Genomic DNA, 235,127 nt, shown 5'->3' on the forward strand with positions numbered 1-235,127 from the left:
TTTTAAAAAAATTCTCACCAAACTCTTCATGAGGTATAACGTTATCACCTGAATAGCAGCAAAGTAGAAAACAACTTAATTTTACAGCAATGTACTCTTCCAGTTGAAATCCACACACCCCCTGTAGAAGATATGACCTTAATCTTCCACACAGTGTGAATTACAATGGCTTTAATGAATGAGTGATTCCATTTGAAATTCACACTCCCTGTTTGAGAGATTAAGGTCATGTCTTTCATAGGGTGCGTATGGATTTCACCTGGAATAGTCAATAAATATCAAAGAGATTAGACTGACAAGAGTTCAAAGTTCGCCCATCTGCGTGTCGCTTGTGAAGGGCAAAATAGTGCGGCTCCTGATTATTGCGCCATGCATGTACCTGCAAAATCTGGATTTATAGTGCATGCGTTGTGTGTAATACCTTGTGCCAATAGTCCATACTATAGTAGGAATTCCAATTGAATGAACGCAGCTTTCAATAGTGTGATTTTTTTGTGTACACTGCACGATGTACGCAGTGCATATACGCCAGTGCAATTGTGTGTGAGTAACGCGGATGTGAATCCAACCCGATGATGCCAATGCACTCGTGATTGGTTAACATTGTATCCAAGGTCGTTAGTTCGCGTTGTAGTTTGAAATACGCGATATAGGGCCTATGATCGCGGTTTGATCGAGTACAGCTGTTGAAATCTGCGTTCATTCAATTGGAATTCCTACTATGCGCAGACATTTGTAACACTCACAATTAAAGACACAAAGTATCATTCAATTTTAGTCTTTTGCAGAAAGTGGAATTACCACAGAGCATTACAAACACTGGACTTGGGAGTCTCATCTGTTTATGTACAAAAGTTTGTTTTGTGTATTCCTGTTTGTAACAGCTTTAACAATGGGCTATACCATCATGTCCATTCCACATTCTCCCTGTGACGGATTTAGCTAAACTCTTACACAGAGGGAGTATGGTTTCAAATAGATTAGGCAACTGGGTAATTTCAATTTGAAATACTCACTCCAGTCATGGGTGATACAGGTTAATATACAGGGAGTGTATTGGGTAATTTAACTCTAGCCTGTTCCATTTGAAAAACATACTGCCTCAAATGGAAGATTTTTTCCACAGGGGCACAAAATGCTGCTAATGCAGTGGGCACCTTTCATTTTGTGACAACCTGGTGAAATAGTGTTCACAGTATCTAGATAAATATTTATCATTGTGAAATTGTAAGAAATTGACATTACCTTTGTATATTCAGATCAGCACTAAATAGGTGGAAATTATTGGGCTTTTATTACTACACCTACAAAAGTTGACATTTTTGTGCAACAGTTGACATAATAAGTTTGTGTGTATAGGACAAAGCAAAAGAACACTACAGGCCATATATCCATTGTTTTCAATTTGATAGCTGCATTATCACCATGCAAGACCCACTTTAGGGAACATTGATATTAGTAATGAGGTCCGCCAATATGGGGATAATTACAGCATAGGTCATATGGAAAATCAGCCATTACCAGCCTCAATTTTGTTACATAATATCACAGATTTACACTCCACTGATGACAGATCAAAATCAACAAAAAAGTTGCATTTTCAAGTTATTTTAAGCTTATTGGAAACATTTCAGTTATGTAAATAAAAAATTGCTTTTGAAGTTTATCAGTCCTCTTGAACATTATTCCTGTATGAAATTGATGACGATAAAACAGAAAATAAACATAAAGTCTTACACGTCTCTTAAGATTTGTAATCCAGGGGATACCAAAAGAGTTTAGAACCAACGAGTACCAACTCACAATTGCTCCATTTGTAACACTATGGTAAATCCACCATATTGGCTTGTCACCCATGGAGGGCAAATAGTGTACATCAGGCATGTGCCCAAAATTGAATGATAATTTGTGTCTTTACACTTTGCGTTACAAAGTTTGCAAATGCAGCTCTTTGTGTGTGTTACACATACAACACAAACCACCACCTATTTGGAATCAAAGTTTGCCAGACACATAGCAAAATAATCTGAGGTACTCTATTTTGCGCTCCATGAGTGACACCGCATACATATCTGAGTTGGTACTCTTTAGCTCTACCTCTTTGGCAGATACCAAAAGATATCCTACCATTAGATTGTATCAATAAACATCAGACACTACAGAAATTATTACTTTGTATATACTGTAATAAAAACCTTTGTGCAAGTAATCTTATAGTTCAAAGGAAGTGAAATCAACATGTTGGTGCATGTGACACACATACTACATGTGATACCGTAGATGTGACACACATGTGCCATGCATGTGACACACATGCATACCAAATGTGCAGATTATATTACATGTAACATTGTGCATGTGACATACATACATGTGACCAACATGCATGCATTTCACATCTGACAAATGTATACCAATTCATGTCTCTAAGCGTCAGTTAAAACGCACTGCCTCAAACCTTAGCTATGGCTATGAATTGTGCCAGATATATGGAAACATTGTAAATGTGACTTACAAAACTATAACCAGGGTGGGGAAATATTCACTGGTTTAGGGGTGGTTTTAACATTTGATGAAAATATGTTTGGATTTTACTAGAGATTGGTTTAGGGTCTTGTACAAAAGAATCAGAGGTTAAAGGTCAATATATTCCCTTGCACAAAGGTTTTTATTTTCATATTTGGCAACTTTTAGGAATGGCAAGTTTTTTTTAATAGATTTCAGTTATTATTTCTTTTCATGACTATGGATTATTATTTCAAAATGGTAAGCTCACACAAAAACATAATGTGTTTAACATATCTAGAACATAATGTAGCAGCAATACTGTTGATCACAAGTCATAATTACTTGTGGGACATATACATACATGTTGTATGTAATTTACGAAATATTGGAATGAACAAACACTCTTTGATAATGATAATTGGTTAATCCTGTGAGTACTACCGTCTGATTGGTTATAATAAGACAATTATGATTTGTGAGCCAATCAGCATCATGGTAAGAACATTGAGCTGAAATATACAGAAGCTGTATTTTAATTGGTCACTCAGATGAAAGTATCAGATGAAAGTATCACATTCTAATATCTTGGCTACGGGACTGTCTCTAAAAATTATGATTTGGCGCTAGTTGATATTGCGATTTCTGATTGATATTTATCAGCAATCACTTTTCTGATCAAGCCAAGTTATGTTGACCCAACAAATGTCATACAAAACAATTGTTGTGACTACTTGGGATGATATGACCATTGGCAATACTGACATTCTTACAATGCCCCTGATTGGATAATTATATGATATAATCATCTGAGCAACCAATCAAAATTATCTATATATAATCATGAATACATCATATTGCATCATACCTACATCACTGAATGACCTTTGACCCACCTGGTTACCATGACACATGAGCCTTCAACATATTTTTTTCACATATAGCTTATTTAGTACTGTTTGCCGTCTACTGGCAAATGCCTATACATAATGGACTATTCCACTTGAAATCCATACACCCCCAGGCCTTAATCTCAAAGATCATGTCTTGGGGGTGTATGGATTTCAACTGGTTTAGCCCAATTTTGGTACATGATGAATAATTATTGCAATAATAAAACTTGAAGGTTGGAAGTTGCTTGTGTTAGAATCCTTCCACAGCTAGGCATGATTGATCCTCTTAACATATGAATGTAAAGAGGTAATCAATGATCCAAATAAGTTCAGTGATATGCCTAAACAGTGACTTTTTTCAAACTATGGTGACCAATATTACAAAAAAGGTGAAGTACATGTACATACCAAATATTAATATGGTAAACTATATACCAATTATGGAAATCTGCATGTAACTTCAACTTCATACCAAATTTGCAGTACTTGTATAATTACATGCCAAATATGGTAATCTGTATTCCCAATTCATGATTGATATTCCAATTTCATTAAATATTCAGTAATAAATTCACACTCTATGACTTCAAGGTTTGACTTCATCATTCTGAATGAATTAACACCTGAGCTGTTTATCAAAATTTTGTTCACTTGATTCAGGGTGGTCAAACCTACAATATAAAAATGTGTTTCACACTGATTAACACACACACTTTTTGACCACCCTCTATCATCTCAACATTCAGCACCTTCAACATTGTGTCCACACATAGTCACATAATTATACTCTTTGATTTAAAAGAAATGAGTCTTCCAGTTAAAGCCAAAATATACAATATTTGTCAAATTTTAATTTTGTCATTCTTTGAAAAATAAAATAATTCCCTACAAAACTTGCCTGAATATATTATAGTGTGTGTACCTTCCTCAAGTCAGTGACGTCAGTGCAAAATTCAGTGGTTGTAGTATTAAATTGCACATGTCAAATAAAAAAACTGGCGTACAGACACACACGTTTAAATGCGGTGTGCGAAACAACAATCTGCAAGTGCTGATGTCACCGACTCAAGAAAGGCAAATGGACTATAGATGTAAGTTGAAACATGTGTAATAACAAATATGCAACCAAAAAAATCAGGTTTGAAATAAACATAAAAATATTTTTAAAGATTGTATATTATGGCTTTAAAAACAAGCAGGGATTGCCCATTACACCATGTTTGGCTCTGTGAAGATACATGTATGGAAACTATCGTTAATTGCATATTAAAAGAGTTTAAGAAAGGAATTGAAGTCGCCCAGCCCATTTTCTTAGTTGCTATGCTTGTGGTTGCCTACACTGTTTATCACAATTCCTCTGCACTTTCTTGCTGATGTGTACTGCATTGATGAATACAGAAGATGGATCCTGATTTGGCTAATTGGATCACAATATCATGATATACCGGCACCTCATTTGTTGAACAAGCTGTGTAGCACCACATGACTCTGGCAGGATGTGGTTTCTTTTCACCCGATAAAAAGGTATGCATGAGTGCGAATGAACCTTACTGAAAATAACAGTAAAACAGCCCAAAAACCCTGGTGACTTTTCGCTCATTTTGTGAGAGCCACAGAATTAGAGGAGAACCGGGACTTGACCGCTATCTTGTTACAGACATGGAGCAAAAATTGGGGGTATTCGGTTTTCCTCTTAAAAATGGAATACGCATTATACATCAACCTTATTAACATCGTAAATTCAATCTTTCGCAAAATCACCAAATTGTTTACACAAATTAATGAAATATCAGTACAAAAATGAGGTAACATTTACTTCAAGCCTTATTTCATCATATATTGGGTTATTCAGTTATAATCCATAGACCCCCTGTCATAGACATGACCTTCATCTACCACACAGCGAGTGTGAATTTCAAATGGGGTTACCTGAATGGGTGATGCCATTTGAAACTACACTCCCCTGTGTGAGATTAAGAGCATGGCTTTCCTAGGGGGCGTGTGTATTTCAACAGGAATAGCCTGTTATCACCATACTATAACACACTATATACCCTCATCAAAACGTAAATCTAAATAATGTGATTTTATAAGTGAGAGTGAGGTATGCTTTAGTGAAAGAACTGATTATGTACAGATCATGAAATCACACATTTTCATTTATACCATGCAGTATAAAATTGACCAATAATAATGGGCTATTCCATTTAAAATCCACACTACCCCTGTGAAAGATTTTTGAAATATCTTCCATAGTGGTAGTAAATGAATTTCAAAAGGAAAGTACACACTATGCAGCTCTATTTGAATTGCATACACCCTCTAAGACAGAGTCAACCAGAATCTTCCACAGATGGAGGACAAGTTTCAATTAGATTTGGTTATGTGCTAATTCCATTTGAAATTTACTTCCACTATTAAAGGGATTTCCAAAATCTTCCACAGAGGGAGTGTAGACTTTAAGCAGAGTAACCCAATGCACAACCTTTACAAGAACGTCATCAAAAGTACGTAGGTAGCAAAATACTGCCCGAATAAATGGGGTTTGTATAAATAATTATTACGCGAGGTATGGAATTGACATTTTCAGCCCAAGAAAGACTATTCTCATTTTAAAGGCATAGCTCCTTAACCTCCAACTACCACCCACAGAGTTCATAACTTGACCCCAAGATCTGAGTATGAGTTTTTGTACCCAAAACATGTGACGGTCAATCTATTATGTACAAACATATTGGGGTAAAGAACTGTGTCTTCACATATGAGTTTGTTTGTCATCCTAAAGCCTCTGCTCTGACATATTTGTAGAATCAAATTTTAAAATCACTTGATATTGTGTATATAATTTTCTAAATTCAGCAAACTGCAAAAGACATTTTTAGGATTGTAGCTGGATTTGCTCCAACTAATTTTTCCAAATAACAAAAACATGAACAATGCAGGCAAATATGTAGGAACTATTTTGTGACAATCTTCTGATTAATACCTATGGGATGAAATCAAAACTCAACCAACGGTTCCATCTGGCTCAGTTCGGTTGTCATAGTTTAAAACAATAGCAACTAGACGGAACTGCCGGTTGAGTTTTGATTTCACCCCTATGTGTACTGAATTTCACCTTTGAAAAATGATTGTGATTCTCATGTGGTTTAATTACCACAAAAGAAATAGTTTCATACTTACATTAGACAATATTTAATACAAAAGTCATACATTTTTGGTTTAAATAAATGTAAGCTTAATTTTGCACAGACTATGCAATCATAATGGGCTATTCCAGATGAAATCCATACACCCCTTATGGAAGACATGACCTTAATCTCCGACACAGGGGGTGTAGATTTCAAATGGTATCACTCATTCAAGTAACCCCATTTGGGATTTCACACTCCCTGTTTAGAAGATTAAGGTCATGTCTTCCATATCGGGGGTGTATGGATTTTAACTGGAATAGCCCAATAGGGAAGTCCCCAAGTTCCATTTCCTAGATGTGCATATACTTGGAATGCTGCAATCACATACTAGCCCTGCTTTGGGATGTGTTGGCAGTTTGGCAACAACTCAAGCCCAACCCACTATGCAAACACTGGTGGTGTTCCTTTGTCTTGGAAAAAGCATTTTAACTCTTACATTACAAGCTTTAAACTTAACACCACACCATGCTCCTCATATCACCACCTACCGCATACAAGTACATAAAGCAAATTAATTCCCTAGAAAGTAAAAAGTGTTTCTAGACTATGCTACTTTCTTTTGTTACATTATCTGCTTACACTGCTAACAACTACAAACATTTATTTCAGCATACTGGTATTGAGACTACCATGCGGACAGTCAAGTCACACATTGAGTCTTAGGTTATCATTAATACATACACACACTATCTGGTAAAGAGATTAATATGAGAGTAGCGAGCAAAGCAGCATGGATTCTCAAAGCAGCAGATGATAGGGCATGAAGGTAGACTGCCCTCAAGCAATATTTCTCTATTATTTATTCATAGGGCATAGGGTAAAGGTAGGGAAATTTGAAAGCAGAATCTAAACATGTGATATTGTTACTGGTCTATGGACATGTGGCTATCAGATGACTTCCATGTGACTATCACATGATATGAATATGCAAAATTTACCTTTTTTTCTTTAATTTCTTTTTTTTTTAATTTTCGAAATCGGAAAATCTTGTTTCTCCAGATTTTTTAATTCTGACATAATACGCTGAACTGTCTGGTAAAAATGTGGACACTTGGCAGATGTGAATATGAACATGTTGTCCATCTGACAAGCACCCAATTGCCACACGACTATGACTATCACATGGTTATTATCACACTCTTGTGTCAAATATGTCCATATACTCATGTGACTATCACATGACCATCATGCAATTGTCATGTGACTATTAATTTTGTTCTCAGTGAAATATGAAGAATCATTTATAGACAAATATTTCTGAATATTTCAATATCTATTACTGAACCACATTGAGTAAATCATGATAAAATCACCTAAAATGGGGAACATTGGACACCACTCTTTTGATAAATCCAATTTCAGACCCAGTATCATGAAGTATTAGTGAAGCAGTAGCAGACTGTGCAAATAGTTGATGATGAAAGCTTGATGTGGCTGTGATTAGTAGAAGCATGGATGCAGTGTTAAGCTTATGCTAATTATCAAACTTAGTCTTATAAGCTGGTGATTGTGCCACCAATATGTAACATTCTTTTTAAGCAGCATTATGGTCATTATTATTGTTTACAACCATTTATTCTGTCAAAGAATTAGACGAGGTGTACGCTACATCCAGTGTGTAAATTTCGGCAAGAAAGCAACTCCACAGGACAGACTGCTTCTAAAATTAAACAGTCCTGCCTGAAAGTAACATGTTTATATTGATGTCTAACTTAGGTTTTGATCCATCAGTGCTTAAAATGTCAGTATGTATACACTCACTTAAATTTGAGCTGACCCCTTACACGGCCATCACAAAAGGAAGTTCTACCCGCAAAATGCACAAATTGTGAATGTGTACACTTTAATTACAGATTTTTGCAAATGCACTATAGTGCATTGCTAGAAAAGCGTGAACAACTTTGTTTGTGCATGTGTTTCCAGGAAGAACATCATTTTGTAGCAAGATAATGGAACTGAGTTAAAAGTCAACAACGAAGTAATCAAAATCAAACTACACTGTGTTTCACCTCAAGTTTGGAAGTGACATTTGTGCCTCTACCATGGTTGCACTGCAAATGTGTCAACATACTGCCTTTGTATGCATGTGTACACGCTCTGCGGGATTAAGCTGGTGCACACTATTCATGACCGGCAAAATATACACCTATGTGACTATCAAAACTGAGGTGAAACAACTTTTTCCTTGACACACAATTGATCTAATGATTGTCTTACAATTTGTGGTAAAATAAAGTTAGTGAAATGATACATACAGTTGTTTTGTAAATTCACAATAAATTACATCAGCCATACATTAATGTCAGAGTTGTCACAGTACAGAGTTGTATAGATACAGTTGAAGTTGTTGTATACAGATAAACACCGGTATTTTGATGGCACCTTTTATTATTATATTAATTTCCATCATTATATTTCCGCTATATTCTTGAAAAAAGAGGGCTGAAAAAGCAGACTATAACACAACAAGTTCAGGCAAGATGAAAAGGACTGCTCCATTTGAAATCCATACTCCCTCTGTAGAAGATTTTGGAATTCTAACCAAATTCAACCGTTTAGATTATTCTAGATCCAACCATTTTCATCCATAAAAAGTTGAAAAGATGTGAAAGCCTGATTTTGGACTTCCAAACAAAACCCTCTAGTTTTAGGCCAACTTGTGCAAATTGACCAATTTCAATAATTTTCAGCTGAAATCCAGCTGGATGGACCATTAAGTTCGAACTGAGATTGAGATGGCAGTAAAATCTTCCACAGAGGGTGTGTGAAATTTACATGGATTAGCCCAATGGCAAACTACTCAAGAATATTGCTGTTTATTTCTGAATGCAGACCATAAAATGAAAGAAACATATCCAAATTTGGAAGCGTTTAGGCGATCTGTGTCTCACCTTTGTAGAACGTCATTTCACATCTTAATTAGGCTGTGTAACAAGGCCTGTCAATCAAAATTATACCAAATATGGAAAGAGTCATTGCGCAATATGAACAAATTGTAATGACCCACTGTGTCATGAGTTTTGGCGAGATCCGGCCATGTTCATCTCAAATACATAATATTTTATATAACTTTATGATAAGACATTTAATAGCTCCTACATGTATATCTATTGCAGTTGTTTTTTTATATCAAGGCAAGAAGATTGATTTCAAATTAAATTATGGCAAGATAAAGAAATAAATTTACTGCTCAGGATTGTTATTTCATCATATCATTGTACTACATACAGATGAATCGCAGATATCTATAAACAGGTCCTTTACTATAATGCCTATAGAGAGCGATGTTACCAACTTTGGATGGATGATGAATGTGTGATGCACATATGATGCACAGGAAGAAAAACACCTGTGCCATTTTGGTTTTAATCCATTTACAAAGACACTCACAAATTCAGCCTCTTATCCAATTCAAACTGTTTGATACTGTAAAACAAATAATTTCTATGGCAACACGTTGTCAAGTAATAAAGCAAGCTAAAAGTCTGCATTGATATAATAATAAACATGTCTCTTTTGGACATGCATCCTCATGGACTTACTTTAGTTGTGAAAGTAAATGTTTTACAGTATTGCTAGAAATAAACATTAAATTTAACAATGTTGATAACTCATCAATGCAGCGAGCAGAATCTGGGTCAAAAATCAAGTTACCTCCACACACGGAATAAAGCAATTCCTATCGTTGTAACTTCCGGGGTAACTTGATCGTTGATCAAGATTCTTCTTTCTGCCTCATCAATATGCAATACTAAAGTATTGATATGTAGTCAATACATCAAAATATTTGATACCTTCCATTTCCTTGCGTTTATTTGGAGCTAAACATGTATAGCTCACAAATAATTACTTAACCCCATGAGAACTACGGCCTATTGGTCAAAAAGAAGTTTTCATTATCAATTGGACCAATCAGCAACATTGTTAAATAGTTTCACTATGCAAAACAAATTGGGGTGAATTATTTGCAAAGCTCAATTTTGATTGGAAATTAAAATGAAGATATCATGTAATTGACCAATCAGAGGCAATGTTAGATCGGCAGGTAGTGCTCAGGGGTTAAGAGGTACTATTATCTATTCCAGCTCCAATAACACTTCAATAATTTCCCTGGACCTTTGATGTATTTGCATTTTACTTTGACAAATCAATGGGCTATTCCAGTTGAAATCCACACTACCCCTGTTAAAGATTTTGGAAATATATTCCACATCGGGAGTATGTTTTTTAAATGTAATTGGTCCAAGTTAATCATTCTGAAACCAATACTCCCCCTGCATTATGTTATGGCTTTACCTATATATTCCACAACTGGAGTGAGTATTTCAAATGGAAGGTACCTAATTGTCTATTCTATTTGAAACTCTTACCCCCACTGTGGAAGACTTAAGCTATATCTTCCAGAGGTAGTGTGCATTATAAATGGAATAGCCCAATATTACCATACATAGAATTGCTTGTTGATATTTAACATAATCATTCACCAACTCATACATTAGAACTACAAAAATATCTACTACTAATAAAATTTGTTTAAAAGAGTTGTAAAATAAAGCCTAAAGCAGCAGCAGCAAGAATTAAGCAGCATTGGCAAGATAAAAGAGGGAAAATTTCAGGATAAATTGGCAGCAAAAGCGTGGTTATTTCAAGATTCAATTTCAAGATTAATCTTGTGCAGCAACATATACTATATGGTATGGCTTTCAAGCCATAATGTCTCGCCTCTAAGAAATATTACTTCAATATATTGTTTTATTGCTTTAAACTACAGATTATTTCACATTGATTACTGAACATTCATTATTTTGGTAGCCTGTAATGACTAGAGATTCATTAACCATGAGAACTACCTGCCGATTGACCAAAAAGAAGTTTTCATTATCAATTGGCCCAATCAGCAACATTGTTAGAATAATTTCACCACACAAAAAAATTGGGGTGAATTATTTGCAAAGCTCCATTTTGATTGGTGATTAAAGTGAAACTATCATGTAATTGCATGACCAATCAGAGGCAATGTTAGATTGGCAGGTAGTGCTCAGGGGGTTAATGTGACTCAACAGACTCGGATACATCTATTCTTTTCCCATTCTATCGGTCCTACATCTGGGCTATTTCTAGGATATTTTGGTCCTCACTTGACACTAAATGACCTTTGACTTGGACATTATATGACCTAAGCCATATTGCCTAGAGAAAAACTCATCTTTTGTTGGTAACTTGGCACTGGATGACCTTTGACCTTGCATTGCAACTGGATAATTATTGCATCAAAGAAATAGCATCAACTTTGATTTTACAGAATGAAAACAAGAAATGGCGCAGACAAAACGCCATCTATCTGTACGACTACAGGTATAAAAATAACATTTGGAGTCTCTTACCTAACTAGGTCAGGCGAGACAAACATATATTTGTAACATAACATAAAAAACAATATATCAGCCATGATATATATATATATACTAACTAACATGGCAAAGTAAAATAATGTACAAGGTGGCTGCAATGCTTGTACATCTACAGCATTCACAATGCAGTCAAGCGCGTATACAACTAGTGCGCTGTGCTTATGATATTAAATTACACTACTTTACTTCTAAAACTATGTCAAATTGACTATATGTACATGCATTTCCTTAAAACATACTGAGCTCTGCTTGCATTACAAAGTCCTACTTTGCCCTGACACAGTCAGGAGATACGCAAACTTTATATAATGCCCGTTTTGTGCGCAAAACGCCCTCGTCTCGCTCTCTCTCCCCGTCTGCACTCAAATTATTCACTTAACATATCAACTATTTATATTGTTATTTTTTTAAACATTTAAAATCCCTGCCGTAAGTATTTTTAAAATATTTCTATAACATCATCAACTTCTTCGTCAACCAACACATACAATACATGCACTCACACACACCAAATTGAAGCCAATGGTTAAATTAGTCATTTAATTTTTTGGCTTTTTATAATATGATTTACCGCCTCTTTCGTTTGTTACTTCGGACATATCATATAGTGTCACTATTTTCTACACACATGGTGTAAAAATGTCTCCTTTGTCCAACAGCCTCATTGTGATACACAAATGAGGGCGCCCTTGTGACCAATGAGGGCGCTGTGTCTATCACATGATAGTTATATCCATCATTTCTGCGTACAAGGCAGGAAGACTTTGGCATAAGTCTGGCCATCGCGTGCTGCATCCCATCACGTAATCACGATGCATTGCACCGATACGTCTCAAGATCTGTACTTTCCCGAACAGCGTGCTAATGAGTGGTACCGCACTGGGCTGGTGGTTACCTTCTATCTGTACACGCAGTGCATCTAGGAGTTGATTCTGAAGCTCACCGACTGCAGTTGGATTACTCAAACCGGGAACATATGAAAGAGAAAAAAAAAATAATAGAACAAAATTGTAAGTTACTATTCGCATGAGAACAAAATGGAATCATACAATAATGTAATTGGCAGGGTCCATTGTGAAATTCTCCTTCGGAAGGTCAAAAGGTTATGAGCACTGTACATTTTACACAACTTTTTCCAGCTTTTAGAATAAAATTGTGAGAAAGCAGTGGTCTTGGAAATTGTAAGACCCACAAAAAGTAAAGTTTTATAGTGAAATGGATCCCTGTTTCCAAAGTAAGAAGGTAGTATCTGTAATTCACATTATAGGTAAATCTTGTAAGCCTTTGTGTTTGGCCCTCTGATGTCGTCACACCAGTGTATGACATCGTTAATGCCCATTTTAGTGCATTGAAATACACAGTAATCATGTTTGCTATAAAAACAATGTAAACATTGGCTACATTGTCAGGTGCCCAGGGTCAGGTGATGACATCAGGATTCCAATGGTGGAGATGCCACTCAGTTCCACTCAAAAAACCAGAAACTGGTGAGAAAAACCTGAAAAAGCATGTGAATGCAGGCCAAAATGCCCAAAAATGGGCTGGAAATAAATAAAAACATGGGAATTTGGACTCACAAAAAACCTGAATTCAGGCTAAAACTTCAGGCTAAAGTTGCATCTCTGCAATTGCAAAGGTTTATGGGATTTCCAGGCTCCATTGAGTCCTGTGGACATGCACTCGGGAATCACAATTCTCAAGCACCCCAATCCTCAAGAATTCTATGACCATCAGAACAGGACTACAGTACTATGGCTCAAGTGTACAGAATGGTGTCCTTGTATAATAGCTGGTTGGTAGGCACACATGTAGAATAGCCTTCACCCTGACATTAAATGAGACCAAGGATAACAATTAACTACTATTTATTGCATTCTCTTTCAGAAGGTCAGAAGTTCATGACTGTTCAATAACACCAATTGATGAAATTCTTATCAAGGTTATTGTTACTGGTTATTAATGTTCATTAAATTTTGAGTAAACATCCAACTGATGTGACCAAATCTACTCCTCCGTAGCTAAAATTTTAATAATGTGGAAATGTTAGATTTTCATTAAATTGTAAACCCTACGATATCGATGGATCAATCCAACAAATCCGACAACACAAAAAAGAGACTGCAAGCACCAGCATCCAACATGATCCGATTGCACATTGATCCAAACAGACATACAAACTATTACATTGGCTGGGCAATGTTCACACTCGTGCTTGTCCTCCTCCGCACCTGAGGGGTGGGTGGTTCAAAACCACAGTGGAGAAAACAACTTTTCTCTTCATCTTCTTTCTTCATTCCTTCTTTCCTTCCCCTTACACAAAAGGCAACAAAGCAGTTCAAAGAACAATCTAACAGATCGATAAACCCTTTGAGTGTAATGTTTTGTCCTCTTCTTGAGAATGCATTTTATAAAATTTTCAACCCTATGGGTCCCACAATGTTGGCTAGTTATAATTCATGGTTACGAAAAACCTAAAAGTAAAAACCTCACACAAATTTCCTGCTATATTCTATTTCTCTTGAGATTTTGCTTCACTAGCATTTGGCTATTCAAGATGAAATACATACACTCACTATATTAGACACAATCTTAATCTTCTACACAGGAGTGTGAATTTCAAATGGGGTTACCTAAATGGGAGACTCCATTTGAAATCTATACCCACTGTGTGGGAGATCAAAGTCATGTCTTTGTCTTTCATGGGGGTGTATGGATTTCAACTGGAATTACCCATTAGAGTAATATAAAGTCATTAGGGAAACCAATTTGAATTCTAATTATCAGAAAAGCTGAAGCGTTGATTTCAATTTTTAATTAATATAAAAGCTGGTAGAAGTGTGACCGTGTCTATTTATGTGAATATATCAAGCTAAATTCTGCTGTTTTTTGAAGGTACTTAATTTACACATGGTAATATTACATCAATTGCAATGATCAAGCTTTTTCCCCAGATCCCCCTCCCCTCTCCCTGTTTTATGGTATATAGGTATAATTATGTGCTCAGATTTTGGGATGCATTTTCAGCAATTTTGGTATATTAATGCCAATATTTGATCTGTTTCAGCTGAAACAAAACATGCGGGATATTTTTTACATTAACGCAATAATGCATTGGCTATTTAGGGCCTATAGAGGGGGTATACCATGATCCCCTACACCCTACATGTGTATGTCATACAAGGTAAAGGTAAAGAGGCAAATCTGTGTTCACAGGCCAAAGTGCCCATTTCTCTTTCAAAGCGATTGAAATGTTGATGCGGGGGCGGGGAGGGGGATCGCTACACCTCCTCCATATAGCGAGTCTGTTACCTTTCCAGCATTAAATAAAGCTGGTATGCCCATTTGTACACCTGGGTGGGGATATTCAATAGGGGTGAAAAATCTTGCCTAAGTACCATGGAACTCGACAGGTCCTCGAGCTACCTCACAATTATAAGTTGAAGTCTTAGACCGGTGCGCCACCCTATGTCATTAAAAGCTAGTATACAGTATAAACCCCACAATGTCACATCCTACCTGCAAACAACCCCACAATGTCAGTTTTAAACCTACTTGCAAAATTCCCACAATGTTTACATACAAAAATTCCCGTAATGTAGCGAATACGAGTAGAGGTGCGTATGAATTACATTTTGGCAATTCTTTCATCAAAAGATTTCTATAAAAATTATGTATATTGATGGGCTGTATCCTTTTCTTTTGTATAGGTATTGAGAAAGTCAGATTTCAGAGTGTATAACCACATCTGAAGGACAAATGCAATGTACTCACAACATCCAGAGTGTACATATCTGATCCTGGAGTGGTTACAAAATCATCAATACCATCACTAGAATCCTATATATCAATCTCACTCCCAGTGCCACAGTTTCTTAACCCCAATATGCATACACACTAATAGACTGACCTTAAAATGAATAAGGTACCAAAACTCATTCTCACAAACAGAATGTCACTGTATCAGATTACACTGATCAATACATGTTATTGAGCTTAGCCATAGAGAGTAGGCATTTTTGGAATCCTATTGGATTTCTTCGATCACCAATTGATCCGTCAACCTTCGGTATTTGAAAACATCATTCTCAAGAGTAAACACTTCAGACCCCTCTCAAAATATGTCTGTTTATAGCTCTTTGTTAATTTAAGTTGCCATGGTTTTCATTAAATCTCTTCCTGAATTTCACCTTGAAAATGATGCAACCTATCTGTCAAAGTTCATTAATCCCCACTGAACGTTTGATATGTACGGTGTCCAAATATGAACCATGCCAAAAGAAGGAGGCTATCTTCTTGATTTTGGCTTATTCAAATCTTAAGGAGGTTTGCCAGGAAGAACAAAAAACAAAATGGTTCCAAAATTTAGTTCTGCAGACTTGCCAACCTATACCGAAGTCAGAAAGAGGGACATTGAGGCCAAAACCTTGTACATGTACACAAACCAGGTAGCAACAAATTCAAAGACTTGAGGTGTGCAGTACTTTCAGAATTCAGGGAAGGTTTTGCATGTCTAAATTTATCACTTTATAGACTAAAGAGAATGCTATAGCAAAATTTTTAAGTGAAATTTGCATAATTTTCTGCTGTTCTTACATTTAAATTTGCCATCACTGAAATTTTCAGAAAGCAGGACTGTCCCTCTTTTTCACTTTGGAAAACCCCAAATGAGGGACAGTCCCTCAAAATGAGGGACAGTTGGCAGGTCTGGTTCTGGCCAATACAAATATTTTCAAATTTTCTTTTAACTAGCTTTCAAATTTTAACCATTGAAATATGAATCTGAATAGAGTTGTACAGAAGAATGGAAATACAACAAAATTGTTCTATAAATATAAGAAAAGCTCAATATTGTTGCATAATAGATATTCATCTTTACATACAATACAATACATTAAAAACTCAGTTGTCTGCTGTTACCATGGTTACCTGTTCGCTTTATAAAATTATTTTTGCACCAAATTTAATTTTGTATGTTGAAACCTTCTCATAGTTAGTGAAAATAACAAGTTTTGAAATAACTTCCTTTTTAATATTTTTAACCACAATTTTAGTCTTACACTGCCATTCCTATATTTTCCTATTATCTGATTTTGCTCAGATTAAAATTTGTCTTAAAAATATATCCTTTTGACATTTTTGTTCTCTGTCAGCGTTTTCTTATTATTTTCCCTCATATTTTGACAAGAATTGTTTGTTATTGTCGTTGACGGGAAGACGTAAACCACGATGTGTCCTTGAGTGATTCAGCACGCAATTAAACATTCAGCGTTCTTTACTACTCACAACTGCTTGGCAATTTCTTACACTTGGTGTTTCACACTAGACTTAATATCTTAAGGGTTAATATAATCTTTTAAGGCAGGTGTTCCCACTGACCTATTGTGGTTGGCTCTTGAACAGCTCCAAAATGTACATTAAATAAAGCAAAATCACAGAGCAAAACAAGGTGCATATTTTGGTCCTCACACACACATGTGTGGCACATGTTAGGCCCTCCATGACCCGCTATAGAAAAATTATTAAATTTGTGTACATCTTGGAACATTTAACTATGCTTGTTACTCTGCGACTAAATCATGCTAATACACAAGCGTACAACGCTACTCTTCGCGTCCATGTTAGCGAGGTTATCTGCGCACAACAGCTTACTACGCACAGCCACGCAAAGAGTATGTTCCACGATGTACACGAATTAAATAATTTTTCTATAGCATATATAATTGAGAACCCCAACATACCCTGTTTTTAGGCATTTCTTGACTACTTGCACTGACTGAACTTACATGAAGTATTAACACCATACTTAAAAGGTTTACATTCCCAAGGATCATATCATAATTTCAGCATAAAATTTTGTAATTGTAATCAGGGCATTAGCCAGGATTTGAAAGTAGGGCTTCCAACCCAGTCTGGGATTCTGGAAGAGCGCCACCAACGGCCAAAATCCGGCTATTCACCAAACCAGGAAGTAAACAAGCTTAAACAAAATGTCGTCCATCGAAGGTCGTACTTGCGAAAACACACCAACAGAAAAATGGTACATTTGTTGCATCAGAAAATGCCAGAGTATAACCCTTAAGATGTTTTGTCCATGTGAACATGGCTTTAGTACTACCATGAAAATCTACTGAATATTTTATTTCCACGTTAAATTTACTTCTCTCATCTTCTTTTTTTTTAATACTTCTCCCAGTAGATCAGATTATTTTAACTTCTCTCTCTCTCTCTCCCTCCGTTATCTATTTTAGGACCATCCAAGATTACAGCCCCACAAGCATAATCCATTCATTTACACTAGGATCCACAACATGCTCATCTATCAGGGCACAGTTCTTTAACCCCAATACATTTGTACATTCATTGAATGACCTTTGAAAATGTTTGGTACAAAAACTCATACTCTGCAACTTGAGGTCAAATTTTGCACTATGATTGTTTAATTGGGGTTATTGAACTATGCCACTGGGATGAGGCCATTGTGGTCCATAGTGTTACACCCCCTAATACTGTTATATAAGTGGTAACCTTTGTTTATGTAATTTTTTACGCTTTGCCAATGTGAACTACACCTTGCTTGCTATTAAATGTGCGTTTTCAGTTTTCTTACATGGACCTACAGGTATCAGAGAATGTATTCGCACATTTTTATTTTCATGGTAACTGTTAAGCGCAAAATGCATAAAAATTAAAGTTCTGCGAAATGTAGTAGATTACAATAAGCATTTTACACTGTTATATCAATTTTGTACAAATGTCTTATATTCCAAGTTTTAAATTTATATTTAATTTTAATATCTTTTAAACAATTAAATTTTAATATTCATGAATATGATTACACAAGTAAGTACAAATGTTAGCTACATCCTACATGCACTATTGTAGATAGAAAGCATTTTAGAAAATAAAGAACGCCACAATTCAATCACAAAATCAAATGCAAAATAAAATGATGATGATGATGATGATGATGCACAGAGCAGTATCATTATGCCCAGTCTTAGTTCTGCAGTTCAAGAAACATATTCCATTTTTTTTAAATGATGGAGATAAGCATAACCAGAGGGTGGCAGGGGGACTGACTGCCTCCATCAAAAAAAATAGTTTTGGAAAATAATTATTTTGGCTGGAATTGGGATAGAAATGGTGAACATTTGTTTTATCTGTGATTTTATGCGGCTATATTTTGTTGTTTTCATATGTGCATACTGTTATTGCAAATAGTTTGCTTCAACTGAGAACAATTTCTCATTTTTACATGGAAAATTTAATTCCAATATTTCACAAATTCAGCAACTCTTTCAATTGATTCCTTTCCATGCATATTTTTCTTCCAAAGCAAATGCCTTGCTTTCTATTCTCAAAATATTGGTAGCACTGATGTTTTTCACATTTTACATCAAATTAAATACAGATTGATATGAATGTTGAAAATTTAATTAAAAAATGTATATGTGATGTGATCAAGCAAAATCAGTCGGAAGTCGGAAATATTGATTTTGAGATACAGCCAAACAAGGGAAGTACTTCCTTTTGTCTAATATTGTTTTGGAAACTCTGTAACTGCTCACATCTTTTTAACTGGTTGTCCAAATTCAGTAGGGTTTTCTTCAAAATGTAGCTTTGCAAATGCCATTTACAATCCTATAAGAAACTGAAAATTGAATATGTCCGACTTCAGACTGATTTTGCTTGATCACACCACATATATTCATTGCTTAAATTTGGTAGTTCTTACAATTTATTTAATTTTGAAGGGGAGAAAATGAAATCAATGTAGAAAATAAATGTTTACTGACAAAAGGGAGAAGAGGTATTTTTTGCCAAATTTATGATTCCTGCAGTACAAATTTGTAATTTGGCTATTTTAATGTTTCATGTTTTCTATTACAATTAGGTCCACACACTAAATATATAATTTCATGTATTTTTAATTTTACACAAGTTTGGAAGAATGCGATGAAACTTGTGAAATTATGTTGCACAAAAATTGATACTCTTGTTATTCAATTACACTTTATTATTAGAAGCCATGAGTAGAAATGATTGACAAAAATAGTAAGAGAGAAGCAGGCAAGGAAGAGGAAGCATGAGAAGAGTGAAATAAGAGGAAAAGGAGGAGAAGGGATGGAGAATGAGAATGAGAAAAATAGACACACGGAAAAGGAAAGGTGAGAGAGATGGAAACAGAGAGAGATGGGATGGAGTGATAGAGGAAGAGATGGACAGAGAGACACTAGGATCCACAATATGCTCATCTATCAGGGCACATTTCTTTAACCCCAATACAGTTGCACATTCACTGAATGACCTTTGCAAATTTGGGTACACAAACTCATACTCTGCAACTTGAGGTCAAATTCTGCTGATTGTTTAATTGAGGTTATTGAACTATGGCATTAGCATGAGGATATTGTGGTCCATAGTGAGAGAGAGATGGAGAAAGCAATAATAAATACACAACTGGTTTATTCTTCCCTGGTTTATTTCATCTTTCCTGTCGCTTTTTATATAACATCCCACCACGTTACGTTATAATCCGTTTGATCTGCGGTTGCTCAGTTACCGACTCTACGTACGAAATCAAATTTGATTTAAGGAGGGAACGTTTGATGCTTCACGCATAGCTAATGCGAGGAGTGAGCGAACGAGTCGTCAGGGTGAGTGGCTAAGAGGATAATGACCTAGCTAGTATCGCATACGCACTTTTTTACGCATGCACGGTATTATTCCAGCGTGGCTTCCTCAGTGGTTTGTAAAATTAATAGGTGGATTTGCAGTGAATGTTTTTGTTACCTATTCATAACATTACATGTACCCACAGCCATGTTCATTTAGTGGTTTAACCCCATGGGTACTATTGCATTTCTTACATTGCCCCTGATTGGTGAATTAAGTAATTTAATCAACTGAAATAACCAATCAAAATAGAGCTTTTAGATCTCTTAGCAATTTTAAGCTTAATCCCCATAAGCTCTACTGACTATTCTTACCATATTTCTGCTTGGCTCAATACATGATATATATAGCTCTTTTTATAACCAATTACAATAGTTCTTACAGGCCAGGCCATTAATAGTCCTGGGCTAAGTGCCTAGAGTTAAAGATTCAATCATTATTACCATCAGGTTGGGAAAATTTTTTGTTCTCTAAAGCTGATATTAATGTAAAAGTGTGTTGTGGATTTTGTAATATATGCTTCACATCACTTCGCCTCACTTGAAATAAAACAGCCAAAAGTGTTTCAAAGAAGTACAGATAGGGGATGTGCCATTCCCTTATATTAATGCTCCACAAGCTAGACATAGCCTTCAACATTAAAAGTCAATTTTCTCAAAATATCAAGACCTATCTTAAGAACCACTGAACCAATACTAGACTTGTTTGTACTCTTTTGGATGCATTTTTAATGCTGATTCCACATATAGTCATAAGAATTTACAATTCTGAAATTTTTAATTTGAACAGAAATGAAACTAATAATACTACTACTATACTACTACTAATAATAACAATAATAATAATGATAATAATAATAATAATAATAATAGTACTTGATATATAATGATATATAAATCAAATCAAATCTAATCTAATTTAATTAATAGAAATATAATTACTAGAAATTAAATTAATAGAAATAAAGTTTAACACAGTGCAACAAGTTAAACTCAATTTACCTGCTAAGAAATGGGCCAATCCATCATTATTGTTTACGGGTCAGATGTCAATCATTGTCATGCAGATAAATTTGTATTGTTTGGCTGCCGGGAACCAATGGGAACAACGAGGCGTGATTAGGTAGTGATTTATTCACTGTTGGTTTTGTATTGGACACTTGAAAATCTTCCCACCCACGCGCCCTGTGTGGACATGTGAGAAGGAAGTAAAATATAATTATGTGTGACAGTAATGAGATAATGACCTGTATAAATACAGATATATTTTATCTACTACATGGTAGTGTGTATAGCTAATTAAAGCATTTAACTGTCTGTAAAAAAAAAAAAAAAATCAAGAATTATGGTCCCTGTAGATAAGGAGGGAGGAATAAAGAGTTGGCGCCGATCATTAAAATTACATGTGACTTGCAATTAATTTCCCTTTCTCAGATCTTCAAAGATACAATGTACACTGTTTAATTAGATCATGTGTTCAATATGTTGCCACATAAAATTTATATAATTGTTCTGTATCAACCTTTTTTATTTTGATAGTTCAAGAGGGAAAGTAAGTCGTCAAAACTATATATATGTACAGGAATTGACAATCGTATTGTTACATACAGGCACAGGTGTCATCAAAAACAGTAAAGTAGTCTTATAAGGTCAAAGACTTCACACAGTAAGCAAAAGAAAATAATGCTGGGTTTTGAATTATCTTTTCTGTATTTATTTATTATGATATATGTATATGTCATAGAATGCTAACATTAAGACTTGATCCTTTGTAACTTCAGGTAGACCACCTGTTGAAGAGTCTCAGGAATTCCACTTGGGAGCGTGGGATCTGTATGCACCAGTACCGTAATTTATTGTTGAGTTTCCAGCCATGATATTTGATGAATGTTCCACGGGTTCGGGGTCAAACGCTCAGAATTTAGCCTCGGGTGGCGGCCACCCGAGTGCAAGTTTGGATCACATTTGGTTTAGCCATGATATTTGATTTAATGATCCACGGGTTCGGGGTCAAACGCTCAGAATTTAGCCTCGGTGGCGGCCACCAGAGTGCAAGTTTGGATCACATTTGATTTTGCTAAACGAGATTTTCTGCGCCTTTGGTCGTTGTTTCGCTAGAGTCTTGGGTTGGGTAAAATCGATTAGAGAATCTCCTATTATATATTTGGCTAAATACGACTGAGAATTTGTTTGTTTGTTTGTTTGTTTATTTGTTGTAGGTACTGGTGCGGGTCTTAAACAAAAGTCAATAAATGGTTGTCGTGTCTGATTGCCAACATGCATGCAAATTTTGCGTCCGAGTGTTTTTCAATTTCTCTGTCTTAGGGTAATTAAATGAAATTAAAATAGACCCTAAATACCATCATAATATTTTTTCATGTACTTTGTTATGGGTCTTGCAAAGCAAACAAAACAACCTAAATAATTTTTTGAAACTTGAAAATTAGACAACTCCCAAGTCCATCAAATTAAACATTATCGTGCACCAAGTTCATCTTACCCAGCCTGGTGGTGTGTGGTAAATCTACCATGATCAAGTAAATGGGATTTCCTAGGGTCCCACCCAGTATTGTGTGTATTCAGTTGGGAGTATTATGTCTTAAACAATGTGACTTTGTATGAAAAACCACACAAAAATGTCTACCAATCTCTAACCAAACAGGTCCTTATGTAATGGAATTCGATAGCTGCCTCATGCTGATTTAATTGTTGTATCACTACAATGTCAAGTCTTGGGGTAGTGGTTCTTGTGACTTTTCTGAAGCGACTCGGTCAGCTTACAGATAATATCAAAAACCACGGACTTGCCAGTAAATTATCTTGACACATTTGTTTAGGATTCTATGTTGTATCATAGTTCACAATCTGACAGCAGGCAGCTACGGTATGTAACTTTCTTGGTTTGATACAGCAAGGTGTTTTCACAGGGAAACAATTTTTAAATTTTTAAGTAAAATGTTAACAAAAATGGTACAAAACAGTACTAAAATCTGCATGAATGAAGTTAATTTTCACACAGCCGCATGCAGACACAAAAATGTTAAGACTAACGTATAAAATTAACAAAGGAGGCAAAAATTTAAACTTTTTGTGACTGTCGCAAAATAATACACGGCTTAAAAATGGTGATGACTTTGAACTCTGGTGTTCAGTCAGACTCCAGTCTGTTTTTATGTTTGTTCATTCAAGTGTAAGAAAGCATATATTCTGTTGCTATGTGGCATGGTGTATTAACACTAATTGTTAACAATTTTGTGTGGGGGTGTGTTGCTGCAGTGCAGGCATGATATTAGACATTCAGGTAACAAAAAATAGGCAACTATGGAAAAATCAGCCTAAAATCAAGCAAAGGCAGCAAAAAAACAGGTTGAAAGTAAATATAAATACATACGTTTGGACTACAAAAGTAGGATTTCAAATTTAAACATGAAAATAATCATGTCCGGTATTGGAAAAATTGCTTGAAATATGGTTTCATATAAGATCTGTCCTAGTGTTGTAGTATGTGACAGAACCTCCCTGGCAATAATCAATTGCACCCCTCGCCCTGATGAGATCAAATTTGAGCCATGCATACCCCATGCATTATTCGAGGGCATCCGATCAGAGGAACTGTGCCATTTCTAGCCTGCCCATATCATTATTATCATTGTTTCCAATCATTTGGCTACAAAATACCGGGACAAAATATTAACACATTGGCAATCTGTCCATATTATTATAATTACTATTATTTTTTTTTTCTAAATGTCCGGCTATTCATTTATTTCTGTGGAATACCCCCACCCAATTATCCTCTATACCTGACATTGCTAATACACAGGGCGGTATAGTAAGTCTGTAACCTCCTTTATTTCTGTGGAATACCCCCAATTATTCAGGAATATGTTTGTCTCTACTTCTGTTTTCCCCACTAAATACGCAGGCAGTGAATCGTCACTTTGATTTACAGGACAGCAGAAATGACCCAGTTGATGGTGACATCCAAAAAACGATACAGAAGAATAAAAGCACACTATAAACATGTTGATAGTCGAAGTGGGGGTACACCTCAGGTATTGATCTTGGCATCAATTACCACTTCGAATGAAAAATAGGATATGAATTTGATGACACTTGAGATAATAAAAGATTTGCCAAAAGCAGTACAACCTTGCTGAGAATGGGAGGAATTAGCATAGAGTGTGCAAGCTGTACCCTGGGGGGTCATATGGCCTTGTCCTCATCCTATATTTAGAGTTATCATAGTATTATGTGGGTGTGCGCACATGTGGGTGTGCATTCAAACATACAACCCCCTCTTCTAAATATATGCCACAAATTTACTTCTTACAACCAGCGACCAGTGGTAAGGTAAAAGTCCCTAAGTGGAAAACAACATAATTAAGTGGAAAAAGGTCCCTGGTTAGATGGGAAAAGCATGAACTGTCATCCCCCCTGGATGTCCAATATTAAATTGTCCCCAGTTGGCATATGTTGCTTACATGTGTGTTTGTGGGGGTGGGGTGGGCGTGTATTAGGAATTCCTAGCATAGTAGGGTTTGCAGGTTGTACCCTGGCCATGTTTTCTCATCTATACCACACTAAGTGTGTCCTCAAACCCTGGAAGGTAAAGAAGGAAGGAATAAAAGAGTGAAAACAAACAAAGAAGTTGTTTGCTCTGGGTGGGATTCGAACTCCAAGCACTAGGTTGGCGACACTTAGTCACAGGACTTTCGCTGGCCGGGCCAACCAAATTTTGGTATAAGGATGGGTCCTTTTCAAAATGTTCTCATTTTTTTGGAAAATAGCCCAATTTTGCCTCACAGTAGCCAAATTGTTTGAAATTGCCCCATAATTTGAGAAAATGTTGTAAACACTATGGGTCCAAATTTCTTGCAGAATTGGTATATTAATCGGTCCACTTTCAAATTCTCAGCGGCACATCCCCACATAAACCAAACCCAAGTAGGCCTACCCCCACCCCCGACCTGGTGTCTATCCCAGTTTGATAATATGTGCAATATGGGCTGCAAATAACACAAAATGCATTTAGGGGATATAAAACAAAATATCAGCAAGCCTCAAAATCTGGACCAGGAGCCACACATTTGGAAACAGCAGCTCCTAGTCCTGTGATTATCTAGTGAACCAGGAGCCATTTTCAAAGAGCTAAGAGTCATTTAAATTTCAATTATACGCATTAAATACTGCTTTAACTACCAGGCTCTATTTGGAAAAAAAAAATGTAGAGCCTGGTTCATATGATTTTGTTGTGAGCCAGGAGCCAAAATGTTATGACCATTGGGTAAATGGCTCCTGGGTGCCTGGTTATTTTGAAGCTTGAATGTCAATATCAGTGAGATGTATCCAAGCTTTAATAATATTTAAACTAAAATCTCAATGTCAACAGTCCTCCATATTTGATACTTTCCCCACTCATTGCAATCATGAAGGTCCATGACACACACCACAACGTACTTATTATTCTCAGAATTTTTTATCAGGGATAAAATTAGATGAAACTACGAACCGATCACTGCTCCATGATGACAAATTAGATGGACAATAAATTTGAGTTACATTGATTGTGTTGCCATGGAAACCCCACAACCATGCATGTATCCACAATGCACTTTGTTGAGGGTCAATAACCGACAAATTCTTGGCTTTTTCCTCCCTACAGAAGACAATGCCTTCCCATGATGCATTGGTGAAAATGCCCTAAATCATGTCCTATGTGTCATTGGCCCCTGAACATGCTTAAAGCAAAACCTCCTATGTATAAACTGGTTGCTTTATGGGGAGGTCATTTGTCCATAGAATATCAACAGGGAAACATCTCAAACCTCATATATAATTTGGTTCACCAATAAGTTCGGTAGTGACGTATGTGTGTATTTCGCACGCCGCAGTATCGAATTGCGCGCGTAAAGTTAAACGCCCTGCGTGTACATGCACGCATACAGGGGCGGTTTGTAGGCACTCTTGCGGCGCAACCGCGAAATTAAGATTCTGAAATCCGAATGCTACTGACGAGGAAACCAAATGGACTATCAATCTATCATTGAATATTTGCCTCCATTTGGCAAAATAACAGACTACTAGTATATGTGCTGCTTATTAAGACTCTGAAATGATGCATGCTGGGAAGGCCTTGACACTCTGCTGAGGCATTTCCTGTACTTATATTGATCCTCTGAAGCACAATATTTTGGCTGCATGAAATTTTTGCGATTTCAAAAGAACCATAATTTTTGTGGCATGTAATCTTCGCAAAATTGATTCATAATCTATATGATGCCTATGGGGGAAAGAATTATTTGCGAGGATGGAATTTTCGTTGATCCCTGTCACCCACGAATCTCTAATAATTCAACTATTTTTACAGACGATATTAGCGGTGGTTTACTCATACACAACATATCATGTAATATACTTTGTTTTCTTAATATCAGTCTGTGTTGCGGTTTTTGTAGGCTCTCTGTCATTTCATTAATCTCTGTATTGTGGTTTTGTATATTTTTTTCCTTCGTGACAAACTTGCTTAAGTGCAGACTTAACAATATTGAAAGGAAATTTATTATAAAGATGTTATTTTGGTAATATTTTGTATTGAATGAGTATTTAGATTTAATGGTAGATCGTAAAATTAATGAAATTTGCTGTGCCACTGAACTTTTGAGTGTATTTTCTTTTATTGTTTTACAAAGGTTCACTCACACCACAGAAATAAAGAAGGAGATTGCAGATTCTTCTCTATACCACCATGTGTATTGGCAATAATTGGGGGTATTCCACAGAAATAAAGAAGGAGAATGTAGACTCCCTATTAGGGTGCATCATCCGCCCCTTGTTGTCAAATTTTTGTCTGTCCCCAGTCTAAAAAGTTTCCATTTGGGTAGAAAACATCACCAGTAAAATTTTAGGCATTGGCAATGTCAACTATGGGGGTATTCCACAGATATAAAGAAGGAGAATGCAAATTCTCTATACCATCTTGTGCACTGGCAATGTCAGCTATAGGGTAAAATTTGGTGTTTGGGCCTTGGGCTAGCCTAAGATGTGGGGTCCCCTGGGTATCCAGATCCATGTGTTAGTGTTACACCCCCAACCACCCCACCTAATCCGCCGTAAATTTTTGAACAGTGGTGTGAATCGAGACCTGTGGCCCCCGACTTTTGAAACCTGCAAATGCTACTGTTCCCCCTCCCCCTTGAGCAATGGGGTCAGGTGACTGAAAAAGTGTATCATCGCAACACTGTACCAACAACACCCAACAACACTGGCTTCGGTTGTGGTTAAATCCCCAGATAAATAGACGAAAACAGCTTCATGCCACCTCTACTGATGTTTTTTCATCTACATCATAAAATGGTGAAATAACAGCTTTCCTGGGCAACAACAGATGAATAACAGCTTTGGAGTTGTGACTATGTCCAAGCGTCAATTTAATTAACATTTTCTTCTTCTATTCCCTAAGAGACAGTGGGATTGAGACAAAGTCGTTGACTGGAAATTGATGCATTAGTTAAAGAAATAGCAATGAATAACTGGCCTTTCATGGTTTAAGGATGTGATCATACATGGGTCCTATTCGCTGTCGAAGTGACGTAATAATCGGATTAACTACCAGAGCAATGGATGAATACAATTTTTGAATAGATCGCCCTGCACTACAAGCAGATTGCACTAAACACCTGTGTATGTCACCAAACATAGATTGAATACAAAACCGCTCTTTTCAAAGATATTAATCTTACAGGTGCAGTGATTAGCATTTCTTTGACATCTATGGTTCAATGTATAGGTACGCCGTGAACAATGTAGTGCAGGCGATCTATTCAAAATTGTATTCATCCATTGCTATGGTAGTTAATCCGATTAATTACGTTACTTCGACAATGAATACATGATGGGATCAATTAAGAAAGCCCTATACCCACAATTCATTTTTTATATCTACATTGTTAATTTATGCCAGTGTTGTAACTTACACTGAAACGGGATCACAAATAAATCATTACGTTTGGCATTATGAATGCTATCGCTTGAAAATGCTAAGTAACAGAAACTCAGTTCCTGAACCTGAGTTTCGAAATCGCTATTTTTCCCACACATCTCTTCCATACTTGTTCCATTAACCGACCAGGGTGCTTAACAAAGTCATTTTCAGCGGGCACTTATTTTTTACATTGTTTACATAATTGCATGTATGTAAAAAATGCCCTAAAATATTCATCATCATCAGTGTGCCATACGTTTCAGACCATGATCCAGATTTGCATGGGCACTTAGTAATATCACAGTTTACTTCTTGTAAAGTCACTGGACGGGTGCTCGGGCATGGATGGTTAATGGAACGAATATGATAATTCTGTTTGTTCACTTCCCATATAAACCTGATCTTCTTTTGTCATTACTTCCACTTACCCCTCGCTGTTATAAGCGATCCGCCGTAGAGCGCCACCTCAGTCTCCAACATACACAACTGGTTGAATTCCTGAGCTGCTGAGTACATGGACTGGAATAGCTCTCCACCGAGTACTTGCATCAGTTGTTGCCATAGCAACGAGTTACCTTGTGGACTTGGCATCGCCATGGCGTTCTGTACGCCGTTTGTCTGGTGATTCACGGGTAGGAGAAGCGCTGATATCCGTAGCACAAACAACTCAAAGAATGATCCTTTGAGTAATAGTAGTTGGTCATCCTGTGTGGTAAAGAAAGTTTGAAAACTGACTACTTGTCCTAAGGATCGCTAGTCCAAAAATAAGGTTCGCTTGTTCGAAAAAACGGATTGCTGGTCAGAAAAATAAAAGTGTTCATTAGTCAGAAACAGGGGTCGCATTTAAGGAGTCTGCACGTCCAGGGACTCCTTATTTTTTTATTTTGGCCATTTTGGACTCCTTAAATCACAAGTTGAAAAGTGACCAAAGGGTCCGATAAAAACTGTATGGACTCCTTAATTTTACGATGCACGGAGGCGTAAATCAGTAGCCTATATAAGAATAGTCGATAAAAAATAAAAGATCAGTAAATCTTCCAAATCGCCATAGGCCAACGACACTAATAATTTCACTGGATTATTTGACCAGTTCTAAAGTTTAGAATTTCGGACAAATGGACTCTTTAAATTCTCATTGGACCCCTTAAATTGGACCCTTTGATTGTTTGTGCTCATGCTACTCCTGGTCAGAAAGTTAGGGTTATGGTTAGGGTCAGGTTTAGGTTTTGGTTTAGGGTTAGGTTTAGGGACTAGCAAACTTCTGGACTAGTAAACATTAAACCTTGGGACTAGTGGACCTCAGGACAAGTGCTGTAGAAAGTTTTAAAAAGTCAACTTTAAGAGCCAAAACAAGACGCTAAGAGTTAACATTTTCAGGATCACTAAACCAAAGACTTAATAATAGCAATAGGTGAAAACAATTTTTGATAATACCGTGCTGCACTAGTACATTCACGAGGTACCTCTGCATTGAACCATATCCTGCTGATCACTTGCACCGTAAGATTAGTATCTTTGAAAAGAGCGGTATTGTATTCAATACTATGATTGCAGACATACACAGGTGATGAGTGCAACCTGCTTATAGTACAGCGTGATATATTCAAAATTGTTTTCACCTATTGCTATGGTAGTTAATCGATTTATTAAGTCACTTTGCCAGCAAATAACCAAACTATATCTATTTATAGAGAGAAAGAGAGAGAGAGAGAGAGAGAGAGAGAGAGTTTCATAGAATTTGTCATGAATTAACCATGAAACAACTGTCTGATCAATAATAACATACCTGAGAAAGATTACGAAAGCCTGGTATGGCTTTAGCGAACTCCACCTGGCCACTTACTGCCTGGTCAAGCAACTCTGCTAACTGAAGCCACTGACGTCTGCCTACAGTTTCAACATCCTCCCCACCTGGGTACTCCTACAGTGATCAATAAATCAATAATTAATCAATTAGCGATCAATTCATTGGTAATTTACAATAACAACTTTTAATTCACAAACAAATCATGACTTAAGTTGACTCTAAAATCTTAACAATCCTACATTGATCAACAAATCAATAATTAATCACTTTCAATAATCTCCATCCTGATCTAAGGTAAAGCAAGTAAAGGAGCCGAACCTGTATTTTACAGGACGGAGTGCCCAACTCTTTCGGTAGCAATTAGGCCAGTCTCCACTGTGAAATATTGCCAAACCTCATCCACAGCAAGACTGTTATCTTCCCAGTTTTTAAGAATGCCGGTACCCATTTATACACCTGGGTGGAGATCTACTCCCCTAAAAAATTGCGGTTTATTCTGTATTTATTAAGATTAGGTTGCCGTCAAATCATGATAGTATTGTATTGACCCTAAAACATCAACTTCTCCATTCCTACACTGATTTGGTTCCCCAAAATTTGGCATGTGTAAGAGGGGGACCAAGGATTTTTTGGCAGACTGGGGGAAATTTTTGTCAGACCAAGAAGGGGGTGGGGGTAGGGCAAGTAATTGTTGGTACACCATTTGGAAATGTTGCACCCCTAGACTCATTTTATTGCACAGCTCCTAAAATCTCAGTCTACAGCAATTCAAATTGCTAACTGCTCAAGATACGAAGTTTTCAGTAGGCCCGTACCTTCATCTACCAAACAGGGGGTGTAGATTTCAAATGGAGTCATCCATTCAGGTAGCCTCATTTAAAATTCACACCCCTGAATGGAAGATTAAGGTAATGTCTTCCATAGGGATGTATGGATTTCAACTGGAATATTCCAATAGTGCATTTAAGTGTTAAAAAGGAAATTCCTTCCTTGCCCTCTCTTTGGGTGTTGCCACTGCTGCTGGTTGAGCCCCCAAATTTAAGTATCATTTTCATTATCCAATATACACTTATATTACTACCGAACTTGAGGTGAACTGAAGTTCAGTAAAACGTTTTAAATAATGGGATTTGGGTATAAATATTGAAATAACCCTCAATTTCTTAAACCACAGAACTTACATAACCACTTCAATGGTGAATGGAAAATGGAAACCACTGCTATGGCAAAATTGTAACTGTAAATATTCAAATTTTGATACATTTTGCAAGTATTTGTATGCATGCAATTAAGAAAATTCACCATTTTTGAGAAAATTACATGCCGCAAATATAATTGCACTTTTCAAAGCACACAAAATTTGTGCTGCAAATATTTTGTGCTTTACAGTTTTTTAGATTAGAGAAGATATCTTACATGTCTTCCCACAATGCATTTCTTCCATTTCAATTTTCTGTAGTGATTTGCTATCTAGTGCAACATGAGTCGATAGTCACAAAAAGTACCTCAAAAATTCAAAAGAACAGAGTACAACCAGATCTTGCAAAATATGTTTATTTCTTGACTATCAACCCATATTAAGCCAATCTATTCTCAAAATGAAAACAAAGGGACCCTGTACAAAGTAATAGGAGTGTCATAATGATGTAATGAGGTGATGTCTCATGTTGCAATGGATTATGGGATGGGTACGGCATATTCTCTAATTTTGGATCACTATCATTGTCAGAGGGTACCCACTGGTAATCAAACTTTATGGCAACACCATTTGTAGCAAACAGGTGATTTCTATAGCAAGTCAAACACGAATGCCCCTATTATTGTATATGGGACCACGCACCACTGAATCCATTTTACTCAAATAAAAACAAATTTCAACTTCCCTGGCAAAAAAAACCATATTTGTCAGTATTATTTTTCAAAAAAATTTGCTACAACATAATATTTTAATTCTATTTCCTTCATTAAAGCTTAATGACATGAAATTAACTAAATTGTCACCACATAGCAGTTTTCTCCTTTTTAATGACTACAAGATATTTGATTCCTAAAATAAAGTGCATTATCCGAAATATTCTTATCCACATAATTTCATTTCTGGCTTTCACATGATGGATGATCAAACTGAATGCTAATTGTCATTGCCAAAGCACAAATTCAAGCAAACCCATGATGCATTGCAGGAAACTGTACTTAGTCACAGATTGCCTTGAACCATGCAATTATATATACATTATGTGACCATCCCTGGGTGGTGTGTATGGGGGAAGGGGCACTCAGTATAAATGACATGGGTATGTGTAGTAAACATGGGTAGCATTTTCAGCCTTTTGGTATATCAATGACCCCCTTTTCTAGGCAAATTTTGGTATACGGATGGGTCCTTTTTTCAAAATTTTCTCACCTTTTTTGGAAAATAGCCCAATTTTGCTAACATTTTTGAAATTTGGAGGAAAATTTTACAAACATATATCATAAGCTTTAAAATTATATATCACTAGACTTCATACAAGATCCAGAAGCAGAGTAATTATGGACTACAGCTAAACTTTGCACTTCGTCCCCCTCCCCAGCTACACAACTGCACAGAATCAATTACAACTCAAAACTACTACCTGAAACCTCATATCAAAATAACTTTGATATAATTACTGGCAAAATAACAGACTATGTGCTAGTTTATGAAGCCTCTGAAATGCATGATGGGAAGGGATGTATCGCTGCGGTGTGCCATAGCCATAGTAATAGGCTATTCCAATTGAAACCCATACACTTCCTATGGGAGACATTACCTTAATCTTCCACACAGGGGGTGTAGATTTCAAAAGGAGTCACCCATTTAGGTAACCCCGCTTGAAACTCACCCCCCTGGTGTGGGAGATTCGGGGGGGGGGGGGAGATTTTGGTCATGTCTTCCATGGGGAGTATGGATTATAACTGTAATAGCCCAATAAATCCAGGTATGCATTGCAGGTAAGCCTGTAAGCTATGTGTCTCTTCATTTGAGCTAAAAATATGTACTTCTAAAAGAAAACAAGAATTCATAACTGGTAAAAAAACACACAAATTCTTGATTTCCAATGTCGAGGCAAGGGACGTTCAATATTTACACGGGGGGCTCAAGTTTGGTTTGGGGAGGAAGGTGCCTCTGAGAATCAGAAAGTGGACACATCACTCTGTCAATTTTCAACTTGATATTTATACCCATCGATATACAAAAGTCCAAATTTTTGGCCAAATTTTAGCACAATTATTCAGAGAATATCTTCTCATCTTCTCTGAATTACCAGAGCTTTTACAATTTTCCCCGAATATTGGCTATAGTGAGGTAAAATTGGGTTATTTTTCAAAAAGACCCATCCATGCATATAAATCACAATTGGCCTAGAAAAGGGGGTAATTGATACCAAATGGCTGAAAATGTGCCCCATCCCATACAGTCATTTGTACTGAGTACCCCTCCCTGCAAATTAGCAAAACAATCCCTAGCTATGGATATGCATATAAGTGATACACTGAGTTTATGTAAGATATAAATGATTGACAGTCATATAACACTTTTCCGACTGCATGACAGAATTGATTAATACATCCATTTATTAGATCCTGTTTTGTGATTTTAGTAGCATTTTATTATTATTTGCAAAAATAATACAGACCACGTCAAAATTATGGCTACCCATCAGGATGAACTTGTTTACTTCCAGTTGCAACATTGAATCCTTACACCCAAACTTAAATTGTACCATTTTATGTTACACTGATCCACATTTTGTGACACTTTGTACTCGCAGATCAACAACAGACAATGCTATGGACTGATATTGAAGTATAATGAAGTCAGACCCGGAGGCAAGCGTACCAGCAGATCCTCAGTGATTTTCAGGGTTTTTGACCCACCTTATTTCAAGCACTGGTTTTACCTTTAGACACTGCAAATTGATGGGTGACAATAATTTTTTGATACACCCTGTATAATATACAGAATTGCATTATCATAGCCGATCACACACATCACCAAGAATTAATATCCATTAGAAACAGGTAAAAGGAAAATAATTAACAGGAATACAAAATATTACTAAATGGAATTATGTAATGGAAAAGTATCATTTCAAAATTAATTATAATTACAACTTGCAAAAGCAGGACATGGTCATGCCATCATATGCAATAGCCATCTCCAGGCCTAGAAAAAAAATTGCATTTTGCCAAATTTCCCACAAAAATAGCAATATTTCCAAAATGTCCATCCAAATGACAAAATTTAATTTTCCTGGAGTGGAAGTTATTTCCACATTTTTTTCAGACATGTCCATCGCACTTTGAATACAACTGACATCAGAATCCTCTGTGAAAAGGGAAGATAAACAAACAAACAAACACAATAAATGAAACTTTTGGGCATCCTGAATGCCGTTGCAAATGTAACCAAAAAAAAAACCCATCACGTCAGTGCGCATTCTCTATGCCAAAGCAAGTGTGGCAGCATTGCATGAGGCAGTTGGAAGAATAAAGGCGTTGAATATGCACAATGGCGTTGGATATGCGCAGTTGCGCACTGGCATGATGACGTATTCACAGTTTAATTTACAAAGGCATTCCTTAACAAGTGATATCGGCATTACAAAATCCCAATGCATTGTGGGATGGTTTGGTACAGCTAAACTCTAACCTTTCAGGAAATTTGTCATTTTTTTCACTTATAAAACATTGTTTTAAAAATATTTAAAAAAAACATTGAGCTAACATATTTTTGTGTTTTTTATGTTTTAGTAAAACATTTCAAACAATATATTTGTTAAGCACAAAAAAAAGCAATTTTCCAGACAAGTCAAAGTTCAGCTGTGTCAAAATTTGCCAAAATCCTCCCATAATGCAATAGGAATGGAATACCAATATCGCTTATTACCCAAATGGTCTATGGTCATCACCTACCTTCGACTGCTTTGCATTCCCTTTTTTGATAAACAATTCATACCATTCCATACATAAACACAACAGATCCTCAATGACCGCCCTGCCCAGAGATTTTTAATGAATAGCTAGCTGTTGGATAAGAACAGGATTGGTGGCCTTTCCATGGTCAGAGGAATTAGAGGGGGTGATAAATTAAAATGGCCTACTAAAGTAGACTACACCTACCTGAGCGTAAGTAAAATCCCTGAGATATGGTGCATTATTTGGCATGTACATGCAGGTCATACGAAATGCGTACGACACGGTGCTAACCAATTCGTACATCTCCGCTTGCTTCACTTGTAACGAATTTCCCATCGTCGGGGCGTGCATGGGTGGCATGTGATCGTATGACTGGTGACCGTTTATGGGTGGGGGCGGTAGCATTGGAATGTCATCATTGTCGCTGGCTCCGTATTCTGAGTCTGTGCTTTTCTTTCGCGACACTCCCATGCCTGGTCCCCCTGGTGATTTAACCTTGCCTCTTTGCGGTACTCTACCATATCGCACTGCTGTTGAGAGATTACATCATCATAAATGAAAACATTTTGAATTCACATGATCCATAACTTATTTCCCTTCTATCGCTTTTTGAAATAAATTTTAAAATATTTACAAAATGTAAAAATGGAGAAAGGTATGTATAGATACATTTGTTTTACTATATTATGTGGATCAATTTATAGCATCACACATTGCGTTCAGTCACAATGGTTCATTACATAAAAAAGAGGCTGTTTTAAAAGTTGCACCTGAGTCCTGAGTCCATAGCAGTTTTCCTTAACAAACACATGAATAGGCCTAGCCTACTGTATTTTTTAAGAATTGACACTTATGGACTCAGATACATCTTTAAAAATGGCCTTTTTTACATAATGAACCATTTTGACCAAAATCAATGATGTGTGATGCTATAAGGCTACACATACCATTCTGACACTTTTACATTTCGTAAAAATTTTTTGATTTATTTCAAAAAGTGTTTGGGGGAACTTGTTATGGATTCTATACTTGCGTATGGCTAATTGTTCTTGAAGTAACAATGCTTTGATAAATTCAGGCCGCACCCTCTGTCTTTTGGTTACAGGTTGTTTATCCTAAGGGTAGCCCTCCTATCCTAAGGGTCATTACACTGAAAAACCAACAAGGATTTTTATGAACCCTAATACTAACCCTAACCCTAACTCTCACCCTAACCTATAACATAGCCCCTAACACTAAACCTAATACTAACCCTCACCTAACCCCATCCTAATACTAATGTAAGCCTAATCCTAACCCTAATAATCCTAACCCTAACATGCCCTAAACCCATAACTTCAACCATCTTTGTACCAATGACCCATCAGGCAATATATATTGACTGGCTGTTCCCCTGTCTTTCACCCCCTGCTCTGTTATTGGATGACAGTCAGTGTGACTACTGTCAAGTGCAAAATTAATGTAATATTCTGAAATTGTTCAATTTTAAATGTCCAATTTAACATTTAGATGATTTGATGCAGAATCCAGAACTAAGGGTGAGTTTTTTAATTTGGTTTGTTTTTTTGTTCTAGCATACCCTCATATTATATTTGATTATACCCGGGAAAATATCTACTCTTTGTTTTAAAAGAATGAATATGCCCAAAACAATTGATCAATTTCTAATTGTTGACTAGGGCTTGGCCTCACATGAAAGGAACAAAACCAAAATCCGGCCTAATGTATTATCCTACCCCCAGAAACCTACCAAAAACCACATCTTTTGATCATTTACGATTTATTAGATTTGTTGCAAGCTTTACAAAACCGCGCTAAAATATTATTGATTGATTATAATATTCTTAAATATTATACCTTAAAACTTTAAAAGGTTTCTTTTCAAATAGGAGAAACTTAAACTTTAATTCACATAATGAGAAATGTCAATTGAATTTATCATTTTAAACTTAACGAACAAAATAATTCATGCAAAGAACACTGACACTATCTGGTAGTCTCTAGAAACACCCTAAGATAACTAATGACTAAAAGAAACATTGAGAAAATTATTAAATTAAATAAAACTAACCAAAAACACTAACGGATTAATTTACACATATATCAAACCAATCAAGTCCACAAACAGAGGGTAGAACGACCAAATAATTAAAACCAATACTTTTCACTAAAAATAAAATATAAATAAAACCGACGATTAGTTGAAGACAAAATTGTGACAATCTCCGGGGTTGGCCGGCCGTTTGGTTGATCGGCCATGAGTGTTATGGACGCTAGAGTATTGAACTCACATGCAGCCCAAGGACATGAGGGAGTCTTATTCTACGATTGTCGTTACTTGTTTGCAGTTTAATACTTGAAATATACGCAACGTATCTGGCTGTCCTTTCCTTTCTCTCAAACAGACAAAACTGAAAAGCTCAGATCCATTGGGATTGTAGTATTATAGTGAAGACATTGTGAATCAAAATTGAAAAATTGGAGGTTGAGAAAGAGAAATTCCAAGGCTCGATTTGTTTGATTCTGCATTGCTCTACAATATATATTCCTAGATAAGGTGTGAAACCTAGTGAACATACAACAAAATCATCTATCTGGCTGCATTATATTCCAGTTGAAATCCATACACCCTCTATGGAAGACATGACCTTAATTTTCCACATAGGGTGTGTGAATTTCAAATGGGGTTACCTAAAATGGGTAACTCCATTTGAAATCTACACCGTGTGTATGAACTCAAGGTTGTGTCTTCCATAAGGGCTGTATTAATTTCAACTGGAATAACCAAATTTGCTTTAACAACTGATAAGACAAAAAAATACTTTGTCTCCAAGCTGCCGCGCATGTTCGTCTTTCTTAGTGCGTCCATGTCAGCTGAAACGGCAAATTCATTTTCTTTCTTTCCTTTTTAAAAAAAAATTTTGCCATAAAATTATGAAATTCTGAGACAAATTTGGAAGAATAGTTACTTGATTACTCGCATTGTTTAGGTATAAAACAATTTTGTACTTCCATTGTGTTAATCAACCACAATTTTATGCTGTGTACTTTTGAACACTCAAAAATGGCATCTTAATTCAGAATGAAGTTTTTGTGGTTTTTTTTTTTCAAAGCCTCCTCTATAGGCTTTAAAATGCAGTTATATTGTTCAATCTGCCCTAGTTTATTTAATCTTTGATTTTTTTAGATACAAAAACATATTGGTAAAATACATACAGGTAAAATCGGACAATGCAAAGAATAGATTGTAAATATTACAAGCCTTTCTGTGATTTTTGAACATATTTAACCATTACATTTTCAGAGTGCAGAAATTAATCAAATATATTTGTCTTTTTTCGGTGATTAATTTGTTAAGTAGGTAATGGGGCTATGCATCCTGCACAGTTAACATTAATGGGGAACAATAACATTGTCTTAATTTTGTCTTCAACTCATATGTAACCATAAAACTGGACATAGTCATCAACTTCTAATTTCTTTCATGCATTCTAAGAATTATTTAACAAAATCATGCCCTTAACGACAAGCAGTGACTGTGCTTATATTGCCCTGTCAGATATCTTTCCCCCATAAAATTTACCATTTTTGCTGCAATTATGCGGAAATTAAAATAACAGCGAAGTCCAACTTATACCTACCACATTCTCCGAGGAATTATTTTCTAATGGGGTGTGCCATCCAAGATTCGAAACCCTACACAATTTCTAAGGGTAATTTTGTACAAAAAAAATTGTTGAATTTTGCTCTTTTGGGGCGATTTTTTCAAAACATGGACTGGGGATTTTCTGATATAAAATTGGATTGATTGAGCCATATATTTATTGGTCAAGCTATTGAGTTTAGTATTTTAAAACTCATAGCGAGACCAATAAATACTGGGCATAAAGCATCCAATTTTATCATTATTATGTTTTGGATCCAATATTTTCACACACGTACACTGGGACTCATCAAAACATAATACTGTGAAAAATTGACCTATTTAGGTAGCACATCATCGTATAATACAACATGCATGCCCCCCCTTTTTTTCCCGTTTCCAACCACATCATTTTCATACCCCCTTGTCTGGATCAAAATTAACAATTTAACATGCTATATATTTATGTTCCCTTTTTTCAATCAAAACTACTATGTTCATATACCATGCACATGCAAAACCAAAAACAAATTGATCTTGACTATGTCCAGCTTTACGGGGTGTTCTAAATAAACGCAACGAAAAATACGCTGGTACCCTGCACCTCGGCATTTTGTCAATTAACTGCTCTGATGATCCAAACAGCTCAGGTATGGCCTGTTTCAAAATGCAGTTTTGCTCCCTGAGCTGTGTAAAATCCAAGTACAAAACAATGGCAGCACCATAATTGGTGTTGTCTTTTTGTGGGGGGGGGGAGGAATATATGGGCTTTTTTGTCCCAAAGTAGAATTTGCCATATTGGTATATGAGTAGAAGTTGATAGGGTAGGGGAAAGCAGTACTGCAACCAGAGAAGCTTCACATCATGGGCGTGACCACCTAGTACACCTTATGATGTGAAGCAACTCTGGTAGCCATCCTGGAGTGGTTTACTCCACACACCATGTGGTACTTGTCACTAGCTAGCTCATCCACATGATATGGTTTAATTTGAAGGGGGGTAGAACAGAATGGGCTATTCCAGTTGGAATCCACCCTCTATGGAAGACATGACTTGAATCTTCTACACAGGGAGCGTGAATTTCAAATGGAGTTACCTGGATGAGTAATTACATTTGAAATCTACACCCCTCTGTGGGAGATTAAGCTTGTGTCTTCAATAGCAGGTATACGGATTTCAACCAGAATAGCTCATTTTGTGCAATGATTGACAGGTTCAAAAAAATCCAATTTTTGAAGCAGCTCCCCCATGCCCACTTTCTCGCTTCGTATCTGTTGTTTAAATGAACAGCCAAGGTGCAGGAACCGTCGCAAACGTAAATTAGAAAACGTAAAAGACGAGGGTTATACGTTACTGACCAGAATTACCTTCTCGGGACATCCCCACAGCAATACATTTCTTGAAGCGACAATGTTGACAACGATTACGATTCATACGACCAATATTACAATGCCCGTTGCCATGACGACATGTGTATTCTTTATCTCTTTTACTACTTCTTCTGAAGAACCCCTGTAAAAGTTGAAAACAGAAAACAGAGATGTGCCGTTATGAAATTACTCTAACCCTAACCGTGCCCATGTTTTTTGCTGTCAGAAGGGAAACAAGAAACGGAAAAGGAGGGAAGATGAACAAAGAAGTCACTTTGTAAGTTTGTATCCCCGGGATTCGAACCTCAGACCCCTCGCATGCCACACAGAAGATCACCAGCCTCTAGCCACAGGGGTTATGCTGGCCCGGCTAGCGATTCAATGAGTATATGACTTAGTCAGGAAGAAGTCAAAAAGACACATTTTCTGGCAAAATCAAAATAGTTTTACTGGCAAGAATTCCATCTGTTCATATTGAATCCAATAACTCCTAAATAGACCCACTCCCCATATAAGGAAGACCGGAGAATTACGTTAAAATTTGACATATAAAATTCAAATGACACAGGTCATAATCTGATGTTGACATGACCTTTACCCATGATCCTTGACCCACGACCCTTACCTTGCATCCTTCACATGCTAGTACACCATAATGAAAGCCTGATGATTTATCGCCGCAAACTTGGCAACATCCGTTCTGCGGCGATTGCATTGTGCCTTGTTGTGTTGATGACGGTTTCTGTACGCACTCACTACTTGCTGCCAAGGCGCTGGTAGGCGTCGATCATCTTCTGCACGTAATAAAAACAGAAACAAAACAAAAAATATTTAATATTTTAGAAAACTTTTCAGCTTGTACAGTATTATAATAGCCCACTTAAAGTATTAGTATTACTGGTAAAGCAATGTAGCCCAAAGCATTTTCACAGTATGTTGAGAATTGGACTTCTTTTGCAGTCATTTTTAGTTCATGGTCTATTTGTCCCTTTGCAGTGTTTTTTAAAACCATTTCTTGTTTTTGTTGATAATTCTGTGAGTTCAGTTTTCCCATTAAATATCCAAAGTGATTGAAAAAAATAATGTGAGCCAAGAAAATATTTGACTTCCACAACTAGTAGACATGCACTAGGACTAGGAGCAATCATGATGAGTCGAAATGGTCTCATGCCAATGTCAAAGTTCCATAACCTCTACATAACAACATTAGCTCAAAAGTTATCCTCAAGTTGTGAGTTTGAGGTTGTTGTACCCAACATATTCAGAGGTCATTTTATGAGTGTGTAACCATATTGGGGGTCAGGAACTGTCTCCTGGCAGGTGAGGCTGTTCTAGATCTTGGTGAATGCATCTTCCATTACAATAATGCAAACAGGAAGGATAATATGAATCTATTTGTTTTACGATGGACACAGAAATACAGTGGTATATTTCATCATACACTCCCAGGCACAATTTATTAAATATCTCATATCCACAGGGTGCACAGAAAGTACACAATAATATGGATTACTTTTTCACTGCAACGTTAATAACATTGTTTACCCCCCTGAGCACTACCTGCCGATCTAACATTGCCTCTGATTGGTCAATCACATGATATCTTCATTTTAATCACCAATCAGAATGGAGCTTTGCAAATAATTCACCCCATTTTTTTTTTGCATGGTGAAATTATTCTAACAATGTTGCTGATTGGTCCAATTGATAATGAAAACTTCTTTTTGACCAATCGGCAGGTAGTTCTCATGGAGTTAAAGGATATTATAATAAAGTCAAGCATTTTGCTGTGTTTTTCTGTTCCAACTGTGGTTTGGAGTTTTTCACTGTGATTTTTTTTTTCTTTTCATTTTTCCACTCTAAATTGAGGTCCCGGATTGAGGTATTCCAGTTGAAATCCATACACCCCTATGGAAGACATGACCTTAATCTCTCACACAGGGGGTGTAGATTTCAAATGGAGTCACCCATTCAGGTAGTGAGAGTGTATTGCGAGGACAGCTCAAAGGGCTGGACTGAGCAACAGAGCCTGAAAGTATACCATTCATGTAAACCCAATTGAAATTCACACTCCCAGTGTGGTAGATTATTAAAAGACATCATGTCTTCCATAGGGGGTGTATGGATTTCAACTGGAATAGCCCCATAATTAGCTTTGTTCAGCATCTCTACATTTTCTACTGCCGAAAAATGCTATTTTTATATTTGTTGATTGTGGTGAAAACAATAGGCTAAATATTTTCTACAGAAAAACTCTTAACATTTCAAGCAATGTACGATATCTGAATTGTGAGGTGCATCTCAGACTCACATAAATGCAGTCAAATCAGTGTCAATTTGTGCCCACATTTGGCATAATAAAGTCTTGCTGTCTGTACAAAAAGACAGCAAATTTGAAATCTACATCAATTTGTGCCTATATTTGGCATAAAACTCGGGAGTAGAAGGATAACGAGGGACCAAGATACATGCAGGGGGTGTACTCAGCACAAATGACCATCCTGGGGATGGGGCATGTTACAAAAAAATAATTTCCTTAAGTCATCTGGTATATTTATGGGATTTTCAAAATTTTCAGAACTTTTTTGACCATTTCTGAAGATTTAGTAAAACCTGTGCCAATTTGATGGAATATTGGGCTTCAGATCAATAGATCAAACAAATTTTCTTGGGAAATTAGAAAATCAGTATAGTCGTATGTCCACTTCTTGGAGCTAGATATACCTACCAGCCAACCCTAAACCAAACTTGAGTACCCCCCCCCCCCGTGCAATTCGACCAATTAACTTCCGAGTAACTTAAAATCTACCCGAACAAAACACATTTTCAAATGACAACACAATCAATTTGTGTCCGACTTTGGAAATATACACTCCAATAAAAAGGAAGTAAGTTTTGGATTGGCATCAATTTTGCGGCGGGCGGATCTTTATCCTAGATGTAAAACCCTATTAGTTACACCTGTAAACATTCTATAGTAGATTGAGGACATGCGATATGCTTGACATGTTTACACTCAATGTGGCATTCACACTATCACTATTCAACTTGAGATTCCAGATCTAACATGACTGTAAACCTGGGCTGTAAACGGAAGAAATCTAGGGTTTAGCCATAACCTAGTCTTGTCTATTAGTTAGCTTAGGGCTATGGAATAATTATGTTCCCACTATCACTATTCAACTTGAGATTACAGATTTCAGATCTAACATGACTATAAACCTGGGCTGTAAATGGAAGAAATCTAGGGTTTAGCCATTTGAAGTTTTGTCTATCATTAGTTAGCTTAGGGGTTGTGGAATAATTATGTACCTCCAAGCTCCCCCTCCCGAGTTAATCTTTAGAAATGGTATGTATGAAGTTGTTTCCCCCATCTTTCAGCATCAGTGGCGAGCGACAGGGGGGGCACATGCCCATTCAGCATCGATTCTGTGCCCTCCTAGCCTGCATTTGAGCACAGAATCTTTTGAAAGACCGATATTCAACTTCATTTGAAAAAAAAATTAATGAGTGATAGGTCCTATTTGTGCAAATTTTCATGCGCTCCCTACGCTCTTGTTTCAAGAATTGGGGAGCGGTGCCTTTAATGTATCCTTGGCCCTGGACGCCATGCACAACCCCTAGCTACGCCACTGTTCAGCATGTCAAGAAATCCTTGCCCCTCATCCCAATATAATACTTAAAATCAGTGACCAGGATAATTGGCATATATTAGAATATTTACGCAAAACTAATAGGTGAAACTGGACCCTATAGCCAGCCCCCCTATTTTGCCCTATCCCCTTAAACTGGGACTCTTAACCCACCCCCCCCCCACTCCCCTTCTGATTCAATACCCCAAATTGGACTGGAAGTTTGTAAATATTTCTAAAGAGAAAGTCTAGATTTTGGCATCCTCTGACAATTTTACTCAACCTGCCTATCCTAAAACAAGAGCAGCTAAAGCAAAGCTTAACTATGGTCCAAATCTGCCCGTGTGAACATTGCTGTTATTTCCTTTGCGTATCTATTCAATGATATTATCCTATCTATTAGATCGGCATGATACATCTGTCTGCGTTAATAAGATTTCATCGCTTTCAGAGAGTCCACTTAAACAGTTGCATCAGCTGGTTGACATTTTATTACAACTTTTTTTTTTCAATTGCTTTAATCTCATTTCGCTTAAATTTGATATTTTAAGTGGATTTGCTTGGTACAGTTATAACGGTCCAATCCTTGCATTTAGGTTTTAAAAAAAATCCATATATGAAAATAGGTGTCGAAATAATGTGAGCACGGGAGCTGATAGCCCACAAAAATGGGCTGAGACCTGCAAAGCTGACATTCTGTGGGCTCTGAATCCACCATATTGAGATTGTCAGACTGGACAAAAAAACAATAACTAATTATAGCTATTGGTCATTTTGGCAAAAGACTGATTTATGCAGGCATCAAAGTGAGTCTCTTCACCTTGGTTCACTCTTCAGGCAAAGATTCACCTTCTGTCCAAAAATATTCACTACAAGAAGCAAAATTATTAGGTCAGGATTCACCTGATCAGTTGGTGTTCTATGTAAAAATATATCAATCTATATAAGGACAAAGATTAGTCAAAGATTCACTTTGCGATTATTTGTTTGGTTGAAGATTCACAGTATCTGAAAATGCATTTTGTCAAGATTCACCCAATGGTCTTGTCCAGTTAGATATTAGACACATTTTGTCCAATGAAATGGTGAAGGCTTGAGGAGGGTAGGGCGAAGGTGTGTGTGTGTGTGGGGGGGGGGGGGGGGGGTGAATTAATTGATTTATACAATTATATTAGTACATAAAACAGGCACCTAAGGTAATGTACCCCTTACACCCCCCTGTATTCAATACACTGTTTCCCCCTCCACATGAAAAAGGGTAAAGTGGCATAGTCTGCTTTCTACATCATTGGATACTTCAGATCCAGTCATTTTTTTAAAACTAGAAACATTATGAGAATAATAGTGTGCCCTTTGCCAATTTTAAACTGTTTCACTTGTTTTTAATTTGCAACTTTAAGCTCATCAGATCCAGTCAAATCTTTTTGTCAACTAGAAATATTATGGGAAAATTGTATGCACTTTGCCAATTTTAAACTGTTTCACTTGTTGTTAATTTGCCATTTTAAGCTTCCTTACACATACAATGACTTTTCTCAATCATTGGATACTTCAGATCCAGTTAAATCTTTTTTTTTTTTTTTAACTAGAAATATTATGGGAATAATTGTGTGCACTTTGCCCATTTTTTTTTTAATTTGCAATTTTAAGCTTCCTTACAATGACTTCTGATACACAAAAGGAATATATTTGAATTTTTTATTTCTGCTGTATCCACTTGGAAAGTGAACAGCACTCAAAATTACATGTAGCACAAATATATCCACTTTTACCAAATCCAAATCTACTTGGACATATTTATCTCCATTTATCAGATGGCAAATGATACTTTAATATGAATTTTATCTCTCATCTTGATGATAATTTCTGGATAAAAGTCATTAAAAATCCATGATAACTGGAGTCCTTGTCAATATTTGATTGCATGCAAATTGGTTGCCATGACAACCAGATAATATGCTTCAATGCTTTCTTGGTTCTATAATACTAACCAAATTTGTTTTAAATATGTTAATTTCAACTTCTTAACTAAAAAAATATTATTTTTAAATTGCAATTTGAATTTAGGGCATAAAGATGCAGAAAACCAAAGATTATTTTTTTCATTAAAAAAGTGTAAATTTTTGAAATTTAAGTAGCATAGAAATTGATAAAAACTAAAAATGAATAATTGTAGAGTGTCCATCCATTTTGTTAATAGGGGTTATGCCTAGGTTGGCCATGGTAGTGATAAGATGCCTAGTATGCACTTAATGAAATTGATTGCGATAAGAAGAGTAGCTTGCCTTCTCTAAACCCCTACCCTACTTATTGTCCGTTTCAATCAAGTTCGGATACTACTTGTCATAATTGCTCTGATCTTGTCATTCAATGAGCATCAGTCTTGCTTGTTGTCAGTGTTGGAAATGAGCCAGAAATTGCAAGGGCCATTGGGGCCCTGAGGCTTAAATCGACAGGCCCTCATCAATTTGTATGGGCCCAAACTCATCATCATCATCATCATCATCATCATCATCATCATCATCATCATCATCATCATCATCATCATCATCATCAGCATTATCATCATCATCATCATCATCATAATCATTGTCATCATATTCAATATCATCATCATTACTACCATCATTATTGTCAATGTTGTCGTCATACTTATCATCATAATCATCACCATCATCAAACTTGCAAAAAATATCTTTGAACACTCATACAATTGCACAAAATATGAAATAATGATTGAATTGAATTTAATTTCCAATATTGTTTTTACATTTAACATAATGATAATCATTCATAAAACATTTATAACATTATAACCGAATATTCTGATGAAGATGTTGCGACACACATCGTAAATTCAAATCAAAGCTTAGTTGAATTCCAAATTTTTGTGCTGAAAATTATTTTCAACTCTTTTAGATAACAAATATTATGACATGAATTAATTATATCATTCTTCCACTTTAAATAACAGTTCATGTGTTCACCTACTTTCATCCATTTGCAGAAAACACTTGGACTTGTAAAAGTGGAAATTTTTGCACTACAATTATTTTCACGCTTTTCGAGCTCCAAGCAGCTACCGCGAAAATAAAATTGTGCAAATTTGTTGTTTTAAGATGTGAAGGTCTACATGTATGTAAGATTGAAACTCAAAATCACAAATTTAAAAAATAAGCTAAGTAAGTGAAATCATTTAGCGCGAAAAATTACACACACAAAAATTACCAATTTCTCCAGTATTTTATTCTATTTTACCTACATTTATCCCCACCAATTAACAACCACATTATAGACTCTTTTACAATTCAAGAACCTCTCTTAAGTACCAAATTATGCATATTATTAAAATGATTCCACCGGAGGCTATCAACTACTTAGCAAGGGTGCACATAAAGTATTTGCTTGGTAAAATATTATACAAAATAAACTTTATTCATGAGCTATTAATTGTGGTAATTATTTCAAATCACTTTGACTTCACTTGCACAAAATTTGCAACTGAATGTGATAATATAAATGTCAACTTCAGATTAAATTACCTTACAACTGATTCAAAGATGCACTAGCATTTAATATATTGATTTAAAAAGTTGCTATAAAAATATCAAAAACACTCTCACTTTTTTTTTTCATTGCTGTATAAATATATAATTAATGGCAAGTCAAGCAAAACCTATCAAATGAATTTCTAAGTATAAACTTCTAGAAACACCAATATTTTTGCATCTATATTTTGTCAAATTTGGTATATTTTTGGGTCAGTTTCACTTTCCCAAGGTCACAGCCACACATCCCCACCCAATCGCAAATGAAGCCCCCCTCCCCTGAATCATCAATCAGCAAGCTGTCTGCCCAGGCTGTCTGTACCTTAGTCCGTGTATGATACCATCTTGTACAAGATATCCAAATGCTAAAATTTTCATGAACCATATATCCCCTGCTTTGTTGTAATATAGGCCTACTGTAAATTGCAATATTTTCACGGCAACAATTTTTCGCAATATGAAAAGAACCATCATTTTGGGCAAAATTGATACATTTTGATATATTTTTTATATGCCTATAAGCAAAAGAAATATTTGCGAGCATGAAAATTTCATATTCCATGTCACTTGCGAAATTCGCACAATTTTCATGCACGCATACATTTCCCGTTTTGCAGTATTTTTTGAATTTCAATTACTGAAGCTCCTCATCATCCACTCATATAATTACCATCCTTGTAAATTAAAGTCACTCGGCAGAACACATGGTGATTAAAGAGATACTTTTCAAATGGACAAACAATAATCATAATCTTAAGGTCTTTGACTCTGGTGCAAAAGTTCCACGGTTCAATTCCTGGTGGAGGCAAGCAAAAATTGCATCCACCCTCTCCATTACTGCATTTGAATTATGGGGGAGATGTAGTGGATGACAAAGACCTTGCAGTCAGTTCCGATAATAGTGTCTGGCTGTTTCCCTACCCAAGAGTCCCCAATGGAAATGAGCTTCAAATGAGCTTTCCTTGGCAGAATGCCCAAACAACCGACAACAAAAAACATGATCATTGGCGTTAAGGGCTCATATTGAAATACCCTACCACGTTTTCACACAGAAAGAAGGCAGGATTCACCTCGCTAAGCGCGCGCCTCAGGAAAGCTCGGTCATAAAACGGATGGATTATATGCATCAGTGATACATCCTGCCCAGGATTTTAACAAAAGAAGGCTAGCACAGGAAAGCTGCAGGATGGCACACACCTTCCTGTGTAAGGGAATTTCAATATGAGCCCTAACAATATTTGTACACATTGGCTTCTCTGCACTGGGGGACTCCTCGGTTCAAGGAGGTCTGTAAACGTTTGCAAAACCATGTATAATGAAATATGTGAGATATAAATTATAATATTCCTAATACTAGGTAAAATTTCATATTTAAACATACACACACACAAAATGGTGGAAAACATCCTCCGTATGTCGATTGAGTACGGATTCGGACATTTGCATATGGTGTCCACGTTTTGAGGCAATTACCCAATCCTGCTGAGCTTGGTGATGGCGCATCTCTGTTCACACCAAGTCAAATGAGAACATTTTTCAGCCCATCTTTCCAAAATTTTGAGAAATACAATGAGGCAGTATACGCCCACCCCCTAGATGGGCAATTTCACTTCAAATATGGGGGTGGGCTTATAACCGGGGAGGGGCTAGTAGTTGAATTTAAAAATAAGAAAAATCTTCCCCATTTGTATATGCCCAATGTATCAGTAATTTCTATCATCTTTGTCAATTTTTTTAAATTTTACGTATGGAATGTTAATTTTAATTGACTTTTAAATATTTGTTCTTAAATGAGAAAGAAAAGCATTGATATGATTTAAGAACTAAGCCAAAATGACTACTGGGCTTATACCCGAAAGTGCACCCTTGTTCCCTAATGGTTTGAAAAACAGGGGTGGGCTTGTAGTCGAAGGTGGGCTTATACCGAGTGGTTACGGTAAATGCATAGTAGTAGTAAGCATTGGTAATTGGTCATTTTGTTTTAATTATTCACAGTGAATTGATAGTGATCGTAATTAGATACTTTATTGGCGGGGTTATTTGAGTACAATGATACTGTTGATAATGAAATGATATATTAATTGCAAGAAACAAAGACAATTGTAGTCCCTAGCTATATGAAAGTTCATGAATAAGCAATGACAACGAGCGATGAAAGTAAGAAACAATGGTGATACTAAGTACTGCATGCTTTTTACTGATCTTTAAGAACACAATTATTTTTTAATTATTTTCTATTACCTTAATAATTTATATCCTTTATTTAGCAATATATTTGCTTGTATTTCTTACTTGATTGATTGTTTGCTTGCTTTGTTATTTACTTACTTTACTCACATTACATATTTTTAAAATAGTTATAAAGCTTAATTTATGGGAACAGCACATTAGTCCTAAAGGATCACTAGTCTGAAAAGGGTTTAAGTTAATGCTAGGGGGTTTTAGGTTAGGATTAGGGTTAGGGATAAGGTTAGGATGAGGGTTAGTATTAGGGTTAGTGTCAAGAATATAGTTGGGCTATAGGGTTAGAGTAAGAGTTAGCTTAGGGGTCAGGGCTTAGGTTAGGATCAGGGTTGTAGCTAGGATAGTTTTAGTGGTGGGGCATTTATAGCATATTTGCCAAAATGGACCGAATTCTTGACAAATCCAATAAAATTATGCAATTTTGGCCTCTGAGTAGTGGACTCCAGTGCTAAAGTTGCAACTGAGTGGTGGGTTCCAAAACTGAGTGGTGGGCTCTGCCCATCACCCACCACCGCCTACTGTAGCTTAACATCCCTGGTTAGGATAGGGCTTAACGGTTAAGGTTAGGGTTAAGGTAAGGATTAGGGTTTACAACTAATAGTTACCAGTTATTCGGACTAATAACCTTTCTGACTATCAACTTGCATACCAAATTTGTTACTTTTTAATTTTGTTTTCTGTATTTTAGCAGTATTAATTTTCATGATTTTAACCATTGTAAAAACTTTTGCAGTCATTTCTTTTATTCTTAGTTTTAAACAGATACCCAATTAAGACTATTGGTCAAAATATTTTCGTTGGCTTTTAAATTCACGGTTCTGGAATTAAACATGAAATGTGTAGAAAAATAGTGCAAATTTTTTTCTATACATCGATACAAAGCAGCGATATCAACACAAATCTACATCGAGTTTTCCTGCAAGGTTCCCTTGCATTTAGCACAATACCGTTTTAATAAAGACACACATCTCCACTCCTCTTTCTTCAAGAATAGCCTTTTAAAACAAAGAGTTAGTGCACAAAGGATCTATCTGTAGCTGCCTTAGGTCCCATTCCAGACAAATATGTAACTAATTTTTTGAAATTAAAAAAATATCTTGTTTTGCCAAATGAAACATTATAGCTGAACATAATCCTTTAATAAATTCTAACTGGCATATCAATGTAAAATTTTTCCCAAGCTGCATTATTAGTCAAAATGTGGAATGCACTGTCTTCTATACATTTACTTTATACTATCTATACTACAAATTTAAAGGGCCTTTTGGACTTCTAAAAATATTACACATGGCAGCTATTGCATAGGGCCTTCTTGTCACAACCCTAACAGATCACCCTATTGGCATTACACATGGCAGCTATTGCATAGGGCCTTCTTGCAACAACCCTACAGATCACCCTATTGGCAATTTTTTTACGCTCTTCACTACTTCAGTTGAATCCATTTTTCTATCCACATTCAGGCATGCACTTACCAATCAAAACACCAGCCATTATTAGTACCGTACTGACGCGAGTATAGTCCCACCTTCGAGTAAAGTCCCACCCCAAATTTTCGAAAAATTTCAGAAATTAAAAAAAAAAAAAAAAAAAAATATTTTTTTTTGGTAAGTTATTTATTTTTTCGGCTTTGAGTGTCCCAGGACCTAGACCTAAATGCTAGGATCATTCATGGTTGACCTAAAAAAAAAAAAAAAAAAAAAAAAATTTCCAAGATATTTTGTATTTTGTTTTAATATGAAAATTGATACTTGGTATTCATGTCATAATCTATTAATGATTTCAAAATGCATTCAAATTCAATGCATTTTGAAATCATTAATAGACTATGACATGAATACAAAGTATCAATTTTCATATTAAAATACAAAATATCTTGAATTTTTTTTTTTTTTTTTTTTTTTTTTAGGTCAACCATGAATGATCCTAGCATTTAGGTCTAGGTCTAGGGACACTATTAAACTCGAAAAAAAAAAAAAACTTTAATTTTTTTTTTTTTTTTTTTTTTTTTTTTTTTTTTTTGAAATTCGTGTATAATCCCCCCCCCCCAATTTTGACAAATGTTCACCCAAAAACGGGGTGGGACTATACTCGCGTCAGTACGGTAATTGCATTGTATACTTATACCCCTTGGATGTAAATGATAATTTTGATGAAATATGTAATAGAATTGGCAATTTTAGCTTAAAAAATCCAACAACAAATGGGCGGTGGGTTCGGGTACCTGGGGTTGGTAGAATGATAAAATGTTTTGGGAGAAAAGTGGGGGATAAGGCTATGAATCACAAAATACCCATTTAATAAGCATGAAGTGTAAATCTCTATAAGCTTAAAATATATCTTCATTACATATTTTCATGTTGTTATTTTTGTCATTTGTACATTCTTTTTTCCATACTATATGTACCCGGAACATTTTTTGTGTGTAAAGATTGTGTCATGATTATGAAACTTTCAGACATTACCTGGGCTGGCTTTTTTTGCCAAATCAATGTCAAGTATAACGCATCTCTATGCATAAAATATATTTTCATGTGTTGTTACTTTCACATCTTGAAGGTCTACTCACAAAATTAGAAAAAATAAACCCTAGCAAAATAACATCATAGTATAATGTTATATCTACCTTAACCCCATGAGAACCTGCCGATTGGCCCAAAAGAAGTTTTCATTATCTGATTCGACCAATCAGCAACATTGTTAGAATAATTTCATCACACAAAAAAATTGCGGTAAATTATTTGCAAAGCTCCATTCTGATTGGTGAGTAAAGTGAAGAAACCATGTAATTGACCAATCAGAGGCAATGTTAGATCAGCAGGTAGTGCTCAGGGGGTTAACCTTGTCCTGATTAATGAGCTATTCCGGTAATTAATCCCCCCTGCATAACTGTCAAGTGACTATAGTCATGTTCAGACGTCATGAACCTTGGAACGGTTAGAACTTCCTACTGTAGAAAGTCACTCTTATACTATAGAGTTGTAGCCACATTGAAGTTTAGAAACTCCTGAGCTGGGCCCAGTGGCATGTGTAATGGGGAAGGGGGGAGGGTAAAAACAACTGACTGAACCTTCAGGAGTTCTGATCCTCCTAGTTTCCCTTAGAGTTTTAAACCTCTTCTCTCTATTCCAGAAAAAAAAAGAACACATTTTTTGGAATAAAAAAAATATTAGCCTGTTTTGCAAAATGAAACATAGCTAAATCCTAATCTTTTAGTTAGTTCTAATTGGCAATAAAAGTCAAATTTTAATATTTTTGCAATTTGAGGGAAAATGGGCCAAAAACATAAAATTTTCTTACAATTGTAGCCACAAAATTCTAAGACTTGGCACAAGTCTACACACTCAAAATCATTAATATCCTAAGAGATAGCCATAGAGCTTTATATAACATAACTCTATGGAGAAAATGTTAATATTTTTTGGTATTTTTGCTAACTGGTTTTGAAAAAGTCTGAAAATGTGTTTTCAAAAAATTAGAATGCATAACTTGAAATAAGCTCATTAATATTCATAAATATGCAAAAAACATGACACAAAACTATACAGCACATCAGGCCACCATACCCTACCACCATACCAAGTTTGAAGTTGATCGGTTATTGTGTTAGGGCTGCACAGTGGATTAATGAATTTGCTTCCGCCCGGACAGCCAAACATCCAGGCAGGCAAACAGGCAGACAAACAGGCAGGCAACCATCTGGGTGATAACATATGCCCCACATATGTGTGGGGGCAAAAAAATAAGAAAGCATAACTTGAAATTAGTCTTTGTACAAGTCTTTGGGCTTGATTGTCACAGCATACGAAAACTGCCCTAAACACGCATGTTTTTGGCCCTTATTTTCCCAAATTCCCCAACTATTAAAATCTGACTTTTATTGCCAGTTAGAACTAAAGGATTAGGACTTAGCTAGGTTTCAGATGGCAAAACAGCATAATATTTTTTTTAATCCAAAAAAATTGTTAGTGCTGTATTTTTCTGGAATAGGGAGTAGGTGTGTCCACATGTCATGAGCAAAAACTACTGACTGGACCATCAAGAGTTCTGATCCTGTTCTTCCCGTGTGGACACTTAATATGTAGTCTTTGTCAAAGACTAACTCGCGATAGTGGGGGACTCACAATCAATGGGGGGTGAGTGGCGAAGCCACGATGAGCCATGAGTGCAAGCCGCTTCAGCCTATTCATGATTTTGAGTGTGTAGACTTGTGCCAAGTCTTATAACAGGGAAGAAATGCATTGTGGTATAAGAAATTTTTGGCGGATAAAATTGTGAGCTTTTAATTAAATAAATTGAAGTATTTTTATAATAAATCAATAATTTTTAGGAGAGTAAAATGACAAAAATATAACACTAATATTCATACAAATTGCAACACGCAAGCTTGCACCAACATTTTCCTCCATAGGAAAACGTAATATTTTACAATGTGTATTAATATTGTCATAAAATATGTACATTCATCACATAAAATATTAGGTGGAATTATTAGAAAAATTGAAAAGAAATATGGCACAATGATATTCACACAGACCACAATTCTAATACTCTGAAATCAAAATTAGCCCATACTGCAAAGTAGAAATTTTCATGACACATTTATTTTCACAATTTTCACATTCCAATCGACTACTATAAAAATAACAACACACGAATATATTCCTTTTGTGCATCTAAGTCAATGTACGGAAATTTAGAATCACACATTTAGAAACTTGTAAGCGAAACGGTTCAAAATTGACGAAGCATGAAAAAATAACCGCGCAAAAAATTTCTCTTCTAGGCAGTAACTCCCTGATTCAGTAGGACCCGTAGGAAACATACATATCCCGAGCCCCAAACATCCCTACAAAGGGACAGCGCATATAAAACAGAATAGCCCATAGCAAGTGCAATCTCGTTCAGTTCTACCGTTCACTCACCCCGTTTCTTGTTACCTCAGGGCGAATTGTTCCACGTTCATGTTCCACGCCAACTAGATATATCAGAATTTCAATTACGACTCAGTACGCACACACGTATCCCACATTAATTTGTCATGGTATTTTACCTAATGCATGATTTACATATCAAAACATGCTGAGCGCATCAACGGGCATCCCTGTCCTTCAGTTGACGCCAGTATCTGAGTTACAACATTCCTCGTAATTAATCATATGCTAAACGAAAATGTCATTAGCTGTAATGATTTCTTGATCGGTGCCATCGTTTTGAATTTTACAAAATCCATTTTGAATTTGAGAAGAGTGTGATGAGAAAGGACAGGTTGATTGCATCTACTGGGCGGTTTCCAATTTGGTATATTGGGTCATGGATCTGGGGCAATGCAATTGATGACCAAAGAAAGGTTTGGGAATCCAGAAGACTATGTTTTAAGGATCTCACTTTTGCTGGTTTGTTGTTTACCAATTTCACAGCTCAATTTTTTGCTGCAAGAATCAATCATAAATTCAAGTTGTTTATCAAAGAACACACACTATGGACCTCAATGGCCTCATCCCAATGCCATAGTTCAATAATCTCAATTAAACAATTATAGAACAAAATGTGACCTCAAGTTGCGGAGTATGAGTTTGTGTACCCAAATTTTCAAAGGTCATTCAATGAATGTGCAACTGTATTGGGGGTTAAAGAAATGTGCCCTGATAGATGAGCATGTTGTGGATCCTAGTGGCATACTCTATTTAAATATTGAACACAAAAACTGAACATTTTCATTCAGAAACTGAACAAAAAGCGTGCAAAAATATGTCATTATTTCTATTCCTCCTCTAGTAGCCAACACAACTTGATTTCCACGTACACACTGGTTGAGCTCAATTCCACTTAGATCAACTGTATTCAAATAGATTGTTCATTTTCTTTGCACATTTTTGTCTTCATGTTAGGACAGATAATGTTTCAGCTGATCTTGTCACATTAGATCTATGGAATAATCAAATTAGTTTCCATTTTTTAACATTCACAGTTCCTACTTTGTTTTATCATAAAGTTCTGCTTTCTGTGAGCAAATGATTGAGAGGGCCCTAGGTACGATCAAGCACCTGGATCAAGCTTTTATTTTGATACCTAATTCTGATCCAAAACTAGAGCGCTAATCTCCTTAGAAAAATAAACAGTAAACATGCCATTGGGATATGAGGCTTCTCTCAAAAGGAGATCTATGGGGGTGTAATTGAACATTCTGAGATTTAAAAATTGCAGTTGGGGTAATACATAAGTTTCCAGAGGATGTTGAGGAGCGAATCAACATTGAGTACGGTACATTTCATGTGTGTTACAAACATGCCTATCCTGAGGATATTTCGACGAGCTTTATGTTAAGGTGAGTGATCACTACCGCTCACCTCAACAATCAAACCCTGCCATGAAGCTGATCCTTCCCAGAACATCTTGGCATTTGCAGTGATAATTTGCTCTCCCAAATACAAAAAAATATGAAATCATGAGAAATGTTGTCATCTTTGAGGGAAATTTGGCACATCTTGGCAGGAAATTAATATTTATTTTCAGACCGAGTGTGACATAAATGTACCATCAAAACCAGAGGGTTTATTTTTACATTAGGTCATTATTACTTAGAGGAATTGGACTATTCTATGGAAGACATGACCATATTCTTCAGGGCAGAGAATTGGGCAATTTCATTTGGAATCTACACCCCCTGTGTGAGAGATTAAGGTCATGTCTTTTATAGGGGGGATATGATTTTCAACTAGAATAGCCCATTTTCATTTGGGAATGAGATTACACTATGTAGGCTAAATACTATAGCTGGAATACATACAACATCAATGCCAGAAGTCTAATTTCCTCATTTACAAGTCATTGCACTCATATCATATTTCCTGACCTTTGCTATTGGGAATGAGTTTCCTGTACATGAGCTAAGTATTGATAGATGGGGTACATCATCAATACCAGAGGACTCATTTCCTTACTACACTTATATCATTTCCTGGTCTTTGCCATTAGGATTGAGACACCTGCAGGTATATATTGATAGATCATGATACAATCATCTTGCAATACACTTTAATCAATAATTAATTGTAATTAAGTTAACACACACTCCCGTTATTTCAATTTCCGCTAATTAGAGCACTGAGACCGATAACAGGTGTAATAGTAAGCAGATCTCCATAACACCATCAGCCCCATTCAACTTAAAGTTGAACATCTAATCAATTACATTTCTAATTGTTCCCCCTTCCCCCACTTTTTTTTTATACAGTTACACATTATTTCAATTATTAAGCTAAGACATGTGCTTCATGACCAGATTCCTGTTGCTGCTGCGCTGAAGGTACACTGCTGCCCAGCTTCTTCAATTGGTACTCTAGCATTGGTACTCTAGAGTACCTGTGTGGGTGACTCTAGAGTACACACATCAGAATCAAACAGACAGACACTGGTAGTGGTACTGGACTGACCACTGTAGCCATGGGCGACTTGGGGCATCAATTCTGGAGGACTGGCGGACAAGGCCCCCACACTTTTAGGCCAAATGTACCCCATCCCCCGCCCACTTTTTAAAACGAATTGAGGATTGATACCGCTGGATGGGATGTGCGTGGTGATCACTGATCGTCATCTGGGTTTTTTGGTCCACTTGGACCACCATCTGAGGGAATTCCAAACTTAAGGTGGAAACAACAGAATGGGTGGATTGAGTTCAATTTCCCCATAGCTGGCTGCTTATAAAATGTTGGAAGCCAACCAGGAAACTAAACATAATCCCAATACAAATGGGACTTATGATAAGGTTTTATATAGTCACCCACACCAGGGGCATAATATAACATGTAAGTCATACATACATTTAAAATTCTACTATATTTGGCCACACTTACCAAATTTTTGGTAAATTTTAAGATATTTCCCACTCCCCAAAATTCACTTTTCCCCTACTCAAGCCAATGAATATACATAATTTCTCAACATATGCACTCAAAACCATACAGCACAATTTGGTGGCCTGATGTGCTGTATAGTTTTGAGTGCATATTTTGCCAATATTTTCATTAATCCGCTCTACAGCTTAAACACAATAACCGTTTAAACTTGGTATGGTGACAGTATATGGTGGCCTGATGTGCTGTATAGTTTTGTGTCATGTTTTTTGCATTAATGAATATGTATTTGCCAACAACTCAAAATCTGGGCATCAAATATATCCAAACTGAAAAACAAGCCCATATGTTGGGACTTTTTGATACGTTATCAAACCCCTTGAATTGGTGCCATTCCAAAAGTTGCAGAAAACCACAGATATTCTCATGTTGAGAATGTATATTCATTGGCTTGAGTAGGGGAAAAGTGAATTTTGGGGAGTGGGAAATATCTTAAAATTTACCAAAAATTTGGTAAGTGTGACCAAATATAGTAGAATTTTAAATATCACCATACCAAGTTTGAAGTTGATAGGTTATTGAGTTAGAGCTGCACAATGGATTAATGGTTTTGCTTCCACCTAGACAAACAACTGGACAGCCAAACAACCAAACAAAGAACCATCTAGGTGATAAGCCCCACATATGTGTGGGGGCCAAAAACGAATCATGATCTGATCCACTCAGACCAAAGTTGGAAATTTTGAAAGTTGAGTTTTTATAATCGGAGACTGAATTAAAAATACTAGTTTGCCTCTGACGTCACCTCTCAATTGAAATTTCTGAATGCAGAGGTAAAACAGCTTCAATAAGCGCCCTGAAACAACATAGTTTAAAAAGGTCATTTTGTGATCGACAGCACCACCCCTCCCCCCACTTTTCTCAAATAAAGTTGAGATTTTTTTACCACTGGAAACGTCTGGCTACATAATGTTTATGTACAAAAAATTTCTTGCAGAATAATTTGTTTCGCAAAAATATTGTGAAATCTGAATTACGTCCTGGTACACCAGAACGAAATTACAACACAATGTCTTTGGAGAAGTGTAATACACATAATCATGCCTAACTTGTAAACGCAAAATCAGAATCAACTGAAATTTTGGGAATAAGCTTTTTGTGGACTTCTGCTAAAAATGTCATTAATAAAGGATGCTAGAACCACAAAATACTCCTTTAAGCACCAAGGGCGCTAATTGGGTCGATTACCAAACTTGTAGTTGTACATATTAATGTATTGTATTTCAGCATAATCGTTAACTGTTTTGTTATACTTTCTCCAGTTAAATTACTCTTGCCTCATTACCTATATTGTTTACAAATGAACCACAGCAAAGTGCAAATATGTCAGCTAATTGAGAGTGCAGTGTACTCAGCATTATATAATAATTATTGTATAAATGTGGATATTTACGCTCCACTGATTTCCCCATTTTTTACACTCATTCACCTAGAAACAAGATTGCAATGCAAAGTGGGTCTACTGCGAAAGGTTTCTATCTCTCCTACTTCAATAGATGACCCGCGTTCCATTTCATCGCAAAGATACTCTTCTTCCTAAAATAAACAACACATGGTCAAGTCAATGTCACCCTAAGGAGGGGCAGCAGTCACTGACGATATTAGCGATGGGGATGCAGCCCCCCAGCTCCTCCCCACACTTCATGTATCCAGGGGTAGGTATGCCACTTGGCTTTAGCCCTCATGTGAATCATGCCTATTGACATGTTACCCATCTCATAATGAGGGCAATGCCCTATTTTAAGTCCCATGTTTAATAATCATCTCAATCAAACAACAACATACCATAACCATTAATTATGATTTGCAGCAATCAGGCCATGCATACCACATATAACACAATTTACCGCAATTGCCAGATTTTTCAGCCCAAACTGTGCGTCAATTCATGGAGAAAGTCACAAAATTTGTCTCTGTCCATTGATTTCTATGAGATGGGATCACAGAATTAAAACCAGAGAACCAGGACTCGACCGCCATCTTGATACAGGCATGGAGCAAAAATTGGGGGGTATTCGGGTTCCCTCTGAATGCGCTCGAGGCATTCGTTGTCATGCAAGCGTGACATGGATGATGGGCGCATTTGAGAGACTCACTTGGTTCGACCTGCACGTGATTACCAAGACGCTTCAGATGAGACGCAGAATTGTTTTTGTTCGTCTCCGCACACCGTCGGAAGGACCCGAATACCCCCAATTTCCACCCCATAGGTGATGGCGCGATTGTACGTGGCGGTATAGGGAGTCCCGGTTCTCCTTCTCTAATTCTGTGGATGGGATACAAAATCGGAGGAATGAAATGTCGAAGAGTCACCAAATTGTTTCTTAAACCATTGGTTTCTATGGGGCACAAAAGCAGTCAAAGTCACCCAATTGGGCTACCAAATCACACTCTAGTTAAACCCTCTATCCACCTTCTTCTTGGGGTTCAATTATCATGTCCAAGAATAAAATAGACTGAGGATCCTAATTTTTTCCACTGGGCAAACATTATCAAATTGTCAATCTCGCTTGACCAAACAACATTTATTTCCAGTGCACTTGAGTTTGTGTATGGGGTATATATAGTAGTGCAATCATTACTGCAGGGTCCCAAGGTTGGAGCGAAAAATTGGGAGTGGGGAGGGCAATATTTGAGAGGCAAAAGGGGGGATTGCTAACAATTTTAGACCATGAAGGTAGGAGAAATACCTTTTAATACTACACAATAAAATGTTTCTACTGAGCACCTCGCATCTTATCACCGGGCTTTTATTCCCCACATTTCTCCTCTTTTCATCTTCGGATTTCGGAATTCTGTGTAGAAAAACTTTATTTGTGACCTTCGCACTGCTTAAGGTCAGATTTGAATTGTTCACTCTGTATTTTTGACTTCGGACTTCCGGTGTCATCCACTAAATCTTCACCTGTACTGTTTCTACTGGGCATGTTGCTGTGTATCACCCACTAAACAATCACCAAAAGGTGGTTGATGGCGAGGTTAACCTGCATTACCCTCTTTCACCCAATCTGTTCTACTGGGGCCATTAGCTGTTTTTGTCAGCCGACCGCACTTCACTTTTGGGTGCACACTTTTAATTCATTATTGTATTTTCGGCAGAATTAAACCCAAAATTTTCTCAAATTAACCCAAATTTAAGCCAAAACTGGCTAAGAAAAGGGGGTCATTGATATATCAGAAGGCCAAAAATGCTATCCATGGTTACGGCATATCCCTCAGTAGAAACATGGTGATTAGTAGAAACATGGTGATTAATAGAAACATGATGATTGACAGTTTTGAAAAGTATGATCACCAAAAAATGGCATGTATGCAAATGTGGATATGACGAGGGGAGGCAAACAATTGGCTTAACTCGCCATTCAGTAGATAATTTGTATACATCCCTAATCATAAACCAAAAATAACATTAAATTTTGTTTGTTATTGTGATCCGGATTCTTTTCCAGTTGTGAAAATGTAATCCTGCAAAAATATTGGCCTTTACTTCATGCACTCAAAAGCCATGTTAATGCATTAATGACTGACCACAGGTAGTGGACCTGCCAGCTAATTTGATGCAATGTATGCTTACACTTGACCTTGGCCCTTAAGTCCAAACTAAATTATGATATTACTGGACAACATTAAACAGATTGTAATGGTTTACTGACCAATGTCCTGAATTGACCGTTGTAAATCATTCCAGATTCATGTGGGTGATTCATCACTGACCAATGACATTGTCATTCATATTTGGGAATAATTTCTTCAAAATATTTTGGAACTTCTTGTCATCAAAAAATAATGTTGTTTTCAAATTTTATGGCTTATGGCAGTATATGCCTACCTACTTTGCACAAAAAGCACCTTATTTGTCACAATTGGGTGCTTTTGATGCTTTTGAGGACAAAATATGCCAAATGCATCAAATCCATGTATATATTTGGGTGCATTTGCCAAAAAGTACATAATTGATTAATATTACCTGTATACTAAAATTGCTGAAAATGCACCCTAAAATGTGAGCACATCTCTGTGACATACACCCTTTATACTTATAGGCCTATATCCCCTGGTGAAATAATACCAAGAATATTAACAACATTTTCAGATTTGTTACAAAAGTTCCTCAAAACTATTTAGGGGTCTATTTCAACAATAAGTCCAGTTGAACAGAATTATAATTTAGACCAACTATAATTCAATTGGATAAAATCAGTGACTCCTTACATAAATTCATGCATGTATAACAGGATAATGAGTTATACATTTGTACATTTCACCAACAATGCATGCTGGCTCAGAAATTAAGCAAGAATCCGAGAATCCATTCTTGTAGCGATTCTCCTTACTCATAGATCCATGGATCAGCAGAAGAAAGGTTTATGTTTATACACATCCTATGGATGTAAACACTGTAAAATTAGTGTCAATAAAAGTGGACTGGGTAAACAGAAATTCATTACCAAACACATTTATATTTTTGGGAAAATCATATTCGCAAAATGAAGACCAACATGTTTGTCTATCTGCGTGTTTCTACTGAGGGCCAAATTCCGAGCCATGCCGTGCCGTGCCGTGCCGGGTCATGGCGGGTAACAAGCCCAGTAGAAACGATCTGGGCAATCGGTTGCCGTGTCATGCCGGGTCATGTGCTCGCCTTTCGTGATCCACCTCAAGAGGTGGATCATGCCGGGTCAAAGCGTGTAATCCGCTCAGTAGAAACGAGCCGTGTGATCGGTTGCCGGGTCGAGGTCATGTGTGTTGCAAAAATAACGCGATTTATATTCTATTTGTATTATAGTAGGGGCATTATAGGCCTATAATGTAGGTTCCTTCTTTCTGATATTATACCACATGTGTGACTAGCATGAACTTGATGTCTAGGCCTAGTTCTTTATAGTTAATGAGTTGGTTATCTGTAAATTAATTATCATAATAGCCAATTACTAGATCCACTGGTAAATTAATGCAATTTGGATTAACAAAAACACTAAATTGTGATTAGGTCCTATGCCATGAGCTGCCATACGTAGACATTTAAATTTAGGATACAACCGTCATGCCTTGCGCCGATGAAATCTGTTTTCCGTACTTCGGTTTACAGGAAAAAATGCCGTGCATCGTATGCGAGACCCGGCTTTCTGGTCTCAGTAGAAACAAGCTGGGTAACGGTGGCCGGGTTATGATCGGTATTTTGTGCCCCGAAAATAGCGGGTCAAAAAGCCGTACGCTCAGTATAAACACGCTGTATGATTGAAGATAGAAAATTCAAAATGAACAACATTTTAGATTTTCTAAGACGTTTTTTATAACAAGCAGTGTTTATTGTGATTCAATTTCACAAACTGAAACATTTAGAAATACAATTACCAAATTACTGTTACCAAATTGGAAATGTTTTTAAAATATCCAAAATGGAATAGCCATGAGAGTAGGCCTACAATACAAAGATCGATCATTTCCAGTAACAAATACAAAGCATACAAATGAACATGGATTGCATTTTCAGCCTTTTGATTTTATCAATGACCCCTAGCTCCAAATTTTACCTCACTGTAGCCAAAATTGGTAAATTCTTAGCAGCACACCCCTACCCAAACCAAACTTGAGCTGCCCCCCCCCCTCAACTGTACGCTGGCGAAGTTACATAATAATCGGATTAACTACCATAGCAATAGGTCAAAACAATTTTTGAATATACTGCGCTGCACTGTTACGTTCACGTGGTACCTCTGCATTGAACCATATCATGCTGATCACTTGCACCTGTAAGATTAGCATCTTTGAAAAGACCAGTATTGTATTCAATCTATGATTGCAGACATACACAGGGGATTAGTTCAACCTGCTTGTAGTGCAACGTGATATGTTCAAAATTGTTTTCACCTATTGCTATGGTAGTTAATCCGATTAATTACGTAACTTTGCCAGCGATAGGTTATTCCAGACTCTGTTTGATCCTTTACAACAATAGCTCCAAAATACCTCATTAATAATCAAAGATCCTGAAAATAATATATTCAGAATCTTTACAATAATCCAAAGCCTTGAAATAACCAAGGTGTGAATTGTATATATCCCAAACTACTTTTCGTCAAAGACTACTCGTAATAGACGGAGGGATGAGCCGTGAGTTACGTTGGAGGGGACGAGCGGAGACCGTGACATCGAGCATGAAGCAGCAGTAGTTTCTCTCCTTATGGATAATAATTATATGGTCTGTGGCACAGACTAGCACAACTAACATTGCCTATAATCTAATGAGCTAAAGTGTGAATTGTCTATTTAGTTCTGGACACACTGTAAGGTGTGATGGTTGTCCAGTTACTGTCATACATGCATCCCCTTGTCACACATGATTTCCTTTATACCCTGCATAATACTGTACTGATTTCCTCCCAACACAATTAAAATTTTGTTAAAAACAATAAGAAACATATAATTTGACACCTATCCAGCAAATGAGAAAACATAACGTTTTACATTAAACATTTTATTGTTGGGTTTGTATACAATGCTGTAATACATTCAAAAACACATTTTTGACAACTTGATGCAAAATATTCTAACATAATGTGATTTAAGAGTTGACAAAATATTATGCAAAAATGTTTGCAAAAAATATTTGACAATGAAAAGTGACATGAAAAAGGGTTGTTATATTATTGCAAAATATTTTGATTGAAATAACCAATTTCTAAACTTCAAAATTTATGTGATGGAAAAAACTACTCCATTTATCAGGGTGTCCACTAATTTAAAAAAAGAATTAAGTTGGGTAGAGAACATTTCGACTCACTCCTGTATACATTTGTGTACATTGTGTGACAGACACAGAGAAGACACCCATGCCTAATAACACTTGCAAGACAATTAATTAGTCTAGGCGATAAAGAACAATAACATTTAGTGTCGTTAAAGAATACTGCTAATCTACCACCATATCCTCCATTTACAATGAACATGAATGGATATTTTAAAAACACAAACTTTAGTTGCACAAAATTTTCGAAAATTGAAAAAGTATGGCATGTAATTTTAAGCTCAAATTAAAAAACAAAATATTTGCGAGAATGAAAATGTTCCGAATCCATGTCAATGATGTCATTCAGTAAAAATACCGAAATTTTGTGTACCTGAAAATGTCACGCTTTACAGTACTTTCAGGACTGTTTGACTTGAAAAAAGGCACACAACTTGAGGTAACGAATGTATATGACCGCAAATGTTTGTAAGGTTTAAATTTTTGCAATTTTGCAGTTTATTTCTGTACTGTGAATTTTAAAAAGACCGTCAAAATATTGGGCCCATAGCCTGTGCTTTATGTAGTTGTTTGAAACTGCGAATAAAAGAACCAAAAAGACAGTTCAGAACTGTTAAAATCACAAACAATTACTACCGCTAAAAATACAGGAGATATTTCACTTGCTAATTAGTTTTCTAAATAAATAATTACTTTCACAAACTTTCATTCAATGTAGTAAGCCCATCATCCCTGTGAGCTACATCATGTAAAGCCCTGTTTTTTCAATCAGTTCTGAATTCTGGTTCTAAAGTGATCCTATTCATTCTATATACAATGATTGTTTACACCCAATCATAGCCAGAATTTTTTTTTTTTTTTGTGGGAGGAGCGAATTTTCCAAATGCAGACCCTTTTCAAGAGAAATCTTCATTCTGGCGAAAAGCAGACTTTTATTTAATTACCCCCTCTACAAATTGGAGCCTAGTTTGTGACTTGGAGAATATTTATCTAACTTTTTGACATTTTTGGCCCAATTAAGCAATTTTTTACAGAAAACAGAGCTTAAACCAATTTATGGGTGGGGGTACATCACACCCCTGCACCCAATTGTATTCCAAATATTAGTCCCATAAGATCCTAATTTTATAAATCGGTGCACAACATGTAGGCCTATTATATTCATGGAGTATTTCATGATCCTAGCATCCTCCACGAAAAAAGCTTAGGCCTATTCCTAAAATTTCAGTTAATTTCGATTTTGCGAGTTATGTATGATTATGTGTATTACACTGCTCCACAGACAATGTGTTGTAATTTCGTTCTGGTGTACCAAAACATAATTCAAATTTCATGATATTTTTACTAAATGAAATAATCTGCAAGAAAGTTCTTGTACATAAACATTTATGTAGCCAGAGGTTTCCAGTGGCATAAAAATCTTTTTTTTGAGAAAAGTGGGGAGGGGGTGATGCTATGGATCACGAAATGGCCTTTTAAATACTGCTACGAAAGTGGAAAAAAAGTTCATGTGCAAAAAGTGCAAAATCTCTCTGTCTGATAGAAAATACACCACCGCAAATGGCATGAAAAGAAATCAATCGCAAATGTTCACATAATGAACTTGGAATTGTCCTGTAGGTGAAAACATACACAAATTAACAGGCAAGGACATTCATTGAAATTGTAACAAAAGTGCCTTTACCACATGGTAAATCATCCATAACATACTCACCTTGAAATGATAGGGGAAATCGTGGTTGCCAAAAATGTTCCGCCCAAATTGTGGTTAAATTGCTGATAGTGCTCCCAAATTTTTTCTAAACCATTGCATTGGTTTATATGAGACAGAAAATCACAGGATCAAATGTTGGAAAAACTTCTTCATTGACAATGTTCATGTTCAGGAATGACATTGGTATAACAGGCATTACAACAATAGAGGGATCTGCTACTACTGTATCATGACTATTTAATTGCTATATAGTCCTTCATGTCCTTAGTTCATATTTATGTCAGGCGGATTTATCCGCCTGATATACTGTGAAGCTCTCAAATCTTCTTCTTTCTTTCTTCTTTAGTAGAACCAAAAATTGCTACTAGTGCCAGACGCTTGCACCAGTTTTGACCAAACTTGGCCACAAGAAGCACTGACCCAAGCTTAATATAACTTCTACACGGATAGGGGTCAAAGGTCACATAAGGGTTATTAGGGGTCATTTTGTGAAAATCTTAAAAATGCTACTGCTCCTTAAAATGACATGCTATGACCACCAAACATGGTCAGCAAGAACCGCTGGCCCAAGCTTCAAATAAGTTGTACCACAGATTGGGGTCAAAGTTCATGTAAGGCTTGATAGGGGTCATTTTGTGAAAATATCTGTGTGAAATGTAATGAAGCAGCTATCATTAGAGGCAGCAATTTGGCAGATAACTTAGGCAGGGAGACAGTTTGTCTGCTGTTTTGATAACGAGAGATAAGCATAGTAAATATTTTGAAAGTCTCAACATATTAAATCTTAACCACAGTCTAGACCAAACTGAACATGTCAGAGATTGTCTAGTGTAGGGGCAGTGGTGTGGTTTTGGGAAGATAGCTGACAGTGGATCTCACATAAGATTTTCTTTTTTTTTTTTTTTGGGGGGGGGGGCTATTTGCTATATGGACCAAGTAATAGGCATGGGGAACTGTGTTAGGAATGCACTTTTGCTTGGTTATGTGGGAAAGTGCGGCAGGGCAGCGTGGGTAGGGGAGGAGGCGGGAGTCAGGTCAAATTCAAAGTTAATCCGATGGGGCTGTAACTCCAAGAAAATGATCACTGACAATTGAGGAATATGAAATTGCAAGCTGCAAAGGTCATCCGAGGTCAAAGGTCAGGTCAAATTTAAAGTTGCTCCAATTGGCCTGTAACTCAGGGAAAACAATCCCTGACACTGAAGGAGTATAAATCCATAAAGGTCATCTGAGGTCAAAGGTCAGGTCAAATTTTAAGTTGCTCCGATTGAGCTGCAACTCAGGGAAAATGATCCTCGACACTTCAGGAGTGTAAAACCGCAAAGGTCATCCGAGGTCAAAGGTCAGGTCAAATATTAAGTTGCTCCAAACAGCCTGTGACTCAGGGAAAACAATCCCTGACACTGGAGGAGTATAAAACTGTAAAGGTCATCAGAGGTCAAAGGTCAGGTCAAATTTAAAGTTGCTCCGATTGAGCTGCAACTCAGGACAAATGATCCCCGACATTTCAGGAGTATAAAACCGCAAAGGTCATCCGAGGTCAAAGGTCAGGTCAAATTTAAAGTTGCTCCAATCGAGCTGTAACTTGCAGAAAATGATCCTAGACACTTGGGGAGTATAGCATGAGTTTACCCGAGGTCTAAGGTCAAACGATGCTTAAATCAGAATCAATCACCGCCTGACATTCGTGGCTCATGAGCCACAGTAGCTCTAGTTTATGCTGTGTTCAAGCAACTGAATACTATTGTTAGTCAAATTGATTGAAACAACCAAAACCAACACTCGCATAAGGTAGGCCTGCTATACATTAGCGCCAAAAAAAACTTAAAATGGTCAAAAAAGTGGCTGAAAAGAACAAAAAATGGGCCATTTTGCGAAAGACGGGGGGACATCCCCTGTTCCTCGGGATTGACGCCCATGCTGCTATAAATCCTGGGCTATAATAAATACTCAAATTTGGAGGCCAAAATATGTACCCTGATTTTCAAAAAAAAGGCAGAAATATGTGATTTCTCACCAAAACCGTAAAACCTAAGGAGAATTTTTTTCGAGGACTGATCGATTGTACTCATCTAATGACTCAGTTCTGCTTCTTGATACCATCAATTATTTGTGACTTTTATTGGAAGAAGGAGCCAGTCATGGATCATTATGTTCTCAGCTAATATACTTGTTGAGCTAATTTAATTTTCAGTATTAAACTTAGAGCGCAAAATGAGCAAACACATTTTCTTTGAATAAACCATGCAATTTCAAAAATTATTTACTTTCATTTTTATATAGGCCTAATGCATTATTCACTGATGATCAATATTGAAGAAAATTTGAAACGAAAATCTTCCCTCTTTTAAACCTCTACACACGGGTGTCGACTGCAGACGACAAGTTTGAAATTTTCTTTAAAAGTTGAAAATTTTCAGAATTGTACATTTCTATGACCATATTTGGAATCAGCATGAAAACTGCATTAAACCGGGTTAAAAACAAACCCAGCATAGGGACAGTGGTTCTTGAGATAGCTCTTGATATTTTGAAAAAATCTCAAAACTACAGAATTAGAAACGTACAGAATTAAAAAACACTAGAAATAATGTCACAGTCAACATTCATAAATAATTCTCTAAATATGGTAATTTTCCTCATAGCAGTCACATTGTGTGCAGGAAATTAGAATGAAATCCCCATTTGGTGCATGTATCTACAGTGTGAAACTGTTCAAATTTGAAGAAAACTCAACAAAAGCAAACCTCCTTTCACAGTGTACAATGTATGGATTACATATTTATCGTCAAATGCAATTTTAAAGCGGGTTGGAGGGAAACACGTCCTAGCGGTGTTTGCACTCAAATATTTTACCAATAAAGCTGAATACAAGAGATATCATTATAAAGAGGGGGGTCTCCCCAAGTCCCCATCAGTTTTTCGAAACACCATCAATCCGAACCTGTCAGTCTGAAAACCCGTAAGGATTAGTATTAGGGCAAGGGTTAGATTTTCGGACTGATGAGGGTGTCGGATTGATGGTGCTTCGGACTGATAGGGTGTCCTCTCATTATGGTATGGATTCTATAATTTAAGTAGATCCCATGCCTTGACAGGGGTGCCATTTCCTCCCCTTGTGTATGGTATTTCTCAGGAGGGGAAAATGCCCATGATATTTGTTTCTATATATTATTGGCCTTAACTCAAGAACTGCAAGACCTATGAGAAAATAAATATGATTCCTGGCTTCCATAATTGACTCATTTCATATAAGATCAATTGTTAAATCAATTATGAATTAGTACCAGGGACTCCCTTTTGAGGAGAGCAATCACTCTCTGCTGCTCTCCTTAAATCGGATATAGGAGAGTGATTTTAGCTCTCCTTAGTTGACCATTGTATCCTTATTGTAAATGCTCTAAACAGCTCTCCTTGAAGGCTCCAGAAGAGCTACTTTATGCTCTCCTGCAAATTCCAAAAGACAGTCCCTGAAATACACTGTGACAGTATTTTACATAAATGGCTAAAAACTGGAAAAATATAGCTCCTGCCATCTGACTCGCCTTAATGTTTATAGTCTATTGCATAAGTTTGGAACCGAAGACCATTCTATAGTGATTCCTGCAGTTCTCTGCACATCAGCATTTGAAGAGTGTGTTTTATGAACGTCTAGATCTGTGATTGACAACAATCATGTACAAATTTATTTCACACACCCATGCACCCCTATGCAATTGACACCAAATACATGTATTGACCACATACAGAACTACATGTATGCAAACAAATGGAGAACTTTCCATTTCCAATATCTAACTGTGGACATTTTCTGTATCAACTGTGGACATTTGTGTATAAATCTTCCATTTAATCTATCACCCATAGCCTGGATTTTTATACCATCTGATAGTGGTCACTTTTTAAACATGCTTTGAAATACATGCGTAATTGCACTCATTTGTAAGTGGTCTTGAACCAGGAACAGTATTCAAACCTCTGTAACATCCACAATTGGATACAGGGTAGAGTTATCCTACCCACCCATACACACCCCTACATGTTTTCACTGACAAATGTGGACCTTATGAGCCCTATGTAGTTAACAGTAACAGCGTCAGCCTCTACACACTGACATTTCACTATTGAAAGCGTGGACTTTTGTGGAAAGATATGATATTTACCCGCCAAATCATGGACCTGGTATTACACCTACGGTCGATGGGGGACCTATAATACCCCCATATGCATTATCATAGCATATAGTGCCCTCTACTGCTCTCTTACGACCATGGACATCCACGGATGGGTCCGCACTTTATGAGGTGGATCCACGTTTGTCATGAAAACAAACGTACCCAACATAAGTAGTATCCTTTCACCATGCTTCAACATTCCTTACTGTAATTTTTCACCTGGAGAATTCAGGGCAAAAACCATTATTCAAGCCACAGGCATGAGTCACTGTACATGAAACATAGTGAAGTAAGCCCCATAAGGAGTGCAAAACACAGTGAAGTCAGTTCAACACACAAGATTCATAATCCCTTCTAAAGGGAGTCACAGTGCAAGCCCTACAATGCACTGTGGCAAAGTTTTAAGGCTTCTACTTTTGCTCTTTTCACAGTTGATTTGAGAACCATGAATTTAAATGCCTGTGAAACTATTTTAGTCCTTCCTATATAGGCCTACTGCTTTGAAACCATCTCTTACTCCCATGGAATAACAGAAACTGCAAAGTGTTCAAAACAATTGATCAATTGATGAAAAATTAATATCGCTAAAATATCCCATACAGTACACCAATGTGAAATGGACTACTAATTGTAAGAAAGCACAAAGTGACCCCCTGCAAGTTGGACTAATCTGAGTTTAACTGAATCGATCTATAATACACTTTCAACACGCTCCTCGTGTAAACGGCAATTGCCTCCAAACATGGATGCTGTTGAGGACCTGATGCAACCGTGGTCATCTGAATCCATACTTAATCGACATTATACCGAGGACGTTTTCCGCCATTTTGTTTATGTATTTTTGTATGTATGGAATTTAACCTTGCAACTACGGATGTGTAGACTCTGGGTGCCATTTTTGGTTTATTGATGGCCCTCAACTTCATGAAAATTTGGTGTAAAAAAGGATGTTTTTCAAAATGTTCTCGAAAAAGGGCCAATTTTTACCCAATTTGCAAAAACTTTTCCAAAAATTGGAACTTTCGGGTCAGTTTTTCATCAAATTTGGCTTAAGACGTTTAAGTTGGGTAATTTTTCAGAGCCCCAGCCGCACATTGCCGCCCAAACCAAAGCTGACCCCCCCTTCTGGGATTTGTCATAACATTGATACATTCTGTCTACGCCTTGCTATGACAAAGTCAGAATCACCACCTCTGAATGTATCACAAATAAAAGCTCACAAATGGTGGGGGATTCCCTGTGCCCCTCTAAATGTCACTAATATTATTAAATGCTATTCTACAGAAATAGCTCAGTACACCTCAGCATTCATTCTCCACATAATCTATTCAAAATAATTTGCATTTAGGCCACACAAAAATGTTGTGGTTTTTTATTTTTTTATTATTTTTTTTTTTTTTGCCTTTAGAAGTTGAAAAGATTACATATTGTTAATATTGAGAAATGTACATGTACGCACTGTGCATATATTCAGTGCATTATATTTGATTGTGGACATTGCTAAAGCCAAAGATCCTGCTAAAAGCCCAAAATAATGTGAGAGATTTTTTTATCAGAAAATAAGAACTATGTAGTGATTAGTAATATATCTATCAAGAAGGGTTTCTGTCCATTTTAAGCCAAAATAATGTGGTATTAACAATGAAATAAACCCCACTGGATATTTTATTAAAATGATCAATGTAATTACAACATTGATTCAAATTGCTCTGTTGTAAAAACACACCACAAATTTAGCTGATTGAGATTAAATTTAAGTTTTGACATGTGTAAACATTTAATACAAATATATGCCAAAGATACAGTTTAACAGCTCATACAATGTCATCAATGTTGGCTTTAAAATTGAATCATAAATGTTCAATTTGAACCAGATAGTATCAATATTTTCTAAACTTGCAACTGTCTTTCAGTAAAATACCTGTCATTTTTGATAAAATATTCCTTCCACTGTATACTGCTACAATATAGCATTCACACCATGCATATCTGATGTGCAAAATTGATCCATTCTTGTGAAAAAATAACAACATTCCATACATGCATATATGCAAAACAAAATAATTAAATTGACATACCTAAGAAGTTCATGATCATAAATCCACGGTAGGTAAAATCAAAATTAAGACAACCAGCAGCTAGATAATTCCCATTGCAAACACATTAAAAGCTGAATATAAAAAGCATGGATCTCCACGCGTATGTCCTTATTAAGCTTACTAAAGCCAGCTCCTATATAGCGCTTGATGATATACCTGGCTATCTACGGCCGGCCGGCTATTATCGCTGGCTGTATGCATACAGGCTTGCTAGCAGTGTAGATAGAATCCCAATGCCTGCCTACTCCCAGTAATGTAACATGGTTTACTGAACCACAATTCAATGTCTTTCGCTGTTCACTCACTCATATCACATAAATGAGTCAATATTTGCTCCACAAAATATTTCAATTTTCTTCAAATTCAAACCACTTCTGTCGAAACTAGTATACATCAGTGTGTACAACATAGATAGTTTATGCCTAATGATGAATGAACTAATTAATAGGAAATTGCGTGTAGTAATTAATAATCACACCCTCGTTACCAAGTGTGAACATATCTATAGGGTGAATATATCTGCATGTATTATTCTCATCATAGAGGGAGCTATAGAGTCATATACCGGTCATCGAACTGTCACTATGGCTCTTGTGTCCTCAAAACCAGGCCAAGTCAAGGTCATTTACAAACAAGTACAGTGACCATAGATGACCAGTGAGCTGTGGACATGAAGGTTGCCTGTAACCTGTCAAAGCAGCACAATTGGGTTAATTCTGCAGGCAAAATAATGGGGAATTCTCTAATTTTATGCTCTTGAAAGTATCCTGATTCGAAGTTGTACCATTCACATTTTTACACATAATACTACATGTAGTTTTTATAAGAAAATTTGTTCATGAACTGTGCTCTTGGAAGTAAGTGTCTGATCAAAACTTGAACCATCCGCATTTTTACACATAGTTTTATGAAGGAATTAGTTTACAATTAAACTTTCCTTATTATGAAGAATTTTAAAACCAAATATATAATTGTTTATTTATTTATACACCCAAATGCTCTTTTTTGAGTGCTCTTCTTGTTGGATATCAAAATAATTTCATAATTTAAAGACCACAATCTGGTTATTTACCAATCACACTATTATTACTCCAAAGAAGTCAACCCGATTTTTTAGTGATTGTTATTTCTTTATAACATCATACCAAGTTTAATAGAAAACCTCATTTTGCCATCCAACTCTTGATGGCCGCCCCATAATTTTTGACTTCACTGAAGCCCTGAGTGATGCACTTTGACACATTTAAAAGGCCTGTTTGGTTTACAGAAATACAGGATAAATAGTAATTTTCTTAGCAGCATTTTTCCCCACAAAATATTTCTTGACATTGACACATTATTCTATTTTATAGCATTTCGTCTACAAGCATGTTGCTGAATTTTACATTTTTACTGAGACAAACGCTGCGCGCTGTATGATACAGGGAAGTGGAATACCTTCACACCCTCCTATACATAGTGGGTGACAAACATGGCAACACTGCCGGTTACAAAACCTGCATTCTGGGCATATATTAATGATATTAATATTTAACCTACTAAATAACTAGCATTAAGTTTCACATACCAATATCAAATCAGCAAATTCTTATTTTTGGCCCATTATCTCAAAAATTATACCACAGTTTAATAAAACAATAAAAGTGCCGTAAAGTTTTATAAAATTATAGTTCTGGAAGATAAATTCAGAATTGTTGAGATAAAACTGAGTGATTTTGTCAGACTTGACTGAGTACTATCAGTCCCTAGCAGGTTAATAAGAGCTAGTCATACAGCATAGCAACTAGTGGATGACTGAACATAATTAATGATTGGATACAATTTAAGTAAAAATACACAAGTACCTTTATTAGGCTCAAAATATTAAAAATATCATTTTGTTTTCAAAATTGGAAAAACAGGTGGATATAGGCCTAGCTATTCCTTCCATATATGGTAAAATAATCTAGATAATTAATCAGTTTTAGAGGTGTTATTCTTATAGGCTTATACCCACAATTAATTCACTAGGACGCTGTTCACATTAGAAAATTTCTTCATTTGACGAAGATAAGTTAATTTTGATTAACTAATTATGCATACATACACATTACGCTGAACGAAGATCGAACGAAGACACTGCACTGTACACATTTCATGAAAATTAACGAAGCTAGAAAAGCTATCAACGCCCGGCTATTATTTAAGCCGGGGAGGGTCACTTGTCACATGATCACTTTCCTTCATCGAACGAAGCTAGCGTACACATTACAAAATAAGCTTCGTCGAAATGAAGTAATCCTTCGTCGTAACAACTTTTTTAGCTTCGTTGAACGAAGCAATTTTAATCTTCGTCGAAGGAAGAAAAGTAACGTACACATTAGGAAAATGTGTACGTACTTCGTTCGAGGTTCTTCGAAAGAAGAAAATTTTCTATTAATGTGAACAGGGTTATACATATGAAGACCTGAGCGCAAGAAGACCGTAAGTCCACTTGGCCCCTCAACATGTATACACTAAAGTTGCGTATAGTTTCGTATAGTTTGGTAATGTTTTATATATGTTCAGGGCCCAAAACAAATCTTTCACAACCTTTCATGATGTTTTCACCCTGGAACATGTATTAAACATTATAAAACCCTAAGAAACTATACGTAACTTTAGTGTATACATGTTGAGGGGCCAAGTGGACTTACGGTCTTCTTGCGCTCAGGTCTTCATATCATGCTCTATTTCTATATTGACTTTGGATTGGGTAGAGATGTGCTGCTGGGATTCCAAATACACACCCCAAAAATAATCAAATAAAGCCAGCTGAAAAATAATTATTGTCTGTCACCTTGGTTCTACAAGAGATACTATTCTTATGCAAATCATACACAAGGACGTCAAACATGATCATTAGTTACGGCAAAATTCTATTTCCTCAATATGATTGTACATTAATTAAATAGAACGATTGATATTTGAATGTCTTGGGTACAGAAACTTATGATGAAGTTCTATCTAAGTAGCACTAGCTCAGCCTCAGTGCCATCTAGATGCCATCAATCTACTACCCAAAAGATGGGCCACACTGGGGAGGTACTCAAGTTTGCTTTGGGTAGGGGTGTGCCACCAAGATTTTGCAAGTGGACCCATCAATATACCAATTTTTTTAATGAAATTTGGATCCATTGATATACTAAAAGTCTAATTTTTTGGCCAAATCTAATACAAATTGTCTTGGTTTTTATAAATTTATCCCAAATGTTAAGAGAAATTTCAAAAATGTTGGCTACAGTTGGACAAAATTGAGCTAATGTCCAAAAAAAATGAGAAAATTTTGTACTGAGCATCCCCTCCAGAGATGGCCCACCATATCAGCCGTAGCATAAGAAATAATGTCGCATATAAGTAATAATGTGCATAGACCCCTATCAAAAGGTTGCACTTGTCAGCTGCTACATTTTGAACACCAAAGTGATATGGTTTCAAAATGTTCTCTGCATTCCTAAACCATGTGATTTGGTGGTGATTTGAATATTCTCCACTTGAGATGAGTCTGGTATTTATGTAAAAAGAAACACATGTAGCAGTCGATTAGTACGGTACATCCTTTGGATATGGATGTACACATATAGGCTTCTTTATACATAAAAATGCCCAAAAATGATTTTGTCTCAGAAAAGAGTACTACCACTGACATGCCAAAAAAACTTAAATCTTGGCTATGAGAATGCTGCCCTAAGCTAACTAACATTAAACAAACCCTCACCCCTTTCCCTTTATAGATGTCTTACATACAAAGAACCAACTTTGCATGTTATAAAACCATTTTACTCATGCCCCTTTTCAACACAATAGCATTTTGTGCCTTACCAAGAAACCATAATGTATAAAACAGTTAATTGTAAAAAAGAGAGTCTTAATCACTGCCTAAGGTAGATGTACTAATTGCGGAGGTAAGTGCACTTGTTGCATGGTGTAGCCAGCTGAAAGACTTGGGAATTTTTCAAATAAGGTGAGAATTTTAAAATGCTTTGGGCATGTTTTAAATAGATTCATCATGTTTAATATGCAAATTTGGGAAGGTGGCCTGCGATTTGATCAAATCACGGATGGGACTTGAAATTACTGACATCATGACATTCCCCATTCTAAATATACCCAAAATTATGTTTTACAACCTGGCCCTCTAAGTCCCCGATTTAGTGAGAAGTTTCAGTTTGGATGGAAAACAAGATACATTTACTTGAATCGTTTTTAAAACTTGGCAAAAAGTCTGCGGGGGCACTCCCATAATTGTTATGCATCATGTTCCTAGCTGTCAGTGTCAATTATAATCCCTTTTGGGGCAAACTCTATGCCGAATGACCCCCTTTTTACAAGAGCTTACACCCAATGACCCCCCTTTTTTTAGAAGTTTTAACCAAATCTACAAATGATTTTGCATTTTGTTTTTTGAAGCAAGTTAGCTTGAAAATTGCACATTTTGCCCAGGAAGTTATTTTTCACTGTCAATGATGCTCCCACACTGAATAAGCCCCATTTTCTTTGGCACACACTGGATAACCCCCCTTTTATTCGAAAAAATCCTACACCAATAGATCCCTAGTGACATACTCCGGTGAGCACAAGTATGTCACTTTCAGATTCGGGCAAAAAGTCCATGGTTACGTGTTTAAAACATGGTAAAAACTTGATTTATGTGATTTTGTCCCCAGTTAGCCATTAATTGTCCCCAGTTGACACAGTGTTTAAAGGGTGTGTTGGGGTGTGTGTTTGTGCGTTTGTAAATGTCGGCAAATGAGGACTCGTACCAGAACACACCCTACACAAACGAGGGCGCACACCTAACCGAGGACGTCCTCGGTTGAACTGAACTTAAAAGGAGATCTCAAATAGCATAAAAACATGTTTAAAACGGGTCCTCTGTTGGGGGGTTATGGACAGGTCCACGAATGGTTGTAAGTCATCCAATCCCCCGCGACGTGTGTAAATGAGGTCCATGGTATGTCGATTAATTGCTGATGCGTGCGTCCTCGGTTAGATAGGATTTCGCAAAAGAGAGGAAAGTTAAAAGTCCAGGTCCTCGTTTGACGGCATTTGCAGACATGAGTGTGTGTGTGTGTGAATACTTGTTGGTCAGTCCATTCATCATGATGGGAAATACATAGCACGGTTTGTAAAGCTTTTCTTTTTCACACATATTAAATTTTTCATGTTTTCCTAACCATGTGACATCAAGAAATCCCCACAAAAAGTGACATGCACTAATGACTAATGAGCATAATATTCCTTTAAAAAACATCAAACAAAATGTGCATATTTATTAAAATTGTCTAAATACAAAAACTAAGAGTTCTTTTGAAATTGTGAAAATATCACACTATGAAAACATATTACTACACAGCCTTATAGAGGATTCACTCTATCGCCATGACTCACAGGGTATAGTATATCCGCAGCAAAATATGCACGGGATAAAAGGGAATTAGATGCTGTCATACCTGTTTAATCTTTTATCTCACATCAATTAATTACAAATTGTATCAATTTACAATGTCTCATACATCACAGCTATTAATGTGGAAGTTATAGACCAAAAGCACAGATATCTCTTTTGCTTGTATATACTTGATGAAATATCACAGTTTTCGACGCAAATGATCAATTGGGATGTCTCCACCATGAGGCGATTTAAATTCTGAAAGATTAAAATATCACGCTGTATGAATGATAAATAAACAAACATAACCTCAAATGACCTTTCCTTTCATATTTAACACAAAAAAAATTCTACCAAAATTATATTTTATACAATTTCAGATATGGCTGTCCCTCTTGTCAAAACATTAGATGGTTAAAAATTACCCTAAAAGTCTACCTTTTGTACATACAAGTATCTGACTTTATGTCACATCAGAGAAATCAGAATATACAATGCTTACCTGCATGTGAACCAGTCAATGACGAGTCATGTTGCATGATGGGTAGAAAGTAGTGTTGCATGATGGGTAAAAAAGAAAGACAAGAAATAGGTTAGTAATTCATGCCAAAAAATTATTATATTAAATTAATCAATATACAAATTTGCAAATTTCAAGAAGTATAGAAATATAACATAATCGGTCTACCCCTCGGGCATGAGAATGGCTTTTTTGAAAACTGTCTGAAAGAGCATACATGAATTCGGTCCTAAAAGCTCCAAAACAGGCTGAATTTGGCAATAAAACTGGCATCACCAAATTATATTCACAACTGAATTTACATTTTGACAAGATAATTGTTTTTACCATATTTTCCTGGCATATTTTCTGTTTTGGTTTCATTTAATATTGGTCATAATTCCCACATCAATAATTATCTGCTATTTAAAACAAGACTTTATTCTTTTATTGCCCGTCGAAATAGACAAAACGATTTTGAGCTGATATCATTTCCTTTCATTATTCCAATCTACTACGTTATTTTAATCCATTACCACAGTGTACTGGCTCTTCCAGTTGAAATCCATACACCCCATATGGAAGACATGGCCTTAATCTACCACACAGGGGACGTGGATTTGAAATGGAATCACCCATTCAGGTAGCTCCATTTGAAAATCACACTCCCTCTGTGGATGATTAACATCATGTATTACATAGGGGGTGTATGGATTTCAACTGGAATAGCTGATTAAAAATTGCATATATCTTTCTCATCCCATTCCGATAATAAATGAAGAGCCATTCTTCATAATGTATGATGCTTCTACATGTAGTTCAGTATTTAAGACCATTCTGAATTTTCCCTTCACAAAAATGTCATCAAGATATTTGATAAGCCAACTGGGACTCTGAAAATTAATTTACTGGGAAGCTTCACTGTGTTTTTAATAAACCCAAGCATGAATCTTTCGTCCACTATGATTTATTATAATGACCAATGAAGTGGACATACAGCCATGATAAAAGGCTTTAGCCATGTGGTGTTAGGTGAGTGACCATCAGTAGATGACCATGAACTTAAAGTGAATTACTGGACATTCTGTTTGCTATTGACCATTGCTGACCATGCAAATGCAAATTGAGAATGTTTAGAAAACCTTCACAATTATTTCTGTCTCTGTTATCAATGCACATAGCCTATTTTAAGGGAACAATGTGTTTTGTTTGTCATATTAGTATGCCTCCAGGACTTACAAAACACCATGATATCAAAATCATTTCTCATGATGGAAATTTGTTTCATTTTGTAACATATAGAGTTCAAAATTACAAAATTGAGACATTAATTTAGCAAAAATGGGATATTTTTTATTTGAAAAATGGCAGTTCATTTTGCTTAAAATTTTATGTAAAATTGAGCTGATTTTTGTAAAAGTTAGATGATTTTGTACAATGGAGTTCAAAAATGTATACACCAAATTGATTTTGTAAAATGGGAGTTGATTTTGAAATTTAATTTACTGAAACTATTTCCATTTTAACTCATTTTATTTACTTTGAAACATAATTTTATGTCTATCATAAATGCATTCGTATAATTTTTACTCTTAATTTCATTTATTTTCATAGTACAAAGATGAAGCTTGTTTGCAAATTACATTTTAAAAATGCACTTGTGAATTTCAAATCAGAATTATATCTCTTCATAATATCCCATTTTTCTCATTTTACCCCAAGCACAATAAGTTCCAAAAATATGAATTATTTGCATGAATTTCATTATTTATTCAATCAATAGAACAGTAGTCACTTTATTGATTGATTTTAATTAGCCATAATAAATAATTAGTTCATTGTTTCATGAGTACTGTCATAAGTACTCATTTTCACATGATTTTATTTTCACTTCTACCAATTCATTCACTATAATGAGGCTACATTTATATTATTTTAATGCTTTTTCATTATCTTTAATATTTTGACACCATACATTATGATTTTGATGAGGTAGGGGCCCTACTTACTTAGAATTACACTCTGAAGTTAAGCATGATTGTGAGTGCGCAAAAAATTACTCTTTTCTGTTATATAATAATATTATTGCGGGCATTATATCACCTCAATCTAGCGTAACTAATTTAATAAACTAACATTTTCCATCCTTTCACACACAAGGATGGTCCTTGCCCTTTATGCTGTGTTCCAAAATTGAGAGTTTGATGATTTCCCAATGGTCATTACTACCTGCTTAATTATCGGCATCTAAAACCTATTTTGATTGGTTGTAAAAAGGCCTATGAGACTGAGCCAATCAGAGCAATGGTAAGAATGCCCAGTTTTAAAGCTTTAAAGTTAAAGAGATCTAAAAACTCTATTTTGATTGGTTAATCCGATGATTACATCATGTAAATAACCAATCAGAGGTTCTGTAAGAAAGGCAGTAGTGCCAATGGGGTTATATGGTTCAGTCTTATTCATGGTTTACAGCAAATAATTTGTCATCCTTTCCAAGAGTTTTAGTGATAAATTGAAATCTATTTATACCCAAATAGTTCCCTTCAAGTAGCTGCTAGTCCAGGCATGAAGACTAGAAATTTGGCTAAATTGGTCAATTTGATGTCAAATTTTCCCATGACCATGATGACAGTGTCCACCCCATGATCCTGCCCACCTATTACTGACCACCTCAATAATTGCCATGGTAATACAGATCCTAGGATTTTGATATTATTTGATCAGCATCAGGGAATTTTCACCTATACAAAGTTCTTAGTTCACCTCAAGTTCTGTATTGATGTTTGTGCGCATTTCGCTGGTCGAAGTATAATTGCACGACGCATATATAAAGTTAAACGCGTAGAGTGTACACTCACATGTACAAGGGTGGTTTTTGTCAGCATGCTTGCAAACCCATATATCGTGCTAGTTGGAGTAAACTGCAACAACATTGAAATATCATGAAAAAATAGCATTCATGGCAAACATGACAATGACATGATTGTGCTAGAGGCTTGATGTATGAATAGAAATTTAAAACACAACTGTTACACCCAGTGTTCGAAATTTTGGTTGTCCGTTCGCCCGCGACAATCAAAAAATGCACCGGACAACCGAAAATAATGCTCTAGTTGTCCGGCGGACAACCAAAGATCTACAGCCAAAAGTCACTTTTCAGCATGTTATTTTGCTCAAACCTGACACAACTGATGAATTGTTTTAGAGTAATTGTTCATAAATTGACTACACTCACTCCACTTTATTGGTCACATGTAGTTGTTTCAGATTGTGGCAGCTTATGGACAACCAAAAACGTTGGTGGACAACCAGAAATTACAACCTGGTTGTCCGTGGGACAACCCCTTTTATTTTCTTAATTCGGACACTGGTTACACCCCACATAAACACACACACAATCAGAAGTTTAATTCATACTGAGATTCACAATATACCACACATTATTCCTCATTGTCTTGTTATTGTGCAATATTGACTTCGACCCAGCCTACATTTGGGCAAGGGTTCTCAACAGTTTTTTTACTGAGGGCCAAATTTTAAAACCTAAAGGCCGATATTTTTGTTGGCCAGTGAAATCTTGAGGGCAAACGAGTGTGGAGCGCAAGCATAATGGTAGGAGATCCAGGGGCCTTAAAGGGGATCTCCGGTAATCATAACATTATGCCTTATACGTTAGAAAAATAATTATCAAGCACAAATCACATGGTTGTATTTAAAACAAACTCATATTGACCATAAAAACGAATAAAAACAGTCGGCTCTCAACACGCGATATTCAAAATTCGCTACCAAATTGTCTAAGTGCAATGACGTAATGGTTATTTGTGCTCAATTGTCGTCATCCTTCATTGTATTACTGGGACGTCATTGCACTCGACAATTTCGGCGCCCGGGAATTTTGAATATCGCGTGTTGAGTACCGAATGTTTTTATTCGTTTTTATGGTCACTATGAGTTTGTTTTAAATAAAACCACGTGATTCGTGCTTGATAAATATTTTTCTTACATATAAGGCATAATGTTGTGATTGCCGGATACTCCCTTTAAGTAGGGGCCAAGGGGCTTCGCCCCAGAAGCTCTGTAATTTTATCAAATTCAGGCTGATAATGAAACCAATACAGACTGCTTCTGTAATCCACAAAAAAGTTCAGTGACTTGAACAGTAAATGAACACATGATGCAATCAACTATACATTTAAATGTTCCATATATATATACACAAAACAGTTTTAACGCATTAGTTTCATAATGCCTAAAATTCTGTGATTCTTGAGCTATTTGTCAACACTAGGTCTATTTTTTTTCTTCCATTTGAATTTTTATTAAATTATTTCCTCTGCAATTCTTCACAGGCTGTTTAAAATACACTTGTGTGACAAAGCTGGCCTGCAGGCCGCCTGTTGAGAACCGCTGCATTTAGGTATGAATTGGGCCTTTAACCATGCTCAAACACACACTACACATACTCCCATATCTGCCCAATTCCCATTACCATGATAACCAACTTCTATTCATTGGACAGAAAAGCAGCTGTTTTATGCGTCAAAATAAAGGCACTTAATTCATTGGCTATATCAGCATGATTAAATTAAATATGATGATAACAAATCGTGGTTGCATCTCTTAAGTTGGACCTACATTTCTTGAGCAGGTTCATACAGCATTATAGTGTCATACTAACAATTTATGTAGAACTGTAATTACGCTGGTCATAGGGATGAGCTGAATGACAGCAGGCGCCTAGTGGTCGTCAAATGCCTAGCAACTAATCATTGATCATGTTGATTGGCTGGGTGTTATTACAATTGAATAATTCCAACCAATCAGTGAGCTGCTTATAATTAGTAAGACTGTATTATACTGGTATGTAGTGGGTACTTAATGGACATGATGGAATAACAAAAGGAATGCTCCATTTTAACGGTTCTCAAAAACGTTCCTTATTTTTAAATATCATTATTTTGGCCTGGGTCTATGGCGAGCAATGGCGGGCGGCAGAGCCTGGCACTCAGATTTAGAGCCCACCACCACTGATAAACAAATTAGGCTGTAGCACTCAGCGCTCAAGTGTCAAAAATTGCAAAATCACATAGAATTTGGTCAAATTTAGGCAATTTTTAATAACATTGTAAATTTCATGAAAAATACCTTCTAATACAACCCGTCATGTCACTAAAAATTCTGGCCAGGACAGGGAAGAGCAAGTCCGATCCTACAATTTAGTTATTTGGACAGATTTTGATTGTAAGAGTCTTCCTCATAATATTATTTGACAGCTCTTGGCCTATTTTCCCATCCTTCTACTGCAAAACAGCTGACATTAAATGTAAAGCCTGCCATGCCAAAACACAGACAAACAAGTTCCTGTGTCCATGTGGCTATGTCCTGAGTTGGCCGGACTGAATGACCAGGCTGTCATAAATAGGGCAGTCTATAGAACTGGACCAGGTTCACATTAATCTACTCTAGCAAAAATGTGAAATCGTATATGCAGTAGTAGTGTCATGTGATAATCGTTCTTGGTCACTATTCATGATGTTTAATAATAATGACTTGTTCGGATATTAGATTAGATTAGCGCCACCAATATTAACACATTAATAAAGTAATTTACACATCAATCCAGATTCGTATCATTCTGGATCAGATCCATTTGTGTGCACAGCCACCAATGTTGTCTACCAAATTCCTTATGTGGTCAAGGCTATAGCTAAATAGGTGCATTGAGGAAACACTGTTGAAAACTTCAAGGATAGATAGGCCATTATAACACTGTCCATGATCTATGAGTATAATGTATTTGGCATATAGTTATGAACTTGGCTATATAGTCCTACATTGTGTGACATTAATTTCCTTTCTGAGATTAATTCCAGAACTCTGAAATGGCTCATTCTGTGAACATGTCCAAAAGGTCTATGATTTTCTTCAAACTGACATAGAATGTCAAATATCAGATTTGGTAAGCTTATCTGTATTAACAGGTTCATGATATGAAGCATCTTCATGTCACCTCACAGGAGTGAATCAGGCAGCCCCACAATGCTTTGCAGGAACTGAGATAGATAAAACCACAGATAAAACACACATAAAATAAACCTTTCCAAACTTACTATATTAAGGTGGTCATTGTTTATAAACAAATAGGACATGATTCAACAAAGCTCAATTATATGCAAATTGCACACATAAACCTAACTCGCCATAAAAACAATTGGGAATTTCAATAACCTGATCACCTTTTTCTGACCACCTTTTCTGACCAGCTTTTACTGTGAGACACCAAAAAAAGATGGTCAGAAAAGGTGGTCAGAAAAGAAACACCCAAAACAATTGCCTATTTTTTTACAAAATCACATTATGCTCTGGTTTAGGGAGTCTTAGAGTGAGGTATGAAGGGAAGGGATGTACATCTTCATGTCCATCCACCTCTCACTACATGTAGGCATCAATGACACAGAGAGGATATCTTACACTTCCCATAATGCATTTCCTCCATTTCAATTTTATGTACTGATTTACTGAGTGGAACATGGGTCTATAGTGATGAAATGTACCTGAATCAACAGAGCACATCCAAATCTTGCAAACTATGTTCATTCCTTGATTGTCGACCCATGTTTAACCAGTCTATTCTCAAAATGAAGGCAAAGGGAACCTGTGCAAATTTAAATGGGAGTGTCATTTAATGAAATGAGGTGATGTATCATGTTGCAAAGGATTCTGGGAAGGGTTAGATATCTTCTCTGTCAATGACAAGAATTAAGCGATCATCTGCATCCTATGGACATACAATTATAACTACCTCAAATCCCACAGAGTTAGCACAGTGTATAGATGTAACTAAATCTATCATTCGTATTAAGCCGTTTTCATGTTGTTGTTGAAAAAACACGAAACTAAAGCTTCGTCTTTTAATCAGCTTTTGACTTAAGCCTTGGTGTGAGATGACCAAACAATGACCCTCTTTGAACCACAACTGCAACATCAGCAGACTACACTTAAATGTACCTGGACTTACTACAATATCGATCAATCCCACTTACAGGGCATGGTTCCATTACTCCAATATAGTTGCACACTCAAAACATGACCTTTGTCCTAATTGGGTACAAAAACTCATACTCCCTAACTGGAGGTCAACTTTGAGCAATTGTTTGTTGGATAGAACTTATTGAACTGTGCCTCTGGTTATGAGGCCATTGTGGCTCATAGTGCCTATGAACCAATATGGTCTCATTTCGAAAGACAAAGTTCAATCTACCCCATTCAACAAGCCTGGCTCGAAATTTGACCTGAAGTTGTGGAGCATGAGTTTTTGTACCCCAGTGTTCAATTGTCATTCTATGAATGTTCCTAGCATATTGAGGTTAAGGAACTGTGTACTGACAGATGAGCATGTTTAAGATCCTAGCGATTGACTTATAGGAAGTGTTTCATCGGTACGATTAAGGAATAATGCTCAAATTCACTTAGTTTTCATTCCTCATTTTCTTCCCATTTAGAAGGAGATTCCAATGCACATGTTACACTGAGGCATTCAGATTCCTAGCTAATTCTGGTTTCTCTTCAAAACATAAGTGCAATATTATGGAGAAAAAGACAGACAGGCAGACAGAATTAGAGAGCACAGAATGAGCAAGAGAAAGTATGTATGATAGAGCATGAGGTAGAAAGGGAAGAGAGGGGGGAGAAAAGATGGAGGGAAAGTGCAGAAAGGGAGAGTGAAAGTAGCAAAGAAGGGACGGTCGACGGAACAGTGAGACAAACATGAGACTGACATGGACCAAAGTATTCTAGTATGGCTATTGGCTAGAATACTTTGTTTAGGGCAACTCATTAAAATCTTACGATCAATGCATGCAAGTTGTTTGATAACTTTTTAAATTTATTCTTCCCCTCCCCCGCCCCACTTTGTTGTATATTTAGGGCAACTCATTGAAATCTAAAGAGCAATGCATGTAATTCGATTGATACCATTTAAATTTACCCCCCCCCCCACCCAATCTGTTGTATATTTTGGACAACTTATTGAAATCTATGTAATTTGATGGATAAAATTTCAATTTATTCTTCCCCCTTCCCACACCATTTTGTTGTATATTTAGGGCAACCCATTGAAATCTAACGATCAATGCATGTAATTTGATGGATAACATTTCAATTTATTCTTCCCCCCTCCCCACACCATTTTGTTGTATATTTAGGACAACTCATTGAAATCTAACGATCAATGCAAGTATTTTGATTGATAAGATCTTGATTTATTCAGATAGATCGACTACACGTACCTCAATCATCATTTATGTGATCATCATGATAGTCAAGTTGATATCCTGCACAATATGCATTGGGAGGTTTTGTACAGTTATCTACATGTAAATGAGCGGATTTATCTACATCAACCATAACGACAAGATGCGTGGTTACGCCATTACGGACAATGTCAAATACAAAGACTATTTTATGCAATTTCATTCAATTCTTCAATCATCTTCTATCCATACTGTGTATATCATGATATGTCAATGTGGCTTATCTCAAATTCCCCGTTTTTTTACACCGTATATATAATAAAGTGGGTGTTTTTGAACAAATTTCTGACTTCTCCAACCTAAACATCTCCAATATATTTTGCTGATATGTCACTCATATCTATTACTCTTTACAGGTAGCAAAGTGTATTTGGAATGGAATCACCTGAACACAGAGGTACAATCGTGGGGGGGGGCAGGTATGAGAATACTCACAAAAAGTTTTCAGGTATTATCAAAATGGAATTTTTGGAAAGGGAAATTAATACCAAACCAGCCCTTTTTGTGCAGTTTGTGCCTTCCAATTTACTTGGGATTTGAACACGGTCTACCATATTCAGAAGATAAATTATAGATGTATCTATTTTTGTGAAATGCATCACAGATTGTTGTCTACCAGTGTTTTATCTCAGCCATGTCCTTGGTATCACTTATAAATTTCATCTCAAATGTTGAAATATTTTCAGTTAAATAAATTAAAACGGGAAACTTGAGTAAAATTACTAAGTGTCTTCTTCAGACGAGGTTATTGCAAACAATAATGGATATATCTGTCATGGTTATATGGGACACTGTCATGCAAATAGGTCTGTATCAAGCAAAATTAATTTTCATTATGTTTCTGAGTCACTAAAAAAAAAGTTTCATTTTAGAAGTGTTTTAATACTTCTGAAAATGAAGTTTTTTAGAAATTTAAAAATAGTTAATTTTCATGGGGTGGGGGCAACATTGATGATGGGTGACTTCACATGGGACACCAGATCAGCATCAATGTGCACTCATGTGATCTGTATAATTATGTAATAGAAACTGTCCACACGTCACTCGGATCCACTGATCGGGAAGTGAGCATGTTTCTTGTAAGCGCCTTAAAGTGTGTACGCGATAAGGCATTTGACTATGGTGCGAGAGGTTGCGGGTTCGAACCCTGGTGGTGGCTAGTACGCTCTCGTGGAAAAATTGAGCTAGCTTGAAATTCCCCTGCACAAGGAACTTACTGCTAATTGTCTCGTTGCAACCCATACGAAACTCGGGGAGCTGATCCTGGTTGCGATGGTCATTTGTGGAATGTCTGGGGTATGTGCTCTTGAAGCTGCAAAGTACCTGTGTTGTAAAAATGGTTTATGGAATGATGTGGGCCGTAGAGGTCAGCAATAACCTGTAAAGTGCGCTGAGGCTTGTGGATCAACGTGGCGCACTTTAAATCACTTTGCTTTTTAAACAAAAATTTAATCGTGTATGGGGCACTCATGAGGCCAGTGCATGTGCAATTGTTCATGTAGGGCCTTCATCATCAGCAGAATGATATCACATCAACGCACCATTAGAAGATGCAATATTTGTAATAATTATCAGGAATAATTTCAAAAACATGGACAAGAGAGAGGGTCAGCCTTTCTGGAGGATCAGTCCCTCTGAATAAAACCCTGATGGTCATAACCATTTCTTTAATATTACACTTTTTAAAATACACAGACAAAACAGTTGTTTTGCAAATAAACAGTCAAAACACAATTTATTTTAGATTTAACAAATTCTTTCAGATCCAACAAAAAAATTCTACCGAAAGAGGCAAGTAATTGGAATTAAACAGAACGAAAACAGTCCTGCTGCTTCTATAGGTATACGCCATCCACTTGTCTTGTGATTGGTTAATTAACCCTTTACACACCAATATCCAGCAACATTCATTGGTCAATTATTTTTAAAAATTTTTTTCAAAAATGTCACAATTTGCAACTTTTTATGACCATATATGGAACCTACATAACAAATGCATTCCAATGAGTACAAACATGCCTAGCATTGGTTCAGCCCTTCTTGAATTGAAATTAGTTTTTGAAATTTAAATGTAAATTTTTTAATAGGTGAGGGTTTCGTGCTCAGATATACATATATATATATAACCGCATAGGCTCTAGCATCGTGTCGAGCATTATGAGCGGCCCGAGGCCAAAATTGACATTATGTGGAGAATAGTGGACGGAGGAAGACCACTACAAACTGACTGACCAGCGATGATCCAGATGGAGTGCGTTCACCTCTAGCTGATAGATTGAATTTTCACGGACAAAAAGTTTCACATTCACAGCCTTTCTCAAAGATATTTTGTTCATTTTTATTTTCACTTCTTATTAAATCTACAATGTACTAAAAGTATATTAGTTTAATAGCCGGTCATAGCAGAAACAATTGGTTATTCCAGTTGAAATGCATACACCCTATGGAAGGCATGACCTTAATCTCCCACACAGAGGTGTAGATTTCAAATGGAGTCACCCATTCAGGTAACCCCATTTGAAATTCACAATACCTGCATAGAAGATCAAGGTCATGTCTTCCATAGGGGGGGTATGCATTTCAACTGGAATAGCCCAATAAACAATATAGAGTAGAATTTCTTTCTTAAGGTTATCAAATATTTTTAAATGTTGCGATTTGGTAGTTCACGTCATCTTGCGAATGGTAGAGAACTTTCTCAAAAACTCCATTGCTCATTTCATAGCGAGCGTGTAGAAGAATACAAATATTACAGATATACTTTTGTAAGTCATGTGGTTCTTGAGTTATGTTGTAAAGAGGGCTGAAACAACAACACTTTTGTAAAACGTATATAACTCATTAACAACAATAAATTAAGCAAGTTTGCAAAGTATAGGATTTGTAGAAAGCTCTTTTGCAAAACATCAAGGTGTTATTTTTCAATAATATATATTGATCCAAATAAGGAAATTCATTTTTTTTTTGGTTTCTTCGACCAACAAATACCTCGTCTACCCTTAAATAATTTGTTTAGGACACTTTGTGAAAATATTTTATACAAAAATATATCATGTATTTGAACAAAATTGATGAAGCCATCTGATAGGCAAATATTGCCTTTGGAACTTTAACCACACACAAAAAGTTTAATTTTATCATTCATTTTTTTTTCAATTTCAAGAACATCAAAATCTCACTGATTTGCAATGCTGCAAAAGTGTTTCCAAAAGAGACAATTTTATTTTTTATTTTTTTCTCTATTTAAAACATTTAAAACACGTTTTAGAACCAATTTCATTAACTTTAAATTCCATTTATTTTATTCATTAACTTTAAATTTTATTGCACTAGTCACAAATGAAAACACTGCACATTAAAATATATTCAATTTAACAAAGTGAAAAACATTAAACATGGATCAGAAGAAAAATGAAATAAACCATTGGTAAGAATTTGAAATTGTGTCAGTTTTTAATGTATCTTTTTATCAATTTACAGCATCAACGCCTGTCAATGATTCAATATGACTTAAGGCGAGCAAGATGGCAGGACTCATATTTTTCTAAAAGCTGTAGTTTATGATATACTGTAACCACCCGGGTAATAAGCCCACCTTCGGCTATAATTAAAATTCCAAACTTATAATTTTAAGAAATTGACACAGATGATAGAAATTACTGGTACATTGGGCATATACAAATGGGGTGGGGGTAATTGTTCTTATTTTTAAATTCAAGCATTAGCCTTTCCCCGGTTATAAGCCCACCCCCATTTTTGAAGTGAAATTTGCCATCTGGGGGGTGGGCTTATACCAGTGGGTACGGTGTATACAATGATCTTATAGGAAATGAGTAAAAGGATAATTGCATTTATATTTCTGAGGTCTTGTGGTTCTTGAATTAAGACAATAGTATAAAAAACAAACGTTTTGGGCACTTTCCCTCTCCCGGAAAAATATCATGCACATGTGGCAAAAATGACACCCCATATATCAAGATCTCCTACAGAACCCATTACCCGGGCCCATACCATTCTATGTCAGCTTATTTTGTATAAAAAAAATAAGAGTGCAAACGCCACTATATTTTAATCAGCTCGTAATAGGCGGGAAATGTTAGGCATTTACCACTACGCCGAAAAGTAGACCCACGTTATTAATGGTGCAATTAGTTGGCCTGTTTGGTCTTTATTTTGTGTGTTGAAGAAAGTAGACAAAGTATAGGACTTGAATTAATAAATTTGTGATGCTTCTGATGAGATGTCACAAAAAAAAATTGCTGATCAAAGTATATGTATTGCTCCCCTCCAACCTGCCTTAAAATTCAAAATTGCTGCTAGAATATTTTGTTCTTAATTGAAACAAAAACAAAATAAAAATGTGCATAATTTGATAGGAAATTAAGACATTGTGGTGAATTGTAATTTATAAAAACAAAACATCACATATAAATGTATGCAATTTAAGACATTAATTTTCCATCCATTTTGTACTCCATCAACTCTAATGCAAATCGTGAAAAAATTGGAAAAGAAAATCTTACAAATTTATTACTGAAGAAGAAGCAGCACTGAGTCCTTTCTGAATATTGTTATAATTACTAATGCATTTTATTACATTTGTGTAATAAAAGCAATATATATGGAGAAAAAAACCTGCATTTGCAAAATTACTTTGAATTGTGCTGGCAATATTTCACCATTGTCACACACATGGTATGTAAAATGGGATATTCCAGTTGATAATCATACGCCCCCTATGGAAGACATTACCTTAATTTTCCACACAGGAAGCATAGACCCTATAAAGAATTTAAGGGTCTATGCAGGGAGTGTGAATTTCAAATGGTGTTACCTGCATGGGCGACTCAACCTGGCGACTCAATTTGAAATCTACACTCCCTGTTTGGGAGACTAGAATCTGTGCTTCCAGGGGGTGTATAAATTTCAGTTGGAATATCCCATTGGAGACATAATGCATACATTACATCCTGTGTACTACTGCTATCAAATCTCAGATAATTTCATGAAAATTTTTATGATGATGGTTTACAAAATCCCCCGGACAAAATCTAAATAATTTCTTCAATATAATTCCCCTCTATATATAAGGTAAGCCAAAAAATTAAGGTACCAGTTGTGTTCACCCCTGTATATCCTAAATAAAGACAAATATATCAAAATTAAAGCAAGCAGCCAGTACCTGTCCCCTTTAGTTCTGATTTTTGACCTTATTTGTTGAAATTGGTTGAGAATTAAAGAAACAGTGACCTAAAACCTAATGAAGAAACAAAATCAAAAGTTGCACTTTTGTGTTCTAACCAATGAAAGCGCAACGTTTTAATGTGCTAATTAATGGAAGCACGTTGATAGTTTTCTTGTTCGCAAGCGCTTTGTGTACAAATCAACGGGGCATGCAATGGAGCAAACTGCAACTTTTAAGAGGCATTATCTGTTATTTTGGAGAATTTTTTTAAAATGTTTGCCACGGTCAAAAAATGGATTTCCTTTAAACTTTCATATTTGATGGACCTTGACCTGAAACAAACACACATGAAATAAATTTGGGGAAAATATCCCCGTTGCCATGGTAACAGCCTAATTTTCATTTTTGGCCTATTTTCACAATTTTTGCATTTTTCAGCAGTCAATTTGTCAAGTTTTGAAGCCAGTGTTACTAATATACACAATATATATATACTGTTTTCTTTATAAGGTATGAATAGGTCGAACCTTAGATGCCGCATTGAAAGTAAAAAATAATCACCAGATGTCAGGGTGGGTTATACCATTTATTTGAAATAGGGGTGTTTTTCAATTTTTTCAAAGTATGAAAATATACTAACTTTGTGTAGCTCAGAAACCATATGGTAGTGCTCCGATTTCAACATCGACCACAGCATGTTGAGATGATACATTGGTCTTATGAAAAAGTTACATTTGAGCTTGGGGAAAACACATCTGTATATACAGTGTTGCCAGACATTTTCCTATTTTTGAAATTCAACACAAATCTCACCTTAAGTTAAATGATGTGAAAATGAAACATCATCCTTTCAAGGAACATTTATTAGAAAGAGAGTTTTTATTCATATCAAATTTGATCAGTTATAATGGTCAGTGTTGTTCTAAACCACATGGGTGTTGCCATAATTGGGGTTTTATTGTGATTTGTGGATATTTTCAACTTTTTAAAAGTTATAAAAATACCAAAATGCATTTCTATAATAAAGAAAGAAACATCGACCTCGTCATGTTGATATGATACATTGGCCTTATGAAAAAGTTATTTTGATGGGGGGTAAAACATCAGTTTATACAGTGTTGCCAGATATTTTCCTATTTTTTCAAAATTCAACACAAGTCTCGCCGTAAGTAAAAAGATATGAAAATGAAACTTCACCTTCATATGGAACATATCTTTTTAGAAAGAAAGTTAATTTCATATTCAATTTGATCATCTGGGATGGTCAGTGTTATTCTTAGCCATATGGGTGTTGCCATAGCTGGTGTTTAATATGACAATATTTAGATATTTACAGCTTTTTACAAGTCTTAAAAATAGTACACACCTTTAAAATTATTGTGGAATGAACGCAATATTAAGGTTAAAAATTAACCTAAGAACACTTAGTATGTGAATTTAAATTTTAAATATGAGTTCTGAAAATATTTCCTTCTATACAGTATTGCCAGATATTATCACATAATTCAAAATTCAACGTATGTTGAGCTTTTTTCAGTTTTTTTTTTCAGCTTTTTCAGCTATTTTTCAGTCTTAAAAATGCCAAAATACAATGGCATACATTCCTAAAATAAAGATGTGAAAATGAAACATCGACCTCATCATGCTGAGATGATACATCGGTCTTATGAAAAATTTACATTTGAGCTTGGGGAAAAACATCTGTTTATACAGTGTTGCCAGATATTTTCCTATTTTTTCAAAATTCAGCACTAGTTTCACCTTAGGTTGAAAATGAAAGTTTATTAGAAAGAAATTTACTTTCATATTAAATTTGATCAGTTGTATAAATGGTCAGTGTTGTTCCAAATCACATGGGTGTTGCCATAATTAGGGTTGAATAGCGAGATGTGGTTATTTTGAACAAGTTTTAAAAATACCAAAATACCATGGTATGCATTCCTTAAAAAATATGTGGAAGTGAAACATCAACTTCACCATGTTGAAATGATACATATTTGGTCTTATGAAACATTTACACTTAAGCTTGGGGAAAACATATGTTTATACAGTGTTGCCAGATATTTTCCTATTTTTTGAAATTTAACACAAGTCTCACCTTAAGTTAAATGATGCGAAAATGAAACTTCACCTTCACAAGGAAAGTTTATTAAAATGAAATTTACTTTCATATTAAATTTGATCAGTTGTATAAATGGTCAGTGTTGTTCCAAACCACATGGGTGTTGCCATAATTAGGGTTTAATAGTGAGATGTCGATATTTTTATAAGTCATAAGGGTTCAAATAGCGACGTTTTCACAATTTTTTTGTGGACCTAGAGCACATCAGACATATATTGAAATTTGCGATATAATACAAATTTTATGGCAAATGATTAAAAATTGATATTTTTGAAATTTAACAGATCTCAAAAGTAAATTGTATAAATCTAGTGATATGTACTTAAAGTGTATGTAGCTGGAATGAAAAGCCGTCCATATGAAAATTTGACCTTTCAAGATTGAAGATATAGATTTTTCACCAAAACACCTAAGGTCTTTTGGGGAAAAATCTATATCTTCACTATGAAAGGTCAAAATTTTCAATTAACATTAATTAATTGATTAGTGGTCGGCTTAACATACCAGCTACATACACTTTAAGTACTCATCATTAGATTTATTAAATTAACTGTAATATGTCAAAAAATAAAAAAATTCAATATGCATAATTTACCCTAAAATTTTTATTGTATCGCGAATTTAAAAAAAAATCAAAATTATTTTATATCAGAAGGACATTCCTCGTATTCAAAATGCAATTTGGTATGTCTTATGTGATCTCAGGTCCGACAAAAATACTGTGCAAAGGTGGGTGACCAACCCCTTAAAATACAACACAGAAAACATCAAACATGTATACTTTAAAATATACATAAAAGCCATAATGTTTTTACCAATATACACATACTAGCTAGGCTAAAATAAATTAAAATAACATAAGATTGTTACATTGCAAAAAGATGCATATAAGAGTAAGATAATGTTTAAATTACGCCTACCCCATATTATTAAAGCACACATCCCAACTATACTTGCAAAAAAGATATGGGGAAGAAATGGGCAAAAAACTATATAGATCCAGCAAATGTCTCCAAAGATATGAGAATAGTCAAAGACAATAACGCACAGAACCTTTTCACAGCCAGACAAATTAATGTCCAGTTACCTTTCCCGAGAGGAGCTCGCAGGAGAAGCGAAAGTATGAAGAAGAAATGACCATTGAAATGTTGCATGATATTGTTGCTAATTCTCTGTCATTCAAGCATCCCCTGCTCATTGATGACATGAATTTGTATGAGCTTGTAAAAAGGAAGCAACTAAAATTAAGCTTTCAAGACTGAAGGACATTTATATGAACACTTTTGCAGATACTTGCAGGGTTAAAGCAAAATAAAAAATCACCAAATGTTGATAAAAGTTGTCTGAGGAAATATCCGTTTCAAGTAGAAAAAGAGGTCTACTGGGCACAGTATACCTATGACATGACGCCGGAGTGGGTTCTCCTGGTTAAAGGTATACTGGGGATGTGTCACGGTTTTGGGGTACCTTAGCAATTTTGGTATGTCGATTGGTGGGTTTGCAGTGGAGACAATACACCAAATTGGGTGCATTAAGGCAAAAGTGCCCATAAAAGCGCCAAATTAGGACAAATTTGTGTGCTTTGTGGGTGTTTTTTGTGAAATATTGGAATACTATAGCTGTAACTTTAATAAGGTGTCATTTTAAAATTGAAAATGTATCCACATTTCACTATTAACTCCATTTATAGTGGCATCATCCATGTGGTTTATTCATGGCAGCGATTTAAACAATATAAATCCTAAAGTGAGACATACGTTGAATTTTGAATATATGTGATAATAACTGGCAATACTGTATAGAAGGAAATATTTTCCGGACTCAAATTTAAATTCACATACTAAGTGTTCTTAGGGTAATTTTTAACCTTAATATTGCGTTCATTCCACAATAATTTTAAGGATGTGTACTATTTTTAAGACTTGTAAAAAGCTGGAAATATCTAAATTGTCATATTAAATGCCAGCTATGGCAACACCCATATGGCTTAGAAATAACACTGGCCATCCCAGATGATCAAATTGAATATGAAATTAACTTTCTTTCTAAAAAGATATGTTCCGTATGAAGGTGAAGTTTCATTTTCATATCTTTTAACTTAGGGCGAGACTTGTGTTGAATTTTGAAAAAATAGGAAAATATCTGGCAACACTGTATAAACCGATGTTCCCCCCCAAATCAAAATAACTTTTTCATAAGGCCAATGTATTATCTCAACATGACGAGGTCGATGTTTCTTTCTTTATTATAGAAATGCAAGTTGGTATTTTTATGACTTGTAAAAAGTTGAAAATATCCACACCTCACAATTAAACCCCAATTATGGCAACACCCATGTGGTTTATCTGGCAACACTGTATAAACTGATGTCTTATCCCGCCCCCCAAATCAAAATAACTTTTTCATAAGGCCAATATATCATCTCAATATGACGAGGTCGATGTTTCTTTCTTTATTATAGAAATGCATTTTGGTATTTTTATGACTTGTAAAAAGTTGAAAATATCCACAAATCACAAGTAAACCCCAATTATGGCAACACCCATGTGGTTTAGAACAACACTGACCATTATAACTGATCAAATTTGATATGAATAAAAACTCTCTTTCTAATAAATGTTCCTTGAAAGGATGATGTTTCATTTTCACATCATTTAACTTAAGGTGACATTTGTGTTGAATATCGAAAAATAGGAAAATGTCTGGCAACACTGTATATACAGATGTGTTTTCCCCAAGCTCCAATGTAACTTTTTCATAAGACCAATGTATCATCTCAACATGCTGTGGTCGATGTTGAAATCGGAACACTACCATATGGTTTATGAGCTATACAAAGTTGGTATATTTTCATACTTTGAAAAAATTGAAAAACACCCCTATTTCAAATAAATGGTATAACCCACCCTGACATCTGGTGATTATTTTTATACTTTCATTGCGGCATCTAAGGTGTGACCTATTCATACCTTATAAAGAAAAAATCATATTTATAATGTGTATATTAGTAACACTGGCTTCAAAACTTGACAATTTGACTGCTGAAAAATGCAAAAATTGTGAAAATAGGCCTAAAATTGAAATTTGCCTGTTACCATGGCAACGGGGATATTTTTCCGAAATTTATCCCATGTGTGTTAGTTTGAGGTTAAGGTCCATCAAATATGAAAGTATAAAGAAAATCTATTTTTGACCGTGGCAATTATATTCTCAAAAATAACAGATAGTTCCTCTTAAATTGGCATCTTCCTTGGCTTTTTGGATCGTAATGTCTTTATTTCTTTAACAATTTTAACGATCGGAATGAGATCTTAAATTTGAGCTAAAAGATGCAGCTTCCAATTATGATATATCTGTCTTTGTTTAGAATGTACAAGGGTGAACATAACTGGTAACTTAATTCTATGGCTTACTGTACATAAAATCTAAAAGAAGAAAAAGGGCTCAACCGAAATGATTTTTGTCACCGGTAGCCAGTACGATATCTGATGGTTTATAATATTGGCCGATATCTGATCCAATCCTAATTTTGTATCTTTTTGTGGTGATAATTTTTGTTTTAAATGTGGTGAGGGTTGCAACGCTTATTTAACATTTTTTTCAATGTAAACATACATATCAAAAGAACATTGCCTGCATAATGTTTTTGCTAAATAAAGTAAATCCATCACTGCTCTCTACGCTCTGCAAACTTCAACTCAAAGTGCATTGTTGCTTGCATTCTGCGTGTAACATGCTTGTGTGTGCCAAAAATTTGTGCTAAGCGCTGAGTGCACAAACTTTTGTAACCCTTAAAGATGCAAATTATTACACTATTTGCCTTCCATAAGCAGCAAACCAATATGGCACAAAAACCATAGTGTTAAGGTCCGTTCACACTACGTCTTAATTGCTTAGCGGTGCGGTTACGATATATCCATTATTTTTTGCTGCAACTCAACGCAACTCATGGCATTTCCCAGTTAAAATGTGTTTTACTTTATTGCGATACCGCAATGCAATATTTTGCAGTGCGATACAGTGCGGCAACGCAACGCATCACAAAGCAATTGCGACGTTGTATGAACGAACCTTTAAACACATAGCAAGTTTGAGTCGGTACTCTATGGGTATACAGTTTAATATTCTTTTATTTTATATGTGGAATTTTCTATTTTTGATGTTCAATTCATTGTTTTTTGCCCATGAGAGTGACTCAGACTTAAACACCCGGGCCAGGCGGCGAGTGGCATGATAGAACCGGCAACTTGTGAAACCGCCCGGCCGTATGGCATTTTTCATATACTCGGTAAGTTTTGTGGGGTTCATTATCGAACCCCAACAATTTCCGCTTGTATTTATATTATTTATTAACATAGGCCTATTTATTTGTGATATTTCAAGCGTTTAAAAATTTCAAAATAATCCCATTCAATTACACGGTTGATGATGGAAATTTACTGAATTTAGAGAATGCACGTCATTCACCACCTGCACCCGGGCCACATACAGTAATGAGAAAATGAAATGGAACTTATTGACTTACCTGCATCATGGTGACAATTCATCAAAACGATCACATTGCATGGAAAGAAAAACAAGGAAAAAACAAAAGAAATGTATTAGAAATTATGCTAAAATCATAAATGCTACAGTCATTATTCACAAGTTAAATGCCTATTCAGCAATTTGCTGAACCACTCCATCATTCATCAAAATTCAGATTTTTTCATTTTTTGAACAAGCATAGATTTTTAACTGAAGAGCTAGACATAAATGGCAAACTTGATAAAGAAAAAATCAGACATCAAAATGAAGTATGTGCGTACTTTTATTCTGGTTTTTTTTCTGATCATATGACAATCAATCGGCATGGTTAAGTGCTAGAAGAAGACACAGAGGATAGCAATTTGCACTTTCATAACGGGTTACAATTAACCAGTGGCGGTACCACGGGGGGATGGGGAAAAGTCAGAACTCTTGCCCCCCCATTGCCCCCCAAAAAAAAATTACGAAAATTTCACTTTTTTTGCCCCCCCCTGAAATTCACTTTGCCCCACAATGCCCCCCGAAAAAAATTCCTGGCGCCGCCACTGCAATTAACATGTTTATGTAATAAGACATGATACGCCCATTGCCAGAGGGGCACTCAACTGACACAGTGTCAGTATGTGACAGTATGTACCTGTCAATAGGCCCCCCCTTTTAAAGTTGAATATACCGGATAACCCCTTTTTCTTCTAAAATCATACCCGATGACCCCCCATTTTTTAGGTTGCGGCTACCCAATGACCCCCTTTTTCTAGAATTTTATCATCAAATGCCACAAAATAATGCAGAAACTTTCAAATTCTCTTATTTCAGCAAATTTGTATTGTAAATTAGGAACACCAAGACACAGAATTTTGCTCCATTTTTTTCTACCCGATGACCCATTTTTTGACATTTTATACCAAATGACCCCCTTTTATCATTATATTATACCCAATGACCCCCGCTTTCATTTTGTTTGTACTGGGAAGGTTTTGTGTAAGAAAATAATGTAACAACAAAGTAATTATATATAAATATAACATATTATTATTGTCTTTCTCATGTGCCCACGGACAAACAAAGTATTTAAACGAATTTAAAAATGTGCATAATATTGTATCGTACTAGTGATATAAGAGATGCTTTTGTATTTGTGTGTGTTGTTTTTATTCTTTCTATCTTTTATTTATTTTTTCTCAAGTTATTTGTCTTTTGTCCTGTTTAATCTAAAAGCAAAATGAATAAAAAAAAATAAAAAAATAAAAAAATTTTGTTTGTACTCTTTTTTTTTTTTTTAAACAATGTATTGTACCGATACAGGCCCCTACTTAGGAACGCTGGCAGGCACATACCCATCACTTCTAAAGTTGAGTGCCCCGGGCTATATTGTGATCAAATTTGGCCTACGTGTATATCATGATATATAGTTGTTGATAATTTGATGGTGCAGTTCAAGGCACAATATTTTGTAGAAAAATTGACTGAATAGGCCTTTATTAAACTCAGTATGTCATTTATATCATCCATCAAACTTACTTGATTGTAAACAACAACAAAACAACTGGTGTCAACATGTATGATTGAATTTATTATTTACTACATTTTACATATCTACGGATCAACAAAATGACAAAGATTCTAGGTTTAACCTAGTTACAGAACGTTCTGCACCAATGGTTGGTGCTGTCAATGTTCTTTATTCCTCCAAACAAGGGTCTAGACAAATTTTACCAGTTTTCATTTTTGCTTGTAAATGTTGACCTTGAAAAAGAGTTGCCCAAGGGCGACATCGCGACAATTCTACACCCCCCCCCCTCCAGAATCTTAATTATGTACCACTCAAAGGACTGACAACTGGCTCCTCTGTCGGATTTACAACTTGATTTCCGGGGTGTTTTTGTCAGAGGTAGGGCCAATACCGTAAGATTCGCCTAATGACGCTATGGACTCCCTTGACATAAGTGGAATTTTAGATACAACCTGAAAGTGCCCTCCGTAAAATTCCCACCAGCAAAATAAGGACACAGAACCTTAATTCTTGTTTGGATTTCAGAGGAGGGAGCTCTCTATTTGCACATGAAATTTACCCCAATGCAAATGATCCCAAGTGCGCCATTTTGGCGAATCTTTACGGTGTGTTAACAAAACTTTCCATGCAATTGACAATATACAGTCTAGCCTATCTAGAACTGCCTCAGTTCCCTGACTATTGTGAGCACGGACTGCACTGCATCAGCGGCGGCGAGCGTATGTGCGCAAAGAGCACTGAGTTAGTGTTAAACCTATCCATTAATTAATAGATTACTTTATTTGCTAGATTCCTGTAAAATTTGGGTGAGAATCATTTTGACTCACCCTGTATTATGTATCACCATTAGTAGTATGATCACTAGAACATTATCGAGAGATGGTCTCCATTAACATACAAAATTATATTACTAATATCAGCTTTCCTGTGATAAAACATGTCCCCTAAACATTCATAGCAATCTTAATCCCCCAATACATGAGTCAAAAGTAGCACACAAACAATGAGCAAACTTTGATCTATATGTGACATGGGAATTGTTGTAATCCAAACTCTCAAATGCAAAGTTCTGTGTGACTGATTGATGTCATGTATTTGCACACTTAGGATGAGGGTGTTATATAGGTTTCCAGTGATATGATAGAATCCCTGTTTTGGATTACTGTGAATAAGTACGTTTTCACTTGAATTATGAGGGTATTTCATTCAAATCAAAAGTTTGATATTGATACTCGGTGGCAACAGGTTCACATCAAAGAAACTTACTGGCAACTATTTAAATGATTTTACTAAAAAGTGCAAAAAGTGGCCTAACATGATGCACTTATGGTCCATGGCAAGCCCGATTCGACCTTTGTGGCATTAAACCCAGTTAACAGGAAATTAATCCAGTAAATCGATTCAATAAAGCAAATAAGCTCATGCATTCGATCACTAACGGCAACCAGCTTCGGTCGATTACCCCAGCTGCAGCGTGTGTATTAAACTCTAACTTGCATAGAGGCTGTACGTGAAATTATTGATTGGCTCCAAACAAAGGATTTGAACCGGTGCACGTAATCATGGCGCAGTGCAGTCCATTCAAACAAATGTTGTCATCAACCTATTTGATCGCTGTGCATTGTTATGTGTGTGAGACGAACTGTCGCGGTTGATTGCAATCAAACAAACGATGTCTTATGTATTACTTTGTTCCGTGATGAAAATCGTGATGTTTTATCTAATCACTCTCGAAAAATGTATTTCTTTTGTAGGCCTATTACTTTGTTTTGTGATGAAAATCGTCATGTTTTATTTCATCACGCTTTAAAACAAACGATTTCTTATGTATTACTTTGTTTCGTGATGAAAACCGTGATGTTTTATTTCATCATCACGCTCTAAAACAAACGATTTCTTGTGCATTATATTTGTTTTGTGATGAAAATCGTGATGTTTTATTTCATCACGCTCTAAACAATAATTATAGTTACATGCATTTCAAGAGAAAAATCTTATTAAAACGGTAGGCCCTATGTTGTTTAGAAAAAATGTAGAAAGTGATGATGTCGATGATGATGATGATGATGATGATGATGATGATGATGATGATGATGATGATGATGATGATGATGTTCTCCAAAAGTGTCCCGTTTTTTTTTCTTGCCCTAAATCGTGCGTATCTATTAATAAGGCACTTCAATAATCAATAATCAGTCCCGTGACGGCCTCCACTAACTAGCTACTAACTTGGGTTATGGGCCCTGATTTTCATGTTCACTGTCACTTACTCATCAGCTTAAGCACGACCCTTTGTCAATTACCTACAGTACCAAATTTCGCATACTATTTAAAAAACTCATCATGATGATCGAACAGAGAGTACTTTAAATGTAGCTTGTACCGTTTTTCGTGTGGCATTCTTCAGAAGTGAGCGGTCCGTTTACCAAAATTTTCGGTCAAATCTCCATTCAATTAACACGGGATTTGGCTAGCTATGCCTTGCCCTCACTCACTGTTTTACCAAAGTACGAATATTTCTGAACATCTAACCTAGCTGTAATTTTAGGTCATGTTAGAGAAATATATTTGCTAGAAGTTTTTGAGAGTACTTTTAATATTGGCCGGTTATTTTACATTTTTTTACGTTAACTAGGCAAATGCCTATCCTTTTAACGTGGCACGATTTGTAGAGGTCACAGCTCAATGGTGAGAGCACTGTGTATTGTGTATAGGAAAACGGACAGTAACTGCAGTATGATGGAACACAATTACAGTGATCCTAAATTTTTAAAAAATATGCGCCCCCCCACTCGGAATGGCCTGTTTGGCTGCACCCCTTCATAACTGATCTTGACAAGCCCCACTCCCCTCCCCCTCCCCTCCCCTACCTGCATAAAATACACATGAATTTTACTAGCATAGCAACCAAAAGCACTTCACTACTGCATGAGTTTGCATGTTTCAAACTGAACAGCCACTTAAATTGTGGGACATAGTACCATAAGATGTTTTAAATAAACATCATTTATATCAGCTCAATCTGTTATGTAAAATATTATATCATCTCATATCATTCATAATCATATTAAACAAACCAATTACGTCAATATAATCATCCATAGTAAACAACGTCCGTCGGTTTGCGACGAACTTTGGCCTTTTTGATGCAAAATCTGAGTTTGTAAGTTTTAAAGTGTTTGTTAATAGTTGTTTGTTAAGACAATTATCTGTTGTCTATAATTGATGAATTTGCTTGGAGTGTGTCTATAGATAAAGATGACACGATACATGGACCATTTTAATGATATTTTTTCAAACTTAATATTATAATTTTTGCATATTTGACATGTTAATGTCCCAACTTACACTTAATAATTGGAATTGTCCAAATTTGTTGTGTTTGTAATTGTATGGCATCAGAGCAATTTTGAATTAATGTCTTAAGGGGGTACTACACCCCTGGCCATTTGTTTGCCTATTTTTGCATTTTTCTCAAAACTTAAAGTACATTGGTGACAAGTAAGATATGTATATTATAGGGGCAAGGACTAAAACTACTGTACTGAAAATTCAGCAACTCAAAGCAAGTAGTTATTGATTTATTGATCAAATATTGGTTTTCCTCATTTTTGACTGTAACTCCACAACTGTTGTCTGTGCTGAAATAAAATTTCCAGTGCAGTAGTTGTAGTCCTTGCCCCTATAATATACATATCTTACTTGTCCCTAATGCGCTATAATTTTTGAGAAAAATGCAAAAATAGGCACAAAATTGGGCAGGGGTATAGTACCCCTTAAAGCCATATTATAACATTTCTGTAAAAATAGATTAGTATTTATTTTCCATAAAATCTGAGCTTTTACTGTCAGACATGTCCCCATTTAATTTTGAGCCGATCAAGTGAGGTAAAGCAAAGAAAATTGGAATTTACTACTAGCGCCAATGCATGTTACTTCAGCGGTTGTAAGTACGGTATACGACCCTCTGATGTGTGTGTGTATATGTGTGTCCCGCACGCCGTGTACGTACTCTGTTATCGCATACGTGTTTGACTAATATTTCCATCGTAATAATAAAACGACGGTTCCGTCGTTTTATTCAAAATCACAGATTTTGACAAAACTACAGCACCTAAAGTCTTGATTTTTTCAGAGTATCTTTGTTTACTAAAGTACATTACAATCGTGTAAAAACAGAATTTAATTTTTAGGCGTTCTCCTCAGCAAATGTTATAATATGGCTTTAATTGAGAGCTCAAACAACAACAAACTTAGGGCATATGAACATATCTGGTAACATTTTCTGTTACTAACACACCCCTATCACAATTGTAGGTATTAAGTGTAAACAAGTGATTACATTCATACACTATGATTACACCTGCATTGTAAGATAAAACACATTATTTTTGACGCACAAAATGTTCATGGTTTGGAATCACCCTCATCTTTTGAGGGTTGACTATTTTTTTGCTAGATTCATCAATTTTTTTTCAAAGGAATATAAGAAAGAGAAAGAGAAATGAATCAGGAATATTTTGCAATTAAATCCTCACTTTCTGCTTTGGGAGTTTTTTGATGTAATTAGTATTGTAAAAGTTGAAATTTTCGAGGAACATTAATATTCACACTCAACACAACTTACTTGAAAATAAAAACTTATGAATTTGTTATTCTTTTATGTGTAGGCCTTGCCGCCTGGATCTATCATGAACAAAACCTTTGAATTGTGAACATAGTAGCTCAAAATCAACAAATTCATCAAAAATTAAATAACATGAAAATTCCCACTTTACAGTACAAGTCAAGTTGAAATAGTGCCAAAGTATTTCAATCTGAAACTTGCAAATCAACACTTAGTTCCTCATATCTATTGTCCATGCTTTGGCTGTTTAAATACACCATATCCCTCAATACACCAATGGAATTTGGCTATAGCGAGTTTAATATTTAACAAAAATGCATTTTTTTCCAAATTATGTGACAGGATCTGATCCAATTAGACCAAAGTCAACAATAATGAAACGGAGATGTAGACAAGAATGAGGAGCAAAAATACAGTACAAAACAAGCAAATTAATATAGAAAAGGCGAGAAGAGGCGGGTAAGCACCAACATCACAGATTGCTAACCCAATTCTGAAAACAAGCAAACAATCTTTTTTTTTGCCTAATCTAAAGCATGATGCACATTTTTCCCATAATATGATCACAGGAAAATATGAAAAATTGAGATAGGCAAGTAGCCATAATATAATGATGAATTCAATTTGCTGTGATGACTCGGCGTCTGACACCTGTATAATGTAGACACTGGATGACACAGTTCAATATGTAACTTGTGTTTTATGTTAAGGCAGTGGTGAATCAAGGGGAACTGTCCCCTCCCCCTGGCTCTTACCAGGCTAACCAGCTCCATCTATATTGGACAGAAATTGACCAAAATTTGGGGCTAAAGTTATGTAAAATTGCAAATTGGCCCGGTAAACACCACATGTCGCCTTGATTTGGGGCTAAAAAAGTGTCAAATTGAAGACTTTCACACGCTTCATAAATGTCACCAAGATTCTTTAAGGGGGTACTACACCCCTGCCCAATTTTGTGCCCATTTTTGCATCTTTCTCAAAAATTATAGCACATTGGGGACAAGTAAGATATGTATATTATAGGGGCAAGGACTACAACTACTGCACTGGAAATTTTATTTCAGCACAGACAACAGTTGTGGAGTTACAGTCAAAAATGAGGGAAAACCAATATTTGATCAATAAATCAATAACTACTTGCTTTGAGTTGCTGAATTTTCAGTACAGTAGTTGTAGTCCTTGCCCTATAATATACATATCTTACTTGTCACCAATGTGCTATAATTTTGAGAAAAATGCAAAAATAGGCATTAAATTGGACAGGGGTGTAGTACCCCTAAGCTTTCCACAACAATGGATAGGTTTAGAATCAGGGTTATATAGAATTAGGGTCAGGATTAGAGTTTTGGGTTTTATGATTAGGGTTTTAGTGTTAGGGTGTGAAGACTGGGATAAGGGGGTACGTCAGAATTATTCCTTTTAAAGCCATAATGTACAATCGTACAATCTGAAATTGGTCAATTTTTTTTAAACCCGATTTTTTCCTGTAATGTTTTAAATATGTCCCAACTTACACCTAACATAATTAACAATTGATGGAAATCATACATTATGACTTGACTTCATTGAAAGAGCACCATTTAGATCATGTCATAATATAGGCCTATCCCAAAACCAAATGGTCAAAAAAGAAAACATTAATATTAAACCCTCTACAGTCTGTCCCACACAAAATAATCATGCTAAAATAATCAAGAATAATACTGTGACAGCCTAGGTTTTGTGAAATTGGTGAAATCACATTTCAAAAACCAGTGTTAAACCAACTTTTATCAGGTCTTTTACATTAAAGAATTAATTAAGCAAAAATAATAACTTTAAACAAAATGACAATAAACCCACATGCTTTGTGAACATGCACACTACTTTATGCCCAAACTCCCAATAGGTATTTTGAAAACAGTATTTTTTCTTTGCTTACAACAAAAGCCCTTCAATAATGTCTTTTGTTTTGTCACTCCCTATGCCTCATGCCCAATCATAAAGCATGCTCATCTTACAAGCCACAGTTCTTTACCCAATACATATGTACATACCAACAGAATGACCTTTGAATATTTTGGGCACTGAAATGCATACCCCATAACATTTGAGCTATCAGTATTGAATGGAGATTTGTGAACTGTGGCACTGGGGTTGAGAGTATTATGGGTCATAAAGCATTCACATATCACCCTGGTCTTTGAATACATTTCAATTTCATGTTCTCATGTTTTTGTTCAAGTGTGCACAACCTTGCTTGATCAAATTAAAAACTTCAATGGGAAAACTCTCCACTGTGTGTGAACATACATTTTGATACAGATAGGTATTCAAAGTCATATAGCCGCCCCCCCATGCCAATTTGGAAAAAAAGTTCACTTATTCGGTAGAAAACATTTCAAATTAGCTCTTTTTGGGAGGAAAAATTTCCAAAGCATCCACTTCTTTCGGGACAAATTACCCCATTTTGGAAGGAAAATTCAGTCAAGTTTGACTAATACTTTGAAAGTGTGAATTATAGTTTGCGTTCCAATTTTTACAAGTGAATCAATTTATTTAAGTCAGGGTGCTTCCTCTGGCAAGTATTACAATATTGCTTTTAAATTAAAAGATGCCTTTGCATGGGGTCAGCGAATGTCAAAAAATGAACAGATATCATACAACTGCAATTTTTTTCACTTTTATTATTCATCAAAATATCTATGTACACTGAAATGAAAATGAAGAAGCAGTAATGTCTAACACTAACAGATCAATCTCTTTATACATTAAAAATATATTTGCAGATTTATGAAAAAATTGATAAATTAAATGTTGTAATTAGTAAATTGCACTTTGTTTATTCATCAACATGTCAAAAAGCTTATGAAAGTTTATATGGAGAGATACTACATATTGAAGTATAAATCCATCTTTGTATAAATTATCTGCTGTTCTGCCATGTGTATGATGTGGCTTACTTTGGTCAAAGAAAACTGCCGCATGCATACTGAATTTGTGGTGATGTAAGGAAGAAGTGTTTGTGTGCGAGAATGAAGGGTACAGAGAGCCATGACAGGAAACATAGAAAGAGAATAACTGGAATAATCAGAAGGAGAGAGAACGATAGGAGAGAAAGATTAAAAAAAGACAGGAAAAGAATGGAAAGAACCAGAGGATTAGAAAAATGCAATGAGGGAGGGTGGGAGATACATGTAAAGAGGGAGGGAAGGGAGGAAGGGCGGTAGGGAGAGAAAGGGAGGGAGGGATGGAGGGGAGTGGGAGGGAGTGGGAGGGAGGGAGTGGAAGGAGGGAGGGAGGGATAGAGGGAGGGCAAGGAGGGAGGGAGAGAAAAGAAGAGAGAAAGGGGTGGACAGACAGATGAGTATGGAGGAAAAAGAGAGACCGAGTTCAATTGGACGAAAACAATTCATAGGAAAACAGCCTAACACTGAATAAGTCAAATATTAGGAGGAGGCACGGAGGGATAATGCACAAAAATAGAGACATACACACTGACAACGGAAAGAGAAAATGAAGGGGAAGAAAGGAAAGAGAAAGAGGGACACATTGATAAAAGATGAGAACCATGCAGTGATAAATCTTATCCATAATGTGCCTGCAATTCATTGAAATGAATTGAACTGAATTGGTAGAAACTGCTTGTATTACGTAAATTATTGCCGTTTTCTCAAAATAGCACAAGCTCCTCTTCTCTATTCATCGTATCATCCATCCAACCAACCAGCCGGCCGACTGGTCCAATCACGTTATAAATGGTCAGCTTAGTAATTACACGCTGCCAGATAGCGTGGTTTGGGAAAACCATCCGGAGTAAATTACTTTCTTTTTCTACGTCCTTTCCTTCTCCTCAGGGGGTGTTGTTTTCTTTACACACACAGGATAAATTGTACATCTCTTTTTTTTCTTTCTTTTTCCTACTTGAAGCTTGAAAGAAACGGTAGTACGCGCCTTCAGGAGGATTTTAGCTTGACAAGTGATACGCCCAAGGGATCAAATTTGGGATTGTCCAGGCTCTACATAGCCAATTGATGTGTCCTTGATGGACACTGTACGTTTTCTTTATCACTTGCTCGCTTACATTTCCTTATATTTGATTGCTTGTTTTCCGGAGTAATCATTTTCTAAAATATTTCATCCTATTTAATGATTTCCTCCTATTTTTCTCAATTTTTAACTTTAAAAAGTTCAGCTTATTTCACTTTTTCTTTCCCATTTTGTTTTACTTTCCTTTATATTCATAATCTTCCTCAGATCTTCTCCCCCCCCCACAATCTCTTCCCTATCTCTCTCTCCCTTCCCCTTTTCTCTCTCTCTCTCTCTCTCTCCCTCCCTCCATCTATTCTTCCTTTGCCCTCTCGTTCTTTTCTGCTGTTGTTCTCTCCTCTTCCTCTTCTCTATTTCTCTTCTCTCTTCCCTTTCTCTCATTTCATCTTGTCTCTTCACTTTTCTCTTTTCCCCGTCACTTTCCCTTCTTGTTCATTTCACTTCCCTTCCTTCTCTCACTTATCTGTTCTCTTGACTTCTGTTTTCTTTTACCCCTATCCATCTCCCTCTCACCATTCATGCTTCCACTTATCCTCCCATTTACCAGTATTACACTTACGTCACATGCGCTGTCATACCTGCCCATTTTTCAAAGAAAAACAAAAAATATGTATAGACTTTTTCCTACAAATGTACATGTGGTCATTATAAGTGACCATTACGCATAAATGAATCTCCTAATTATGACGTGGTTCTCGCCGGACATAGGTTGTCTTTAAACGCTTTTGCTGGCCATTTTTCATAGAAAAAAATTCCCACATGTGGTCTGTCATAGTGACCATTATGTATAAATGGATATCTCCTATATGATGTGGTTCTCACTGGACATCGGTTGTCGGCCATTTTGACTGGGCATTGCATTAATTCCAGCATGGAATATTGATCCAATTCATCTACATGTCTTCCACAGCAGTGAATCAAGCAAACCCATGATGCTTTGCAGAAATTGAGATAGATACAACACACATACAAGAAAACCTTTCCAAACTTGTTACATAGAATGATCATTTGTGTTCATGTAGATCAGGAATGATCATTGGTGTTCAACTAGATTAGGACTTCAACAACAAAGGTTAATTATGCAATAAATATATGCAAAATGTAACTCAAACCTTGGGTCTAAAAAATTGTATTCAAATTTTGCGCATTAGTTTTCAGGATCTATGATTATACTCTGGTTTAGAGCATGTTTATACCGAGCACCATGCATTACCATGCTTTCTCCTTCACCCGCATTTTAACCCTCTCACCTTCATCGGGTCATTTCTACGTCACTGTAAATGCAGGGTAACAATTCAATACCCACATATTTAGTGGGGAAGGCGGAAGTCCTGAAAATAGTTTTCGTGACCATCAAGGTCAGATTTTGAATGCTCGCACTATATTGTGGTAGGCTAACTTCCGGTGTCATCCGCAAAATTGTCATCTGAACTATTTCTACTGCGAACGTTACCACGTATTCACCACTATTAACCACCTCAATAGGTGGTTGACGGATTCACTCACATCGCCGCGCATTCACCTTCACCCCATCTGTTTCTGCTGGTGAGGTTACCGCATACTCCTCGCATCGCCCTGAATTCACCCGTAACCATTTGCTCAGTAGAAACACGCTGATAGAGTATTGGAATATTGCATTATGGGAATACATGACAATCTGATGTACTTTTCCTCCTTATAATCAAGAGGTGGCAATTTTCATGCAGATATTTTTTTGCACTCAACAATAAGCCACGTTTCTTACTCCTGTTTATGTTCCAAATTTTAGATTTCTTATCAAAAGGGACAACACACTTTATATGTAACATTATTTGTGATCTTAATTTTGAGCCAAAATAAAAATCATAAAAATTGCCGTAAATTGAAAATATTTATCCTTACAACCAAGAAAAGTGCTGTGTGTGTTTGTATGTACATATATGCGCACTTAATTGCTCCAATTTCAATGAATGAACAGACAGAATTGGAGCAAATGTGATGAGATTAGGAACCAATCAATAAATATGCCAGGGAGGGGGGATTGAAAACAAACCTTTATTACCAAAAATATTGAAGCATTTTCTATCATATAGCTTGAAGAAAGATGACCATATTTAGAATTTATCTGTACAACTTATGGGTTTATATTATATATGAGAAAATAAAATATGAAAATGAACATCATATATGCCTACGCTTATTTGGCTTATGTCAATAAAATATCTGATAAAAACAATTAAAATTCTTATTCAATGTTGCTCAATAAATATGTTTTTCTAATAAATTAGAGCTAAAATGTAAATTTTTGGTGGTTAAAGTTTTATTTACATTTAACTTAAAAGGCACTCATTCATATGTAGTCAGTGCCATATGGATAAATTACATCCAATAAATATTATATATTCAATCAAGCCCACAGCACACTGTACAAACTACCAATATTAAGCTTGATTCAGACTCCATATCACAACATCACAGCATCGCGCGATAAAATTAAAATGTACATTTCAATTTCATCGCGTGATGCTGCGATGTTTTAAAAACATGTGGGGTCTGCATCTCCTTTTAGGGTGATTCTGCCGATATAAGAAAATGATATAGAATAAAATCCAACTCCATTGCGGACCGAAATTTCTACCATGCGATGAGAATTTTCACCACCACCGAGCTCGTAAAATCCTGGCTCAGATTTCAATTTTACAGCATCGCATCTTGCTGTGATGTGGATTCTGAATCAGAATTTAAACAGATCTGTCAACTTTCTGGAATCACTTGGTGTGAGACACTGTCGAACAGTGGCGCAACGGGTACCAGAATGGTATTAATGTTTGCCGACTGACTACAAATGTTAATTTTGACCCATAATTATTTGAGCTAGGGTGTGTGTGGGGGGGGCAACATTTTTTTTTTGATGATGCACAAGATTTTGTGGGAGATTTTACAACTTTGGCATATGACATTTACATGTGACAGTTGACAGCCCTGCCTAAATACTGATTTGGAGGATGTCGAATCACAAAGAGTCCCAAAATGGCCACTCATAAATCGTACACCGATCAGGTCTGCTATACGTGCCGTGTAATGAGAAGAGATCATGAGCCCAGGCTCTGTTGAAGAGACTTATACAGCGGTTCCTAATTTTACACCATTCTTGAGTCACAAAATGGCCGTTCAACTTACCCCGTTTTTTATACCGCGCCAGGTCGGAAATAATAAGTGATAAACATGTTTAAAAAAATGTAAATAGGCATCCCTAGGCTATGACACATTTTATTTTAAAAGCTAATGCAACAATCTATGAAAGAGATGCATAATTGGATCATCCAAAGGTGAGAAAAATTTGTGTTTTTACAAATTGTCAGCTTTGTTCACATCAAAAATTGACTTCAAGCTGTATTTGAGTGCGAGTTTTTATATCCGAGACATTCCGTTTTGGCATGTATAAGCAAAGAAGTGTGTGTCCTACAGATGAGGCTGATTGTCATCATATTGATTGTCATTAAATAAATTAGATTATTTATGGCATTGTCATTAAATAATATTCCAAATTTATGACAATGTCATAAAAATTGTAATTGATGGTTAATCCCAAATGAACAAATAAAACAATGAATTTCAGTACATTTTATATATACTCATAAAATTAAATTCAAAGTACTAATATTAAAAATATTTCCTTTCTAACCAAATATATGAGCAAATAAGCAGGAATCAAATACTGTGAGTAAAAATAAATACTAGTATTTTGGATTTGGATGGAGGCTTCAGCCCCTTGGTATTTAAATTTCTATTTAAGGGAGACACTACCATAAGATTCTGTGGTCAACAAGTGCAACTTGTAAATAGTCCCTGTAAAATGTTTCATTTTTCAGCCAATATGTTTCTTTGATGCATATTAAACCTGGGATGGTTTCAATGAAATTACGTCCACAACATATGATAACATAAATCTGTCCTAGCACACTAATAGTGCAAATCATGTATTAATGTAAAATCCCAAGAAGGTTTTCAACAGCTTAGATATCACAGGATGGGGTAAAAATGTCAAATTTGCAAAAAAATGACATTTTCAATCGATGTTCAAAGCGAATATATATATATATATTAAAGCTACAGCTTCCTCCTATAGCTATCCAAAGTCTCATTGATCTATCTATTGCAGGGAATGGAAATTCATTATTTTAGTGATTTCCGAGAGGCTTTTTTGCATAATGTACAATGTATTTCAATGGGAAGCATATAAAACATGCAAAATCAGCATATTTTCGACACATTTCACCCACATACACAAATTTGCTGGTGCATACTTTTATCAATCAAGATATACAGTACATATACCTCAGAAATTGAATCAAGAATATTAATACAAAACACGAAATTCATTCTCGAATTATTATTAATGATAGCACTGTGTTAATTAATCATATGATATCATGGGATTGCTAATACGCTCCAAACTCAAGGTCAAAATATGCACTTTTTAAAATAGAATTGTAAGAAAATGTTTGCAACAAGATGAGTTTCTTCCATTTCCTCATCCCATCAAATTTAATACACAAGAGCAATGCATTAACGCAAATTACAGGAAATGTGTGGGAAATGTGTTTCCAAAGTTGTTTCAAGCCAGACAGCAATATTATATTGATAATTCAGTAGCGTATACAGCCCATTTTAAACGGGCGTATGCCCCCCGGGTATCAAAAAAAGAGACATTTGAGAAAAACAGAAGCGAAACGCCTGTGTGCATGTAATTTTGACAAGATAATAGATAAATCTCATATTTGACCATTTCAGCTTTGCACAAATTTGTTCAATTTAAGCTTCAATATGTTGTATTTACACGTTTCATGATCCATTCTTAGCTCACCAAGAAATTCCCCCCCCCCCCAGTTGCTGAAGTTCTGTATACGCGCCTGAAATGATATTATTTTCAAGAACAAGCAATTCATTTTTTTTTCTGTAATCCTGTGTTAATTTGTTTTGTACCAAAAGCAGGCCTCCCGGAATTTACCCATCTGGCAAGTCCATAGAATACTGTATATTCTTTCTAATTAAAGTCCCCCCTCTAATTAAAGCCCCCACCATTTTTTTTTCACCCAAACTGTTCCATAAATGCTTTTTAGCACATTGCATCAAAGTTCCCATTGGGTGCCGAATTCCTTTTTAAAGGAATTTTTATTTATTAAAAATTGTAAAACTTCAGACCCTCAAAGCATAGATCATCTATTCAGATGATCTATGCTCAAAGATGAGGTTTATCTCCATACCCCATGTATACTCTGATTGAATGTTTAGGATTTAGAGAAAGGATGCTGTGATTATCACTTGATTAGTACAATAAACAAACCAGATTATAAATGTAACCTTACCAGAACTACCTGCTGATTGGTTACAAGAATGATATATTGAGCCAATCAGCAACATGGTAAGAATGGAGGTAGGACTGAAGAAGATTAAGCTTCAATATTTAGAAACTGTATTTTAATTGGTCACTCAGATTAATGTATCATGCAATAAACCAATCAGAAATGGTGTCTGAAATACAGAAGTTCTCAGGGGGTTCATTCCTAGATAATTATAATTGTTTATCTAATAGTACATAATGGTAGAGTGAATTCTGTTATGGATAGCTTGTCTGAGTAGGGTGCAAAATAATTATAATAACACCATGCAAATTACATTTTTGTTACAAAAAGTATTCATTGTTAAATGGTTTGATGACATTTTTCTGTCAAAATACAAAATCAAATGCAATATATAGCCTATATATTGTGTCTAGTTTCTACATTATCACCATGATGCAACCAACACAAAACAATGGATTCATTTTGAAAAATTTATATTCCTGTTAAAAAATAAGAAATAACTCACTTCTTCCAAGGAAATTTTAAAGAAATTTATTCTCTGGAAATAAATGTTTATTACCACATAAGTCCTCCCTAAACCCAAGTTCTGCTTCATGAAATGGGTGTATAATATATTTGTGGCTTGTTCCAAGAGTCTAGAGATTTATACCCAAAGAGTACCAACTCAAAATTGCCCGGTTGTTAAATCCACCATTTTAATTTGTCACTCACGGAAAGCAAATAGCGCCTCCAGCGTTTTTCGCTGAGAGCCCAAAATCTAACAATAATTTGCATCTTTAAGCTTGAGAAATACAAAGGTCTCATACGCACTCCAGCTTATTGCACATTGTTGGCACAACATGTTATACGCAATGCAAACAACAGTGCACTGTGAATCAAATTTTAGCGGTTGCATACTGAAATTATCCTTATCAAAATTATTAAATAGCATCATTATTTTTCAAGATATGACACGGTTTCAGATTTGAAGCAGGTTTGACTGCCAAAAATGGCAAAATATAAAGTTTCAAAAATATTGTTTTAAATATGTATTCTAGACTGAAATTTTGTGCAGAATTCATTTCTGAAGTCAGAAATGCACAATCTGTCATTGTTTTCCTGATATGAGCATTACAGTAGAGGCATATGCTTTTGACGGAAATAAAAATATGAGATCCATAAGTGACAACATCATCACAACATATTTGAACTCTATTGGCACACTTATAAAGGCTCTGCAAGGCTCACATCATGTTGTAGTGCAAGTCTGACATCTGATTGGTGCACACACATTGAATATAGGTCACATGATTGCGCAATATTACAGGTACTAATTGTTCCCGATTTTGCTCAAAAATGGGGTGGCGAGTCAATTTGATACAAAAATTAGAAGTTTAAAAATATGCATTTTAGCACAAGTTTGATACTATATTCCTGTAGTACTGTATCATGGGAATAACTGATTAGTTTTTCTGAAGTCAGAAATGCAAAATCTGTCATTGTTTTCCTGATATGAGCATTACAGTAGAGGCATATGCTTTTGACGGAAATAAAAATATGAGATCCATAAGTGACAACATCATTACAACATATTTGAACTCTATTGGCACACTATAAAGGCTCTGCAAGGCTCACATCATGTTGTAGTGCAAGTCTGACATCTGATTGGTGCACACACATTGAATATAGGTCACATGATTGCGCAATATTACAGGTACTAATTGTTCCCGATTTTGCTCAAAAATGGGGTGGCGAAGTCAATTTGTTAAAAAATTAGAACTCAAAAAATATGCATTTTAGCACCAGTTTGGTACTATATCCCTGTAGTACTGTATCATGGGAATAACTGATTAGTTTTTTAAACATGTCGCCTCATATTTTTTTTTTTTTTTGCGATTTTTCAAATGCCAAATTTTACAGATGTCACAAATTGTTAAAAAATTAGAAAAGAAAATTGAGAAGGAATGGAAAGATATTAATGTTATACCCAAGTAGGAACTTATACTGTGCATAACTGATTAGTTTTTCAAGCCTATAGCTCTTGTAGTTTTCTTGTAATCCCGATTTTTATAAATGGCGGGAATTTTTACACACATCAAAATTTTAAGGGGTAGGGGAAACATTTTTACATTTTGCAAGTTTTTCCCTCAGTTAAAATGAACAAAGTTAGGTATCAAATGAAAGCCCATTCAATACTGCATAGACTGGTAGGTCAACCATCACTGTAGCACCTTCCTATCAAGAGTTGTGATTTTTCAAATAATTTTTTTGCGAAAACAGCTTATTTTGGCATGTCAACTATCACGAGGCATGTCATATTTGAATGATTCTGGCACGCAAATGATTAAGTCAATCACAAAACAAATACCTGAATCCATCAAATAGTACCCTCAGCTGATATATGTTAACATTTTAAAGGGCCATATCTATGTATATTGTAGACTCTATGAGTATACAAAGTTGGCATGTGAAAATTTTTGTCACCCAAAAAGTGCGTTTTTCGGGCAAAATCGGCCACAAATCAACATTTTGTAGCAAAACGATGTACGATGCATGCGTTTTGACAAAAAAATCATGTTCTACAAACAATTTTACCCTAGAAAAGACACCTTAGAAATTAAACATAGCTATTTTCACTCTGGAGTGAATTTTTACACACTTTGGCAGTGAAACCTGCTTCAAATCTGAGACCATGTCATATGGATAATTTTGTAAATGCTACATTGATATATTTCACAAATCGCTATTCTGAGTAATGAGCCAATTACTTACACAGGATTGAATATGGAATATAATGTTATTTATTGATTAAATAAACCTCTTTTTAATAAGTATACTTTCAATGATTTGAAAGTCCACTTAATCCTACAGTCAAATACTATGAAATTAAGTATTCCGAAATTTAATTTTTTTTATGGGAATGTCATCTTTAAAGGCCTATAACTCAAATAAATGTCTGGCGACTAGTTACGGGGTTTGTTGGAGCTGGTCACATATATGCATTAACTAATGTGGTGCACCTGATTAGTCACAAGTCACAGTTTTAAGGATGTTAGATCTTATTTTTTGTTGTTTTATCGGATGAAATACAATCACAGAATGTTGGGGAATGTATAAACAGGGTTAATTAATATAATCGACTGCCTGATCCTTGTTTATGCCCTCGTCTCTGCCTCATGGAAAAAACAATCGATCATGTCCTCAATTCTACTAATGAAGCCCTAACTCATACGTTCTACCTCTCTAACCACTGATGCTTTCGCATTCAACGAAGACAACATATTCATCTTCATTTCAATACCAAACCCAAATGAAAAAGATTTAGTAATATTTGTCAAATTCAATTTCCTAAACCCATGTCAATCTTCTCTTGCAAGCTTACAGTCTTTTAGAAAATGATTGCAAATTCCATAGCAACAATTCCTCCTTATGGCATGGTTACCACGGCAACAACAAAAATTATATGTGGGTTCTATCTAACCCATGATGGCATCTATGATGAATGAGGAGATGTGCATTAGGATCAATTTTGGCTTTTGATGAAAAATTGCTATCAATTGAAAGCTTACATCGTTTATGCTGTGCGTAAATGGGACAATTTTGTTTGTGTAGTGTATGAATACATTTTGTTTGCATAAAATTGTGAATGTGACATGATCTGATAAAATACTGAATATGACATATCTGATATTATTGCAAGGGTGTCAATCCTGGGGGGCTTGGTGGGGAAAGGGAAGATGTGTCCCCTCCTTCCATCTTATAGCAAAATTACCATATTTTGTTCTTTTCAGCCAATTTTGAAAATTCAGGCCGACTGTTCCCCTGCAACATTCCAAGACAAATTGACCGTAATGTATTATTGTAATGTAAATTGTCCAAAAGGTAACATTTCATAGTAATGCTCTTTTGTTTTCAATCATTTAAAGACATTTACCGTAACGATTCATCTAAATGGCGTACCTTGGGTTTCATTTCACATACAAATAGAGAGCTTGTAACCCCCTCTGAAAATCCATGGTGAAAATCCCAACAAGAATAGAAGAGTTCAAGCCTTTATTTGTTGGTGGGATTTTTTCGGGAGGGCACATTAAATTTGTGTTCAATTATGTCAAGGAGCCCATTTGTGCCATTAGGCAAATCTTTACGGTATATTTGTTAATTTCTCAGATACCGGTACTTTTTAATTTTATAGGATCTCTGATGTAAACACTTCTCATTTTGCATGATCATGTCATCAGATTTTTATATTGAAAGTAAACCAAGAATGAAGATATTAAATCATAGGGGACGACACAAACGACATGCTGATATCTGAGTGCTATACACAGCTGAACATCGTTTTCATCAATTAATAATCCCATTGCCATCTCCATGCTCCCAAAAATCTTAACTACATTTATTTACCAAAACTTCTTACAATCCCATACCCATTGTCAAAGTCCAGTCAATTCCTTCAACTTTACAACAGAACTGTGCACTCTTAACAACTACAACTCATCCCCAGCAACAAAAGTTACCCACACCAGTGATGCACCATCCTTAACTGTGTCTTCTGAATTGAGAATATGCAGTCAATTTGTAGTTTCATTCCAAAAGTCCACTTAAAATTTTAAGCTATGACAACAAATGAGTGCATCTTATTCACAGAATCCTGAACCCATGACCTCTCATTTGTTGTATAACATCATTATCTTGTCTTGAGGGCAATGACTCAAGTGATAGTATAGGATGTATAGAGTATAAGTTCTTGCACCATGAGGGGTGCTTGGTAGGATGTAGGCACCTGATGAGTTCTGCTGATAACATCAATGGACAGGTTCCTCATCATGACAGGTATCACTATGAACCAAATGGCCTCAACTCAGAGGCAAAGTTCATTAGCCTACATTCAAAGCTCATATCTTTTAAATTGACCTCAGGTTCTGGAGTATGAGTCTTCATACCCAGTGTATTCAAGGTCATTCTATGAATGTATTAAACATACTGGGGTTAAAGAACTGTGTCTGGATAGATGAGCATGTTCGAGATCCTACAGAATGGCCATAATAAAATTATCTCTTGTTTCACTTTTGTTACAAAGCAGACTGTTCTTCATTTCTCCCTGTAAAAAAAAGGGGGGTGGGTGGGGCTCTTTTGGTTAGGATGATAAAGGGAAGAGGGTGTGTCTAAGGGTAATTTGACCATAGCCCTTCTTTTTCCAAAATGGAAACCTGAAGTATTGAACTTTCTAAGACTGGTTTATTGGATTCATAAAGCATTGTTATTAAAAATGTTACACTAATAAGAATGTTTAAAATTAACATTGTAGATTAAAATTTAAACAATTTCATGTTGGATTTATAATGATAATTTTTTTCTTAATATTTGAAAGCTTTAATAAACAGGGCCTGTATTTTTTAATCAAAATCAAATTGCATTCACATTTGAAAACAAACAAGACAAAATCAAATTTGCATTTGGATTTCAGCCAAGTATCATCACAAACAACCAAAATTATTTCTCTCCAATCCTTCGTCACATACAATGCACATGTGTTAGTTAAATTTGAAAATGGTTTCAAATTTTTAATATTCTCATGGAAAAGAAGCCACACATATGTCATTATGAAACACAATGCTGCAAAGATAACATGATTGTTTTTATTGTAACACTCAATCATGGATGCTCTCAATATGAAGGGAGATTATTATAGCAATCCCATGATGCAATGTAAGTTACAGCACACAATATGGCTGAGCTGTTAAGTTCTGATTGTTAAAGTTGCTTGAAGCATTAATGCATTATGGGATGTGGCCAAATACCATCTCCAATCATATTAAGATTCCATATGAGAAGGAAAACAAAGACAGTACCCAGCATGCAACACTGATGGTTTGTGGCCCTCCACATGCATCCACACCAAATCAAATACACATTTCCATATTTTGTTATGTTGACATGTTACGATTCTTATAGGGACGCACCATTAGATTATAATACCCCCTGAGAATCTAATGGTGCATCCCTTAGAAGCCTAAGCTACTAATGTAACACATTTAAGGGGCATTTTGTGATCCACAGCCTCATCCCTCCACTTTTCTCAAAAAAAGTTGAGATTTTTATACCGCTGAAAACCTCTGGCTACGTAATGTTTATGAACAAAAAATTTCTTACAGATTAATTTGTTTAGCAAAAATATCTCCAAATTTGAATCACATTCTGGTATTACAAGAGTGGCCTATGGAGCAGTGTAATACATGTAATACACATAATCATGGGAAACTTGCAAACACAAAATCGGAATCAACTGAAATTTTGTAAATAAGCTTTTTTCGTGGATATCTACTGAAAATGTCATAAAAAGAGGATGCTAGGATCACAAAATACTCCTTTAATTCTACAAAGCATGTCGATTCTTCTCTCAAAGGTCTATGCTACCCTGCATTTCTAACAATATATAAAGATTTGTGTGTTTAGACAATTTGACAAATATGTTCAGGTTGATCAAAGTTGTGAGAGGGTTTTATGCTTAAGCGCCCCCACATGAACTAACAACATTCCTGATAGCATCTGCTGTGTGGAGTAATATACAGTGCAGGATGTCATGTTAGCATCCCTACTGCTGATGTTTCATTTCAGATATGGAGAAGAGGTTTCATGTTGATGTCATGACATTCTATACATGGTGTCACCCTTGGACTTAAACATGCTCATCTATCAGGGCACAGTTCTTTCACATCAATGTTTGGTACATGCATGGAATGAACTTTGAATGTGTTGGGTACAAAAACTCATACTCCACAACTTCATATCAAATTTTGGGCTATGATTGATGAATGAATGTTAATGAACTATGCCATAAAGTGAGTTTTTGCAACACTCATGAAGCACACTTTTCATGGTTAGAATGTTGTCTTTGTAGTACTTGTATGCAACACAAAATGATTTCATGATCCTTCTGAAGACAGAATACTGCAAATCTTAGCACAAAGATAGCTCTCATAGTGAACCTTCAAATAAGAAAACAGTTTCATATAATTTTGATCTAGTCAAAATGTCATCCACAAACTATTTATCGGGATGGCTACAGGGGCTACAGATTTCTAAAAATACACCTTTAAAAAAGTTTGCATGAAAAAGAGGACCATTATGTGATAATTATTCACAAATATTTAGACATATAAAAATATGGCATTGACATACATGTATGTGGACCTTATGGAATATGGTGGATGGTGGGTATACAATCTAGTACTTGTTCAGCATGTTCAGTGCTAAAAGGAGACCATGACGGGCCCTCTCTGACATTACAAAATACTCAAGTTTTGCGCACAGCGCGTTCCAACGACCAGTTCACAGCCCCCTTCAAGTAACTCAGGAACCAATATATATATTTTCCTGATTTACACAGACCTACCATACATCTAGTCTGTGATCATTATTTATTAATTCAATCATATTAACGTAGTCTCTACCACAGACCTCCCTGACAACCAGACCCAGTATTTGCGCATGAATTAGTGTAATCTGCCAGGATTCCCTTCTTACTACTACTCATCTTGGTGGATTTCCTGTTTGCATATAGTAGTATACCCAAAAGACAACCTGAAAAGCTGCTGGGAATACACCTGGTATGAGAACCCTCTGGTCGCACAGGAAACTTGCTCTAATCCCACAATTGTTCACAAGTTTGAATTTTTCACAAATTACATTTATAATAATTGCAAGAATTTGCCCAAATTTCATGCACACAAACTATGACAATTGCAAGAACCTTAAAAAAAAATTAATTCCATGCTGCAAAAATGTGGTTTCTTTCCTAATTGTAATCTGTGATGCCACAAAAGAGTATTGTAAAGTTTAAGGTAAAGTTTTTAAGTTACATTCATGCTTTTTTCATTCAGTTGTTTAAATTTTTTTAAATCTCTGTAAATTTGCAAAATTTTAGCATTTTTAAAGTTATTGAGTTTTAAGTTTTCAATGTGAAAAACTACTTGTGCAAAAATGTCCTAAGTATTAGCTCCATGGTGACAGTTAGGAATAGTGGCGAGGGACTCTCATACAGTTAGTCTGATATAGTCCCATATGTTAGGATCTGCAGCAGCCCCATCTCTAGAAGACACAGTTCTTTAACCTTTAACCTTCAATGTGCATACACAGTTACATAACAGCCCTTTGGTAAGTAAGAGCTCGCAAGAGACCAAAACTCATACCCAACAACACAGGGTTCATTGTCAAGATATCACTGATTGATGCAGGGAATAGAACCATGCATACAAAATGAGATTGTTGGATATTTAGAGTAGATAGGAAATGTTCAGAACCCACAAAACATAATGAGTTGATGTGTAACATTCAAACTTCTGGATTATTTGATATTCTTTTACTATTTGCACATTGGCTGCTTTGATAACTTTCTGGTGGCAATGACTTTTATTTCAAAAGTTTGTTAAACCTTAAATAAGCTTTCTAAAACTTCCTTTTCCTTTTAGTAAAGAACCTAAAGACCCAATATCCAGTGATTGTTAATGTTCTAAATAGTTCATGTAAATATCGCCAAATGCCCTATTTTGAGTAAGTAAGGCAATTTATAACAGAAAATGCTATACTAACAAATTCATTAACCCTAACAGGACAGTGTACTACAAAATAGTACTCGATATATGCGCTGTTCGTGCGTGCATCCCACGTGGTGTGATGACGCAATCACCCTAAGTGATATATAGGCATGGTTTCGCTGGCCAGCGAAGCCCAAGACCTGTGGCAAAGTGCCGCCGACCCAGTGGTTGGCATGCGAGGGGTCTCGGGTTCGAATCCCACCCAGAGCAAACAACTTCTTTCTTTCTTTTCTTTCTTTATTCCTTCCTTCTTTCCCTTCCCGTCGCCAAAAAGCCCTTAGGCGGTTAGGGTTAATGCATAAATACTAGCTTCTCTTGGTAAAATACTCCTCATTTTGTTGATGTTTTAAATGAAATAAGCCCCGGGAAGTAAGGGACCGTTCACAAACACTTGTAAGGGGGGGCCTGATGCAAAAAGGGGGGCCCTGAAAATGTTTGACCGTCCTAAGGGGGGCCCTGAAAAAAATGACCACAAATTTTCCTGGAAAAATTAAGTTTATATGCTTTTCTATAGGGTTGACCCATAATTTTCATGTCAAAAAGGGGGGACCCTGAAATTTTTGAGGTCTGTAAAGGGGGGCCCTGAAAAATTTTTGCGATAATTTTTTTGCATCAGGCCCCCCCTTACAAGCGTTTGTGAACGGTCCCTAAGCCTACATGTATCTTATAGATCCTATAAAGAGCCTCTACAATATCATATCTTCTCTGGCGCTATCTACCAGCAGTCTACTGTCTATTCCAGCTTCCATATTTACGCTACACGCCTCTTCTTGATTCTCACTCACTGGCCGGGGAGGAGGCCATGGCTGCCCCACTTTCACAAATTTGTTACGTTTTTTCTTCATAGCTATATTTCAATTTTGGAGCATATTTGTATTTTGGCCGCTCCCATATTTTGATGGTTATCCCACATTTTTCAACCTTGCTACAGCCCTGGTATATGTGACACGATCAAGGGTAATGAGTCACATGTCGGCAATTTTCAAGTTTTTTACATCATTTTCTGGCATTTTACTAATGCTACATTTGGATGCAAACCCCATCAAAATTGGACATTTGGTTACTGAGTTATTATCAATGGCTGAAAACAATATAAAACAGAATTTGAACACTGTTTTTACCAATATCTGAAAAACAATATTAGCTACATCCGAATCATACCCCTTGATAATGTCACATAATCAGGGGTGTGATTGGTGCTTTTTGAAAAAAACCCCAAGGCAATGAAATTGCGAAGCGGAGCGTGCGAAGCGGAGCTCTCGCCTGTTGCGGCGGGGGTCCAGGGGCCCGCTCAAGGGCCCCTGGTGGGGTCCAGGGGCACGCCTGGTCAGAGGTCGGTGAAGCCCCTGAAGCCAGAGGGTTTTACACACTTGAGCACCACTGGAGATGCAATTTCATGGGGTAAAATGCAAAAATGAGAAACTGTTAAAATACTTCACTTTATAGTATAAAAACATTTATTATCTGTGAATACATACTTCCAGTATCACATCATTCACATACAACACATGAAAAATTGCATCACCATTTTTGCACAGTACAGTGTGTCTATAAATCATCCAGTCAGGGTTCTAAGGAATTTTCATTTTAAAATTGGAGATTTTCTCATATCCGGAACAGAAAATTCTGGAAATGTGACATCTCTTTTTTTTTTTTTTTTTTTGAAAATCCGGATTTTTTTTTTTTTCTTAATCCCAAAAATCCGGAAATCCGGAAAAATCCGGAAAAATCACACCCCTGCATAATGTTACATTTCATAGATCTGTGGATTTATTGAGGTTGGAAATTGTGTGTCACTGGAAAGTCCAGCATTTTTCTGAAAATTTTGGAAGCAAAATCTTTGCCAAAAATGAAGAAGAGGCAGTACAATTGCTCGACATGTTCATCATAATTTAGTCATAATGGTCAGTAAATGTAGTGGTCAGCATGGTCAGTCATTCATTCTACTCTGGCCAGGCTGGACAAGCAGGCAGCATGGTTCATTAGTGATTCATTGGCTCAATAGAGATGACATACAAGGACAAAGCTATGAAATAAAATGAACTTGTTGTCATATGATGAGACCAATCACAGTGATATCAACAGATAAAATATCAATAGCTGCCTCGTGACATTAATGGCCATTTGGCTCCTTTCTTTCGTTCATGGAATCACAGATCGTATTAAAGGATCTTTGAAGGAATGGACATTTGTCCTGCTTGCATGTTGCTCACTCACTCGGTCGACTTCTGTTCAACGCCTACGATGGCTCTCCAGATATGTCTGTCCTGCATGCAGCTCCAGATTTCGTTTGGTTCCTGTCCAGTGTCCTCACACAGAAGATCTACATAGGTCTTGCTCGGCCGCCCCACACTTCTTTTGCCGTGTCTGGGTTTCCACAACACTAGGTCTGACACCACATGCCCTGTACTTCTTAAAACAGTGACCAGCAAATTGTAGTCTTCTTTTTGGGAGTTCTCCATACAGTTCTATATTTGTGGTATGTGTCCTCCAGCTTATATCAAGAGCTGATTTAAGTAGCCTGGTGTAACAGCCTTCCAACAACTTCCGGATCTTGGTTGTCACTGTCCATGTTTCTGAACCACAGAGCAGGATACTTTGTACTGTTGGCCTACTTTCTACTGTCGTCCTGCTTGCATGTTGCTCTTACAGTAAATGAACCCTAAGGTGGCCAAAAAAAACCCTGTTTTACGGGCCCGACCAGCCCTGATTTTGCGTTTTTTTTACGCTCCCTCCACACATGTGGAGAGAGGGTAATCAAACTGGCTGCGTAGGGGACTAACTCTGAGGCCGCACTCACCGTCCTAATCCAAAAAGTACGAGATATTTCATGGTGAACGATGCAAACAAGAATATGGGATGAGGTTCCCATTTAAAATGCAGAAGGTAAACCCAAGACTCTGCATGCCTTTCATCACAGATATTGGAACACAATATCTGTGCTTTCATATACCCACATTTTGAAAAAGGCCAATCCACAATTTAAGTCCACATGGCACATGCACGACAATCCAACAAAGAGCAATCACCAGCCCTCGAATTAAGGATCTGAAGGGGCACGGCAACTTTTTTAGGGCAAGTTGATAATTGCCTTGGATTTTCACTGAAAATGCAAGGCAGCACGGCAGTTTGTAATATTTCAAGAGGGCATCATGGCAACTGTTGAAAATTTAAGAAAGGCACCAAGGCAATTTCTCAAAAGTGAAAAAAACACACACAAACAGTCTGATAGATGATTTTATAATGAAGGGGCAGGGCTGGGGCACCAACAGAGGGCACGGCAAGTGACTGCCTTGGGTAAAGGACATATTTTGAGGGCATTACGGCAGTGCGGATGGGCACCCACGGCAAAATGCCATGGGTGCCGTGGGTTAATTCGAGGGCTGGCAATCACTTTACTTCAATGCCTAATATGGTGGAATCATAGACTGTAGAGTCTATGGTGGAATCAACAGTCTCTTTTCAGCCTTTCTATGATTTCAACACATGGCAGCCATTCAGCATCTAATACACACTGTATACTAGTACTCCTTTGTATACTTCTATGATGGACATGGACTTGTAAGACCAGTGTTGATGGAAGTATGTAGATGAGGCCAAGGTCTTCCTTCTATTCAGTGATGCCACACAGGTTAATTTCCAGCCTAATTGGCTATTGGGCTATTTTGCTTAACCCTAACCATACCCGTGGTTTTTGTGCTATCTGCATTGAGGCTGGCCTTCCCTTTTAAAGGGAATTTTTATTGTGCTATCGGAAGGGAAAGAAGGAACGAAAAAGGAGAGAAGATGAAGAAGAAAGTCACTTGGCACCCCCGGGATTCGAACCTCGGAACCCTCGCATGCCACACAGAAGATCCCCGGCATGTAGCTACACAGGTGACGTTGGCCCGGCCAACGATTCCCTGGGTATATGTGACTTGGTCTGATTGCGTCATCAAGTCCCGTGGAATGCATGCACGCAGAGTGGTTTTAATAGTGAGCTTTAGTGAGTCCTAGTTGGGTTAGGGTTAATCTACATTGTACAAATTTTAGAAAAATATTTTGCAAATTTTGCTAAAAAGACAATGAGAAATTGATTTCAAGAGAATTTTGAAAGAAAAAAAAACCTAAATTCTTAATCCAAATTTTCAAGGGCCATCAGTTAACCAAACTGGCTGAAAATACACCCTGACCCAACTAATTGGCTGAAAATGTACTCCAAATCTGCACATCCCCAATTCCCCACACCCTCAATTCCACAAAGAACCCTGGCAGCTCCATTTGAATTTTATACACCATCTGAGAAAGATTCAACATGAGTCTACCACAGATGGAGGGTGCCCGGGAGGGTGAGTTTCAAATAAAGTTGGTCAATGGGCTAATTCCATTTGAAATTCATACTCCCTCTGTGGAAGATATTTTCAAAATCTTCCACAGGGGTGGCATGGACTATAAAGGGATTAGTCCAATTTCGAAAGGTACATTGTACATGCTTCAAAAAAAGTCACTGCTCCTTGGGGGGAGGGGGTTATGGCCATATTTTTATTGGTTATTCTCAAATGGTTATTTCATAATCTTGGCAATCGGATTGTATCTGAACTGTGTGTCGCATATAGATATGTGCATAATATGTATGCCGACTATGTACAAGAACTCATGCGTCAAACAGCAGCGATCAAGCACACCGTCACAATGTTTTGAATGAACTGAAAACTATAGGTGGATTCACTATGAATGAAGACTCAGTGGATTCGTCAACTACATTGCACTGGTACCTGTGAACTTGATCAAAATGGTCACATAAGTACAATTTTGAGCTTGATCTGTTTAGGAAAGCAATGAAAGTATTGTTTAAAGACGCTGCTGTGTATTTATCATCTGATATAACACAGTATCTATACCATTATTATTATTATCACAGTGAACAACTTGGTGTTCTATGCCATTTCATCCTCATTGTTCCACTTAAAATAATGGTACCTACTGTAGTACTGTGTTATATCAGGCGATAGATACATGGCTGGGTCTCAACAAAATACCTTTATTCTCAGAATCGAGTCCCTGTGAAAAGGAAGCATAGTCAATCAAGTGGTTATCTACCCAATTTTGGCTGAATAAAATAGAAATGCCCAAATTTTAGGATTTTGGGTGCCTTACTGGAAATTGGGCTACTTGAGTGTTATCTGCCACCTCCTTGACAGGGTGTTTGCTGCATATTTGGGCTTGAACATATGGCAACCCTGTTTCTACTGCCCATGACAGTGACCCCCAGCAGAGAGTTATGTCTTCCCATGATGCATTGGTAAAACTCTGTTAAATCACAGACTGGCGCCCTCATTGGTCAACTGTCTGGGTTTAACGACCGAAAAACTTACAAATGTAGTAAAAAAGTGTCATACTTTTCTGAGAATCTGGGGGTCTGGGACTGCACAGCTGTGTCCAAATTGACCTATTGACCGTGTATGTTGTTCAACACATATTTTTAGAACTTCAGATCGTGATCCTGTCACAATGGCGCGCTAAGACACAGGCGTCGATAAGAAGTGGCACATAACCAAAATCGCGCAAGAATATTTTCAAGAGTCCGATACGATACGGACAGTATGTTTTACAGTTGCCACTACAAACATATCACAAATACCATACTATTCAACAAGCGTTTATATGCAAAGTGAATTTCAATGAAAAAACTCCCAAAAAGGAATTTGTGAAATATGAATTCGTTTTGAATTACAATATGGCGGTGCCTATAAAGGGACCACATGTAATTGGTAAATACTACAATTAGATCAGTATAAAGTGTATTTTTGAGCAAGAATGCGATTTATTTAGATAAATATATAGGCCTATATGAAAATTCTACTATAATTTGGTGATGAATTGGATGGAAATTTAAGTACCGTACTGACGCGAGTATAGTCCCACCTTCGAGTAAAGTCCCACCCCCAAAATGCATTGAATTTGTATGCATTTTGAAATCATTAATAGAGTATGACATGAGTACAAATTTATTCAAAACACATACATGTAGGCCTACAATATTTTTTTTTAATCAACCATGAATGATCCTAGCATTTAGGTCTAGGTCCAGGGACACTCCAAAGCCGAAAAAATTAAAAACAAATTTTTTTTGTGTGGAAATTCGAGTATAGTCCCACCCCCAATTTTGATAAATGTTCACCCCAAAACGGGCTGGGACTATACTCGCGTCAGTATGGATAGAATAGGATGCAATTTTGTGATTGTGACATGCCAGTTGTAAGCTTACTTATGATGCTTACATGCTACGGTATCTAGGTGTTTCATCAACAAAAGATTTGAATTTCAAGAACAAAATAGTTGTTTTTACTACAATAATATTACCACATAAATGTACAAACAAAGTAACACCCAAACACTTCACAATGTAATATTTTATTCTTTCAAGTACACACACCCACACCCTTTATTACACTGTCATTACCACTGATGGAACTAATACTTTTACTGGACTGTGAAAGTGGTAATTTTCGCATCACACTGCAATGTGGAGTCTGAATCTGACTTAACATGTACATTGTATGTATAGACCACTTGATATGTGACGTCAGTGCCCAGCAGTATGCGCACGCATTATGGCACTTTCCATTGTTCTTTGCCCTGCAGTATGCGTGCGCATCGTAGTTTGCTTAGGGCATGTGTATTTTAAATCTCCCACCACATTTCATATAGTACAAGAAAGCCATTGAACAGTAAAGCGGTTCGTTCGAGCATATCGAAAGACCAATCCCTTGCCTTTGTTGATAAACATTGATGTCAAGTGGTCTATAGTCTTGGACAGTTTTGGATCTAAGCCTTCAAAATACCGGCCCATCTTAGACCCGGGGGGGAACTTCTTTGAAAAAAATTTACGGGGATGTGCCACGCAAACGTTTGGATGCTGACTTTCTCTATACCTACTTTTTGCTGTTTTTGCCACCCATCAGTATACCAATTTTTCACAAAAAACACCCAAAAAGTACCTATTGCACTAATTGGGTGTTTTTAGGGGCACTTTTGCCTCAATTGGGGCGCATTGGTCTCCACTGAAAACCCACTCATCGATATACCAAAATTGCTGAAAAGGTACCCCAAATACCTTCAACCAAGGAGAACCCCCTCCGGGATCTAGAAACCACTGTCTACCTGAACTTTCATCCAAGTCAATTTTACTTGAAAAGGCAAGCAGCGAGAAGGACATCACAAGGAGAATTGGCTTGGCCATGGGCATCATGGTACTTTCTATAGCAGCCTATGCCTCTGAAGCTTGGACAATCAAAAAACGTGATGAGCAGCGACTTCTGGTATTTGAAATGGCTTGTCTCAGAAAAATCCTGGGTGTTACTAGAAGAGACAGGATTAGGAACACCTCAATCAGAGACACCCTTGATTACCAGTGCACTGTAATGAACAAGATCCGTGCAAAACAGCTGTCCTACTATGGCCATGTGAAAAGAATGCCTCCATCCAGATACCCAAAAATCGTACTAGAAGGAAGGATCCCAGGGAAACAACCTAAAGGAAGACCCCCAATGCGCTGGATGGACAACATCAAAGCAAACTGCAGTGCAGTGGGAATCCAATCCGTAGTAGAAGCCGGTCGGATAGCAAATAACAGAGCTGAGTGGCGAAGCATAGTGGCTAGGCAGCTATCTCCAGGACCTACCTGTGTCATGGGAGGAAAGCTTTAAGTGAAGTGAAGTGAAGTGAATTTTACTTTACTTGAGAGGGGGGAATTAGCCGCACTTTTACCGAACAGGGGCATACCGGAACAGAAATATTGTTTGCTGACAAAAAATGTTCATGATTTTGTTTCACCTGTATACTTGAGAATCTCAAAATTGGGGCTGTGGTAAGGATACAAATTGTTTTGATGATGTGTGAGATTTTACTACCATGGCATGAGATATTGCTACCTTGCCGTGAGATTTAACTACCTTGACGTGATAGTGTGAGAAGGTACCCAGATGCGCCAAACTCATGTTGAATACACAAGAGTTGGCAACCATGGGATGAGGCTGCCAAAAAGTGTCATATTACCTCTGAAAACTTATTATCAAAATAGGTGGCAAACAACAATAATTGTTACCATGCATTTCCAAAAGACCAATTCTGCTTTTTATTTGCTTCAAGTTCACTAAACTATCATAAAAACATATTCTTGCCAGTTTTCATTACTCTGCCAGTTTTCAAACAGATTTATCAACATAAATATCATTTTAATAAACAAAATTAAGCTTTGATAAATACACCACTATTCAAAGTATATTAGCCTATGCAAACCTATAGCACAATATCAGGGTTGCCAGTGCCAGACTTTTCAGACCAAAGTTGGCAAAGCAGCCCAATTTTGGCAAGGCACCATGACTTTTTGAATGTCAGATGTGCAGCAGACATTTGAAAGTAGACCAAATAAGGCACATTTTCTGGCAACACTGCCTATCTTGTTCAGAATCCATTCGTTACACTACACGCAACATGGAACACGGATAAAAGATGAATTTACCTGCAACACAGCAACTCAATACAATACCAGGGGCTTCAATCAAAGTTAAATGCATCATGAACTTCAAAGAATTTTTATTATTTCTGTTATTTTTTATTTTTTATTTTTTTTTTTGAGATTGAATTGATTCCTGGGCATAGATCTAATGTGATCAACAAGTTGTGGTGCGATTATTCTCAGGCATTATTCAATGAGCTCCATTACAAATAGTGGATAACATCATACCACTGACTTCTTACCGGTACTCTGGGTATGAGATTTGATCCCCAAAGTATGTACATAAAGCCAGGTTCTATGTTACCCAGAACTTTGACTTGAGGATTGTGATACTTGTATTCTTGACAGAGTTTTAATGATGGTGTATTCACTAGTGATCTGCACAAATCTGATCAGCACAAACCTAAATTCCTTTGAAATAGGACAATCTTTGCTTATATGTACAAAACAACATATTAATCATCCAATTCAAAGCCAGAAAGTGCCAACATCATAGTGGCACCTATCCTACCTAGCACAAAGAAAACTGGTCAGCATTCACCCCTTGCATAGCCATTGCTGGAATTGACAAGAGATATGAGAAAGAAAGAGGCATGTCTATGATATAACTGATGGTTCAATTCAAACAAACCCTTTTTCTGATCTTTGACGTTTTTGACACCCTAAACGATGTATGCGCATACTTCGCTGCCTGTGAAAAACTACCCTTTTTTCATGTTTTTTCACTCTAAACATGCTAAATACAAGTGCCCCTGCCCCACGAACCATATAGATTCAAAATGCACAACTTCAATGAATTAACAAAAGTCAAATGTTTTACACCAAAAACTTCTACAAAAACTGAAAATATGGTTATACACTCATTCAGTACATCCAATGTGTGCAAGTGAGTAATCCAGGTTAGGGGATGACTAATCCAGGTTATAGATGCATTTTTCAGAACATTGCGGTGAGAAGAGTGACATCAATTTAAAGTGGCTTTGAATCACCTTGTTATAAAGGCTATTAGTGTACAATTTACAAATATGTCAGGTATATTAACATGACTAACCAGGCCAGTAACCTAAAGAGGACTGCTATACTTCAAGATTTCACCACAAATCCTGGATCTGTGATTTCATACACACCCCCACCCCTTACATGTTTTCACCGACAACCGTGGACTCGTATTGTGTGTGTGTGGTTGTTAACAGTGAAACCGTGGACCCACACACACAGACATATCATAATCAAAACATGGACTTCTGTGATATTTCACCACTAACCGTGGACCTGATATTACACCTACGATTTAGGACCCTACCCCATATGCAAAGTTATGCTGTATAGCACCCTCTGCCGCTGTCTTACGACCGTGGACGTCCATGTTTCGCAGTGTGTGGTTTTTCACTACATAAGTGTGGACTCAAAGTCCATGTTTGTAGGTGAAAACAAATGCACCCCTACCAGTACCCACATTTACCCTCAACTGACAACATCCCCAGTTGGCGATGAGTTTCCCAATCTGTGTATTGAAACATCCTCAGTTGATGGTAAGATTTCAAAGTTCACATACAAATGAGACCGTTTAAAGGCCAACTGGAGTGAGTACCCCCTACATGTATACCCTTCTTGTGTTTTACCACTAAAATGGAACCAGGGCAGTGCTGTACAGTGCAAAAACTGATTGAGGAGCCAATGGCTCCTAGCTTTATTAATTTAGGTGCCCAAATTTTGCTCGTAAAAAATCTGAGGTGCCAAATGAACAGCCACGTGTGTTGAATGTTCTGTACTCAGTGTTCGTTTTAAGTGGTAATCCGGGCGTCCTGACGGCCAAAATTGCCGTCGGATTACCAGAAATTCACTGCCGGTTAGCCGGCGGACGTCCACATATTTTTCACCATTACAGTGTCTGAAACGATGTCCTACGATTCCTCATCAAAATTAATTTAAAACGTAATTATATCTCAGTTTTCCCAATCAGTTTTCCATGATTTTAAAGCTAAAATCGCCAACTAATTGAAATAGTAATTGTTCGATAAAGTCAATTTAAAATCATTAAGCTTACGCACGGTCGTGTATGGAACATGATAACATCCATCCCGGAAGTCTTCGTATTTCGCTTTCACACCGCCGCATCCCCACATACCTAGTTTGGGCTCGATTATAATTAGTGTGCACTGTGCAGATTTCTTTTACTCCGTACTCGTACTGTGTCTTTGTGATTGTGTTATTATTTCGTTGACCTTTGGCCTGTTAGAAGGAATCTGTAAATGATACACTACACTGAACATCGCCCACGCATAATTATGCTTGTTTGGAACTGTGCCTTTGAGGTCGTGACAGTTTGACAGCAAAAACGTTGTTTCAACGTCGCCTCGCACGTGCGTTGAGAAAAAAATGGCGAAGCAAGTTTCAATTCGGAATTTCTTCGTGGGCGGGACCCGTGGCGAAGAAACTAATGCTTCTACTTCTAAATCTAAGAAGAGGGATCTGGATAGAGATCTTTGGGGGATAATATACGGATGACCAAAAATTTTGGCGGATGACCAGATTTCATGGCATGGTCATCCGGCGGATGACCAGATTTTTTTCCTTAAAACGGACACTGTCTGTACTCAATCTACATATTCCCATTGAACGCTACATACTTCATACACAGCATGTAGAGTGTAGACCTATATGTTTTCCAGGAAGTCCCCATTGAGACATCATGATAAATGCATATTCATAGCATACATGTATTCGTACTCTTGAATGCTACATTACATACATGTTTTGTTTTTGGCGATTAAAAGCTTCAGCAGTTGGTCGCCATTGGCGCCAGGGATTGAATATTTAGTCGCCATCAGCAAAAATCTGGTCGCGAATGCGCCTAAAATGGTCGCACCGTACAGCACTGAACCAGGGATATCCCCCTTTGACTGTGTATCCTGGATTACCATTGTCTCATTTATGTCACAGGAAGATTTGGGAAAATGAGTGTATGTACACAAAACGTGTGTTGTACATGTTTAATAACTACACATCAAATGAGGACCATGCACACGATTATCAAAGTTCGGCCAGGCACTGCCTGTGATTTCAGTTGCCACACAGAGGACATTTTCTACCACTTTTTGCGACCTGCAAATTATATGTAATATTACAGGCAACTGTCTGGTACCAACTAATATGACTATGCTCAGGGGTGGTGGAAGCCCCTTGAAACTGCAGGGACTGTCTTTTGGAATTTGCAGGAGAGCATTGAATAGCTCTTCTGGAGCCTTCAAGGAGAGCTGTTACATGTAGGAGCATTTACAATAGAATGTAGGGAGAGAACGGTCAACTAAGGAGAGCTAAAAATCACTCTCCTTGATCAGATTTAAGGAGAGCAGTAGAGAGCAACTGCTCTTGCTCTTCTCAAAAGGCAGTCCCTGACACTGCTGCTTTTTGCTGAACCATGAAATGGTATCAGCCTATAAGTGTGAATGTTACTAGCTTACTTACTAGCTTACTTACTAGCTTACTGACTAACCATTTGGTCTGAAATGGACATATCTCTAAATGCCACAAAGGTATGACCCCATGAGTGGTGTCATATGAAAGAGGAAAACATAAAGAATATAATAAAAATATTTCCAAGCGTCGGAGTTCATCCAGGGGTCACAGGGGTCAAAAAGGTCATTTTAACTGAAAATGCTCGATTGAGCTTAAATTTAAATGCAATGATCGTTGTGACATTCTAAACATGTTTTAAACATTTAAAAATTTATTTAAGGTCATTAAGGGGTCATAAAGGGGTCAAAGGTCGTGGTTCTCAAAATGCTCCAATTGAGCTGAAATTTAAATGCAATGATCCTTATGACATTCTAAACATTTAAAAATATTTTAAGATTCATTTAAGGTCATTAAGGGGTCATAAAGGGGTCAAAGGTCAAGTTTTTCGAAATGCTACGATTGAGCTCAAATTTAAATGCAATGATCCTTATGACATTCTAAACATCTTGAAAATATTTTGAAATTCATTTAAGTTCATTAAGGGGCAATAAAGGGGTCAAAGGTCAAGTTTACAAAATGCTTCAATTGACCTGAAATTTAAATGCAATGATCCTTATGACATTCTTAACATGTTTTAAATATTTTAAAATTCATTTAAGGTCATTAAGGGGTCATACAGAGATCAAAAGTCAAGTTTTCAAAATGCCAGCTTCTCACAATATACTGCCAAAGCCACATGGTTCAGCTATGGTGCGGTTATCGCTCTAGTTAATGAACAATAGGTATAGGAAACCCATACAATCATCACAATTTAACAATTAAACCCCTGAATTTTACCAAATTCTGTTTCTTTCCTCTTCTTTCTCTTTCAGATTTTGTCTTTGCTCTCCTTTATAGAGGGGGGTAGGGCAATTGCCCCCTGCCCATGCTGCCCCCAACTATGCTGGTGGGGAATGGAACAGGGGACGTGCCCATGATAGCATCTGCTTGTATGTGAAGTGTATTCTGGTCAACATCTGAGGTTGAAGGTGCTTCATAGTTTTTGCAAATATACATGTAGGATCTGCTTGAAAGTGCTCTGCGAAATATGAGTTAAAAGGTTGTTTTCAAATTTCCTTGAATATTTAGATAATTCTCAATTAGAATACAATATAAAAACTAGACAAAGAAGAATCTTGCAACTGATCACAAAGTTGCAACCCAATTTGAGGACCCTCCTGTCAATAAACAAATTTCCATACATATGACAAGGCATGGTGATATAGCCTGGGGGCGCTTTGTTTGCGCACATAAACAGGCCGGCTTTGATCACAGTACCCAGCTACTTAACTACACACACATTGACGAAGGCTACAACTTGGATGCAATATTGTAAATGACTCAAATTTTCACGACCCATATCTTTTGCAAATATGACAAAATTATATGAAATTAATTTTCAGCTGCAATTCAATTTCACCGGGAATTTCACCTAGAACTCTCCAGCCAATACACACACCCCATTGGGGAGGGGTAAATAATTTTCACACACTTTAATCCCCTTGATGTTTGCAATATTCGGGCAATTACGGTACTGTAAAAATGGTAATTTTCACGTTTAATATTCACGCTTTGGCAATTTTGATCCATTTCATTTGTTTTTAAATTGCAATACTAATCTCCCACACATTGAACTTAAGGGGGTACTACACCCCTGACCTGTTATGTGTCTATTTTTGCATTTTTCTCAACAATTATAGAGCATTGTTGACAAGTAAGATATGTATATTATAGGGGCAAGGACTACAACTACTGCACTGGAAATTTTATTCCAGCACAGACAGCAGTTGTGGAGTTACAGTCAAAAATGAGGGAAACCAATATTTTGATCAATAAATCAATAACTACTTGCCTTGAGTTGCTGAATTTTCAGTGCAGTAGTTGTAGTCATTGCCCCTATAATTAATATACATATCTTACTTGTCACCAATGTGCTATAATTTTTGAGAAAAATGCAAAAATAGGCACAAAATTGGCCAGGGGTGTAGTACCCCCTTAATACACAAAAGGAATATATTCCTGTGTTGTTATTTTCGCAGTAGCAGCTTGGAATGCGAACATTGTGAAAATAAACGTAGCACAAAAATATCCCGTTCTTAAGTTATATTGTCGAAGCTGATAATCACATCTTCCCATCATACCTTGTGCCAGAGCATATCAAAATTATAGTTTCCCAAAGTAAGACAATTATTGTCGACTATGAGGTTTGTGGTAGTAATTTTGCGATGTATTACTGACCTTGAAGATGTTCTACAAATACTGACCAGCTTACAAGGACGGAAATATATAGGTTCGGCTCTTATGTTCAGGCATGAAAAGTGGCCATGACAAAAAATACTGAGCACCTTCTGAGTGCTCTCACAGCAATGAACATTTACACTGTATGGGGCACACCGACACCGCCTGGCTAATAATTATTTGGTGCAGCAGAGACACTAAAATGAATACACAGGATCGATACACGGGTTAGAAAATGATGAATATCTCCCATAAATGAATTTTTTTCAAGAAACCAGATGTGGTCTCATACACTTGAAAATATGTGTTGAACAGATATAATGGTCGCTAGAATGCGCTTTGAAAATTGGCCGGCTATTGTGAGTAGCCTTAGTCATGTCCCTCGACTAATTATTCGTCTCAAAGAGCTTCAAATGTCTGAACCAAATGGCCAATCATGGCTGTGGATTTAACCTACCATGGCGATTTCTGCCATGAAGATATAGGGTCGATGACACTGTGTGGGGGCTCATCCGGGGAATAGGCTATGGCAGGGATTAAAGCATGCCGGAAATCAAAGAAAAGTAAAACATCTGAGTACAGTTGGCAGATAGAGAAAACTTTTTTTTCTTCGCAGAATTTTTGTTATGGCTCACATTTAAAACGCTGAAATCCGTAGAGAAACACAGACCATTTTCATGCCTGCAGGCTCTTGGCCCATTTGTGATTTATCTCAATTTCCAGCAATGCATCATGGGATAGCTTGAATTTCAGCTATAATCATCTGTCATGCACCTGACAAGCAGTATCGCAATTTAATCATTTCAAAATCAATTTTTTCCTCTACTCTTTCCAACAACACATCCGTCTTACTATTTTCTTGAAACTGCACTTAAAAAAGAATTTCTTTTACTTCCTTACAAATCATTCCTAGCAAATCAGTTGTTATAAAAATAACATTTCGTGGAAAATTTATTTCACTCCAAACAAATCTCAACTAAATCCATCTGCTGTCAGTTGTTTTGACAAACACTCTCGCTATTCAGTCATTCTAAATCGCTCATCTTTTCCTCTTTTAATAAACCTGCTTTTCTCATGAAATCTAAGACAATGCTTACATTTTATACCTCCTTGTACATTACACACAAGTTAGTAACAATTTTGAATAATCAAAGAAAATTTGCTTCGATTCAACGATGTTTGTTTTCAAATCACAGAAACCGTAATTTAAAAAGGACTTGATGGACTTATTGACTGAAAATCAGCGATTCTATTTTTAAACACGAAATAAACATTATTGACTTGCCAGTGGTGCCGCTTCCTACTTGTAGTTATAGTCTCGATCCCAGCTGGTTTGCGCTCCTTCGTCAAAAACAAACCAGCTGACGACAGCCTCGAAATAACAATCCCTGATTGGTTAATGAATTTCCATAAGAATGTTTTCTATTGGCTATGGAACCATGTGACTGCATGACTTGACTAAGTTACTCTCAACAATATACCACCCTTAAAAATTTGAAAACTGCAAGTGCAATAGTTAAAATAGGACTAGACCCCATTTTTAAAAGTCATAGTCTCACCCAATGCCTCCTAATTTAGATTCAAATGGTCCATCTCTCACCCAATGATCCCATATTTTGTAGATTTTACTCTAACCAAATGCCAAAAATCATGCTCTCACCCAATGACCCTATAGTTTTTTATATTTTGCTCTCACCGAATGCCCCCTGTCCATTTCATATTGAAACATCCCACCCCTCCCCCCGCGCAATCTCATTCAGAAGTTTAACTGGGAACTTCAAGGGCATCTTCGGGAGTTTCTCTGATTGGTTTCAGAAATGGAAAAAGTGCCATTACATTTTCAGCACTCAATAATTTTGGCTACTAGTAGTAGTAATTATTCACAATTTACAATTTTTGTGTCCATTGTAACCGACAACCAATTTCATCTTCAAGAACATTCTATTTTTACCTCAAGATTTCCATACTGATTGTAAAAGGACTGCCTTTCCGCCATTTGGTAAATGAACGGACTCTTAAAGATAAATTGTACAACTATTAGGAATACCATACACAAATTAAGATGTGCCACAAGAATTAACAAGTCTTTGTCGGCCATCAATAACAAATCACTATTAATGCTGCTCTGTGAATAATGCTAGTGCAGTAAATCATTAGCCTTCTGAAATCTTTTAAGAAAAAAAAAACACTCAATATCATAATACTCTATACGGTATTACCGACATAGGCAGTACCGGAGGTAATTTTACTTAAAATCATTATTTCAATTTTGTGCAATATTTTCATTCTCAGAAAATAATTTCGATTTAAATTGTTCTATTTAGCTGTTTAAATCCCTATTTTTTTAATCACTGGACATTCTTGTGGTCCCTTTTTTTGTCCAGTTGAAATTCACAGCTAAGGGATGTTCCTGCCTCGTATATATATTCCTTGCTGCTGGACGTCCACACCGGTGGTCACTACTCAGCTAGTATTGACCACGCATCAATTATGCAGCTAGTCGTCCATCCGTCCATCATGCGTGTGTTGTAAGCCCTAGTGGACGGATGCATAGTGATGGCTGCTATGACATCATCGTCTTCAAGTGCCCATTTTTCACGCATGGAAAATTTTCACGGTGTGTTAAGTTCTACACGTTTGGACACTTCTGGACATGTGTGAAAATAAAAATGGATACTATAATCTTTCACAAATAATTCTTGTCTACAGTGTACATCAAAATATCCAATATTTTTGCTTTGAAGCGAGAAAAATTAACAGCTTAAAAATTACTGGTGTGTACTGGACAGCAGCTACAGCTGAGGAGGATGATGAGATCAAAACAGATTTGCTCAAATCCTTAAGAAAATCTAAATTACAAAAATAATATACATCAATCTATTTTTTTTCTCAGAAGCCAATGAAGCCAATACTAGGCATGATAGTACACATTGTAATATATTTTTCATGCAGATTACAAGTCTGGTCAGGAAATGTGAAAATTTGATGAAAAATTTGTGTAATATTTGGCTTGATCGATTGCCAGCAAAATCTGCACTGAGAGGGTTTAACATTTGCATGGACAGGTATAGACTTGACCACTACAACGTCCAGTTGAATTTTATTGCCAATTTCTTTGTTATTTCTATACACCCCATATTGTACAGAGATGGCTGACCAATCTGGTCGATATTAAAGCAATGCTATATTTAAAAAATTAAAAACATCTTTAACTTCAAAACATTGACAACATTTTTATCAGAAACAAATAACTGGAATTAAACGATTCGTAATTAAAGCAGCCTTCACAACAACAAACAAAAATCCTATTCCAATCCTATAGCCTACTCAGTATTTTTTCACCTGGTATCTGGTAGTACATGTTTTCTTTTGAAACAGTCCCAACCCAAACTGAAACCTTATTCTCTACATTTCCAAGGGGGCATTCTGGGGATGGTTGGCAGATAGATTGGGAGAGTTTTTGACAACATTCTGGCATCTACCAGTGAGTGCCATGGGGAGCTGGAGGAGAAAATTTCCCCCCACCTCTAGGAATTTTTCAGGGATAAAATGGGGATGACAAAGATTAAAGTATCAAAAACATTTGACTTTAAATGCAAAAAATTGACAAATATGGATGAAAATTTGGCTCCCCCCACACTATCACGCAGGCTACGCTGGTGGCCCAAACTGCCCTGCAGTAGCATAAAGCCATACTTTTAACACATATGTTATGCCGATGTTTAAGGGAACAACCTAAAAGATCAATGTCATCCTATGAATGAAACTAGTATCATTAGGGATGGAGTAGCAGGCCCGTACACAGGGTTTATGTTTGGGTTCCCGAGACTTGGAAATTTTTCAATTGAAAGTGCGCTTATGCAGAGTTTTTGCAAAAAGTGAACACAAACCCACTAAATTTGCCCTTTTGTGGACATTTTTCATGCAACATCAAAAAGGGGACCTTTTGTTAAATTTTCTTTAACTTTTTATTAAATAGCAAAAATTGGACCCTTGTTGATTTGGGGGCCCTGTACACCCTGCTTATATAGGCCTGGGGGTTTAAAATGTTGATTATGTTTTTCCTAGCTCTTTCGGGTTGGAACTTTGACAATTTGTAACATTTCACACATTTGTGGGGGTTGGGGAAGGGGGAGGGAGGGAGGGAGATAGGGAGAGGGAGAGGGAGGGATATATTTCTCCTAACAAAAACACTTTCATTTATGATGTCATCGACCTTTTGGTTTGTTTCCATGAAGGCCCATTCAGTGATTTGCTCATCCGGATGATCGTAAAAACCATCAAAATTCAGATTTTGGTACCTTTGTCATTGTCATAGATGTGCTAACATAGCCTGCTAGTGGTTCAGCGAAAGCTGTGTAATTGTGTATTTAGGACAAAATAATCTGACATTACAAGAATCTGTTTGAATGGGGCTTCAACTTCATCAATACTGCTATTTTCTTTGCTTTTGCCAATTTTCAAAAATACCGAATGACAGTTTGAATGACTTATCCTTCACTTCTGCAATTTATAAAAAAGTTTAATTTTTTTACACTTTCGCTGGGATCACTGAATGGGACTTTAATACCACATTTAAATGTTTTAAAATGAGCAGAATGGGTTAAGTGCATTAAAGTAAATAAAGAGATGTGACTATGAATATGATGTTTGCGAATGTCCATCATTTAAAAATGAGAAAAAAATAAATATGTTTGACAGGACTGCAAAGTCCCTGCAAACATGAAACATCAAAAAGTACATCATTTTTGGGTGTAAAAACATTAAAAATTTGAGAAAAAACTTTACAACTTTCCTGCATTAATTAAACATGCTGATTTAAATCATATATGCCTCACTGTATCTGTGTCAAAACTTTCTTAACCCCTTTTGCCATGTCAAAAACTCTTTTGACTCTCCTGTTTGGAAGGTCAAAACTTTTTAGACCTCCCCCTGAAACAGTGCCAACTCGGCCCTTGGCGATACATAGTTTCAGTGGCAGCACCAGGAACTTTGGGGGGGGGGCATGGGGGCAAAGTGAATTTCAGGGGGGGGCAAAATCGAATTCTGGGGGGTTTTGCCTCAAAAGTGGAGGGCAAACTGGGGGGGCAAGAAAAATATTTGGTCCTCCCCCCATAGCGCTGCTACTGCATAGTTTACAGTCTCCAAAACATCTGCATTTAGCATAATATTATACACAAATTAATATTTGGTGTCAGCGGTGGGATCAATTGATGCTATAAAGAGGGTTGATTCAGGGAGAAAGTGACACCCGTCACCAGGTACCGTATATACTGAACATTGCAAGTTTCCTTTTGGTCATGGTCCATACAGGCTTACATTGTATGTTTTTCAGAAAGATGTCGGTTGTAGCCCTACTACTAGGGCCTTTTAACCGTGGCAATACCCCAAAACCCATCCAGAGCTACAGTAACTGTAGTAAACCCATGGCCAGTGACTAGTACTAACCAGCAACCCCCCCAACAAAAAGGGTATAATACCATGTTTAAAACAAAAAGTGCACACCTGTCAGTGTCAGGATTACAAACAATGTTGGCAGTACATTTATCCCCAGAGCATCATCTTGATGTTTCCAGTGTTTCTGGGGGGTTGGCAATGTATCCAGGCAGGGCAGTATTTCTGGAGGGAGGTGGCAGTCTATAACTCTAACTAGGGTCAAAGTCAGATTGGGGGACAAACCTCTGGGTACTCCCTATATCCAGTGGCGTAGCCAGTGGGGGCGGTACGATGCACCCCCCTCCCCCACCCCAATTTGGAAAAGTATACAAAAAGCCCCAAAATTTCAGAAATTTGCAAGCGTAGCGAGCGAAAAAAATCGGGTTTTAAATGCTTTTTATGGACAAAAACAAAATTGCCCCCCTTGGAAAAAAGTCCACTATTTCAAAATCAGCACCCAATGACCCTCTTAACTTGACAACAAAAAAAATCAGTCACCCAGTTCACCCCACATGACTGTCCTCATTTTTGTTGTCCTTCCTGTAAGTAATATTATCATGAATATAGTAAGTTGGCTTGAAATACAAAATTGATGAAAAGTTGTCATGTATCCACCTAGGCCTCAGGAAGTTGTGCTACAATTGGTCTAATTTTAGGCCATAATTATCCCAGTATGCCCCAGTGAACATCATGTACATTGTAGCTTACAAAACTGTAGAATTGGAATAATAGTATAATGCCCGGGTATAATGCTTTAGATTAGAGCCCCGATGCCAGCTTGCTAGCCCAGTTTGAGATCTCTGAGACAATAAGACATTGAAAGTAAAAGACATGCACTGAGCCATCAGATAAAACAAATGCCAAGCATTCAATTCTGAATTTGGGATATTTGGGGTTTTTATTTGCCGGTACACAGTTTTCTTTTAAACACACTTTAATATTATATACAGTGTACATGTTTCAAATTACATGTCAGCAAAATAGAAAAAAATGGTTCAGAGCAGTTAGGCCTATACAGTACCAGTAAGATATCCGCTTTCCAGCATGGTGGTGGCAGAAGTGGGATTGCGCGAGTGGGGATAAAGGCAATCCTTCGAGTCAGCTTTAGGAGTAAAATATCCGCTATCCAGCATGGTGGTGGCAGAAGTGGGATTGCGCGAGTGGGGATTAAGGCAATCCTCTGAGTCAGTTTAATTATGTAAAATCTGGGTGTAAAATATCCGCTATCCAGCATGGTGGTGGCAGAAGTGGGATTGCGCGGCAGCGCGAGTGGGGATAATCATAAAGGCAATCCTCCCAGTCAGTTTTTAGGAGTTAACATCCTATCCAGCATGGTGGTGGCAGAAGTGGGATTGCGCGAGTGGGGATGAAGGCAATCCTCTGAGTCAGTTTTAGCATAGATTATCAAAAATAATAAGTACCGGTACCATAGTTATTTTTATTTTATTTTTTTGGATTAGACATGTTAGAGAGATCGAGATATTTATATAGTACTAGTAAGGTTTTAGGCTTAGGCACTACATGTAGGGTTAGCGGGTACCGTAATAAGTCTATTTAGCTGAGAGGATAATATTGGCAACCCCATGTCTGGTCTGAGGATTGCCAAGTTGATATGGTTTTTTTTACTTGGATAGCAAGAATGAAGGGTCTGATTCAGAATATTATAAATATTATTAAGGACGCCATTATTTACATGCACTATGACACATGTCATGTGTGTGGCGTGGGCGTGCAGTTTACAGTACGTACGTACTGCATGCATGAGTGAAAGGGGTGCACACACATAATTTAGCCCACTTTCTATATCAGGGTGAACTACATTGCACTTACCTGCCATTTGGAACCGTGTGTGTATCTGCCTTTCCGAGCTGATCAGTATGTTTGATTTGCTGAAAATGACGCTTTCAGAGCCTGGGGAAGTTGATTACACACAGCATGTACCACAGCGGATAGCTGTGCGGCCGTGGCCTGACAAATCGGCTGGTTCAAGGCCAGTACCGGGCTATCCTAAAGCGTACAACGCTGCGGTGTTTTCCTGCGACTCGATCCACAAAATATTGACGAATATCCAAGCTTCAGCAGTACTCTTAGAAAATCATAGATATTCAGTTCGTCACGTTTTGCTATGTTTTATAATTGATCGTAGGCTCAATTTTGATTGCTTTCCCGTGTTTCGTCAATACATGATATATGTGACGGTTCCTTGATGATCCTGTTTTTCTTCGTATCGCTTATTCATACGATTATCGGCATCGCTCATCAAAATCGCCACACACATTGCTCGCGAATGAGGTGTATATCTAGAAATATTTATTTTCCCTAAACATACAATTTAATATTATAAACTTGACAGATAGTCATGAAATGTTTATATAATATAGGAAGTGGCGTATAATTTAAAAAATTGTTTTTATTTTCTCGATATCATAAAATATTAAAGTAGATAGTGATAAAAAGAAAAGGATTTAGTTTACAGATCATTCTAAAAACACCGCTAAATAAATCATCGCCACCCAGGCATCGCCAAATTGACAAATGAGGGGGTATGCACTTTATAAATGAAGTCTCTGGAAAGTCCAGGGCCTGTGACTTTCACAAGCCCTGGAAAGTCAGGAGTCTTGGGGGCTGGCTCCGCTCCTAGCATCCTCTTCGGAAGGCGTGGGTCTCAAATAGGGCCTACACTGGGGGGGGTATAGAATTTTTGATGACCCATGACCAAAATGTAGGGAGTCACAAGATGACCACAGATAGTGTGTTTACCCGTACTTTTTTCAAGACTGATTTCAATACAATTTTAGCCTGTTTAGGGGGTAGGGCAGTGTATCGGTGGTGGGGAGGGGATGGGGGGCATAACTTTTTTGTTGCAGAAATAGGGGGGTCGCGTCGCAATTTTATTGACGCCGCACTTTTTGTAAATTTGGGACCCCCCCCCTCCTCTCCTTCCCGAGGAAAATGCCAGCCCCCTTAGGTCTGGAAAGTCTTAGCCCTAAAAAGTCTGGGGGTGCGGGGATGCGACGTACCCTCCCCCTCCCCAAATGCCACAGGCCCAAAAGTCCCTTTTTTACCCAAAAAGTCGTAGCGAGCGAAAAAATAGAGGTTTTTTATGCCTTTTTTGGCAAAAATGTCCAAATCCGCCCTAGTCCAAAAAGGTCCAAATTTTGAAGAAAAAGAAGGTCCACTTTTTCAAAATTTGCACCCCCCCCCCCCCAATAAATCCTGCTACGGGCCTGCTCAGGTCTAGTAACAAGCTACTGAAACGGTTCGATCATCCTGATAACCCAAGTCCTTTCATCAGAAAAGTCTGATTACGTCTGTTAAATGTAGGCCCTAGTTGTTGTTCTGATTGTACGGGGTAGGGGGGTACTTCTCGGTAGTCTAAGGGGGTGTCATTTTCTTCGAAAGGGGGTGGCTCCCAAATATACTGGGGGCATGCATCTTTGGAAAGAAAAATGGGGGGGGGGTCATAAAATAGATGACCAAAATGTAGGAAGTCACGATATGACCACAGATAGTGTTTTTATTTTATTTAAAAAAAGACTGATTTCAATACAATTTTAGCCTATTTAGGGGGTAAGGTGTTGCGGTGGTGGTTGGGGGAGGGAGGGGGTCATAAAATTTTGGTTGCTGAATTTTTATTTACACCAACTTTTTGTAAATTTGGAACCCCCCTTCCGAAGAAAATGACAGCCCCTAACATAATTCGAACGTCTAAATCACAAACTACTGTATGTCCTAATCTTTGTCTTTTTACTTCCAAAAATATATATATTTTTAAAACTATAGGCCTACCGTATTTACAATTTAATTACTAATGTAAAATATCATTCGACAAATGCCACCAATTTAATGCAGAGAATCAGAGTAGCACACTGAGATATTTGCATTTGGTGCTAGAGGTTCCCTGTTCGAAGATATTGATGAAGTAGTGCACTGTGTACGTGTAGATCTGAGTATTGATGAAGTATTGCATTGCTTACATTATGTTGTATATAGATCTTTTAAATATATCGCCAGCCTACTACGATAATTGCCCACGTCATTTTTTTCTAATTTTGAGAACAAAGTAAGCGTACAAAATTATTGTTCAAGTATCAGTTTACGTATTCACCCTAATTATTTCTGATTATTCTCTTTAATTTGACTCATTATTATTTTCTTGTGCAAAGATTGGCGAAGAGTAGATATGTTTTTAATATAATGTATCCTTGAACCACATTTTGTACTTTGTTCTCAGAATTACAAAAAAATGACTTGGGCAATAAGCATTGGCATACGATTATAATTATTATTGATGAAGTATTATATTGCTTATATAATACAGGTGTGTTGAAGTAGTAAACTGCTTACTGTCGATCACTACTGTTGATCAGAGTATTACTTACATCTACTGTAGATCAGTGTATTGATGAGGCAGTGCATGGCTTACATCTACCGTAGATCAGTGTATTGTTGAGGTAATGCATTGCTTACATCTACTGAAGATCTGTGTATTGATGAAGTAGTGCATTGATTACGTCTACTGTAGATCTGTGTATTGATGAAGTAGTGTGTTGCTTACATCTACTGTAGATTTGTGTAGTCATGAAGTGGTGCATTGTTTACGTCTACTGTAGATTTGTGTAGTGATGAAGTAGTGCATTGCTTACATAGATCTTATGTAGGCCTACTATGATCTTAGATATTTATGATGTAGCACATCAACTGTAGATCAGAGTATTGATGAGGTATGCACTACGCACATCAGTGGCGTAACTACGGGGGGGGGGGGCAACATGCCCCGGGCGCCACCCTTAGGGGGGCGCCAAATTGACAAATTCAGCATAGATTCTGCGCCCCTCCAAGTGATGAAAGTCAACATTTTCGCGCGCGAACATTTTAAGACCGATATTCAACTTCTAGTCTAGTAACCAAAATTAATTTTTGTGTATACGACTTTTTTGTCCAGATTTTCGCGCGCTCCACGCGCAATGGTTTCAAGAATGGGGGCATTATGTATCCTTAGCCCCTAGGGTAGGGGCGCCAATTTTGTTTCTTGCCCCGGGCGCTACCAACCCTAGTTACACCACTGACGAACATCAGCTGTAGGCCTATATCTTTGTATTGATAATGATGGAGTAGTGTTTGTTTGCATTTACTGTAGATCAGAGTATTGATGGAGTACCGGCGTGTGTAGCGCGTGCGAAACCAGGAGTTGAGTGTTTACAAACACAGGAATTTGAGGAGGTTAGACCCAAAAAGCAGTAATTCGAGCAGCTCCTCAAAGTGGGGAACCCTATAGGGGGTTAGGACGTCTTTTTCTGGCATTTTGCCTTCAATTCGAGGAGTTCCATAATTGTTTTTGTACTAAGTTCTCCTCACACACCTCCTCATATTCCTGTGAAAACTCCTCGTTTTGTATGTAGAGTGTGTACAGTTTAACACACTTCACACACTATGTTTTTCCGTCTCCTCGTTTAGACTGCGCTACGAGTATGGGTGTACCGGTAGTGTATTATTTACATTAGGCCTACATCTACTGTATATCTGTGTATTGATGTATTGATGAAGTAGTGTATTGTTTGTGTCTACTATAAATCGGAGTATTGACGAAGTAGTGCATATCTTATATCTACTGCAGATCTGTGTATTGATGAAGTAGCGCAATGCTCACATCTAAAGATCTTTGTGTTGATGAAGTAGTGCCTTGCTTACATCCACTGTAGATCTGTGTATTAATGAAGTAGCGCATTGCTTACGTCTACTGTAGATCTGTGTATTAATGAAGTAGTACATTGCTTACGTCCACTATAGATCTGTGTATTGATGAAGTAGTGCATTGCTTACGTCTACTGTAGATCTGTGGATTAATGAAGTAGTAGGCCCTACATTGCTTACGTCCACTATAGATCTGTGTATTAATGAAGTAGTACATTGCTTACATCTACTGTAGATCTGTGTATTGATGAAGTAGTATATTGCTTACATTGTGATGTGCCCTGAGTAATTTAATTTAATTATTTAACTTTGTTTACAAGCTGAAAGTATGTCATGAGATGGGAAAACCCCTTGTACGTGCAAGATAATGATGTGGAAAGTCGTTTTGGAATTCCCCCAAATTATTGTAAACAAAGTCAGATCTATGTTTGGAACTTGGAAAGCCCCAGTTCATTGTTGCACCATCAGGAAAACCCCCCAGGAAGTGATGTAATGTGAATGTGTATAATTAATCTTGGGAAATCCCAAGATTGCAGCAATGTGAAAATGTGATTGAAGTAATGGTTTATTAATAGATGATGGGTTTTTTGCATGAGTACTGATATAAAAAGCTTGAGGCTTTTGTTGGGACTTTACAGAATGCCGTGGGAGATTGAGAAACTCCACATGTGTGTGATGGTCTTCGTGCTTCAAAAAGGAAGTACATTTTAACCAGTTTATATAGCCAATAATTGAGCTAATTTTAATACAGCAACGAAGAAGACAGCGAGCACACAAAAGTGCTCTTCCTCATCAAAGGATTAAAAGTTCTTCTGTCAAATTGCTGGAGTTTGCTGGGTTTGTGAAGGCCACGCATCTGTCAAAGAACAGCGGAGCTGTGTTAACGAAACCTGTTCCCTGGAAAAGAGTGATTGGTGAAAGAAACACCATTTTTGGAGAAAGCAGCGCAAAGAGATATATTGCGGAGAGAGCAGCACAAGAAGATAAGCAATAGAAGAAAGCAGCATCATTTTCGTGTGAGGATTTCATACGCAAGGATATTTATAAACGCAAGAGTACACTGGACTTAGCTGGTTTTCGCAGGACAAGTGAATAAGGATTTAATACATCAGTCGTCCAGAACATTGCAAGAACTCTAGGATCACCAACAAGAAGACAGCTGGTTAAGTACTGATATAGTAAAACTGTCATTGTGTGATTTTATTGTATATGCGATATTGTTATTATATGTACCAATCATACTCTGTTTTCAATTAAAGACTTAGATTTTGTTAGCTTAAACAAACAGTGTATTTGTGTTGTGCATTCGTGTGAGTTCGGGAAAAAGGTGATTTTGGCCTTGAGTCAAGTACGACTCGTAACAACATCTATATGGAGTGGCGTATTGCTTATATCTACTGTCGATCTGTGTATTGATAGTGTATTGCTTACATTTACTGTAGATATGGGTATTTAAGAAGTAGTGCATTGTTTACATGTACTGTAGATCTGAGTACTTATGATGTAGCACATTTCTTACATCTACTGTAGATCAGAGTATTGATGAGGTATGCATTGCGTACATCTACTGTGGATCTGTGTGTTGATGAAGTAGTGCATTGCTTACGTCTACTGTACATATGTGTATTGATAAGGTACGGTAGTGTATTGTTTGTGTCTACTGTAAATCAGAGTATTGACAAAGTAATGCATTGCTTTTCTGTAGATATGAGTATTGATAAATTAGTGCATTGCTTACCTCTACTGTAGATATGTGTATTGGTGAAGTAGCGCGTTGCTTATATAATACTGTAGACCTGAGTATCAACGACGCAGTGCATTGCTTACATCTACAGAAGATATGTGTAATGTGTATTGATGAAGGAGTTCATTCTACTGAAGATATGGGTATTGATGAAGTAGTGTATATCTTATATCTACTGAAGATCTGTGTATTGATGAATTAGTGAATTGCTTACATCTACTAAAGATATGTGTATTGATAAAGTAGTGTATTGCTTACATCTACTGTGGATCTGTGTATTGATGAAGTAATGTATTACTTCAATCTACTGTAGATAAGTATTGACGGAGTAATGTATTGCTTATATTCTATTTCATCGGATGTTCTATGGCCATGCTCCAGAACTCCTTCAACATCTGTTACCAGATTGTATGATTATTGATCCTCGTCTGCGGCGTTCTGTCAGATCCCACGACCAAGCTGCCAAAATCTCAAGATCCAACCTGGTCAGCCACCAGAGGTCATTCCTTCCATCCTCAGCTCACCTTTGGAATGCTCTACCTGGTCCAATTATCTCTAACCAGAATCGGCTGAGCTTCAAACGGGAGGTTAACAACTATCTTGGCGCCAACCCATCAGCGCTATCATACCGATAGCAGCTGTTAATGCCTTGCATAGTTTAGACATAAAAAAAAAATATATATCTACTGTAGATCTGTGTAATAATAAAGCTTACATCTACTGTAGATCTGTGTATTGATGAAGTAGCAGACTGCTTACATCTACTGTATATATTTAATAAGTACTTTAATCTACTGTAGATAAGTATTGATGGAGTAGTGTATTATTTATATCTACTGTAGATCTGTGTAATGAAGTAGTGCATTGCTTACATCTACTATAGATATGTGTATAGTAAAGTATTGCTTACATTTACTGTAGATCTGTGTATTGATGAAGTAGTACACTGCTTATGTCTACTGAAGATCTATGTTGAAGTAGTACATTGCTTAAATCTACTGTTGCTATGTACATGTGTACTGTGCATCGGTGAAGTACAGGGCATTGCTTACATCTACTGTAGATCTGTGTATTGTTGAAGTAGTGTATTGCTTTCATATACATTGTAGATCAGTGTGTTGTATTGATGAAGTAGTACATTACTTACATCTACTGTGGATCTGTGTATTGATGGAGTAGTGCACCGTTTATATCTGCTGTAGATATATGTATTGATGAAGTAGTGCACTGCTTACGTCTACTATTATGTGTTAATGAAGTACTGCATTGCTTACATCTACTATAGATCTGAGTACTTATGATGTAGCACATTGCTTATATCTACTGTAGTCAAGAGTATTGATGAGGTATGCATTGCATACATCTACTGTATATTGATTGAGTATTGTTTGAATCTACTGTAGATCAGAGCATTGATGAAATAGTGCATTACTTACATAACATCTATTGTAGACTGATCTGTGTATTGATGTAGTGTATTGTTTGCGTCAACTATAGATCAGAGTACTGACGAAGTAGTGCATTGCTTAAATTTTCTGTAGATGAGTATTGATGAAGTAGTGCATTGCTTACATCTACTGTAGATCTGTGTATTGATGAAGTAGTGCATTGCTTACATCTACGGTAGATCTGTGTATTGGTGAAGTAGCGTGTTGCTTTCATAATACTGTAGACCTGAGTATTGATGACGTAGTGCATTGCTTACATCTACAGAAGATATGTGTATTGATGAAGGAGTTCATTTCTTACGTCTACTGAAGATCTGGGTATTGATGAAGGAGTTCATTGCTTACATCTACTGAAGATATGTGTATTGATGAAGGAGTGCATTGCTTACATCCACTGTAGATCTGTGTATTGGTGAAGTAGTGCATTGCGTACATCTACTGTAGATCTGTGTATTGGTGAAGTAGCGCATTGCTTAAATTTTCTGTAGATAAGTATTGATGAAGTAGTGCATTGCTTACATCTACTGTAGATCTGTGTATTGATGACGTAGTGCATTGCTTACATCTACTGAAGATATGTGTATTGATGAAGGAGTTTATTGCTTACATCCACTGAAGATCTGAGTACTGATGAAGTAGCACATATCTTATATGAATTGCACATGTTATCAAAGGACTGTATGCTGAAAAAACAAACATGCCCGACCGACCCAACTCGAAAGATCCGTCAGCCCATAGAACAGGTTTTTTGTCGCCTAATCAAATTGAATTGTTACACAGGCTAAATGCAATTGGTTCAGTGTTTTTGCCGGGTAGATCAAGCTAGTCAGCTGGATGAACACAGGGGAGGGGAAGAGAGGAGGGGGATTGATACAATACTGCAGTCGGACCATACTCTGATCGTTTCTGCATTTGCATCCCCAACAGAACTACTAAGGTTTTCATACTCCGAAAAATTACCAAAACAAGCAAACAATTTTTTGTACCTATTTATTGATGAAATATCACAATTACAATAAGATTGTATTGTTACAATAGTAAGCATGATATACATTGTGAGTTTATTAGTAGATGTACAATTAAAAGAAATACCAATAAAATCCTGGAAAATTGATAAAATATAATAAAAATGCAACTATGAACGATGGTACAAACTTGGCCAGACTTCCGTTTCTGTGGGCATAAAATTAATTTGTTTGAATTGTTTCTACAAATTCAGTATACAGGAGCTATTTGCCGTAGAAGTGACGTAACTAATCAGATTAACTATCATAGCAATAGATGAATACAATTTTGAATATATCACCCTGCACTACAACATGTACAGTACCTACGCATTGAACCATAGATGTCAAAGATCAGGGATAAAGACGTGTATCGTAATTCTATAGAATATGCATATTATGCTGATCACTCGCACCTGTTAGAGTGCAATCTGCTTGTAGTGCAAGGCGATCTATTCAAAAATTGTATTCATCTTATTGCTTTGGTAGTTAATCCGATTATTACATAACTTCTATGGCGAATGGATTGCAAAATTATGTTACAGGGTGTCCCAGAATGATCTATACCGGGAAAGATGGAATTTTTTAGGTACGAAGGGCATGTTGAATGGTCATATTGTTTTAAATTTTAATTTCTGCATATATTTAGCTTTCTCAGATTTTTTAGATTTTAAAAATTGGACGTTTCTAGTAGAAGTTATAGAAGATTGCGTAAAAATGGTGAATTCTAAGTTTTGACAACGCAACCTATTTTGAAAACCTGTAACATTACTAACCGTTCAGCACAAAGTTATTTGGAAAAAGTTATGCAGGTATTTTAGTTGTGCCCTGTTCATATTTCCATCTATTATTTATGACGTTCTGAAGCAATCATTATATGGAATTAATCCCATTCTCTCTTTGGCGGTAGTTTTAAATATAGTTATTGTGGTGTGAGGTCCATGTCATTTGAAATGCTTGCAGAGATCGAACTGGTTGTGGTACAGAAAAGACGGCTCCTCAATTTACTGTACAGCAGCGTGAATTTCTTTCAAAAACTTACTGGCAAATCGGCAGCTATGTTGAGACGCAAAGAAGATTCATTAGACGATAGTGTATAACGTCAAGAAGTTTGACGAGCACGGATCTGTCAGGAATCGGCAAAGTGAAGCTTCAGGTGCTCGTAAGACTGTAAAATGTAAGAGCTAGAGAGAACATTGCTGCTGTCCGGCAAGCTTTAAGGCGCAGACGCAACCCCAACATTAACAGTAGTTGTCGTCGAAATGCTGTGCCAAACATCCCACGTTCTTCATTTAATCGTATCGTGCCATTTTTCAAAGGTATGCGAGTCGTTTTTCATCGATTTTACATTATTGCATGCCACGCCAAAACAAATAAAGGTAGCGTGCTGAAATTAACAGAATAAGTAGGAGACATGTCCAACATTATAATGCTATTATCAAAAATAGATACACTGCCCGTCTTCTATTTTTAGTTATTTTTGCAAACACGGTACAAATCATTCTGGGACACCCTGTACTTGGAAAAAGACAAATTTACAGGTGCTATCCTTTTCCTTCAGAATTCTTTGATGTGCGTGTATATATTTGCACATGCTCATTTTGTCGTACGCATCACATACTGTCATATCTCAAAAGGCTGCCTTGTGTGATTTTTATTATCATTGTTGTATTTCATATTGTTATTTTATATTTCAACATGCTTCTTTTATGAATGGAAATGATGTTGTAATATTACATAAATAATATATCAAGATAATTTTACACTGTATCTTAGTCACAATCAGGTGACAATGATTTAAGAAATCACACAAGGCAGCCTTTTGAGATACGTATCTGAAGCAAACATTCCTGATGAAGCAAGTTTTCAACAATCTGAATCTAAAGTTTGTTTGGCTTATATAAGGTGGAAAAAATAAGCCTCGTAACACCATGTATTGATATAGAATGGTGTGCACACAATTGGGCGCAGTGCTTACGCTAGTTTTGCATGACGTAATGCGTAATGCTTATGTGAATTTACGCGAACATCAGTTAGGACTTTATTGACACGCTGAGTTACAAAAGCCGAATAAGGATTTATAGCGCTATTAAATTTGTTGTCAGATTTGTTCCTAGACCAAATTTTGTTAACACACAGAATTAGAAACCTGGCATTGTAGATTTATAAAGCATAATTTTATAACTTAAAAACACTTACGAAACAGACCACACGAAAGATAAAACAATGTTTTTTCCAGGATGGTGTGTATGCTGCAGAGGACATTGTCAGCTTTGTAGCATCCTCTTTTGGACCACTCCAGTTGACATCCATGAATTTCAAATGGGGTTACCTGAATGGGTAACTCCACTTGAAATTCACTCTCCCTGTTTTTGGAGATTAAGGTCATGTCTTCCATACGGGGTGTATGGATTTCAAATGGAATAGCCCAGTAATATACCAACACAGACACTTATCCCAGAGCACAAGGTGTGTGTGTGTATCCATAGATTCTTACAATGAAGAAATACTTAACCCTAAATTAATTAGTCAGCCTGGAGGTCATGAACAACTTCTCTATTCAAAGCCGGTCGAGTGCAGATCCGTCGGAACACACTTTTCAATATGGAATAAATGCTAACCTCATTGTGACATCATCCAAGCAGCAAAGTTCATTTCCCATTGAAAAAGCGTTATCCGACGGACCTGCAGTCGACTATTCTGATATTGTTGCCCTTCCAATCAGCCGGTTTTTGAAGTTGGCTACAAAGGTATCTCCCAGAAATTGCTTTTCACTTCTCCGCATATCAAATTAGTTGGAGGAAACAAATATTTTGGTAGTTCAAGGAACACTACGTATCATGACATATTTTCAAGATGTTTTTTTGTTGTTGCTTTTATCCCTTTATAACTCAATGACATAACCCAAGTATCATTAATGGCCATCAAATGAAGCTTGATCATTTGGCTTAATAAAGTTATGTGTACATATTAAAGGTGTATATATTTTAAAACACCAAAGTCCATGTGAAGCATAAAAATTTTCAATTTTGGACGGTAAATTCAGAATTAAAACTAAAAGCCATCATTTTTCAGTGACATTATCCTTTATGCACGTATTGGTCCTTAAGCTACCAAAATATTTGCTTCATGCAAGATCTGGGGAGGCAAAAGGTAAATTTCTTTAGAGCTTCTTTTTAGCCAACTTCAAAACCCCACTGACTGCATGCACAAGAAATCAGGGTCAAATTACACAGAGATTGTGACCTGCCAACGGACTGACTAGTTCTTAACAATCACTTGAATATTTCTTTGAAACAAAAACAAACACAATAAAAGAAAATACATCTAATAATTACAATATTTCAATATTTAGAGAAGTTATACTTCTGTACAATACAATCAACATATTTTTCAAGCCCTCTTTTCAATGCTTCCTTACAGGGTATCTATCGCATAGAAATTACAGGTCAGCATGTACATTGTACAGTAACAACTCCAGAACCAAAGTCGTAACCGGGGGTGGGGGTGACACCCCTATAATAAATCCCAATACGGAAAACAGCTCACTTTTCCTGTAAAAAACATTAAAAATCAGAATGTTGCTTTTGATGACACCTATCACTCAAAGTAGAAACCTTCCTTGATTGGCTGTTTTGCTGATTGACATTATTGAATTTATTAACATATTATTAATTTGTTTTTCGGGCAAGCAAAATTTCTCTTAGAAATATATAGTATATATTAAGCACTTAGTACCAAAAAATCTTTAAAATATTTTAATCCTTTAAAAGGTGGGATAATAATATCACAGGCACCATTACATTTGCATATCCATTATTTACAAAAAGTTCCTGAATCCAAATTTCAAATTTTTAAGGTCAGACAGAAAGGGAAAATAGTGTTTTAGGCCTTATGATTTCACACCACCAAATAGTATATATGGTTGTGCGCCCTTGAATTTCACTTCTCAGAAAAACCCATTGATTCTGAATATAAGCATTAAAATGAGCAGAAATTTGCATAATTTTAGCCAAATTTGGATTGGTCATGATTAGTAATATTAATTCCTGCAAGTGTACCACAGATGGGAGAGATCGAATAACTTTTAATGATTTTAAGCAGCCTTTTCTTTACAGAAACACCGGCATGGTTTTGCCTGAAAAATAGGAAATTCCCAGACATCGTAGACTTTGAGGGCCTGTCGTAAAAAATAATGACGGTCAACCTATATTTTTTCCCAGCCAGAGGGATCAGGCAAGGGCTGATTTCAACCATCATAGCTGTCGCTTAAAACTGAGTCGCTTCTGTGAAGAAAAAATGACGTTTTCTTAAGGCAAATTTAGCACATATCTCTATGGGACTCTGATTTGGTGGTGTGAGATCTGAATGGCGCTGTGTGTGTGAGTCTCAACTTTTGATTGAGCAAGTTAGCCCTGTGCCTAATTCGTGTTTGGATTCACCGAAGAAGTGCATTGACTGAATTTATGTAATTAAAGGCTAAAATTGAAGAGAACTGCAACATTTGCTACTAATATACCAGTGCTAAGGTGAGTTTATGACCCAAAATGTGTGTTTGAGTGAAAGATTCCCTTTCGTAGCGTGACTTAGGCCCATGCAATGTAATCATAATATTTTGTAAGCTTACATCATCAATGGCATGCAATGACTCAGTGCCAGATAGAGAAGACATTGCAGTATGGTGCTAGGGTACTGGTCGGAACTCATGAAATAGGCGCCTGGATCAGGTAAGCTTACGGTTTGTGTGTTGGTGGGGGGGTAGGCTAATTAAGCTTATGATTCCACTACTGGTAACCCAGGTAATGTTTACAATCATGATGGTATGCAATGACTCAGTGCCAGATGTAGAAGACATCAGTATATGGTGGCACGTGGGCTAGGGCACTGGTTGGAGCTCATAAAATGTGTCCATGGATCAGGTAAGCTTAGGGGGGTTAAACTTAAGATTTCACTAATAGGCCATATAATTCAACACTTATAATTCAGACATTGTGGTCATGTTCTTCTTTGTTTTTGTGTGTCTGCCTGGTTACTTGTCCCTCTTGACTGTAAATTGCTGAAAGCCTAAGTCTCGGTGAATTTTTGACATGGTAATCACAATGCTATCTTCAGTAGATAGCAGATGTCACAGACACAATGATTCTGCTTGAAAAAAAAATTAACCAGCTTCTTGCTCAAATTATGCTAAAATAAGTTAATTAGATTAAAATAGTCTGAAATTAAGGATAATCAGAAACATGTTGCATCATTCAGATTTCACACCACCAAATAGTATATATGGTTGTGCGCCCTTGAATTTCACTTCTCAGAAAAACCCATTGATTCTGAATATAAGCATTAAAATGAGCAGAAATTTGCATAATTTTAGCCAAATTTGGATTGGTCATGATTAGTAATATTAATTCCTGCAAGTGTACCACAGATGGGAGAGATCGAATAACTTTTAATGATTTTAAGCAGCCTTTTCTTTACAGAAACACCGGCATGGTTTTGCCTGAAAAATAGGAAATTCCCAGACATCGTAGACTTTGAGGGCCTGTCGTAAAAAAAATAATGACGGTCAACCTATATTTTTCCCAGCCAGAGGGATCAGGCAAGGGCTGATTTCAACCATCATAGCTGTCGCTTAAAACTGAGTCGCTCCTGTGAAGAAAAAAATGAGCGTTTTCTTAAGGCAAATTTAGCACATATCTCTATGGGACTCTGATTTGGTGGTGTGAGATCTGAAAGGCACGAATAAATTTACATATCATTATTACTTCAAATCTAGCCCATTCTGATGCTGTGAAACAAACTGATGCAAAATGTGAAGTGAAGTGAAATCACTTTTCATTTTTTTAAATATCCTCATGCCTATTCACAGGTAATATTTGGCTGTTCCTGTCGAAATACATACACCCCCTATGGAAGACATGACCTTAATCTTCCACACAGGGGGTGTAGAATTTCAAATGGAGTCACCCGTTCAAATAAGCCTATTTAAAATGAGAGTACAGGTAATTTAAACTGAAATATTAACCTCGCTTAATTCTCGCTATTTTCAGCACAATTCCTGCACACATTTGTGCAATTAGTCATTATTTTTCATATAAATCATTAGGCCTTGGCTATGACCAAATGGCAATGTAAATCTAAATATAACTATTCTGTTTTAATTTAAAACTTTGTACAAACTACTACCTTTCCCTATGAATAGTGCTGAAAACCAAGTGTCCCCAAATCTGGCCCATTCTGCCAGCACAAATCTCACTGTAAACACAATCTGATTCACTCAGGCTTAAGTCGGAAATTTTGAAAAGTGAGTTACTACCATTACTAACTTGCTCAGTACATACAATTACTGATGTTGAATCCCCAGGTCTCTTGAATGCTTGATTGTAAAGTTATACATACGTCATTACCATACTTGAGGTGAACCAAATTATAGTGCAAGGTGTTTTCAATTCAAAAAGTGATGTCATCAAAGGATGTGTGTATTACTAGGGATTTGATTATTTGAACTAAATAACATGAGATAAACAAGTTTCCATCTTTGCGGCATCAACATTCTTATGGTTTATCTTACTAATATCATGTTTAGTATTATTTATCTTGCATTTTCCATTTTATAACGGTGAACATTGTGAATTGAGATGAAAACAAATAAAACTTGGAACTTCATTGAAAGAACACAAATACAAGTATATCAATTAAATGTCTAAAGCCTTCCACAACCAAATTTCTTGGCCTCAGAGCCCAATGGACTTCTCAGTTTGATTGGTAGACAAACACCTACCAATTTATATTTCAATTAAATTTTAATTTAAAACTACTCAGTTAAAACTGCTCATCTGCTACACAATGTACACTTTGGTGGAGAGTATCAAGTGAAATAAAGCACCTTGCTCACGCTATTGGGGTGCCAAAATCCCCTGTGAGATACATCGAGCATAATAAGAGCCCACATGCTTGTTTAAAATGTTGCATAAACAGCAATTTACAGTATCCAAGGTGGGATGTGATTAAAAAAGTGACAAATTAGTTTCACCTTTTCTACTCTTAAATATAGCATAACATACATTATTATTTATATCAGGCTTTTGGGTGATACAACAAAACTGTGTATTGTATAGCTTTTGCTATACCCAAATGCAACAAAATATTGTTTTTAATATTATATCCTCACACGTGTCACCTTGGTCACAGCACCACCAAGTAACTAGTAAAATGATGAACTAAATTTGGAACATTTCTGCATGATGAATAGAGTTAGAAAATCTACATCTATAAAAGATCAAATGATAAGCTTACAATACACATTGGTTAGACCTGGTGGCCTGGTAAGCTTCAATTTTTAATTGTCTGTATAGCAAAAGCCTGATATAAATGATAATAATGTTGAATGGTTTATTTTCGGGTGATACAAGAATATATTGCACTTGCTCAAAAATGTCGAACTCATCTGCAACTTGTATTTTAATTTTAATCTTTCCCCAGAGCAGCCAGTGCACATATAAGTTTTAAAAAACCCAGTGCATCTGGCTGGATTCGAACCGGCAACCTTCGTAATACTAGCACGACGATCTAACCAACTGAGCCACAGAGGCATGCTGGAGAAGAGCGGAAGATATAAATCTATAGGTATTAGGTTCAAATGATGATATGATATTTGTTAGCAAGTGCAATATATTCTTGTATCACTCTCAAACCATTCAATATTACATAAATATTGTCCTCGTTGTATAAAACAAACTTTAACATATAGTAACATGAGATAACTACAGAAGTAATATGGTACAAAAGTCTCTTAATGTACAGTATTCAATTATTGTGATGCATTCTGGAAAAAAACACATACTTCCCAACTCCCAATGAGATTTTAAGTATTTCCCAAAGCCCAATGGTTGAACTAAGTAGCCAAACTCTATGTTGTGAGCAAATATGCCATGTCCGGGTCACATGTATACTGCACAAGTTTATGTGGAGATATTTTAAATTGGAATTGCTCAGGGCATGAGGGCAGTTAGTACTTTTAGCCAACGGGTGGCCAGTAGAAACCCCAACTTATGAAAAAATGTCCACTTATTGTGGCAATTTTGCGCAAAATTCGCTGATTCCTCCCTTGAAATTCACTCTGTTCCCCCTCCCAAAAAACAAAATTTCTGATGCTGCCACTGTTTATATACATTGTATTGCAGTGGTATAATGCCAAAGTAAATAGGCCTCTTAAAAGTTCATAGTAAATAATCTTAAAAACACTACTTACTGTGTTGTTAATATTGAATGACATTGGACGTATGAGCTATCAAAATATGTATAAATAAACCACTCTTCTTTCTATATTAAAATAGTGTGAAGCTTGTTTATAATGGCTATGTTACTTCTTGTGAAGTCCTTATTTTAGTTCTAATAAAACACCCTTCTCCCAAGTAAGAAGACAGTATCTATTGTAGTACATATTCTGATTTTGCTAGAATGCATCACAATTGTTTCACACTAATGAATAGGCCTTTTTGCAATTCCAAGCACACATGCTCAGAACTTTGACATCCGGTACATCAATGCAGATAAATGATACCATCTCTTCAATCAGGGTCAGAATTTCAGAGAGGATCCAAGAATAGATTCTTGCAAAGATTCTCGTAAACAGATTTGTGTGAATCTAAGTTGATTCTCACAAACTTTTGTAGTTCACACAGAAGTTGATTTGCTAGAATCAAATGATTCCCGCATATTTATTCTGCAAGAATCAAGATTGATTCTCGCACTGTGAAACAAAATTCTGACCTGTTCCATTGACACCTGTGAATATGAACTGCAACTTTTGGGGAGTTTTACTTTTCATTGACATGATTAAATAACATTGGCATTTCTAATTACCTGGCTCCACCAAATTGAATTTGTTTTAGACCTAGGTTACATCAGAACAAACAATATGAAAAACATAAGTAAAAATCATTTCTTACAAAGTGTGAAGTTCACAGCCATTGATATTTTGTGTGAGTCCTATGCTGGTTTATCTCCCATTCATATTACCAACTACACTGAGATAAATTGGAATTGCATAAGGGCTTATTAAACATTTAAAAATTCAGCCGTTTACATGATTCTCTTCTTTAGAAGAGGCGAAGCAATTAAGCAAGTCAACTCCTAACAAGACAATATTATTGAGTTGTGTTTAGATACAGTACACAAATGAAGAGAGTATGATTACATTTGTTTTTACCTTTTTGTTTTCCTTTCAATTGTTAACAGTTTTGGCAAAAAGGTTAATTTTCTCTTTGAGTGCAATATGCGGATTTAGCGCTTCTCTACTATAAGTCAATATGTGCCCAGATTCCTTACATAATGTGTACTGCCTAATAGACACAGTTCAGAGGTTAATCCAGCTCCTTTAGTGTACGATACGCATACAATTTCGGGATACAATTGATCTCCAGTGGAGGAACCCTAAATCCACTTCACCCCCATTCTAAAGCACAAAACCAGGCAGGAGAATTTGCAGTTTCTATCTTATTTTAGATCCATACCAGGAAGTTTATTAAACAGCCTGATATGCAGTATATAATAATCGGAGCCAGTGATTCAGAAAACTATGATTTGTTGTGATGATTGACATTTCTGAATGCAGCGGACCACAGTGTGCCCTATAGTTAGTTTTGAAGTTAGAATTGTAGCCAAATTGAACACAATTTCACAAAATTGTATTTTTTAAATTAAACTCCAATTAGGTGCAATTGTGGTATTGTTTCCAAATTCCAAATATAAGGAAAAAAAATTATACCCAAATTTACTGAAAAGGGAGACATTGTTATACCGGGACCCAAAATTGAGACCCATATTTGTGGCATATCCCTGTGTGGTAAAAAGAAAAATGCTCAAAATCATCAGACTATATACAGGCCTACACAAATTCTTCTAGTCCATATACAAGGTTTAAGCTATAGCATCCACAACTTATAAGTTTCACCCCAACACTCTTTGAAATAAATGGAAGAAATATTGTACGAATAGCAAAATTTAAAATGGTATGTGTAACCTTATTTGGACGTCGACTCATCACACATCATTGCGTTCGGTCACAGTGGTTCATTATGTAAACAAGAGGCCATTTTAAAAGTTGCATTCGTGTTCATAGGAGACAACTCTCAAAAAATAAAATACAGTATAGGCCAAGCCTATAATTCATGTGTTTGTTAAGGAAAGTTGACTATGTGTTACAAATGGACTGTTTTACATAATAAACCATTGTGAGTGAATGCAAAGATGTGTGAAGCTATAAATTGGTCCAGATGTGTAAAACAAATAAGGCTACACATACCTCTTTACATTACGTAAAATATTTTTTCCCATTTATTTCAAAAAGCGTTAGGGAAAACTTACAAGATGTGGATCTTATACTAGATAAAGGGATAGCCACTCAGATATATTTCACATACATGTAGTAATAGTCTAATACAATATATTTGGCTTAGCTAATAGCTACAGCTTTAAAAATGAGTTGACATATACCCTGATCTTACAAGTCACAGCCAATAGGCCGACCAATAAATATATTATATCAAATATACAAATTCTTAGAGGTACAACTAAGACCTTTTTATATTTAAACATACTTTATTACCCTCTAGCTGCTGCTACTATTTGCACCTAGTGAAATGCTGCAACTGCAAAAATTTCATTTTCTTTAAAAAGTTATCATTTCATATAAATCTACATGTACATGATCAAAATCTATTTCAATAAAAACTATGTTACCATGGTTACATTTACCATGGCCACATTTCTAGTGAGTTTTGGCTGTTTCCAGTATATTTGAGTTGATTGGTTGAGTTTTAACCCATGGCACAGAGTATTAATATCAAAATTGATGAGATTGATTAAAGGCTATTTGACACATCAGAGTTTAAAATTCTAAATTTTAATTATAGTGTCTCATTTCAAGTTGAGAGTGATTCCATGTTGGATTTCAGATTCAAATTGTGCCTAATCCCGTGGGGCACATACAAATGCGTAGCAAGGCGATTTGTCCATAAACTGGCGATGCAACCACGTTAACACACTGTTTCGAATCTGCCACTATGAGATCCAATGTGGCGTTACTCTCAACTTGAGATAAGACACACTACAACAAGAAATGGAACTGCTCCACACACCCATAGATTAATAACACATACATTGGAATATTCCATGCGCACTTTAATTCAGATGCCCATAAAGCCATCACACTGAACAGTTTGATGTGTTGAACAGTTCCAGTTCTTTTATTCGTCTTCTATAGAAATAGAATACGGTAAAAGTGGACATTTAGTGCTAATTTTTTTTCTTTACTTTCAGCCCTGCAAATCAAAGTGACCACAAATATAACATGTGAAGAAATATTGTGCAAAAATGTCTACTTTTTCATTATGGAAAGGACTATGCTAGTTTTGTACTTTCCTGCTGCTTGCCACTTTGAAAACGATTTTGCTTCACTGAGCAGTAGCACCAGAAACGCTGGCCGTGACCAGCCACAAGCAGATATATCAACCACTTGCAGATCGCTAAGAGTTGAATTCAGGTCAATTCAGCAGCGGTGCCTCTCGACGTATGAGAACGGGATATGATATCTGGCCAATGAGCACAGAGCGGTGCTGAGTGGCAACATTGTCTTTCAGATTCATACCACCCCCTCAGTGGTGTGCTGCTCCGCTTGTTGAACAGTGCAAGCGGCATTATGAAGTGTCATGCCGCTCAGCGGCAAACGGCAGAAAGTATGAAACCAGCATAGGCTTATCATTCTTCACTTACTACTGATTCATTGAGTCTACTAATTTCATTTTTACAAAAATATTTATAAATATACAAACTTTTGTTTAAAAATGACTTGCACTTATATTCGGTGGGTAGAGAACAACTGAGTACTTTATAAGCTGCTAAGTATTCGTTTTAATCACATTTCATAAATATAAAGATGAGTTTGTACTCCAGTTGCTATAGCAACAAGCCACTGGTATTTGACCAATGAATTAGATTGTTATTTCCAAGGCAGCAATAACAGTCCAGTTGATTGGTCAGATCCTCCCAAATGGATTTAGAGAAATTTGACTGCCAAGCAATCACATGATTTTCAAGTATATGTTCCTTAAGAATTATGCTTAAGGAAGATAAATTCTTTACAAAATGGTGTTTGCTTACTATGTTTTTTGTATTTATTGCAATGTTTACAGAGTTGTAAATTTATTGGTCTTATATTGCTTGTTTTTGTAATAGAGGCAGAAAATGCTCTAAGTGGTTGTTTGATTCTTCCAGTGAAATTAATTATTGTATAGAAGTATTTATAACAGTATTTATGTTCATATACAAAATACATTACTTTGTAATATAACCCTATCAAGCAATATCCTGGGATTCCTTTTTCAGAATTGGACACTTTGATAAGGAACTTTCTTAAAGTCTGCTTTAATTTGATGTAAATGCTATCAAAATGTGATATTATAGTTTTTGGTAAAGTTCTTCTGTGGTCTGCTGATTTGGCGCTGATTAACTACATGAATCATGTCATCATCACATCGGCACTTCATTCTCTGATCGATCTGTGCAGCAATATGTGACTTAGTTCTTTTTACACAATAATCAGAAAGAGCAGAAGGACCTTGCCGAATACTATAGAATGCTAAGTTATAGTTGATTACTTGATGACTGTGACTTGGTTAAAACAGTAGTGGGCTATTATAATGAAATCCAAACACCCCCTATGAAGACATGACCTTAATCTCCCACACAGGGGTGTAGATTTCTAATTTGGTCACCCATTCAAGTATCCCCATTTGAAATTCATACTCCCAGTCTTGAGGATTAAGGTCCTGTCATCTATAGGGGTGTATGGTTTTCAACTGGAATAGCCAAAAGACAATATTGTCGATACGATTCAGCGAATTCCTTCAGCAGTGTTCATCTGCTCTCTCTGATTATCGCATAAAAAGAACTAGGTCATGCGTTGCTACACAGCTTCACCAGCGAATGAGGTGCCGATGACGTGATTCAATTAGCCAATCAGAACCAAACTTCCGTATACGTCACAAACTGTGCTAAATTGGCAGATCGCTGAAGTTCGCTGCTGAAAACTATAGGTATTACATTCATGAATTCCCATCTACCGATATCCTTAATAAATACATAATATTTAATCAACCATTTTGTCAAGATGCATTATCAAGACCACAACCTTGCTGTCAAGTTGACACCACCTCCGTCATCTGGAATAGCCCATCATTGTCTCTTGATGTCCCTGCTGTGCTAATATCTATGAGGATGGTGCACCCTTGTGTAAAATTATCCTTTCAGTGATCAATTCAGGTATTAATCCAGGTTGGTGTTCTCTCACTGTGAAACTGGCATTGCTGTCGTGGTCTCCCCTACACCTATCTTGATTACCTGGGTGCGCGTACATGCGACTTGTTTTGGTGGCTGAAACAAACTGCCGTCTTTGACAAATTTGACGATGGGAAGGTGTTCAGATATGTCAAGAGGCCTTTTCCTCCTGTGGGGATAACAAATAATAATGATAAAAATTCATATTACCGTACCGTTTTCATGAAGAAAAAGAAACTTTGTAAGTATACAGTACATACATTAAAGAATAAGAGATCCAACACAAACAGACAGATAAAGTCAAGCTTCTTCTGCTTATGAAAGCCAATCATTCCATGGTGTCATGATGTGTGAAAGATGAAATTGCTACACAACTCTGCATCTGTTACAGCATATTTTTCAAAGAGCAGTTGTGATAAAGTTATTGTAAACACAAAGACACATAACCCTGTGCATTAGACATAGGTGGTAGAACAATCAGCCCATATGAATATGCGATAATCTCCATTCCATACAAAGCATGCACTGGATTTGTTCCTTCAGAATCTTTGGTAAAGCCTCCTGCATGAAAATCTGCCATTTTCAGTTCAATCATGGGTGAGAGACCAAAATACAATAATGACATTAGATAGAAAGCAGGCATTTTGGGAGCTTCATGTCCAAAGTTTGTAATAAAAAAATTCTGACAACTAAAATCACTATGAGGGTGCATTCTGAGGCACACTACTGTATTATCTGTGCACATATGCGACATAATCCGACCAACTCAGACCAATATTATGTTTTGATGAGTCCAAGTGTGTGAAAATATTGGATCCAACACATAATAATGATAAAATTGGATGCTTTACGCCCAATATTTATTGGTCTCGCTATGAGTTTTAAAATATTGGACTCGACTGCGTCTCGTCCAATATTTTTAAAACTCATAGCTCGACCAATAAATATGGGCTCAATCGATCCAATTTTATATCAAAGTTGGGAATTTTGAAATTGAGTTGTCACCATTTGTAACTTGGGCAGAACATAAGATTACTGTAATACTGATGCTGAATTCCCCATACTTCAAAAGTTATGAACATTTCTCTATTAATTTTTGTATGGTTTTATTGTTGTTTTAATTGCTCATTCTTTTCCTATATCTCAATTTCATTGTTGACTTGGGTCTGATTTGATAAGATCATGTCACATATATGGCGATATTTCCTGTTATGCACCATTTCCTAAAATCAGCGATTGTGCCGAGACAAATTTAAGGGGGTACTACACCCCTGTGGTAAATTTGTGATTATTTTTGCATTTTTCTCAAAAAATAATAACACACTGGTAACAAAAGTTATGTATATTATTGGGGCAAGGAAACCAAGGAAATTTCAGTGACTCAACACAAACGGTTCAGTATATATGATAGGAAATGAGGTACATACTAGTGGTACCTTATTTCTTATCATAAATAATGAACCGCTTGTCTTGGGTCAGTGAAATTCCAGTGTAGTAATTGGATTCCTTGCCCCTATCATGTACATAACTTTTGTTACCACTGTGTTATGAGTTGGTGAGAAAAATGCAAAAATAGACACAAATTTAGAGAGGGGTGTAGTACCCCCTTAACAAAACCACTTACAGATATGCCGGGCCCAATGGAATATCCGTCTCGCATATATTCGTCAAATCGTTAAGTTCCACCAATAGAGGGGGCAAGTTCACTTTGGAATTCTCCATACGGAAACACAGTGTATTTTCTTGCTGAACGGTGGATATGGATCGCAGCAAAGGCATCTTCATTAGTAACTTGGCAAAAAGATGGTTATCACGTTCTTCTCGTCGGCTGATTTCACGACGCAAACATTCCAGGAATTTTTCCTGTAGCACCTCGACTGAGTGCGCATCCTTGAGGCCTCCTCTATCTGTGATGGGTGTGAAACAAACATATATACAGAATATCAGATTTATATTCTTTACCATCATTACAAATGGGCTATTCCATTTAAAATATACATTACCCCTGTGGAAGATTTAGCTAACATCTTCTACAGAGGAGTATGGATTTCAAATAGAATATACAATTGGGTAACTTCCATTTGAAATACTCACTCCAGTTGTGGAAGTCAAGATATAGGTAAAGCCATATTCAGGGAGAGTATGGGTTTCAGAATAATTAACCCTAGCCAATTCCATTTGAAAAACACACTACCTCTGAGGAAGATGTTTCCAAAATCTTACACAGGGGTAGTGTGGATTTCAACTGGAATAGCCCAGGGGATTGAGGAGCATATCACAACCCTTTTGTACAAAAGCAGTCAGACAGATTATGACTTTTTGAAGAAAGGAAAACAAATACTGTGCTAAGCCTATTATCTCCAAGATTAGGTGGTTTCATGCCTATGTCATTGGACATACCCAAGGATCTAACTCAATTTGGTAGACGTTTTATGTCTTATCAAATCTTATGATGAATATAGAGCCACTCCTTCGAGCCAATGGGCTATTCCAGTTGAAATCCATACACCCCTATGGAAGACATGACCTTAATCTTCCACACAAGGAGTGTAGATTTCAAATGGAGTGTCACAGACAAGCAGCAATTAGCTCTGAATGCATCCCGATCGTACACCCAAGTAAAAATGGCGGGCGTCACAAATCTACTTCTGTGACATAGATAGCAAGATACCACCATCTATAAAATCCCTTTCGTACTGTACAATTTGCAGCTATTCTTTCATGTAATTCTGTGCTACCAACAAAGAGATCAGGTGCATGCCCAGTAGGTGAGGGGGCTTGGAACTCCAGTCCCTTCCCCAGGATTTATGGTGGATGGAGCTTGGGGGTCAATTCCCTCCCCATGTTTGATTGATGGGAGGGGTAATTCCCATTACCAGCTTTTATGGGGGTGCTTGGGGTTCCAGTCCCCATCTCCAGGTTTTATATGTGGAGTTTGGGGCTCCAGTTCCCATCCCTAGGTTTTAGGGGGGACTTCAGGCTCCATTCTCCCTGGTTTTACTAAGGTGGAGCTTAGGGCTCCATTCCCCTCACCAGTGTTTATTGGGGGGTGCCTTAGGGCTCCAGTCTCCATTCATCACATTTGTGCCAAATCCACCTATTTTGAATACATTTCATCAGCTCCACCCCCTAAGGGCTCATATTGAAATACCCTACGATGTTTTACCACAGAAAGAGGGCAGGATTCCCCTCGCTAAGCGCGCGCCTCAGGAAAGCTCGGTCATAAAACGGATGGATTATATGCATCAGTGATACACCCTGCCCAGGATTTTAACAAAGAAGGCTAGCACAGGAAAGCTGCAGGATGGCGCACACCTTCCTGTGTAAGGGAATTTCAATATGAGCCCTAAACTCTTCCACCCCTGATTTGCATCCTTATTTCTTCTTAATGTAAAGTCTTACCTCCACTTATAATGGTAACAGCCGAAAACAGTGCCACTTCCATGTCGCTGAGTCCGAGATGTTGAAAACCGGTAGTGAATTCAAAGATATGTCTCCATAGCTCAGGAGTGTTCATACCTTGCATCATCTGTTCATCAAAGATACACCCCTCGGTGAGGACCAGTATTTTCTCTTCAGGTAGTATGACCTTTGAACTCTGTATTAACCAGACTTCAAAGAAACCCTGTTTGATAAGCGACATCTGGTCGTCCTGTAAAAATGCATTATGGGTAAAAAAAGAAGAAACCTGAGTCAAACAAGTCAACATTTTAATTTCTTGCAATAATTCAATCAACTTCCAAAAGTATTTGCACTACCAGACTGCAGCAAGGATTGTGAGACATAGATCATAGATATGTAGTTCAAACGTCAAGGGGTCACAGCTTAATCTGATATTCTGGTAAGAAACTTGGCGAACTCCGTCACTCTCCACATTAAGAATGACCAGGTCAGCCAAAGTCATATATGTAGTTGTTAAAGGTGTTACAGGTCAAAGGTTAACCTACCCAATTTAAAATGAAAAATTTAGGTTAATTCTTGGCAAAGTCCATAATTGTTTGCACATTTGGGATAAGTTCAGTGTAGCACTTATGTAAAAGGTAGCAGGTTAAAGGTCGTGAGATTGATTTAAATTGAGAGATCCTCATTAACACTGGGCAAACTCCAAATTTCTTTTGACACTGCACATAAGTTCAATAAGAAGATCCCAAGACACCAATGTCAAAGGTTACAGATCAAAGGTCATCCCTGGGATGATTTACTCAATTTAAATTGAGAGATATTTTTTAAGTTCAGTAAGCTCCCAAGACACTGATGTCAAAGGTTAATGATCAAATGTGACATGTCAAAGGTTAACTTACTTGATTTAAGGTGAGAAATCCTGGTAAACATTTGGCAAACTCCACCACTCTCTGCACACTGGGCATGACTGAGTCAGCAAAACTTTTCCAGGAACAAACCAATGGATTCAGCCTGTCTTCTTCACTTAGTCTCTGCATGCAGGCATTGTATGAACATGGGTGTTCATTGGGTTCCAATTGTGACTGTGTGATAGACAATTAAAAAGGGAGAAAGGTAAAAGAGGTCATTTTGGAACACAAAAATCTATGATTATTAACACTTCAATTCTATTCACTAGTGGTCACCCGTCTTTCCAGCCCTCGATCTGATAAGGATCTGAAGGGGCACGGCAACTTTCTTAGGGCAAGTTGATAATTGCCGTGGATTTTCACTGAAAAGGCAAGGCAGCATGGCAATTTGTAATATTTCAAAAGGGCATCAAGGCAACTGTTGAAAATTTGAGAAGGGCACCAAGGCAATTTTTCAAAAGTGAATAGATGCATTGCCGTCAGCTGAATTCGACACCAAAGTAAAATTCGACTCTCAACTTTACACTAAAACTAACCTGATTGCTTAAAAAACCTGCTTTAAAAATAATACAAAGCAATCAAAAATCAACAGTTAATTTTACTTAAATTGTGCGATCCCCTAGTTCTGAGCTGCAAAACTGACTCAAAACAGCGATGAAACAGCTGTAACTTTGGTAATAATATTGATCAAATTCGCCGGGATAAAAACTATTTCGTGCAAAAAATATCTAGAGATGGGCTTACATGTACAAGATAAGACGATACCGGAAGGGTATCGCCATCGGTTTGCAATGGGAAGTCAATGTTTGCTAATCGAGAGATCAATTGATTTGCCCAGCGCTCAGATTTTGTTCACGACACAAGGTCGAGGAAGCTTAGCTGCTTAGTTACTAACATCGTTTCTGATTGGGCAATAGTACGCTGAAGGTATTTCTCTGACCAATCGAGAAAATGAAGTCAGATTTCTAGTAACCAGATAATGTAAAAGCCGATGTGATTGGCTGAATATAAGCTTACGTAGGGGTAATGAATATTAATTCACAACAAACTATTGTGTATAGGCTACTGTGATTGATAGCTGGGTTACGATGCTCAAAATAGCGATCGTGTTCAAGATTTTCGATTTAATTTTCCACAATTTTGCGGGATTTAACCAGTACTTGTTAATGATTTTATAATGAAGGGGCAGGGCTGGCCGGCTAGGGCACCCACGGCAACTTCATTTAGGGCACGGACAAGTGACTGCCGTCGGTAAAGGACATATTTTGAGGGCATTGCGGCAATGGGGGTGGGCACCCACGGCAATATGCCGTCGGTGCCGTGGGTTAATTCGAGGGCTGCGTCTTTCGTGGTTCGTAAATAAATGCAATCTTAGCAAATGCATCACCACCCTCCGAGTTTTTATTGTGAACAATTTTACAAACTCCCTGATTTATTAATGATTGATCAACTTCTTCTTATTCCCCTATCCTCTCCTTCTTTCCTATATTCCCCTTTAGCATGTTTAGCTCACATCCCTCTTCTCGCTCATGTCCTCCCTCTCTCATTTATCTGTCCATAGTATGGTTCTAGTACCTCTTCTCCATCAATGGCTAACAAATATGTAAATATGAAAACATCTCTCGTTGTGAATTTGGCAGACTGCCGAATAGCTATTCATCTGTCGTTGTGAGTTTGGCAGACTGACGAATAGTTATTCATCTCTAGTTGTGAGTTTAGCAGACTGCCGAATAGCTATTCATCTGTCGTCGTGAGTTTGGCAGACTCTTTTTTTAAAAATCATGTTATGTATGAATTCTCTTACATTACAGGACAGGAATCAGTATGGTATGGCACTGCATCGTTAACTAACCCTGTAGCTGCCCACTGTTACAGTAGCTCACTTTATATCTTGCTGAATAAATTTCAGTCAAATAATTGATATGCTGCCCTCTGTCTCTCTACCATCTGATCCCTGTTGCATGTGAATTCATGCGTAACACATTTCTTACACATAGACAAATCGCTTTTCAGCATTCTGCCAAAATCATTATGTACAAAACCACTTTAACCCTAGTGCCTAGCTCTGTAAAATCCTCCAAAAGTCCTTTTTTTTCCATACCATAAAATAGGGAATTTTCAAGTTAATAAACTCCTGCTTGTTGCTATGATGCAATCATATTAAGTCATGATACACACATTTTTTGTTGGCTAGGTCAGCGAAACACCCATGGCTACCAGTCAGCGATGCACTGCTAGGCATGCGAGAGGTCTGGGGTTCATATCCTGACGGCAACGTCTCCCTTTTTTCATTCCTTCTTTCCTTTCCAATAGCCGAAAACCAATAGCGTTAGGGTTAAAGCCTGTTTTCAAAATGCAAAAGTTACATTTTGGAGTACATCTTACCATAACTTGTTGTTTAAATTCCAGGAGTTGTGCCACCTTGTTTGGACTGTACTGGCAATTGACTTCATGCGCTTGCAGCACTGTTTGGCTGAGAGAGTACATCTCCATATCTTTTTTCTCCCGAGCCTCGCGTTCTTCGGGAGTTTCTGGTCGTGATGTGAGTCGTTTTATCTCGTCCATGTTGCTCTGTCTTACACGCTTGGAATAACGACCTATCCTGACAGCTGTGTGATGAGACAACAGATTGTAAAAGTACTTAAGTATTTATAATTTAAATGCAAGCAATCATAATTGGTCAAATCTATGTGATGCGATCAAGCAAAATCAGTCGGAACTCGGAAATATAAAATTTTCAGTTTCTTATAAGATAGTAAACAGCATTTACAAAGCTGCATTTTGCAGAAATTCCAATTGAAATTGAACAACCAGTTCCAAAGATATGAGCAATGAAAGAGTTTCCAAAATAATAGAAAATAAAAGGAAATATTTCCTTTGTTTGGCTATATCTCAAAATCAATATTTCCGAGTTCCGACTGATTTTGCTTGATCGCATCACATATTTGAGTACTTAAAGCCTGATGCATTCTTCTACACTACAATCCACCTCACCTCTTCTTTCACTCTGTGATCTCCTTGATTTAAAGCATGTATATAAGAATGTTTTATTATTATTATCATTTTTCTCTCCTATTCCTCTTCCCTTTCTCACTCTCTACGCTTCTCTCCCAACTTTTTCTCACCCATGAACTCCTTTCTCTCCCACTTGACCATCTCCCTCTTTCTCTTCTCTCACTCTATAACCTCTCCCTCCATCTTTCTCTCTCCCATCTACTCGTCCCCATTTCTCTCTCCATTTGCCCTTCCTCCCTCTCATCTTCTCCTCCCTTCTATCTAAGCTCTACCAGTCTCTCCCCTTCTCTCTCCCCCATCTATTCCCTTTCTCTCTCCATCCTCTACCATTCTGTCCATGATATAATGACCCCCCTCTTTCTCTCTCCCTGTTTGCTCTCCCTCCCTTCCTCTCCCATATCGCTCATTCTACAAAATCCGGTGCCAATCCACTAAAAAAATTGAAAAAATAAAAGTTGTTCAAAAAGTCCTGTTTTTTGTGTTTTTTAAAAGTAAATGTATCACTACTTTCAAATGTAAAAAATTGCCAACACCACTTGCATATTTTTCTTTCAGGAAGTCATGATGTTTTTTAACACTAAAACTCAATGTAATGTGAGCTACGTTACCAACTATAAAATGGGCTGGTTTTACTCAATCCAAGGTCATAAAAAGCAAATTAAAGATCACTTGAGTGAAATGTAAAACAGATTTCACCATTTCATAGAAGTTTTGAAGATGCTTAAATGAGTGTGTAACGTAGCTCACAGTAACGTAGTTCACTGGTTTTTAATGTTTTTAATGTGATTTGCGAACGTTAGAACGTTATGTCGCTTAATTCTAATATAAATGGGGTTCGACCACTGGTAGCTTTCACACATTATTAGGAAGTGCATGTAATACAAGTGCATACTATAGAATCCTGGTAACGTAGCTCACCAATCTTAACATGGTCGGTCGAAATTTCAATGTTTACAACATTTCTATGCCAAAAATGCTACAGCATCACGATTTTTACTGTGATTTTTAAAAACCTATTAGTGTTTCCTTTCAAAAACCGCAAATTACATTGATACCTCTGTTTTACTTCTTTCCAATAACGTGTGTTAAAAAGGGTAACGTAGCTCACAGCGTTTTGGTGGAAAGTGCAATTTATTTTAGAATTACACAAAGACATTTTAATCACTAAAAATAATGTTGATAAACAATATGATGGTGCGTTATCTAATTAAAAACAACAAATATGTAAAGAAATCGCATTTATTCAAAGAAAATATTCAGGGTTAGATGTGACACTTGAGCTGTGGAAACACATTTTTAGCGATTTTTGCCCGGGGGGTTCTTCGAAAAATTTTGTACGGGGGTGTGCCACGCAGACTTTCGGATGCTGACTTTCTCTATACCTACTTTTTGCTGTTTTTGCTACCCATCAGTATACCAATTTTCAAGTAAAAGCACCCAAAAAGCACCCAAATTTGCCATAATTGGGCGCTTTAAGTGCAATTTTTCCAAAATGCGCCCAATTGGGCGCATTGGTCTCCGCTGATAACCCACCCATCGATATACCAAAATTGCAGAAAAGGTACCCCAAAACCGTGGCACATCCCCGTATACCTTCAACCAGGAAGAACCCCCCCCCCCGGATTTTTGAGCCTTTGCAAGGGTTAATCAGGCTGAAGAAAGCATTTAAAGTATGGAAAACTATATATGTCCATCTAGATCTCGTTGAGTTCTACCAGAAAAACAACATATTTGATGTCCTAAATGCTCGACAAAGTTTTTGGCGACCAAAGAATGGAAAAAAGGCTATTGGCACCGGATTTTGTAGAATGAGCGATATGCTCTTCTCTTCTGTCTCCCTCACTACCATTCTCTCTCCCATCTACTTCCTTTCTCCCTCTCCCATCTGCTCCTCCATTCCATCTCCCCTCTACTAGTCTCTCCCCCATCTACTCCCTTTCTTTCTCCCTCTTCTACCATTTTTCCATCTTTATATCTCTGATAACTCATTCCCCCTTTTGCTTTTCCATTTGCACTTCCTCCCTCTTTCTCTCTCCCGTCTACTCTTCCCTCTTTCTCTCTCCCTCTCCACCCTTTATTCCAATCTACATGTATATATCCCTTTCATTCTCCCTCTCTACCCTTCTCTCCACTGTTCTCTCTCATCTCATCCCCCTCCATTACTCTTACATTCTACCTATTTCTATCTCCCATCTCCCCCCTTCTTTACTCTCCCAACTCTCTCTTGCAATCTCCCTATTTCTCTAGACCTTCATTCCCCTTCTCTCCCTATCTCTGCATGACCAACCCCTCCACACCCTCCCAAACCACCATGCAAATCCACTTACACTCCTTTGACATGCCAACAGCCAAACATTTTTTGAATCGACAGTGTTGACATCTATTCCTATTCACTCTTTCTATCGGACAGTTGGAATTGAAGTGACACTTGTAGTCAATTTTCTTCTGTATACTTCTTCTGAAGAAACCCTGTAAGAAGAGGGAAAACAACATGAAAAAAAAAATTTTTAGTGCAATAGGTCTAGGACAAAATAAATTATTCCACATGAATTCCCACAGACTACTGCATAGGCCTACTATTCGGTAACAGTCCTTGTGCTTTGTATGCTGTGAATTTTCGCATATTCATGAGGGCAAATTGCTCAATCGTGCGTGTCTAAGAATCAGACTCTATTGAAATTCAAACTCCCTGTGTGGGAGATTAAGGTCATGCCAGTCATAGGGGGTGTTTGGATTTCAACTGGAATAACCCAATTACAATTTTCTCACCCAATGACCCTTTTTTTTTTTTTTTTTTGCTTTAATGTATGCAAAGGGCCCCCTTCTCAAGAATTCTGATCTCTCACCATATCACCTCATTTTTCCCCAAAGTTCACAAAATGTCATTGTTTTTCTTCCAAATTTTCACAAATTGAACAATTTTGATATTAATATTTTTTATCAAAATTTTGACAATTATCTATATTTCGACAATAATTATGACCAAACATTTTTACCATTCATTCATTCATTCACTATAACCCCCCCCCCCATTTTTAGGGCTGTGAAAGTGTCATAGAAAGATGCTCTTATTTCGACTTTCTCACCCAATGACCAATTTGTTTGATGTCCAATCTCGCACCAAAAGACTCCTAAAATTTGAACTGATATCTACACATCCTTATCAGGAAATTGTTGCATATCCATGCTCCTCCCAAAATGTGTGATATTGTATGCATGCATGCAACAATGACAATCGAAGATCCTAAACATACTCATCTATCAAGGCACAGTTTGTTAGCCCTTATATTCTTACACACTCATAAAATGACCTCTGAAGGAATCGGGTACAAAAACTCGTACTCCAAAATTTGAGGTCAACATTAAGTTACGATTATTGATCGGGAGGTCAATGAAGAATGCATTGAAGATGAGGCTATTTTGGTCCATAAGGAAATGCCATATTGTCATTATTAAAATTAATGGGTAGCAGCACCAAATGCCACATCATAAAATCTAGCCTGGGAGACAGGCAGTACTTAAGCAATGACCTTGAACTATTCAACTATAATAAGCGCCTGGATCTGGGCTCAATGCTCAAATCATACTACATGTATACTACATTTTGTGTAGAGTACTTCTACACTAAGTCTAATATCTCACAGAAACATTTCTTTCAATAACTCTTTAAAGATATTATGCTGAACCAATGGCACGAATAATATTTATTATGTTTGTACTTGAGGCCCGGGGGGCGATTAGGGTCTCAAAGCACTCATTTTACTTGAAGGGGTGTTCTTTTAAAGAACGATCCTTGTTCGGGTAGTTTTTTTAAGGTTAAATACAATTGGTTTTCAAGGCTTGATTCCAGAGGGGCGTAAGTTAATAATGGAAACAGCCATGCAGAAAAGAATGAACTCACGCTGCATAATAGTGTATCAATCTGAACTAGGGCCACGGACAAACCGGCTGCTCGTAATGCGTTATCCTATATGTTACAGGGATAGGGAAGGGACGCACCATGATAGGACCATGGGCTGATGGGGGGGGGGGGGTGATTGTGGGCAGCCGTTTTCGGCAATTTTCCTTTGGATTTTCTAAATTTTCAATTTTTAAAATTATCCTGAATGATATATCTGTCGTGAAATAAATCAATGCTTCTATAGGCTATAATAGGCCTAGTATGCCTATTTATACCCTGATTATGCAATATATAGGCCTACAACAATAACTACAACAACAGTAACAAAACCAACAACCAATATTATGTTAATCTAATTTGTAAAAATATATTCATAGGCCGCGCCTATTAGACTAGTATAGCCTAAAAATTCCTGAATTATATAATGGAAAAAAACCGGGCAAAAACAATCAATCGCTGCAGTCAGAAAGAAAGAAACGAACAAGAAAAAAGAAAAAAAGTGAGAGAAAAATAAAATAAAATAGATGGAATGGACCACATAGGGACTCGAACACGTACCAAAGATTTCCAGCTCAAAACTATAGTAATATAGTCGAACGTTAGTCCGACGCGCTAACCGATTGAGCTACTGAGTGACCTGTGAAATCGCTTGATCTCAAACTGACTATTATGGAATAGTGCATACCAGGCTCTTATGATAAACAATCTCATCACCGCTGTAAATGTCGGAGGTATCGATGGCGAAAAACCTTGATTTTTGCAAAAGTAGCTTAAATTTGGAGTGAAATTCAAATGGTAAAGGAATCGACATACTTTTGAGAAATAATGTAGGCAGTTAGAAATCAAAATCAACGTTCCACAATCCAGATATCGATAATGTAACATAACAGTGTTTTGTGGTACAAGATTCTCGAAAATTGTTCCCAAAAACGGGCTAATAAAATTTAATCGGTACTGTATTTGGTTCTTCCCCATGGCAACATTATTTCTTTGGTCGATTTGTAGTACAATACAAACAAGGCGGTTCTCGAACCACGAGTCTCGCCTGCTTTCGCGATTACTTTTGGTAGAGGTAAATTAATTTGGTGGTTATTGGCTGGGCACGATTATCTGGCTGATGGTGACCGTACCCAGTAAGTTTCATGCCCATGCAACAGGTTTTACTAATTTGACCTCAGATGACCCTGGTGACCCTGAAATGACCTTCCAAAAATTTGGCTTTAAATGTTGACTGTACCCACCAAGTTTCATGCCCATATGACAGTTTTTACTAATTTGACCTCAGATGACCCCTGGTGACCTCGAAATGACCTTCCAAAATTTGGCTTAAATGTTGACTGTACCCACCAAGATTCATGCCCGACCAACAGTTTTTACTAATGTGACCTTAGATGACCCTGGTGACCTCGAAATGACCTTCCAAAAATTGTGCTTTAAATGTTGACTGTGCCCACCAAGTTTCATGCCCGTACAACAGTTTGTACTAAATTTGACCTCAGATGACCCCTGGTGACCTTGAAATGACCTTCCAAAAAATTGGGCTTTAAATGTTGACTGTACCCACCAAGTTTCATGCCCAGGCAACAGTTTTTACTCATTTGACCTTCGATGACCCCTAGTGACCTCGAAATGACCTTCCAAAAATTGGGCTTTAAATGTTGACTGTACCCACCAAGTTTCATGCCCGCATACAACAGTTTTTACCTAATTTGACCTCAGATGACCCCTGGTGACCTTGAAATGACCTTCCAAAAATTTGGCTTTAAATGTTGACTGTACCCACCAAGTTTCATGCCCGTACAACAGTTTTTACTAATTTGACCTCAGATGACCCCTGGTGACCTTGAAATGACCTTCCAAAAATTTGGTTTTAAATGTTGACTGTACCCACCAAGTTTCATGCCCGTGCATAACAGTTTTTACTAATTTGACCTCAGATGACCCCTGGTGACCTTGAAATGACCTTCCAAAAATTTGGCTTTAAATGTTGACTGTACCCACCAAGTTTCATGCCCATATGACAGTTTTACTAATTTGACCTCAGATGACCCCTGGTGACCTTGAAATGACCTTCCAAAATTTGGCTTTAAATGTTGACTGTACCCACCAAGTTTCATGCCCATATGACAGTTTTACTAATTTGACCTCAGATGACCCCTGGTGACCTTGAAATGACCTTTGGCTTTAAATGTTGACTGTACCAACCAAGTTTCATGCCCATACGACAGTTTTTACTAATTTGACCTCAGATGACCCCTGGTAACCTTGAAATGACCTTCCAAAAATTTGGCTTTAAATGTTGACTGTACCAACCAAGTTTCATGCCCATACGACAGTTTTGACTAATTTGACCTCAGATGACCCCTACATGACCTCAGTGACCTTGACGCACTAACCAATACAAACCAGTTCTGTCTCGGGTCAAGATGCACCCACCCACCAAGTTTGAGGAACGTATGCGACTCATAGTCTCCGAGAAAATAGGCGAAAGGCAAACTTTAACCAAAACTTTAACCAAATTTGTCACATACACACACACCCCCACCCCCACATACACACATACATACGGAAAAGTGATTATATAGTCTCCTGCCTTATCAGGCGAGACAAAAAGGAGAAAACAATCACTCGGCGTGGTTTTATACGGAGCGAATATTTGAAAAAAACTGCATGGAACGTGTTTTTGATCTTGTGAACATGGTGCGTAAAAATGATTTAAACGAAGGATTTTCAAACGGATTCTAAAAATTTGTATAAACACACAAAAATAATGTTAAGATACATCCATGCACCAACATTTGACTCACTGCGATATTTGATTGCTGAGAAAACGCGGTTTTAGAGAACAACTTTATACGTCTTTTATACGTTTTTTATACGTTTCTTCGTGTAACCTTAAATTACCCAATTAACGGCAATTAGTGGTGACATATTTATCAAATTATTCGGCACAAATGAGTGGTTTCCGAGCAATTTTACACACCAGATTTTTAAAAATTTGGAGCCAACTTCAACAGCGCCTTGAATAGCCGATCATCATCACTGAATGACACTCAACCGACACACGCAATATCTATCCTTGTTTCTTTAGGGGCAAATTTCAAGCCAATTCCTCGCTTAGGATGTTTTTATTTGAGTAAAATTCTCGTTTAGGGTTAGTTTGCCAAAATTTTGACATCCTTGCTTAGGGTCATTTATGAAAGTCAATTCACAACTTTTATACATGAGTGCCCCCGGACTTGGGCAGTATAATTGTTTTTTATTGCCTTCCCCACCTACATCGTTTTCTGGACTTGATTTTTGTTCTTCCTCAATTTTCAAGTCTAACTTACAATTTCAAATCTCCAGCCATTCATTCTGATGATAAAAAGTTAATGAAGCAACATGAACAATTTAAAGAAGTTTTTGTGTATTCTTACCCTCAGAACCTTCAAATAAAAAGTATCCCATCGTTGCCAGTATGTGCTGCCCTATAAGACCCTCTGTTTCTATTCTGGAGATCACATTTGAAGTGACAAAGATTTTGGGATACATTGTCCTCCAAATACATAAATTAGCTTCAAATTTGAGCTTGAAACACTTATTTCCTAGAAATATTTGACAATATTGATTTTTAAATATTGTTGCTGTATGATGTTAATACTCATTGTGAACAATCTTGTCCCAGCACATCCCCTTTTAAAGGGATTTTTGCAATTTCAAGCCATTGATTTATATGGAAAAGATACTACATATTATATTTCTAAATGATAATCTCCTCTCATACCATTAATCACATTAAATAAAACATTTACATGTACACAAAATATACAAAATTTACCAACCGCGAAAGACTCTGACCGCTAAAGACGGGTGACCGCTAGTGTACCAAAATTTGCTAGTAGCCCCAGCTCATATATACAAATCCAACAAGCCAAGTCATGGTTAGGATTTGGTCGGCCATTATTGGGTCCCCGCAGCACCTAACTGGTGTTGTGACTGCCCAATTGGGTGGATTAAAGCCGCTTAAAATTTGATGTTAGATTCTTTTGTGTTGTAAGCTGTCCTCATTCTTTTGTCTACGTGTAACACAGGTGATAGAATGCAGTTTAAAATACCCTCCAAGGCCGCATCATTTCACATTTTAGGTGAGATGGAGCCGACGGGGACCCAGCTTTGAATGCCATTGAGGTGTAGGAATGCGTGAAATTGGATTCGTCTATAGCACTTCTGGCATGCCTAATATGGTTTATATGCACAGCATTATAAACAGGTATGAGAAGATCTATTTTTAATCAAATAAACACTGAAATCAGTCACTTTGAAAATTGCATGAATATTTGAACTCAACTCACTCACAACTGTAAATAAACTCTAACTAAGCCCCCTCTTTATTTCCTTCCTTGATCGATCGATCGTTTGTTTGTTCATTTATTTATTTAAAGCAACTTTCCATGTTTAGAGCATCCACTCACATCACACAAGTGTGACTTTCTTTATTGTGGGTGTTATACAGTGTTGCAAAGAAACTCCCAACAGCAATGAACTTGAAAAGTCATTATGCATACAAGCATGAGCTGAGTGAGTGAGTGAAGACAGGGGTTAAGTTCACACAGAGTATCAAGTGATATCACAGGCAATTACTCCTAATCAAAGGGGACATAAGGGCCAATCATTGCCAAATACTAGCACAATTTTATGTCACTCTTTATTATATCAGAGTTTGCCAAGAAACATGGTGCACCCCAGCAGCCACCAAACCCGGGGGGGGTACTCAAGTTTGGTTTTGGTAGGGACGTGTCGCTGAGATTTTGGAAGTGGACCCATAAATATACCAATTTTTCAAAAAATTTGGACCCATTTATATACCAAAAGTCAAATTTTTCGGCCAAATTTAACCAAAATTGTCTCAGTTTTTACAAATTTTCCCAAATTTTGAAAATTTTGGCTAAATTACGGAAAAATTGGGCTGTTTTCCGAAAAAAAATTGAGAAAATTTTGAAAAAAGGACCCATTCATATACCAAAATAGGCTTTGAAAAAGGGGTCATTGATATACCAGAAGGCTGAAAATGCTACCCATATTTGCGGCACGTCCCCGTATGGTCATTTGTACTGAGTACCCCCCCGGGGCACCAAACCCATTGTCACTCTGGGGTTTTAAGACACAAGAGGGGATCATCAGTCGTTGTCAGTGCAATAAACCTACTGTCCTGTTGCCATCTAGAGCAACATATAGTAGTAGGTGGACAAAAGAATCATGATGTTTAATAGCTTTTAATACCTTCAGAGTACTCAATTTGGGTGCATTTTCTTTACAACTTTGACAATTTTCACCCAATTTGGAATCGGAAAGAATTGGGGACTGTCTGTTCAGTACTACCGAATTGAATTTGAATGCATTTTGAAATCATTAATAGAGTATGACATGAATACAAATTATCAATTTTCATATTAAAAATAACAAAACATCTTGAATTGTTTTTTTTTTGTTTTGTTTTTTAGGTCAACCATGAATGATCCTAGCATTTAGGTCTAGGTCCAGGGACACTCCAAAACCGAAAAAATTAAATTAAATTTTTTTTTTTTTTTTTTTTTTTTAATTTCTGAAATTTTCCGAAAGTTTGGGGTGGGACTTTACTCAAGGTGGGACTATACTCGCGTCAGTACGGTATTATAATATGTACTATGTTCTCTCTCTGTGTCAGATGGTGCTCTGTAGTGCTGCTGTGGTCTTCACAAGAGTATGCCATCTCATCTGATGCCTGATGCCATTGTGCGTATAGAAACCAGCTTCACATCAATAGTCCAAGATGATGGAATACTGAATACTTCAGAAAAACTTAATGACATATAAAATCAATTTTTTGTTTCTCATCCCCTTGTGCCTAATACTTTATGGTATTAGTCTTTTTTTTTTTTTAGAATTTTTAAATTCTTAAACACTTTGGAATGCTTCAGAAAAACTTTACACAGATAAATACATGTAAGTATATTTGAGAACAAAGACCACTTTTTTAAAAGTCTTTTTGTGGTACTCAAGGGGGTTTACCCCTCAGAATCTCACATTTGAAAGAAAGAAAGAAAGAAAGAAAGACAAAGGACCTCCCTGTTTTCCATGAGCACTGTTGGAAAAGACTGAAAACTATAAACAACGATAATTACATTGAAGAAGAAAAAACACCTCCCTCATCAATTCATGAAAAATCCTCAAGACAAGAACAAAATTTTATGTGGCCTAGGTTTTTTTTTATCATCTATCAACCTGCAACCGATTTTCAGTAGGAAAAATCTTCAACAATATAGCTTAATAGCTTTTAATACCTTCAAAGTTCTCAATTTGGGTGCATTTTCTTTACAACATTGACAATTTTCACCTAATTTGGAATCGGAAAGAATTGGGGACTGTCTGTTCAGTACTATTATAATATGTACTATGTTCTCTCTCTCTGTCAGATGGTGCTCTGTAGCGCTGCTGTGGTCTTCACAAGAGTATGCCATCTGATGCCTGATGCCATTGTGCGTATAGAAACCAGCTTCACATCAATAGTCCAAGATGATGGAATACTGAATACTTCAGAAAAACTTAATGACATATAAAATCAATTTTTTGTTTCTCATCCCCTTGTGCCTAATACTTTATGGTATTAGTCTTTTTTTTTTATAGAATTTTTAAATTCTTAAAACACTTTGGAATGCTTCAGAAAAACTTTACACAGATAAATACATGTAAGTATATTTGAGAACAAAGACCACTTTTAAGTCTTTTTGTGGTACTCAAGGGGGTTTACCCCTCAGAATCTCACATTTGAAAGAAAGAAAGAAAGAAAGAAAGAAAGAAAGAAAGAAAAAGGACCTCCCTGTTTTCCATTAGCGTGTTTCTATTGAGCATCCGGAATTTTTCCAGTGAAATTGTTAACCGGGTAATAGCGGAGAATGAAGGCTAACGGTCAATTTCTATTGGGGACTGTTATCCGGAAAATGCAAGCAGCCATGGCCCGATCGTCACACTTCGTGAGTTTGCCGGAGAAAGGTCATATCTCAGGTCATTGCAAGTCTTGTTGGTTGACGATGGCGATCGTAACTTGTTCACTTTTAATGGGAATTTTAACATGTTAATTCTACCGTCAAATGAATCTTGGAAGATAAATCCGCCCATGCTACACAGAAAAGATTAGCCTAGCCTACAAATTACAAAACATGTTGTATTATTGAAGTTGTATGCTGGGCTTACTATCGGCCTACACACATGACTCTACACCGACCGCGCTGCAATCACTGAACATGCTGAAACCTTCTCGGGCCCTTAGGCCTATTCCTTCAGTTGTCCACACGAAAAGAGGATTTTCAGCCATGATTTCTGATTTATTAATAATCTATACCTTAATTTATGCCTCTTTTAACAATGTTTAAAATATATTTTACTCTGAACGAAAGTTGTACGTATTGTCAGCTCAACTCCAAACACATACAGCTGATGAAATGGTAAACAAAACAGAACACACGTTGCGATCACGTGACCGTGTCAATTTTCGGTTTCTCTCCTGTAAGCGCAGTCTGTCGGAACGATGTCAGTTTACATTGGCGTTATCCGGATAATTTCTCCGCCATTATCCTACTAAAAGTAGGATAAATTCCCCGGAAAACTCTCGCCGCTATTATCCGGAGAATAGCGGAGAAGGTCGGTTTCTGTTGGGCACAGTTAATCTCTTAACCGGTTTTTATCCAGATAATGGCCCCAATAGAAACACGCTACATGAGCACTGTTGGAAAAGACTGAAAACTATAAACAACGATAATTACATTGAAGAAGAAAAAACACCTCCCTCATCAATTCATGAAAAATCCTCAAGACGAGAACAAAATTTTATGTGGCCTAGGTTTTTTTTATCATCTATCAACCTGTAGCCGATTTTCAGTAGGAAAAATCTTCAACAATATATGCATAAATTTTACGATTCTAGTACAGGCCCATAAAATTTTCCCCTCCCCAAGTGCTGTTGGCCACCATGCAATGCTAACTTCACCAATGTCCAGAATCAAACCAGGTCACAAGAAATAAGTCAATCAATCACAATAATTGACCTTTTCAGTAAAATCCCATAAGCCTTTGCCAGTACACCTGAGATGTTATCATTTGACATCACGCTGATTTGCGCCGATGCGCACATCATTTATTGAACATTGATACTGCAGATTGCAAGTCGGCGTGACGTCAAATGACGACATCTCAGGTGTACTCGCAAAGGCTTCTGGGATTTATCGAAAAGGTCAATGACATAAAAAAAAACCTGACCTCTGACATACGACCTTTGACCCATATTTACCTTGCATCCCTCACATGCCATGACTCCATAGTGAAACCCAGATGACTTATCCCCACACACTTTGCATGGTAGACAGATATCCCCTCGCTGTTGATGTTGTTGCTGCTGCTGCTGCTGTTGCTGATCTGAGCTCCCATCCATCTGAGCTTTGTCATCTGAGAAAATAAAAGAAATATCATAAATAGTAATAACAAAATAACAGAAAATAATGATTACAGCAGGGTCAATCCATCTTGAAAAGAAGGAGGGCATTTGGCCTGATTTGTCATCGGTGATAAATATCAATATACGGTATGTTATTTTGAGAATTGCATTGTGACATCTCGCAAGCATCACAAATTATCAATTCAAGTCCTATACTTTTAATTTGTCAACTTCTTTAACACACAAAATATAGACCAGACAGGTCACCTATGGCACTTAAATGTGGATCTACTCTTCGGTGTAGCTCAGCTGATCAAAATATAAGCTGTGTGTACGCCATTCTATATCAATCCACGTTGTTATTACTAGTCCCGCCTATTATCAGCTGGTCATAGGAGCTAGGGGCAAGCTACCCTATTAGTGTGTTTCTATTGGGGCCATTATCCGGAAAAAAACCGGCTAAGAGATTAATTGTACCCAATAGAAACTGACCTTCTCCGCTATTCTCCGGATAATAGCGGCGAGAGTTTTCCGGGGAAATTATCCTACTTTTGGTAGGATAATGGCGGAGAAATTATCCGGATAACGCCAATAGAAACTGACATCGTTCCGACAGAGTGCTCATGCAGGGGAAAAAGCGGAAATTAACACGGTCAGGTGTATGTTTATCAATTAATCTGCTTTGTTTTGAAGTAGGCCTACAGCGAACAATTTTAACTTGATAAAAAAATAGGCATAAGATTATTTAATATATCAGAAATAACGGCTGAAAATCCTACTTTCGCGTGGACAGCTGAAGGAATAAAAGAGATTGCAGACTGTTTTGATTGCGGTGTGTGTGGGGGGGGGGGGTATACACCGTATTTTGTACAGTGTAGTCACGCCCGACCTGAGCATGAAAATTAAATATATTATATATAAAGTTAAACTTTTCGATCGTAATAGGTCCCACCAAGGTCAACCCACACTTTTTGCAATGACACGAAATATGCCCTTTTGCCGGCAAGTGTGATGATCGGGCCACTGCGGCTGGTATTTTCCGGATAACATCCCTCAATAGAAATTGACCGTTAGCAGTCATTCTCCGCTATTACCCGGTGAACAATTTCACTGGAAAAATTCCGGATGCTTAATAGAAACACGCTATTTGATTACAAATACTGTGACAGATTTGACCAAAATTTTGGACGCATGTCTTACTTTAGATCTGTTTCAGACTAAAATTAACCTCATTTTGACCCATTTTAGAAGCCATTTTTCCTACTAGTAAAGAGCATGCATATTCTAGAACTCATGGGGGGTGAGGTGCACAGCGCTGAGTAGGACTGGTGATTTTGTAATGTCAGAGAGGGCTTGTCATGGTCCCCTACACACAAGTGCTAGCATATTTTTGATATTAAAATACACATACAAAACAAAACTTGATACATGAATGTTTTATTCAATTCCAGTTAAGAGCTAAAAGGTGAAAAGGGAAATATAGGCCTACTGAATAATTTATTCATCATCAATGAAAATTCATTAGGAATTTAGTTTCACAATTTCTGGAATCGGGATTACTTTTGTACGCATACAAATTCTGGCTAGCACATTGTACTGGACCACATCCTGGAAAACCAATGATGTACTGAAGAGTAACAATAGTTGCCAGTTTTTCCTGCCAAAGCTGTGGCACACAGCACATCAAGGGTGGCAGCTGATAATGCATAATTATTGTAGCCCAATTTCAGGTCAGAAGAAAATTCACCCAAACTTCCAATATTTGGGTGCTTAAGGTAGCTGCCTCGGATACAACACCCTTGCAGAAAAATAGCTCCTGTGTCAGATCAATCAAGTCTATTCATTTAAATCTTTAACATAACAAAGAAAAGTATTTTCCCCACCTATTTTAAGAGTCTTATAAGAATTGTAAAAATTCTTATGTTTTTCTTTATTTTTTGAAAATTCCCTTAATTTTGACAGTTTTTGATTTTTTTTTGCCCACTTAGGAAGGAGCTATGATTACCAAACTTTCAGGGATGGTAAATAAGCTTTATATCTAAATTCTCTCGTCAGTTTTTTTTGGATAAAGTGTTTACTTTTTGAAAAAAATTGTTTTTTTCCATTTTTAATTTTAGGGAATGTTAGAAACACTGTAGCTTAAAATAGAAACACTTAATTGGAAAAAACTGACGAGAGAATTTAGATATTAATCTTATTTACCATCCCTGAAAGTTTGGTAACCATAGCACCCTTCCCTGTTGGCTAAAAAAATCCTAGAATTTAGGTAATTAAATGTGTTTCTAGAAAAAATCAAAAAAGCATAAAAAAGTACCAACATTCCTTTTAAATATATACTTAAGTAACACCAAGTTAGAAAATAAACTTGGTTTGTATTATTCTGTGATATATTGGCAGCAAAATGAAACTTAAAACTTTTATATTCAACTGCTATAAAGGAGAGAAAAATCAGTTTTAATAAAATCTTTGTTTTCAAAAATGTTGCTATTTTGAGAAATTGGCAGTGCCAAAAGCCCTTCCCTGTAGTAATTCAATGGGATTTTGAGATGACAAAAAATTGCGTAACTCAAAAACGCTTTGTTGAAAAAAATTAAAACTTGGCAAGTAAGGTTTTCTCATCAATACACACATCCTATATCATTTTCAAGGAGTTCTGAGCATGACACCGAAGCCGATACAGCCACCTTAAAGTGAATGAATCATATTAAGAAATCGCCCAAATTTGGTGGATACTATTTTGACTGGAAACATTGAGCTATTCTATTTGAAATCCCTACAACCCCTATGGAAGACATGATCTTTATCTGCCACACAGGGGATGTGGATTTCAAATGGAGTCACTCATTCACATAATCTCATTTTAAATTCACATTCCTTGTGCGGAAGATTAAGATCGCGTCTTCCAGAGGGGGTATATATGGATTTTGTATGGAATAACACATTTCCTCTATGTTTTGTTCCCCCTGCCAGTTTTGTAGTGACACCAGTAGCTTAACACAGTTTTGCTATAAAGCAGGTGTGCTGCAAGCAATGGCAACACCAGGATTTTTTCGAGGAGGGGGGAGCATTGGTGAAAGGTGAGGGGGGCAAAATCAACCAATTTGTGCAAAATTGTGGCAAAAAGTGGAAAATATCTTAATTTCAGGTTTTTACTTAGGGAACAAGAGTTCTGATTGGGGACATTTCCCCCATCCCCCATAGCATCTCCACTGGCTGCAGACAAACCGAACAAACCTCATGAGTTTTCGAAACATTTTACGCATGGGCTGAATTAGCTTTTAAGCACTTGGTGCCAACAACTAAAAAGTTGAAGTCCTGCAACCCTAGTCAGTAGTAATAGGCTTTTGAAAGTAACCCAATTTGTGCAGGTTAGGAACTGTGGCAACCTGCAAGTAACTTCCCAACAAGTTAGCCTGTAGTTCATAACCAATCACAGACCTAATAGAAAGTGAGCAGTGTTTCACAGAAAAACATTGTTTGGTGATGTTCTACATTAAAGCCATATTTTAACATTTCCATCAAAAACAGATCAGTATTTCTTTTCCATAAAATGGTAGCTTTTACTGTCAAATATGTCCCCTTCTAATTTTGAGCCTAACAACATAGGTATATAAAGCAAAGAAAATTGGAATCTACTACCAGTGCCCATGTCCCCAATGCGTGTCACTCCATCGGTAGTGCTACGATACGGTCCTTCCATGTGTGTACAATGTATGACTGTCCTGCACAACATGTATGTACTGTGTTATGAACATCGCTTATGCGCTCAACTAAAATTTCTATTGTAATTAAAGATGGTTCCTGCATTTTATTCAAAATCTTAGATTTTGACAAAACTACAACAGCCAATGCCTGATTTTTTGCAGGGTATGTTAGTTTACTAAAGTACATTACAGTCGTGTACAAAACAGAATTTTGAAAAATATTGACGCCATCCTCCTCAACTCATAAACTCCATCCACTCCTAACCTACTTCATGCTATTTTGCATATCAACAACTCCAGATATGGTCAAAAAAGATGGAAAATTTAAGGGCTGTGTATTAATATGAGCCCAGGGAGGTATAATGGGGGGATTTTTTGGCAAGCCGAGAAGAGGGAGGGAGCAATTTGTGGCCAGCTGAGAGGGGGCAAGCAATTTTTGGCACACATTTACTGGGCACCTTTTAAATGAGGCTAAATAGGAAAACAGTACAGAAACATTCAATATGCAAAATTATGCAAGGGGGGGCACAGGTTTTTGGCAGGCTGGGCTGGTCTGTGGCTAGCTTCAGTGACTAAAAATAGTTCATTGCACGCAGCACCAGTTTCCTAGAAAGTCTTTGGTGACAAATATTAAGCATATTGGTGGCCAACATTGATTTTCACAGGTATTTGGCATGAGGAAATGTCTTCTTTCAAGCAATGCAGTGTTCAGGATCTGTTGGTTGATGTAACTAGTCACAAAAGAATTTTTCAAAGTTTTCAATCCTATTGCTCTCTTTCCAGCTCTTTGCGTAAAACTATAAATCCCTGGAAACAATTGAGGAAGTTCAGTTACAAGTTATATCAACTTTCATTTCCATGAAATCAGAAGAGAAGCAGACCTAGAAATCCTGAGGCTGTGCGGGCGAAACCATTAAAATTTTCTCAAGAGAATTTTGAAAGAATCCTACATTCCCGCAAATGTAGGATTGCCGCAATTTACATATGTACCGTACCTCCCGCTGCCCAAAAAATATTGCCCTCTATCAGTCTAATTTGACAGTCAGTCACCCAAATCCAAAATTGCAATGGAATGATTCACATCTCTCCATCGCAACAAAGTGGCTGTTTTTGCTGTTAAAATGCCCCCTCAAATCAGTATTGCAATAATTATTGAAGTAAATTATTCCATAATTCCTCATTTTTGGGGGTTCAGTAATAACTTAAGTAGTCAAACCGGGAGTTTTCTGTACGTGTGAAAGCAAAGTGTCAACACAAATTCACATGGATTCGCCTGGTTGAAGTTTTGAGAACATTTTTGCGTGAATTGATTCACACCAGATTTCTGAGCCTGAGAAGAGATAGGAATAATTATTGGCAAGAATTGTATTCAAAATGTTTGCTTTGAGATGTTTTGTAGTCTTTGCTATAAGTGTAATTACAGACATAATAATCGTTACCGAGAAATAAAGTTAAACTATGTGGGAATTAATCGTTGTCTGAGGTTTAACTTGAAAATAACTGATCCCAAGTGCATCCTTAATTTATTGTTTCTTTCAAAGAATGCCGATGAATCAGCTTACCCTGGAGCCTACCATAATGCAACTATTCTCAAAACTTGTTCAAAATGTTCCAAATACAGGAAGTGCTTGAACAACCCCCTTGGCTTTATTATTACTTTGATATACTTTACAGCAGGAATTGTATGTGGTTTTGTAACTATGCCAGTATACATTTTAGACGATGACCCATTTGGTCTAGAAGAGTATGGGAAACTGAACAAAATCCAAGAAAGAATCACTCCTCCTTTTAATTCACTGAAAGCAAGCAGTTGAGTTGAGTGATCAAATCACAGGCTGTGAATGTTGTTGCCAAAAGTTGCAAATAGGGCTGCAACATTAACTTACAAATTTCTAACTAGAAAATTGCTACATTGTTCTACATTATTTTGCATGAAGAATGGGAATTTTGATTATCGGAACATAATGAAGAGTGAGGCAGTTTATGATCAATCAATCAATATTTTATTAACATTCACCAAACAAATTGGTACATGTACAATTAATACATGTTTATATACATGTAAGTATACAAAATAACTTAAAGGATTTTGCTACGTGCCAAGGCAGTAATAAAGTTGAAAATGTAAAAGTCTGAGGTTTTAGGCAAGTAAAAATACACTGACTGATTGTTCCCATCTACATCCTTTATGAAAACCACATCCTTTTTGTTGCAGTCAGTTTTAATTTATTTCACATTTCAAAGTATTGGAATATTCCAGACAAACGCCATCATGGCTGTCAACTTTTTGGAATTGCTTGGTGTGAGACACTGTCGAATAGAGGTGTACCAGGACGGAATTATTTTTTGCCGACAAAATGTTCATTTTTACCATGATTATTTGAGCCATGTCGCTCGAGATTCTAAAAAGTAGGGGGAAACTAATTATTTTTATGATGCGTGAGATTTTACTCATTTGACAGCTCTTTGTGTGAGATTTATACTACCTAGGCATGAGATTATACTACTTTGGCATGAGACTGTGAGAAAGTGTCCGTATCCGTGAGACTCAAGCCCAATGCGTGAGAGTTGACAGCCCTGACGCCATACCTCTCCTATGGAATGCTTTAAAAAAAAGTGACAAAATTCTGGCTGGCTATTAATAAAGTTGAAATCGATACACCCCCTATAGAACACATGACCTTAATCTCCCGCAGTGTTACAGTGTAGATTTCAAATGGAGTCACACATTCAGGTATTAGGCCACAAACAGTCAATTTTGAGTTTCCCATCACATAATTTCTGAAAACAAGTGAGGTAACTTTTTCATTATTCATTATTTTTCTGCCTTTCATTATAATATGATCAACATGCTGGTAAAATGTGTTGTTATTTGCCGCTCAAATGAGATTCAAAAGTATATTAAAAAGAGTCAGCAAGGTTGACAGCAAAATGTATGTTTTGATTTTGATTTTTGCACAAAAAATAAATGGATATTCATCAATTTTTTTGCAAATATAACCAGTTTATATTGGTATTTTTTGGAAAATCACAATAATGAATTCAAGTGAGGGTCAGAAAATGAAGTGAGGGCGGGTGACGGGAAACTCAAAATCGACTTTCCTTGGCCTTATCTCCATTTGAAATTCACACTCCCTGTGTGGGAGATTAAGATTTTAAATGCCTTCTATAGACCTTTTTCTCAGACGTCACCAATCAATCGATATTGGGGTCCAGCATTCGAGTCATCAGCACCCAACGCAAATATCAAGGCCAAGGCCTTGCATGATCAACTTTTCACCACGCTTAGGCGTCCTGCATGCTGAATTGCCAGGTCGCAGTACGCGCTTAGTTCGCCACGGTGTAAAAGTAAAGTAAAATTGTGAAACAAAACATAGATTGAATTTTAAATAGCATCGCAGTTTTTCCGTATCTTTTGTATTTTATGGCATCAAAACAAACTGGAACAAAGGTAACTAGTATACAGTTCCCGCTTAAACAAATATTTTATGGAAGCTAAAGTGAAATATGACAAAACAGAGGAGAAAATACGCAGTATTGGTGTTTTTACACCGTGGACACGTGAGAAACGCACATGTTGTTTGTTTACATCTCAGACCCCAATATCGATTAGGTGACGTCATCAGAAAAAGGTCTATAGGAGTGCATGGATTTCAACTGGAATAGTCCAGTCCATTCCAGCAGGCAATACAAGCCTTTTTCTGATGTGGTGACCATGTTGATAGGAAAAATAGAAAAAAATGCAGCATCATTTCCTGCCTTAGCAATCTGTCCATTTATCTATTTGGCACTTGTTTCTTTCAAACAACAAAGAAACAAACACTTTGAAGACTTTAGTCCAACATTTTTGGCCATATTGAGGCTTTGGTACCAAAATAATCCTGAGAACACTGGGAATGTTATGGAAACAAAGAGCTATCTGCATTGAAATTTGTATTTAAATTAATAGATTTCAAAATCAAAGGCCTATCTGTAAATCTTCCATAGAGTTTGCGTATGCAACGCAGGGGATCTCTGGTGTTTAGATCAACAAAGGGCTATCTGCATCTGGGCTATCTGCAGACGTTTTAGCTCATATCTCGAAATGCCCAAATTGTAGATAGCTCTTTGTTACACTAAACCCTCGACTTATAAAACTGCAATCCCCGGTACAAATGTATGCTTAAGCTATACTGCAATATGTGCATATGCGCAATATTATTTTTTTGTCGATCAATATCATTCATGAAAAACAAAATGGCGACTAAAATGCTAATGAGCTGCCCTCTCATTGGTACAAAAACAGGGAGTGGCCATTATCCCGCAAAACAATGCACCATTGCGCTGAAAAAATTGACAACAATATTTCAGACAATTTGAGGTTTGTACTTTTATCCCACTTGAAATAGCATGTTATCCAATCCTCATTTTTACGATTAAGATTCTTTGTCTACATAATCCAGTGTAAAAATGTCTGTGATCCTTTCATGCTCATAAATGCTCAATACACGTAGCACCAACAAATATAACGTCTAATCGTACGCAATATAGAAAAGGAGAAAGGAACAAAACGGGCTCGCATTGATACGATACCTGAGCCTATCTCACACACAAAACAATAACAGCTGCATCAAAAACCTCACCATTTCAAATACAACCAAATTATCCAAAAACTTATTAGTAAAAAAGTCATAAAATGTCCAAATAAACCTACCAGTTTTCACCATGTTAGCCCGATTCATTTTGTTGCTTTTTATGATGATCCTAGAGCTTGATTTCACATAAAATGCCAACAACAAGTGATGGAAGCAAAATATGTGTGCCGGATTGCCACATATATTCCACCCAAACTGCAGGCCAAACCATCCCAAATTTGCCCAATTTTTCTCTAACAATTGATGTCATTGGGACAGAAACTACCGGAAGCTGCACAGGGCGATGTTAAAAAGTCAGCCAATTTGTTTTTCTTAACCATTTGGTTTTTTAACACAGGAAATGTCCAAGAGTCGCTGGGAAAATATTCAAAATGCACCCAATTGGGCTAACAAATCACAAGTTTGGCAACCCTGAACGTAAAGCGCCACAAATCAACAGTTTTTTTCTTCTCTGGATTGGCAAGAGCCACTGGATTATTGCTGCTCTGATGAATTTTATCGTTTTGCAAATTTGCATACACTTTAAGTTTTATTTTTGCAAGCATTATATTTGTAAGAATGGCTTTTGTCACAAAATTAAACGTCACAAAATCTGGCAACAAATTTCCTACATTACAAGCTCACATAATTTTGTAATTTGCCATTGCAGAATTTGCATATGATCCGCGGATGTTTGATGAGATCATTTATTAATTTTTCTAACAAAACAATATAGTGTTCAATTCTAGATCTAGACAATACCAACAACTATAACACTAATAAACACATATATTTTATAGCTATCTTTAACATGTAGATTCTCATTATATATCGAATAATTCATCTTTTTCTGCTTTTTGTTATAATTTTCATTCTATGAACTCAGAACTGCACATTTGTGAGCAAATTGAGGGCGCTATTTACATAGATTTTCAATTTATATTAGCCAAATAATATGAGTTATTCCTTATGTTTCATGATAAAAAGTTTTAAAAAAATTTCCTTGGCACTTGTTAGTCTTTTTTCTGATGTTTTGATGACATTCTAAAGATGCAAACAAGATTTTAAGATAAATAGCGCCATCATTGTTCACTTTTTCTTTAAAATGCCATTGCCTACAGTTTACATGCCATCAAACAATTACCAAAAACCATAGAGATTTTCACTGCCTTGAGAACATTTTCGAGCCTCTTGTTTTCAGACTGTTGCTCTCTGAAATTCACCTCCCCACTCACCCACCTGCCTACCTACCCACACACCCACATACTCATCCACGAAATCTCACATGCTGCCACTGGTCCTACCTGTCAAATCATTTGAAAGTAGTTCTTAAAATAAATTATGGGTTACTTTAGCATGCATAAATAAACAATGAATCATGAAACTAATACTTGATATTTTTCTTGTAATTGTTTAAAATAATTAAATGCCAACAGTGAGTTGGCAATGCTCCAACTGCCTGAAAGTTACTTATCCTATCTTTTTTACTTTTTAGGAGAAACAACAACACTTTTGTAAAATGTGCATAACTCATTAACATCAATAATTCAAGCAAGTTTTCAAAGTATATGATTTGTAGAATGAACTGTTGCAAAACATCAAAGTGTTATTTTTCAATAATATATTGATTTAGATAATGAAAATCAATTTTTTGACTGCTTCGACCAACAATACCTCGTCTACCCTTAAAGCTAAAAACTTGACAGGCCTATTTAATATCAGGATGCCAATTGGATGGGTAAGTCAGAACAGTAACACTTCTGACAAGAAAACGGCAGTTAGATGGGTACCACTTCCGTCCTGGCCTGGCCTAGCCTGGGCGAGCATCCTGACTGGCAGCTGCCATGTACATGGGAGATGTGGTTTCACCTAGGCTTGTGACAATGATATAATAATAACAACAATTACATTAACAGTAATAATAATCATAACCATAGCATCAATCATATTAATATTCCATAACATGATAACAATAGATGCTGGTCTTAACAAGGTCAGGGTTAGGTGCTATTGTGTTGTAATTGTAGTGATAATTACACCCACCTGTTAGCCATGTTGGAGCATGGAGGTAGTAGAGCTGGTTGGAGTGAATGGGGGTCCTGATGGGGGTGTACTTAATGACCATTTAAGGGACCTGCCACAAACATGGCTTCTGTGGAGGGATAGTTGGAAGTTTTTTGGGAAAGAAAAAACTTCCCCCGACCTCTACTTAAAGCCCTCCTGGGAGTCATATGGTGCGTCCCTTATACACGCCAAAATTTCTGCCATTGCGTAATGACCCCTTTTGGACAAATAGCCCAATTTTGTCTCATTGTGACTACAATGTTCAAATTGGACAAACATTTCTTGAAATTTGGTAAAACTTTGTCAATTGTTTCCATTTGTTTATAAAATTTGACAGACTTATTTAGGCTTTTTAATGGGTAATACTAATTGTATATTCTTGGAAATTGATTTAGTGATAGGTCCACTATTGTTTTAATTCTCAGAGGCATTTACCTAATTTAACCAAATCCAAACTTAACCCCTCGCCCCTCCCCGAAGGTGTATTAGTCATATATAGACCAATTTTGAAATTTGAATCCTGTATAAAGTCTGATGACTTTTTTGAACAGGTTCCCCTGCAGCAATCAGAATCCATACTTTCATAAAATACCCAAATTAGCTGTACTGTAACAGTCTAGTTGCCACTTCTGCCTTTTTATAGCACTTTTTGTTCATCTCCTACTGCATGTACATGCCTAAAGTGCCCGCTAAAGTGACCATGGCACAAGTCTGTTGATTACAAAAGTTAGTCTAGTTACTGCTGCTCAACAAGGTGGCTAATTGTTTTGGTCCTCATATCTGTGCTCAGAATTTGAGCTAAGGCTGATTTGAATCACTTTTATAGATTTGCAGTCCTGGAGATCCTATTGAGCAAGGCTCTCAAATCAAGCGCGGATCCAGGGGGGGTGCTTTGGTGGCTGCAGCACCCCGGGGTATGAATCGCAAAAAAAAAAAAAAAAAAGAGAGAGAGAAAAGAAAGAAAGAAAGAAAGAAAGAAAGAAAGAGAGAGAAAGAAAGAAAGAAAGAAAGAAAGAAAGGAAAAAGTATGCACCAAATCGCGCGAATTGAGTTCAGAAATGCAAAATTTCCCTAGGCAGGATGCAGCCCCTTCCAACACCCTGGACCCCGTGATTGGTCACTTACTTTACAGCAGGCGCGATTTGAAGCGGGCCCTCTTCCCACAAAAAAAGGAAATGAGAGAAGAGAAGAGAAAAGGGGAAAAGCTAAAAAAAAGGAGAAAAAGAGAAGGGAAAATGGAGAAAAGGAGGAGAGAAAAGGTTAACTTGCACGTAATTGAGTTATAATTGAGGTTCATGCCTAAAAAACCGCAGAGTCGGGTCGATCGGAAGTAGGCCCTATAATATGGGCCAGCAATTTTTAGGCATTGCTTGAAGGCGGGACCTCGTACCAAAAGCATTTGAAAATTACTGCAGGCCCACAGGGCCTATCACATTTTGTCACCAAAGTCACTACAATAATAGGAAAAACTTCATGGACGGGCCGTCATTCACAAATTTTCGGCTTTTTCAAACTAAAATATTTTACACAATAATAATACCAAAATGGTCCACCAAATCGCTTCAATTAGGTATTCAGTTTGCAAAATTTTTCCAACTTCTGAGGGGAATATCCCCCTCAGACACCCCCTACGTACTGGATAAATAAGTGGCCATTTTCATTTCTGCTCAATTATGTTTAAAACAATTTATAGGCCTACAACAATAGGGAAGCGAAAGGCTTCATGGCCCGTCATATCACACATTTTCGGCTTTTTCAAACTTAAATTGTACACACCAATAATGCCAAAATGGTCCACCAAATCGCTTCAAGGAGGTCTTCATTTTGCAAAATTTCCAACTTCAGAGGGGGGGACACATCCCCTCAGACACCCCCTCATGTAGTGCATAAACAATATATAGGCCTATAACAATAGGGAAAACTTGTCCACTAAAGGCTTCATGTCCCATCATTTCACAAATTTTCGGCTTTTTCAACATGCTCAAACAAAATTTACACACTCTATAGTGACAAAATGGTCCACCAAATGGCTTCAATTAGGTCTTCATTTTTCAAAAGTTTCTTACTTCTGAGGGGGCACATCCCCTCAGACACCCCTCTCGTCGCGCATAAGCTGACGCCTTGCGATGCTTCGCTTTCAGCAAGCACATTTTTACTTGTTTGTGATTTTTAAAGCACCCGGGGAAGCAGTCCTGGATCCGCCCTTGTCTCAAATAATTATAGAATGTTGTTTGAGGAGAAAGGACTAGATTTGGTGATCCTTGATAGGTGTATAAGATGCACGTATTACAAAAATGCCAGACACAGTGGAAACCTGTTAGAAATCAAATCATACCGGTACATATGTTAGGGATAAGAAATACAGGAACTCTATGAGGCAAATAGACTCATAGGAAATAGGCAAGGCAAATAATTGATCAACAGTATCCCCCTTAAAACAAGGTCAACAACAACCGAGGACACACTTATTTTCAGTTACACTTGGTTGCAAACCTTGTGAAATGGGCTTTTCTAGAAATCACACACCTATGGAATGACTTGAATCTACCACACATTCATGTGAATTTCAAATTGGCTTATTTAAATGGGTGACTCCATTTGAAATCTACGCCCCCTGTGTGAGAGATTAAGGTCATATTGAAAACTTTGTATCATCTGTGAAACTCAACTTACGCATGAGCGCTTATACATGGAAGAGCATGCATCTTTTTTCACAAATTAATACTGTCAGACCTTTTGAACCAAATAAGTGATGGGACCCCAAATAATAGAAAATCCACACTTAGGGCTTCTTTTGATGTATAAAATGTGACCGTCCACGGCGAATGAGCCGTAAATTCCTCCCCGGTCAATTTTGTTTTATTTCGTGTTTAAAAAATAAACATAAACTTAAAAATGGTATATCATTTGACTTCAAACGATATCCAGAAGCGGGGTTATGGTTTGATAAACTTTGATCCTTCAACAAAATTATAGCTTTTTACGTTTTTACAAGTGTCTCTTTTTCCACATGGCAATAAATATCAAACAGTCATAATTGGCGGTCATTTCAAATCATCCTCAAGTCAACGAGGTTTAAGAAGGTTCTCTCATTGTTAATTGTTGGTTTTGCATACCTATACAAAATACAATGCCTGGTAACCCACCACTTGAAAAGGATTTAGCAAAAGCAAACAAAGACCAGAGCTATTAAAAGTTCTATAGCCATCTAAGGTAGTTAAGCTTATTATCCACTTCAATAATAGGATTATTGATTGGTGTTGTGACTATCGAAATAAGACAGATGTCGCGCCAGCATAAGTGACCGATGAATACGACCTTCGTACACATTTTACACCATAACTCAGAATACAATTTAGGGAATTTACGGCTCGTTTGTGCTGCCGGGTCACAAATAACATTATTTGATCAACCACAGTCATGCAATCTTGCACTGAAAATATTATTTTGAGTATTCTTTCAATGGCAAGCAGTGGAAATCAGGAAGATTTGTGCATGAGTTAGCCATAACCAGCGCTTTTGCAAGGCACAACTCGTGCATTAAAAGTTGCATGAACTTCAGGAGTGCTTAAAATAAAGCATATGACATCATTCCGATTGCTGTGATATAACGCCATGCCGGTTCTGATTATCACAGGCGTCCTGAACCATTGTCTTTTTGCCATGTGTAATTTAAGTATGTTGTAGTGTAAGACCTTTTATATAAACATGAATTCATTTTGTATATATTTGTTGTAGTGTACTTAAGATATTTTACTGTTCAGCGCATTGGGATATGTTCTTGTATGTAATGCGCTTTATAAAAGTGTTTTATTATTATTATAAGACTTATCCACATTGGTTCAATATTTCCAACGCAAAATGGAGTTAAAGAATGACAACCCACAGTTTTCCCGTATATGTGGTCATGCTTCAGTCAGGGCCGGATTTACCATTGGGCCAGATGGGCCCGGGCCAAGGGCCCCCAAACTTGGCCTGCCCATCCAAAAAACACCCACGTTTTGGGCCAAAATATGGTAAAATTGCAAAAAATATAGCAATTTTATGTTTATTTTTGGTTAAAATAGTCTGAAATTGAATTTTTTGCGCGCTTCTTCTAAATTGTCAGACCTGAGACTTTTCCTCTTTTCGGCTGATTTCCTCCTTTTTTATTCCTGAAATTCACACATTTTCTTTTATTTTCAGCCCAATTTGAGTCATTTTACCCCCAATTTCATGCTGTTTTTCAGCATTTTTTGTGCATTTTCAGCTTTTTTCATTATTTTTTATAAAGACCCTGTTTCAGGTCTGAATTGTACAATCTGAACAATTATGCCCGTCTTCATCTAGATTCAATCTAATGCTTCCGTCGCCACTGTCGATAGTATGTAAACCAAAACTTGGCCACTAGAGTGCACAATCTGCACATGCCTTCCTCACGGTGACTTTGGGGGCCTCCATATTTTGGTCTGGCCCCCAGGGTCTGGCCCAGGGCCCCCAAATAGGTAAATCCGGCCCTGGCTTCAGTGGACTATCCGGTGCACTGTGTGTATACCTACATGTACTTTAATAGATTACAAGGACAGTTCTCTATCCACTACATGCACAACTGATGCCCTGCTTTTTACATACATTAACCCAGAAACACATGTAGATCGGTTAATGCATCTAGTATAACCATGATATTACAACCCTGGGAAACAGTGTCATTTCAACAGCATTTAAAGCTGAAACAAATTTACCCAGAGCAGCCAATTCACATAGACATTGAAAAAAAACCAACCCAGTTTATCTGGCTGGATTTGAACCTGTGACCTTCGTAAAACTAGTACGATGCTAAACCAACAGAGGCACACTAGACTGGAGAAGAGTAGAAAATTTAAATCTATAGGTATTATGTTCAAATGATGTTTGTTGCATTCCCAGACCTGCCAACTTAACGAAGCCAGAAAGAGGGACGTTGAGGCCAAAAACCTTGTACATGTACACAAACCAGGTACCAACAAATTTTGGCAAGGGGGGCGGACGTCCCCCCTAAAAATAATAATAGAAGGGAAAAAAAGCAATATTTGCCCTGTGCATCTTTGTTTTTAGCACAAAAAACTATGTTTTGGGCCCAAATAGGGTAAAATTGCAAAACACGCTTTTATTTGGGGTACAATAGTCTGCTGAAATTGAAATTTTTTGCACGCTTCGCGCAAGCAAAAAAGGCCTATATTAAAACAGAAAAAATATGTTTGTCCCTGACACCCTCTAAATTTTAATGCTTCTGCCGCCACTGCAAGAACACACCACATCAAGGGTGTAGTGAAAAGGCCTATCTGCAATAGCTGCCAGGTGTCATATGTGTACAAGATAGAATGCAGAAATGGTCTACAGGGCAGCTATTGCAGATAGGCCTTTCTTACCAAACCACAATGTAACATTCACATTTGGCATAGTTTGGAAACTAGGGTCTTCATCTCCATTTATAGATAGAGTGCATCCCTCAGAATTGAGTATTGCTACACCTTGAATATTAACATGGCGAGGCGAACAAAAGTGCTAGTGATGAACGTGAAGAAAGTTTACAGTGCTTCGTGCGAGTAAAAATAGCATTAGCAATTACAGAAGCTGGATGCTAGCAAGTCCGTGCCGAAATGATTCTACGGACGGAGCTGCAACACGGGATGGAGGAAGATCATTCCATAGCTTGATGGTATATGGAAAGAATGAGTACTGACTGGAAAGCTAAAATTCTTGCACGCGGTTGGATGAACTTATGATTGAATATGGTAGGCCTATATTTTACCATACAGGCGTAGTCAACTTATGATTGAATATGGTCATTTTCACAGTAAAGGGTGTAACTTTTGATTTTTAGGGTCAAAATTTCAAACCACTTAAATATGTTTCTGTTTACTGAAATCATGCATAGAAGCAACTTAAATTCCAGTAAAATAATGTTTCAAGGCTTAAACCTTTTGATTTCTAATAAAAAATTGACATTCCCATAACATTTTGGTTAAAATCTAAGAAAAAATGGATTTTACATAACCTCAGAAAATTATGACATGAAAGCTGGAATACATGTGAAATCCAATTCCAAAGTAAGTCAACAGATATAAGTTAAATTTTATACCATGTTTTGCTATGTTTGTAATTGCAGTTTTGAAAATTTTTAACATCAAGTGTCATTTACAATGGAAATTTCCAAACCTTAAACATATTTTTTAAGTTTTAATTGGGTTCCTAAAATAATTTTGAATTTCTAACTTCATGTACAAATACTACTTGATGAAAGGAACCTCCCAGCCAAGTTTCACAGAAATTGGAGTTATTTTTTAGACTTGGCAATTCAAGCGATTTGTGTTTCGGAGGCTTCAGTTAACAACACAGGTGATCATAAAAGTAAAATATTTGGCTAACTACTACAAGTTGGCATAAAAAATAGGTAAAAATATCACAGTTACTAATTTTCATGCTTTGCTTCTAAGTATTGAATTTCAGTTGTGACAAAAATTAAATTATTACAGCAAGTCATTTTTTTTGTTTCGGAGGCTTCATGTTAACAATTGTTAAACATTGCAGAAGTAGTTTTTTTGAAAACAACAGTGTTGGGATCATCTAAGCTGTTATTTTCTTGTGTGTATTGAATCAATGATTCTATGCGGCAGATATTGTAGATTTATCACAATGTTAATTTTTTCACCCATTCGTTAAGTATGGTGTTTTTTGCATGTGAAGCCTCCGAAACAGGCTTTTTTGGGTATCAGTATATTTTTCAAACATTAACCATAATGTCAAATTTTTTTTAAATTTATGACATTCTGCACATATCAAGTAATAATTACAATGCAGATATCAGTATGAAACACACCAATTTAGATATGCATAGATGATAATTAATCTTACTGTTGTTTCGGAGGCTTCATTTGTTTCGGAGGCTTCAATTGTTAACGGAAAGTTTGTATTGGGTCCCATTTTCAAACGGTGATATATATCTCCATGATTTAAAAACATGTGACTTGAGGAACTACTTTGCTACATTTTGATAAATAGATTGGATGAGCTCTTTTATTTATATTTGCACAAGCTTGCTGAACAGTTTGTTTCGGAGGCTTCAAAAAAGTTAACGGAAACACGGCTCTTTGAAGTCAAGATTTTATAAAAATTTTAAAAGCTTGCAAATCGACTAATTTTTGTTACCCATTTCAAGTTAAGATAACAACTGTTATGAATCAAGAAGAAGTGAAGAAATAACCAAGAATTATGAAGCAAAGCTACACCCACAAAGTTTGTTAACAATTGTTAACGGAAAATGAAGCCTCGAAACGACAAATATCAAGTCCGGTTCTCAAAAATACAGGGCTGTTCACAATTAAATCTAATGTGGAAATGTTTACTGAACATATGACTGTACTTTCAGGATAAGAAAAATTATCCATGAACTAACTGAAGAAAACACAGGATTTTACAAAATGTTACTGTTTTTTATAGTTTTTCAAAATGGCAATATTAAGTACATTTAAGCCTGCTAAAACTGAACGCAGTAACTCCCAAAGCTGATTATGCTACCCAAGGTAGCTGCTAACTAGATGACTTATGTGGCCAAAAATCATGGAATTCTGTGGCTTTATTAGAACACTACGGATTAAAATGTTAAAAATCCAAAGTTACACCCTTTACCGTGAAAATGACCATATGGTAGGCCTATATTTTACCATACAGGCGTAGTCAACTTATGATTGAATATATGGTAGGCCTATATTTTACCATACAGGCGTAGTCAACAGTCGGCATGAAAATAACAGAGATGCCAAAACTTATTGGTGGTATATGTAATGTATGGCATGAATTTTGCACACTATAAAAGAGTTTACTCGGTGAAGAACCTAGCATCTTGATCAAAACACCTGATTTCTTGTTCAAAAAACATAGTTTGGCGATCAAGGAACCAAGGTTTTTCATCAAGATGATAAACCTGGTTTCTTGCTGAAAAAGCCAGGCATTTCAAATTTTATGGCTTTTGTCTCTTTTATGCTTTTATGGTCCATAATATTGTCATGCACTCGGAACAAACGCGGAAGGAAATTCGCAGCTGCCATGACTACGTGTAGGCGCCATTCAATTTGCACACTGAATGATTAGAGCCTACCCAACACAGTGCATTAAAACCGCTATGGCGACACTCGGACAGTAATAATTATGCTTTTACCATAATTAATTCATTTAAAAGTAGGTTAATGAAGTTTGTTGGTGAACCGCATATGGTTTTTATAATAATATTATTCATTTAAAACATGCATGATATTTTGTGATCTTCTGAGCATTTTTTAGTTGAAAAATAAAATCCCATTCTAAATATAGTACATTTGGCAGGCACACCACCATTGTACAGTGTGTAGCATCACTGGGGTACATGCCCCAAAGTAAAAATATGAAAAATATCCTCAATTAAATGAATCATACATTGTCATTTTTTGCTTTGCGACAATTTTGTGCAAAATTTGTTGATTTTGTCCCCCTGAATTTTTCACAAATTTGAAAAATTATTGATTAGGCCTATGTGCCAAATGGTTGAAAATACAAGCCATGTTTACGACATATCCCTGCACGGTCATACCGAGTACCATTGCCTGGCATATACATGTATCCTTACCCCTCGTTCATCATTCAAAAGTCTGTGGGATGTGTTTGTGATAAAGTAGACTTTTTTAGAGGCACCAAATATCACTTTTAGTATTTTCTATTGTTAGTATTTACAAATGTAATATCCATGTTTCCATGTCAAACTATAATACAGAATTATCATCACTATGAACAAATCTTAAGAGAATCTCAAACATTCTCATCTGTAAGGGCAAATGTCTTTGAACCCCAATAGGTTTGTACATTCATTATAAATACCGAACTTTGGGCATTTTGGGTACAAATACTCATACTTTACGACTTGAACTTTACAAATTTCACTGAAGATTATTACATGAGGTTAATGAACTGCGCAATTGGAGATGAGGCCATTGGCTATTCCAGTTGAAATGCATACACCCCCTATGGAAGACATGACCTTAATCTTCCGTACAGGGAGTGTGAATTTCAAATGGGGTGAATGGGTGACACCATTTGAAATCTACACCCCCTGTCTGGGATATTAAGGTCCTGTCTTCCATAGGGGGTGCATGGATTTCAAAGGGAATAGCCCATTTTGGCTCCTAGTGTCTTAACACAGTAACCCAAATCTGTCTGTCACTATTAGCATCACAGATGCTTATAACTTATACACAGCCTTAGGTTATTAACGAAGAGTGGATTAATGAACACTAAAATAAACCGGTATCGCTGATTAATTTGCCAGAGTTCTAAATAAATATGATAAACCTAAAATGCTATTATTGTTGCTGAGGTGAAGATGTGGCCAGCAGGCTTTGTTAAATTATTCATTTTAGTTGTAAATAAGACTTTCAGTTTGTATTGATATTGTCCCATAGTCTTTAAAGATGCACAGATAGCGCCCCAACAGGCAAAGTCCCTATTAGGCAGTTTCTCAGCAAAAATGAATTTTGCATATTTTCTCCTTTCTCATTTTTGCTGATCCATGAAATGGTATCAACCCACTCCTCACTACACCATACATAAATTCGCCCAACCCCCATAATATGAAATTTAAAAAAAAGGGAATTTTAGTTTGGCAGAGATGGGCCTCGAACCCATGCCGAAACTTAGAAGCAGCTATCGTGGTTACAGTTACACTCCAGCATGCTAATCTATTAGACCACCTGACTTATTGGTAGCCATATTGAAATTTAAACACAGGCAACTCCAACATAGAAATAAGACAATATGTGTACGGTGCACAATACATAGAGCATTGAGACAATCATAGATTTTTCAGACTATTTTAGCCCAAATTGAAGCTAAATTTTGCTATATATATAGGCCAGTTATGATGAGCGAAGCGCAGAAAATTTTGTACCCTATTTTGGCCAAAACATGGTGTTTTTCGGCTAAAATGGAAGATACACAAGGCAATTTTGGGGGCCCCAAAAATCTGGAGGCCCTGGGCCCATCTGGTCTAGTTACCTCAAGTTTTGAGCTCCAGACCCCAGATTGGAAGTGTGATCAATTTTGACCCCAACATTGTCAGAAGCTTAAACAGGAAACCCCGCTTGACCAGTTCTCCACAGAAGAACTGACAATACACCTGTTACTTTGATGACAGACAGAACAGAATTTACATGGATAAATTTTAACATTGACAAATTCTCCAAGGAACTTGAACCAAAAGTGGGGCTTTCACTTTAAGCCAACATTTAAAGATAACAATGAAAATGGTTAGGAACAAATAAAAGCCTCAGCAACATAAAATCACTTTCGTATCTGATATCAATTGGTGAGGTGTCATTTACACCATAAAATCAGTTCTTTCAATTGGTTTCGAAATCTAAAGTTTCATTGCTGCTGACATCTGTGCAGTTTCAACGTGATGGGTCACATTTTCCTATTATTTCTAGCATTTATTTGACTAAATTGTTGGGAAGAAATTGTTAGGCTTTGTCATACCTTGTCTACAATATGCATATTGTTTCATTTAATCAAATAAAATCATTTAAATTTGTATACACTTAAATCAGAATCATTGGACCCAACCAAATTGCTACCATGCATATTTTTAAGAAACCTTGCACAAATATCATGCGGATGTGATAACATTTAACTACGCACATATTTCGCATTTGTGAAAATATTACCTTTTCCCTAAATTTGGATATCATTTTTTACTTAAAGTGTGCAAATTTTGAATTTAGTGATTTGCTCCACAGCGACGCCCTCAATTATTCTTGAATTTCTACTTTTTGCATGATTGTAAATGTAATGCCTAATTGGGAACCAAAATACCATGTGAAAGAAAGACTAAGGCTGAATTGCTTTTATAAGAAGTCCAGAGATCTCTGTTTTTCATTTTGAGTTCACCGATTGAGTGATGGCTGACACGTCTCATGCATGTGTATCATCGAATCAGTGACGTATAAACTACACTACAGGATTCTCATGAGAGTAGCAGCGCTGCTACTCTCGAGTACCTACGTCGGCCACCAGACCCTTGTGGCCCAGCAAGCCGGCTGCAACTCGCGAATACCTCGTGGCGTAGGTACTTTGAAGGTACTCGAGTACCGACACTGGTACTCACCTGCCAGGTACTCTGCAGCTGAGTACCGACGTGGGTACTTTAGCAAAAAAATGAGGCAAGCGGGTTGCCATTTCTTATTTGTTTCTGTTGCCATATTGATTTATATTGATTAATATGTTCTTGATTTATGTTTCTTATTTATTCTTTGGGCATTTTTTAAGGATAAGGTAGGCTTATTAGTAAATGAGTGAGTAAATAAGTAAATAAACAAATACATTATGTAAGCAACTGAGTAAATAAATAAGTAAATAACTAACTAAAAGGAGTAAGTAAATAAATAAGGAAATAGGTAAACAAATAAGTAAGTTATTAAATAAATAATTACCCAGAGAAGTAAATAAATAAATAAATAAATAAATAAGGAGATAGGTAAACAACTATTTATATAAATAAGTAAATAATTAGGTAAATAATAACTAAATGAGTAAGTAAATAAACAAGGAAATAAGAAAATAACCAAGTAAATAAATAAGCAACTATAAATAAATAAATATCTAAATGAGTAAGTAAATAAATAAGTGAAGATAATAAATAAGTATCCAACTAAATAAATAGTGAAATAAGTAAAAAACTAAGTAAATTTATAAGTACATAATTAAATAAATAAGTAAACAACTAAATAAATAAATAGGTAATAAATAAATCAGTGAATAACTAAAGCAAATAATGAGTTAATGAATAAGAAAACATAAGAACATGTCAATAAAATACATGATGCAATCTGTTCTAAACATTTACATGTTTAATAATATTGTTCTAAAAATTACAAATGAAAACAACCAAGCTGAGCAACCATCAGCCAAGCAAACAGCTAACTAACCAACTAAGTAAACAATCAAACAAATATAAAACCGTGTTATTTTCCTAACAGAATAAAACGGAAAACAAAAGAAAAACAACGGAATTATAACCACTGATAACACTGTCGCCGGCGTACGGTAAAACTGCATTGTGCAACAAGCAATTGCATCCATCATAACAAATTAATAATTCCACTTCAACGCGTTCGTGTGCAAGCCTTGTTGAACGCGTAGTTGAACGCGCAGTCGGCCGCAGAAGTTGTACCATGGCGCGCGCTTTGAAGTCAATGAACTTTACGATCGAAGGATTTTGGCGACGGAGTACCTCGCGGGTGAGTACCTTCACTGCTACTTCACTGCTGACACATGGGTACACCATGGATGCGGTTACTGTGCAGGTACTTCTGCTGAAGGGCCATCGAAGTACCCCCGACTATGATGTGCCTATAAGTCACCCACTCGGTACATCGCAGTTGACTCTTAGGTGACGCATGGTGGAGTATCGATGTAAGTACTTTGCTACGGGGGTATCTACAGTATGGTGGCCGACGCTGGTACTTTGGTGTAGTACCAACGTCGGCCACAAAGGGATTGGGTACTCGGTAGTAGCAGCGGTAGTAGCCGCGAAGTAACATTGCAGCAGAGTTACTACGTCGCCAGGAATCTTGTAGTGTATGTGTGAACTGGCTGTGTGAATCTCAATAACGATCGGCAAGTTGATACGCTGGAATCAATGCAATAATATAGCATTAGCAATTATTGTTTTGCCTCATTTGTTGGTTTGAAATACAAATAAATAAGAATTTATTCTTTATTGCAATTGCACATTATTGCTAACAGAAATGAATCCTATCATGATGAGCCAACATGGTCTCATATTGCAAGCGGCAAAATTCAGTGACCTCCATTCAACAATCATATCTCTAAAGTTGACCTCAAATAATAGCGTATGAGTTTTTGTACCCATCTCATTCAAAGGTCATTTTTGAGTGTACCATCATACATGAGTTCAAGAACTTTGTCTTGATAGATGAGCATGTTTGAATCCTATTACAAGGATCTCAAACATGCTCATCCATCAGGACTAAGTTCTTTACATTGATAGAATGACATCTGAAAATTTGGGTACAAAACTCATCCTCCAACTTGAGGGACAACTTTGAGCTATGATTGTTGTGAATGGGGTTATTGAACTTTGTCATTTGAAATGAGAGTGACCATTCAGGCTAATAGTGAATTTAATTAACTGTTTGTCCTACTTCAGTCAGAAACAATTCCTGGTATCAAATAGACGTGAAACTGTCATAATCCAATTTTCAGTTTATAAGCGGACAGATTATTGAATAAAAATTACACAAATGCACTATCGTGCACTATAAGGGGAGGGAGAGGGAGGAAGCGAGTGTGAGAGGGAGTCAGTGAATGACAGAGAGCAAGAGCATTAAAGAGAAAGAGAAAGAGAGAGAGAGAGTGATTCTGGTTTAGCTATTTATACTGTATTTGAAAACACCCAGGGTGCTTCACTGCTTAACAAAGTCATTTTGGGTGGGCACTTATTTTTATTATTTATTTATTTTTATACTGTTTACGTTTTTATTGTGTGTATTTGTGTACGTAAAAAATTGCCCAAAATATGGATTTTATGTGTAGACGGTTCTGTGTTTGATACATATGTTATGTGTACACCAGGCACAAAAAAGAAACTCGTCAGTTATAGTCATCCTTGCTGTTCAACATCCTGATAGTTTGGATTATTCTGAAATAAACATTTTGTTCATTTGACTTTGATTTCTCATTTGACACCCAGTTCGTGAAAATCAAGTAAAATTGACCAAGATATGCACCTCCAAACCATCAAACCCAAAAATCAAAAGTTGCAATTTCAACGATTTCTAATGGGAACACGTCATCATTGTTTTGCACACAAGCACCACGGGCCAATCAATAAAGCACACAATGTATTAAAACAGGCACAGGTGAATCATTAAAATTTCAACTTTTGAGTTTGGAATGCAATTTGATGTGTCTGATGTGCTCTCAGGCCCCACAAAAATGACTGTGCAAAGGTGGGTGACTGACCCCTTAAATTGTTACTTACGTTATTATTGTTTTGTGAGGTTACATTAGGCCCTTCACAATTAATTCTTAGTTTCCTGTTTCATGGTTGAAAACAAGGGATGAGGCGACTTTTAATTATTAATTATCTATTATTTTCTTTATTTTAAAACAAGTGGTCTACATCAACCCATTTAGAAAAGGATCATGCATTTAATTATTTTACAATTATGTTTGATTTTATACATAAGTAATGGTACAGTTATGTTCTTTGTTTATTCATCATTATAGTTGATATGATCAAATTCAGAAAGTAGCAAATGGAAGTCATTAAAAGTTACTTTAAAAGAGAAAATCCAAAATATAAATAAAATAATTAAATATTTTGCAATTCTCTACTTTGGACGCGGGCGGGAAACAGGAAACTAAGAATCAATTGTAAAGGGCCTTATGGCCTATGCAGGCAGAAGTTGATAGCCAATCATTATAATCTGAATATTACAACTGAATGCTACAGGGATGATCAAATTCAAAGGAACTATATTATTAAACCTGTGAAAATATACTTCATGTAAAAATTAAGCACTTTTATACAACAACAAACTCTAGTTGACCTTAACATGAGGTCAAGCTAACATTCAATCATCACATACCTCAGACCTATGATGTAATGGCCACTTGACCAATAGATGACCCCATGAATGGCTAGTATGGAGGACAACACAAACACATGGCACTCCATGCTAAACATTCACTGTTGGCCTATGCTAAGTGCATGTTTACTATGCGGTCAGTTAGGAGCCCAATTGGGTGACTTTTGTAGATTTTCCTTGCAATTTTTTATTGTTTCTGTATGATCTTAAATCTTATGATATGAAATTTGTTAATTTTTTTCAAACCTGATTTTGTGGCTTTATTTGTACATTTACATTAAATATGTCACATTTAAAATAGAATTCAGAAAAATTCATTGTGTTTGTCAAGTCAACTGAGCAAATATTTTGTCAAAATGTCAGACTAGCCCAAATCTGTGCTGGACTCTGATACCTGTATGATCTAAGATATATAGGCCTACCAACAACAGCTCAGAACACTCGCTATTCGCTTCCCTCACTGTTCAAGAGGTATCACAGTTTGTGAATTCAGACATTATGAGTCCCCTGATAGAACACACCATCAAACATTACCTTTACAAAAAATGTTGCCCCCGTAACTAAATATAAATATTTCGGCATTTTGAGTAAACAAAATTAAAAATCAATATCTTTGATGATATTTTTAGATTGTTTGATTTAGCAAATAATTGATCACTTCGGCCATATTTTTAAAAATTATTATTATTAATTTTGTTATTCAAATCGGACATGGTCTGGGCTCATAATATATACGTGAGCTATTGATTTCCCCCTAAATTTCACAAAATATTTATGAACAAGTTCATGGCAAAAAAGTAAACAAGGGATACTTTTCTTTGATTCTACAAAATAGCCCTCGTAGTAATCAAAATAGAATTCCAAGCCCTCTAGGCAGAAAACTTTTTGCTTGAATTTTTTTCCAAATTACAAGCTCTTAATTTGTGATAGGACAAAAGTTGATTTTTATTTAAAGATCCTTGTTTATGGCATACAAATTTGTAAAACAACTGCTTCAATTTTTAGAAGTTTGAAAAATGAATCATGCAAAATGAGCACAATTCGATTTTTGTCCCAACCACATCACCAATGGGGGCAAAGTCACTGCATTTTGTGTGGGCTCACAGACCCTGGGAAAAGGGTCTGTGGTGAGATGTGTTGAAACGTCTCAATGCCAGTTGGATTGTCCAACGACCTCCATAGCCCATAACTTGACCTTAAGTTATGGTGTATGAGTTTTCTGTACCCAACATATTCAAAGGTCATTCTATGAGTGTACAAGCGTATTGGGGTTACTGAATTTAGTCCTGACAGATGAGCATGTTTTAGATCATTGAATGATAATGATGAAAAGCTCAGTGATGTCAATGAATGACTGTACATTGAACTCTGAATACATGTGGCATAGGCCTACATCGTAAAGCATAATGTGCTTACTACTGAGCGCTTCTGAAAACATGAAATTGTAAAGTCCGCGCTTTACCAACTCAGAGCTTAAATGGCTCTGAGACAAACACATTTGCAGTTATATAAGTATGTGTAATCGAAGTTTACACTTTTGTGGATCATGGGGTCTTCATGTTTGCATGTTTTAAAAAGCACTTGATAGTAAGCACATACGCTTAAACTGTCACATTTTTGCAGTAAAGTTAATTTTGGTCAATGAGAGAATTTATGCAATAAAATAAATGCTTATTAGGCAAAATAAAAAAAAATAAACATGTTTCACGTCCCCTCCCGCTTCCTTTTTTGAGGTTTCCTCAAATATATTTTTATTTTTTTAAATTCAGTTAAAACTTTTCAAAAAATATGTCTAGGAAGTTGGAATACTTTCTATAGCCTTGTTAAGATACAAGAAACATTTTAGGATGGTTTTGTGATCATTGGAGGGGGTGTAACTCTCAGAACAACAAATAAAAAAGGGCCTCCTCCTTTTTCCAGGCATTTATTGTATACGCTAAAACAGCTCTAAGTATGGGTATTTACACTAATTTTGCGATAAAAAATAGAAAATAAAAAGCCCCCTCCTCCTCCTTTTTTTTTTTTTTTACGTGAAACATGTTTTATTTTTTACTTGGCCTTATACAGCCCTTGTCCAGCCAATCTTAGGAGTATGGAACAGCAGCTTTTATGGACTGCCACTTGCAGAAGAACATCAAAGCCCTTAAATGAATTCAATGTCAAGTGTTCCAATTCTGCTATCTGCAAGACAAAGTACTGTGGAATGGGGATGGTTACCAGGTTACTGCAAAAATTGGATTGGGACTCCTTGCAAACAAGTAGGCATACAGGCTGAGTCAAAAAGAAGTAAACTCATGTTTGAGGGACTGTAACTCGACAACTGCAAGAAATCTGTTAAAAATAAAAATACCATAGAAAAGAGCAAATTCTATACGTCTAAATAAAAAAAAGAATTGTTGAAATTGCTCACAGCAAACTAAAGTTATTCTCATTTGAATACAACCACCCATTTTTGTAGCTGCACACGGCTGATTGATTTTCATCCATTTCAATCTCGACGAATCAGCAAAGTGCTAACAGGATTTATTGTTGAAAAGACAACTTTTGCTTTTAATTAATATTTAACAAAGTCCATGACAGTACTATAGTACTATAGTTTGTAGGGATACCAATTCAAGTCTTTACGAACGATCCGGCAGAAGCTTGATTGGGGAATGTTGGGTAAAGGATTGAGCTGATCTTTGGTCTTGCTGTAACGCATGTCTAACTCTAGCAATGTTCACTTTTGATCTAGCAGTTCGTGGTCTGCCTGAAGCTTCCGGCTGTCTGTTCCTTAGTGTCCCATGCACATTGAGCTTATTCACATTCTTATATACTGCTCCCTTACATGAAACCCGGTTAGCTGTAGGAAATTGGAGACGAAAAAGACGCTGAACTTCAGTGGGACTCTTAGTTTCATGATACTTTGTCGACAGAAACGTAAGCGCCCCTGCGGCGGTAAATTGTGGTGCCATGTTGTAATTTGGTCCGTTTTATTATAATGTAGTGCAATGAGGTAAAATTCATATTGAAAAGAGTCCTTTAACATGCAGTAATTATTGATCGAAACCACACCTGCCACAGAACTTTATTTGCATTTGAATATCGCGCCTTACCAATCAATACAATAGGTATACCCCTACTTGGGAAGTGAAACCGTGTGCAGCTACAAAAATGGGTTGTTGTATTCAAATGAGCATAACTCGAGTTTGCTGTGTGCAATTGCAACAATTCTTATTTTTATTCAGACGTGTAGAATTTGTTCTTTCCAGTGGTATTTTAATTTTTAGCAGATTCCTTACAGATCTCGAGTTATAGCCCCTCAAACATGAGTTTACTTCTTTTTGACTCAGCCTGTAATTATAAAGACTCCTCAAAATCAGACTTGAAGACTATCCAATCCAGCACTCCACATGGCTGCCGTATTTGGATTGCATGCTACCATATTTGCATAGATTGTGATACGCACTTTTGTTATTGGTCGTCCTGTTTTAGCCTGATCAATTTTTCGAAAGGGAAGATGCAAAAATCATCTATTTTTACAAACTATGAGCAAAATTGTGTGTCATATTTTGTACAGTGAAGAGATCAAAGTAACGGTTATGAATGAGATTAATAACTTTGCATCGGTAATATGTTGGGCATTGTGAAAAATCTAAACATTTTGCTTTGTACCTCGGGATATTCCTCGGTTCCAAAGGCAAAATGTTTAGATTTTTCAATGCCCTCCATACAACTGATGCATGCAGTTAAATTTGTACATTATTAAATGACCTTTGAAGATTTGGGTACAAAACTCATACTCTGCCCCTTGAGGTCAAATTTTGCACTATGATTATGTAATTGAGGTTATTGGACTATGCCATTGGGATGAGGCTCTTGTGGTCCATAGTGCAAGAATTTGGCATCCCCTTGATGAGAGGAGACAAGATTGGATGAAATGAAATAAATCGGCCATTTAACCACTTGTCTAGTGTATTCAATCTACATTTTAGGCCAAGTAAAAAATATAGGCCTATTAGTTTCTCGTCCCGACCGCATCGTTTTTGGCTGCCGTACAAATGTATCAAAAAAAGTTTTTACAAAAAACAATAAAAAGACAAAATTTCAATTGATTTTCGCTGTCAGTACCTTTTCTAGTCTTGTTTGCAGCTATGTAAGTATGAAATAATGAACATGTAAAACATATGGTAGGGCACATAATATGGAAGTCTTGCCAAAAAGACACTTGTATTGTTTTGGGGGGAAAACTGTTGTTTTGGAAAAGGCAAAAAAAAGGGCACACATCCAGGGTCTTAGGCAGGATTTGAAGGTTTGGTGTGTAAATTCAAAAAACTGGGTGTGTTATTTGTGTACAAAGTATATGCCATGTGGGCAAAAACTGGGCGTGTCTTTACAAATTTGGGTATGTAAAACACTCCCTACACTGCTGGCTGCCTGAGCCCTTGCCCACATCCTCATTTTAGAAAAAAGTTAGGACAAGAAATTTACAATTCTTTTACTTTGCCTTACAAGTTCACTAACTTTCATTCAAGATTCTAAAAATGCTATAAAATCAGAAACCATGCCAAATGGAAACTCATAATTTCTCTTGAATGTACCAAACCAACCATTTCACATCAAGCTGTACAATAAATTACACAATAATAAGCTATCTGTTCCAATCAAGTGGGCGTTGGAGTATATTGCATTACCACATTGAACTGTAAATGATGGATGTCATTTTTTCTCAAGAAACCACATGTTGGTTCCCAGTTTTAGGTAATGCTGACTCTGTTCCCAAATAACAGGTGGATTATCCAAGTGCCATTGGTAGTCCAAAAACCCAAAGAGTATTATAAACCCTAATCCTTGCCATACTTTGCATTAACCCTAACCTATAACATTAGCCCTAAACCTAACCCTGACTCTAATCCTAGCCTAGTCATATCCCTATTAATACATAAAGTGGCAAGTTTTCTGTGTCACAGAAAAATTAACGGATTTAAGAAAACAACGGAAAACACAGAAATTCACGGAAAACATGTTTTTTCTTGAGAAAAATAAAAATGAAGAAATAATAATGAGAATGTGAGGTAAAAATAATGAAAATTAAGTCTGTCTTCAAAGATATCAACCTTAAAACAACTATAATGCAAGAACTTTTTACCCCAATTTTCAGTGGTGCGCATCTTCTGTAAGCCTACCTAGCACAAGGGCATTCCATCCTTTCTAATGAAATCACAGAATTTAGTAATTTAAACCACCCACGGAAAATTGCGGAATTCTGTGTTTTAAATCACGGAAAACTTGCCACTTTACCCAAACAATAACCCTACATGTAACCTTAACCCTAACCTTAACTCTGCAATCCTAAAATGCCTTAAAATTGAACCATTTTCGGACTAATGACCCTTTGGACCAAAATTCAAACATGCAAAAAACTGATTTCACCTCTCTTCTATTTTTGTTTTTGCCCCCTGGGAGGGGGGGGGCAGATACTTGCTGCACATCCCCTTATGATTTTCCTTATGGTAAACAAAATGATCCACAACTTGTGTGAAAAAACCTAAATTTGTGCCCACACATACACACAAATGACTTTTTTGGTGGGTGAGGGGACAGTAACTTGTCAAACACATGGAGGGAGGAGAAGGGAGGGAGGAATGGGAAGGGGGGGAGGAAAGAGGAGAGGAGAGGAGACGAGAGGTAAGAAGAGGATAGGAAAGGAGAGGAAAGAAAAGAAAGAGAAAAGGTAGATGTAGGACCTACTATCTTTAGGCTCAGAGCAGTTTCTTTAAGCACCCCAGTGTCACCTTGAGAGCATTGCATGGTTAGGGTCTTTTCTATCAACAAAATCATCTGTAGGCCTACAACCAGATGGTGAGGTCTTTGTGGGAGGATGAGGGCAAAAATATTGACACAGGTGTCATCTTGATTTAGGCTTTAAATGTTCTTGGTAAAATACAACTGTGAATACGGTGTTGAATGAAAAATGGTTATTCCAGTTGAAATCCATACACCCCCTATGAAAGACATGACCTCTATCTTTCACACAGGGAGTGTGAATTTTAAATGGGGTTACCTGAATGGGTGACTCCTTTTAAAATTGACACCCCCTGTGTGGGGGTTAAGGTCATGGTTTCTGTAGGGTGTATGAACTTCAACTGAATAGCCAGATGTTCTAGTACATGATGCAGTACTGTACACCACATGTACATGTATCAGCGGCACAGTTTTCCCTCCCTAAAGAATTTTCAGCTCGGGTGAATTCGCTAATTTTGCCTCCAAAATGGCCCAACAAACTAGACCTATAGATAAATATGCAAATTATTTCGATTATTTGTACACAATATTACTTTCCCCCAAATTAGTTGGAATTGGACCAATTATTGGTGGGTCACAGGCACACCCTATACTAGTAGAAGTGATACATGTTACTTGTTCAACTTGCCATGTGCCAACCAAAAAGCAACCAAATAACAGGATGACCTACATTGAATCCACCTTTAATGTGGCAAGAGAGAATTTCACACATTTTACATGAAATTTATTACCTGTGGAAAAACTGACAATGCATTTTCCTTTGGGGTGACCTCCCATTGTTCTGAATTCATACTGCAACATTAATTTTGCACCCCTCTGTTTATGTCTTCTGTTCAGGATGTCTGTTACAACTGTTTGTCAGTCCCTGTTGTGTCTCTGTCTGTCTATCTTGTATCTGACTCTCTTTCTATCCATTTTGTCTGCAGGTCTCTTGTTGTCTCTGTCAATCTATGGGTTTGTGTCCACATCTACCACATCACATACTCCTAACACTGAACATGTCTACACCCACAGAGCTTTACATCAATGGCCACCCAGCAATCCTGTCAGTCTGCTTAGTTATTGTCTGTCTTTTCTCTGCCTCTTTTTGTATCCCATTTTGTCTCTCTTGTTGTCTCTGATTGCTCTGCCTCTGTTCTATCTCCATATCCACCACACATACACTCCTAATACTGAACATGTCTACACCCAGAGAGTTTACATCAATGACCACCCAGCAATCCTGACAGTCTGCTTCATCATTGTCTGTCTTTTCTCTGTCTCTTTTTGTATCCCATTTGGTCTCTCTTGTTGTCTCTGATGGCTCTGCCTCTGTTCTATCTCCATATCCACCACACATACACTCCTAACACTGAACATTTCTACACCCAGAGAGCTTACATCAATGGCCACCCAGTATCTTGTTGTCTCTGTTAATCTGTAGGTCTATGGCTCTGCCTCTATTCTATCTCCATAGTCACACATGATATACACTCCTAACACTGAACATGTCTACACCCAGAGAGCTTACATCAATGGCCACCCAGCAATCCTGTCAGTCTGCTTAGTCATTGTCTGTCTTTTCTCTGCCCCTCGTTGTATCCCATTTTGTCTATCTTGTTGTCTCTGTTAATCTGTAGGTCTATGGCCCTGCCTCTATTCTATCTCCATAGTCACACATGATATACACTCCTAACACTGAACATGTCTACACCCAGAGAGCTTACATCAATGGCCACCCAGCAATCCTGTCAGTCTGCTTAGTCATTGTCTGTCATTTCTCTGTCTCTCTTTCTATCTCATTTTGTCTCTCTTGTTGTCTCTGTTAATCTGTGGCTCTGTCTCCATTCTATCTCCACATCCACCACACACACTTCTAACACTGAACACACCTACACCCAGAGAGCTAGTATAATACATCAATGGCCACCCAGCAATCCTGTAATGTCTCATTGCCTGTCTTTTCTCTTTCTCTATCCCATTTCTGCCTGTCTCTCTTATTGTCTCTGTTTTAAATCTGTGGGTCTCTGGTTCTGTCTCCATTCTCTCTTCACACCAAAAACACATAACACTGAACATGCCTACACCCAGAGCTACAACTATCAACACCCAGCAATCAAGTCGGTCTCCTTGTCTGTCTATCTGTCTGTCTTTTCTCTGTCTCATTTTGTCTGTCTCTCTTGTTGTCTCTGTTAAGGGTTAACCTGTGGATCTGTGGTTCTCTCTCCATTCTAACTCCACCTTCACACCCCACAAACATACACACCCCACACACTGAAAACCCCTAATAACAAATGGCCACTCAAACCACTCTGAAGGGTTGGGATTTAGGGTTACGTTTGGGTTGGAGTTAACGGTTTATGATTAGGTTATAGGTTTACCCTAACAAAACAACAGAATACACATTAACAAAACCAGTACAGTGTAATTTCTGGGGTTAAGACTTTAAACACACACATAAATGTACTGCATTACAGATGTGCAAACCCATAATAATAACATGACCCCCTTGCTGTAACCCCACAAAAATATGAAAATGGCCGCCCCTACAGATACATGTATATATCATTATTATGTAAATCCTGTGTCTGCATGGCTAGGATATTGAACATTCTCATATCACAGGACACAGTTCTTTAACCCTCAATCATTTATACATCACAAGAATGACCTCTACATGTATTGGGTACACATTCTCATACACCCACAAGTCGAGGTCAAAGTTGAGCTATGACTGCTGAATGGATGTTGATGACCTGTGCCACTGGGATTGAGGCTATTTTGGTTGATAATGCGGCATGGGGAAACCATTTATGACGTGACCTAGTTACATGCTCCAATTACTTCTCCTGTAACCCAATTATGACCTAACAACCTGGTTTGTTTTTTCATCAAATTAAATGTTCACAAATCTAATTCCTTCTCTTTCTTCTATTTTCTCTTTTTAATTTTGCGAAACAGCTGTTTGCCGCTGTGTGAAGCATGCATGAGGATGGCCATAAACATGATAAAGTTTAGTCTTGGAAGTGGTTGTACGACTATGACATTATTGATTACCTAAACTGTGAAGTTTTAACTACAAGTATGTATGTCAAAAAGACAAACAAAATATGAATGCAAAATTAAAATTGTAGACCATAAGTATGTTTTTGCCAAGTTTAACTGAAAATATAGGCCTAGAAAAAAAATATGTATAAAAACAAACTTGTGAACTTTTCTAAATGTTTTTATCCAAGTAAACATTCATAAAGAAGACAAGCAAAAATATGAATAAAAAAAATACAAATTGTGAACCATAATTAATATTGTTTACAAAGTTTTAACTACATGTATGTACACACATTGTAATTTTAGGCTGCACTGTACAAGTGTACAACTGTATTTGTATAATCTTAGTCACAATTTTTTAGTGATGTTATGATTATTTGTGATTTTTTTTTATAAATTGAAAATACAGAAAGATAACAAAAGTTTTAACTATGTACATGTACACATAATACATGCAATAGAAAAGTGAAACAAACATATGAATCAAAAATAAAATTGTCAACTGCATTGGTGCCAGCTGGTTATGATGATCACAAACTGCCGCTGCCAGTGTTGTTGTCATTCTCATTGATCAAGAAATATTTATATTGCTACCCCACTTTGCATAATAAACCCAGGTGTATACTCCTTTCCGCTATAGCAGCGACAAAGACCGTGGGTGGGAGCGTGGGGAAACTTGTTCTGAAATATTGTAAGGAGGGTCAATCAGATACAAGTAAGCATCAGCATACAAATGTACATATGTCAATGTGGATTTAGGGTGGTTCTGAAAAACAAAATGTGTATCTGCAATTAAGTGTTTCAAAACAGCTAGGGTGCCAAGAACAAGATCACCAACCGGTAGCCAACTAGCCATGGGGTTTCGCTGGCCCCGTCAGCGATTCCGTGCATATATGACTTATGGTGATTGCGTCATGGCATCACATGGGATGCATCATCGGTCTTTTGACATACTGTCATGTGACGAAAAATGATATTTTTGAGAAAATCACATTTTAAATTTTTCCAATTTTTGAAGACTCACTGAAGAGCACCAAAGTATGTTTATTATTATCAAAGAATATTATCGATAATATATCTGTCTTTGTTTTAACAACATACAAACTTTTTATTCATTAACTAATTAGAAGTAATTAATCTGCAAACTTATACATACAACAGTATGCCAAAACATGCAAAATTTGACAACCTATGTTTTAATAATGTTTCAATAGTGATACAACATGTGATACGCCTCTGTATGTCGAATCAATATGCAACTGCAATTACACGGTGGCCTATGGCGACGTATTATGATACGCCGGTATGCCAAATCACAGAACGAAGTTTTCATGCAGACGGTACATAAAAACCATGGCGTATCACACTAATTAGTGCCATATCTCATTAACTAATAACAATTAGGCCTTTGTGAATATATAGTTTCATTCATGCATGTAGATTCTGAAACTCATTTTGTCAAAAAATTGTCATACGACAGTATGTTAAAAAACCGACGGCATGCATGCACACTGTTATCCTTGTAAGATTCATCGATCGTAGACTAGTAATTAGGGCTCCAATTCTTGTTGAGGGGGTACGAAATGTATGTACGTACATTTGTATATTTCAAACCAAGTCCTTGCTTCTTTGTTAGGGCCAGTTTGACAAATTTTTGGGAACCTAGCTTAGGGGCATATTTGAAAGTCAACCAAAACCAGTGGTATGTATATATCCAGAGGGCCAGAGGGGGGGTCAAGCTATACTGCTTGTCTGCTTCCACCTACATGTAGAAGTACAAACCAAATCTGTGGCATCGGGTGGTTTATGCTCTGTGTCACATGCCGGGGTCACATGCACTGCGTGTTAAAAAATGTGATGCATAAATACTTAAATAGTGTGGTGCGCTCGACAAGTACAAATCGCGCAGCAGTTGTCGCACCAAAGAAGCATTTACACACGCATTGCACTGAAATAATTATTCTCATACCTCCAGTTTCCGAGGTCTATTTACTTTGTACTTCTGAGTTGATGGACTATAGATAGTGCCAACCCAACATTGGTTTTTTTAGCCCCCAGAAGTCATAATACCCCTACCCCATGTACTTGATTTTTCCGAAGGTTGAATACAGGTCACAGACCAAAGCCCATGCAGGGGTTCCACTGTTTGCTATTCTTTCACATGAAAAGGTCCAAAAGTGGGAAAGAATTAAGAAAAGTCCACTTTTTGGTGATAAGCTGTTCAAATAGTCCAAAAAGGAGCAAGTTTTAGGGGTTTAAGTCCACTTTTTACAAATAAAATCTGCATAAGGCACTTTCCTGCTTTTCATTCCAAAAGGCCCACTTTTGGAATTCCTACACACTGCATAAATCCTGCATACACACCTCAGGGACTGCCTTTTGAGGAGAGCGAGAGCAATCACTCTCTACTGCTCTCCTTAATTTGATATAGGAGAGCAATTTTTAGCTCTCCTTTAATAGTTGACCATTCTTGCCTTACATTCTATTGTCAATGCTCTAAAACAGCTCTCCTTGAAGGCTCCAGAAGAGCTTTTAATGCTCTCCTGCAAATCCCTGAGGCCTGTACAGAGACCTATTTACTACAAAGAATTGAATACCTGAGTGGAAGAAGGGCCCAACTCCAATTTTTTACAAAAATGAGTTAGACCCAGCATTTTATTGCCAGCAGACTGATCTTCCTTGTGTGTGAAAGATGAGCCAAAATCCACTCTCTAAATAGTCTTCCACATACACTTTTAAATCATGGTTTTCATGGAAGAAAGGCCCAACTCCATGGAGTTGGGCCCTTCTTCCATAAATATTGGATTAAAGAGGAATTTTGTTCATCCACGAAATCTGTTTTTCCAAACAACAAACTTTCTTGCTAACATATTACATGCTTCTACTTATGCAATAATGGATAATTTCCAAATTTCTGTAGCTATTTATAACACATTTGCTTACGGAACTGGCACTTGCAGTATATTAGTGGAAGAAGGGCCCAACTCCAGCTCGTATAAAGACCTGTACCGTTGCCATGGAAACATCATATATGATTTCGAATGTATGTAATACTGTATGTTCATGTATTAAAGGTTCCCTGAAGATGAAAACATTCTATCTATAAAACTTTTCCAAATATTACGCTTTTTTCTTAATATCTCAAAAACAGTTTTGATGGAGTTGGGCCCTTCTTCCACTCAGGTATTCAATTGTAAAATTGATACCGTAAAAACTCGATAGTTAGCATATGTGCTTACTATCGAGTGCTTTTGAAAACATGAAATTGTACCAAAGTCAGGCGCTTTACCAACTGAGCTAATGGTTGAGACACAAATTTACAGGTTTACTTGTTCGTATTAGAACTAGCCCCGTTCCACAAAACGCGACGCCTCTCGAATAGCGACCGAAGGGAGCACCGAGCGTAGCCCCGTTCCACAAACCGCGACGCCTCTCGAATAGCGACCGAAGGGAGCACCGAGCGTAGCGAGGCAGCTACTATCCTACAGTTGGAAAATCATCATACAGGTATCAGAGTACAGCACAGAAGCCAGTGCTAGTTCGTATAACTATGTGTATCAATGATTTGCTCAAAACCCTTGACACTTTTGTGGATGGGGCACTTCATGTTTGCATGTTTTAAAAGCACTCAATAGTAAGCATATGCTAACTATTGAGTTTTAATGGTATGTACATGTAACCAGAGGAGAGATATTACTTATTAGGCACAAAAGAGTTAAGTCCTCATCATGCTTGAGCTTTATGTATGAGGTTTCCCATGCATATTCATGAGGGTCGATTGTTCTATACCGCCACTGTCCACCAACTGGTGTATTAACAAATTTAACACAGCGTCAAAGATATGACTGCGCTTTTGAAAATACGTACACCATAACTGAAACAGTGCTAGTGTAGCAATTTTGTCATCTCGCACACTTCATGGAACAATTGGCTGGACTTGCCTGGTTGTCCTGGATCTGTTTACCAGTAATAATCTTTAGCTAGATGAATGTTGTAACAATTTAAAACCTACCTTCTGGTAGCAAGTTTGGGAATTCATTTTTCAGCTGCATATCGTCATCACCATTGCCCATATCCATAGTGTAATGACCGAAAACCTCCCCAACATCGTCGCTCTTATCGGACCTCGTTGCCGGCAGATCAAAATTTGGCAGCTCGTCCATTATTGTGTACATGTAGCTACACAGTGACTCCACTGCCTAGAAAAGCTGTTATACTAGTAGTCGCATATCCAGAAGTAGGCTAACAATTCAGTTTTATTACATCATAAATTTGGTATGATGATATTGCTGTAAGTGTATTGTAAACATGTAGTGCTTCATTCATAAAATGTACTGCCGCATAAAGCTGTTAAATTAGTCCTGGGAAATTAGTCTCATTTCAAGAAGTTGGAGTTCAGTATTCAAAATAACTTGGGGATATCGTATGATGATACAATATCCAGAATGCACAGCAGTTCAACTGTTCAACTATAACTCACTGTTGAAGAATATTCCAGGAGATGCAATAATGAATAGTTTCCAACGAGGATGCAGTATACATTAATTCCACTTGGTGCTTTATAGCTCTTTATGACTTCAACTTCATCTCAGTAATACATGCTCACATTCTGTTGCTATTTACTTCTTGCAAGATGCTACGGTGATCGATGAAATGCAACTGTCATGACTGTGGAAATACAAGCAAAACAAAACAGAGAAATTATAGTTTCCATTAAATATTGACATATATGCATGAGTATCACACAGGCCCTACATAAGGGTCTCTGATAAAAGGCAATAAGCTTATAACTACTAAGTTTGGCTCGCTCTATGTATGGGCTCTGCTCCCGATAACTCAACTCCGCAGACTGCATTTGAATTTATGGTCAGGCACTGTGGCGGTCTAGCACTGCCTACATTCAGTCCTAGGCATACAGTCGTCTGATCAGCAGAGTTGCCTTACCGCAAGCAGCCCAATATGTGATGAAACCTCATCAAACACAGGTATACTTGCCACTGGCACTGGGATTGAATTGGCAATGTTCCCTATATTGTCTATGTTCAGACAATGGAACTTAACTTCACTAAAAAAACATACAAATATATGGGTGACACCAGGGGGTACAACATAAAGGGAAAACAATTTCAAGTATTTTGAAAAGGTATTGTTATTTTGTTTTGAGAATAATATGTTGGCAGTATAGTAAGAAATAAATGACTTTTAAGGGCTTTCTGTATATTAAACCAAAAGCTGACAGGCTTTGCCCTGGACCAACCCCACCCTGCATGGGTGCTGTCCCTTGAATGCTTCAATTATTTAGTCACCTTTAATATCTTGTTATACTATCCCATATGTGAACGCTATGAGAGGGATCCTCTTGGTGATGGGGATCCTGCTTGTCCTTGGGACGGACATTATCTATTCAATACCATGTAAAAACTGTGATTTGTCATACATTGGGGAGACAGGAGGAGCAGAGAAAATTGGTGACACCATAAAAACTAGAGCCACCAGAAAGGCATCACAAATCCGCCATTACTGACCATGCAGTAGACAACAATCACATCATCAATTGGGAGGAGGCTATAATCGTTGGCAAAGAGAGTGATAGATATAAGATGGATTAAGGAGGCGATCACCATTAGAAAGTGACGAAACATCATGAAGAGAGACGAGGGCAATACAAGTTGAGTCACGTCTTTGATGATCTGATAACTGAAGAACAATCAACTGGCAACTCCATTGCTAATTAAGCAGACCATTATTGCACATCCTCTAGTGCAAAACAGACCTTTTCAGCAGCTTATCGATAATTTTTGTAATCAGATGTCGCATGCATTAAATAAAAACACCATAACCACTGGCAACAGTGCATTCTATGAGTAAGGGCAAGGTATGATTATTCACTCTAATCATAGGCCTACTGACCGGCCGTGTACATGTATATTGCCTGTTTTGAAATGCAGCATATTTAATGCAGTATCCACTGTGTGATTGAATACCTGTTCAAATCGCCAAAACTTGATTGGTTGAATGTTCATGGTCGTGTATGATCAGTGTTTTTCATAAAAGTCCTCCTGAAGCTGCCTGAAAAGGTCTATTGTGGTACAATGTCAATGTCCACTGTATTGCACCAACTCCGATGTGAAATGGCTCAATAAAGCTTCCAATTGGGCTTACTTTTTACACATATGGCAACACTAACACCAACATCTGGTCCAGTCATTAAGTCAGCACAAACTGTAATTTCCATGGCATTAATATTTCACATTTCTATAACTTGGCATAATTCACACATTTAAAATATTCACCCCTTCTGCAGGGCTGTATAAAAAGTAGCTGATAAAACAATGTCTTCAAACAAGAAACTGTCCCCGCTGGCGCATATGGGATGCAGTTAAAGAACTATCCGCCCTTTGCACGGACTGCCACCTTGCTGCCAAAATGAGGTTCTCCTGCAAACGCATGCATAAAATGTGCATTTTTGTTTCTCGCGCTTTTCTAGCAACGCACCAGAAGGCAATTGTAAAGCGTCACGTGGTAATTAAAGTATGCGCTTGACAGGAGTATCTTTTACAGCACACACTTTGCAGGTAGAACCACATCTTGGTATTCCAGCCAATTATAATGCTGACAATGTAGGCTGTAACACATATTTTCGATTTTTGAGTGATATAAATCATCGATTTTTGAGTGATATAAATCATCGATTTTTAGTGATATAAATCAAATTTCATGATATAAAACCTACAAACAATAAAATTCAACATTTCAGTGAATCTGCAAACCATACTTGTTGTTTTTTTGTTGAAATGCCTAATGAATAATAAATAAATGAATAATACTCTAAACATCACAATTAAAATTCGATATAAAGTTCAGATAAAGAACTTATCTGAACTTATTCAGCGTTCAACGGACAATATTTATATTCACAGCTCCCCATTTCACCCCTGGGTAGAGAGAAATTTATTCAGATAAAGCTCTAATCATTTCTAGGACAGTGTAGTTTTCTTCATTTCTGATGAAGTCCCTCCGAAGTCCAATATTCGCTGGGCTCTAATATTCTTGGAAAAGGTGTGAGTAAACCTGGCCCGGGTGAGTCGAGTGAAGGGAGCATGCCAACCTTGCTTGGGGCACTTGTCTTTTAGCAAACTGAGGGGAATAGGTTGTGAAAATGTCATATTCACAATGCTCATATTGTTACAGTAAAACATGTCAATACAGAAGGACACAGTTCCCTAACCCCAATACGATTGATAGAATGACCTTTGAATGTATTGGATACAAAAACCTCATACCTAACAACATGAGGTCAAATTTTAAACTATAACTGATTAATAGAGGTTATTGAACCATGCCATTGGAATGACATCATTTTGCCTCATAGTGTTTGCTGGCTGGCACAAGCTCCAACATATTCGCCCTACTTTTATGTTGACATTGTTGGGAAAAAATCTGATATTGGTTCGCTTGGTTGTCTGTTTCCTCCTCAGGAAAATGGCGATTTCCTTTGCAATGGTATTGGAAACCGTAAACAAGCATGGCAGGTATTAGCTGAAAATGAGGAGATACCTGTTTGTATCTTCTCTTTGAACAATAAATGTAGGCCTAGGTGAATTGTGGTTGGTGCTCAGCAATGTCAACAAACTCTAGTTAAAAAACAATAATCTGTTGCGGTTGTTGCCTGTTTGTTTGTTTGTTTGTTTTTCTTTTACTAAGTATACATTTGCTGTCACGTTAGTTATCATTGATTGCTGGTTCAAGCCTGGGCTCATACACCTATTCCAAATTATGATATGCCATAGGCTTTGTTTTGTGATCATTTCGATCAGTGGTGTATACATGTAACAGAGTAAGTGTGAGCCAGTTGACCTACCAACAGTCATATTATAACGTGTACTACGCCAGTGAATTGGTTCGCCTCAAGTTTGGTTAAGATGTAGGTGCGCATAAAATGTGTCTGTCCCGGCATTCAAAGCAAGGACAAGAGTGAGTTTCACACATTCAAAGTGAGGACATTTTTCACAGCGAGGACATCTCTGAACAAAGAGAGGAAATCGCCACACATCTATTCCCCACAGAAAGAGAGTCATCCAGTGCACCTATTCACAAAGCGAGGACTGGGATTTTGTCCTCGCTATGCCAAAATGTCCTCACTTTGAATGTGGGAAATTATATCTTGTCCTTATTTCGAATGACTTGGCAAACACAATGGAGGTTTATCAGAATGCTTGCAGTGCAACCGCAATCACTACTGAACCTGAGGTGATCAAAATAATAGGGTGCTGGAAACTTTGGTTTGGGTAGGTAGGATCCACCCAATTTTTCAAGAAATTTGGAACCATTGATATAGTAAAACTCATAATTTCCGTCCAAATTGTTGGGTTTTAACACCAGTCCAATAGACAATAGTTGGTACATGTAACTTCACGGTTTTGGCTGGCAAAACCTATCAGCGTAAGCCAACCTTATAGTGTTTGAGGGTGGGACAAAGCCAAATTTTTGTCACTATTTGTCATTTTTCATCCCGAATTTAGCCATTTTAATTTACTCTTTGCTGTTCCAATTTCATCCCTGAATTTTAACTCGTGCACCCTGCCTACAACACTGGTAAAACTGCAACAATTACATCAAGTCCATATACATTTTGTAGCTGGTAGCAATTATTTAGTGTGTACGAGACAGACAGAATTTCCTGTTGGGCTGGTAATGTTTTATTGGTTATCTGCCCAACTGGCTTGTACCAACAAAAAATAAAAATAAAATAGGTACACCCCTGTTCAGGTATGAAGAGTCCATCACATAGGATGCTTCAAATCCCTCATCCCTACCCTCCATCACACCAGGATGTGATCTGAAAACAATCAAGATGTTTTTTCCCCATTTCAAACCCAGGGAGCTGATAATCATGGCTGTGATGGCTGCTCTAAAATGTAGGCTAATTAGGGTGCTGCACCGGGCTGCACCTGTATAGAGCTTGCATCCCTGAATGATGAGCCAAAGTTATCAGCTGCTTTCTGTAAAGCACAATGATATATACATTAAAATGCATAAATTGAGCTATAAATATGTGGCTTCAAAAAATGTTTAATATTACTCATGTGCTCTGTTCTTGTTAATGATTGAGTAGTTTTCCCAAGCGAATCCTAAACAGAATTGGAAATAAATAACTTGGGACACAGGAAATAGATCAACGCATTAGACTGCTTGGGACAGTTACCATCCATATTTTAAGACAAAACCACTTCCTGCAACAAGCTTCCTTCTTGGATTCTAGGAAACAAGCCGATTCTCCTGGGCGATTCTCTTCATGAGAGTAAATAAGAAAGAGCATAAAGCAATATTATAACATTTTCCAAACAAAATAGATTAGCATTTCTTTGCCATAAAATGTTAGCTTTTACTGTCAGATATATCCCTTTTATTTTTGAGCCGAACAACTACGGCAAAGCAAAGAAAATTGAATTTACTACCAGCGCACAATGCCAATACGTACCACTCCTTCGGTCATGTTGTGGTACGACCCTTTGTTAATGTATATCACCGTCCCTTACGCCCGTGATGTAGTGTGTTATGAACATCGTGTATGCGTTCGACTAATAATTCCATCGTAATAATAAAGCGCTGAATCAGCCATTTATTCAAAATCACGGATTTTGACAGAACTACAGCACTTAGAGTCTTGATTATTGCAGGGTACATGTATATTGGTTTAATAAAGTACAATTTAATCGTGTAAAAAGGAATTTTAAAAACTCAGTGAGGGCATCTTCCTCAGCAAATGTTATAATATGGCTTTAAGGGGTACTACACCCCTGCCCAATTTTAATGCCTATTTTTGCATTTTTCTCAAAAAATTAAAAGCGCATTGGTGACAAGTAAGATATGTATATTATAGGGGCAAGGACTACAACTACTGCACTGGAAATTTTATTTCAACACAGACAACAGTTGTGGAGTTAGTCAAAAATGAGGGAAAACCAATAATTTGATCAATAAATCAATAACTACTTGCCTTGAGTTGCTGAATTTTCAGTGCAGTAGTTGTAGTCCTTGCCCCTATAATATACATATCTTACTTGTCACCAATGCGTTATAATTTTTGAGAAAAATGCAAAAATAGGCACAAAATTGGCCAGGGGTGTAGTACCTCCTTAATCCCAAATTACAATGAAATCAGGACTAGAAATCAATGAGAAAAGGGTCCATCCATATATATTAATTATGATCAGCTTGTGCTAAGTGGGACTCATCACATCGAGGATTGATATAGACTGGAGAGTTACACAGTCATAAGGGCTCATATTGAAATTCCCTTACACAGGAAGGTGTGCGCCATCCTGCAGCTTTCCTGTGCTAGCCTTCTTTTTGTTAAATTCCTGGGCAGGGTGTATCACTGATGCATATAATCCATCCATTTTATGACCGAGCTTTCCTGAGGCGGCGCTTTGCGGGGAATCCTGTCTTCTTTCTGTGTGAAAGCGTGGTAGGGTATTTCAATATGAGCCCTAAGTTACAGCCATAAGTTGGGACTTTTTTACCCAAGTGCAGTAAAAAGACCCAAAATTCTTGCCTATTACAGGCTAATCATACTATAGTTAGCATATCTAGATCTTTTATTTATGCCTAAAATTCTTGGAAATGTGAAATTTGTTTTATAAATAATTAACTGAAACAGGTCCCAAACTTAGTTACCCTCTGGAGCAAGACTACAAAGAACTGATGGACGCTTGTTACATTATCAAAATTATCAAGTTACAATTAAGTCTTTCTTGGAAATATGTATTTTTTTGTTGAAAACAGGAACAAAATGTTTATACTGACAATTGCACATTACTGTGATTTCCCATCAACTGAGTTGTTTCTCTTATTCTGCTAGACAGCTTTGCATTCCTTTTTCGCCAGCCCATTAGGGGCTGGTATATATTCTGGGATGGGGTCAGCTTGCTCAAGAGATCAACTTTTATTGGTATTGGAATGACTTTTTTTTTATTTCTTGTGGTGGAATTTTTTTAAATTATCGTAATTCGATTTGTAAGGAAAAGTAAGTATGTTTTGCCGTTTCAACGAATGAAAAGCGAGTGAGTATTACCAAAGTTATGTTTGAAGTAATTATGACTTTAAAAGTTCTAGGTAACTATAGGCCTAAATGTAACAATAATAGTTAATATACAGCATCATATGGTCAGCAGAAGAAAATTGCATCACCAATTATGTCATTTCAGTGTCCTTGACCTGGGGTCCTTGACCACTGAACAGTGTGATATCATGTTGATAACAGATCTAAGAATCAAAATCTTCATCATATGGACCATATTGATGTCAAAGTAATTATCTATCCTATCCTGTGTCGTTTTATGGATAAAATGACTCAAAATTTTATTGATGAAATAGTTATTATCATAAACATCAGTTTTGTCTTTTCAACGGAAAAATCCAATGCAAAATAAAGTTTTTAGGGCCTAGCTATATTATGGGCATAATTTATGCATGTAGGCCTATAATATTGAACAATGTACCCATTTGACATGCACTTATAGATAAATAAATTGTCTTGCTTTATTAATTTAATAATTTCTTTATTATAAATCAAATGACTTATGCATGTAGGCCTATAGTATTGAACAATGTACCCCATTTGACATGCACTGATAGATAAATAAATTGTCTTATTTTATTAATTTAATAACTTCTTTATTATAAATAAAATGACACATAACGCAAGTGAAGCTACTTTCTATCTTTTTTATTTGATTCCAGGGTTGTCACTCGCCGGACGGCGCTGGTCGGCCGTCCGGCACTGTCCGGAACGTCCGCACTCACAAAAAAGAGCAAGAAAATTTTTTTTAGTGGGCTGGTACCCTCAAAGCCTATTCCCCAATCCCTAGCGTTCACTAAAAAGATAGTGCGAGGCGCGAGAACTTCGCTCGCTACACTGTGCCTTCAATATTTTAACCGGTACTTTTTTGGTCCTGGTGACAACCCTGTTTGATTCATAAATTTACATTCAACAAAATTATTGAAGAGAAAACACACAAGAGTGAAGATTGCAATGAGTAATCAGTCCTTTATAAATGTGCTTGCCACCATCTATCATATAGTAAACTATACATTGCGTATTAATGATCAAATTATTTTAAAGTAAAATGTACATGTAAGGTGAGTTTATATCATGTTATATGGCGAATTAACTAAAACCTGCAGTCAGTGCAGTGTAGGCCATAACGTGGTATATAAAGCAGACACTTTTGGGCAGGATCGTAAATGGAGAAATAGCCAAAAATCTGCACGGGGGGTGATTTTTTCACGATTTGGGTTTATGATGTTATTAATGTTTTAAAAATATTGTCTGATCGTTTCAGACCGGAATATTAACTGCATGGCATCTTGTATTGTTGAGACATTTTTCAAGGTAATTCCTACTCTCAACATTGTCAATAATATTTTTAAAGGCAGCTTTATTATTAATATTAAAGGCCCATTCAGTGATTTTGCTCATCCGGACGATCGTAAAAATCATCAAAATTTTGGTACCTTTTGTTATTACATAGATGTGCAAACATACATGTAGCCTGCGAACGGTTCAGCCGAAAGCCGTGTAGGCCTATTTAAGACAAAATAAGACATTTTACACTTAATCTGTATTTTTTAGATATACTGACAGTATCTAAATTAGCTACATGTATTTGAATGGCGGGGCTTCAACTTCGTCAGTACTGCTGTTTTCTTCGTTTTTTTGCCAAAGTTGGCATTTCAAAAATACCAAATGACAATTTGAATGACTTATCCTTCTCTTTTAAGCAATTTATAAACAATTTTAATTTTTTTTTACTCTTGCGCTGGAATCACTGAATGGGTCTTTAAGAAATGTGGCGTATCATGGCAAAAACAGACATGTTTTGGGCAGCTTATAAACTTTGAGGCTTTTACATAAAGAGCTATTTTGCTCCACAACGCAGTTTTCCCCAATAAAAATCAGACATTCGTAAGTTATGGTATTAAAAAATTGGAAATTGAGATATAGTGGGTAAAAAGATGAAAAGACAAAAAAAAAACAAAAAAAAAAAAAAAACACCAGAACAGAACAGAACAATTTGGAGAACAATAATGAATTAACAATAATGAACAATAATGAATTAAAGAGTTGACAGGAGATTAGAGTTAATGTCTGCTGCTGTTTCAGTGTACATGTTCTCATCGTTGATGGTTTGGTGGACTGTCATGTAACATGAATGCAAGTCTAAAAAGATCCTAAAAATGCCTTTCACATTGACCAAAACTAATTACAAGACCTCTTCTACATTGAGGCTGGCTTTCCCTTTTCCGGATGTGTGCGGTTCTCGTTCTTAACTTGCAATCATTGTAAGATGAGTTGATATGAATTTCCAAAAGGGGCTATAAAGTAGACTACTGCTCTGCAAAAGGCATGCATTTGGTAAGGAGATCAGAAATACGGAAAACTTTTTCATGGCCTTCAAGCGGAGGATATAAGCAGATCACACACACGGTACTACATAATTGTAGCTTTACTGGTAAAAGCGACTTCTAAGTAAACCACCTCAAGAGGTGTTTGACCCGATCTGTTTTACTGGGACCGTCCCCATGTATCACCCGACATCAAGCGCCAAACCTTAGATCGGCAGAAACACATTTTAAGAAAACCCCATCACCAATACTGGAATTGAATCAAAGGGTCAAAGAAGTAAACTACAGCTAACAACATTCTCTATGATGCTGACTCACAGCCTGAGGGAAAGTTTTCATGAAATGACAAAATGCTATGTCTTTTTGAGACAACGAAACATTCTGTTGCTTTAAGGGTCATTTTATGGTTGGGTCAAATGCTGCAGTTAGGATAGTCGGCCTATGAGGACACATTTTGCATTTTAATATTGTGGGTGGAAGTTGTTTACAGAATGTGTTATTTATGTCTTGTGAAAAAAGCAGGCATTTTTATTTTTTACATGCATGGCAAAGTTCTAAAATTCTCCTAAACTTTCACAAATTACATGTGTAGGCCTAAAAGGAGACAGAATCTAGTAGAGTTTAATTCGAATCACTTGTGGTTTTGTATACTAATTGTAGCTAAAATACATGATTGTAGGGCTGGTGTTTACAAAGCTGTTGTTGATAGGCAAATAAACTGAATGAAAATTGAAAATAACAAGAAAACAAATTTGTTACTTTTTTAAACTTAACTGATGTTTTCCTATCAAGATGTAGCACTACTTTGCAGCCCCCGCTGCAAGAAATCTCCCAGTTGGGTTGTGAATGAATGATACTACATGTACGTGTTTGGCAATCATCTCCGCATACTACAGTCAATTACTTCCCTGTTATTGTACATATCATAATTTTATAAGTCTGTGATTTCCGTGGGACGGTTTCCTGCAGCAATTGTTTTCATTTCAAATTATGTTTAAAGTCTTGACAGTATTTGATATCTGATCTGGCTTTTATATCATTACTAAGGGACCGTTCACAACACTTGTTAGGGGGGGCCTGATACAAAAAAACATTTTATCGCAAAAAATTTTACAGGGCCCCCTTTACAGACCTTAAAATTTCAGGGCTCTCCTTTTTGACATGAAAATCATGGGTCAACCCCATAGAAAAGTATATAAAACTAAATTTTATCAGGAAAATTTGTGGTCATTTTTTTCAGGGGCCCCCCTTAGGAGGGTCAAAAATATGTCAGCCCCCCCCTTTTTTTTTGCATCAGGCCCCCCTAACAAGTGTTTGTAAACGGTCCCTAATCCTGCAAAAGTGATAATTTTCTAGCATGTTATTTTTCACGCTTTGTCGAAAAGCTTGTTTTTAAGTGTGCAACTTTCAAGTTTCCTTATTACATGGACTAATCATCCTAATGGGTAACCTAGGCCTGCTAAGAATACTGCGATTTGGAGGCCAAAAACGCACCCCGATTTTCCAAAAACGAAAATCCGCGATTTCCCGCTAAAAGCATAAAAATCTAAAAATAAAAAAATAAAATTTTTTTTTTTTTTTTTTTTGCAATTTTAAAATTTTTTCGCGGATTTGGAGAGTCCCTGGGCCTAACATCAAGTGCTACCATCATTAAAAAAAATTTAAAAAAAAAAAAAAAAATAAAAAAATAAAGAAAATAAAAAAATAAAAAATTGCATTTAAAAAATTTTTTTTTGCGGATTTAGAGAGTCCCTTGACCTAGAGTGAAGTACTGCAATCATTTGTGGTTGATTTTAAAAAAAATTGAAAAAGATACAAAAAAAATTACAAGTTTAGATCCAAATGGGATCGATTTATAACTTGTGTTTACTGCATAGTCTATTGAAGATATAAAATGCATTGGTTTTGTACACAAGTCCATATCTTAGATAGATTTTGAAGTGAACACAAGTTACAAATTGGTCCCATTTGGATACAAACTTGTAATTTTTTTGTATCTTTTTTCCATTTTTTTATTTTTTTATATTTTTTATTTTTATTATGGTAGCACTTGATGTTAGGTCCAGGGACTCTCCAAATCCGCGAATTTTTTTTTTTTTTTTTTCAAAAAAAAAAAAAATTGGAGCCAAAATACGAAATTATGTTCGGGCATAAATAACGCAATTGCGTATTCTTAGCAGCCCTAGGGTAACCAAATGATAACAGATCATATTCATGATTTTTGAGCTTGCTGTTTGAGTATGAAAAGCATGATAATTAATATTCCGTGAAAATTGCTCATTCTGTAATTTAGTTTCCGCCTGCAATCAACTTTTTGGAATTGATATGGTGTGAGAATAAAGTGAGATACTGTTGAACAGTGAATAGTACCTGGATGAAATTATTGTTGCTAACTTCAATTGTGTACATCCATATTAAAATGATGCACTTTTCAGCTGCTGCATGTGTCTCTTTTTGACATAATCTAGAATAAATACCAGATTCATTTCAAGTGGAGGTCACTTCAAATCATCCCTAAAGTCACATGGTTTAGGGAAACCATGGGAGATGATTTGAAGTGACCTCCACTGTGATGGGTCTGTATTTATTCCTAGATATAACTCTATGTAAAATCAGACACACCATGTACATTTTTAGCAGCCGACAAATGCA

The 235,127-nt window shown here is 36.7% G+C and overlaps 2 protein-coding genes across 2 annotated transcripts; both read right to left on the minus strand.

The window, feature by feature from the left end:
* Positions 1–5,457: 5,457 nt before the first annotated feature.
* LOC140167455 (probable nuclear hormone receptor HR3) lies at positions 5,458–129,875 on the minus strand. Its single transcript, XM_072190762.1, has 7 exons — positions 129,744–129,875; positions 41,049–41,207; positions 40,412–40,565; positions 35,615–35,940; positions 30,449–30,583; positions 29,091–29,367; positions 5,458–12,979 (listed from the first exon to the last, which is right to left on the minus strand). The coding sequence occupies exons 1-7, from the start codon at positions 129,873–129,875 to the stop codon at positions 12,720–12,722; spliced, it is 1,443 nt and encodes a 480-aa protein (XP_072046863.1). The 3' UTR covers positions 5,458–12,719.
* A 34,546-nt stretch (positions 129,876–164,421) lies between these two features.
* Positions 164,422–223,746, minus strand: LOC140168062 (retinoic acid receptor alpha-like). Its single transcript, XM_072191365.1, has 8 exons — positions 223,078–223,746; positions 185,073–185,227; positions 175,194–175,335; positions 172,237–172,460; positions 169,843–170,025; positions 168,944–169,193; positions 167,166–167,448; positions 164,422–165,710 (listed from the first exon to the last, which is right to left on the minus strand). The coding sequence occupies exons 1-8, from the start codon at positions 223,238–223,240 to the stop codon at positions 165,551–165,553; spliced, it is 1,560 nt and encodes a 519-aa protein (XP_072047466.1). The 5' UTR covers positions 223,241–223,746; the 3' UTR covers positions 164,422–165,550.
* Between the last annotated feature and the right edge of the window lie 11,381 nt (positions 223,747–235,127).

This window comes from Amphiura filiformis, chromosome 13 (genome assembly GCF_039555335.1).
Source record: "Amphiura filiformis chromosome 13, Afil_fr2py, whole genome shotgun sequence".
NCBI lineage: Eukaryota > Metazoa > Echinodermata > Ophiuroidea > Amphilepidida > Amphiuridae > Amphiura > Amphiura filiformis.

Bases quoted from the DNA above. Each gene is read 5' to 3' on its own strand.
- LOC140167455 (XM_072190762.1), bottom strand. From the start codon at position 129,875: ATGCCCATGGCCAAGCCAATTCTCCTTGTGATGTCCTTCTCGCTGCTT. The intron at 41,208-129,743 runs GTATTTGGGGTA...AGAAGATGATCG, and splicing joins GGGGTTCTCCTTGGTTGAAG to ACGCCTACCAGCGCCTTGGC. The intron at 35,941-40,411 runs GTCAGTAACGTA...ATCTCTCAACAG, and splicing joins GTCCCGAGAAGGTAATTCTG to CAGTGCGATATGGTAGAGTA.
- LOC140168062 (XM_072191365.1), bottom strand. From the start codon at position 223,240: ATGTACACAATAATGGACGAGCTGCCAAATTTTGATCTGCCGGCAACG. The intron at 172,461-175,193 runs GTAAGTGGATTT...CTCATCACACAG, and splicing joins TGTTGGCATGTCAAAGGAGT to CTGTCAGGATAGGTCGTTAT. The intron at 169,194-169,842 runs GTAAGTTAACCT...GCATTTTTACAG, and splicing joins GATTTCTCACCTTAAATCAA to GACGACCAGATGTCGCTTAT.